The 239,422-nt window shown below is 49.0% G+C and overlaps 1 protein-coding gene across 1 annotated transcript; it reads left to right on the top strand.

Annotated features, from left to right (window-relative positions):
• The first annotated feature begins 32,034 nt into the window (after positions 1-32,034).
• ATXN10 (ataxin 10) lies at positions 32,035-191,361 on the top strand. The gene is made up of 12 exons (XM_044228553.1): positions 32,035-32,298; positions 52,799-52,990; positions 58,501-58,583; positions 69,900-69,996; positions 72,230-72,388; positions 85,550-85,630; positions 91,952-92,117; positions 101,134-101,242; positions 103,186-103,355; positions 163,592-163,655; positions 190,209-190,396; positions 191,058-191,361. The coding sequence occupies exons 1-12, from the start codon at positions 32,183-32,185 to the stop codon at positions 191,058-191,060; spliced, it is 1,428 nt and encodes a 475-aa protein (XP_044084488.1). The 5' UTR covers positions 32,035-32,182; the 3' UTR covers positions 191,061-191,361.
• Positions 191,362-239,422: the final 48,061 nt, after the last annotated feature.

The following is a 239,422-nucleotide window of genomic DNA, read 5'->3' as shown; positions in this document are numbered from 1 at the left end:
GGAGGCATAAAAAGGGGCAAAAGGAACAAAACAGCGGACCACGTCTGATGCACTGAAGCCAACTACTGACGATACTAAAACGTAACATTTGCAGAGTCTGCGCCTTCTGGCCGAGCCCTTGGGGCTCACTGGCTGTACGGGGTTGCAGCCCGGTCTGCGCTGGGTGTCTCCAGCCCCAGGTCTCCGGGCACACCTGGCTTCTCTGCTCGGACCCAGGCCACACACACTTCGTGGCAAGGGAGTGGCCTCCGCCGCTTTGCTTCTCTGCAGGGAAGGTCTCACCCGGAATTCCTTTTTGGGGACCATAAAACAAACCCCCAGACCTCTAAGGAAACAGGACCCAACAGATCTATGAAAACGCTGCGGTGAAGCACGTTAGCTTCTGTAGAAGGCTTCCAGAAGCCCAGGGGACCCAGATCTGAGGGACTGGTGCACGGCCCCCATGGGGACGATTCTTGGCGTCTGTCTCCTCCCTGGAGCCAACCTGGAAATCACTGGGAACCACTCGGGAGACATTTAAAGGTAAACTAACGCACTTTGGCAAGACAGATTTGTGGCTGCTTCAGGCTCAGCCGTCAAACGTTCTGGCAGGAGGAATACACTCGGTGAAAAAAATACCAACAAAAATAGCATGACTGCGGCGGCCCTCATTTCCCGCAGCAACAGCCTTTCTGGGCCCCCCTCCAGGACACCCTGTATCCTTAAAAGATTCCTTTCTTCTCTCTCTTTTTTGGTGATGATGCTCTCGCTGGCATATCCAGCAGAAAGCATCCCATCTCTTCAGGGAGATACGGCATCTGGCGTTGGCAAAGGGCTCCAAGCAAGCAGCCTAGCCCTGGAAAAAGCCAGAGACTTGCAGCCACTCACCTGACCGCGGTTGGGTCTGGACACGTCCTCTCAGCTCCCTGTCTCGTGGTGGCAGCCCTCCCGCCCGCCGGGAGCCGGGGCTGCTCTGGGAGCGGTACCCAGCCCGAGCGCCGAGTCCTCCCTGCGCGCTGACTGTCCTCACAAGCAACCACGGCCACCGTAATTTGTCATAGGCTCTCCCCACCCCGATGACAGACGCCGGTCTCGGCCCCAATTTCTACTGAGAACCTGCTAGATTCCGGGGAAAGGCTGAGACCATGGCATCACAGGGCCCGTGAATGACTTGGCCAAGGTCGCACAGCTGGTCAGAGGCTGAGCTGGAATCAAAAGGCAGAATTTCTCTTTTTTTTCTTCCTTTGTCACTCAACACACCCTCTCCCTACCCCTCATCCCTCACAAAAGTGTTCATGAGCTCAGCTTTTAGAAATGCGACTTGAGTATAACTCAGTCTGTCCTGAGGAGAATTATTGTCGGCTTTTCTCTCCAGCGGCCGCCCCTCCCCTTGCCTCCTCTGTCAGAAGTGAGGACGACCCTGGGGCCGGCCACACACTGTGGTCACACAGGCCACTGCTAACTAGACTAGCGGGGTAAGAGTCAGCTAGGGTTTATGCACTTGACCTCACATTACGCCTTCTTAGATGACCGCCCCCCTCACCGGCCCTCCCCCCATCCGTGAATCTCACAGCACAGCTACACTTCCTCAGAGGGGTCGTAGGGCGAGTCCGGCCATTTGGGCCACTTACTCGCTGTGGGAGAAAGTGTGGACGTCGAGGCTCCGAGCGGCTGGAGGCTTCTGTACGGGCTGCTTCGCCACATCTGGCCCTTGCCCTTTGTCACTGAGTATCCCAGTCAAACAGTGACGTGGCCCCCAAGTTCACATCTCTGAAGTGGATTGTGCGGGTGTGACGAGGTGGAGGCTCACTCGTTCATTCATGTTCATTCATTCCCCGGCTGCCCTGGCCGAGCGCGGCAGGACCCGAGGACTGTAATTAAGCGGGGGTTCGATTGGATTCACCTGAGTTCCAACTTGAACGCTGCTGGAAGGGGAGGAAGCGTTTGGCCCCCCGCCCCGGGCACAGGTGCCGGTGGCTGGGCGATGGAGGGAGAGCAGATGGAGGGGCTGGGGGGGGGGGCGTCGATGCAGGGAGGCGCGGCACAGATCTCGGTGAGACAACACACGTGGGGCGAGTTCCTGGTGTGGCGTGGAGACCTGCTGGAGCGTGACCACAGGTAACTGTCCTCGCGGGTCCGAGGCGTCTACGTGCTCGGTGCGTCAGGCGCATCATCTCATTGGGCATCACGAGACCCCCTGAGGTGAGCCCAGGTGGCATCGATCAAATGGGGCTTGCTGGGTGGGGGGAAGGGGGAAGGCTCCGATCTGGGGAGTGGGAGACGTGAGTCTGGGCACACGGAAAGGTCACGGAGCCCCCGTGGAGAGACACACAAAGCAGGCAGGAGGCTCCTGCAGACCGTGCCTTCTGCGTGGGGGGAGGGGAGCACAGCTGGAGCCGGACCACACGGTGCCAAGGGTCTCCCAGACAGCCGTGAGCAGGCTGGGAAGTGCGGTCTCAGTTGCCCTGGCAACGCGGCTGCCTGGGTTCAGGGAATTATAATGAAAAAGCCACATGCAAATGAGGTAAATTGCAATTAGGAGGAACCACACATGGTCTGTCCTTGAAGAAGCGCTGGAGAGAATTTGTGCAGCAGACAAAGGACGGAGGAAGGAAGAGCATGACATTGTGTACGATTGGCACGCGAGCCGCCGGCCCTTGGTCCTGCAGACCTGGCGGAAGGCCCCTAAACTTGGCGGTGGTCAGATGAGCAGTGCGCATGGTGGCGGCAGAGCTCGGGTAAGGTAGTTGCGACACAGACCAGAGGGAGTAGGATTCACAAAAAGTAGCTGGAATTATCTCTTTACAAATCAGAACACAGAGCCATCCGAAGCTTTAGTGACGCCCAGGCTGTGCCCGGTGGAAGCTGACTGAGCACGGGGCTCCCCAAGAGAAATTCAAAGCTGGTTTTCAGAATAGTCAGCCCCGACACTCACTGAGAACCCCAGGTGGTTTGGCGCCTGCCCCCCTCCTCTCTCCCCAAATTCTTCCCTAAAGACCAGTTTTCCATATTCTGACACCCGGGAGCCACTGTCCACTGCGGCTTCCTCCTGAGACCTGCTGCTCAGGCCTTCCCGAGCGTAGGGCCCGGCCAGCTCCAGTGAGTCAGGACTGAAGCCAACAAACAGGAGAATCCCCAAGTAACAATGGATTAAGGGACCAGGCCAGAGTGAAATGACAGGAACCCCAGAAACTGCTGGTGAGGACCCAGAGCAAGAAGGGTGGAGATAGTACATTTATAAAACAAGAACAGAACATGTTGAAAAGGAACATTCCCAGACCAAGAGAGAGATCCTGACTGTGGATCAGCAGAGCGAGAAGTACAGGAAACGTATGCTACTAGAGAGTGGGAGGCAGAAGGGGAGAGGAGAGCAAAGTTGGGGGGAAATGGAGCTTCAGCTTCAGGCAGAGGGAGATGCCGGAGCCAGGCCTCGTGGGCGCTGCCCCTAGGGGCCAATGCATCCCTGGCCTAGCGTCCTCCACCCAACAGACCAGACCAAGTCCTCCTTGGCCGCTCACCATCCTGCCCCCCACTGGAGAAGCGCCCAACCTGCCTTTTGCCCCATCGGTCAGGGACAAGCTAATTTTCCTTTGGCTGACTCCATGTTGAAGGTGATTCTTTGTCCCCCAGAGCAGGCGATGGATACAGGAAGGCATGTGTGCAGGTGTGCAGGCTGTATTCCCTCCTGTGGGGGCAGGGGTGGGTGGGCAGGGGTACCAGTGTTTGTCTTCCCGACTCCCAGATAGCCCCGAATGGTGACCTAACTTCCAGCCACCAAGCCAGAGTGTGCTGCTATTGTTTTGTCTTGAGAAGCAACCTCAGCCTGTAGTTCATGGTCGACCCTGGAAAAGATTAGTCATGGAGACGGAAACTCCATGAGGGGCTGGGCTGACGGATGTCTCAGACCCGAGAAGGAGTCAGCGAGCTCATTGCTGCATCCTGGGAGTGGTGACTCTGACTCTCAGAAATGCTGAGGGTGACACCAGCCTGGCCCAAAACATGGACACCAGGTCATGGACACAAGGATGGGGAGAGGTGGGCAGAAGGCCAGAGCCCTACAGCACGGGTGGTGAACGGGGACTGAGGCCCAGAGCGGGCCGTAGCGTCAGCACCAGCATTTGTCGCCGGGGGTACCAGGCAGGGCCAGGCTCTCGGCCCCTCACCCTTATGCTCTAGAGCTTCTCCATCTTTTGAAAACTGTATGTTCTCAGATGGGGGTTAATCAAGACACGGTGTCCTAAACCCACCTGCTTTGGTTACTGTAGTTCTTTCTTTTTTTAAATGTCCAGTTGAAATACACCCAATGGGGTCTTGAGAAAAAAGAGAGAGGTGGGTCCCAGGGAAAATTGGTAAGTGACTGGCCCTCCTTCTGGTGGCGGGAGCTGGGCAGTGATCTGCGAGCTGGACCTCCACTGTGCTCCCCAGAAAGCCCCGTGATGGGAACCCCAAAAGGGGCCTGCTTGACGATAGGGCAAACAAGCTGCAGGTGACCTCCGCCCACTGAAGAGGACCAGAGACCCCCTCATGTGTGCCTCTCAATACGCACAGAAATGTTTGAGATGCCCCCTTGGCTTGACTTGAACCCAACCAGGTGAACAGCAGTAAGACAGGGAACATTCCATTTGCGGAGGGATTTTAAACCGCTGGGTTGGACTTTTCTTTATAAGTGCTTCAGAACACAATCAAGAGAAGCCAGGCATTTCATTTCCGAAGGGTGTGGAGACGTGGTTCCGGAAACTTCTAGAGCCTTCCACGGTGTCACTTCCCGGCTCAGGGGCTGAAGGTCAGGTGGGGAGAGGGAGATGATGTCTGGTAAGGGTGGACGGTGCTATCCCAGCACCTCTCTGCTACAGGCCAGCTCCGAAGCCCTGTCCACCTGTCCACCTGTCCGGCTCCCAGGTGCAGGTCGGCTGCCCTGTCATGGAATAGTTTGTAAAGAGCGTTGGTCCCACTTTTACTGGAAAACTTGAGTGGGTGGGAGGTAGGACAGGTTGGTCTCAGGTTCCTTTACAGGCCTTCAAGCAAGCTGGGCTTCTCCCTCAAAACATGGATCAGACTGTAGACAAGCGGGGCCACATTTGGTTTAAAAAAACAAGTGGAATTTTTGGTGGTTTCTCATGGTTTGGGCCCCCCGGCCAACTCGATTCCATTCAGGATGTTCTAACATGTCCCGCCTTAAACTTCAGATCCCCAACGAGTTTCCGACCAACAGGACACCTGGTCAGCAGAATTGGGCCATTTCGTTAGCGCTCCTTCCCTGCCGTGTAGCCCAGCCTCGCCGGCCCGCACAGCAAGCGCAGGGGCCGCTCACCCCAAGTTCTTATTCCATATCCGCGGGACTAGCTGAGTGACGTGTATCTGAGAAGCGAGATCCTCACCAGCTTTGACAACTGCCAGGAGAGGAGCCCACGGGAGGGATGGGGCAGCGCAGGGAACCCCGCGGAGGTGTTGGCTTGTGGGGGGATCTTGCCGACCCGGGAAGCACGTGATAGCTTTGGACTCTGATATTTGGTCATAAAACAATGTCTCCTGTCCTGACTCGCACACCCGCCGAGGCCTTCCTCAACCACTGGGTCCAGGGAACACCCTTCCAAAGCCCTCAGGCCAAGGAAGCCCTCGCTCCTTTGTGCTCCCCTGTCTCTCCCAGCACCCCGTTTTACTGCTGTCTGGGGATCTAACCGGTCAGGCCAGGGACTTTCCAAGGCCCAGGGATGTGTCTTGCCCCCCAGCCCGCCCCAGGATGCCTCTCTTTGGCTCCCACCTTCAGCCACTCTCACCACAAAGCCTCACGTGACTGCGACCCATGCTTCTCAGACCCGAGACAGGGCAGCGACCTTGGAGGACAAACATCTAACACTGAAAGGCATTCATTGATGGGGGCAACCGTTCTCAGTGCCTGGTCTCCTGGTCGCTAGAAAACACGGACTCCCTCCTTTGATTTTTCCCCAGCAAGCAGGTCTCCCTTACCCCGCTTCTTCCCTTTCTTTTGAAAACTGTACCCCAAAAGGAAAATAACAAAATCCTCCTCGCAAGAAGATCCTTGGCCCCAGTGGCAGATGAAAAAAAATGTTACCCAGCTGGGTGTGGGTCTCAGTCTATAGACACCCAGTTCCGAGGCACGGACTCTCGTCTGTCTGACCGGATTCCTCTGCAAGGGTTCACACCAAGGAAATGGGATTCGCTGCCGCTTGAGCTGTTGTGGATAAATGGGCTTTCTAGGTGACACATCCCGAAACTTCCATCTCCCTGGACCTACCTACTCAGCCTACTGCACAGTCCCGCATGAGGCACGGAGGGTGCTGACATTTTTTAAGTCAACTGAGAAAACAGATCGTTTGTGTTTGCCGGTAAGACATCGATGGCGTATGTACCTGTGTGTGTGTGTGTGTGTGTGTGTGTGTGTGTGTGTGTGCCCGCAGCTACACATCCAGAAATTAACGACACACACAGTGAAAGCGATGTTATTTGGTTAAGACCATTGTGTGGGAGGGAGGGGGTGGCATTAGAGGTTGATCCGGTAGGTGTTTCAAATGTCAGATCTCCGTGATAATGGGAAGGAAAGGAAGATGAGAAATGCCTCCTTCAGAAAATACTCATTCATCATTTTCTCTTTTGCAAACACTGAAAAAAGCCAGAGAAGCTGTGAGCCTTTCCTTGAGAGGTGCCCTTCAGTTCCCAGAGAGATGAAGTTTGGTCCAATGTCAAGGTTACTAAGGAAACGCTGCGTGCTTATGAATCGCAAAGCAAATAGACATATAAAACTTGAGTAAATCATTAATTCACTATATTATTATTGATGGGGTCTGGAGTGGCTTACATATTCCTTCTCTATTCCAAGTTCTCAAAAGTTTTCTTTCATCACAGAGCAAACACTCGGATGGCCACTTTATGGGTAATTATTCCCTCTCGGCCTCACTCTAGAGACGGAGGAGGACTGGCTCTCGGATTTTAATGGATCAAAGAAAATGGTCAGCCAGGCAAGGGACGTGTGCTTCGTGGTGTGTGTGTGTGTGTGTGTGTTAAATGGGAGGCTGTGGTTTCTGTAGAGAATGGAAAATGCATTAAGGAGAGTTTGACTTAAACACAAAGCAACCTTTCCATTTGACAAACAGATCAGAGTAGAGGTAAAGCCATGCTATCTGACCCGGGATGATGTCTAGATTTCGTGGCTCACAGACGAGGCTGGGAGGAGGCGTGAATCACCCATGGCAGGGGTGCTGGGGAGATTGGAAAGGTCTCCGCGTTGGTGCAAACCTGGGAGGGACGTGGCCGGGGCCGGAGGCTGTGGTCGCGCAGGGAGGGAGTGTCTCTGCTTTTCTATTATTCTAGGCGCCCAAGTGAGTCAGCGTTTTCTCTTCCTGCGCCCACCAGGCCCGGGGGTCACCGCCAAGGTTAGAGAGAGGTGAACTGCCCCAGCTGGGTTTTGCCTCTGGCCCTCCTGGTAGATCCAGACCACCTTCATAGAAACTCTCTTGACTACTGCCTCCTCCTGCCCCCAGGATTGCAAGTGCCGGGTCTGAATAGTGTCTGTGATTGTTGCCACCCAGCAAGTGTGAGGCTGGGGACAGGCCCTCCGCCACATGGCCAAGCCTGGGGAGCAGGCAGCACCGGCCAACAGCAGGACAAGCCCACGGTGCACCATCCACCTGAGCTGTGTGACCCGAGCACGTGGCTTAACCTCTCTGTGCCTCTGTTCCTCCTCCATCGGCCAGGGTCACCACAGAGGCCTGCCTGTCACGGCCGTTGGGAGGCACCCCTCCCCCCTGGTGGATCGGTGAGCATAGCGGATGTTAGAGCAACCAGGGAAGCAGGGGTCAGCCTGGTGGGCGACGTGCCGCTTTGTGGCTCCTGGTCTGGGTGCTGGGAGCATTCAGACCCTCAACAGACCTTTAACTGAGGCGGTACTTCAGGCCTCGTCCCTGCCGCCCCTTCTCTGCAGGCCCTAGAGGAGAAAACACTTGTGTCCCATCACCCAGCAGGTTCAGAGAGAAGTCTCGTGCCGAAGGCCCAGCTTGGACCCCCACAGTGAGAACCTCTTCATGAAATGCTGACCAGGAGACGCATGTCAGAAACATCTCCAAGTTAAATAAACACGGTCCTCTCAGGGATGCGCTGTGGGAAGGGAGACAGGAAAGCCACAGCCAAGGTCGCGTGTGAGCTAGAGGTGCCTGGAAACTCAGGTGGGAGCAGAGAGGCTCTGGTAGTTCATGCTTTAAGGATGAAACCAGGGAAAGCTTCCTGGAGGAGGTGGCCTTTGAGGTAGGTCTTGAAGAATGAAGAGAAGCTGAGGGAGTGAGGCGGTGAAGGTGGGAGAGTGCAGGGTGGTGGCTGTCCTTGGACATCGGGGCACAGAGGGGCAGGAGCGAGGGAGTATCTCTTTTCCCCACCCCCTGCTCCGCATCAATACTCTTGGTCCTTGGAGAGCTCCGTAGGCAAGCAAGGAGGCCATGTCATTGTCAAGTCCTGAGGTCTCTGAGGGTAAAACCGCCCTAAGCCTCCTTAAACTGAGGGGCCGGGGCAGGAAGTTCTGTGGGTTTTCTCTTCTCGGGGTGCCCTGCCTTCAAGGGGGCAGTCAATACTGTAGACTCTCAGACCTTCTGGAACAGGCCTACATCGGAAGGGCACTCAGCCCTCGGAGGTAGGGGAGACCGAGGTGGCGGGGCGCGGGTCTGGGAGGCTCCGTGGGGATGTGTCGGGGCCCAGAAGGGACCTCACCTGCGGGGCTCTCTCAGGTTGGATTCCAGCCTGTGTTCTGGCTGTTCCCCGAGGTCGCAGGGGAGCCCCACAGTGGGAGGACGGCCAAGCTGGAGGTCCGACTGCACAAAACCCGCAGGGTTTGCTCTGTGGTTCTTGATGGAGCCGGCAGCCGAGTCACCGGGACATGGCGATCCTGACTCCAAAGGCCCCAGGGTGGGGTCCATGAAAGTGTGGTTTCAGCCACCCTGTGGGTGCCGGAGCCTGCGACAGGTGGCTTGGGCGTGGGGCTGGTGCCGTCCCTGGTGGTGGCTGCGTGGGCAGGAGCCGCCCACCTCGGGTGCACAGAGCCGACGGGGCTGGGCTCCCCTGGGTTTGGGTGTGGAGACCACACGTCTGGGGCATGGAGGGAGCAAAGTGCTTGGAGCTATGGGCCTAGAGAACACATCCTCTTTGCTCCTCAAAGTCCTGCTGATATTAAGCGTGAAGTTCCCTTGCACTACAGCTTCCGGACCCCGTCCACGCACGCTCTCCGAGCACCAAGTGATAGGGTTCAGGGTCAACCCCCGCTCCTCCTCCCGTCCCAGAAGGGTCTGTCTAGTCTCGACCCAAACGTGGACGGAAGTGTGCCTGTCTTCTCCCTCGCCTTCCAGTGAAATGCTTTGTACTCGGGTCATTGTTTTTAGGTTGGATATTTGCACTGTCCCCTTCGTGCAAATAAAAGATTCTAATCTGTGTCCTCATTTTGCAATCCAGAAATTCCCCTGGATGGGGACCCTGTGATTTCAGAGGCTCGTCCACCTGCCGCTGTGAGACTGGGGGACTGGGGGGGATGGGAGATGGGGGGGCCGCACGGTAAACTGAGGGACAGCTGCAAAGCTTTCTGCAGAGGTCCACGTACTGCGCCCCACGTTACTAACATTCTGCTTTGTTGGCAGCTCCCAAACAGATTCTTTCCGCGGGGAATCAGCCCTCACACAACATGAATGGGCTCGTTTTATATCAGAAGGCTAAATTTTAACTGACAAATTGGACAGGTTCCCTAAGGCGAGGGTTACTAAGCTTTGTCATTCTCACTAAAAATGTGATTTATAATATATTCCTATTTGCTAGACACTCCTGTTCCCAAGAATGAAGACCTAGCGCAGAAACAGGAGGTCTACTTACTGTCTTGACCCCGTACGAAAACAGCCCCCGCCAGAGTCTCCACGAGCGTAAAAACAGGTGTGCATAAATCAGGATTCTGCAGAGCCAAGTGAGTTTAATTTCATTAAGTTTTAATGATAGTTTAAGCAGTCCAACACTTAAAATTCAGGGCAGGGCAAGAGGAACCCACAATTTACTTCAGAATTTTATATTCTAAAGGAAAGACCTGAGGGTCTGGCGAAAGGGATTCTGTTTCCTCCGCTTCTCGTGTATGAAGATGACAACCGCGTCTGTTGTCCCCTCAATGCTGTGATGTTTGTGGCCTCAGACCATGTCAGCTATCTCAGAATCAACCCGCACCTTCAGCCAAGCCTTCTCGGAGAGCCTCTGTGAAAACCACACACGGAAGAGCAGGGTCAAACCATCTGCCTCCTGAAAAGTCCAAGTTAAAGTTGCCAACTCATTTTGCCCGAGATACCCGGCGGCGCTCGAAGCTGAGCGGGCAGGAGTGGGTTTGATCTCCACATCTGATTGCTTAGCAGAAGTCAAGCAGCCAATTTTTCAACAATGTCTCCATATCATGAAACTTCCTAAAAATCTTCAAGAGGGTAACCTGAGCTTATGAAAAATGATCCTGAATGTCACTAGGACAAAGCTTCCCTTCCAAGATGTAATTAGGGGAGCTTGGAGCACGCCTTTCATATTTTACTTGACAAGCATCTTTTTTTTTTTTTTTCTTTGTTCTGTCTGCCCTGCAGAGCTCCAGCCGGGCTCCACCATTTCTTTGTTGAGGGGAATGGTTCAAAAAAAAAAATAGTTATAGAATAGTAATTATTTAAAGCTGAATGCATCTATAGGAATGTTCATTTTACCCAACATCTATGCGTGTGTGTGTGTAAATATAATACTAGCTTTTCTAGGTAGTACGCGTCTAGGTTTTAATTGTATACGTGGTTGAGTTGATAAGTGCTTTGTTCAGAAACGTACCGACTGCACGAGCAAAGGATTGCGAAGGAGACTGATGTAGGCTTTCGGCTCCGCTGAGAGGTGTCTGCCAGGTAGACCCCCAAGGTGCCCAGGCTGGTCAGAGCTGGCCTGGGGTTCTGTCCTGGACACTCCATAGGATGGTAGAAATGCCCACGACAAATGGAAAACATTCCCTAAGGGACTGGGGTGCTGAGAAGTCTCGGAACTCCCAGGTAAGTTTCTGTAAGCTCTGCACCAATGCATTTGGGGCTGGATCGGTCTTTGTGTGTTTGGGGGGCGGCGGGGCGGCAGGGATGGGGGGCGCCATCCAAGCCCCGCAGGACGGGAGCTGCGTCTTGGTCTCTGCCCACTAGATGTCAGCAGCAGCCTCGCTTTTCCAGGTGTGACAACCAAATGGGCTCCAGACGAATGTCCCCTGAGGGGCATAATCATCCTCGGTTGAGAGTCACTGGTCTAAAGAATGAAGGAAGTTGGGCACATTCAGCCCCAAAATGACAGTATTTACAGGGAAGGTAAAAACTCTTTGCAGGTACGGAATAAAAAGAATTATTCTGAAGTGCTTCAGAATTATTCTGAAGAATTATTCTGAAGCGGCCAAACAAAGACAAATGAGGTAGAATCGTAGAGAGGCCAAAGGAACAGAGAGAAACTTCTAGAAGAACTGGTCAGCTCCCGTCCCCAAGGTGCTTCTGTTTAGACCAGGCTAGAGTCCAACTCAAGACCCAGGGTTTTCTTGGAGCACTTCACCCCGGCAAAGCGCCGTGCTGATACCCCGGCATCTGTGATCAGAGCTTGTCTCCTGTTGGCAGCAAAACAGAGAGTTTGAAGGTGGACCCCCTGCCCCGGGGAGGCTGCCCTTCCTCCACACTCACCCCGGCTGCACTGGGAGGGCAGGCAGCACGGACAGAGCAGCGGCTGGCTGCAGACAGGAACCCAGAACATGGGAGTGGAAGCCAGGACCCTCCGCTGCTTCCCAACGGACACAGAGGTTGTGGGCTGGAGTCTCCCCGCCGGGGTCTGAGCCAGGACCGGGATCCAGAGTCCTCCTAGCGTGGGGTAAGGTGAGCTCGGGGAGGTGAGCTCCTGGCCCAGGTTCTCCTTGCCCTCTGCATCCTGAGCTCTAAGAAGCCACCGGCCTGAGCCTGTCCCCTAAGCGGGGCGCATTTCCTCAGACGGGCACTAGGTGGCACTCCGTGGCCTCGAATGACGGCCTCCCTCGCGGCCCTGGGCTCAGGACCGACTTCCGGCTTTCCTCTTCTTGGTCTCCCCACGAACATTCCAAAATTCCCCATGACAGAGGTTTTTGCTTTTTTGCTAAATGGCCTTCCCTCGTTGCTCCCTGCGCCTGCTTCCAGGATGAGCTCCCCCTGCCCTCCGTAGGGCAGCTGCGCGGGTTGCGGTGCCAGAGAACGCGAGGCCAGGCCCTTGCCAAGCCTCCTGCGGTGCCCCTCGAGGGACTGTGGCCCGTCCTGCTCCCCCCAGGCATGTTGTTTGTCCCCCGCACCTCCCCCCCAAACATCTTCTTTCTCACGGTTGTCTAGGGACGCCAGCTTCTTCCTTCTGTCTCACCTTCTCTACTGCAAACCCCCAAAATCTCCCACCGCTCTGTCCCCGGCACCACGTAACAAAGCGTGTGGCTGGACGTTCCGTGTTCAGGGTCGATGACACTGAGGGAAAGAAACAAAGGAAAGAAACATCCTAAGCACAGACACGGGAGGCAGGAAACAGGTTCAGAGCCAGGAACAATTTCAACCGTGAAAGCGGGGGCCGCTGGGAGGTGCGTGTCCGCAGAGAGGAACGCTGGGTCTGGCAAGGGGCTGGCTTGGGGGCTCCGGCGGGGGTGCCTGTGTCCACCTGCATCGTAACGGGGGCCTTGGCAGGGCTGGGCTAGCGAGCGCCCCAGGTGCAAGGAAAGGCGTGTGCTGCTGCTTGGAGGCAGAAAGGAGAGATGCCTACACAGAGCAAACAGCCTTTAGGGGACAGCGAGGTAACTGGGGCCTCCCGTGGGTTTCGGGGGCTGCTCCAACCCCTCTCCCACCCAGGCCTCACTCCCTGTGCCATGTCTCCCACCAAGGTCTCCTCCCCCAGAGGCCGAGGTGACCCATGACCAGTTAGTTGACGTTTTTTTCTGGGTGTTCCTGCTTGTCTTGGTGGGGTTTCTATGTAGCATAAAAACAATAGAAAACAAAGTTGGGAAACACTGAGGAAGGGGAAGGGTCATTGGGGACAGGGGTCCAGTCGTGGGACACTCAGCCCGGGACATCGAGTTGTGTGACTATCCCAAGAAGGCAGATGACAGAGATCTCCGTGCATTCGAGGGAACGTGTGGACGACCTTCGGGCGGTGGGGTGGGCTCGTGAAAGGTCTGATGATAATAACAGCTAAAAGGACCAGGCACTCCCTGTGTGTGCCGGCCTCTGTTCTCAGAAACCCCAGGCCCGCCCGCTAAATGCTCACAGTTCCCCCATGACATGGCCCTGTCACCACCCTCCATCCCACCCTTCAGCCGTGAAAACTGAGTCACATCAAGGTTGCATGTCCAGGGACACAGCCGCTGGCACTAGAGACAGGGGTCTGGGCGCAAGCCCCTTCACTCCAGAGCTCCTGCCTCAGCGACCGTCTACACGGGCCAGCCTCCGCGAAGCGGGTTGTGAATGATATGAACACAATAGCACTGAAGGGAGAGGGTTCTCCTTGGACCCAGACTGAAGGAGCCCATGTTGGAAGCCGGTACCTGTTAGCAAGCCAGGACAAGCACTGTGAGCTTGCTGGGGACCCAAACACCCTCATTTACAAGGTCCCTTCACACGCGTCACCGTATTTGATTCTCCCAACAGCCTTGTGCCGGGGACGAAGCAGATATTAGTAACCCCGTCTGACGGAGGAGGACACGGAGACTCGGAAGCTGGGTGCGCGGCTCGTCGGGGCTGCAGCCGGACCTGATTCTGGCCCAGAGCCTATCACACCATGCGGTGCCCTGCGGGTAGGGCTAGGGCTGGACCAGGTCTCCCAGAAGGGGAGCCAGGGGATGGCGGGTACCCATGACGTGTCAGGCGTGCTAAGAGCAAACGTCAACGAATATTCACAATTTCCACTGAGGCTGAGTGAAAGGACACGTATGCGGCGCCCCACAGAGCTGGCCGAGGCCCACCGAGGACCCCCATCGGCCAGGCTGCTGTTTCTACCCCATCCCAGCGAGGACTTCTTCCTCGCACCCCACCCCCACCACGGACTCAGCCCAGTTCTCAACCCTCACTTCTCAGATCTGTGCTGCCAAATCTCTGGGTCGGATTTTAGCTCTGCAAATTGCAAGAAGGGGCTTAGCTTGCAACAGTTATGGACAGAATAAGTCACAAGGCTCCATCATGGAGGACGGCAGGAGCGAAACCAGCAAAGAAGAAGAGGAAATGAGTGACATAAAAATTGGGGGATTGGGAAGACAATGATAGGGTGGTTAGGGAAGGGAAGGATTTGGTAGAAAGAAAACAAGCTCCGTTTGAGAAACGCTCGGCCGTCGGAGGCGGTGAGAGCCCGCCCCCGTGTCAGGTGGAGGGCAAAGCGGAACCAGCGGAACTGAGGCAAAGAGGTGAGGGCCAGAGAGGCCCATGCATGAGTCATCGGGAGGTTGGACAGAACCCCAGAAACCAGGCAGCGGGTCCCCAGAGAGGAAGGGAAGCAAGTGAGCGGAAGAGACGGGAGATGGCCGCCAGCTCCGTGCAACGCTCCCCACCCCTCCTCCTGGCCCGTGACCCTCCCCTCCGCTCCCCTCCGGCCGCCCACACCCCCTGGCCTTGTCATCACCCCGCCGGCTCCAACTGCACTCCAGGATCCCACTCCCTGACCACAGCTTCCGAAGCTGCCAGTCCGCTCCCGCCTCCGTCCCACCACACCCCCCGCTGACCTCACCCCGAGCTCCACTCCCTGGACTTTCCCATGCGGACCAGCGCCTCCTGACTCCCCACGTGCAGACCTCCAGACCACACAGGACATCCTCACCGGCGTTGGCTTGCCAGTGCCCTCAGCTGCTGTGCCCCTTTGTCCTTCCGCCCGGCTCATCCGGCCCAGCTCCAGTCGGGGATTTGCAAGTCACCTGTCTTCTCGGCCCTGCACCAGCTTCTGCGCTCCAGCGGAGGAAATCCCACACCAAGGATGTCTGGTGCCCACAAAGCCGCGGTGCCCGGAGTCAGCTGCTCGCTCCCCACAGCCCTGCCTCCTGCTCTACTCAGCATCGGTTTCCAACCTCCAACATCTCCCCCACCCCCAGCAGATGGCTCTGCCCGTGGTTCACGCAGGGGCTCCGGGCTGCCCCCACCCGCGTGTGCGTGTGCCTATGTGGGCGCCACGCTCAGAGCTTTGTTCCTGGGCCTCCCCGGTATCCTCACAACAGCCCCCTGCACGCTCGCTTTGCAGAATGAGGAACCCGAGGCTCACCGATGGCCCCGGGGTTCCGCAGCCTGCGGGCGGTCCAAGGAGGGTGCGTCCGCGGGGCCAGGTGCCGTGCCAGGCGCTACGCGTGTGACAACCATCAAGGCAGACAAGGTCCCAGCCTCGTGAAGCTTGTGCTTCAGAAGGGCAGACCGTGCACGCGTAAACCGACGACTCTATTAAATCACTACACGCTGGGTTAAGTGCCAGGAAAGGAAGACGCCAAACTCATGGCCGGGAATGCTTGGACAGGGTGGTCCGCGGAGACCACCGAAGGGAAAGTATGGTGACGGCCTTCTGTCCCTGCTCACTACCCACTCGTCCTGTTCAACGGTGGCGCCCACCCCCTGCTCTGGAGGCCACCTTTGGCAAGGTGATGTCACCGGCGCCGGGAGTAGGTGTCTCCTGGGCCGATGACAAGCTTCGTGGGCTGAGTTACTAAGGCCCCGTGGTGGGAAGGTGGCGGGGGATTTCTGGGCTCAGTCATTCATCCAGGAAGGAGACGCATCCTTGGAGACCTGGATCCTCAGCCTTGGGCAGGTGCCACCACTGCAGTCCTCCAACAGAGGATGGAAGAAGGACACAAGGGAGTCAGGTGAGTCAGTTCCACCCAACAAATAGTTACGGAGCATCTTGTCCCCGGTTGGGTTCCCCTGGGAGTTGGGGACAGAGAGCTGGGTGCGGCTTATTGCGAAGTGTTCTCGGGATCGACGCCTGTGGGGGGTCCAGGAGGCAGGACTGGGCAGGGAGAAGGTCGGACGCTGGTGGGGTAGCAGGTGGGTCAGCCTCCGTGCGGGCTTCCATCCCCCACCCCTGCCCCTGCCCCGTGCAGCTGGGCCCACACCTGGTCTCCACCCCGGCCACCGTGGCTCATCAGCTGACGAGAATACGGCATCCATTCCAGGGTAGCTGATGACAGGGGCTGGTGGCCGAAGTCATTCTCTCTGCTTGGCTGTTTAGGGCCGTTCCTGTGTCGGAGGCTTCCTGGCGGGCCATCAGATGGGGCACAAACATCTTTTCTCTTGGTGCTCATTGTTTTAGGTTCATTCACCTCTTCTTCCTTACATCTTCTTGTCCCCAGTGTTCTTTCAGACCCCGGACCAAGCCGCCAAGCCCTATGCCCCAGCTCCTCAGTCTCTGTGCAGTCCTACTTGGGGCCATTTCTCTCTCCACCTGAAATGCCTGCGAGGCCCCCCGCCCGAAGCTCTGTCCCTTCACACATCAACTAACCACTGTCTTTCTGGGCCACCCCTGGAGGGAGCTGCCTTATAGCCTCACCCCTCTTTTGGCTTGCACCCTCATATCAAAGGCAGTAAGCAGGAGAGCGGCCCTCCAGAGATGGCCCCGTCCTAATCCCTGGAACCCGTGAATACGTTAAATTGCACGTTTTAATTGGCAAAGAGGCACCTAAGGTTGCAGATGACATCAGGGTTGGTGATTCAAGATGGGGGGTGATCCTGAATGACCTGAGTGGGCCTAGTGGCCTCACAAGGGCTCTTGTAAAGTGAGAGTCCGTGTGAGTAACAGAAAAGGAGATGGGACATGGGTTGCCGTGAACCAGAGGGAGGTCAGTGCATGAAGGCCTCAACCCTCCAGACCGATGCTTGCTTGCTCTGGAGGAGGAAGGAGCCATACACCGTGGGACACGGGTGGCCTCTAAACCTGGAAAAGGCAAGGAAACAGATCCCGCCGCCCCCCCCACCCTACCTCCCGAGTCTCTACAAGGAATGAGAGCCTGCCCCCATCAACACCATGTTAGGAGACCCATTTCAGTCTTCCCAGCTCCAGACCTGGAAGATACTAAGTTTGTGTGGTTTCAAAGCCACTAAGTTGGTAATGATTCGTGACCACGCCCACCAGAAATGAAGATTGCACCAAACAATCCCACCAGGGAACCACCAGGGCTGGCTGGGGCCCTTCTCCTTCCGATCCTAAGGGCCTCCCATCCACGTGGCCAGAGGTGGGGAGAGCTTAGGGACAGGGGACAGTGCATCAGCCATAGGGGGCATGAGTTCGGGCAACTTGCTGGTGCTGCCTTTGCCCTCTGGCCTTGCTAGTGCTCAAGCCCAGACGCATTATTTCCATCTTATGGGGAACTGCTGTTGCTCCCTTGGAGGGCTGGATAGACTTCAGGTCCCGATGGGCAGCCCCCGCCACACACACACTTGCTGTCATGGGCAGGTGCTCCGGTCGCCTGGGGCCCGACAGTGCGCCACCAGATTTTTTCCTCTAACAGTTTGGTGAGTTGGGTAGACTTTCCCAGCTGTGTAATCATCACAACATCCCCATTTCAGAATATGTCCATTATTCCCCCCAGATTTCCCTAGTGTCCATTTTCAGTCACTCCCTTTGCCTCCCCCTCAACCTTGGACGAATACAGATCTACTTACCGTCTCTATCGTTTTCGCCTTTTCTAGAAATCGTGTAGAAATGTAATCACAAGATATGTAGTCTCTTTTCGGTCTGGCTTCTTTTGCTTGCCATACTGTTGATTTCATCTTTGGCGGGTATCTCTCCCATCTGGCTGGCCTGAGCTCAATCATCTCCTCACCCCATGGGAGCTCTGGGGACGGTCAAGGTCACAGCTCTTAGATAGCTGTTCCTTGTCTGGCTTGGTGGACTCTCACCTTGTGCACACACACACGGCTTCACGGTTAGTCAGAGACTCGAGCAGATTTCTATCTGGTTTCTGGAGCTGGTTCTCTACAGAGTTCCCACCTCCGCAAATTCCAGACACTTCAGTTTGCAATCTGCCGTCTCTGTCTCCTTAGCTCGGTGACGCTGGCTCGCTACCTGGGCTCCTTGCTTCCTGAGCTATGATGTGAAAAGTTAGTCCAGGCAGGGAGGCCAGGAGATCAAGCATTTTTGCCCTCTCGGGGATCTCAGTGCTATGTGGCCTGTTATTCAATGTCTTAAAAAGGGGGCGGGGGTTGGGGCGCCTGTGTGGCTTAGTCAGTTAAAGCGTCTGAATCTTGACTTTGGCTCAGGTCATGATCTCAGGACCGTGGGATCAAGCTCCAAGCTCTTCAGGGAGTCTGCTTGAGATTCTCTCTCTCCCTCTCCCTCTGCCTCAACCTCCCACCCCCTCCAGCTAAGGCGCTCTCTCTATAACAAAGAAATAAATCTTTAAAAAAAAATGTGGGTTTCCCCCCATATATTTTGTCCAGTTTCTTGTTGATTATAACAAGAGGGCAAGTCTGCCATTAGTTATCCTTTAGGGATACCACCATTTTCTTGTGAAGTTTTTTTCACTCGCTATTACTATATTCAATCAAATTCATCTTTTTGTGTATAGTTTAAATAACTTTGTATTCCGTTGGGGACCATCACAACATCCCATGGTGATGGGAAACAGTTGCCTTCCCTAGAACACTTCCTCGTGCCCCCCCACCCTCCATCTGTTGGAGTTCTTTCATGTAGCATGATTAGAGACTGCTCGTGTTATTACGTGTGCTAATGTTTCATTCCTTCTATTGCTGAGTGGTATACGAGTGGGTGGATAGACCACAATTTCTCTATCCATTCACTGGTGGATGGATATTTGGGTTGCTGACAGTTCAGAGCTACTATGAATAATGTTACTATGCTATGTCTTTGTATGGGAAGATGTATACATAGTCTGTGTGTCCATGGAAATGCTGGGATGTAGTGGAAGTGTATGTTTAACTTTTAAAGATATCACCCTAGTGTTTTGCAAAGAGCCATACCATTTTGTCCTCCCACCAGCAATGTGTAAGTGTTCTAGTTGCTCTGTATCATCAAGGACACTATTATCTTTTTTCTTCTTTTTAAAGATTATATTTTTAAGTAATCTCTACACCCAATGTGGGGCTTGAACTCACGACTGAGATCTGGTGTTGCATCTGGTTTCAACTCTACCTTTCAAGTCTGTCTGCCAGGGGCTCCTATGATCTGTCTTTTAAAACTTTAGTCTTTTTAATGGTTGCACAGTGGTTTCTCATTGATTTCCCCTTTGATTTACTTTGGTGTTTTTGCCGAAAACTAATGGACCATATGAGTGTGGGCTTATTTCTGGACTCTATTCTATTCCATTGATTATGTGCCAAATGCACACTGTCTTGATCACTGTAGCTTTATAATAAATCTTAAAATCAAATAGTTTAAGTCCATCAACTTTGCTCTTATGGTTCAAAATTGTCTTGGATATTCTTGGTCCTTTGTCTTTTCATAGAAGTTTGTAAATCAACTTGTCGATGTTGACATCAATCAAAATTTTAATTGGAATTGCATTGAATCTATAGATCTTTTTGAGGAGGACAGATATATTAACAATATTGAGTCCTCCAATCCATGAACATGGTATATCTTTTCATTCATTTTGTTTTTTTTCAACCTCCTTGTAATATTTTGTAGTTTTCATTGTACAGGTTTTGTACATCTTTCATTAAATTTATCCCCAAGTATTCTTGATGTTATCCTAAGTGAAGTTGTTCATTGAACTGAATGTGTAATTATTCACTGCTAGCAGGTAGAAATACAACTGACTTTCATATGTTAACCTTGCTACATTCACTGATTAATTCTAGTAGTGTTTTTATAGATTAAGTAGGGCTTCCTTCCTATATACATGATTAAGTAGTCTGCGAAATAAGACATTTTCATTTCTTTTCTAATTTGTATGTCTTTCATTTATTTTTCTAGCCTTGGCTAGGACTTTCAGTAAAATAGACACAGTAAGAATAGACATCCTAACTTTATTCCTGTCCTAATTAAGTCTTTCACTATTGAGTGTGCTGTTCGGTATGAGTTTGTTTTTGTTGTTGTTGTTGTTGTTTGTAGATACCCTTAATCAGGTTTTTAAAGTTTCTTTCTATTTTTGGCTTTCTAGAATTTTTTGTTTGTTTGTTTGTTTGTTTGGGTTTTTTTGCCAAGAAAGCATATTGAATTTTATCAGATGTTTTTCCTTGCATCTTTTGAAATGACCTTTTTCTCTTTTATTCTATTAATATGGTGAAGCATATTGAGTTTTGGATGTTAAACCAATTTTTACATTCTCAGAGTATGCCCCATTTGGTACTGATGTATTGTCATCATTTATGATACATACATAAAATAATACATAATGTATTATCATTTGTACATATGGTTTGATTTGCTAATTTTTGTGTTTGTGGTTATGAGATATATTAGTCTGTATTTCTTTTTTCTTGTGAGGTCTTTGCTTGGTTTTAGAATCAGGTTAATACTAGTTTTCAGAATAAATTGGGAAGTATTACCTCTCCTATTTTCTGAAAGTTTGTGTAGGATTGATATTCTTTCTTTCTTAACTTCATGATAGTGTTTACTACTGAAGCCATATCACTCTGAGATTGCTTTATAGGAAATATTTTATTTATAAATTCAATTTGTTTAATTGGCATCAGGTTGTTCAAGTGTTGTACTTCTTTTTAGATGAGCTCTGGCAATTTGTGTCTTTGAAGGAATTTCTCAATCTCACATGGGTGCTCATGTTTATTGAGGTAAAAGTTGTTCATAACATATCCTTGTTCTTTTTACTGTCTATTAAATCTGTAGTAATGTCTTCTTTATTGTTCCTGATATTAGACATTTATATCTTCCTCTTTTCCTAGTCCATCCAACTGGAAGTCTGTCAATTTTATTACTCTTTTCAAAGAAGTAGCTTTTGGTTTCAATGGTACTCCATATATTTTTCTGTTATTTTATTGATCTTCCTTTGTCTTTATTATTTTCTTCCTTATGCCTGCTTTGGGTTTAATCTGCTTTTCTTTTTCTAAGATCTTAAGGTGAATGTTTAGATAATGTATTTGAGATATTTCTTCTTTTCCAAACCAGGCATTTAAAGCTACATGTCCTTCTAAGCACTGACTGAACTTTATCCCACAAACCTATCTTTAAAATTTTTAACTGAATTATAGTTGACACATAATTTTATATCAGTATACAACGCAGTGATTCAACAGGTCTATAGATTATGCTATGCTCACTACAAGTGTAGCAACCATACCGTACAATTTTTTTTTTTTTTTGCAAAAGAAGCCAGAAGTTTGGATGTTAACTGAAACTTTTTCGGTGTTGAAGTATTAGCAATTGATTTTTTTTTTAGATTTTATTTATTTATTTGACAGACAGAGATCATAAGTAGGCGGAGAGGCAGGCAGAGAGAGAGAGATGAAGAGAAGCAGGCTCCCTGCTGAGTACAAAGCAGGACCCTGGGATCATGACCTGAGCCAGAGGCAGAGGCTTTAACCCACTGAGCCACCCAGGTGCTCCAGCAATTGATTTTTTTAACTAAAAATTATTTATATATTTTTAAATTTTTTCTCCCCCAAATTATTCATTTATTTTTATTTTTTATTTTTTAAAAATATTTTATTTATCTGACAGAGATCAAAGGTAGGCAGAGAGTGAGGGGAAAGCAGGCTCCCTGCTGAGCAGAGAGCCCAATGCGGGGTTAAATCTCAGGTCCCTGGGATCATGACCTGAGCCGAAGGCAGAGGCTTTAACCCGCTGAGTCACCCCGGCGCCCCTCCAAAAATTTTTTAAAGATTTTATTTCTTTATCTGACAGAGAGAGAGGGAGAGAACACAACTAGTGTGAGCAGGAGAAGCAGGGAGCCCAACATGGGGCTCAATCCCAGGATCCTGGGATCATGACCTGAGCTGAAGGCAGATGCTTAACTGACTGAGCCACCCAGGTGCCCCTTCTTCTAAATTTTTACTTAAATTCTAGTTAGTCAGTATACAGTGTAATATTAGTCTCAGCAGAAGAATTTAGTAATTCATCACTTACATGTCACACCCAGTGCTCATTACAAGTGCACTCTTTAGAACTCGTCACCCGTCTACCTATTCCCTACCCACCGCTCTCCATCAACCCTCAGTTTGTTCTCTATCATTAAGAGTCTCTGTGGTTTGTTTCTCTCCCTGCTTTTTTCTTTCCCCCTTTCCCATATATTCATCTTTTTTCTTTCTTAAATTCCACATATGAATGAAATCATATTATTTGTTTTCCCTGATTGACTTAGTTTGTAGTATAATACCCTCTGGCTCCATCCACACTGTTGCAAATGGGAAGATTTCATTCTTTTTGATGGCTGAGTAATACACACACACACACACACACACACACACACACACACACACCACATCTTCTTTATTCATTCATCAGTCAGTGGACATTTGGGCTCTTCCTATAGTTTGGCTATTGTCAATAATGCTGCTATAAACATCAGGGTGCCTGTATCCCTTCAAAGCTGCATTTTTATATTTTGGGGTAAATACCCCATAGTGTAATTGCTGGATCATAGGGTAGTTGTATTTTTAACTTTTTCAGGAAGCTCCATACTGTTTCTCAGAGTGGCTGCACCAGTTTGCATTCCCACCCAGCTGGTAAGAGTCTTTCCCTTTCGCCACATCCTCACCAACATCTGTTGTTTCCTGTGCTGTTAATTTTAGCCATTCTGACCAGTGTGAGGTGGTATCTCATTGTGGTTTTGATTTGTATTTCCCTGATTATGAGTGATGTTGCACATTTTTTCATGTGTCTGTTAGCCATCTGGATGTCTTCTTTGGAAAAATTGTTTATTCATCGTCTTCTGCCCATTTCATAACTGGATTATTTATTTTGGGGGTGTTGAGTTTGATAAGTTCTTTATAGATTTTGGATACTAACTCCTTATCAATTATGTCATTTTCAAATATCTTCTCCTATTCCATAGACTGCCTTTTGTTTTTGTTGGTTGTTTCCTTCACTGTGCAGAAGATTTTATCTCGATGAAGTCCCAATAGTTTATTTGTGCTTTTGTTTCCCTTGCCTCTGGTGAAGTGTCTAGGAAGAAGTTGCTGCAGCTGAGGTCAAAGCAGTTGCTGCCTGTGTTGTCCTCTAGGATTTTGATGGTTTCCTGTCTCATATTTCGGTCTTTCCTCCATTTTGAATTTATTTTTCAGTATGGTATTAAAAACTGGTCCAGTTTTATTCTTTTGCATGTGGCTGTCCAGTTTTCCCAAGATCATTTGTTAAAGAGACTCTTCTTTTCTATTGGATATTCTTTCCTGCTTTGTTGAAGATTAGTTGACCATACAGTTGTGGGTCCATTTCTGGGTTTTCTATTCTGTTCCATTGATCTATGTGTCTGTTTTTCATGCTAGTTCCATACTGTCTCAATGACGACAGCTTTGCAATAGAGTTTGAAGTCCAGAATTGTGATGCCTCCAGCTTTGCTTCTCTTCTTCAGGATTGCTTTGGCTATTTGGGGTCTTTTGTGGGTCCATACAAATTTGGGGATTGTTTCTGTTCCAGCTCTGTGAAACATGCTGGTGGTATTTCGATAGGGTTGGATTAAATGTGTAATTGCTTTGGGTAATATAGACATTTTAACAATGTTTGTTCTTCCGATCCATGAGCATGGGATTTTCGCCATTTCTTTGTAATCCTACATATTTGAAATAACATTTTCATTATCAGTCAGTCCAAAACATTTTCTAATCTCTTCTGTGATTCCTTTTTGGATCCAAAAATTACTTAGAGGTTTAAGTTTTGCAAATATTTGGAGGTGTTCTAGGTTATTTTATTATTACTGATTTCTAGCAATTAATTTGCTGTAGTATTCTGTGGGTTTTCAATCATTATAAATGTATTAAGACTTATGGCTCAGAATATGGTCTACCCGTGTGCACTTGAAAAGAATGTGCATTCTATCGTTGTTGGGTGTTGCATCATACAAATACTGAAAGTTTGAGAGTATTGTTTAGAAATTCTACATCATTGCTAATTTTTATCTGGTTGTTCCAGCCATTGTAAAGATAAGAGTGTTAAAATTTTCAATCATGATTGTGGAATTTTCTGTTTCTTTTGAAGTCTGTCAATTTTTGCTTCATGTATTTGGAAATTTATTGGCAAATACACACTTACAATGATGACTACATTTTGATGATGATTTTGTTCTTTTGCCATTATTAAGTGTCCCTCTTTTTTTTTTTTTTTTTTGAGAGAGAGAGAGAGAGAGAATGCATGTGCACCTGGGAGCAGGGTGGGGAGGGCCAGAGGGAGAGGGAGAGAATCTTTTTTTTTTTAAAATTTTATTTATTTATTTGACAGATCACAAGTAGGCAGAGAGAGGAAGGGAAGCAGGCTCCCTGCTGAGCAGAGAGCCCGATGCGGGGCTCGATCCCAGGACCCCGGGATCATGACCCAAGCTGAAGGCAGAGTCTTTAACCCACTGAGCCACCCAGGCACCCCAGAGAGGGAGAGAATCTTAAGCAGGCTCCATGCTCACCACAGAGCCTGACATAGGGCTCAGTCTCACAATCCTGAGATTATGACCTGAGCCAAAATCAAGAGTCAGACATGTAACCAACTGAGCCACCCAGGCACCCCATGAAGTATCCCTCTTTTCCCTGGTAAAATATTATTTTGAATTCTATTTTATCCAATGTTAATATAGCCCCACTGACCTTCTCGTGCTTATCATTCACATGGCTTATCTATTTCCCATCCATTAACCTTAAATCTGTGTCTTTATACAGTTGGCTTTTAAAAAAAATCCATTCTGATTATCTCTAACCTTTAATTAGAGTGTTTCTTCCATTACTATTTATTGACACAGTTAGGTTGGGTCTATCATTTTATTTTCGTCTTGTTGGTCTCTTCTACATTTTTGCTCCTTTTGTTGTTCCTTTTAAATTTTTTAGAATTTTTTTAGGATTCTTTTTCAATTTTCCTGTTGATATTTTAGCTATACCTTTGCATTTTCAATTCTTAATTTTTTGGTGATTGCCTTAGAGAATACAATATGCGATGAACTTAAGGGTCCATATCTCACCCATCTCCTCTGTTGTTATTATGTTTAATATGTCTATTTACATTATAAAAGAATATTTAATATAATGTAAATACATTAGAAAAGAAAATGTTGTAATTTTTGCTATGAACCATTATATGGCTCATAAAACAATTGGAAAAATAGAAAAAAATGGTCATTTGATTTTACCCAGATATTTACCATTTCTAATACTCTTCAGTTTTTTTCTGAGGAGTTAAGTTTCTATCTGACATCACTTTCCTTGGCCCATGGAAATTTCTTTAGTGTTCCTCATGGTGCACTTCTGTTGGGGAAGAATCCCCTTAGTTCTACTTTATATTAAAATGCCTCTATTTTGTTTTCATTTTTGAGTGGTGTTTTTTCTGGATACAGAATTCCCTATTGACAGATTTTTCTTTCAGCAGCTTAAAGGTGTCTCACCATCTCCTAGCCTCTATGGTTTCCAATAAGTCAGCCACGATTCAGATAATTGTTTTTCTGTATATAATACATCTTTTCTCTCTTGATGCTCTCAGCATGTGCTCTTTTTCTTTGGCTTTCAATGGTGTGATGTGTCTTGGTATAGGCTTCTTTGTGTCTATTTTGCTTGGTGTTAGTTTAACATTTGTATCTGCATATTTCTATCTTTCATCAAACTTCAAAAATTTTCGTGATTATTTTTCACTTTCACACTTTCCACTTTCACACTTTTCTGTGTGTGTTGTGTTCTCTTTTATCCTTCTGGTATTACAATTAGACTAGTATTTGAACATCTGACATCTCTAACTGGTTCCTGAGATTCTGTTTATTATTTTTGTTTTTGTTTCCCAATGTTTTCTCTTTCTCTTCCTGTTCTTGGACATGTTCTCTCTCACTTTCTCTCTCTCATCTCTTTGTCTCTTGATTCAATTTTATTGTTTCTTTCTTCTCTCATTCTTTTCCAGGTCTACAATTTCCACTTGGTCCTTTTTTACTATTTTTTTTTTTTTTTGCTGGGATTATTTCTCTCTTGAGGTTTTTATTCATTGAAGTCATGTTTTGTTTTCATTCACCAAGTTTAGTTAGAATATTTGCCTTTATCTTTTTGTCCATTCCAACATCTAGTTCATCACATGGATGGATTTACTTAATTTTCTTTCCTCTTGAGAATGTGTTCCATTTTCTTGTTTCTAAAGTTAGGTACTAACTTTTCAAACTGTATAAAAATCATTCCTCTGGGCAACACAACTATTGCTAATCACATCAGAATTATTGCCTGACACACCAGTAGCCTATTGCCAATCACTCAATTATACCTTGAGCTTACCTACAATTTCCTGCCTACTCCTGTGTTCCTAACTAGCCCAACTGCCAAGCAGCTTTCTGCCTAATTGCTTATGTTATCACTTCTGTTTACTCAATCTTATCTTGTACATAGTTCAATGTCAACATTTATTGAGCTAACCTAAATAAATAATAACACAGGATTGACCTAGAATATCTCATTGAATCCTCCCAACTGCCCAATTATCTAGGTATTGTTACTATTCCATTTTTACAGATGAAAAAAATAGGCTTAAAGGTTGGTTACTTGTCCAAGGTCAGATGTTAATTGATGAAAGCAGGATTGATACCAGGCTGGTTTGTCTGATTCTAGAGTTCATGGTCTTTCTCAGAGATTGGCAAACCTTTTTCATAAAGTACCAAATGGTTACCCTTTTAGGCTTTGCAGGACATACAGTCTCTGTCACAGCTACTCAACTCTGCCACTGTACCCTCAGAGAAGCCATAGACAATATGTAAATGAATGTGACAGTTTCCGATAACATTTACAAAAATGGTGGGAAAGATTTGGCTCTCAGACTGTAGTTTGCTGATCCCTGCTCTCAACAATTACACTATTCTGTTATTTTTTTCCCTTTCATCTCCAAAGTTTTCAGTTCAACAAGTATTTATAACATTGTTTCTAAGCACAAGGCACTGAGCTTCATCCTGGAGGGGATGAGGAAGACAAATCCCTGCCTTGAGGGACCTCAGGTGCCAAAGATGGTACACGAACACATCCATGGTACCAAGCTGACTACTCAGTGCCAAAAGAGGGGCATAGACTGACTAGAGATTTTCCTGATGGACAAATGGTATTTTGGTGAAGTAGGTAGTGGATAATGGCATAGCCTTCTAGTGAAAATTATAGGCAGTGATGGCAAGGAGAAGGTTGCAGACAGAGGAGCCAGCACAGGCAAGAGTTTTTCTATCCATTTGTCACTCATCTTTTCTACCATTTGCCACTATTCACTTACATCCTCTCTCTTTCCCTTGCAATAAACATATGCACTTGAGTCCAAATCTTTTTGTCTTCAACCTCACCTACTTTCTCCCTTGCTTTCCTCCCCCCACCTCCTTCTTTTAAAAAATTATTTATTTTACTTCTTTTTTTTTAAAAAAAGATTTTATTTATTTATTTTACACAGAGAGATATATCACAAGTAGGCAGACAGAGAGGGGGAAGCAGACTCCTCACTGAGCAGAGAGTCCAATGTGGGGCTCGATCCCACGACCCTGAGATCATGACCTGAGCTGAAGGCAAAGGCTTAACCCACTGAGCCACCCAGGCGCCCCATATTTTACTTCTTGATTATTAATCCTGTTCTACACTGGGCTCAAGGCACATGTTTATATCACAAACTTCATTTAAAGTTTAATTCATGTACATCAACACAGTTGACACATTATCTAAGGCAAACCACACTGATGTAACATTAAAAATGCCATTTAGATTTAATGCAATCCCTATCAAAATACCAACATGAAACTACAACAAATAGTCCTAAAATTTGTATGGAACCACAAAAGACCTCACACAGCCACAGTCACCTTGAAAAAGCAAAACAAACCTGGAGGTATCACAATTCTGTATTACAAGTTATATTACAAACCTGTAGTAATCAAAACAGCATAACACTGGCACAAAAATAAGCACGTAGATAAATGGAACAGGATAGAAAACTCAGAGACAAACCCGTAATTCTACATCGATTAATCTTTGACAAAGGAGTCAAGAACACGTGATGGGAAAAAGATTCTCTTTAACACGTGCAGGTGGGTAGCTACATGCCAAAGAATGGAACTAGACCATTTTCTCCCACCACACATAAAAATAAACTCAAAATGGATTAAAGACCTAAATATGAGACCTGAAATCATTAAAAAAAAAAAAAAGTCCCAGAAGAGAGCATAGGCGGTCATGTCTCTGACATCGGCCATTGCAACATTTTTCTAGATGTGTCTCCTGAGGCATGGGAAATAAAAGCAAAAACAAACTATAGGGACTGCTCCAAAATAAAAACCTTCTGCACAGCAAATGAAACAGCCAACAAAACTAGAGGACAATCTGCTGAATGAAAGAGGATGCTTGAGGATGACATATTCCATAAAGGGCTAGTATCCAAAATATATAAAGAACTTGTACAACTCAACACCCCCAAAACAAATAATCCAGTTTAAAAATGGGCAGAAGATATGAACAAACATTCTCCAAAGAAAACATACAGATGGCCAGGAGACATAGGAAAAGATGCTCCACATCACCCATCATCAGGGACATGCAAATCAAAACCACAGTGAGATAATCACCTCTCACTTGTCACCATGGCTAAAATAAAAAAACACAGGAAGCAAGAGGCGTTGGTGAGGATGTAGAGAAAAAGGAACGCCTGTGCCCTGTTGGTGGGAATGCAAACTGGTGCAGCCACTGTGGAAAAGGGTATGAAGGGTCCTCTCAAAATTAAAAATAGAGCTACCCTATGACCCAGCAATTGCATTACTGGATATTTACTCCCCGAAATACAAAAACACTGATTCAAAGGGACATATGTACCCCAATGTTTACTGCAGTATTATCTACAGTAACCAAATTATGCAAACAGCCCAAATGTCCACTGGTAGATGAACAGATAAAGAAGATGTGGTATACATATAGAATGGAATATTGTTTATCCATAAAAAGAATGAAATCTTGCCACTTGCAACAACATGGATGGAGCTAGAGGAATAGGTGTTGGGGATTAAAGAGTACATTTATCATAAGGAGCATGGAGTGGTGTGTAGAACTGTTGAATGACTACATTGTACCCCTGAAGCAATATTGCACTGTATGTTAACTATACTGGAATTAAAATAAAAACACTTAGTCAAAGAAAAAAAAAAGAGAAAGGGAAAAAAGCATACTTGAAGCTAAAAAAAAAAAAAGGGAAAGGAAAAAATGCCATTTCACACAAGTGAAATATTAACTTACTTCTGTCAATTCAGTCAACATTGATATCCCCTAGTCAATTCTGGGCAATCAATAATATCTACCATTTGACCAATTTAATCTCCTTTTGTTTCTCATGCTTGCCCAGACTACTAGTCTGTGCTGTTAACGTACCTCTCTTTTAATCTTATAATTTTTTTCTTCCTCTCTTCCATCCTCCCTCTTTCCTGTATGTTTCGGATTGGTGTCTTTCTCTTTTTCTCTTCTGGAGGCACGTTATTTTCTTTCTCCTTTCTGAAAATATCTCTAAAAATTCTTTGTTCATGAATTCAACTAATATTTATTGAGAAATTACCACGTGGTCGGTCCTTTCCTCGGTGCTGGAAGACATTAAGGCAAGAAACAAAATCGGTAAGTAAACTGTGGTATAGAAAGTGTTAAATGCGATGGAGAACAATTTCTCAGAATCAGGAATTCTGGTGGAATGTTTACAATTTTAAAAGTCAACCAGGGAAGCTCATTAAGAAATCCGTTCAGCATATAGTTGAAGGAAGCAAACCATGCTGGTGTCTGCTGGGAGAGTGTGGAAAGTTCCACACTAAAGGAATGGCATGTGCAAAGTCCTGAGGCAGGAGCGCGTTTGCCCTAGTGGAGGACCACAAGGAGGCCAGTGTGGGAGGAAGACAGCGTGATGGGAGTGGGCAGGAGGAGGGACACAGACTACTCAGGGACTTCTTCACCGGAAGCATTTTGGCTTTTACTTTGAGTGAAATGGAAATCCTTTTACAGGGTTTTGCACAAAAGTGAAATGTGGACTTACACTTTTAAAAGATCAAGAATATAGGGAGGTGAGAGAAGAAGCCGAGAAACCCATCAAGAGATTGCAAGATTCCAGGCAATAAATGGGAATATTATGGTGAATGTTTTCTGGAAGAATCAGAGTAGTTACTTTTGTTTTACACCTGCCGATGGAGGACTAAGCGGGAAGAACTTGAGGCATGACAATGCATTTTACCAGCCCCAGCTCCTCAAGGCAATATTGGGTGATTTCGCCCTGCTAGTATCGGGATTGTTAAATTGAATTGTCTTTTGGACTGCTAGGCGATTGAACGCCTGGCACATAATTGACACACAGAGATGTTTCTGAAATGAGTATGTAATCCGCTGAACGGGTAAGGTTGAATTACGTGATCCCCTAACTTGCACATGCATGATTCATTTCTCCTGCATACTCTGGTGGTGCTTATTGTGTCTTTAAATTTTCCTTAGCAAAGAATATCAAAAGTGCCACGTTATAAACAAACTCCGACTCCTGAAATCGAAATGCCCCAAAGCAATTTGGGTGGTTCTCTGCCACAGCAGTTATCATTTGCCTCTTTTGTCTTGAGTTCCTTCAGGGCTGGAATCCCTTCGCTCAGCACAGGGCTTGCTGACAATATTGAAAGTACATTATATGATAAAAGCTAGTGGAAAGAAAATACATGAATTACCTACAACCACTTACAGAATTTTGTTTCTTGAAAAAAATATTTTCATTTCCCTTAGAAAAAAATTCTTAACCTACTGATGGAGATTTCAGCTACTTAACTTCTTTTTTTTCTTTAGATTTTATTTATTTATTTTTCTTTTTTAAAGATTTTATTTATTTATTTGAGAGAGAGAGGCAGTGAGAGAGAGCATGAGCGAGGAGAAGGTCAGAGAGCAAAGCAGACTCCCCATGGAGCTGGGAGCCCGATGTGGGACTCGATCCCCGGACTCCAGGATCACGCCCTGAGCCGAAGGCAGTCGTCCAACCAACTGCGCCACCCAGGCGTCCCTCAGCTACTTAACTTCTAATTGTATTTTAAGCCCTGGATGAGCACCTTATTGGTACCCGGTAAACCATCTGGAATCACCAGTGAATAAATGATCATGAAATCCTGGGAACTGAGCTCTCAGGGTCTGGGACTTGCACTCTGTGGACAGACTGCTCCACTTCCCAGTGGGTCCATGGGGGCACCAATCAACCCATTTCAACAGCTGACCGAGGTCTTTAACCTTCTTAAAAGGAGCCTCAGATGACTCTCTGACACCCCCTCCACCCCCACATCTCCTCAAGGTGCACCTGTCCCTGCAGCCCCTTTTGCAGCGCCCCGACGCCCGCATCTCCTCTTCAGGGTGCACCTGTTTCTGTGCCCAGACACTTCCCCCTCCTCAGGGTGCATCTGTCCCTGTCCCCACCCGCTGCCCCCTCCCCCACGCCCGCTTCTCCTCAGGATGCACCTGTCCCTGCACCCCCTTTTGCATTGCCTTCCACGCCCGCATCTCCCCTTCAGGATGCTTCTGTCCCTGTGCCCACACCCCTCCTCCCCCAGGGTGCATCTGTCCCTGCAGCCCCTTTTGCAGCGCCCCGACGCCCGCATCTCCTCTTCAGGGTGCACCTGTTTCTGTGCCCAGACCCTTCCCCCTCCTCAGGGTGCATCTGTCCCTGTCCCCCACCCGCTGCCCCTTCCCCCACGCCCGCTTCTCCTCAGGGTGCCCCTACCCTGCACCCCCTTCTGCCAGCGCCCTCCACGCCCCCGACTCCTCCTCGGGGTGCATCTGTCCTGTCCCGGCTCCCGGCCAGGGCCCGTCCGACTCTCCCCCTCCCGAGGAGCCTGGGTCCCGCGCTCCTCCTCTCAGACCCAACGCCCTCTCGGTGCCCCTCCCCCCGAACTTCCGCTCGCGCCCCCTCCCCTCGGGCGGGACTTCCGCTCGCGCCCCCTCCCCGCGCCGCGTCGTCCCCGTTGCAGCCCGAGGGGAGGCTGGAAGCGGGTCCTCGCGCCCTCGCGCCGGGTCCGGGGTGCGGCGGCGGCGTCCGGCGGCGGCGGCCGTGCTCCTCCCTCGCCTGCGCTCCCCCCGCTCCCCCTCCCGCTCCGGCTCCTCGTCGTCGCCCGGCTCGGCGAGCTGCGAGCGGCAAGATGGCGGCGCCCAGGCCGCCGCCCGCCCGGCTGTCGGGCGTCATGGTGCCCGCGCCCATCCAGGACCTGGAGGCCCTCCGCGCGCTGACGGCGCTCTTCAAAGAGCAGCGGAACCGGTAACGGCCGGGCGGCGCGGGCGAGCGGGGAGCGGGCGCCCCTGCTCCCGGGCGGCGGGCGGCGGCGGCCTCCGCGGTGGGCCCGAGGGGCTCCGGGGGGCTGGGCCCTGCCGCCCGCCCGCCGGCACAGGTGCGGAGCCGGGCGCGCGAAGGGACCGTCCCAGGCCAGCCCGGTGCCACCGGCCGCCCGGCTTGCGGGCCGAGCGCGCGCGGGGGGCCCCGGCCGGGAGCAGCGGCGAGGCCCGCAGTCGCGTCGCGGCGTTCTGGCGGGCGGGGGCGCGTGGCGGAGAACCCGGGGGCGGCCGCGGGGACCGCCTCGGGGCGGTGGGGCAGCCCCCGGGGCTCGGGCCGCGCGGGGTGGGGAGCGGGAGCGCCCTGCTCGGGAGGGGGCGGGCCGCCGCGGCCCTGGCAGCCGTCGCAGGGGCGACACGGCCAAGTCGGAGGGGCCGGACTCGGCGGACCTGCTCGGGCCCTGGCCTTACAGCCCGTGCGGTACTGGCGACTTCTCCAAGCCTTCGGGTTTTTTTTTTTTTTTTTTTTTTTTATTAATGTCTAAAATGGGAATATAACCTATAACTCCATCGCGGGACTGTACAGTGGGGTGAATGAAATAAATAAAGCGTGTGAAAATGCAAAGTATGTGACACTCTCCGTCGGTGCTTGTTTTATTGTGTTGTAGTCTTCTCCGGCCTCGGCGTCCTCCTCCGTTTACGTGGGAACCGTGTGGGCAGCATTTCCCTGGGAGGGTGGCTGTAGGGTTAGATGAGATCATGCCCACCAGATCGCTAGTACAGAGGACCAAATAAACGCCAGCTCGTGTTCCTTTCCTTTAAGACGTTTATCGACGGTCCCCATGTTCCAGGCTTTGTGCTCCGTGGTGAAGTTGGACAATGAAGTCCTTTCCCGGGAGGTTCTGTTGTGGGGGAGCTGGCAGATAATTTTATCGTGGGGGGTGGGCACACAGAGAGCACAGAAGGGGACCGCTGCATGTGGGCGTGTCCAAATGATCAGGCCCCAGAGGCCCTCTAATCTTTAACTGGGACACCTCGGTCTGAGCCCTTCGGCTCCCTTAGATCACAATAGAAGCAGTGAGCTGTTGAAGGCGTGGTGAAAGCTCTGGGCACTCTGTGGGGTCTGGGGGAGGTAGGTAATTGATAAGATACTCCAAAGAGATGCACTGATTGAGTTAATGCTTCAGCACATCTACATTCTGGTGGACGGCCCTCGCAGTTGGTTATCGTCTGTCAGCCGTGCACTGAGTGAGCATCTGCAGGACGCCATGTGAGCAAATTGTAATGGTCTAGACAAGAAGGTTCCCCAGAGGGAACTTGGGGACCTGTTGGATAGATGGTGGGGAAGGAAAGGCTTTAGATTATTTTGGCTGCATGGCTGACAGATGAGAGGGCTAACTAGGACAGTATATGCAAAGGAATCCTGTGCAGATTTTGCCGGGCTCCCGAGAGGATTAAATGAAATCACATGGGTAAGATGTCTGGTACAGAGGAGACGTTCAAACATCAGATCCCTTTTTGTAATCTTTGGGATACAATCCAAGACCCTGAGCCAGTTTACAAGGCCCTTCCTGATGGTCGTGAAGAGTGTGGATGGGGAGCCCCTGAACGTTCTTTCTAGGGGGTGGCAAGATAAGTCCTTGGCATTACAGAGAAGTGTCTGACTGCCATGTGGGGGATAAATTAGGGAGGGCGAGGCTAGCTAGAGGCAGGAGACTTAAGAAGCTGATGCAGAAGCCCAAGGGGGAAAAATGGCCTGAACTAGGACATTGTTTATGAGGATGGATAGGGTGAAGTACTGAAAAATATTTACAGGGTTGAATGAACAGGCATCAGGGTCCAACTGGATTGTTGGGGAAGAGTGAGCAAAGGAAGCTTTCCACATCTGACTTGAACTTTTCTGGGTCAGTGCCCTTGTTTCAGGCAGAGTTTGGAGACCAGGGAGAGGGGGACTGCTGTGCAGGTCTGGGGATGGGGAGGTGGAATTTGGTGGTGCAGAGAGCCCTGCAGGAGGGTTTGTAAGGACAGGCTGTGGTACTGGTTCTGTCCCTGCCTCCGTCTTTGAGCAAGTTACTCGTTGCTCCTCCTGTGCAGGGGGACCCAGAGGGCGGATGGGCCGGCAGACCCTGTGCTGGATGGGACGCAAAGTGAAGCAAAATGAGGCCTGGGAGCAACCTATAGAAAACACCAAACCAGACTGGGAAAGAAAGTAATTGATGGAACAATAGATGACAGTCTTGGCTGAAGTAATAGGTTTTGTGGGGCTTTCCGTATGTGTGACGCTACACACACCAGCTTCTGTGGTAGCTGGAGTCAGACAAGCTTCCTGAGGTAGAAGCACAAAACCTTGGGAACCAGGTAGACCTGGACAGGACTTGTGGCTTATCTCCCTGGACCTCTTATCTGAAAGTGGGGATGACACTGCTCCCGTGGTGGAATCACTTGAGGCTCTGAAACATTGTACGCACAGCGCCGTGTTTCTTGCTACTTCTTTAATACTGGCTGTGAAAACGTGGTTGGGTTGGAAGTGACCGAGAACCCAGTCGTGTTTAAACTCTTGCCTTTTAGAAAGCAGTTGAAAAGGTTATAATGTATTCTAATTTTTAGATTTCCAGGGAAAGAGATCCCAGGATCTCATTACAACCCCCAGGTGAATGGAAACTCCGGTCCCATCATAACGGGTTTTTATTTATTTATCTATTATTTATGTATTTGACAGATAGATCACAAGCAGGCAGAGAAAGAGAGAGAGAGGAGGAGGCAGGCTCCCCGCCGAGCAGAGAGCCCGACGTGAGGCTCGATCCCAGGACCCGGGGATCACGACCTGAGCCGAAGGCAGTCTGAGCCACGCAGGCGCCCCATCCATTATAACGGTTTTTGATGTTCCACGGATTCTTTGATACTCCATCCTTCAAGAGGAGGAGGTTAATTCCTCTCTCCTTTGTTGGCTGAATTTAGTCACTTGCTTCTAATATAATAGATTACAGTGGGAGTGACTGTGTGTGACTTCTGAGACTAGGTCAGAAACGGCAGCCGCTCCCTCTCTGCTCGCTCTCGAATCACTGACTAAGTCAGCTGCCATCTCCCCTGTCAGGAGGACGCTGTCCTCTGTGCAGAGAGATCCGTGTGGTCAGGAATGTGGTGAACTGTCTTTGAAGTGATGTTCTTAGTCCAGGGGAACCTCCGCCATTTGTGCAACCTCATGAGACCCGAAGCCAGAACCAACCCGCTCAGCCGCTCCCAGATTCCTGATCCTCAGACCTGCGCCAGACCCTAGCGGTAGCGTTTTAAACTGCTGTGTTTGGGGTCATTTGTGACATAGCAGTAGATCATGAATACAGCAATCTAACTTCTTCATGCCCTGGATTATATAGCCCCCTTCTTGAATAGTATCTTAATCACAAAAATCTATGAAAAATTGCTTAGAGTCATAAAATACCAGTATCAAGATAGTACTCGGCGGGGCGCCGCCCCGGCTGTGCGGTCTGTTAAGTGTCTGACTCTTGGTTTTAGCTCAGGTCCAGATGTCGTCGTGGCGAAGTGGAGCCCTGTGTTGGGCTCCGTGTTCGGTGCGGAGTCTGCTTGAGATTTTCCCTCGCCCTCTGCCCCTTCCGCTGGCTCCTGTCCACTCTTTCTCTCTCTTTGAAATAAATAAATCTTAAAAAAAAAAAAAGAGGGCGCCTGGGTGGCTCAGTGGGTTAAAGTGTCTGCCTTCGGCTCGGGTCATGATCTCAGGGTCCTGGGATCGAGCCCCGCATCAGGCTCTCTGCTCAGCAGGGAGCCTGCTTCCTCCTCTCTCTCTGCCTGCCTCTCTGCCTACTTGTGATCTCTGTCAAATAAATAAATAAGATATTAAAAAAAATACTATTAAGCTGTTTCTTCTCTGTGGAAGGTAATTCTGTTTCTTACCGATTACATTTGTTTTCTGCCTTTTGTTTAATGTACACATCTGCGTTTTTAACATTTATTTAACAAGTGATTTTTCTTGCTGTGCTGTCAGTCTTCATTAAATTCTTTCTGAAACAAAATAAGATATAGATACATTAAAAATTCTGTTTTGGGGTTTTTGCTGGAGGTTTTCCAACCCTTTAGTTACTTTCATGGTGTATCTCTCCATCATCTCTCTGTGATGTAGCCAGACCCTTAGGTTAACATGTGGAGCCTAATGGAGCTTACTGTCGAACTCTGTGCCTCCACTGGCCATTGAGTAGTCATTAGCTGTGTGTGGCGATTTAAATTAATTAGAAATAAGTAAAACGAGTGGTTGTGTTCCTTACTGGCAATAGCCACATTTCAAGTATCAGTAACCACATGTGGTTAGTGGCTGCTGTGTTGGTCACTGCAGATGTGGAATGTTTCCATCGTAGAAAGTTACGGATAGTGCTGCTGTCTCTCTCTCTCTCTCTCTTTTTTTTTTTTTTGGCAAGATTGTGTTCTGGTTCTTAAGCATTCCTGAAGTAATGTAACATTTGGATATAACTTTCTATAAATTTTTCACAAACTTAAACTGATACCTCATTGTTCTTCCATTTGATAAGCTTTTTTTTTTTTTTTAAAGATTTTATTTTATTTATTTGAGAGAGAGAGAGCGCGTAAGCGGGGAAGAGAGGCAGAGGGAGAAGCAGGCTTCCCACTGAGCAGGGAGCCTGACACAGGACTCGATGCCAGGACCCTGAGATCATGACCTGAGCCAAAGGCAGACGTTTCACTGAGCCACCCAGGCACCCCCATTTGCTAAGCTTCTGGATGAAGCGAGCGTATCCCATTCACCGTATCCCTAGCATCTAGCATGGAGTCTGATAATTAAAGGTGCTTGACAATTTTTTTTTTAAGATTTTATTTATTTATTTGACAGAGAGGGAGATGACAAGTAGGCAGAGAGAGAGGAGGAAGCAGGCTCCCCGCTGAGCAGAGAGCCCAGCGCGGGGGCTCGATCCCAGGACCCTGAGATTATGACCCGAGCCGAAGGCAGTGGCTTAACCCGCTGAGCCACCCAGGTGCCCCGTTGACAGATTTTTGCGGAATTGCTGGTACGTGTAGCTTATTACCCATGGTACATGCTTGGTCTTTAATTCCAATCTCATGTAAAACATACAGGTTTGTGTACATACATATTTTTTTAACTAATGTCAGGATAGCTTATTTTTCCTCTTCAATCTGTGTTTAATTAAAATTGTTTTTCTGGGAATGCCTGGGTGTGTCTGTAGGTTGGGTGTCTGCCTTGGCTCAGGTGGTGGTTCCCGGGTCCTGGGATTGAGTCCTGCGTCGGGCTCCTGCCCACTGGGGATCCTGCTTCCCCCTCTCTTCCCTGCTTATGCTCTCTCTCACGGTCTTCATCTCTCTCTCTCTCTCTCTCACAAATAAGTAAAATCTTAAAAAAGAAAAAGTAAAATTGTTTTTCTGTTTACTTTCTTCCAGGTTTTGTACATCCCGCCGAATAGTGCAGCTGTTTCCCTCCAGCCTTCTGAACCCCTTTTGCCATATAAACTCTATTTCCTTTTCTTAAGAGAGCACTTACTATTTTTTAACATACTTTGTATTATTTTGTAATGATTTTTTTATTGATGCTCTGCCTCCTTCCAGAATAGAAGGCCCAGGAGGATAGAGATGTTTGGCTTTTCTTTGAATTATTCTGTTGGATAATGCGTCTTGAATTTGATTTTTTTATCAGTACATCAGCTGGTGTTTCTTCAGATGTTGCTTCTTTCCCATTCTTGCCTTTCCTTCTAGTTACACATGTTAAACCTTTCACTATAAATACATATTTTAAAGATTTATTTATTCATCAGAGCGAGAGAGAGGTACAGAGGGAGGGAATCTTCAAGTAGACTCCCCCCTGAGCACAGAGCCGGTCTTGGGGCTTGATGTCACAGCCCTGAGATCATGACTCGAGCTGAGATCAAGAGTTGGACGCTTAACTGACTGGGCTATCTTGGGACCCCTCACTATATTTTATATGTATCACATGCCCCTTTCTCTATTGTCCCTTCTCAGAGTTTCTGTTTGAAAATTTGCTACTAATCTGCTTTCTAGTATTCTGATCCTCTCTTTTGCTGTGTTTAGTCTACTGTTATCCACTGTGTTTTTAGTTTCAGATACATATTTTGAGTTATCGTATTGCAGAATTTCTCTCTGATTTTTTAAAAAGATTCATTACTTCTTGAACATATTAATTATAGTTATTTGAAGTAATGTGCCTGATGGGGCATCTGCGTGGCTTAGTTGGTTAAGCATTTGACTCTTGGTGTCAGCTCAGATCATGATCTCAGGGTTGCTAGTTCAAGCCTCGCATTGGGCTCTACACTCGTTGTGGAGCCTACTTAAAAACTACCAAAAAAAAAAAAAAATGTGCCCAGTAACTTTCTAATGTTAGTTTTTCTTGTGTTCAGTAATTTGGTCCTGGCTCTTTTATTGAACACCAAATGTTTGTATGAAAAATTGAGGCCTTTTCTAGATACCTTCCCTTTGACGAATATCTGCAAACTCAAAGTCAAAATCAATCTAAAAACTATTTCTTTTAATAATGGTGGTGGAAGAACTTGATATCTGATCGGAATAAAATGAACTTTGGCCCACATATTCCACAAAAAATACCTCAGCATAAAAGCCAAAACTGTAAAGTGTTGGGAAGAAAACATGGTAGATTATCTTTGTGACATGGAGTGTAGGTAAACATTTCTTATTTAGCCCACAGATAACACAAACCATGCAAAAAAAAATTGACTTTACCATTAGACTTTATCAAAATGAAAAATATACACTCATCCTAAGACACAATTAAGAAAATGAAAAGGCAAGCCATAAACTGAGAAAATACTTGCAATTCCTATGTCTGACAAAGGACATGTTTTAGAATATATGAAGTGCTCCTACGACACCATAGTAAAAAGATGAAAATAATTTAAAAATTGGGTGAAAAAATTCTCTGCTTCATGAAAGAAGATATAGTGCATAAGTGTCCAAAAAACACAGAAAGTGCTCCATGTCATTGGTCTTTAAGGAAATGCAAATTAAATTGAGATAGGACTTGACATTCTTCAGGAAAGCTGTGACAGCAGAAAAAGGAAAGTAAGTGCTGGAGAAACTGGAACGCTCGGGCATTGTTAATGGGAGTGGTAAATGATGTCGCTACTGTGGACAAGGGTTCTGGGGCTCCTCAGAAGGCCAGTGCGACTCAGCAGCCCCACTCATCGGTGGGCATCGCAGACACACCTGAGAGCAGAGGTTCCAAAGGTGCTCGTGTGCCAGGGCTCGGTGTGCGTTACAACGGCCACAAGATGGAAATGACCCAGGTGTCCATCAGCAGATGAGGGGGTACATAAAATGTGGTCTGTCCATACATTGAGATATTACTGAGCAGCAAAAAGGAGTGAGGTGCGGATCCGTGCTACGATATGGATGAACCTTGAAAACATGCTCCGTGGAGGAAATGAGACATAAAATGACAAATTCACGATTCCGCTTTATAAAGTACCTAGCACGTTCGAGGTTCCCCGTGGTTAGGGGTGGGGAGGAGCTAATGCCCAGTGGTTCTAGAGTTTCTCTTTGGGGTATTCAAAAAGTTGTGGAATTAGATGGTGGTGGTTATACAACAATGTGAACATAATTCAAGCCACTGAATTTTACGCTTAAAAATGGTCAAAATGACAAAATTTTATGTTAGGTACACAGTAGTACTCTCCCCTTATCTTTGGGGGACACGTTCCAGGACCCTCCGTGGATACCTGAAACTGTAGATGTTTTTTTTTTTCCTATCCATACTGTCTGTGATAGCACTTAAGTTATAAGTGAGGCACAATAGGAGATTAACAGCAGTAACTAGTAGTGAACTAGAACAGTAACAGCACACGGTGATCAAAGTTACGGAGTGTGGTCTTTCAGAGTATCTCTCTGTGCTGTATTCGCCCTGCCTGTGATGACGTGAGATGGTAACAGCACCCCCGTGGCGCCATGAGGTCAGCTGAATGATGTAGCATCGTGACATAGCGTTAGGCTGCTGTTGATCTGATGGGCCATCAGAGAGTGGGCGTCTGCTTGTGGACTGTGGTTGACTGTGGGTGACCAAAACTGTGGAAGGCCAGATTGTGGATAAGGGCAGGGGGACCACTGGATTGCATTTTACCACAATAAAAAAAATTAATATTATACAAAGATCAGTCAAGTTATATGCTCGAAATGGGTGACTTATGTGTTATGTAAATTATATCTCAATAAAACTTTTATTTTTGAATTTTTAAAATTAATCTTTGAGAAGAGGGAGGGGCAGAGAGAGACTCCTAAGCAGGCTCTGTGTCTAGTGTGGAGCCTGACGTGGGGCTCAGTCCCACAACCCCGAGATCGTGACCTGAGCTGAATGAAGTGTCAGATGGGCAGCCAACTGCATCACCCAGACGCCCCTGGATAAAGCTGTTACAAACAAAACCATAGCGAGATACCTCCGCACACCCATTGGAATGGCTACGACTAAAATGACGGCACCAAATTTTGGCGAGGATGTGGAGCAGCTGGAACTCTCACAGATTGCTTTTGCGTAAATGGTGCACCTGCCCTGGGGAACATTTTGGCAGTTTTTCTGTAAAGTTTAACATACACCTGCCTATGACTCTAGCAAGAACATACATCCACAGAAGACATACAGCCAAATGCTTGAAACACCTCAGATTTCCACCAGTGGAAACGGCTAAAACTATCTGGAAACTTAGATTAACGAACCACCAGTGCAGCAGAATGCAGCGCAGACAGATCTCAGGGACACAGCAAGTGAAAGAGACCAGACACCGAGTATGCAGTGTGTGTGTTTATGTTTATGAAGTTCTCCCAACAGGCAAGGCTAATCAGTGCCGATACACCTCTGAACAGTGGTTGTCGAAAGAGGTTGGGAAGTGACTGGAAAGGAACAGGAGGGAATTTTCTGGAGCAAGGGAAGTGGGCTTTATCTAGCTGGGGGTATTGGTTGCCTGGGGGCATGCATTGGTCAGAACTCATTAAACTTAACATGATTTGTGTATTTCTCTGCATGCAAAATTGTATCTCAATTTTCTGCCTGTAAGTTATTACTCTTCTCATCCCTCTGGAAAGAAAATGGGTATTACAACGCTTGCGATGCAGGTATTAGAGTGTGCTGTATATGCTTAGTCCAGAACAGGGCCTGGTGAGCATCTGGTGCCCAGCAGACCTGACATTGCAGGCTCTAGTCAGGGTGCAAAGTGAAAAAAAATGAGTGGTAGCTATTGGGAATTTTGTTTATTTTGTTTTATGTTTTAAGATTTTATTTATTTATTTGACAGAGAGGCAGTGAGAGAGGGAACACAAGCACGGAGAGAGGGAGAGGGAGAAGCAGGCTCCCCGATGAGCAGGGAGCCCAATGTGGGGCCTGATCCCAGAATCCTGGCATCATGACCTGAGCCAAGGGCAGATGCTTAACGAGTGAGCCACCCAGGCACCCAATTTTGTGTATTTTAAAGTCATGCTTGTAAAGTCTTTAATTTCATCTCATGTCCATGGTCAGGTCCTTTATTTTTTTTTATAAAGATTTTATTTATCTCACAGCAAGAGAGGGAACACAAGTGGGGTAGAGGGAGAGGGAGAAGCAGGCTTCCCACAGAGCAGGGAGCCCGATGCGGGACTCGATCCCATGGCCCTGGGATCATGACCTGAGCCGAAGGCAGAGGCTTAACCCACTGAGCCCCAGTTCTTGTTTTAATAAGCTTTTGGAACAGCCTCTGAAACTTTGGAATAAAAAATAGGTATAAGAACAAGAAACTTAGTGGAAGAAAAATGGTTTTTCAGATCTAAGATGTGGCAGTAATTTCATGCCACAATTATGATCCCTTGGTAGAAAGGTATTTCGGCAATATTAAATAATTTTAAGAAGCTGTAAGAACTTCCAGTAAAAAAAAGCAGGTACTTGAAATGAGCAGTGTTGTGCTTAGGCAGAGGAATTTAGATGTGTTTGCGTGGAGTGACTGCTTTAGGAACTGACATTCAGAACACCCATGCTTGTGTAGTCTTTGGAAAAGGAAATTGAGGCTTTTCATTAGTTTTCATCCTAGTGTTTTCGTTGGTTTGGTTGCTTATTTTTAAACTTCTGACAAATCAAGACCACAAATCCATAAAAATGTCCGTGCCTTACGGTGGGCGATAGAAGAGATGATCTAACGAGTACCCACGCATTTCACTAGCAAAATCAACAAACGTTCAAGTTTTGTCTTCTCTCAAAGGCCAAAATGTTACCCTTACTGTTAATGTCCTCTGGATGGGAACAAATTGCCCCGCAAGGTAGCAGCTTGAAACCACACACGTTTATGGTATCCCGCAGTCTGTGAGGGTCCGGAGATGCTTGGCTGGGTGGATCTGGGTTAGTGTCTTTCCTGAGGTCGCGGTCAGGCTGTTCACCGGGTCAGCCAGCCTGAAGATCCGACTGGCTGGAGGCCTGATCCCAGGCTCTCGCCAGGTTTTGGGTTAGGCTTTCAGTCCTTGCCAAGTGGACCCTTCCCTAGGGCTGCTCATTCCTGCCAGCGAGCCAGGAGAGTGTGCTCAAGGTGGACGCTGGCGAGTCTTTAGAATCGTGGAAGTGACCTGCCCTTTCTACCGCGGGCTGTCATGGTCACGGGGGGGATCACACGTCCGGGCTTGGATCACCAGCAGGGGGTTGGATGGTGGTAGGAGGGCTCCTTGTTCCACTCTGCTCCCGTGCTTCCCTCTTGATTTCAGAAGGGGTACCATGGTACGGTTGGCGTGTCATTTACCTTGTGCCTTTGAGTGCTGCCGGTTTTCACGCACGGAGGGCTAGGTCATTAACTCTGGCTGTTCTAAGGTCTCCCAGCACAGGGATCGATGATAATTTACCTTTTTCTTACCGAGGGATATTTGGATGGCCTTGGGGTTTTGGTAATTCCTACTGCACCCTTCTGTCTCCGAGTGCAGGGGAGGCCCGGCCTGCTGCTGACTTCCTCGTGTTGGCCCTGATGGCCACGCGGCGGAGGGGGGCTTCTGCCCGTCCTGGGCGAGTGAGCTTCTCTCCCCGGTTTTAGACGTGATGGTAGCTGAGCGTTTCCATTCAGTTTTTGAGCATGGACATACGGGTCTTGTTTTAAGGCCGGGCTGTGTATTTATATATTTTTAAAAGAACCTTGATTCCATTGTTTGGAATGGAGGGGAGACCTGTCCGGTGGGACCGGGGTCTCGGACACAGCTCCGTACGCATCGAACTGCGTAGCGCGGTGCGGAGCCTCTGGCTGTGAAGAGAGTGTCCAAGAGCCCGTCTCTAGTGATTGTTCTGGCCACTCCAGAGCTTTTAGTTGGGTTTGCTTTTCTTTTCTTTTTTAATGCTTTTTTTTTTTTTTAAGATTTTATTTATTTATTTGACAGAGAGAAATCACAAGTAGATGGAGAGGCAGGCAGAGAGAGAGAGGGGGAAGCAGGCTCCCCGCTGAGCAGAGAGCCCGATGCGGGACTCGATCCCAGGACCCTGAGATCATGACCTGAGCCGAAGGCAGCGGCTTAACCCGCTGAGCCACCCAGGCGCCCCGGGCTTGCTTTTCTTTGCTGACTTCACACGCGCCAGCGTTGAGCACTGTCGTGGTAGCTGATCAGTGCGAAGAGCTGTAGTCGGCCTGTAACATAGCCAGAGTTCAAGTGCTGGGTACTGCGTTTGTCAGGGTCGTCTGATGTCGCCATTCCTTATTGCGCACGCACAGATTATCTTTCCCTGGATCACCATGTCACCTCCTCCTCAAAGCCTGCCTCCTGCCCTGTTTTCCCTGCGGCCCTCTGCGCCTCCCCTGCCGACCGGCTGGAGTGACAGCAGCCTGAGGGCAGGCTTCTCCTCATTTACCTCTGTATCCTCAGAGCCTGCTCGAAGAGCCAGCACGGGATGAGCACTTGATGGGGTGTTTATTGTTTCTTCAATATTTTCTTGAGTCATTCAGCATAAAGCGAGAGTGTAGACGAAGGACTCTAGGAAGGAAAGTATAGAAAAAAATGCCAAATATGACAGAGGACTAGGATTTCGAAGGAAAAGAAAAAAAGCCTTGGTATTCCTAACTGCTTTTATAACTGCATTGATGAACTTTCAGGAAGGAAATAGAATGAGCACGTTAGAGTCAACGTGCTATGGAACTCAGAAATAAACCTGTCCGTCTGTGTATACGCATACTCACCTAGGTTTTCCCCAAACATTACTGAGCCTCTGGCCAGCAACAATCTCCGGCTGCACCAAAACAAAAACAAAAAATGAAACAAAACGAAAACCCCCCAAAAACCCACAGGAGTCGTCAGCCTCACTAAGGTCACCATACGGCATCTTGACTCAACCATGATTCAGATCAGCTTTGTTGAGTGAGAACATCAACTCAGTGATGCTATAAAAAGCACTTCACAGAACAGGATGACAGTTGGCTTTATTTTTACCTAGGCCGTGAGCTGGAGGACCCCAGGGGACGGTTTGGTAAGGTGTTCTGACTCAACTTCAAAATACAGATGTGGTCAGGGTAAGCCTCCTCTCTCATTCAATTCTCTTAAATGGACAGGACAGACAGGAAAGCGTTGGAGCCAGCAAGTCAAAATAAATAAGGCTGGGACTGTGACCACCAGTGCCCTCAGAGAAGAATTTCTCAGCGCCTCATTCTTGCAGTCTTCCCGTGGGCAAGGAAAGTCAGGCAGAGGCCCTGGAACCCCGGGCCTGCCTGCGCTGTCCCCTGCCCTGCCGGCCGCAGACGCGGACGAGTCATGTCCGAGCCAGGGGACCGCGTGTAAGCCAGCGACACGCTCATTGGAGCCATGGTGTATGTTGGGTTCAGGGAAGCGCCTGGCACGTAATAAGCATGATTTTAAGTGTTTTTGTGGTTGTCTTTGTCCTTGGGAATAGTTACAGCTTTATCAAAGGGCGTTAAAGATGACGAGTGGTGCGATATACCATTACACGATGCAGAACCTCAGTAGCGCAGAGACATCCATCTCCCCAGAGTGACTTGTGGTTTCTGTGCCCCTGAAAATAAACCCGACAGGCGTATTTATGGGTGGAAATGCACAAGCTGATTTTCTCATTTGTATGGTGAACTAGATTTTGTTACTCCCCAGTTCCCTCAAGGCTTTGTATGAACCTTTTCTGACATCTCCGCTCTTGAAGCCCTCACATTTGTCCTCCCCAAAATTTGAGTGTCTTCATTTCCTTCTCTGAACATTGATCTTCTTGATCAAAGTGAAATTCAGCTCCCCTCTGAGGGATGCCTTTCCAGAAGGTCTTCCAAGTGGGAGGCTCTTTGCTCTCTCCCATTTGCCCTGCAGTGGAAGGCGTGCTAGGCATTCTCCTTGATGGCCCTGGCTGCTAACAGACCTTCTCCCCTGGAGCCCCTCCAGCTTTCCGTCTCATGCCATCAGTGTGTACCACATGTGTGGTCACTCTCACGGCTAGAAGAATTCCTTGGGTCACTTCACCTCGTTCCTTGAAGAATGAACTCGAGGTCACTGTTAAGTCTGCAGTGCTGGTCCTGTCTTAAATCTTGGCTGTTTTGCTGTTCACGTAGGTCATTGCTCCAGCCTTTTTGTTCCTTGACTTTCTTTCTCTCTGTCAATGAGCTTGAGCTTCACCCCAGCTAACCACACACTGTCAGCGCCACTGGGGCCTTATCGTTAACCAGAGCTGCCTTCCTGCCACAGTCTGTTCAGGGGTCCCACTCTGGCCCCCCGTTTGATCTTCTCTAGGTCACCTCCCGCAAGGGTCTTCAGTCTGACCAGGACCTACAGTTGGTTGATCCTACTACTTCTTTTTCTCTGTTTCTGTTTAAATTTCAGATAGGCTCCATGCCCATGTGGGGCTTGAACTCACAACCCTGAGATTAAGAGCCCCATGCGCTGCCGAGGGAGCCAGCCCGGCACCCCGATCCCCCTGCTGCTAATTCCTGTCCCTTGCGTTCCTCAGATTCACATTGTCCTTCTTGAGCCACTTTAGATGGATGGGTTGGTGGTAAAGCAATTGCTGGTGTATCCACCGGGGCTTCCCTGGTCTCTTCTGTTAACTTGGCCTCAGGCTTCCCTGGGACGTCTCTGGCTCAGGATAAAGCCAGCTTGCTGTGTCCTCTGTGGCCGCACCCAGCTAGCTGAGCCAGGCTCTAGGAAAGCTTACAGCCTTGCTCACTGGTCTCGAGGGAAGTTGACGATCCCTACGTAGCGGTGCTGATGGGTCTGTGTTTAGGTTGGTCATTAAGGTCACTGCCTTAGCGCTGCCTGGCAGTGCTCTGTGTCTCCCTCTTCCATTCGGCCTCCTGCTGTCCTGGTCAACCAGGTCCCGCCTTTCCCTTTCCTTAACTTTCCGTTGTGTCTCCTTCATCCTCACTCCTGGCTTCCTGTTTTACTGAGAAGAGAGGAGCAGCCAGAAGGTGATTTCCAGGACTCCCCGTCCCCCTCTCTCCCCAGCTACCTGTTCCATGACTGTCCCCTGCCTCCGCTTCTGTGGCTGTGGAGGAGCAGTCCCGCTCTAAATGCCACCCGTCGCCCCCGCCCCTGGACCTGCACGCTCGACGTGGCTCCCTCTTGCAGGCATTGCTCCCATAATCCCCCCCCTTCTTAAATTGTCAGTTTTACCCTTTCTGTTGGATTATTTTCATCCGATTATACATCTGCTGTAGTTTTCCCCTGGTGAGAAAGCTCTGTTCCCTGAGCTGTGGTCCCATTTCCCTGCTCCCCTTCCTATGGAACTTCCCCAAACAGTGATTTCTCTTTACCCAGCAGCTTCTCTTTCTCTCGAACCCGTTTCACGTTGCTAACCAGTGGCATTCCTCGTTCTTCGCCCCCCTGACCTGCTGGCTGCAGTCGCTGCGGGCTCACATCTTTCTCCTGGAAACACTTTCTTCGCCTGCCTTGCACAACACCACTCTCTTCTGAATCACCTTTCTCGTGGGCGGCTCCAGGGGCTCTAGGGGCTCCGGGGGCGCCATCCTCAGACCGCTGCTCTCCCCTGCCCTGTGCTCGCGTCGCTCCTGAGCGACCTTGTTCAGTCTCGTGCTCCAGTCCTCTCCGTCTGCTGGTGGCTGGAACATCTGCCCTTGCTGTACTTTGCTTCCGAATTCCAGACTTGTGGATCGCTCTGCCTCCTGCATGATTTGTCGTTTCTGGGAAGCACCTCCAGCCTCACCAGTCCCAGCTCGCAGAGCCCCCCACCCCCTGGGTATCTCCAGGCAGCCTTCTCCCTTTCGGCGAGCTGCACGGACATCTTGCCTGATGTTGCATGGGCCACAGTTCTGGAGTTCTCCCTGAGTCCCGTTTCTCAGATGGCCCTCATGACAGATTCTGTCGGCAGATCTCATCCGCTCTTTCTTGAGAATATATCAGAGTCTGATCTTTGCTTATCTGTCTCTGCCGCTCTTTTCCTAGAACAGGGCCCTAATTGGTCTCCTGGTGCCTTCTCTTCATCCCCTGTGGTTTGTTCATCACAGAGCAGCCAGAGGGGTCCCCCAGAATGCAGGGCATTAGAGCCTTCTGGGGCTTTCCCTTTAGGATACAAGCCAGAATCCTTCTGCACGGTGTGGTTCCGGCTTGCCTCTGACTCAGTTTACCTTTCCATTCCCTCGCCGGGCTGCCTTTCCTCCGGGCACCTTCCTCCGCCAGGTACGCCTTCGCTTTCCATTCCCGTCTCCCAGGAAGGGGCCTGGCGCTTCCTTATCTGGTTCTCTGCTCTGAGACCACTTTTCCAAATAAGGTTCTTAAGGAGGCCTTATATACGCAATCTTTCTCTGCCTGAGATTATAAAGACATTCTCCATATATTTTCTTCCAAAGCTTTATAGCTGTGGCTAACACGCCGTCCTAGATGCATCTGGGGTCCCTTCCTCTGACCCCCCGCAGAGCCTGGGGCCAAGCTGTCACCCGGTGGGGTCTTTGAAGGCAGTGCTGCTCCGGGACACGCCAGCCAGTGGTTTACCTGCCGGTTGCACCTTTTCTTGGCTTCTTTCACTCGGCGTTGTGCATTTGCAGTCTGATTCGGACAAGAGGTGAATTTTGACTATCGTGAGGACCGTGTCATTTTGGGGGATGGGGGAGGGCTGATATATGTGGACTCTTTAAAGCAGGGGTGCCAGACCGATCCTGGGGCCACGGTGGGGCCCTGCCACCTTTTAAGAATGTCCGTGTCTGTCTTTTCCTTTTTTTTTTTCCTTCCTTAAATGGTCTGTGAGTAGTTTTTACATTTTTAAGTGGTTGGAAAAAGTAAACTTTGGGGCACAAGAAAGCTGCATGAGCTTTCAATGTCAGTGTCCCCAAGGAGAGCTTTGTCAGCACTCAGCCATGTTTGTGCGCTCAGATGGCGTCTGCAGCTGCTTTTGCTCTGAGGGCGACGTTGTCGAGGGTGACTGCGCCTGTCAGGCCCTCTGGTCCCAAGTGTTTACTCGCCGGCCTCTTCTCGATAAATGGACTGGTCTGAGCCATCAGGGACAGCTTGAGAGTTCCAGATGGAACAGAAGAGGGAAAGAGGAGAGCTCCCAGGTCGGCGGCGATGAACCTCAGAATTCTGCCCTCAGCTCCTTCCGGCAGGAAGGGCAAATGTTTTTATTTTCTGTTTTATTTTGTTCAGTCCAGCCTGGTCAGATCAGTAAGCAGGGGGGTGGGGGTGGGGGTGGGGCTGTGGTTTTAAGTAACAGCCAGTGATTCTTAATCTTGGAACTTGGCTGCAAGGTGTGAATTCTTCTTTTCTGGAGTAGGAAGTCTCAGCAGGGCAGGGCTGGGCCGGCCGGATGAGCCTTTGGCTTCCTTTTCAGGAGGAGGTCCAGCCTACGAATGACTGACTGGAAAAAGTGTGTGCCCATGGGACCGGCGGCCTATCTAATCTCTGATATATGGTCACGGGGAGTTTTCTTTGATTTTACTGAGATGGGACTTGCCAAGATTCAACCTACAGATCTGTTCAGACTTGAAGGAAATGAAATTCTACCTTTTGTAGAATTCAAAGCCTTTTTTTTTTTTTTTTTTGTTTCTGTAATGTAACATTTCATTTGTACGTTGTCTTCGGGGTATGCATTCCTATCTAATAGGAGTGTCTAACAGTTGAATTTTAATTGTCCTCCTAAGTACTTTCTGCCTTCTGTGGATAAAGTAGCTAAGCTTTTTAAAGTCTCTGAATACTTTGTATTCGTTTGGTTAAAGCAGAAGTGACAGCAATTACTGTTATTAATAGTAACATTTGTAATGTGGGAGCGATTGATCTTTACTGTTCTGCTGTCTGTCGTTGATCATTTCAGGTCTTTAGCCGCAGTGCCTTGACGGTGAGCTTCAAACTTGAAGACAGAGTACATTAGGGCTGTTGGGATCTGTTACACCAAATAACTGTCTTTCAAGGCTGTCGAGCACAGAGGTATACACAAGACTGTTGGGTGTTTCCCCAGTTCTTGCTCGTAGCGAATGAAAGCTCTTTCCCCACCTGGTGGAAGTTGATCAGGTGGTGGACACAACGGTGGCGGGTCAAGTGTACAACCATTTATTGTATTACTCTAGAGAACGGGTCTTTTCCTTCTCTTTCTAGGGGAGCGAGACATCTCTAACAGATAGTCTTTGCTCTCCGGAAATTTATGGGATGTTTATCAGTAGGGTTACATTTCCCCCTTTAGGGTCATCCATTATGTCACCCACGGAGAAGGAAAAATTTGATGTTTGTGAACTATCCGTCATAAGACGTCTACCATCTTTTGGAAAACATGACCCTTTTCCCAGGATAAAGGAGATATGGAAGCCAGGATGTATGGATTTCCTGACAGGAATGGGAGAGTCGGGCGGATGCCTGGATAGGTCTCTTTCTCCCGTTGCTGCAGCCCCGGGCGCGAGCGCCCCTGCTCACCTGCTCAGGTCACGCCCAGTGCGCATCCGTGAGGCAGGCAGATGCCACCGAGCGCGCTGGTGCCTCATCGCTGTTGGCAGCTTGAGTAAGTACAATTAGTGGATGCCAGTTCTGGGCCCTAGAGGTAGGGAAATAAAGAGGATAGGCTCTGTTTCCCGGTGGTTTATGGGCCAGCCGGGGAGCTGTGCTGGAGAAGTGAGTATAATCTGATGTGGGGAGGTCTTACTTAGTCCGTCTTATGGGCAGAGGGACAGTGGGACGTTGATGGGGGCGCTGGTCCACCTGGAGAAGTGGAGAGTTTCTCCGGCCCTGGGAGTTTTCCAAAGGCTTCAGGAAGGAGATGCAGGATTTTGCAGGCGGACACTTGGGTGGGCGTTGTGTGGAAGGCACATTCGGTGGGGAGGGCATACGTTGGAGCAGAGAGGTTTGCAAATGCCTGGTGTTTTCAGGAATCCATGGGTGCGCAGCCCGGGGAGAGCAAATGACAGTGATCACAGTCCCAGATTATCCTACTTTGTCTTCGCGGCACAAGCGTGAATTGTCACGTGCCGAGGGAGGGCTACCGTGATGATTCTCTGGCAGCCGTTAATAGTTACTTTAGGAAGATGGCAGTGGCCTTAGCTCAGCTAAACATTTTTCTTTTGATTAAAAGTCTAACCAAGGAGAAAGGCCTGGTGCACATGTAACAAATTATTGTGTAGCCTCGGGAGTCACTTAAAGGATAGGTTCTCGAACTTACTAATTGTTGCATGGTTGGAATATCAGTCCTCCGGTTTTCCCAAGAGCAGTGGTTTTTTTTTTTTTCCCCATCTTGCTTTTCCGGCTACCACAGTTTGAGTCTGAAGCTTTTGATGTGATGGCTTCTGGGAAGACCATTCATGGTAGTGAGGTAGTGTCCGTGTGAGGTTACCTTGCCAAGGATGGGTGGGGAGAGGTCATGTCGGCTTTTTCATCCTGGGGCAGATGATGCCATCTCAGTAGGAAAAAGAGGCGTTATTGCATGTGATTCAGGCGGTCGCTTCTTTTATTTGACTGTGACATTCCATGACGGCTGCCATCGAAACCTTGTGCAGTGGGGGCATATGAGGAGACTTCCTCTCTGTTGTAGAACTCCTGATCACACACAGCATCCTTTGACGTGTTTGAAACTCTTTGGTCTTTTCTTAGCATGTCAATGTCTGCACTGTATTTAGTGCTCCTTAAAGATGTCTGGAGAGTGTTCGCGAATTTTCTTTATGGCAAATCGTCACTGAAAATGGCTTATGTGGGTAATTGTTTCTTACAGTCCCTGAGATGGGGTGAGTACTGTACCCTTGGGCTTTTACGGTTTCATTTGGTCACCCAGTCACTGACAAATAATGTGACTTACGTCCTCTGTCCATGAGCTGAAAAGATGCCAGTTGCAGGACAGGGACTTGGGGTCCTGAAGCTCAAGGAGGGGCGTGTCTCTGGGCCCTGCCCTGCACGGGGGGAGATGCATGGAGGGGTTCTGCCAGCCCCTGAGCCGGCCCAGTGACTTGGGTGGCTCGGTGTCCACGGTTCGTGTGGACTGGGGGCTCCCTGCTAACCTGGCACAGCGGGAGGAAGAGCTGCAGGGAGCTGGGGTTGCGTGACCAGGCCAGAGGCGAGCATTCGTGTGGTCAGAGTCCTCGGCAAGAAGCTCCCCAGCTGTCCGGCACAGCAGTTGCTCTTCTGACTGTCAGACAGGGGCTGCTGCTTCAGGAGACTCATGGAGCGAGGAAGGCGGCTTCACGTTTTTGGGCCACGTTGCACAAAATTTCTTACCTTCATAGCCCTGTAGTGGTAGCCGGTGTGGGCCTTGCTGCTGGGAGGAGAGGCATGTGGGAACTGAGATGCCCTGGGGGACTGGCCACATGTTCATTTTTCTCCCCTGGGCATGCGTTCTAGGTGGAAGGATGCCCTCGCTCGCTCGCTCACTGCTTGCTCGCCCTCTCCCCCTCTCCTCCTCCCCCTTCTCCCCCTCTCCCCTTCTCCCCCCTTCTCACCATCTCAGTCTCTGTGTGTTTCTCCCTGTTTATCTCCTTCCTCCCTTATCTCCTTTCTTCCCTTCCCTCCCTCCTTCCTTCTCTCTCCCTCTCATCTGTGCAATCCAGTATATACCGGCTGTATTGCTGGCTTCTCTGTATCTAGAAAATGAACAGTGAGCGGGTTGGCCTCCCAGACAGCTTAATGAATAGTGTTTCTCAAGATTGTATTTTGGTACATGTTGGGCGGTGGTGGGGGTGGCTAGATTCTCTTTCTAGAACAGAGAATGTAGATCTTCTCTTTTGATTAAGGACGGATCCCGAAGCACAGACCCTCCCCTGAGACGGGCATTTGGGTTGTCGCAGCGGGTGCGGGTGCCACGTCAGATGGCTTCTTTCAGAAATGGGGCTCTGCCCGTTATTAGCCCAGTGATATGGGCAAGTTACTCAATTCCCCTCGGTTTCACTTGTCTTAATAACACATGAAAAGGTTTCTGAGAATGTGTCTGGCTAAGCGCTCCTGGTTTGTAGCTCTTTGATTTTGTGTAGTAAGTTACAGAGTGAGAACAGACAGGTTGGCCCGCCGGCCCATGGAAGTAAGTGCAAGCAGCTTTCTGAATAGGACATTCAGTGATTAGATTTGTTTTCCTCTGGTTTGTAACAGTTTCATCCTTTTTTCAGAGAAACTGCACCCAGGACTATCTTCCAGAGAGTCCTGGACATCTTGAAGAAATCTTCCCACGCTGTTGAGCTGGCCTGCAGAGACCCGTCCCAGGCGGAGCATCTGGCGTCCAGCCTGCAGCTGATAACGGAGTGCTTCCGGTGTCTCCGGAACGCCTGCATCGAGTGTCCTGTGAACCAGAACTCTATCAGGTAGCATTCCTTGTGGTGCCCACTGATCCTCTGATCCTCTTTCTTTGCGTATGTGAGTGCTGGGCTGTCTTGCAGGTTTACGGGCGAGAAATAGTTTGGGGATCACAGTGTTATTACCCAGTGGTAACCACAAGGCTAGGATTCCGTCTCCAGGCGACAGGCACCCTGTGGTCTTGCCACTGGACACTTGCAGGCGAGCATATAAACGGTACGACCTATGACAGAGTGTTTTTAACATTAGGGGTTACATACAAAGGTCCTTTCTTCTTTGTATTTCTAGTATGTTTTGAACTATTAGGTTATAGACATACAGCACAGCGATTTCAACTTAATTTTAATTCTCCAATCCTGGATTCTGCCTTTCTGGGCCTCAGTTTTCGTAGCTGTAAATATTTACTTTTAGTGTTTTAATTAGTTAGCCTGTGTTGGCTTGGAACAAGGAGCATGTCTTGTAGATTTCTAAGATGGCCTATTTTAAGATTTCCTTTAGACCGTGCAGAGGTGCGAGCTCTCCTTCCACCTGCTTTAGAAGGGGCACCTTATTGGAAGCAGTTAAGAAGAGAATTGCCAGATGCTGTTCTTGTTCTTTGCTTGTTGGTCTCCCCTCCCAGAGCTGAGCACCTTTCCTCTTTGGTTTAATGGAATCTGCTTTTTTTTTTTTTTTTTTTAAGATTTTATTTATTTGACAGACAGAGATCACAAGTAGGCAGAGAGGCAGGCAGGGAGAGAGAGGAGGAAGCAGGCTCCCCACTGAGCAGAGAGCCTGATGCGGGGCTCGATCCCAGGACCCTGAGATCATGACCTGAGCCGAAGGCAGAGGCTTTAAACCACTGAGCCACCCAGGCGCCCCTGGAATCTGCTTTTTATTACAAATTTTTACTTGAGATGAAATCGGAAGCCACAAAGAGCACGTTCCCCTTTCTTTCCTGGGCTTGAAGTAGACAGAGCCTCCAGGCCTCTCTCGCTGCTGCGGTGGGTGGAGCTGGGCTAGTCCAGAAGCCACTTGAGGGACCCCCTTTGCTGCCTAGACAGTCTTATACCTGAGGCTTTGATGTGATGAGTGAGAGTTTTAAGATCAAAGGAGGGGGGAGAATGCCGAGGTTGTTTCACTTCAACACTGAGCAGACCCTGCTGTCTGTTTTGCAGGTAAATGCATAGAAATGGTAATAATGTTGCTAATAATAGTTTACATCTTAAAATATAACTAGTTAATGTGCTAGAAAGCGAAGCCAGGGGCAGAGGCTAGTTTGTTTTGTCCCTTTCCCAGCAGGGGAGCCCCTCTGTTGTGATGGGGAGGAAAGGGAGAGCCTTAGAACAGAAACTCTTGAGTGTGGGCTGGCGAATTCATCCTTGTGCCTGGCTCGCCTCACTGGGAAGGATGCGAGCATTCGGTGGGCCTGCCCTCCACACCGGCTTTGTCCCCAGGGCTTAACTGCAGTGTCTTATTTTATTTTTAGAACAAAACCAAGAAATAGCATGCTACCGTTTTTCCACTTTTACAGAAGAAGAAACTGTGGCTCGGGTTAAGGAACTTGCCCGACAGTCCCTCATTCCGTGAACAGTAGACGAGCCAGGGAATGCTCTCTGGGACTCCAGAGCTTAGCTTGAAAGCGGTTGTCGTGTCTGCCTAGAGACACCTGCTAACCCTGTCGTGGGTGACTGCTCCGTCCCTTGAACAGCCACGGGACCCTATATCGGGACCCTGACCTTCATGAGCACCGGTCTTCCCCTCTGGAAGTCAGGGCAAGCAGTATCTCCCACCCACGGCTGTGGGTGTTTCAAATGAGATTGCTTAACGCCACTTGCCTCCTCCGCTCTGCCCAGGTCCCCTAGTGGCCTGGTTCTGCCCTCAGGAATGCTAGCGCACTCGAAGTGTACGATAATACAACTTCCTTTGCAGTTCATTTCTGTTTGCTTTTCCTGACTATACAAGTAATATGCAAACTATAAAAATTCAAGCTCTGCAAGGAAAAATAGTGTGGCAGATGAGATACCAGCTGTCTTCTGGCGGGGCCATCCAAGCAAGCACCATACTCCTCTGGGAGGTGGGCACTGAGCCGCTCTTCCGCCGTGGGGAGGGAAGAGAGGACCTGGACCCTCTTGTTCTTTAAGGAGTGAGTGTCGTGGCTTCATTCCGCTTCTCGTGGCGAAGTGAAGGCAGGGAGCCGTCATGGTTTCCTTTGCTGCTGTAACAGATTGCTGCAGACTTGGTGGCTTGCTTGAGCACCAAATCCTTCTTATCTTCTCTTTCTGAGTCAGAAGTCCAAAATCAGCGAGAACCAGTGGGGCTGGTAGTAGACATTCTTTAGCAGAGAATCCATTCTCTTGTTTTTCTACCTTCTGGAGCCTGCCTGGGTCCTTGTTTGCGGCTCCGTCCTCCCCGCCTCCAAGCAACACCAGAGAATCTTCCAGTGCCTTTGCAGCTCCCACCGTCCTGCACCCCCTGATAAGGACTCTTAGGATTAATGATGCCCACGCCAGTATCTAGGATAATCTCCCCCTCTCAGAACCAGTAATCATACCTAAAAAGTCTCTTCTGATCTATTTTTTTTTTTTTTAAAGATTTTATTTATTTATTTGACAGAGAGAGATCACAAGTAGGCAGAGAGGCAGGCAGAGAGAGAGGGAGGAGGAAGCAGGCTCCCTGCTGAGCAGAGAGCCCGATGCGGGACTCGATCCCAGGACCCTGAGATCATGACCTGAGCCGAAGGCAGCGGCTTAACCCACTGAGCCACCCAGGCGCCCTCTTCTGATATTTTTTGACCAACTTTGATTCTCAGCAGCAGCTGCGGGTCTAGACTCACTTCCGTTCGGTCATCACCCGCCTGGAATCAGTGCCATCAGATCCCGTAACGTAAAGGATTCGGTCCCATAAGATAGCCCCACTTGAGATGCGAACCGGTTGCCATTTCTGCCTGGCTGACGAGTTCTGAGGTTCCCATGACGCCTCTCGGGTTTGATACAATGGTTCCCAGGACTCAGGGAGGCACTTGCCATACGGTTACCAGTTTCCTGTGAAGGACACAACTTTGGGATACCCAAAGAGAGGAGCTACGTAGGGCAAGTGGGTCGCTGCAGGGCAGTCTTGCTCCCTCTGATGTGTTCACGAGCCCACAGAGAAGTTTTCCAAACTTGGCATTTTGTGGGGGTCTTTATGGAGCTTCTGTCACATAGGCTTGATTGGAAAAACTGTTGTCTGTTGGTGATGGAACTCAATCTCTAGACCTTTTTCCTCCGCAGAGGTCTGGAGGTTGGGGCTGAAAGTTACAGTCCCATAATCACTTGGTTGGTCCCTCTGGGGGACAGTCAGCCCCGCTGTGAGGCCATGTGGAGGCCCCATTAGAGCCGCCTTATCAGGATAAACCCATTTGTGGTTGAGAGGGGCTTGCTGTAAATATCAAAAAAACTCCTTATCACACTGGAAATTCCAAGGGTTTTAGGTGCTCTGTGCTAAAAGACCAAAAACATATTTCTTAATATACCACATCTCTTTGGTGATATAAGAGAGCATAATTACAGGTTCCAGAGTTGAGGGTGTGGACATCTTTCGGGGGCCGTTCTCCCCACCACAGTCCACCCTGGAGCCCCTAGAGAGCCAGTATGCAGAATGCCTTCAGCCCTTCCCAGTGCCCCACATTTTTGACCCCGACAACATTAGCTGGAGTCCAGAATCTCATCTAAGTCTCACCAGCTAAAAGTCCCGAATTGCATTACCCAGTTTTCTCAATTACTCACTTGTCAGATTCTAGATGGAGCACATCCATTCTGGGGTAGAATTCCACTGTATTGGTGTGGCTGTGAAACTGGACAGGTTCTCTGCTCCCCAAATGCAGTTTGGGGCAGGCCTAGGGTAACTGTTTTGGACATTATCCTTTGAAAGATGAGAAAATAGAAGGAAAAGAGGAATCACTGATCCCAAGCAAAGCAGTTTCAGAATCCCATCTGGCAAAAAACTCAGTTCGGTTTCCAGGCCTGGGCAGAGTCATCTGTGGCGTGAGGCTGTGCCCTTGGCCCTGCCCTCAGAGTCAGCCTCCCTTTTTCCCTAAGGGAGCATGTGTTTGCACCTGACTCATTCTATCAGCCTACTTCCTGCCAGTAGAATTTTGGGAGTTTGACACTTTTTTTTTTTTTAAAGATTTTATTTATTTATTCGACAGAGAGAGATTACAAGTAGGCAGAGAAGCAGGCAGAGAGAGAGAAGAGGAAGCAGGCTCCCCGCTGAGCAGAGAGCCCGATACGGGACTCGATCCCAGGACCCTGAGATCATGACCTGAACCGAAGGCAGCGGCTTAACCCACTGAGCCACCCAGGCCCCCCCCCTTTTTTTTAAAATTTCATCCTTTCTCTGTGGCTTTTGTCCAAGCTCGCAGACTTTCTTCTCCCGGTAAAACATTTTTAACAACATGTGGGTCTCACGTGTCTGTCATGGGGATTCCCATCGTTAGACAAGAGGGTCCTGCACAGAGCTTTCGTAGATAACCCGTCTCTACTCCTGGGTTCTGCTGAGGTGACAGAAGGGAGTGAGTCCCACCCTAATCTGCTCAAAGAGCCCCTCCTCACCTGGGACTCCACACTGACCTTCTGATTCTTCCCAGGCAGGAGCAAAAGCTTGTCCAGCTAACCCCTTGGCTTTCTCGGCAGAACACGCTTTCTTGCCACTGACTGTCCCAGTTTTAGTGTCTTTTGCCATCTGGCTAGACTGAGAATTCTCTGAAGCAAGACCTGCTTCTCTCTTCATCTCCTTTCTGTTAGGTACAGCAGGAAGCGAAGCACTCAGGTCCCACCTTCATCGTGGCTCAGCTAAACATCCAAGTTCATCATTTTGCTGAGCTTCTGCCCCTGTGGGAAAAGGGTCCCCTTTCCCTGGTTTCCAGTGATCGGTTCCTCACTTCTGAGCCCTCACTGCCTTCGGCATCCACGTGCCCACCAGAAGTCTAAAAGCTTCTAGCATTTCCAAGGCTGCTGTTCTTCTGTCCCCTGCTCCCTGCCAGATTCCAGAGCTGCTCCTACGTGTGCGGATGTTTATACGTGCACCACCGCTTCTGCTTCCCCAAATCTGATCGCTTTCCTCCTGCTGCTGTGACGCGTTACCCAACCCACTTGGTGGCTTCAAACGACACATTTGTTATCTTTTGGTTCAGGAATTCAGAAGGTTGGAATGGGTCACAGAGGGAGGCTCTCGGGGAAAATTCATTTCCTGGCCTTTTCTAGAAGCCGCTGGCATTTCTGGGCTCATGTCCCCTTCCCCAACTCTGACACCCTCTTGTATTCCTCTTTTAAGGTGCTTGTGACCATATTGGGCCCATCTGGCTAGTCCAGGGTGATCTTTCCATCTCAAGATCCTGAATCCACTCACAGCCCGAAGGTCCCCTTTGCCTAGGGGGGTAACACGTCGGCAGGTTATGAGATTATGATGTGGAAAGTTTGTGGCTCTGTTCCCTGGATCATTTGAAACACAGGCCTAAGAAAACTAATGGGTCTGACTCTGTCTTTTTAAAAATCTCCTACAGGAACTTGGATACAATTGGCGTGGCTGTTGATCTGATTTTTCTTTTTCGTGAGCTACGGGTGGAGCAGGAGTCCCTGTTGACAGGTAACTTGTAACTTGTGGGATTCATGGGTTTCTCAGACCTTTGGAAAGGATTTAAAATCCACATCTTAGTTAAAGCAAATGTTTTGTATTTCATGATACAGAGAAACTTATTTGGTGATGTTAGTGAATGATCATAAAAGAAGTTGTCACAGCTTCCTGTCCTCACTCTGTTGTGGGGTGAATTGTGCTCCCGGACTCTCCCCCAGTTCTGTACGGCGGAGCCCCGACTCCTGCCACTTGGGGATGTGACTGTGTTTGGAGACCGGGCCATGAAAGAGGTAAATCCAGTAGAATGGAGTCCTGCAGGCGGGCCTAACCCGTGATGGCTGGGGTCCTTGTGAGAAGAGGAGGTCAGCACACAGACACACACAGAGGGACAACCACACGAGGACATGGCGAGAGGGCCACCATCTGCAAGCCCAGGAAGGGGGCTCAGAAGGAACCAGCCCATCCCACACCTTGATCGTGGACGTTGCACCTCCTTCTCTGAGAAGATAAATCCATTGTTTACACAACCAGTCTGGTGCTTTGTTAGGCCGGCCCTCGCGTAGTCATACAGTGTCTCGTGTGGACAGGGCATGCCTGTCCTCGGTGCCGACTGTGATCTGGACGCTGAGCAAGCAGATAAGAATCTGTCTTCCGCATCATCTGCGCCCCTTCACACAAAGTGTTTGCTCTCTGTTTTTTTGGGCAGCAGTAATTTTTCAGGTATTGTCAAGAAACCGGTAGGGTGTAGGGTTTCGTAGGAAAGTGTTTTTAAGATGTTACAGATTTAAAGATCTTTTTGTAGCTCTATTTTATGATACACCAGAAGCCTCTGTGCTCAAATTGGGGGATAAAAAATTGGTAATAAGGTCCGGTCCAGATTTCACTGTTGCATGGAAAAGCAGCTCTTCTTGACGTCTGGGTGTCGTGTGGTCATTCAGAAGGAGAGTTCAGAATGTAGTGCATTTTATAATGACTGAAAAGTGCTGGTATGATGGATAGTGGGTCCTGTGGTGGACAGAAGTGGGTTTCCCTGGCCACGAAGTATTTCTGAATGAGACACCTGAGAGGAAGCACCAGACGGACGCGGTGATTCAAGGGCCATCAGAGTGGGCCAGCCCTCCCCTGGCGCGGAAGCCCATCCCTGTGTGCCCACTGAGCACCGCGTCTCCTAAAATCGCCCCATCCCTGGGCTCCATCCTTCCATCGCACATCACGTGCCCTCCTGTCTTCCTGGATGCTGGCGGCTGCTCGGCTCCATCCCTGATCGGCCACAGAAGACTTGTGTGATGTTTATGGGGTAAAACAGTGTTTCGCAGGATCAATTCTCTCTTCGCTGAAACAAGTCCATAATCTAACAGAAAACCTCAAGGAGGTGATTTCTGACACTTGTTAGGACCCAGTTTGTCAGTGGTAGAGAAATTGGTTGTGTGGCTGGTGGCCTGGCTTTTCACCACCGATTGGTACCAGCCAGAGAGCACGTCTTCATACACCTGTGTTGTGTTGTGTTGTGTTGGTGTGTTTGGAACGGTTTACGGTTTCGGCAGCTGTGGTGTGTTAGTTTAGTTAAGGAATCCGCCTTTCACTGACCTGCCCTGCCCGCAGCCGACACGTAACCTCTTTAAAGGGAGCAGCCGTGGGGCCTTGAGAGCGTTGGCGGTGCTGTGCAGCCACCATGCGTCACTGCGCGCTTCCGCAGTTCCGAGAGCAGCGCCTCTCCCCGCCGAGCAGCTGCCTTCCGTCCCCCTCCTGTGTCTGTCTCTGGCTTTACCAGTTCTGCTTTCTCATGGCAGTGGAGTCAGAGAGTCATGGGACCGGCGTGTCTGGCTTCGTTCCGGAAGCAGAACGTGTTTCCGAGTGTTTGCACATTGTAGCCGGTACCGGGACCTCACTTACGTGACGACGGACAGGACTCGGCTGTGTGCGTGGCCCACATCTCGTGAATCTCTTCCCTGGCGGCCCTTTGGGTGGTTTCCGCCCTTTGGCCGTGGCGCTGCTGTCGGGCCGTCCAGAAGAGGGCGGCTCCGAGCGAGCCTGTGCACCTGCGAATCGGTGTCCGGGCTTCTGTCCTTCAGCAGTTCTAGCAGTGACATTGTGGGGCCGCTTCCTATTTAAACTGTTAAGGAACCAGACCTTTCTCAGCACCTGTGCTATCTTACATTTTTACCAACAGTGTACAGTATTCCCATTTCTCCACGTCCTCGCCCGTGTTCATTTTCCTTTCTGGGGGGTCGTAGTCATCCCGATGGTTGGGAAGCGGCATCTCATTGTGGTTCTGATTTGTGTTTTCCTCATGATTAATGATGCTGAACGTCTTCTTATGTGCTTGTTTTGGCCATTTGTAAATCTCCTTTGGGGGAAATGTCAAGGTCTTTGCCCAGTTTTTAATTGGGCTGTTTGTCTTTTTGTGGTTTTGTTTTTTTTTTTTTTTTTAAGATTTATTTATTTATTTTGGAGAGAGGGAGAGTGAGTGTTTGTGAGCAGGGGCAGAGGAAAAGGGGAAGAAGCAGACTCCCTGCTGAGCCGGACTCTGGGCTCCATGCCAGGACGCGGAGATCATGACCTGAGCCGGAGGCAGACGCTTCACTCACTGAGCCATCCAGGCGCCCCTGTTGTTGATTTTTAATTTTTTTTAAAATTAAAAAAATTTTTTTTTAAATTTGACATACAGAGATCACAGTAGGCAGAGAGGCAGGCAGAGAGAGAGAGCGGGAAGCAGGCTCCCTGTCAAGCAGAGAGCCCGATGCGGGGCATGATCCCAGGACCCTGAGATCATGACCGGAGCTGAAGGCAGAGGCTTAACCCACTGAGCCACCCAGGCGCCCCTCCCGTTGTTGATTTTTTAAGAGTATGTCTATGTCATGCGTTTTAGCAGTTAGGTGGAGTCTATAGATCCGTTTGGTGAGACTTGCCAAGTTAGCTATACGGAGTCTTCTAGTCCATGAACATGGACCATCTCTCCCCTGATTTAGGTCTTTACTTTTCAGTTGTGTCGGCTTTACGTAGATAATGTGTGCTTATAGGCAGAACTGGAAGGATGTTACCGAGGCGAGGAGGGAAATGGAAGTTAAATAGTATTTCTCTCTTTCTTCTTAAAGAGGGTGGTCCACGATGTTCCTGAATTTGGAATTCCATGTGAAATTTGGATTCAACAATGAAACTTAAAAAAATTTTATAGTGTATTAGTTCAAGCCTAATACAAGCCTTATAAAAGCACTCTGGTTCTTAATAAAGTGCCCATACTGTGTTGTGACTCTTTCTCTGTGAGAACCTTATTCTTGGTGGATTTTTAGCAGCGTATCTGTGCCAGCGTTTTGTTACCACTCTTGAGGTAAAAACTGTAATTACATTGTCAAAATAATATTTAGAGTATTATTTTCAGAGAATAATTGCAGTGGTGTGACGAATATATTATGCTCATCAAATTTTATGTAAACACAAGCATGAGTTATTTTAATTGAATTATTGGTGTTGTTTTTGGCCTTTATTCATTTTTAATCTGTAAAAATAATGTTGGGATTTTGGAATGGTTTTGTAACATTTGCCGTATTTACACAGATCACTTGATAAGCTGTTTGGTAAAAGTAAACTGTCATTAGTACTTGTCTGGGGTTTTCTTTTCTTGCTGCTGGGACATCTTTAAACCTTTTCCTTCCTGGAATTGTGTTCTGATTCAGAGTGCTAATTTTTAGTTGCCTGAATGATCGTTAGGTCAGTTGCCTTTCAGACTAGCTTGTATTGTTGGCGTGTGTGTGTGTGTGTGTGTGTGTGTGTGTGTGTGAGAGAGAGAGAGTGAGAGAGAGAGAGAGAGAGAAATTCAGTTCTACAAGGATTTGAATGTTAACATCCTATTCAGTAAAAATATAAATTGTCATTTTAAATTGTGACTTCAGTTTAAAAATGAGGGTAGAGCTTTTCATTATAAACATTTCCTATAATTTCATTACAAAGTAATTTTTAAAAACTCAGAAAAGGGGAAAGGAAAATAGCCATCACCTGTACGTAGGCTGCTTCAGACAAATGCTTGACTGTTTAATCCTCTGTCAGTATTTGTGTGTATAGGAATGAACCGGTACTTGGCAGTTTTGTATCTTGCTTTTTGTAGATTGTAATGTTAATTCAGTTTTGAAGTTCTTGGTTTATCATTTCTTATCTTTGTATTTCTCAGTATTTCTTCCTATTCTTATCTCAGTGTTTCTGTTTTGGGCCACCATTCCGGAACTCTCTGAGCCTGCGAGTGCTGAGTTCCTGTGAGCAAGTGCTGAGCACAGGCACGTCACGTTATCTTTTCCTTCTTAATCTTTGCAGCCCGTCTGCCTGGGAGGTGTCGGGGCAGCCGGTTCTGTGCCCAGCCCAGGGTTAGCGTGGGTGGGGGGGTTTGGGCAATAAGGCTGGAAGGGAAGGCCGGATCTCGGATCTCGGGAGAGTCTTGAGGATGAAGCGCCAGAGCTCTGGGGCTGGGCCCTCCTCCTGCCCATCCTCCTTCTGCCAAAGCAGAGGTCTAGAAAGTTTAAAGACTTCAGAAGTGCCATGCTCTTAAAATTGCTTCGTGGTTGCTGCACGGTGGGAATCCTTTCATGGAATCTTCCATTTCACCTCCTTTTCCTGCAACTTTTTACCTTCCTGGATCGGCCTGGGTTTCTGGGGGCAGAAGAGCCACCTCTGGCTTCGGCCAGCCTTGCTGCTTTAGCTGTGCAAGTGAGGTGATCCAAGAGCTTTAGTTTGCTTGTGTGTGGAAGGGCTGGCGATGAGCTCAGAAAGTTGTGGTGGGGGTTAGGTGATAGCCGGGTCAGAGCACAGCGCCCGGCACCTGGTAAGTACTCAGCAGGTGCTAGGTACTTTGCCTCTTTGCCTCATTGCTCGCTTCCTGACGCTCTACTCACGTGGGGTTTGGTTCCCCAGAAGCGTCCCGGTCTCTTTCCACTCGGGATCGCATCGCATGCCTTTCCGCCTGCATGGGCTACCCTGGCCCTGATGTGAACCACTTCAAACCCAGTGAGCAAACAGGAGGGTGCGGGTGTGGACACCTCGGCATGCATGCCAGGCATAGTTGGGGCATGGCCCTGGGAGGCTGGGGCTCGGTCAGGCAGTGGCCTTTTAGGTATGGGGCGTGTCCCGAGGAAGGGGCTGGGGAGGGGTGGGCCGGCAGGGATTCACGGTCGTGTCCGGTTACCACAAAGCACAGAAGTATTTTAAGTATTTCCCCGATGAGCTTCTCTCCACCCGTGTGAACTGTACGAATGTTCCTGGCTTCTCTCAGCGCTCCTGGCCTGGTTAAGAGCTGGCGTTGAAGGCACACCGTGCCGAGTTTTGGCTCGGCCCCTCACTTGCTGTCGACCTCGGCTGATTTACTGAATCACTCTGTGCCTCCGTTTCTTCATCTGTGAAATGTTAGATGATGCGGTCTGCCTTATTGTGAAGATAAAATAAGAACGCACAGAAATGACATGTGTGTATCATGCTGGTGATTGCCTAATGCCAGAGACTGTTCTGGATCTTGGGCTGTCGTTATTCAACTCAAGCTCACCCCTCTGTCTCTGTTTTTGCACTGGGTCGCCAGGGCTGGAACGCCACAAACACAGCTGTCCTTTGCTTTCTGTTAGGGTCAGCCAGTGAAGGATGCTGGTGGGAAGCTGGCTGGCGGGAGGAGGGAAGTCGGGACGTGGCCCTTATTCGTGTCCCCCTTGGAAAGCAGCAGCCGCTCCCCCTTTCCAACCTCCCTGTGTTCACCCAGGGGTTCCATTATCAGCTGGTCGGGGCCCTTCCCGAGTCGGAGGCGCCCTCTGTGCTTCCAAGGCCCACACGGTAGCTGGGCAGCCCCTTTCTCCCAAGGCCTGGGTTCCAGCCCTGGAGGGCCGCTGCTGGCTCGGGCTTCTCAGACCCCTACCTGCCTTACTTTGCCTTCGTGCCTTCGGTTCCGAGGGTGGTGGCTGTTTCCTATAGCCTGAATCTCTGTGTTAACCTCAGTGTTGCCTTTGTGGTTTCATTCTTTATATCAGTTTTTCTTTGTTGAAATGAGTACTGTTGTCCGCCTGACTTGGTCCTGACTGATTTAGCGGTCATTGTGTTCTAAGGCCTTTGCTTGGGGCCCTTTTCTCTTGCTTCCGCCGGGACCCCTTCCCCTTCCTCCCTGTCTTCCATGCGTCCCCTTCCTCGTCTTCCTTTTCTCCATCCACTCTGCCCGCGAGGACCCATCCAGGTGATGGAAACCACATCATCACTGGAACAGGGAAAACTTAATGTAGAGAAGCACTGACTCTACCCAGGGCTTGAAGTAACGGGGTTGACTACTAGAAGTACGGACAATGCCGGAGCATACAGGAATTGTAGACACTCTGGGCAGCCAGTACCCCTCGGGCTGAGATGAGTGTCCAAGGGAGAGACTCCCCCTCCCTGGGTCTGAGATCCAGCTCTTTTTGGAGACGGCCTGGTCATGGCTCACTTGTCACGTGGCGAAGTCGCTGAGAGGCCGTGTTGGTGGAACTTGCTGGAAATCCACCCCTAGGGTGCTGGGGAAGTTGCTTTGAAGCATCCTGAGGAAGTTTTTGGCTGCTGGAGACCTCCGGTTGGTCACACCCTGCAGGAGCTCATCCCTGTTATCTCGCCATAGGAAACCGGCCAGGAGAGTCCCGGCCAGGAGAGTCGCCCGGAACCAAGTACCTGCATACCTTCCACCAGGCTTCTGTAGACAGAGGAGGCTGAACTTGCCATTTTTCTACTGAATTTGTCCTGTTGACTGATTTATAAAGGCTGTTTGAATCTTTGGATAAATCCTGTGATACTTAAGTGTTCCTGTTACGTTTTTGTCTCTCTTCCTATTCTGTGGATAGTGTTTTTAAAATACTCTAAAGGATATCTTCTGAGGAAAAAAAAAAGTGTTCTTAGGTTTTTTTTTGTTGTTGTTTTTTGTGTTTTTTAAAGATTTATTTGAGAGAGAGAGAGAGAGAAAGAGCACACAAGTGGTGAGGGGAGGAGTAGAGGGAGAGGGAGAAGCAGACTCCCCATTGAGCAGGGAGCCCGACGTGGGGCTCGATCCCACGACTCCCGGATCGTGACCTGAGCTAAAGGCAGACGCTTCACCAACGGAGCCACCCAGGCACCCAAGTGTTTTAACATTAAAGTTTAGTTTGTTAATGTTTTTCTCTGGTGTTATTTTGTGTGTCTTGTTTAAAATGTCTTTTTATTCTGTAGTGTTGTTTCCTAAAAGCTTTCTATTTTTTACTTTTTTCAGTTTAGGTTAGTACTTGGAATTGAGTTTTCTGTTTTATAAGAGGAAGGAGTCCAATTTCCATTTTTCCGTACTGGTACCCAGTCGTCCCAGTGTTATTTTTTGAAAAGACCATTTTGTACTCAATAATCTGTTGTCGCATCTTTCGCCAGTTTCGGTTTGAGTCTCTTTCTTGTTCTTTTCTGTTGGTCTGTTTATCTCCTCCTGCCCCAGTACCATACTGTTACATACACTTGCTTACTGTTTTGTGAAAACAAATCCTCTTACCTAATGATTCTCAACAGCTTCTCAGCTGTTGGCCCTTTGTATAGTGGCAGATTTTAGAGTCATCTTGTCACGTTACACAGATACCCACACAAACATAGGCACAACCTCTGATTGTGTAAAATTACACATATGCACGTACACATACGCGTGTGTGCAGACACGCACATACACACCCTGTTGGGATTCGGACTCAGATTGCACTTACTCTCTAGAGAAGAGTGGATTCCTCTACTCTGTGATCATGGTGTGATTCCTCACTCAGTCAAGTTTTAGAATTTTTTGCGTAGTGGCGCTGTACATCCCTTACAGCTGTATTTTTGATGCTTTCATACATGGTCTCCTTTCTTGATTTTTTTTTTTTTTTGCTTGTTCTCTCTATGTATGGAAATATTGACTCTAATTTAAAAATTTATTTTCAGTTATTTATTTTTTAAAGGATTTTACATATTGATCTGAGAGAGTGTGTGCACATGCCCGAGTAGGGAGAGGGGCAGAGGGAGAGGGAGAAGCCGATTCCCTGCTGAGTGGGGAACCCAGCCTAGGGCCCCATTCCAGGATCCTGAGATCATGACCGGAGTCAAACTCAGATGCTTGACTCACCGAGCCACCAGGTGCCCTGCTGACTTTTTAAAATACTGACTTTGTATGGAGCAACTTTGGTGACTCTTACTAATTCAGACAACTTACATACTTAAAAATACTTTCCACGTATAGTAGAAATGACACTTCAGCTGTGGGGGGGAAAATAGTTTAGTGTCTTCTTTTCTAGTGTTTGGCTATCCTTAGTCTTACTGGCCTGGATTTTCAGGAGAATGTCGACCAGAAATGGTGATAGCAGGTATTTCTGTCTCCATCCCTTTCAGAAGGCTGTCTCTCTCTAGTTGGCTATGAATTATAATGTGTTGTCGATTTTTTGTGGGCTGCCCATTTTTAGGTTAAAGAAGCCCTCTGGTAATCTTTCGTGGCTGTTAGTTGTTTTGTTTTGTTTGTTGTTTGAAAATGAATGGGTGTTGAATTTTACCATCTCTGTGTTCCCTGCGTTTTTTGAGATTTTTCTATGTTTCTGTCCTTTGTAGGTTCATGTGGTCGGTTACAAATTTTGACTTTGTGATAATAAAGCAACTGGCAGTACAGCTGTAAGTTCACAGCTTCGTCATTCTCTATACAACTGGATTCAATTTGAAATATATTTTCAGTATTTTTTACATTCCGTTCTCTTCCTTTTTCCTCCTCTGCTTGTTCCGACTTGGGTATCATAGTTAAGCAAGCCTCACCAAGCTGGTTTGAGGGTCTGTTCTCTCTTCTGTCCTTTGGAAGAGTTGTATAAATTGGAATTATTTCCTCCTTGAATGTGAATGGGTAATAAAGCTGCCTGGGTCTAGGATTTTTTTTTTTTTTTCTTTGTGGGAAAATTTCTGGTTGCTGATTTGAAGACCTTAATGGTATAAGACTGCAGGCGTTCCCTGAATTTTTTACAGAGGTGCTTTTTCTTAGCCGTATTCTAGGGTTTTGTTTATTTAATTTAAATTTTCAAACAGTGTGGCCTAAAGGTATTTGTAGTATCTTCTGACTTTCTTTTTTGATGTCTGCAAGATCTATGGCCGTGTCCTGTTACTTCTGAAAATTTAACGTCTTTATTCTTCGTGGCTTTTCTCCTTTTTGATTAGTTTTCTCAAAGGTTAGTCAATATTGAGCTTTTTGAAGAGTCACATCTTGGATCTTGATGTTCTCTTTTTATGACTGCTTTCAATTTTAATAATTTCTTGCTCTTAATCTTTTTTTCTTCCTTTACTGTTTTGGGTTGTTTTATTATTCTTTCTGTAATTTCTTGAAGCAAATGCTTAGCTTATTTTCTTCATTCTTCTTTCCCAAAGTATGCCTTTTATTTTTTTAATTTTTATTTACTTGTTTTTTTCAAAGTATGCATTTTAAAGCTATGAATATTCCTCTGGGTACCGTGTTAGCTGCATCTAGAAGCTTTGGCTTCTGGCATCTTTGTTGATTGAATATTGTATTTCCATTGTGATTTCTTTTCTGTCCCCATAGGTTATTTAGGGTCTGTCTTCTACTTTTAAATATGTGGGGATTTTCTATTCATTTTGGGGGCTTATTTCCCGCAAGTAATTATATATAAACATAATTGTGATGCAGTAACTGAGTATTATCTGTATGTCAGTTTTTAAAAATATGTTGAGGGAACCTGCATGGCTCATTTGGTTAAGCATCTGCCTTTGCTCAGGTCGTGATCCCAGTGTCCTTGGATTAAGTCCTGCATCAGGCTCCTTGCTAATCAGGGAGCCTGCTTCTCTCTCTGCTTTCTGCTCCCGTGACTCTCCGTGACACGTTTTCACCATCATAGTATCACACAGAGTAGTTTCACTGCCCTCAAGTTCCCTGTGCTTTGCCTTTTCACTGTCCCTGCCTTCCTTCCAGGCAACCATGGATCTTTGCAATGTCTCCCTAGTTTTGCCTTTTTCAGAATGTCATAGTTGGAATCATATAGTGTGTGGCATTTTCATTGACGTCTTTCACTTGGTAATGTGCGTGTAAGTTTCCTCCATGTCCGTTCATGGTTTGATGCTTATTTGTTTTCAGTGCTGGATGTATTTCATTGTCTCCTTGGACCACAGCATGTTTATCTGTTCACCTATGGAAGGACATCTTGGTTGCTTTCATTTGGCAATTATGAATAAAGCTGCTGTAAACATTAATGTACAGGGTTTTGAGTGGACATAAGTTTTTGGTTACTTTGGGTAAATGCCAAGGATTTTGATCATTGGATTATACATTGAGAGTATGTATAGTTTTGTAAAAAACCACTCAGTACACTGTCCTCCATGGTGGCTGTGCTCTTCCACCAGCCGTGGACAAGCATTCCTGTTGGTGCACATCCCAAGTGCTGTCAGCATCCTAGGTTTTGTCCAATATTCTGCACTTTTATTTGGTGAAATATTCTGTATCTATCAACTAGGTTGTTATTAAATGCTATTAAAGTTTTCTAAATATACTGATCTTTTGTCTGCTTGTTTTATAAGTTACCCAGAAAGATGTGTAACTACTGCTAAATTTAATGGTGGATTTTTTTCTTTCTTCTGTGCTTTTGTCAGTTTTACACACATACGTACATATGAGTCCATATAATTAGATGATTATAATTTAAAATTGTTATCTCTTCCTGGTGAATTAAGTCATTCTGAAATGGACTTTTTTTTTAAAGTATATCTTCTTTAGTAATATCTGTACCCAATGTGGTGCTCAAACTCACAGCCTTTGAGATCAAGAGTTGCATGTTCCACTGACAGCCAGCGAGGCACCCCTGAAATGACTTTTAATAATAATCTCCAATAATGCTTTTTGCCTTAATGTTTATTACATCCCATTTTAAGTGATGTATGACTTCCTTTTTAGGCTGATTTTGCCCAATATATCTTTTTACTATTTTTTAACTTTAAATATTACTATTGTCTTATGTTTTAGATGTAATTTTGAAATAGCATTGTTAGATTTTACAAAATCCACTCTAAGAGTAGTTCTCTCGATCGGAACACACAATCCAGTGATATTTAATGTAAATTTGGAGGTATATTTTGTGTACATTTACAGTCTTTTTAAGAAGTTAATTATTTTGTCTAGTGTACATTGTTTTGGTAAGGCATTTTAATATTAAGTTTGTGCCCAAAGTTTCATTGTGGTGAAAGACTTTATATAGGTAAAAGAAGCTAACAAAAACTTCCTGTTTAATAATCCAGAATGTTTTCTTTTTATTAAGATACGTTTATTCAGTATGTCAAAAAATTTTTAAATTGTATCTTTTTTTACTTTTTATAAATCCTCAGCTTTTCGCTGTGGCCTGCAGTTTCTAGGCAACATCGCCTCGAGGAATGAAGATTCCCAGTCCATTGTTTGGGTGCATGCCTTCCCAGAACTCTTTCTGTGAGTATATTGATAAAAGGATTTCTGACTTCTGAAAAGACTGTGTTTATATCATTCCATTTACATGAAGTTCAAAAATAGGAAAAACTAACCTTTAATGATAGAATTCAGGATAGTGGTGGTGGTTGGTGGTTGGTGGCAGGTTCAGGAGGAGCTGGGAGAGGTCATGGGGAGTCTCCTGGGGTTCTGGGAATGTTTCATGTCTTGGTCTGGCTGGTAGTTATAGAAGTGTGTCCATATATAATAATTTTGGGGGCTGTACACTTAAGATTGACGCCCTTTGTTGCATGTCAGTTGTATTTTAAGAAAATAGAAATTTTGATTAAGAAGTACTAGGTTTATTATAATTGGTAAGAAAAACAAATTTATAATAAAAAAGCCATAAACCCAAGTATGGGCAATGAATAGTCATTTATTTATTTAGTGAGCACTTACTTTTATTGGGGGAAGGGTAAGGGGAGAGGGAGAAAAAATGGGGTGGAGGGCTGGGGATGAGGGAGAGAGAATCTCAAGCAGGCTCCATGCCCAGCGTGGAGCCCAGCGTGGAGCTTGAACTCACGACCCTGACCTGACCTCAGCCAAAGTCAAGAGTCAGACACTTAACCGACTGTGCCACCCGGGCGTCCCTGCCAAGCTCTTCTTTTATACATGGCCCAGGGCTTTATGTTTTGGTAGATCTGGAGAGCTGTAAGATGTGGACAACCAATCTCTTGGTCTGGATTGGTTCACGGTGCTTTTCCTGGGGATTACTGTTTGTTTTGACCAGCTCTGTTGGTTCGTGAGAAGTTGAGCACAGAGATAAGAGGTGAGTAGGTGGCAGAGGAAGAATAGGTAATAGGAGGGGCACTGAGCGTGGGAGGCCTGGCTTCTCATCCAGGTGCGGTTACCAGCGAGTGGGGTGTCTTTGGTTGTGGCAACACTGTAAGCTGTAGCGTAGGAGTAGTTGTCCACGTGCCCTGGGCTGGGCGTTCTCTGTCCCGGTCAGCAGCCCTGCACGGCAGGTGGCGCTGTCCCCTTTGGGACAGGTGGGGAAGCTGACACTGCTGGTAGATGGCCGAGCTGCTCTTTGGATCCAAAGGCTGCACCTGTTCAGACAACAGCTGCCTAAAGTCTCTGCCACCTTCCCTGGTGGTGGAGTGTTCTGGGCTGTGTGGAAAGGGTGATGTTCAGATCAGATCAGCTAGGTAGAAACAGATATGATTCACCGAGTCTGTAACTGGCCCTTAATTATTGGCAGATTCCTGCCAATAATTAAGAGTTGGAGGCCTAAAATCTTTACAATTAGTGATAATTAAGCTTAGGTAGAAGAAGCAGAGGAGAGGCCCTTCAATAGGGTGCTCAGAGAAGTTAAGACAGCTTACAGGGTGGTTTTACTGACAGTGTCAGATTTGATCCTCTCTGAAGCCCAGTAAGATAGGCCAAGGAGGTCATTGTATTCCATTTTTATATCAGAAAACACATGGAAAGAGGTTGACTTCACTCTGCATGGTATACTATGCATGTATATATGCATCAAAGATACTCTGCATAGATCTTTGAGAGAAATATAACCAAATTTGAATTCCAGCTTTGGAAGGCACTGGCTTTGTGCCCTTGGGCAAGTAAAGTCAATACAGTCTTTGTCTATAATAGAAGGATGATATCTCCTCCAGAAGGGTCTTATGAAGTTGCACTGAAAAAAAAAAAAATCCTGCTATAGTGCATGAGCCATAATGTTAGTGACGATTGATGAATCAGTGACCTTGCTGAGATCACACAGCTGGTGGGGGCGGTGAGGCAGGACTCCCACTGGTGCTCCTGCCTCCACATTCTCTCTCTCTCTCGTCGGGATACCATCTTCCCTCTGAATATTCTGTCCCTCGTAACTAGTGAAGGAATTCCTGTCGATAATGACGTAACCTGTTTTGCCTTTGATTTTTTTTTTCCTAACAAGAGTGAACATTTTAATATTTTGTAAATGTAATCATTATCTTTCTCTTTAATCAGATGGTATTTGCTTTTGAGTCGTACATCAGCTGCATCTTTAATATTGGATGCTTTGTGCTGTGACTCGTTTTACGTTGCTGTTTTTACAGTAAATAGTGTATTTGTTTCAAAGCGTTGTACTTCATTAAATCCTTAAAAACATCAGTAGGCACTGAATTTGTTAATGGGATGATTATTATGTATGTGTTGTAATCATATCTTATCGTATTGCTGAATGGGCTCACACTCTCATTTCTTTATTTGGAAGGTCTTGCTTAAATCATCCAGACAAAAAAATTGTCGCCTACTCATCAATGATTTTGTTCACATCCCTGAATTCTGAGAGAATGAAAGAACTGGAGGAAAATTTGAACATTGCCATCGATGTCATCGAAGCTCACCAAAAGCAGCCTGAATCCGAATGGCCGTAAGTTTCTTGTTAGAAATTTGAATGCCTGAAATTAGAAGTTAGAAATTAGAAGTTAGAAATTTGAATGCTTCTCTACTTGCTTATTTAAGATTTTTCTTTGTCCTTTCAGAAGTTTAATTATGATGTCTTGGTGTGGAATTCTTTGGGTATATCCTCTCTGCGTTCTCTAGACTTCTTGAATCTGTAGGTTTATGTTGCCAGATTTGGGGAGTTTCCAGCCACTATTTGTTTGAAAGTGGTTTTTTATTTTTATATATTTTTTTAAAGATTTTATTTATGTATTTGACAGACAGAGATCACAAGTAGGCAGAGAGGCAGGCAAAGAGAGAGGAGGAAGCAGGCTCCCTGCTGAGCAGAGAGCCCGATGCGGGGCTCGATCCCAGGACCCTGAGATCATGACCTGAGCCGAAGGCAGAGCGTTAACCCACTGAGCCATCCAGGCACCCCACCAGCCACTATTTATTTGAATCCTTTTTCAGCTTCTCTTTTGTGGCCTCTGTGTCAGGCCACAGAAGGCCAAGGCTGAGGCTGATTGTAATCAGTAGAGACACAACAAGCCACTGTTAGATTTAGACAGTTTATTACTTACGTGGACGAGGAGGAGAAGCCTTGATCCTTGTCCCACATATTGACAAGGCACCGGAAGACTGGGACAGTGACTGTAGGGAGATGCCTCATTGCTTGAAGTGGTTTTACATTCTGAGGAGGTGGGCAGACATCTCCGAATCTCATCAGAAGGACATCTCATCCGAGTGTCCCTAGCAGCCGCCCACGGGGCAGGAAGGAGACCCCCTCAGAGATCAGGCTGCCTCGCCTCGGGTTCTGGGAGGATCACAGGCTTTTGTCCGCATGGCCTGTGGGCATGTGTGGGAGGCCGCAGGGCCCTCGGAGCAGTCCCTGTAGTCTGGTGACACAAACCTTCATCTTCCGTTGTTGCGCCACAGGTCCCCGAGGCTCTGCTCAGGGTTTTATGTTCCGTGTTTTGATGTTGTTGTTTGCATTCCTTCTTCTCTCATGCCAGTATCTCACTGTCTCCGTGACTGTAAACTGTGGGTCTTCCAACTTTGCTCCTCTTTTTCAGGATTTTTTGGGGCTGTTCTGGGTCTCTTGTGTTATATTAATTTTAGGATCAGCTTTTCAGTTTGTTCAGAGGGACAGCTAGAATTTTGGTAGACAGTACCTGGATCTATAGATGACTCTGAGAAATACTGTCGTTTTCACTAGATTAAGTTTTCCAGTCCATGTGGAGGGGTATCTTTCCACTTGCTTAGGCCTTATTCATTTCTTCAGTGAAGCTCTGTAGTATGTTCGTATGCAAGTCGTACCTAGCTTTAGTTCCATTCATTCTAAGTATTTTATTTTTGATGTTATTTAAGGGGAATTGTTTTAATTCCATTCATGCATTGTAAACAGCAAGTATATAAAATATGGTTGATTTTTTTTTTTAAAGATTTTATTTATTTATTTGACAGAGAGAGATCACAAGCAGGCAGAGAGACAGGCAGAGAGAGAGGGGGAAGCAGGCTCCCTGCTGAGCACAGAGCCCGATGTGGGGCTCGATCTTAGGGCCCTGGGATCATGACCTGAGCTGAAGGCAGAGGCTTTAACCCACTGAGCCACCCAGGTGCCCCTGGTTGATTTTTCTTATATCCTGTGACCTGAGCTGAACTCGTTTATTCTGATTTTTTTTTTTTTAAGATTTTATTGATTTATTTGAGAGAGAGAGTGAGAGAGCGAGAGAGCATAAGAGGGGAGAAGGTCAGGGGGAGAAGCAGACTCCCCGAGGAGCTGGGAGCCCGATGCGGGACTTGATCCTGGCACTCCAGGATCCCTACCTGAACCAAAGGCAGTGGCTTAACCAGCCGAGCCACCCAGGGTCCCCCGTTCTGATGTGGTTTTTTTTTTGTGATTTTTTTTTTTTTTAGGACTTTGTTTATACAGGATCATGTCATCTGCAAATAAATAGTTTTACTTTTTTCTGTCCAGTTGGGTTGCCTTTCTTTCTTTTTCTTACGCAGCTGCTCTGGTACAATGCTGAGTAGTCGTGGAGGGCAGACCTCTGTGTCTCACTCCTGATTTCAGGTGGAAGGCGTCTCACCACCGAGTGTGAAGTATGGTTCTCCATAGTTACCCTTCTTCCGGGGGAGGAAGGTCCCTGTACTTACTCCTAGCTGGTTGAATGTTTTTATCATGGAAGCTGTTAGATTTCATCAAGTGCTTTGTCTGTGTCTGTTGAGGTTTTTGTTCTTTATCTTATTGCTATAGTATATTATGGTGCTTAATTTCGTTTTATTTTAATTTTTTTATTTTTTTCTGAGATTGACTGCATGCATGTTGTGGGGGAGAGGCAGAAGGAGAGGGAGAGAGAATCTCAAGCAGACTCCAAGCTCAGTATGGAGCCCAGTGGGGGGCTTAATCTCACAACCTTGAGGTCATGACCTGAGCCGAAATCAAGAGTCAGACACTTAACCGACAGAGCCACCCAGGTGCCCCTAATTTTGTTTTATTTTAAACCAACTTGTCATTTCTGGGATAGATCCCACCTGCTTATGGCATATCATCTCTGTGTGTTGTGAATTTGGCTTGCTCATGTTCTGTTAGGGACTTCTGTGTCTATGTTGATAAGGCATATTGGGCTGTAGTTTTCTTTTTCTTGTGATGCCTTTGCCTGGTTTTGGTATCAGGTTAACACTTGCCTCACAGAGTGAGTTGAGAGGTGTTCCCTTCTCTTATGTTTGTTTTTTGTTATTTTGGGGAAAAGTTTACAAAGGACTGGTGTTAATTTTTCTTTAAACGTTTGGTAGAATTCACCAGTGAAGCCCTCTGGTCCTGGGCTTTTTTTTTATTGTGGGAAGGTTTTTGATGACTCATCCAGTCTCTGCTTGTTGTTATAGGACTGTTTAGATGGTTTACTTCTTCTCGGGTCAGTTTCAGTAGTTTGTGTCTTTCCCGGAAAGACACTTGGCCACTTGGCCCAGGCAGACTGATCTGTTGGCACAGTTATTCATAGTACTCCCTTATGATCCCTTTTTATTTATGTGAGGTTGGTAGGAATGTTTCCTCTTTGTTCCTGATTTTAGTAATTTCGGTCTGTATTTTGGTTGTTCCAGCTCAAGATTTGTCAGGGTTTTGATCTCAGAGAACCAACTTTTGGATTCATTGATATTTTTTTCTTTCCCTTTTCATTTTCTATTTTCTATTTATTTCTGCTGTGATCCTTATCCTTCTTATCCATTTGTGTTTAGTTTGCTCTTTTTACTAGTTCTTAAGATACTGAAAGTTCTGGTTATTGCTGAAAGATTTTTTTTTAATGTAGGTATTTACATCTATAAATTTCTTTTTTTAAAGAATTTTTTTGGGACGCCTGGGTGGCGCAGTTGGTTGGACGACTGCCTCCGGCTCAGGGCGTGATCCTGGAGTCCCGGGATCGAGTCCCACATCAGGCTCCCAGCTCCATGGGGAGTCTGCTTCGCTCTCTGACCTTCTCCTCGCTCATTCTCTCTCTCACTGTCTCTCTCTCTCAAATAAATAAAATCTTTAAAAAAAAAAAAAAAAGAATTTTTTTAAAAATTTATTTATTGGACAGACAGAGATCACAAGTAGGCAGAGAGGCAGGCCGAGAGAGAGGAGGAAGCAGGCTCCCTGCTGAGCAGAGAGCCAATGCGGGGCTCCATCCCAGGACCCTGGGATCGTGCCCTGAGCCTAAGGCAGAGGCTTTAACCCACTGAGCCACCCAGGCACCCCTAGAACTGTAAATTTTTTTGTAAGAGCTATATCTCATATATTTTTATCTTAATCCATCTCAGGTTATATCCGATTTCTTTTACAACTTTTTTCTTCGACCTGTTGGTTATTTCCAAGCTTGTTAATTTCCCATATTTCTGTACTTCCCAAATTTCCTTTTGCTCTTGAGTTTTAGTTTCGTTCCATTGTGGTCAGAGAACACACTTTATAAAATTCTGTTTTTAATTTTTAAATATATTGAAGCATGTTTTATGGCCAAGCACCTGGCCTGTCGTAGAGCCTGTCCCACCTGCATGGAGAGGATTGCGGGTTCAGATTTTGGTCCCGTGTAGACGCCTGTTGGGCCTTCTGTTTCTTGGTGGTCTTCCATCCACCTGTTCCGCTCATGACTGGAAGTGGACCATTTTCTGTTTCTTTAGTCAGATCTGTTGGGTTTTGCATCTCTTCTTCCCAGGTTCTGTGGTTAGGTGTACATGTTTATGTTTGTAATTGTTACGTCTTATTGAATTGACCCTTTCATCATGATAAAAATCACCAAAGATGTTGTTGTGCTTTGTTTTGGTCTCCAGTTTTCCTGAGGATCTACTTCTGTGCATGTTTTCACGGACAGGTCAACGTGTTCAGAGCACAGGTTGTGTCCGTGTGTGGTGCCTTGAGCTGACATTAGTGCCACTTGCATTTCAAGGGCGAGGAACTGGTTTTCTGAGTTTGGGTCTATTTCAGCATAAGCTTTATTGTTCTATTGAAATTGTACCTAATTTTTAAATTATTTATTTTTCCGAATATTTATTTGTATTTGAATTACCAAGTGCACGCAAACACAAGTTGGTGCATGAAAATAGTATGATATGGTGCTTGACTTAGATTACCTCCCTCCAGATTCTGATGCTTCGTAAACACGATGGATGAATCCTTAGCGTCTGCTTACTTAGAAACGTTTTCTGTAGCTGAATTCTGTTTCATTTAAGTATCTTAGCTCACAGGAGGTTTTCTGGCAGCATTGGGGTAAAGGGCAAAAGATGGAATCCATTTCCATCTCAAGTTCGAGCTCAAGTTCGAGTTCTCAGAGGTCAGCAGGTGGAGGTAGGCAGGACAAAGGACGGGAAGGAGTGGTAGTAGCTGATGTCTTTAACTGCACAGCAGTGACGCTTTGATGCGTGGGAGAGGAGATGTGCATTTGCTTAACAGAAACAGGATACTGAAGTATGGGCATACTTCACAGGTACTGCATGTTCAGTTCCAGACCTCTGCAGTGCAACAAAAGCCGGGGTAAGGAGAGTCAAATTAAGTTTTCGGTTTCCCAGTGCACGTGAAAGCTCTGTTCACAGTATAGCATACTTTAGTAAGCGTGCAAGAACATTTTCTCTTGCAAAAACAGAGTACATACCTTAACTTAAAAAATTCTTTCTTGCTACAAAATGCTAATCATCAGCTTAGCTTTCAGTGAATGATAATCACTGATCACAGATCTTCGTGACAAATAAATAATAAAAAAGTTTGAAATATCGTGAGAACTACCAGAATGTGACCAGAGACACGAAGTGAGCAAATGCTGGAAAACGGGTGCCAGCAGACTTGCAGGCACAGGGTTGCCACAGACCTTCAGTTTTTAAGAAACGCGTTCCTGGCGAAGCGGAGTGCAGCGAGGCTCGGGTCACACGAGTTACGCCAGCATCCAGAGGCTTCCAGCAAAACTGTCTACTTTCTACCGTTAAATATGAACCCATCTCTGAAAATTAGACAGCACCCACTCTTTGCCCTCCCACCTGCTAACATTAGGGATGGCTGACAAAGTACAAAACTGGATGGTGCTCGAATTCATGGGTTTAGTGTCTTTTCTTGGAAAGGGACAAATGTAAGGTTTCAGTCACTGGGTCTTTTTTGTTTAGGTATACCAGAGACACAGGAAAGTGTGGGCGCACTGGAGTTATTGGGATAATGTCCTTCTAAAAATGTTTGCTCCTTTTGTTTGTACGTGTGAGGGATGTTTTTGTGCTCTTAGATAACCCGGGATGAATCCATGGGTTGGGTTTGGGTGTTTGAATTCATCTGGATCCCACAGCCCAGGAAGGGTACCCGGGAGGTCCTGGCTCCTGCGCTATCTTTTTCAGAGATTATAACTCATTTGTTTTCTAGTAGAATTGTCTGCCTTACGTTCCTCACATTCGACCCCCTGAAGAGGTTATTTACCCGTCAGACAGGAGACCATTTGTTTCTATGGCGGCTTTGGGTGTTTTGTCTCGATTGCTGACGGAAGCAGCTGTGGGCTTGATTTCCCAGAAATCAGAATAGGAGAGTGGCATCCGTTTTCTGGAGCAGTGTTTAAATCAGATTCTTCATTTAATTAGGGAACTGTACAAGAGTTTTCTGGGTTTTCAGAGTCACTGAAGTCTGTTTTATTCATATGTATAGCTTTGATATTGTATGCTTATATGGAAATGAAAATAATAAATGGCTCATTTGAAAAAGACTTCCCTAAAACCTGGACTGCAGGAATACCTCTGTTTACCGAGATCATAATCTTTGTATTTTTTTTTTTTAACATATGCTCCTTGAGGCTTAGAGAGATGGCTTTTAGCACCTTCTACATGACGTAGAAACAGTGCAGTGTGGATGGTAATTAGCTTGTCTGTAACTGTTCATGCGCTTTAACACCCCTGATAAATGAGGAAGACTGAGAGAAAGAAGGAGATGGAAAGACGGACCTTCGTGCATTTTGGATTGTAGCCAGTATGGAAAATGATGTAAAAATGTGGTCAGTGCTTTGTGAATGTTAGCTTTTCTGCAATCACATTTAAATGATGAATTTCAAGATTAGACTCCAGAGTTTTGCCTCTGACTGCCTGTGTGAGTCAGTTTTGGCATCAGAAACAGAAAGTAGTAGATGAAGCAAGCCTGTGACCCTCATGTGCACAGAGGGAGAGAATTCAGCTTCTCTGTGTGTGTGTGTCTGTGTGTGTCTGTGTCTGTGTGTCTCTATGTGTGTGAAATTCAGGACTTAGCAAACATAAAACTTTTCTAGCTTTTTCTTTTCGTAAAAGAAATTTGTTTCTCTGATGCCTTTTCTACTCTACTTCTGCCTTTGCTAGAGAATATTTGTGACGCTCCCCCAAGGCCATCTGTCATATTTTCCATAGTTTGAAGTGTTACTTGAGTCTTACGGTCTCTAGATGTCCTTGTGGCATTTTAGGTTTCCCATTAGTGGAACCCCACCTCCCTCACACAGGACTACCACAGAATTTCTGAATTTGCAGACATAGCTGTTCTGCATGGGAATTCAATCACAAATTTCAAGTCTGTTACTTAGAAAACATTGACCATGATTGGGTCTCGCATCTTTGTCTTTCCCTTGAGCAGATGTTTGGTGAGAAAGTAACTGCAGTGAATTCTGAATGAAAGCTGAGAATTTTGCTTGTAACTTCAGGCAGCGTGCTGGGATGGAGAATATATTATATTTAGAAAAACAGTCTCAGCAGCGAGCACAGACTTACCCGTAACTGACAGCCGTACAGTTACCACTTTCCAGTTCTAAGAGAAAATCTCCCTCCCATGGCATCTTGTGCGCATTGCCCTGTGTGTGTGTTGGCCATCGGTACTCTCTGCTGAACGTTAGCCCATAAGGTGTAGCCAAGAGCTCTAGTGGTTCGTATGGACGTCCACGCAGAGCGCGCTCTTCTGCCTTCTGTATAAATTGAATGTGAGGGGCAGCCAGCCATTCTCGTCCTCCAGATAGTTAAAGGAAAAATGCCCCATCTTCACTCACCAGTGGACATTTCTTCTTTGTGGAGTGGAAGAAAGACTGGAGGGGGCGGCTGGCGGGCTCCGTCGGTGGCGTGTGCTGCTCTTGGTCCTCGGGGTCGTATGTTCGAGCCCCACCCTGGTGTGGAGGTTTACTTAAAGGTAAAATCTTTAAAAGGAAAAAAAAGAACGGAGGAACTTTATCCTTGATCATTTTGAGCTGAGGTGGCACAAAGAACCGGACCCTAAGTTCTCCTGAAACGTCTCTCCAGAAGGGCTGCATGAGCCAAGGGTGAGCCCTGTAAAGGGAGCATTTTCCGAGGAGCCGCGGGGGGCAGGGTCAGACTGAGGTGGGCTCGTCTTGACTTTCGGGTAATGGGGGGTTTCCCGGGACACTCCACCTCTGTGGGCCTCTCTCCGTACGTCCTTATTTCTCAAACGAAGGGACTGATTTAGATGAGACGTTTCCAGGCTTTTGAGCTTCACGCCCCACGTGGTGAAAGGCGTGCAGAAGCTCACTCGAGTGTTGGTTTGGCACCAGGAGTGTTGGCCGGCAATGCTGTCTGCTCTTGCGGTCGCTCGGAGCCTCGAATGGCCGCGCTTCTCCCGCCCTCTTCTCCGTAGCATCACGGGAAGATGTCATTCTTGCCCTTGGCTTTGATGGCTTTGGGTTTTTAATGATCTTTGGTGAAAGTGAATGAGCTAGTATTCAGTTCTGGTGACTTCTAAAGCATGTGGTTTTGCACTTGACCTGAACCCAGTGCCTAGGAAAAATTGCCCTTTTCCTGAGGATCCGATGCTCTTCTATGTCGAATTCGTGAGGTAGACGACACTCCTTCGCTCAGGCTTGTAGGAAACTCGGAAAACTTAGCAATGCTCACTTTAAACATAAACTAAGTCATGGAGACACTGATTGAGTGAAGTGTGCCCAGGTGCTGTTCGTGGCACTGGAGATTCAAAATTCAGACGTTACATTTTAGTGAGAGACAGATAATGACCCCCCCCCCCATAAATGTGTACTGCGCCGGATGAATGCTTTGAAGAAAAATACGCACCATGTTTCATGTAGCTGTTCCTTAGATGGCGCTTGGCTCACAGGAGACAGTGGATAGTCTTTGCTGTTTTATTAGTAGGAACTTAAATATGTCTGCCCAGAAATAGCTTCTGGTCCAACAAAACGTGTCTGAGTTCCCCCCTGAGCTGTCCTGCCCAGAGACGGCCATGCTTTCACTCCTGCCTAGCGGGGTGTCTACAAAGCAGAAATAAATTTGAGATGAATTTTCCAGGATACGCTTCAGTCACGTATCTAGTTCTTTGATAAATAATATATTCCTGTGGTTCAAGTCTCAGAAAGCTTAGTTTCCCTCCCGGCCATCCGCCTAGTTCCTCCGCCCAGCCCCATCCCCGGAGCAGGTGAGCTGCTTGCTTGCTTCTCAACACACCGTTGCGCCTCTTGCTTTTCTTAAAAACTTCTATATTTATATTCTCTTTTAAAAGATTTCATTTATTTATTTGGAGGGAGTGTGTGAGCAGGGGGAGGGGCAGAGGGAGAGGGAGAGAGAATCTCAAGCAGTCTCCATGCCAAGCACGGAGCTCTGTGTGGGACCCGATCCCAGGATCCGAGGTCATGATCTGAGCTGAATCTGAGAGCTGGAGGCTTAACTGACTGAGCCGTCCCGGCTTCCTGAGCCTCTTACTTTTTTAATCTAATAGTGCATGTTCGAGATCTTTCCATGTAAGTATATAAAGAGCTTTCTCTATCTTCCGTTGTGTGAATATACCGCAGTTTATTTAATCGGTTCCTTACTGGTGAACATTTAGGTTCCCAGTGTCCCGTAAATACAGAATTCGGCAGGGAATAGCCTTGTTTATACATATGTCAGATTGCACATGGGCTGGTATGATTGTCCCTTAATCCGTTAAGTGTGATCATTAGGTCGAAGGGAATATGCTTTTTTATATTTTAACAAACATGCCAAGTAGCCCTTCGTAGCCTTGGTACCCGTTTGCAGTCCTGCTGGCCACTGGAGAGGACCTGGTTTCTTGTCGTTGCTGACAGAGTGTGCTGTCGGAGAGGGCGTGCCAGCCTCCGAGGGTTCAAATGGTATCATTACAGAGTTTTATTTATATTTCCCTTAAGAGTTTGAGCACCGTTTTTATTTATATGTTGAAGAGCCCATTTTTCTCTTATGTGCGTTCTCGTTTTCTTTACCCATTTTTCCATTTGGATGTCAGTTGTGTCCTTATGTGTATGAAGGAATATTTTCTAAGTTAGGGCCAGTAGTCCTTTGTGTGAAATAAAATGCAGATTTTTTTCACTTCTTTATCTTTTGACTTTGCGTGTGGATTTTTTTCTGACTAAAAATCTTTGATGTTTTCGTAGATGAAATTGTCAGTCGTTTTGGTGTCCTGTAGATTTTTGGTAGTGGCTATGAAGATCTTAGTTCTACTGAAGTTTTCGTCCACTATTGTATCGTTTCAGCTTTGAGGTTTAGGTGTTTGATCTGCTCATGTTTTTTCTCTGTAGAAGGGCCAAAGTGTGGGTCCCCTTCCCTTTCTGCTCTAGACGCTGCTGCTGGTCACAGCGGTCGAGCCGCAGCGTGGCTGTGACCCATCTCTCCCCTGCCCTTCCCCATCACCTTCACCCTCACAGCCCCGCGCACCTGGAAGCCTTTTTAAATCAGGTTCCACCTTCTCCTTCCGAGTGTGTCTCCGTCTGCTGTTGGGCCTTAAGGATCTTATAAACATCCTGCTCAAGTCATGTTATCACACACGTATGAGAGTGTTTTGTTGGTTTAAAAGGAAGTTCGCCGAAATAACTTTTATTTTCTGTAGTCAGACTTTGGTCTGTTGTTCGTTGTCTGAAAAACTATGATTTTATATATTTTGGCTGCTTTTATAGTTGTTTGAGGTAGGAGGGTAAATTGTTGTCCGTTATGCCTAGAATTGGAAGTGGTAGTTGGAGATTTTAACCCTTTTCAGCCATGGACTGGAGCAGACCAACTTCAGTGTAGACGTGCGTGATCTCAGAGCTGCCTTCGTGTGGAGCAGTACTGGAGAGCATTACTCAGCACTTGCCAAATCCACCTGTTTTCAGCCGCCTGTGTAATGTTCGCCAAGATCGACCGTAATATGGGCTGTAAAAAGTCTCAGTAAATATGCAGAAAGGATTACAAACATATAGATACAAATATATAGTCTCTGACTTCGGTGACCTTATATTAGAAAACCATAATCAGATGGTACTAAGAAAAATTCCAGGCTTTTGGAAATTAGCTCATCTAAAGAATCAGTTTGTCAAAGAAGAACTCATAGGGCAAATTAGACCGTCTTTCAAACTGAAGGATAATGAAAATACAGAGATTTGGGGGATAAAGCTAAAGCAGGGCTTGGAGGGAAATGGATAGCTTTGAATGTTTCTACCGGGAAAGAGGAAGGGTCTGAAAGCGGTGACCTCCGTGAAGGTTCTTTGTGAAGAAGACAGGAGCGCAGGAAAGCCGCAGTAAGTGGAAAGAAGCAACTGGTAGGAGATCAGGGCCGAAAATAGTGACACGGAACAGAAGTCAGTAGAAAAGATGAACTAAGGCTAGTCTGGTTCTTTAGGAAGAACAACACAAATGGATCAAAAAGAAAGGGAGAGGACACTGGCTGACAAGGTGCAGGAGGGTGTTGTCCTAGCACCGGGGCTGAAGGCTGGGGGGGCCCGCAGCTGGGGGCCAGTCGCATTCCGAGGAGGAGGCTCTCGGTCCTGCGTCCCTCTTTAAACCCTCTTTGTCTTTCCCTGGCTGTAGTTCCCTGAGCCCACTGCCATCCTGTTTTTCCGTGTCCCCCTTCAGTGAGGGACTCTTGGAACACCTCGTCCAGCCTCTTGAATGTCTTGCCCTGACCCTCTGGCTAGGTCAGCTTTGTTATTTCTCTGTTTCACAAAGCATGTGTGTTGTTGCCCCTAAGACAACATTTATGTGTGGGCTTTTCTCCACTGTTAGCATTTTGGAATATGGATTGTGATCTAGCTCCTAGCATAGTTCTGGAACATTTGTGGTGTTTTTTTTTTTTTTTTTTCTTCTTCAATTTATTTATTTTCATATAAACAGTATTCATTATTTTTTCACCACACCCAGTGGTGTTTTTTAAAATACTTTTTATTTCTTCTTATTATTTATGTATTTGTTTTTTTGAGAGGGAGGGAGCAAGAGAGCACAGGGGGGAGGGGGTGGGGCAGAGAGGGAGAATCTTAAGTAGGCTCCACGACCAGTGCAGAGCCTGACACGGGGCTCGATCCCAGGACCCTGAGGTCGTGGCCTGAGCAGAAATCAAGAGTACAGTGCTCAACGGACTGAGCCCCCCAGGTACCCCAGAACATTGCATTTTTGAGGAAATGGCCTTCCAGGAAAATGTTTTGTGCTCCAGAAAGGTGAATCATGAATGAGTTTTAGGTTCGCTTTTGTATACCTGGCTTAAAATGTGTGAATTTTTATTACTGCAGTCTGATGAGCTACCTGAATTGGTAAAAAAATGGAGAATTTTGAAAATACTCATCATTACTAGAAAAACCGTATATCTAAGTGCCGATCAGTTATTTTGAGGACTGTGGAAGAAATAGAACACGTTTGGATTTTGCTTTTCTATGAGCGACACTGTGTTGTGGTAGTTGGTGCGGTTCATTTGGTTATCATGCTAAAACACATAATTTCAATTATATTTTTTTAAGTGGTTAAGTAAACTGTGTTCCTAAATAGAGTTAATGCTTTACAGTCACTCTTACTGTTGTAGCCTTGGTTATAAACCGTATATTCTTTAGTTCTTAAGCCTGCAAATATGCCCTCTGGCCAATATGATTCAGAATTAATTAATAATACTATTCAGTCTTTTTAGTTGTCACAGTGGTACTTTAAAGAAATACGCTTATAATCTCTGCCTCGGGGTTTCCATAAGTTGATCTCTGAGTTTAGATGAGTGCGTTGCTTGACAGTGAGGATGTTTTCTTGGTAACTCGAGAGTTCTTACAGACAAGGTGACCAAGCCAGTGTGCATTACTGGGTTGTTGGCATGTGTTTAAAGATTTTATTTTTACTTATTTATTTGAGAGAGAGAGAGAGAAAGAGGGAGAGAGCGAGCGTGAGAGGGGCAAGGTCAGAGGGAGAAGCAGGCTCCCTGCTGAGCAGGGAGCCCGATGTGGGACTCGATCCCAGGATTCTGGGATCATGACCTGAGCCGTAGGCAGAGGCTTAACCAACTGAGCCACCCAGGTGCCCCGTTGGCATGTGTTTAAATAAATAAGATGTGTGACATGTCTGTTTCCCCAGTTAATTTTAGCACTTCACCTTCTGAGTAAAACAATTGATTATAGTTCCTGTTTATACCTGAATTTGTAGCTAAATTTCATTTTCCAGTTGAAATGAAACTTAGATAGGACCTAGAGTTGAATGAATTTGAATCATTTCAATAAATTTTTCCAAAGTAAAATTGGAGAAACCTATGTGGAGGGTTTTTATTTTCTTCTAGCCGCTAATGGAAAAATGGTACGTGACCCTCTTAAAACATTTTAAGATTACAGCAATGAAAAGTTCAATAAAAAGAAGAACTTTTATGTGTAAAATGCCCATCAAGTCGAGAAGGCCATGTCCATTGTACTATGTTTCTAGTAACCACACTTTCTCCTCCTTTTCTTCTTAGGTTCTTGATTATTACAGACCATTTTCTGAAAAGCCCGGAATTGGTGAAAGCGATGTATGCCAAAATGAGCAGTCAAGAAAGGTAACCCCCAAACCAGTGTGGTTTGAAGTACTTAGCATTCCATACGCAGTATCCTGTGCACGTGACTGAGAAACGATGTGGTTTCGTAGTTGGCACCAAGTCTCTAAATACATGTTTCTCTGTCAGTAATGGTTTTAAATTGGTTGGTTGACATTACAGCTTAGCCACAACAGGCGGTAATTTACGTGGGGCTGCACGGTCCAGGTTGGCGCCATCATTCAGTAAAGGCAAACTCAGAAACATCCGGAACAAAACGTTGTGCATGTCCTTTCACTGCAGTTGATTTGAAATGCGCTCCTGTGTTCACGCCACTGTGTAATGATTTGGGATGTACCCCACGCACGTGTAGTTTTCCCATGGTTCTTTCGGACAGAGCCTGGGTAACCACACATGCGTGATCTTCCAGTGTTGTAGCGGGAAGAGCACTGCCCTGGGAGCACGGAGACCGTGGCTCCCTGCCTCCTTGTGATGGTCGTTCCTTCTGTGACCAGAGCCAGGCTCTTCAGGTCCGGATTCAGCTTCTCGGCCTGGAAGATGAGAGAATGGACTGACGTGATCCCCGGTGCCCTGGGTAACTGCCGTAGCTCATAGGTTCCCTAGCCTTATGGACAGGTTGCCTTAGGGAAAATAAAACTTAGTTCGAAGTCACAGACCTGATGATCAAACACTTGAAAAAAACGTTAATCTTTTGATTGTGGTCAGAATTTTTATAAATGCCGTGGTTTTGCAATTCTTACTATCTACGTGGCTTCCAACACTTCAGCTTTTACACTCCTTTGTAGTCTCTCTAAGGGAGATTTCTTCTTTAATGGCTTTAATGAAAAGGGAAGTTCGTGCTTTTAAGTCAGTTTAAAGGCCGTGTTTCTAAATCCAGTGCCCCCCCCCCATAAGCTGCATATTTCTGTTGCAGAAAAAGAATCATTTGTAGCTTTTTTGACCCAACATAAGTGGCGTGAAGAGCAGTGCTGTCAATTGGAAAGTTGCTTTGCTGCAAGGGATGCCTGGACGCTGGGATAGTAGTGCAGGGGTCAGTTGTACTTTAATACTCAGTTTTACATTTTCCATAATCCTGTCGAGGGATCCGTTTTTAAACTGCTCCATTATGTAGCCAAATGGAGATGCCAGATTGAACATTTTCTGTTTCTCTTATAAAGACGTCGTAGCTGCTGCTCCCCTCCAGGCCGCGTCTGCCCGCGTGCCACGGCCCCTCCTGGCTTTGCCTCGTGGGACGTGCTCTCGTCCCTCGCGCCGTTTGTCCTGCATCGGGTCCCGTGCGCACCCGCGTGCTGCTGTGTGACCCTGGCGTTGGGCTGCCTGCCCTGCCAGGGCACGGGCTCCACCTTCTTCTTCCAGGGTGGCCGTGTTCCCCAGACGGTCCTTGGCACGTCAGGGTGCCGGAAAAAGTTGTTTAGGTGAAACCGTCAGGAAGCAAATGCATTTTCTCCCTCGCGAACGGTTGCATTCCAGTTAGCGCCCTGACTCCTGGGACACCGTCTGGCCGAGGTGGGACCTTCGGAGCCCTGCAGGCCCCCTCTGGTGGCTGCTTCTTGGGCAGCGGCCTTGCTGTGGCTCTGCCTTGTGCCTCCTGAGTGGCGTGAGGCCCTCCACCGTGTAGCTTCGTCTCTGGTCCCTTCCCCACTCCCTCCCCGACCCTGCTCCCGGTTACCACATTACGGCGACACAGAACTTCTGTAGTTCTCGAGGCCTTCCCTGTGATGTTGTGCTTTTGCAGATGGCCTTTCCTCTGCCTGGAGCGTCCTGGCCACTGCGTCTCCTTCTGGTGAAGGGATAGCTGAGTTTTGAGCAACATGGGTGTGACTACGTGTGGGTCCACCTATATGCAGGTTTTGTTTTACTTTTTTTTAAAGATTTTCTTTATTTATTTGACAGACAGAGATCACAAGTAGGCAGAGAGGTAGGCAGAGAGAGAGGAGGAAGCAGGCTCTCCACTGAGCAGGGAGCCCGATGCAGGGCTCGATCCCAGGACCCTGGGATCATGACCTGAGCCAAAGGCAGAGGCTTTAACCCACTGAGCCACCCAGGTGCCCCAAGGCAGGTTTTTAAAATAAGTACGGTCCTGTCAGTGTATTTTCTCTTCCTTCTGGTTTTCTGTTTTTCAGTAGTTTATTTATTTAGTTTTATTTTAGAAAGAGTGGATGTGAGCAGGGGGAAAGGCAGAAGGAGAGGGCGAGAGAATCCTCAGGTTGACTCCACACTGAGCACAGAGCCCAGGCAGGGCTTGATCTCACGTGCCTGAGATCATGACCTGAGCCGAAACCCAGAGTCAGGTGTTTAACCCGCTGAGCCACCCAGGCACTCTTCATCCTTCTGATTTTCTTGATAACATTTTCTTCTAGCTTACTTTATTGTAAGAACACAATGTAATACATAACAGCGTACAAAATACACGTTAATTGACTTGTGTTATCAGTGAGGCTTCTGGTCAACAGCCAGCTGTTAGTAGTTGAGTTTTGGGGGCGTCAAAAGTGATAACCTGGAATTTTGACTGCGTGTTGGGGGGTCGGGGCCCCAACCCCTGTGGTGTCTAGGGGTCAGCTGTGCACTCATGCTTTTAGGCCCTTGTCTGGGCTTGTGTGAGCTGTTTGTGGTGACTGACTGGAGCCGTTGGCCGGAGGGCCCGACACATTCCGTGCTGATGGCGTGTGTGCTCGGGTGTGTGCGTGGGGGCGGGGGGCGCAGGGAGGTAAAAGGGGGCCGGGCAGGAGCACTCAGTCTGCGGTCAAGTAGAGCTCATGGGTTCCCTGTTGACTCCTTTTGAGGCAGTATTGGGCAATTCTATGTTCACAGTTGTGCATTCACAGATTAATAGCACTGAAAAAATTAACGTTTTTCTCAGCAGGGGTATGTAATGAATTTCTTTCCTGTGCATCCAGAATGGTGCTGCGTGCCTTGTTTGTGAGAACTGAGCACGTTCTCTGTGTTCTGTGGTTCAGATGAGGAACTTCCCTAGAGACCCTGGGGAGACGCTGTGGTACTTTTGGGAACACACATCAGAATCCCCTGAGGAATGCCCAGGCTGCAGCGCCCATCTGCTCCGTCAGAACGTCCACTTGGGCTGGGGGCTGCCAGACTGAAACACGTCTGTTGATCAGTCAGTAGAACAGGTAGTGAGTTCACTAAGTGCCTAATGGGGGTCCGTGGGGCATCACGGTGACCGTGTGGGTGGCTCTGGAGGGAAAGTGCTTGGAATGTCACCGTTCATCAACTCCAGACCACTCGGTGACAAGTTGAGGATAGGGAGTCAAAATCCGTCTACGTGGTTGACTCAGCGGAAACCAGAGTCTGCCTGTATACGGTTTTCTGGTCCTCCTTCGCAATGAATGCCAGTATTATTAGATGAAACTCGCTGATACCGGAAAATGCTTGGGTGGTTCTCAGGCTTGTAGTCTGTATAGCAGAGTAGTGAACTGCAGAGGTAGTTCCGCGGCTCGTGGCTTGGGGCCAGTTGCCTGCTCTTAGGGAACTGGGACCTATCTGTAGAATGAGGATAAGAACGGTAGCTGCCCGTGAAATTGCTGTAACTGATTGAGATCTGCAAGGAAGCGCTTGGGGCGAGGTTATCCCTCGGTAGATAAGTTGCTAGTTCTGCCTCTGTGCGCCCGCGGCTTGTCCTCACCCCTCCCCTGTCCCCACCGCTGCTGTTAGTCCTACGGCTCGGCCACCTGGGCTTTTCCTCCAGGTCATCTTGCGGCCGTTTCATTCCATCCTCTGGAGACCCTGGGGAATCGGTGCCCTTCCTGCCCTCTGCCACACCGGGCTCTGCGGTCTTGTAGGATCGGGTGTTTGTCCTCGGTTACAGAGATAGCTGGGGAAGCATGGGAATGCAGTCTGCTGGGTGCCAAAATCAGTGATCTTCTTCCCCACGGCCCAAGAATTTCTTATCTCTGTAACGTATTAAAGGACCAGAGAGATTTCAGCCATACTTTTGTACCTGTATCTTGGTTAATTCAGATTAATGAAAGGTTTGGCCTTTGTGGGCACAGCATTCAACAAATGGGCACATGTGGAGGAGCCCAGAGGTAAATCCATGGTTTGCTGGAGCCATCAGTCCTGAAATTTGAATTACATTGTATTTCTGGAATTAGAGAATACTCTTCATGCCCTGCTCATAAAACTCACTCCCTCACGCGTCTCCCGTCCTTCTTTGTCCCTCATTCCAGTCCTCTCATAAAAACGCACTCACTTCAGGACAGCGCAGGTGTGGCTGTTAAAATTGTAGCCTCCATTAGTTTAAGCATAACTTTCAAATAAAAATTTTGCTATAGAATTTTCCCCTAGAACTCTTCATGTGTATATATGTTGCTTTGTTTTGTTTTGTTTTTTTTTTTTTAAATGAAACAGAGCCTCATTTTGAGGACAGACTCTGGAAGTGTTTAACCAGAAGTGGATCAGAAAGATTGCGAATGACAGCCAGCAGTTGAGGGAGAAAATCCTAGAAGCTTGAGCCTGAATTGAGGGGTGCGTCTGGTAGCCTGAGGCTACCAGGATTCCGGGGTTTTAGGACACAGGACTTTCACACTGATGTGTGGCTGTGGACAGCTAGTCCCTGACCTTTTTAACGAGTTCTCTTGCTTTTTCATCCTTCACTTCGGAGGGAATAAATAAATCAGCGAGTGCACAGTACTTGTGTTCTGTCACCTTTTCAAGGAAGGGTTTAGTGTGGTTCCCCCACAGCTGGAACAACTAAGACATTCCCCATTGTGTCCCGTTTTCTGGATTCTGCAGGACATTTCTGGACACCTACGGTTCCCTGTGGTTTCTGGCTTGGAAAGGAGGTGGCAGATATAATGCATCACTATAATTGATTTTGAAAACAGTTTCCTCCTTGAGGTGTGAGTGCCCCACACGTGATTCCTGTATTTGACGGCAAGGTTGGTTTTTGATGGTGGCTCAAAGTAGAGGGAGTTGGGGAGTTTGATGGGGACTCGAGTTGGGATGCCCCCGAATTTTTGGACCCACTCCCTAATAATTGGAGCCACTAAAAGTTTTTGTTGGCAGAGAACACAGTAGGATCATTTAATGAAGTCTCATTTATTCTCAGGTGATATTTAAGCTTGATTTGTGTTTTTGTATTTTGAACATTTATTTTTTATTTTGACCTTAAAATCACTTTCAGCTCTTCTGCTTAGCTATCCTGTGTTACAGTGACGCAATAGAGTGGAGAGGAGAGGGAGGTCTGAGGGGTGGACGGCCCGTGGTGAGCTTGTAAGGAAGGCCGCGTCTGCGCTGACCTGGCAGCTCCAGCTTCCAGGGCTCTCAGAATGTCCCCTGGGACTCCAGGGTGCTCCCCGTCCTGCTGGACGCGCTCGGGTACCACGCTGGGCCTGCCCCTCTGTCTCCGACCTCATGCAGCTCCTTCACGATCTCTTCCTCCTTTCTTCCTCCTTCTTTTCTGTTCTGAGTGTCAGCCCACAAGGTGCTCAATTCCCGGAAACCAGAGCTCATGACGTCTCATACCTACAAGCATTGCCCCAGTGTCCCAGGTTAAAAGGAGTGTTTTTAGAGCAGATATTTGGGTTCCTTAGCTGGCCTCCTCCCTGGCATTTCTGGAAAGTTACCTGCCTGGGAAAAGTGGGAAGCCTGGTTTTATGGCTCGAGAGGACCCCATTCATTTGTAAAGTTTCTGTGTGAATAAGGGAAAATGAAAAATATCCTAATACTGAACTACTTGTTCTTCTGTGCTCAGTCGAGGGCATTATTTGTTTTCTTTTGAATTAGTCGTTGCTATAAGAAATCGGAGGCCATTAGGAGTCTTGAAAACTGGTACGGTCTGTGTGTGATTTTTCCAGACTGATATCTTTCCTGTCATTTAGCAAAAATACGGGAAGAGTTTGGTACAGTTCGCCGTGCGGAACGCGGGCCAGGGATGGTAGCTGCCTCTCGGACATCGTGTGTGTCGAACGCTTGTTAGCCCAGCAGTGAGCCGGGAATCGACATTATTAGCCCACTGAACCTTGCTGCTGTTGTCATCGTGTGTGTGTGTGTGTGTGTGTGTGTGTGTGTGTGTGTGTGTGTTACAAAACCTAATCCGACAGCGTTTCTGAAATGTTGAGTGAAGGGCCCACAGGAATGCATCTTGAAAAGGTGATGGTTTCTGTCGTTCTGGCCCATCAAAGAAGCCACAATTTTAAAAAGTACGTAATTGATGAAGATTGATTTTATTCACAAAAAGTATTTCCCTTAGCTAGACCTTAGAAACAAAGTGAGAAATGTAAAAGTAAGCATATTCTCTTAGAATGCGCGCTCAGTATTTCTAGCGTTGGATTACATACTCACCTGAAACTCTTGTACATTGTCCAGAGTTACGTTGCTGGACCTCATAATTGCGAAATTAGTGGGGGATGAGCCGCTGACCAAGGATGACATCCCTGTGTTCCTGAGCCATGCGGAGCTGATCGCGAGCACGTTTGTGGACCGGTGCGAGCTGGTGGCCAGACTGACGTCCGAGCAGCACGCGGACGGTGAGGTGAGAGCGGGTTCCTGAGTCTCGGACGGGAGAGAGCAGGGGATTTTCTGACCCAGCCAGGCCCTCTCTGAGAATTCTTTTATAAAAGCTTTAAAAAATATCGCTTGAATAATGTGTGGACTGCTGTGGATTGAATGTTTGTGTCCCCTCCCCTCCAAATCCACTGCAGACTTGATGGCCAAGGTGGTGGTCCTAGCTAGAGGCCGGGCCTGTGGGAGGCGAGGAGGTCTTAAGGGGGGAGCCCCAGGAGTGGGACTAGTGCCCTTATAAAGAGACCCTGCCGTCATCCTTTGCCCCATCACTGCGTGAGGACACTGAGAGGTCAGCCGTCTGCAGCCTGGAAGAGAGCCTTCATCAGAACGCAGCCGTCACGAGCAGGGACTTGGGTCTCCACCGCCTTGAGTGTTGCTTCTAAGCCGCGCAGTCTGTGGTATTCTGTTACACGGCCCGGATGGGTGAGGACAGTGTCCTTGTTTTAGAACAGTTATGAGAATACGGCAGGGGAAAACAGTGCCCTTATTCCTGTTGTCCAGAGTTAGTGACCTGAAAACAAATTCTTCTTCTTTTTTTTTTTTTTTTCCAAGATTTTATTTATTTATTTGACACACAGAGAGAGATCACAAGTGGGCAGAGAGTCAGGCAGAGAGGGGAGGAAGCAGGCTCCCTGCTGAGCAGAGAGCCCGATGCGGGACTCGATCCCAGGACCCTGGAATCATGACCCAAGCTGAAGACCGAGGCTTAACCCACTGAGCCACCCAGCACCCAACCTGAAAGCAAATTCCAGCGAACATGTTTTTCCAGGAAGATAACATCAAATATATATGTTCATCCATGCACACACAAATATATATGTATTAAAAATGAAATCAGGCTGTGCTATTTGTAAGTTTCTGTTTTTTCTTCTCCTGCATGTAAGTTTTATGAGGGTAGGAGTTTTGACTGTTAACTTTCATTGTACTGTGCACACAGCAGGCACTTAGTCTTTGCGGAATGAAGTCAGTGTAACATTAAAAATGAAGAATTTGCCATAGTTCATTTGTCCAGCTGTTAGTTGGACCATCGGGTGGTTCTTATTTCTGTTTCCTGAAGGTAGTGCTACCATGTATGTCTTGGCCGTTCCATCTTTGTACCTTTCCACCCTTAACCCAGAAGTGCTGGGTATTAAGGATACATCCAGTTTTGTGTTGTCTTTTTTTTTTTTTTTTTTTAATTGGTAAAGATGTATTTATTTGCGAGACAGAGAAAGTACACACACTTGGGATGGGGGAGGAGCATCTGGTGAGGAGGGAACAGAATCTCAAGCAGACTCCGTGCTGAGCACAGAGCCCGATGCAGGGCTCCATCCCCGGACCCTGAGATCATGACCTGAGCCGAAATCAAGAGTCGGATGCTTAACTGACTGAGCCACCCAGGCGGCCCAGGGTATATCCAGTATTAAAGCTTATGGTATACATTTCTAAATTGCCTTCCAGAATGTTTGTTTCTTCTGTCCCTATAGGACGTTCCCGATCATACACCATCCTGTGATTATTCTGTTTTCTTTTCCTCGAGGCCGCCTTGGATTAGTCCAGTCTTTACTAAGGCGACGGAAGCATTGATACATCCTTCACACTTGAGAAACTCTCATTATTTTTGTCCGTTCCATCCCCCTTCCCTTCCGTCTTCAAGTTAGAACGGTTCTGTCTCTGGAAAATGGCGCAGCAGTAGAAAGGAAGGGGTTTGTGATGCGACAACAGAGAGGAATCACGAGCTTACGGCCCGAGATTAGCCAGACCCGAGAACGTATCTTACGGTTCCATCTCTGAAATTCTGTGGAAGGCGAAACTCACTGATGCGAACAAAGCAGATCTGATGTCCCATGGGGCTGGAGGGGAAGGGGTGGATTTGATGGCGAAGGATATGAGGGTACGTTTTGAGTAAGAGAAATGTGTACATAGCTGCGTACCTTGACAAAACAGTACGGTGCGCTCAAGATGGCTGTGTTTTATTGCATGTGGACTGGATCGCGCCAACACCGATAAAAAACATTTCTGTGCTGATGGGAGTGGTAGGTGGAGAGCAGCTCACGCGGGCAGTGCGGTGGGGAGACGGGAGGGGCTGCCCTTCCATGGGGCCATCCACTGTCTCCGGATCGGTTCACGTTTTCTAGATCCGCGTGTGTGATGCCGTGAACGGTTCACTCCCTCTGTGTGCAGCCCATGCTTGCGACTCTGGCGGTAGATCTTCTCTGTGACTGTACCTTTTACCCAGCGACTTTGCCCTGGGTGTTCTGTACCTCGTCTTGCAGACCACACTGGGTCTCACGGACAGAGCGCGTGTTTTCGTTCTCATTTCTGTGATAGGAGAGGGCACGCCTTGGCTCACAGGAGCCTTTCCGTTCTGGAGGTGGATTTGCCTCCGTTTCCAGCAGGAGGAGCAGTGAGCTGTGCTTCAAAAAGTTGTAAAAATTAATTCTCTAGGAGACAGAAAAGGAAGTAAAACTTGCTACTTGTTAAACTATAGCTTTAGACTTTTTCAGGGCCCTGGCATTTGCTGTATAGATGACTTCCGTATTATAGTAAGAAATTACCTGATGGAACTTTGTATATGGGGGAAAATTTGTATTTTTCTTTCAAGCTGTTTTTTTTTCTCTAAAATGGGAAGAATTACTGTATATTAATAAATAGAAAATTGTTGGCAGTTTTCTTTTGAAAAGCCCAGAGAGTTCACTTTTTTTTTTTTTTAAAGATTTTATTTATTTATTTGACAGATAGAGTTCACTTTTTAAAAAATCATTGATCGGGTGCCTGGGTGGCTCAGTTGGTTAAGTGTCTGCCTTAGGCTCGGGTTGTGGTCCCGGGGTCCTGGGATTGAGCCCTGCGTCGGGCTCCCTGCTTGGTGTGGAGTCTGCTGCTCTCTCCTGCTGACCCTTCCCCCCGTTCACGCTCTCACTCACTCTCACTTCTCTCCAATGAATAGAAAAAATTAATTGATCTATATAGTCATGACTTGGACATGTTAGTATGTATGTGTTCTCCTTTCAGTCAGATGTTTTTAAAAAAGCCACAGTCGGGGCGCCTGGGTGGCTCAGTGGGTTAAGCCGCTGCCTTCGGCTCAGGTCATGATCCCAGGGTCCTGGGATCGAGCCCCGCGTCGGGCTCTCTGCTCAGCAGGGCGCCTGCTTCCTCCTCTCTCTGCCTGCCTCTCTGCCTACTTGCATCTGTCAAATAAATAAATAAAATCTTAAAAAAAAAAGCCCCAGTCACTTTTAAGGTGACTTCCCACCTCGGTATTTAAATGTACCATATCCCCAGCGGTCTCCTGGAGCCGGCCCGTGCAGGCTGACCGAGAGTCCGTTAATATGCAGAAATCCGTGAGCTGACTGTTGAACGCCTGGTAGCCTGAGACCCGCCGTGGCGGGAGTGAGCAGCGGCTGCCGGTCAGCGCTCCGTGTCCTGCCTCCTCTTCCGTCCCCACAGCCAGCAGACCGCAAACCTCTCGCTTACCCAGTTGTGATGTCCCTAGGACAGTATACCCAGTAAGGGTCCCATGAGGCTGTGACCAAAAAACTGGGTGAAAATGTTGTCTCGGGGTCATCTGTTGCGTATTTGTGTAATCATTTGGCTTTAAAATCCCGAGACTTGTCCTCAGTCTTCCTTAATAGAAACAGTTTCAGGTCCTCACAGGAACGTGTGTGTTTCTGGCTTTGGGGTTTTGGGTACTTGTTTCCAGCGTCTGAGAACGTTGTCATCGGTGCGAAGGCGCTGCTTATCCTGTAGGAATTAGGGTTCAGTCCAGCTTTACCTTGAGTCTTAGTCCTGTCACTTGTAGGGGGCATGGCCTTTCCTCTGGAAGTTAAATAAATTCTTTTTCGTTCTGTAGTTTCTCGTATTCATCTGTTAACGAGAATTATCCTCAGGTGGGGGGTGGTTCACTCTTCTATTCCGTGCGGTGCCTAACTTACGTTGTAGTGTCTGTAGTATCTGTTAACCTAGTATTTAATAAATACTTGTGGAATAAGAAAGGGTAATCTTTCATCCCACAGACCGATAAGAGATTAAATATTTGTATTGTGCAAATAATATTTGCTTATTAAATACAAAAAATTCACACTGCAGTCAGTGAAACAAAAGTCCTCATTCCCGTCCAACCCCTGTGTGTTTTCAGTGGACATATCAATGTATACTTTTTTATCTCAGAGATTTTTGTAAGTACACACCTGTTTTTTTGGTTCATTCCTTCTTCTTTTTTTTTTTTTTTTAAAGATTTTATTTATTTATTTGACAGACAAAGATCACAAGGAGGCAGAGAAGCAGGCAGAGAGAGATAGGGGGAAGCAGGTTCCCCGCTGAGCAGAGCCCAACGCGGGTCTCGATCCCAGGGCCCTGAGATCATGACCCGAGCCGAAGACAGAGGCTTAACCCACTGAGCCACCCAGGCGCCCCTCTTTTTATTTTTTTTAACAATACTTTTTTTATTCTTCAACTTCTTATTTTACCTAGCCTGAAGTGTCTCGTACATCTTTCCACTTTAACACATGATGGTGCCTTCATCTCCTTCTCCCTCACAGTTGAGCAGAATTCCACTAGACAGAGGAGATAGAATTTTCTTGTTTGTTCTCTGTCGCCGTACACTTTAAGTGCTGCCAGGGTTTTTCCTCAGACCTTTACAAGTAATGCTGTAGCGTGGAAATCTTTGCAATTTGGGGCAGGTAAATCTGGAATTGTAAATTCCCGGATGTTGAATCACTGAGTCAAAGAGTCTGTTTATTTAAAATGTTTAGAAATACTTGTAAATGCCAGACAAAAGAGCATGGGAGTATATGGATTTACAGCCTTTCCCTAATCTGATTTAATTCCCATTTCTCTGTAACTGTTTTCAGTATCCAGCATGTTAATTGGTTTTTCATGTTAGGTTACCTTCTAAAATACATTTAATAATGTTTTTGTTATATATACAGGAAACTTCCCCCCCATAGTTAATTTTTTGTTTGAATTTACTTATGGTATCCTCAGCCTTTTAGAAGTTTATATTTTTGTCTTCAATTTGTTAGGCTTACCAACTTTATCCTTATGGTTTCTGAAGTTTTTTACATATTCTGTAAAACCATCTTCACTTAGATTGTGGATATATGCATGTGCTCATCCTTTTAGTACTTGATCCACATTTTTAACTGAATTTCTTTTTGAGCAAGGAGGGAAGTATAGATCCAGGTTCTGTCTTTGGATGATTCAAGATTCTATAATCTTTGGTAAAGGACCACTTGGGTTTGAATCCTGATTTCCTCTATTACTGGTATGTGATCTTGGAAGAGTTGCTTATCCGCTGTGCCCCAGTTTCTCTGCACAGAGAATGTATTAGTACATTCTAATGAACTAGTTAGTACATTAATAGTAGTAATAGTGATGAATAGTATTTTGACGTTAGCATTTACTACACTGATCGGTAGGTACCTGGTTAGCGCTCCCCAAATGGTAGCTGTTAATTGTTATGTCAATACCATTTAGTGAGTAATCTCATCCTTTCCACTGTTTTTTAATGCCGCCCTTGTCATATATTACATTCTTGTATGTTTGGGGATCCGTTTCTGTGTTCTGATGTTTTACAAAGAGAACCAGTGAGATACTAATAGCTATCAGAGAATTCCGAGAGCCGCGTGTTGATACGCAATGAAAGAATGCCAGAGTGAGTGACTGACAGGTGCGCATGCTGGGCTGTGCGCGAGGCAGGAATGAATTGCATTCCAGCCAGACCCAAGGAATCCGTGTTTCTGTGAACAAGTCATTTGCACCATTATCACTTTTTTATAACTTCGAATATTGTAAAATTGTTCAAAGACTCCAAAGGGGAGAGTTAACCCAGATGGATGATCTAGACAGGAGACTGATCTTTTCCCCCCTTTTCTGCCCGCTGTGGAGCCTCGTTCCTTTGATGTGCCTGTGCCTGTGTCTGTTTCCCCAGTGCCCAGTTTAATGACTACAGTTGTGTGATACTTAACAAATACTAGAAGGGCATCTCAAATATTCCCCTTAGGTTTCAAGAGAATAATTTTCCTGGCTTTTTTTTTCATTGTTGGTTTCCAGATGCTCCTTAGGAATACATTATTAATAAAAGGATTCTAATAATTAAGATTGGGGATGTGTTAGGTGGAACTAGATTAATTTCTAGAATTTAGGAGCTGGAGGGAAACATTTACGTGATCCGTTCCAACTCTCTGATTTTATTCTTATCTTCTTATCATGGAAGATTTCAAGCAGACTAAGCGAGAAAAGCATCCTGAACCCCGTCTGCCATGTCAGTTCATTACCACTCATGTTCTGTCCGTGATCCTAGCCTGATCTTGTGGTAACTGCCCTGGATTGAAGCAAAATTTGGGCATGTCTCATCAGTGCATTATTTTATATGTATCTTTAAAGAAGATGAGGAGTCACACCCAAGTCAACTATAAGCACACCTCAAAAATTAGCAGTATAATTATAACATCAAGTAAACACTCAGATTTTCCCCCATCATCTAGTAGTTTTGCTCAAGTTCATTTCTTTGAGTCAGGATACAAACAGAGGCCATGCGTTATAGTCGGTGGTTGGGTCCCAAATGCCCATTCATGTATATATGTTCCACTCTTGCCCTCTTCTTTCGGTTTTCTCTCCTTTTTTCTTCTGCTAGCATGTTTATTGAAGAACCTGGGTCGTTTTTCCTGGAGAGTTTTCTGCAGGGTTAATTCTGATTTTATCTCCGTGGTGGTGTTTAACACATTCCTCTTTCCCTTGCATTCCTCTGACTGATGATAATAATTCCAGAGAGCCTGTTCACATCTGGGTTAGGTTTTTGTGTCTTTTTTTCCAGTAATGTTGTATTGTTGGTGATACGTGCTTTCATCAAGAGGCAGGTAACGTCTGGTTTATTTTTTGTGATGTTACCTGGATTAGTTCATTCTTTGGGGGGTTGTGGAATGATGGGATTTTGACTCTTAGCATTTACAAACTTCTCCTAATCAACTGTTAGGTTATACAAGGTATAATCTGATTCCCAGTCTTGTAAGTAATGAGTTGGTTTTACGACATCAGCTGTGAGGTGGTATTGTTTGGATTTCTTTTTTTTTTTTTAATATTTCATTTTATTTATTTGATAGACCGAGATCACAAGTAGGCAGAGAGGCAGGCAGGGAGAGAGAGGAGGAAGTAGACTTCCTGGTGAGCAGAGAGCCTGACGCGGGGCTCGATCCCAGGACCCTGGGATCATGACCTGAGCTGAAGGCAGAGGCTTTAACCCACTGAGCCACCCAGGTGCCCCGGTTTTGTTTGGATTTCATCACTGTTGTGATGTCATAGTTTTAAAACTGCCTGATTTCCTTTTTTATTTTTTTAAGATTTATTTATTTATTTTAGAGAAAGAGCAAGAGCATGAGAGTGGAAGCAGACTCCCCGCCGAGCGTGGAGCCAGATGTGGGGCTCCATCCCAGGACCCTGAGATCGTGACCTGGGCCAAAACCAAGAGTTGGATGCTTCACCGACCTAGCCACCCAGGCACCCTTGAAACCACTTGATTTATTTTCAGTCCGTTTCAGCTGTAATTCTCCCTCGTGTTCTCATGCGCCATTGCCAGCCAGTGCCTCCTCAGTCTGCCTCTGGTTCCTTCCAACGTGATCCCGATCGTCTCTGTCGCCCGTTTGCTGTCTGGCATGACAGGGTGTCCAGGATCCCATGACACGTATTCTGACCTAGCTCTACAGCCACCAGCCATTCTTGGAGGGGGCATGGCATCCACAGGTGCCAGTATGGGCAGCTGACTGGGCAGCCCATTCACAGAGGGGGTGCTGACGCTGCATGACATCTGTGGGTTTGCTCAGGAGTCCTCTGAATGGGGCTCCGATCTCCACCTTCTCATCTGGATATTTCCCTTAACTCATTCACGAGCAAGTGAAAGCTACAGTAAAATTAAAGATACAGGGCATTAAAAATGTGTGTTGTGGGGCACCCTGGTGGCACAGTTAGCTGAGCGTCTGACTCTTGATTTTGGCTCACGTCATGACTGCTGGGTCATGGGATCAACCCCATGTCGGGTTCCGCACTCAGTGCAGAGTCTGCTTGGGACTCTTCCTCTCCCTCAGACTCGCTCTCTCCCTCTAAACAAACAAACAAACAAATAATTTTTAAGATAGGTTGTTTCTTGTGGTTTCTTTTGAGATTTCAGAAAGGTAGATTAGAATATTACCTTCAGATCTCATAACTGGAGAATAGTAAGTACAGGTTTAGAATTAACTAAAGGAAGTAGTTTTTCTTTTGAAGAATGTCTTTATGAGCTGAATTTATAGCGTCTACCACATTTTGCCCAATAATGTGCACGTTAAAAATGAGGGTCGAAATCTGTACAAAATTGGATTTTACCACTTTCTTCAGATTACCTAACGCCGTGTGGTTGGTCGTTTCTGGTTCATTTGGTCCATTGATGATCAGTTATTGAGTAGTCACATGAACTAACATTTTCAAATAACGTTATCTTCTCCAGCCTTGTAAGATACTGCATAAAGGTTTACATTTACCCAGAAATAATGTGCGTTCTTGCCGCCAGACTTCTTTCAACCATAGCATTTTACAGGATTCCTGTGGACAAGAAATTAATGTATTTCATGGGCTAGTTGAATCTTTAAAGTAGAATTTGCTTGTTGGGAATGCTTTAAAAAGAAAGTATTTGCATAAATGTTATGTACGTAACTAGTAATTTTGAACATTTATTCCACTGTTGGAAGGTATTTTTGCTTGAATAAGAACTTTTCTGACTCCTCACTCCAAGAAGACACATAATGACACATAATCTCGCGTTCTTGATGGCAGATGTTGCTGTTAGGAAAAATGATCGTTCACATACAGATTTAATACTTGTGTTTCGTTCTTGGTCGTGTTGTTTTCTCTCTTTGGATGCTTCTTTCCCAGCACCAACTCTTCACTATTTTTCATAATATTCCTTTCTTTCTCCGTTACCGATAACAGTTGCAGATCATTTCACTTGACTTAAAAGTCATGCTTTCTATTTTTAGGAGGCGTTGGCCACGATCCGGCTTCTTGATGTCTTGTGTGAAATGACCGCGAATACTGATCTGCTCAGTTATCTGCAGGTTTTTCCTGGCTTGCTGGAAAGAGTGATCGGTGAGTGAAGTCTCCCACCTGCTGTTATTTGTAATTAAGGAATCTTTGGCTTGTCATGCTGAAATGTAAGCCCACACACAGATCCTTAATTTTCAGTGTATTGGTATATTTTTGAGATTTTTTTTTTTTTTTTTTAAATTTTTTTTGGTGGGAGGGAGGAAGAATCACTGTTTTGATCCCAGCTGTGGCTTCTGCCACTTAACCTGCTATCAGGATGCCTGACCAGTAGATGGGAATACTGATGCTGTTACACACGGTGGATGTTGTGGACGTTTCCTTAGCTGTGCTGTGGCGGCGTGGTAGGAGGGAAATGATGGTGGAGGATGGTTTGGGGATGGGTATAGTCTCCGCAGTGATGATGGTGATTTTTATATTCGTTTTCCACATTTGTTAAGTTTATTTTTTCCAGTTACTTTTATAGGGCACAAAGGAGAGTGCCTTATACATAGCGATTATGTATTTGGTTCTTAACCATTGGTTGGCACACCATCTTTGCTAAAAAGCTATTTGCAAAATAATTCAAGTAGAACCTGTTCTTGTGGTTAGCCATGCTTATGGTGTTGTTATTCACTGTTTGCTATTTTTTTCCTTTAAAAAAGGATTATACTTGTTGTGGAGATGCGTATGCTAAGAATGGTGAGTTTGTATTGAGGTGGGCAGATGACTCAGCAGCGAGCTATAGCAGATGTTGAGACTTTCGTGTCAGTGTTTTATTCTGAGGGCGGTGCTTTTAGTGGTAATTAAAATGAAACACCACAAACCTGGGAAACAGACTCTTTTTAGAAAAATGTGTGCTTGGAGCCAGGGCAGACCAGGGTTGTCTTCCCAACTCTGCCAGATTACTGACTTCTCTGAGCTTGATTTCTTCATTATAAAATTGGGAAAGTGATACTTGCATTTTTTGTTTTTTTAAGATTTTATTTATTTATTTGTCAGAGAGAGAGTGCGCACAAGCAGGGGGAACAGCAGGCAGAGGGAGAAGCATACTCCCTGCTGAGCAAGGAGCCCGTTGAGAGACTTGATCCCAGGACCTTGGGATCATGACCTGAGCCAAAGGCAGACACATAAGCAACTTGAGCCCCCCAGGCATCACAATACTTGCATTTAATAGTTTTGTGAGGGTGCTAAATGAGAAAACGTGGAAACACTTAAACACAGCTTCTGGAAGATGATCTATTTTCTTATGCTGTCTAGAGACATTTCATAGAGCATAATATTGTTACTTCTTTCGAATATAGCTAGAATAGATTTAGGGAGAGGACATGTTGCCTTTCAGTTATCTGGACAATGAGAAAAAAAAATCAGCCTACTTCTTGGTTTCTGTCATACAGCTCATTACAGAATAAGTACTGATTATATTTTAGATGTAGTTGACTGTAGTTCTCACCTGAGTTCCTTCATAAAGAATTTGGGATTGGAAACCTGTTTATAAGAAAGACTGCAGAAGGCACCTGGGTGCCTCAGTCAGTTAGGTATCTGGCTTTTGGTTTCGGCTCAGGTCATGATCTCCTGGTTGGGGGATCGAGCCCCTGTGTTGGGCTCTGTAGCTCAGTGGGAAGTCTGCTTCCCCCTTGCCTCCCCCTCGCGCATGCACATGCAAGCGCATACACGCTCTCTCTTTCTCTCTCTCTCTCTCCTCTCTCAAATAAATAAATAAATAAACAAATCTTTAAAAAAAGAAAGAAAGATGGCAGGAAACTTTTACCTAACTTTTTTCTTTGTGGATAAATAAAGTCCAAGTTGGGATAATCCTTACGGCTTATCGCCCCAAAACCAGAGTCATGAAAAAATTTCAAGCAAAAGAAGAGTTTTCTAATCATTAAAGGTATTCCACCTTTATTTTATCTCCATCCATTGATATAAGTTAGATTTGTATCTGGAAAATCGGTACAAAATACTAAAAATTTTCTTACAGAAAATAAAGCTTTCTGTTTTCGTTACAGATCTCTTGCGACTGATTCACGTAGCCGGCAATGACCCCGCAAGCGTCTTCAGTAGCAGCGGCTGCATAAGGGCGGAGGGTGACGTCTCCAGTGTGGGGGAGGGGTTTAAGTCTCATCTCATTCGTCTGATTGGAAATCTGTGTTACAAGAATAAAGACAACCAAGACAAGGTAAGATGATTTCTCGGCATGTGACATAGACATATGGCTTTGTTGAGAATATGGTATTTAGAATTTAGACTATATCCATTTTTTGGAATGAGCGTTTTTGAGTGTTCAGAAGGTAGCTTAAAATAATACGTATGTGCACACATTCCCACAGATACGCATCCTAGGTCACATTTGTTTATATCAGGGTTTGTATTTTTGTAATTTTGCATTATATTTTTCTTTAGTGTGTTTGAGCCCGTCTCCTTTCTCCTAAATTGTCAGTGTGTGTCCTAAGCTGGTGCATTTAAACACACTCTTAAATCATGTAGAGAACAGTGAATAAAAACAGGTAGTTGAAGTGCCTAGAAATTTTCAAACACATGGTAGACATTTCATAAATAGTAGTTATTATGGACCATTATCTTAATCAAAAAACAAACAAAACTTTAATCGTGACCTACCCTTAATGGATCATAGCAAATAAACATTTCTTTCTCTTTTGAAATTGATCACTATTTAAGTATTGAATCTTTGGAAACTTAGAAGACTGCCGTTGGAAACCTCTGTTGTGCTGAATAGCTTAGAGGTCACTAGACTGAAGACGTGAGAAGGTGGTGAACAAGATGGCAGGAGAATTGGACCACATGCTTCACACTAAACTAAATATCCTACCTGTATTTTCCTCATGTTTTTCTTCGGGCAGCATTTGTTTTGTTTCATCAAATATCGTGCTTGCTTCGGCAGCACATATACTAAAATTGTTTCATCAAATATCAAATACGTATGTGGCCCATCCTGTTTTTCCCAGACGGCAGCCAGAACGCGCCTGCAGCGTGACTTTGCCATCCTCCCATCAAGGATTAGCATTTGTTTCTCCATTTTCTTCAGTCTGGAGGGCTAAACATCTGTTTTGACTAGTCATATGTGCTGAGAGTGATCTTGTATCGTTTCTGATAGAGCCTGGACTGGTCTGGCATATTCCATTTCTAGCCTCGTCAAAGCTGGCTAACCGTGTCAGATGTATAGATCCCCTGAGATCACTGTGCTGTGATTTGCTCAGTCTGCATGGAGAGAAGCCCTGGAGGGGGAGGTAGAAGGAGGAGAGAGAGAGCGCCGTGACAGGGAACACCAAGGCAGTGGGCCTGTGAGCAGGAGACGACTGACTTGGAAGTTTTTTGGATAGTTGTGCAGTTCCTTAGTTTTCCTAATTGCACGGTTGATGCCACATGAATCGGCGACGGCCTGCCTGGGAGAACCCTTTCTGAATTTGTGACCCACAAGATTGTGAGGGGTAGTCCCAGATCAGGGGGAAAAATGTCGTGTGGGTTCTGTAAGGACCATGTGATGGTCCTGTAAGCTGCTGTTGGACTGCACCTTCCCTGCAAATGATAATTCTAAACTCTGAACAAAAGACAGCAGTATGAAGATAATCAAATTTGACATGAACAGGCAGATTTTGGAATTGAATCGCCCCTCAGAAGAAGGCAGGGGCATAGTGTGTTTATCGTGCAGGGCACTTAAAACTCTTATTAGAGAAAATCTGCACTCCCTTCATCCTAAAGAAGTAATGGCAGTTTGGAGTTAAGCACAGCCATTGGAAAGTGAAGGAGGGACCTGTGGGAAGGAGAAAGCAAGCTCCAAATTCTGTGTATCAGTTGTCTGAATCCATGCCTGATGCCTGAACCATGCACATAGGGCAGGATCCAAGCAGCTAAGCTAAGGATGAAATAATCGTCCTGAGTTTTGAGCTGCCACACCAGAGTTGACCATGTAATTGCACCCCAAAATGCTAAAATAAAAACATCAACCTATTTTTAGGAATATAAGAGAATCCAGAGCTCCCCCAGCGTAGCACCCACAATGTCCAAGGTACCATTCAGGCTTACTCTAGGCGCAGGAAAATATGACCCATTCTCCAAGAGAAAAAAGACAATCAGCAGAGACTACAGCGACGCAGAGGCTGGTTTAGCGGACAAAGTTTTCAAAGCAATTGTAACTATGCTCGAGGATATAAAGGAAGGTATGCGTCTAATGAACGAAAAGATAGCGTAAGTCAGCAGAGAGGTAGACACCAAAAAGAGAACCAGATGGAACGTCCTAGAACTGAAGAATACAGTATCCAAAACAAAATTTAGAAATTTTACTGATCTGTTTGACAACTTAGTAGAGATGGCAGAGTGAAGAGTCGGTGTGCTTGGAGACAGGACAGTAGGAATCACCCAGTTGGAGAGCAGAGAGAAGACTGGAAATACAGCGGTCATCTTTAGGTGCTGACATTTGGAGACGGGTGTGTTGTGCAGCCTTTGAGGGCAGGACACGGCCCAGAACCAAATGCCAGAGAACATGCTGTGAGGTGTGTACCGGTTCGACGCCTCCGCATTTTCAAACAGGCATGAGTGGAAGACTACTAATCCCGTCCCCACCCTGGAAAATTACTGGACCGATTTTTCTAAGAGAAAGTTGATAGAGAATAAAACACTTTGCCTTTTTAATGGCCAAGACTGCCTTTCTTGAGGATCACAAAAGAGGTGGTTTTTCTTGTGTTTAACTATTCTTTTGTTGCTAATTTGGATTGGCCTCTTATAGGAACAATATGTAGTAACCCTTAAAAGGCTTATGAAATAACTCACCAAAGTCAGGATCGGGTTGCGCCGTGAGTAAATACGGAGTGTGGCCAAGGGCTGCTCTGGAGAGGTCATCGGGGCTCACAGGAAGTCGGGCTGTGTTCCTTCACGTGTGCCATTGCTAATAGCGCTGCTGATTTCTGAGCAAACATTCTCGAAGGTATGAAGACGTTCATTCTTTGAGTTTAAGAATGCCTCTGTTTCTCCTCCTCTCTTACCTATGCCAACAAAATCCTCATTCTGGCTGGCTGTGACAGACCTTGACCTTGCCCATTGTTGCCTCAAAGGATAGAGGTCATGTGCCCTAAAGATGACTTTAGTTACGATTTTAGAGAAATGGATGATAGTGTAATGCAGTCTTTCTCACCAGGCTGTTAATTCTCGTTGGATTGTCCAGAGGACTGTCCCACTTCGACCCAGATTTGTGCCCAAAGGGGAATTTGGCTCTGTCTCTGCTCTAAGACTAAAGATTTGAGTTCGGGGGATTTCGTATCCTCTAACCAGATGCGGTTCATCCTTCACCCGCGAGGAGGGTCTGAAGACCTGTTTCGTGTTTACTACTACATCCCAGGGTTGTGGATAGCGACTTAACATGTGTTATCAACTTGGGTCTTTGTATCAGCTGTGGGAAGCAGGTTCTGCCAACCACGTTCAGGAGAGGCTGTCAAGTGTCAGGTGAGTTGAATTGTTCCAAGTAGAATTTAGATTTGTCCGACTGAGCTCCTGGGCCTGTGCTCTCCCCACTGGACCACGGTGCCTCATTCAGGAGTTTCTCGGGGGGTTTCGAGGAAGAGGAGGTCAGCAGACTTCCTGATCAACTTCCCACCAAAGATGCTAGAGGCCAGTGTATCTGTGTCTACGAGGCTAGCCAGGCCCCTTCTGCCCGCTCTGGGTTCGAGTGTGGCACTGCTGGGTAATCACATCTCTGTCTCTGACTCATCCGTTCGTCAGATGTGCGTGTTCCCAGCTCTGGGGGTCTTTTGATGGAGAAGACAGACCGGTATCTCTTCCTCTGAAGCTTTCACTGAAGGAGCATCTGGGGACTGTCCTTGCCTCTCTGAACTAGGATCCCAAGATGACTGACTGATTGTCCTTGATCTTCGTGCACTCCCAGTTGCTCTGAGGTTTGATCAGAAGTTGTTTGAGCCCAGCTGGGTCTCTGTGCTTGTCTTTGTCCCTTCATTCATTTCATCGGAAGTGGTACCCACCTACTGGATGGCGCCCTGTACGGCTGGGTGGCCCTTTCCCTGGTACAGAGGATTAGTTTCCCTGTTACATCTGCATTGGTTTCTTGGAGCCTTAGGATGTCTCTCTGGAAAAGTCTGGAAAGCTGCCATCATTTTCTAAATGAGGAAACTGGGGCTCAGAGAGCCCATGATTTAGTGTTCCATTGGTGTTTATTGAATGGGAACCACTGCTCTGCCTTCCCTGGGGGAGACCAGAGTTACTGTAGTCAGCCTGTCAGAGAGGAGCGGGTGAGTGGTGTCCTCGGGGCAGGCTGGGCCAGCAGCAGCCCCCTCGAAGCAAGGACGGGGGCTGGCCTACACCATCATGATAGGACAGGTGATAAGCCCCCTTGTGTGTTTGTGTTTTGGGGCTGTATTTAAGGGAGTCAGATGTTCCTGGCCTCAGATGAAAAGTCTGCCTCAGGAAGTTACTTCCCTGTCCTCCGATGGATCTTCCACTCTTAATTCTGCGCACGTGATGAATCGTAGTGTTTCCTGGATTGTAAAGGAGTAGCCGGACTTCCCTTTCCCAGGTCATAGTAGGGAGCCGTTCCCAAACCCTTGGTGACTTCTATTCTTACCTTGCTTTTTGTGCTCGGCAAAACACAGTATTTCCTTGCTACATCTGTACTGATTAGTTTACTTTTAAACCTTTGTGGACCTGAAATGGAGATTCTGTTTTGGTTTCTATTGTAAGAAGCACATGGGTATTAATGCTGTAAACACCAAGAAAGCATTCTTTGGCTTCCTCTTTGTTAGCGTAAGGAATGCATGGTGTGCTTTTTTTTCCCCCCCTTCTTCTTTCCTTTGCTATTGTCAGAAATGCTTTGAGTGAATTCTTGATGAGAAGAAAACCCAAACATGGTTGCTGTTTTTTTCCATAAAAGCTGATTGCATTTTTTTTTCCCAAAGTGGATAGACAAATGAGCTAGTTTGTCTACCTTCATTTCCCCCGCAAAGAAACTGTATTGATTTATAAGCTGAGCCACAGTTTGAATTATTCCGTCCATTCTGCCAAAAGTTTTGTGGAAATGCTGCTCAGTTTCTTCTTTTCCTTCTCCCCCTCCCCGGCAGAGAAGATACCCAGCATTCACACGTACGTTCCATCCCATGTGTTCAGACATATGCACACAGTGAGCTTTCATTACATCCGTGACTGCATTTTTAAAAATAAGTCTGTAGTGTACGGAAAAGTTCAGATGTGAAGGCCGGAAACTGTGTTTGGCCAATTCTGAGTCCCAGCTCAGAATTAACGATTACGAAGGTAGGTTTCATTTATATACATGAAAAAATCTCTAATATATTTTTCACTAAAATGTTTTGCCCATTATTCCCAACATCTAAATTGTGCCTCCCACATTGTTGGCATTCAGTAGATTTTTCTTGTGTGCGAATTTATTTTAAAAATATTTGTGGAGGGGTGCCTGGGTGGCTTTGTCTGTTAAGCTTCTGCCTTTAGCTCAGGTCATGATCGCAGGGTTCTGGGATCGAGTCCCCACACAGGACTTCCTGCTCAGCAGGGAGCCTGCTTCTCCCTCTCTTGTTCCTCTTTGCATGTGTTCTCCCTCTCTCTCTCAAATAAAGAAATAAAATCTTTGAAAAAATGAAAAATAAAAGGTTTGTTGAGTGTCCACTCTGTACTGAACATAATTTCTCTTCAAGGAATGTATATTTTACTATAAAATTTCTTTACTGTGTTTGCGAACAGAGACGTAGTAAAAAGAAAATACCTTTCCAAATGAAAGGCAATGTTCCTCTAAATTTTGGGTTCTATAATTATTTTTGAAGATCCTTTATGTTTACGATATATTCGAGTGTACTCTAGCTTACTGTAGTTTGCCTTATTTTTATTTGACTTATTTGACCATATCTATATTTTAGACTCTAAGAACGTCTACCTAGCGTAGTGTTTCTAAGGAGTTAGACGGTACGTTTTTAATCCAAATTTTAGGCTTTGTAGATCTGACTATACTTTTTTCATTAATCTTAAAGTCTTCGATTAAATTTACAATTGTTAAGTATTCATGATGTGATGAGTTTTTAGCTCCTTTTTTTGGGAGGGTGATGGGCACCCTCAGGTTTTCACATCTAGATGCCAGGGGTCAAGAGTGGGCAAACTGTTAAACCCTTATTTTACCATTTCTGTTTGGTGTGTTCTCAAGCAGCGCATCTGCCTCCAAGATCATAAAGCTTAAGCGATCAGTTGCTGTTTCCTCATCATTTCATTTAGGTTGCTGCTCTTAGGGTTCCTGCTGGCTGGCAGTGCGCCCGAACGGGCCGACTGGTGGCTGACTCGTCAGCTCCCCCAGGTGTCTGATGGTTGTGCAGAGAAAGGAACGCCAGGTCAGGGTGGGGGTACCGTGGACCCCAGGGGCGCCTACACTCTTGGCCCGTGCTAGGGGGCACTGTGTTCCCAGCCAGTGTTCTTTCCCCAGGTGGTGACCTTAGCTTGCCCTTTAGGTCTCAAGGTCAAAAGCTGCCTTCTCGGGATGCCTTGGTGGCTCAGTTGGTTGGACGACTGCCTTCGGCTCAGGGCGTGATCCTGGAGTCCCGGGATCGAGTCCCACATCAGGCTCCCAGCCCCATGGGGAGTCTGCTTCGCTCTCTGACCTTCTCCTCGCTCATGCTCTCTTTCACTGTCTCTCTCTCTCAAATAAATAAATAAAATCTTTAAAAAAAAAAAAAAAGCTGCCTTCTCTGCAGAACCTTCTCAGATGACTGCAGAACGGCTTTTTCCACCCACACTCTCCTCTCCAGCCTCTACCCCCCACTCTCACTGCCCTGCTTTATCCTGCACTTGTCCCCTCTGTTTTCTGCATGTAAATACAGTACTGGTTGTGGGTTCCAGCTTGTTTCCGGTATGTGTATTGTCACTTAGGGCTCCGGTGTAATACACACTTGTAAGTGACCCCTGGCAGGTCATGCTAGGTTGGATTTGGGCATCACTCGCTTTACCTTGGCCAGCCCAGCTCCTAGTCCTCCCTCTCCCCATCTTGGCCCATCTCCCCCAGCCCTCCAGCCCCTAGCCAGGGGTTCTTCGCTTCTTCCTTGATGATTCGTTTGTCATGAACCTGCTCTTCCTGGTTGATAATGGCGTCATCTGTACTCTCTGCCAGGGACATATTTTTCCCCTTTTACTGGAATCTTCCATGGCATTCCTCAGCATCTGACTGCTTGGGGAATTCCAGGTAGGCTGCTGAACACATCCTGGCAGCGGGCTCACCCATCTGTGGCCCCTCTGTCTTTACGCGGCGTGTCCTGTTCGGATACACGGATATGGGTGATGTGCATATGGAAAGCTTCACGTAATTCAGAGAACTCAGGCAGGAGCTCGTGGTTAGATACCCAGATACCTCATGCTTTCACTATCTCAGCCATGTAGCTTGGACAAATGATTTCACCTCTCCGAGTCTCAGCTCCTGTGTGTGAAGAACGGAGACCCCGACGCCTGCCCACGGGGCTGGAAGGAGAAACCAGGATCGCATATGTGAAGCGTCCGATGGCGCGTGTGCGGCCGCTCAGCTGCTGTGGTGAGCGGGTCTGGCTCACGCCAGTGTCTCCCAGGCTGTGTATTGAAATAGAAGCTCATAGAAAGCATTTCACAGGTATTTATGAAGTTGAAGGTAATCCTCACGTTCTGTATTCTGTGTTCATTACTTTAAAACAAAAATATTTATTCATTTGACAGAGAGAGAGAGATCACAAGTAGGCAGAGAGGCAGGCAGAGGGAGAGGGGGAAGCAGGCTCCCTGCCTGCTGAGCAGAGAGCCCGATGTGGGACTCGATCCCAGGACCCCAAGATCATGACCTGAGCTGAAGGCAGAGACTTTAACCCACTGAGCCACCCAGGCGCCCCATCACTGTTTTTAATAGACCGGACATTTTGGAGGATTAGTAAAGTGAAGCAAATGTGAGAACTTTCTTCAGGCTGAGAATCCTCACTTCCCCTGTTTGACCACGCACGCTCTCTGTGTTGAATTTGTCTTTGGTTACTGTCCTGTAAAGAGCCCAAGTGTTTTCTTTGTGGATCCCCGAATCCGTTCTAGCTCACTTCTGGGAGTATGTTAAGAACTTTCAAATGACGGGCCTGTGGCCTGTCTCGGTGAACCCGTGTGTTTTTCCTCTGTCAGAAACAAGTTGCACAGAACCCCAGTTTATTGATTCGAAGATTGAATGTATAGGCAAGATCCGGCTTGCTTAGAATTCCTCTTCTTTGTAATGTAATCCCAGTTCAAGAAATATGTCAAAATTCATAAATCAAGCTGTCACCATTAGTTTCCTGAACCTACAGGTCCTGTTACAGTAGGTAAAATTAACATTCCTATCTGGAGGACACATATCATGGCTTAGCTTGGTGCAGCTGTAAATTTTTCCTTTTTAAAGGCCCAAAACCCCTTTTTGTGTCTTGTCTAGAGTGAACAGCATGTTCTTTTGCAGGAAAGAGGCAAATTATTTAAAAGGAAGAACGTACTGAATATGTAAATGAAATGGAAGGGTCTGCTCTTGTCTGTTACTTGATCGTTGCACACAGACTGGGCCCCAGGCCCATGCGGGCGATGTCGCCACCTCCACTGTCTTCCTCACTGGGCTGTGGCCGTGAGCTCTTGGAAGGCAGCTCACACCCAGTCTGGGGTAGCCCCTTGTGTCGCATTCTGGATGAGTGCCCCATTTAACTGGCTGATCAAAGCCCGGAGGAGTTAAGTTCCTTGCTTGGAGTGATCGAAGCCTGAATTCCAGGTCCAGGGCCAAACTCTTAAGACTGGGACTTCACTGTTTCTGCGCTCACCAGAGGGAGCATCTCTTGATCCTTTGAGGCCTGTCATTGGAGTTCTTGGACCACCTTTGTGTGAATCCTTAGAGCCGGCACCTTTAGTCTGGCTGCGCAGGGGTGCTGACGGCAGAGCTCTTCAGAACAGTGCTCATGCTCAGTTACTGTGGGTTGCTTTGTCGTGTGAAGTGCTCCGGGGAGTCTGTGACTCCACTGGGGGTTCATGTAGAGAACCACATCTCTGGGGCGAGCTGTGCATTCTGAGAAGCAGCATTTACCCACAGCCTCCATACCTAGAGGGAAGATACTGGGCAAGTATTTGTCCGTGGTGACTCAGCAGTTTATAAAAGCCCGGAGTCCAGTTTTCTCAACTGCCACGCCGTTTTCTTTACTGAGCCCTCTGATCAGTTTCTAGACAACAGGGATTTTAAACGGATTTGTGTTTAACAGTAAAAACAATTATTTCACAGTATCTATAACAGAAAATATCTGAGACTTAAGGTGAAGGAAAACCAGCCACATAAGCTGAGAGAAGCATCTTGTTGCTTGATGGAAAAGTGGGATATTGTAAAACTCTTGCCTTTAAACCCACATGTCTGTTTATTGCTAGGCCGGTAAAATCCTACTGAAGGGGGAAAAAAAACCCAGAATTTTGACAAAAAATCATGAAACGAATTGGGGAATTTTCTTAGCAGTGTTAAAATCTACAGCTGAAATACTCAGCAGCGTACGGAGTGTATATGTCAGTGGAAGAGAGCATGTTCTTGGGGAGCAGACCCCCGAGAAGTGAGAAGTTGGCCTGTGACAGGGGAGCCCCCCAACCAGAGAGGAGGCAAAACTTGTTTTATCAGTGAGCTGGGGGTAATTGGTTAAATTGTGAAAGAAGCTGAATAAAGTTGTGTTGATGAAGGAATAAACTGTTACAGCTAGAATCATGGGACTTGGGAATAGTAGTCGTTTATTGGTTTTTCAGAATAACCAGGGATATTTTATGGAGTAGAAATAATGAAGATTATCATAGATTTGACTGTGCCTCAATGAGGAACTCAGCCTTGAACCAGCGTGTACCTGGGTTCTGCTAGGTAGTAGGAGGCTGGCCTCAAGCTAATTAGTTATCCTCTTCGTGACTCAGTTTACGCAGCCAAAAACGGAGTCATCGTCGGACTCCTGGCAGAAGGCGGGTGTGAGGAGTTAGATGATCCACTTGTGGGACACAAGCGAAGCTTTTCTACTGAGACTTACTTTAACATTATTACGTTGTATTAGGAGCAACCTACTTTTCCGTCAGTTGGAAATGTTTAAATAAATTATGGTAAGATGATACGCATCCAGTAAAAACCGTGTTTTCAGAGAGCATCCATTCTCTTGATTCCGTCAGCACTCAGGATAATGCGGTCAGCGGGAATTCAGAACAGGACACGGGACTGTGCGGAGCGAGCCTTACTTTCACGTTTGTTTCCGTTGAATACATTCGCTCGCGATGGTGAATACACGCCATCGGTAGCCGCTGTGTCTGGGTGGTAAAAGTAAGGACAGGTTTCTGTCTCTGTATACTTTTTGTAGTCTTGACAGCGAATGTGAATTACTTGATAACAGCAAGAAGTGCTGTTAAAAAAGGAAAGGGGCACATGGCTAGAGGTCCTGATAAGAAGAGAACCTACTTAGCTCGTTACTGCCTGACGTTATTCTTTCTCCTGTGCCTGGTGGGACACAGCGTCCCAGCCCCTCCTTGGCCAAGGTTCCGGGGCTTTAACAGTTAAAAATTCAGTTACATTTTTTAATTGAAAGATTTTAATAAGTAAAACGTTGGCATAAGATCTGGATAATATTGCTAACAGATCATTAGTAGCCGGGGTGGAGGTGGTGGGTGGTGTGTGAGAGGGGGGAGGGAGAGAAGAAAATAGAAAGAAGAAAATATTCTTCCAGTGTGCTGAACATTTTTTCCGTCATCAAAGGAACAGAATCTGAATTTACCCCAAGTCGTCAGGTGTCGCGATTCGGGTCTGTGAGCCTCTGCCGAGCGGGCAAGTGTCTATGCTTTCTGTTCCGTATCCCACCCCCGGAGAAAGTCTGAGCGCTCTCTTGACATTGTGAAATTTCTTTCTATCTCCCCAGGCTTTATTTCTTTGGTTAAATGAGAAAAGTGTCCTGATTTCAAATAATGTAGAGTTCTTACGTTTTTTTGAAGAATAAAGTAGCGGTGTCTGTCACACTGTCACACATCTGAAACAGTTTTGATCTTTAGCATATTTCGGGGTTTTTTTCTTTCTTTCTTTCCTTTTTTTTTTTCCCCCCTGGCAGCAACTGAAAATTAAAAGGATCAAAGCCATGTCCCTATAATGGGCTTGTTTTCATCAGGACTTGAAGGCACAGTCGGACTGCCTCCCCCAGCCTCTTAAAAGCCTATTGCCTATCTTGTTCTGATAGAATTTAATTTCATACCCATCACATTCTAATGGACCAGGAATGGTGTTTAGTCTCAAGCTGTGGGTTTTAGTTTGAATTTCGATCTGCTGCTGTGCCGCACTGAAGAGTCAAGTCAGGAATGATTTTGAGTCCAAGTGCGAAGGCGCGCACTTTTTGGCGTCGTGGCAAGAGCTTCTGGTTCAGCCCAACAAATATGTAGCTGCCATATGCCGTGTATCAGCCAGGACTCTAGACACGGGGTGCAGAAATGGATTTGGCCCCAGGCTTCCTCCCAGGGAATGCGCGGTGTAGAGGGGGAGACAGGTGTGAAAACGGGTTGTGCGACGGCACAGAGTGTTCAGAGTGGGGGCGGAGGTGTTGTACGTGCTTGGTGGAAGTGGTTCACCTTGGCGCTTCCAGAAGAGCCTCTGGGGTGGAGGCCTTCGGGGAGGGACGAGGAGCAGGGTGGCGGGTGGAGGGAACGGTTGGCCTTACGAGGGGTTGTGCGTATCCCCTGGCTACGTGCTGGCCTTGGCTGGACCTGAGGGCGTGCGGAGGGGGAAGGGCGGGTGGGGGGCTTTGTGTGCCCGGCCCCCGGGCTCTGAACTCCGCTGGAGGAGTTGCATTAAGATATCTCTCCTCTCTGAGGATGATCTTGGTTCTCTTTCGTAGCCACGTTTCCTTCCTTGCACTCTCTCCGTGCATTTTGTCTTTTCCCTCCTGTTCTCTTTCAGATTGCTGTATTATTTCTAGCTCTCGGGGTATGATTTTCTCATCTGTCACCTCCCCACCCCAATTTCTCTCTCTTCTCTCCTTCCCTCCATCTCTGTCTCCCTCTCTCCTTCCCTGCCTTGCTCTGTCTCTCTAGCTCTGTGTCTGTCTCTCCCTCTCTTTTCCCCTCTCCCTCCTCCTTCCTTCCCTCCTTCCCTGTGGTTTGCTCCCAGCAGTTTTCCTGGTCCCTGGATTGTGGGCTTGTTCTCACAGAGCGATCTTCCTTTGCTTCCATCTTCTAGGACTGGTTAGGGCGCACACATCCCACCTTCCAGCAGTTTCCATATTAATGTCATTTCTGGGCTAAAGGTTCTAGTAGCACCCCTGCAGCCTGAGTGCGGATGCAGCACCTGCATGTAGTCGTGGCCCAGCGGCTCCGGTCGCCCTCCCATGCTGGACAAACCATAAGCCTCATAAACTAGTGGGCAGTTTTCACAAAGTGGCAGCCTCTGGTGGGGCCTTAGTCTGCGCTGTGGGATTTCATTCCTTGTCAGCGGCTGTGTAGGCTGAAGGCCATTTGCCGGCAGCCCCACCATGGTTGGGAAAACCCAGCCTCCAGGAATTTCGTCCTGGGTGGCTGCTGGGCACCTTTGCTTCTGTCTGCCTCTCTGGCTTTTTGTTTCTGGCATCTTGGGTGATGCGAAGTCTGTCCAGTGACAGGGTGATGCCCAGGACCCCCAAGCCATGGGGGCGTTAGGCACAAATGTGAGTCCTGTCAGCCAAGGAGTGGGCTTCTGGGTCCCAGGGAGCAGGCTGGCTCCAGCGTTTACTGTGTGAGCCTTCCCCCGACTGTCTGCTTACCCTGCCCTTCAGCACGAGAACATTTTGATTTGGGGGAAAAGAAAATTGAAATTTGTTTTTTGACGTACTAGCAAGGCAGCCTCGTACATGTCATTTTAACTTTTCAGAATCTGTTTCTTCATCGATAAAATGAGGTACTGCCTGCGTCTCTCGTGAGGTTTGAGTTATTGTCAGTGGTGATGACACGGATAACGGCCTCTTGTGCAGCCTCCCGTGTGTTCTGGAGGGGCTTTCACAGCTCTGGTTCGTCTCATCCGGCCCAGCTCCACAGCCCACGTTGTCCTGGGTCGTTCTGCCTCTCTAGGCTCCACGTGAAGGGAAGGCCTGGCTCACAGCCCGGTGTTCCCTCTCTGGGTTGATGCTCTTCCCGAAGTTCTCGGAGAAGGGCCTCAGCCTCTTGGAGACAGGCTCTTGAGCACACAGCACCCACGAATGGGAACCAAGAGAGGGAGAAGGCTGGGGTCCTTTTCTGCCCGTGAGCTGTTCGTTCATTGTTTGCCATTGTTGCACAGCTGTCTGCCGCCTTCTGAACACGGACTGGCTGTCTCTTGCTGGGCAGCATCTTCGAACTCAGCAATGCTGGGTGCGGGGCCCTAGGAAGGAGAACCCTACGTGGCCCCATGCTGTCGGGTTCGCCCTCAGAGCGGATAGCCTCCTAGGTTGGCTTCCGGCAGTCTCGAGCCTCCCTTGTGCTGGAAAAGTCCACGCAGAGCTGCCTTTCCCCTGAGTGAGGAAGGTTCTCCCCTGGTTCTCTGTGATCCTCCGTCTTTCCTGTGTGGTTCCATCATGCTAAACCTTTTGTGTCTTTTAGTTCAAATTTAGGGTAAAGTGTAAATGCACCTTGGAGGGGAAATACCTTTTTTTTTTTTTTTTTTTTTTTTAAAAAGTAGGCTCCATGCCCACCATGGGGTTTGAACTTAAGATCCCGAGATCAAGACTTGAGCTGCGATCAGGAATCCGACCCTTAACCAACTGGGTCACCCAGGCACCAGCTTGGAGGGGAAACACCTGAAATGTTTATCGGTCTTGTGCATCTTTGTGGGACGTGTTACCCTCTTTCCCGGAGCGCAGACTCACGGAGATGGTTCGGAGAGCCCACACTTCCCTTCTGCACCGGTCACTGTGGTCTCTTCTTTGCTTATAGTCTCCACAAGAGAGTAAGAACTTGGACACCTACATTTTCTTCTGGAGAAATGGCATCAGTTACCTCAGCACTTAAACTTCAGTTGGAAAAAGAGAATTTTAAGCCTCAGTCAAGACCCTGGAAAAGTAAATTACTTCTACAGTGACTAATGGTAACAGTCCGAGTATCAGAAGCCAGCATGGCGTGGGCCCGTCTTCTCAGCCCTCCCACTTAGCAGTGCGTTTATGCTCTGCCATGGCCTAGACTCGGCCGTGTTGTCGTCCCCCCTACAGAACTGTAAATGGAGGCCCATCAGGCCTGAGTACCTTGTTCAAAGTCAGGCACAGCCAGTCAGCGGGGGAGCCGGACAAGAGTCTGTGTAACCCGGCTCCAGGTCCACACTCCTGACCAGGCCACGCCGCCTCCTGGCCGCCTGCTCTCCTCTCCACGTTTGGCCTAGACGCCGTGTTGGCTGGGCTCTGTGATAGCTGTCCGCTGGGGACGTTGTGAACCAAAGACATGATTCTTTGAGTTTTCTGTGTATGGTCACAGACTTGATTTCAGCGAAGGCCTGCAGAGTACCCAGTATAAATCTTTCAGGTGTAAGAGTAAGTTTTTTCGTAAATTAAGTTTAAAATAGGGTTCTCTTTGCTTATCCAGAAGATTTTTAAGCTTTGAAAGACTTCCAAAAAGATGTCTATATTAAAGAAAATTTTATCTGCTAATATAACACACATGCACACACACACACACACATAAGCAAACAATATATGTTGTTTAATCATGTAAAGAAAAATCAAGTATTAGCATTAAAAGAAAATTGATAAATCTCCATGGTGAACTTTTTAAAGGGCCTTTCCAGTTTTTGTGTGACCTTCTCTGAAGAGGCCCTTGGGCGCGGCGGCCCACCTGCCGGGTGCGAGAGACCTTGCTCCCTTCGCAAGCCAAGGGGCCAGTCTGAAGCTTCCTTGTGTGTGGCGGGGAGGTGATTGTCCTTTCAGGTGGAACTATTCGTGTTATTTGTATTCTTGTACATCTTACGTTACAAATCCTTCCCCAAGCTGCACTTAGCTCATGTTACTCTTGGACATTTGAATAACTGCTTTAGCGTGAGACTGATTTCTGGGTATGACTTAGTGACAGTGTTGGGTTTACCCTACTGGAAAAATCCAACGGGAAACGTTCAGAGGAAGCCCTTTTCATGGCAGAGTTGGGGGCATGAAGGCCGGCGGAGTGGACCTTCTCTTTCGAACCCCATGGGCTGGACGTGCAAACGTGGCGGAGGGAGCCAGTGTGAGGGACGGAACTAGCAGGACAGAGGCAGTTTGAGATGTTTCCTGAAGGGGCTCTCGCCCTCCTCCTCTCTGCGGCAAGGGGCGACTTTGGGTCTGCTCCTGCAGCTCCAGAACGGACAGCCCGGGGCTGGGGGTGTGGAGGAGGAGGGCTGCAGAAGTCTGAGCAGGGAGGTGGGTGGCAGGGGGGTGTTGACAGGAAGAATCCGACTGGCGGGCCTCTGGGAGCGGGAGGGGAGGGCGTGTCTCCTGCCTGCTGGAATTTCAGCCCTGGCAACCTTCTCTTACATCCTCCTCCCTCCCCCAGCCAAAAACACAACACAACACAACAAAAAAATACCTCTGTGTTTCAGGGCAGGGAGGGCTGCTCTAGTAAACATGGCCCCCACCTGCCTGGCCCAGGTGCTAACTCTGGTTCCTCGGTTCGGGCCCCATGCTCCCGCAGGAGCCCTTGGAGGAGCCCGGGATCGTGGCCCTGAAGGTCCCTGTGCAGGCTGGGGCCCTACCCGAAGTGCTATCAGCCCCGGTGGGGGGGTTCCCCGAGGAGTGTGGGTGGATGTCTCATTCAACACTTAGAAGGGAGAAAGAAATTGGTCCTTTCTGCCTTCTCTGTAAAACAGATTTGTTTCTAATCTTGAGAAATCCTTTCTAACAGTTTTAGAAGATACCTTAGTACAGCGTTGGTAAATACAGAAACGGTAAAAATGGCTTTTTTCCCCCACAGGCATGTAGAATTCAAGGAGCTTTGCGTGTACTAACCTCGTAAGTCCCATTGTTTTGGAATTTTAGGTGTTAATCAAAATAGTGATTAAAATTCTCAAATTAATTGGTATTTTATTCTCTGTAAGTGTTACTTCCAAGGGGCCTAGTAAGTAACTAGTTGTTTATATTAAACAGTGTGGCTTGCCTTTATTAGAAAATTGAGCCCGATGTACTCTTTTCCAAGCAACTTTAGTCCGATTTTGGCTATAATGATTAAATTGGCATCTCTTAGACTTCTGTGTATACTGTTTATTGATTTTAAATTTATAAAAGAGAAAACACTAAGTTCAGTTTTTGTGGGAAGGCGTACACATTCAAACTACGGTTACTACTTCAACGTTTGTGTGGCAGGGAATGATGTGGCCCTTTGTCACTGGCACAGTGGCCTCAGGAAGGCCCCATGCAGCGGTTGGGGGCGCCCGATGCTGCCCCCATAGTTACTCCTGCCTGACCTTTGGCTCCGAATTGTCCACCCCCACTCACCCCTGCGAAGTTAGGTCTGTGACACGCACCCTCCCCCTGCCCCAGGAAGTGTGATCTTGAGAGTTCCTGATGCCCCACGTGCAGGTGTGGTGGCCGTGGACTGTCCGTGTCTCCCGGAGGCACTGCAGACCCTTCTGGCCATCTTGGATCAGTGTAAAAGCCCAGCACTTGACATGGCCTACTTGTGGCTTGAGATCTACCCACTGGATCCACCCGTCATTATTTCTGGTTCAGAACTGTAGACTCAAATGATCGGTGTTGACCAACTGACCTTCCTGGGGGAGGATCACAGCTGACTCCGGATCGCCGCTGCTGTGCACCAGGCTACGGCTCTGGGAATTCTTCGTTAGCGCCGTGTTTCGTGTGTGGACAGTGACCTGGAGATGCGGCTTTAGGTTGACAGGTTAATTTGACACACAAACTGGTCTGTGTGCCTGCACATGTGCACACGCTCACGGCAGAGCGCCAGGAGCGGTCATGTGAAGTGGAATTGGTAGAGCCGTGTGTAATGTTTTATACTTAGGCTCCTGATGGACAGCGTCATGTGACATCTCATTTTTTAAAAGCCCGAGGCATCAGTAATCTTTAGAGCAAGAATTCTAGTGCCGTGTTATGCATTCCAGGCTTACTGTCTATTCTGCCCAGTAAATATATGGCTTTTATGGACTTATAAATCATGACAGTAGGATGCACGCAATCCAGAAACGAGGGGATTAAATCTCTATAGAGTTACCAAGATTTAATGTAATTTAGACATTATTCTTGCCTAGAAGTAACATTCTTATCTAAAGGTGGTATATTTCATATGTTTGAAGAGAACTTTAAAAACACTTCCCCAGAGAAACCAATACTTAGGAAGAACATTCTGTGTGCCAAGCCTGCTGCTGAGTGCTGGGGGAAGGACGTGCGGGAGGCGGTCTTAGTCCATGAGTAACTCAGCACCGAGGGGAAGATGCTAGAAAGGAGAAGTTGTGTTTTTACGAGAGAGGTGAGAAGGCCGTGCCGGGTAGTGGCGCGTAGAGCGGGGCAGGTGGAGGATCCCCCATTGTTCACGGGTCTCTGAAGCTGGAAGGAAGGGAAAAGGCTTCCCAAAGGCGTTGATGCGGCACAGACTTCCAGGGTAAGTAGTGTTTCATGATGTTGTCAGCAGGCCCCAGGTTCTCCTCGCCGTTCATCAATTTTTCCCTCCCTGCCTCTCCCCTCTCCTTCACGGGAGCTAAGGAAGCCAGATCGTAGTGGCCAGCTTCTTGCTCTCGTTGCCAGGCAGCACAGCACACAGCTATGTCGTGAGCGGTCTGATGGGTGGCGACAAATGTGTACGCCTGGGTAGCTCGCACTGCAGTCGAGCCCTGCAGAACATTTTCGTCACCTCCGAAGGTTCTGCCGTGTCGAGGCCGGCTTCTCTGTGCAGGGGAATAATGGCCCCTAAGTAAGCAATGAGGAACAGGGCGGAATCTTGGATCGCATTCTGTTCCTCTGGTGGAGACAGACTTGTGCTAATCCAGCCACATTCCTTTGCTTAGACTGCTGGGAGCGGTGGCCCACGGCCTGGTGGTCTTGGCCAGCCCCAGGGCCCCCAAAGCCGTATGTTCTTCCCATCTGTGTAGGGTGTTCCTGACCCTCAGCACGTGCCTTAGGCAAATGTGCAGGCCGGGGGCCTCTGGGAACGCGTCTTCCGTGACATCGTTCTGTGTGTGTGGGCGGGGCTGCTTCAGGAACCAGGGATTTGACTCCACGTGATGCCCTTTAGCTCAGCAAGCTTCGACGGAGTGGCTGCCTTGTGCCAGACCCTGTTAAGCTCTGGGGTCCAGAAGCGGAGTCCGGTGCAGTTCTTAATCTCGAGGAGCTGATGGTCCAGTTTGGGACACAGACGGTTAAACGAGAGTTACCCTGTAGAAGTGGGTAGTCAGCGCTCAGCCACCTCATTAAGACTTGGGGTATCAGCAGAAGCTTCCCGGGAGTAGCAGCAGTTACGACTTAGTACGGAGTGCTGCTACTAAGTGCTAGGCACAGTTCTGAGGACTTCACTCCATCCCTCTTCTTGATGTTATTGTTCCCGTTTCACAGATGGAGACACAGAGGGCCAGAGAAGTTAAGTGACGTGCCCAAGACCACACAGCTGTTAAGCGAGATGAGCAGGAAATGAACTTTGTTGTTTCAGGCTGCTTGGGTTGTGGGGGCGGGGAGCGGGGCTGTTTGTCACTGCAGCATAAACTAGCCTGTCCCAGCTGCTAAGCGCGTCACTATGGAAGGGATTGGAGCGGAGCCCCTCGGCTCCCCTCCCGTCCCACCCCAGCGAGAGGAAGCAGTTGGAAGTCGGCCATGGGCATCTGGAGTGGAGGGAGACCACCGTGGGGCGTGGAAATAAGACAGGAAATAAATGGAAGACTGGAATGGAGGCAGCCAGGAAAGGCAGGGCTGCAGGGACGTGGCTCTCCGCGGGCCAGCGGCGGGGAGGGGTGAGCTTGGGGCGGCCTTCCTGGTTCAGGGAGCACCTCGGGGTCTGAGCCGAGGTGAGGGTGCCTTCCAGAACATGGCGGCGCACCCCTGCTGCTCTTCACTCCTGAGCGGGGCAGGCACCTTGCCCAGAGGGAAGATTCTGCACCCTCCCAGGGACAGACAGGTGAATGTTCTCAAATACAGTTGCTCTTTTCCCGTTCAGCTTCTCCAAGCTCTTGTTTAATGCCACGTTTCCTCTTTCTTCACTTTTCCCTAACCTTTCCAGGAACATGGGAGCCAAAACAATAGTTGATGAAATGGTAACATAATAGATATAAACTCCTTTTAAAGGGGAAAATTAAAAGTCTGGTAGCATTAAAACACAGCTTGTGCTACAAAATACCCATCTTTCCTTTTTTGAAACTTCCAACTTCAGTGAATAGGACACTTGATACAAGCCTTGGCCCTTTATTCTTGTATCATCTACTTCTTCCCTGCTTTTGCCTAGTCATTATTAGTAATTACACAAAAATCTGTTTTAAGCTACACCCCAGGGAATGGCAGAAGTTGGTTGCTTGTCTAAATGGTCTCTAATTAAAGTTGAAAAAAAAGCAGGTCGTTGTGGAGATATTTTTCAAATGTCGGCCGAGACAGAAGAGGCTGGGTCAAGAGCGATGAGCTTGCAATGTTTGTACGTAAGGGATTGAAGTAGAATTTGTTTTTTTTTAAAAACCACATCTGCGTGGGATGTTGTAGGTGTCCTGATGTTCAGCAGGTGAATGGATCTTCTGACTCCCAGGTTTTTCTGATTTTTAAAGCATTTCCTATTTAAATCAGTGTTTTTACTTCATTTTATGGTTTACTTGAGCTGAACAAGAAAAATTAATCACGCAAAGTGATAATATACTCATAACAGTTACAGAAATAGTGAGAGGCTTGGAGTTAATGGGTGAAAAATAAATGAATTCCTTCCGTCCGTGCCAGCTTCGATCATGGCATTTCTGGAACCACTCTTGTAACTTTTCCCCCGTGTGTCTCCCTTCACTGGCTGTATTTCTGAAGGCTCACTTTGGCTGGCTCTTCTCTGGGTTTTGCCCGGCCGAGGACTTGGCGTAGATCGGTACTCACACGTTTGTGGATGCCCACCCGCCCAGCCGGAAGGGGCAGCTGTCTGTTCTTTCTCTTTGTGATGACAGGGGGCAGGTAACATAGATCATTTCAGTCAGATGCAAGGTCTGTTTCACTATTATATGGTCTTTGCTTAATACTGCTGATCGATCTCTCTCTCTCTCTCTCACACACACACACATAATACACACATACATACATACACGGTGACGTCTTTGTGTTCTTTAATAAAGTAGTATTCTCACCCTGGTTGGCTCAACTATAATCAGATGTGTGCCCTTGAACTTGTCGAGATTCCTGGATAACCTAACCCGCTCTCGACGGTGACTTGGTTTGGTCAAGACTTCCTTCTAGTTCTCAAGCTGCCGCAGGAGAGGCTGAGCCAGAGCGTGTATATTAAGGGTACCGTGAGGACGTGGAATCCTAGAGCAGACACTGAAAGGCCTCCGGGACCTCGGGGACTCTGGACCCATTAGAAGCCAGAGCTGCCCTCCTTGCCCCATCAAGGCCACCCAGCTCTGTATATTCAGCCTGACCCTTTGTGCACCCTTCCCTCACTGCTCTGGGGCCTGCGGCTCACACCTCTAGTCCCTCTGTGTCTTGGTTCCAGATCCTAACGGAGAGTCATAGCATGGCTTCTCTAGGGTCAGTTTCCATCCTGGCTCTTGGTCCCTGACTCCTCCGAGTGTGGACCCTGGACCAAACACGGAGGCATCCCCTGGGGCCTTGTCTGAAATCCAGAATCTCCACTTCACACCTGCTGAATCAGAACCTGTGCTTGAACGGGACGCCGAGGTGGTTGGAATGTCCAGTAAATTTCAGAAGCACTTATGGAGTTCGTGGCTAGTCCTGCACAGAGGACAGTGAGGGACTGTTTCCTGAAGCAGAGGTTGTGACCATAGCGATCTGGTCTAGAAGGATCTAGTCTAGAAGGAAGCATAGGAAATGGCCCTGCCTGTGGCCAGCCCTCCCTCCCTGCCTACAAGGCTCCGTGGGGGAAGCTTGCCCCTAAGGGAGTAGGGGAGGGGCAGGGTGGGGCGGGGCAGACCAGAGGAGGGCAGGAAGATGGCAGGGAGACCGGTCCCAGCAGAGGAGTAGGGTAGGGGGCTGGGCCTGATGTGTTCCCCCCGAGAACCAGAGGCAGCTGGCTGGCTGGCTGGAAAGGAGATTTTCTTTTGGAGGGCTCCTAAGAGATAAGGCAGTGAATAAAGGAATAAAGGTTTGGTCAAGATTATGGAAGGCCTTTGAGTGTGGAGCTGAGGAATTTGGACTTTATCCCTCTTGCCCACTTGGCTCTGACACACCGGCAGTCCTGCTGCCCTCGGCTTCCACCGGCAGCAGCCTTGTGTACTTTGTTCTGCCGGATTCTCACTCCCTCATTTCCTTCAGGGTTTTGCTCATCTTATCAGAGGCCTTCCTACCCCTCCTCCCTTAAAATTGTACCCCCCCACACATACTCCCCCCATTCCTTTGGCACTCATTCGCCTTTCCTCTGGCACGTTTCCTGCCATCTGTCATTCTGTGCGTTTACAGGATATGTTTTGTATCTGTCTGCTTCCTACCCACACTCCCATTCCTAGATTTTAAGTGCAGGGAGGGTGGGCAGGGACCCTGGCTCCCAGGCGTGGAGAAGGGCGGGTAGGGACCCTGGCTCCCAGGATGGGGGCGCAGGGAGAGGCGGGCAGGGACCAGGTGTCTCTCCGTCTAGAACAGCCCCAGTTGTAAGCAGCTCTCTGGGCAGACTGATTAAATGGCAAGTATTTGCAAGGAGGCCCATAGGGTGTGCGAAGGCCACTGCTTTGTCCACCCAGGGTGTTTCCCAGGCTCCCCTTGCCCCTTTCCTCAGGCTGCTTTGTGTCAGTGCAGACAGCTCTGTACTACCTCTGTACTACCTTTGTAATGAGTTTCTGAACGCTCCAGAATGGGGCTGACCAGGCTTCCCTGGGCCTTTCCAGCGGCCTATCTGTGTATCTTTCATTCCCGTCACTTGGAACCTTGTCCTCCAAGACCTCCGTTGACCCAGAGCTCTCTCCCCTTGTGCAGGACTGAAGTATGGGAACCTAACTTCAGAAGCTTGCTGGTTTCTAGATGTGAGTTTTCTGCAGTGAGCTGTCTTTCCCTTTCCCCTTCTGTGTGGGCGGGGCCGTGTGGGCACCCCCATGGCACCCCCACCGAGCCCCGCCAGCACCTTGGGCCGATGCTGCTAGATTTCCCATCATCCCCTCTGCTGCCGGCAGCCCAAGGTCAGGACGTGTGCTGAGTGTTGGCAGAAGGGTTTCCCCACCGGCAGTGCTCACAGCTGCTCTCCCTGCCTCCGTGCGTCCTTCACCTTCGGGTCTGAACTCCCAGCAGGCCTCAGCTCTGCGTCTGGCTACCCCAGTTGGTTGTGCCTGTCTGTCCAGACTTCACTGTCTGACTCGCTGTTTGCGATCCTTTGTCTTCCGCCGGGGGCGGTGGGGGGTGCTGGGCTTCTGTTGACTTACCCCCCTCCGCCTTTGTGGCCAGATTCAGGCTAAATCGAGTTTTCTTTTTTTTGGTATCAAATCTTTGTATGCTTTCGTGAAGAGATGCAAAATGGGCTCTTAAGCAACCGAGGAGTTTATCCAAAACTGTGTTAAAATGCGACTCCCTGGATGGAGCAAACCAGAAAATTCCAGAACCACACGTATATGTAGTAAGCCGGGTAGTTAGTGAAATTCCGACGTTTCTGCCCCTTACGCATTCTGCTCAGAGTCAAGTAACTAGAGTATCCGCAGCTGTAGAAATGCTCGTCCGTACTAAACTTTATCAGGCTCTGATTGCGAAGAGTCTGATAGCCTGAGTTTCTGCTGTTGGTTTATCAGTCAGTTAATTCTCAACAGCCATTGTTTCCAGTAATCCTGTGTTTTACAACGTAAATGATCATATGATAAATTTTCTGTTTTTGTAAGTGATAAAAACCCTCTCAGGAATTTTGAAGAGTCATGTTGGTAGGGAAGCAACGTGCAGTAGAAAGACATGGGGGGGGTGGCTCAGAGGAGATTACCTCCCAGCCCCCGGTCGGTCCTGGAACGCCGCTTCTCAGGGCAGCAGCCGAAGAAATATTTGCCTTAGTGCAGGAATGATAAGAAGCAGCAGGTTGCCGCTGGCTGGCAGAGGAATACGTAGAAATGTCAAGAGGAGAGGAATGGGTCGGGGTCTGAGAGCCAACAGAGGGGGAAGTAGAGAGCTGGGGGAGCACAGCAGGCTTTCAGAAAAGCCACACTATTTTATTTTATTTGTCAGAGAGAGCAGGAGCACAAGCAGGGGGAACAATAGACTGAGGGAGCAGGGAGCCTGAGGCGGGGCTCGATCCCAGGACCCCAGGATCATGACCTGAGCCAAAGGCAGACCTTTAACCGACTGAGCCCCCCAGGAAGCCCAGGAACTGACAACACCTTTGTCAGGAGTTACAGAGGGAGGGTCATTCAGCCATGCAGGAGTTGATTTTTGAGGATTTGGTGTGCATTTTAACTCCTCTGAACCCGGTTTCTGATTGCTAGAAGTTGGCCTGGAGGCTGCTCTGGGATTCACAGTTTGAGGCTGCTGTTCTGTGCCCTACCTCCACGTGCTCCCCACATTGCCACGTTCACCCCTCTTGGGTTATTTCTATCTTCGGCGCAGATGTTTTAAAACCTTGCGTCATAAATCACCCCAACAGAAATTATTTCTAAGCAAATTGCTTAATCCTGCTGTTCAAAATATTGGTTCTTCTCATCAAGGCAGGACGAGAGGGGAGGTGTCCTGCCTGAAAACAGCCCTCGTTGATTCCAGTTGCTTGAGGCGGGAAGGCTTAACGTTCACGGAGGTGGCATTTCTCCTGCTGTTAACTTCTAAATTGAATGTAATCTCGGTAATAGACCTTGGGTTTTTTTCTTAGAGCTAAGTAAGTTGATTATAAGGCTTATATAGATTAATAAGTGAATAGTAATAGCCAGGAAGTTTCCTGAAAAAGAAAAACCATGGATAATTCTACCAGCTTTTAAAACGTAAAGCTTCCACAACCAAAACGATACAGTCTTAGCTCACGAAGAGACAGGCTAATGGGACAGAATGGAAAAATCTGGAAATAGAAACAAGTTTTTTTGGGAATTGCATGTATGATAAAGATGATGTTTCAGGTCACTGGAGGACAAGAAGGATGGTCTTAAAAATGGCATTAAGGAAAACTGCATATCCAGTATCTCTTGATAAAATTGGATCCATCCCATGGACCGTGCACACTGGTTTGGCAGAGTGCCAAATGACAGAAATCTACATGTTAAGACATCGGAACCTGCAAGTGTTCGAAGAAAGCATGACGGGATTCCTTCGTGCCCTAAGAGCTAGGGAGACTTTCTCACATTGCTCACTCTGAAAGCAGTAAGAGAAAATCATGTAAATTTAAGTGGACTTAAAACAAAAAAAAAAAACCAAAACCCTTTAGACAACACAAAGGAAATCGGCAGAGTAAAACGATAAATGACAAGATGGAAAATATTTGCGACTTAATCACCGACAGCTGACATCCGTAAGACATTGTTTCTGAAAACAAGGAAGGGAAAGACCAGGGGCCCTGTGGAGAGAAATGGATAGAAGACCTGAATGGACGATTTACATGAAAATAAATGCAGAGGGTCCTCGGACCCTTGACACAGTGCTCCACCCTGCCGTGATGAGACCGTACATGTGAAACCACAGACTGAGGTGCTAGGTTTCACGCCACGGTCCCCGGGACTAGGCTAGTACCTGTTTCTTCTTAGACTCCTCAGTCTATCCCGAGACGAGCTCAAGACCATTAACTGTATGTTATTTATAATTCTAAGAAATCAGAAAGAACACAGTTGTCCCTCATGAAGGAGTCTTATTTTTTTTTAAAGATTTTATTTATTTATTTGACAGAGAGAGATCACAAGTAGGCAGAGAGGCAGGCAGAGAGAGAGGGGGAAGCAGGCTCCCCGCTGAGCAGAAAGCCCGATGCGGGGCTTGATCCCAGGACCCTGAGACCATAACCTGAGCCGAAGGCAGAGACTTTAACCCAAAGCCACCCAGGCACCCCAGGAAGGAGTCTTATATCCATACAGTGAACTGCAGCGTACTACAAACGAGTGACCTGAATGAAATCCCCCACAGTGTATTCTGTGCAGTGATCGGTTGTTGTATGAAAACAACAGCCAGCAAAGACTGTCAGACTCTGCTGTCTTCCGTGTAACATGGGGAGAAATGAGAGTGTCTCTGTATGCACACGTGTGCACACACGCACTTTTCTTCCCATGTATGTTCAAAGAGGAAACCATGAGAAAATAAAGACTGATTTTTAAAACTTTAAGAGGGCAGAGTAGGATAGAGAGAGATGGAAACTAGAATCTTCTGCATGTCCCTGTTTTATAGTATTTCTTTCAAAATCCCGTATTTTCTTTTTTTTTAAGCTTTTCTCTATTTATTTGACAGAGACTCAGCGAGAGAGGGAATATAAGTGGGTCGGGGGGTGGGGGAGGGAGGAGCAGGCTCTCTGCTGAGCAAGGAGCCTGCTGCGATGGCGGGACTCGATCCCAGGACTCTGGGATCGTGACCTGAGCCGAAGGCAGACTCTTCACCGACAGAGCCACCCAGTGCCGCAAATCCTGTGTATTTTACTTAGTTTAACAAATTTTAACAAATACAAAGGCATTTCCTCAAAGGAAAGCAAGAAACCGGGAGCGGGGGGGATGTGGGGACAGAAGGACTCTCTCATGCCAAAGGAGTCATGTGAAGTGACTTAAAAGCATTTTAACCGTGTCACCCTAGAGGGATACATCTTGGGGACGGAAGTGCCACGAGAAATTGAAGAGCACATTCTGTTGTTAGGAGCAGTGTTGGTTCCGTTATTCTGAATCGCGCACTTAGACCCGTTGACGCACTTAGGTTTATGTGGATGTCACCTACTTTGCATTTAGGATAAAGAAAATAAGCAGTCGTGTTTGTGTTGTTTGGAAGCAAGATTTGTAACATGAAACATACAAATAAAGAAGCGAAGACATTTAAAAACCCTTGAAGTTTGAGTCGGGACAAGCAGTATCCATTCATGGCTGATAATTTTCCTTCAAGAAAGTGTGTATTTCCTGGCTTTCTTCACTGAAAAATACTAAAAACATTGAACCCCTGTAGCATCCACTTAGTGTTTTCTTAATCCCCTCTCAAAGGAAGCCGGGCTTCTTAGAGGAATGCCTGGCTCTGGGCGGGGCAGACAGCCAGGAGATGTCCCTTGGAAGGTGTCGGACTTCCCAGGGTGGTGTCACGGGGACGCAGACGCCTTCTTGAAGGCTTGTACGCTGGCCAGAGGACGAAGGGAAAATCGAGTAGCGGATGGAAACGGAGCAGATACATCAAAAGCCGTGTGTTCGTAATGCAGGATGTAAGGTGCGGTGCTGGAGATGCGGGAATTCTCGTCCATCGCCTTTGAAGACGACTCAGGTGCCGGTTCATTATTCTGGAAGTTTGAACTGTAATTCAGGCCAAGCAGAGAATCGATGAGACACACTCCATAGAAGAATTCCAGCTAACAAGGGAAAAGGAATCCTGTTAGAAGAAAATTAGTTTTCCTTTGGCAGTCCTTAAAGAATGATAGGATTTAGGTAGCCATCCTCTGCACCCGCTGAGAGCCCATTAGGGTAAAACCACTGGGGTGGAACTGTGTGATGGCTGTGTGGGGCCCCAGCACCAGCACCCACTGACCGAAATCACTGATGGGGGTGGGGGCGGAGGGTAGCAGGGGCCGTACCTCCTGACGTTATGCAATAGGAAGTCCAGGGGGCCCTGTGAACTTTCCTTGCTGAAATATTTCGGATCAAATCAAACCTCTAGATCTAACTGCCAGCTGAGAGAAAATGTAGGTGGTAGAGAGGTAAGGTAAGCGTGTCATCTAATGCTGATGAGGAGATTTACGAGATAAGCAGCTGGTGGCTTCGGTAAGGGACCACCTGAAAACAGGAGAATTTGAAAAGACCCGGAGGAAGCCTGTCTCCCAGAGGTGGTGTGTGGACTGGGCTTGAGGGCAGTGTGAACACAGTTGCAGAAGGACATGCTTGAGGTGTCCGTGGATATTTGAACATGGGCAAGCTGTTGGATAATACTGAGGAATCATAGTTAATCTTTTTTTTTTTTTTAAGATTTTATCTATTTGTGAGAGAGAGAACACAAGCGGGGAGCAGCAGGCAGAGGGAGAGGGAGAAGCAGGCTCCCTGCTGAGCAAGGAGCCCAATGAAGGACTCTGTCCCAGGTGCCCTGGCATCATAGTTAATCTTACAACGCAAAGTAATGGCGTCTGTTAAGGCAGCATCTGTTAGATCTGCCGAAGCATTAGCCAGTGAAATGGTTTGATGTCTGAGACTTACTTTAAATAGAACGCGTGGGAAGAGGGGATGAAACAGGACTGCTGATGTGCTGGTAGTTTTGGAAGCTGGGTGTTGGGTCTAGGGGTGTTTATGATACTTCTCTCTCTAATTTGTGGTGTGTTTGGAAATTTCTTTTTCAAAAAAAGGTTAAGAAATGTCAAAGTTATTTCTTGTTGACCTTAGATTGAAAGCTCTTGGTGGGTAGGGGGATTCACCATGGAATCCAAAAACTTCATCAAAAGAGGAGCATGTTAGACATGTTTGAATTGTTAGAGTCATAGACGATAAATATTTCCATGGTCTCTGGTGAGCGTGGGGCACTGTGCTAGCAGGTTGGTAGGGAAATTAAGGATGAAATGGGCACAGTCCTGCCACACGATGAGGACAGAAGTCCACAAACACCCCAGTGGGGAAAGAAGAGATCGCGTGGACTGGGCCTCAGGGACGGGTGGGGACAGCTAGGTGTGTGGCAGCGAAGAGAATATTGAGCAGGAATGAAATACACCAGCACAGGTGCAGAGGAAGAAGGGAGTGAGTCCCAGTTTGGCCAAAGCGAGCGAGAATCTTGAATAGACTTGGTCATGGAAAGTGGACCAAAGCCCGAGTCCACAGGCCCAGGGAGCTGGTTAGGAGTCCCTGCTGGCCAAGGAGCCATGTCTCCCATATTTCATCTCCACGAGTGACCTGGTACAGTGCCTGCTAGATACTCAGAAAGTATTTGCTGAATGATGACCCTGGACACAGTGAGGGAGCCTGATCTGAGTAAGAACTTGGAAGAGTATCAGGAAATTTTAAAAATGCGGTTTTCTGATGGAACACAGGGTATAGATCATCTTGGTGGAATATGGAGTGAACTTTGCCACCAAGTGTTTTGCCACTCCATAGATTTCTAAGTAAGGGTGCCGGGTGCAGTTTCTCCGAGCAGGCTGGCTCCCAGATGGTAAGGCTAAGCACCCCCGGGCGGATTTTAGCGTTTCTGGTCTAATGATGCTGCAGCTTCTGAGAGCTTGCCGTGTGCAGGGCCCTGTGCTGCTGTGTACCTGCAGGACAGGTTACCCTGTCGTTCAGGTGAGGAACCAAAGTCACAGGAGGAATTTGTCCCAACCCAGTAGGATCGAAACGTGGATCTGTTTGAATTCCACTTTAAGCAGAATTTAAAAAGAAAAAAATGTAGATCGGAACCCATTAATGGGATTTTTTTTTTAATGGGATTTAAACCAATTACATTGCTCACAGCCAGAATTTTTTTTTTTTTAATGAGATAGGATAAGATGGAGTAGAAAATACTTCATTTTTCACAGGCTTATTTAGCAAGAATGACACATGTTGTAATAAGTACCGGGGCCAGGTGGGCTGGGACAGGTGACGTGAGAGAGACAGGGGACAGTATGAGGTGAATACATGAGTGGCCGGATGTCCCCACGCCCGTATGTTTCTGTAGGAGTTTGAGGTCTTGTGTGTATATTAAGTTGAATAAAGAATGTATTTCTGAGTGTGAGGTGAGCTCAAAAAATACATCGATACCATTGCCAAGGGCTGTGTGAATGAGCTGGGGGTAGCCAGACGGGGCTCTGAAGTGCCCTTGAACGGTCCGTGTAGAGGGTTCCCCACAGAGCAGGTGTCCGAGCGTGGGAAAGAGGCATCTGATGAAGCATGGCCCATCTTTGGGCCCACTGCAGCCAGGCACAGCCTGGGATCAGAGAGGGCTTCTTGACATGGGGAGGGCTAGGGCCAGGATCCAGCAACCTCACACCTGCCAGCCCTTGCCTTGACTCATTAGCCAGTGAGCTGTCTGCTTTGATCACTTGGCCTGGGAATGACCCCGGCTTCCCTCACGGCTCCCTGTGTGGCCTTTCAGAAACTGTTCACTTGGAAAAAGAAGACAGTGACCTGCCCCTGGAGAAGAGCTTCTAGCCAGCCTGGGAAAGCACTGGGTCAGCTGTCTGGGCTCCCCGGGGCTGCGTCTTTCCTATTCAGTTGTTGGCGTGGGGTCTGACCACCTTTGGGGGACCACAGTCTCTCAGACCCTCTTCTTCTCAGGTCACTCATGGCTGCATCCCATCAGGAATGTCACCAGTTCCTGCTGGGATTCTCGACCCCCATTCCAGCCACTCGGGCTGCTCTCCGAAGAAGGGCATCTGAGGCAAGTAGACCACAGACATCTCTGTCTTTTCAGAGATGGGGCGTCTTTCTTTTTCCCTCTCTTTCTTCACACCAGAATTAAGTTTTTAGAGCACATAGGCATGCTGGATGGTCGGCCTTTTCTGTGTGATTGACATGAGGGCCCTTAGTGGGAGAGCACAGAGGGCTCTGCTGGAGGGAGAGCACTCACTCAGGGAAGATTCCAGAAGACCTGGTGGTGATTCGTCCTGCAGATGGACTTCTGCAGTCTGACTGCCCCAGAGTATGCGGCACACCTGCTTGGAGCCAGCGGACTGGGGAAAGTGCAGAAGCTGCCTCTCTTCATCTCTTAGAGCTCTGTATCTTTGAGCTTCTTTCTTCTGTTTTTATCATCATACAGTAAAATTGACTTTTGGGGGAATAGACAGCTCTTTGAATTTTTCGTGTATGTATACAGATGCATGTAAACACCGCAGCCACAATCAGGATACAGAACAGGTCCATGACCCCAGAAATCCCCCTCGTGTCACATTCTTTCCCCGACTATAACCCCTGCAACCAGGGATCTCTTTTCTGCCACTAGTTTTATCTCTTTGAAGGTTTCATATAAAAGGGATTGTACAATATATATGACATCTTGGGACTGGCTTCTCTCACTCATCATAGTGTCTTGGAGTGTCTTCCAAGTGACCCAAAGTGAAGTCCTTGTTACTGCTGAGTAGTACTGAGTACGGCTTTGTGTGGGTGCTGGGCTTTTCCCTCATCCGCTCACCTGTTGAATGTTTGGTCTTCTCAGCTTTTGGCAGTAAAGCTGCTATGAGCATTTAAATTTAGGCTTAAGTTTTCATTTCTCTAGGGCGATACTCAGGAGTGGGCCGGCTGGATCATAGGATTGTCTCTGTTTAGTTTTGTAAGAAGCTCCTAAGCCATTTTCCAGAGTAGCTGTACCATTTTGCCTTCCCACCAGCAAGAGTGGAATTCCGGTTGCTCCATGTCCCTGTTAACACATGGCGTCGTCACTTTTTTATTTTAACCGTTTTGTTTGTTTGTTTGTTTTGTTTGGGTTTGGTTTGGGGTTTTTTGTTTTGTTTTGTTTTGAGAGAGAGCACAAGCGAAGGGAGGGATAGAAGGAGAGAGAGAAGCTGGCTCCCCACTGGGCACACAGGGCTCCATCCCAGGACCCCAAGATCATGACCTGAACCAAAGGCAGACAGTTAACCAACTGAGCCACCCAGGTGCCCCTGTTTTAACCATTCTGATAGGTGTGTAGTGGGATCTTGGTTTTTTTGTTTGTTTGCATTTCCCTAACGGCTAATGATGGTGACCATTTTTCCATGGGCCTTATTTGTCATCCGTGTATATTCTCTGGTGAAGTGTCTGTGCAGTCCTTTGCCCATTTTTTTAACCAAGTTACCTTACTGTTGAGTTTTGAGAGTTCTTCATACATTTTGGGTACAGTTTCTGTGTTGGATATATGACCCACAGTATTTTCTCTCAGTCTGTGGTTTGTCTTCTCAGTTCTGTGATTGTGGTTTGTTTTTTGGTTTTTTTTTTTAAGATTTTATTTATTTATTTGACAGAGAGAGATCACAAGTAGGCAGAGAGGCAGGCGAGGGGTGGGGGGGAAGCAGGCTCCCTGCTGAGCAGAGAGTTGGACACAGGACTCAATCCCATGACCCTGAGACCATGACCTGAGCCAAAGGCAGGGGCTTAACCCACTGAGCCACCCAGGCGCCCCCTGTGGCTGTGTTTTTGACAGAGCAACAGCTTTACAATTTTGATGAAGTTTCATGTGTGTGGTTTTTTTTTCTTTTTTTTTTTTCTATTGGGGTCATGCCTCTAGTCCCTTTCTAAGAACTCCGCCTCGTCCAGGATGACAAAGACTTTCTCACATGTTTTCTTCCTAAAAGCTTTCTGGCTTTCTGGTTTATGTTTAGATCTATGTTCCATTTGAGTTAGTCTTTGTGTCAGATGTGAAGTTTAGGTCAAGTTGCCCCCCCCCTTTTTTTTTTTGCAAAAAGACAACCAATTATTTCAGCACCATTTGTCAGAAAGACTATTTTATCCGCTGAATGGCTTTTGCACCTTTGTCAGAAGTGAGATGGCTCTTCCTTGTGTGGGCCTGTCTCCGGACACTTTATTCTCTACCACCGGCCTCGTGTCTGCTCACCAGCACCACACTGGCTTGAGTACGGTAGGTTTGTGTCAAGGCTGGAAATTGGGTAGTGGGGTTCTCTCAACTTCCTTTAGCTTTTCTGCCTTGTTTGCTTATCCACATAAGTTCTAGAGTATACCTTGTGTGTAACTGTACAGAGAACCCTGCTGTGACTGTGACTGGAATGGAGTTAAATCTACAGCTTGCTTTGGGGGAGAATTGGTATAATTGCCCCGAGTCTTCCAACCCATGAGCAAGGAGTGCTTTCCTGTTGGTGGAGCTCTCCTTTGATTTCTCTCATCAGTGGTTTGCCATTGCCAGCATTCAGATCCTGTATGTGCTTTGTTAGATTTATATCTAAATGTTTCCCTTTTTGAGGAGCTGTTATAAATGGCATTTAAAAAAAAAAAAAAACGCAGTTTCTGGCTGTTCATTGCTTATACATGAAATACGGTTGACTTTTGTGTGTTGGCCTTGCTAATCACTTACCCGAGGGGGTTCAGAAGATAGATGCCCTGGCATTTTGTACGCAGACAAGCGTATCCTCCGTGAACGAGGGTGAAGTTGTTTCCGCCTTTTCAGTCTGTGTGCCTTTGATTGCCGTTTCTCGTCGTCTTTCACTGCTGGGCCTTTTCTGATTACGCCGCAGTGTCTGTCTCTTCCCCGTCTCCAGCGGTGCTAAACGAGAACAGAAATCACTTTTCACTGAATGAAGTATTATTAAAACTGAAGCTAAAACTGAAAAATAATTACAGGAAAAACAAAGTGAAAAGAAAGAAGGAAAATGGCGTGATGTTTTTTTAAAAAAAAAAAACACCCAGCTGTTGGAAGAACAAGAAAAAAGTAGTTATGTTTATACGCAGGCCTGTTTGTGTGTCAAGATTTCCTATTCCGGAATCAACTGCGCAGAGTTCCCACTTACTCTCCTCCTTTCTGGGCACACAGAATGGCCAGTAGAACTGAACTGGAAAGAAATTCAAAACCATGGCAACTGAGCAGCTCCTGGGCTTTTGGACAGAAAAGGACGTTCTACACCATGTGCTCCAGCTCTCCCCGACCCCGCCAAGATCCAGTGTGTGTGTGTGTGTGTGTGTGTGTGTGTGTGTCTATGTGTCTATGTGCGTGCTCACAGACAACCTGGGAGACCCATGCGTTAGTTGGCCACCTGCAACACCGTACACCACCACCTTCTCTTAACCATTTCCCCAGGGGAGTCTTGGGCTGCCTGCTGTTTGCCTGGTGCAGAGAGCGAGCAGTCACTGTGCCTGTCCACAGCGGCCCCCGTCTCTCTCCCAGCGCATCACAGTCTCAGAGTTAAGACAGTCTAGGGAGAGCGCGAGAGCAGGCACCTCAGTGGGAGAACTCTTAGGGTCTCCAACCCCTTCCCTGTGAAAACCAGAGCTGCCTTGGAGGGAAAGAACAGCGGCTTTGTTGAAACAGACCCGTCCTGTGAGATTGCAGGGGCCGTCCTGACAGCTGCTCTCTCCCTGGCCCTGACCGGGGCTGGCCAGCAGAGGGTCCGGTTCCAGAAAGTCATCAGCCTCAGGTTCTTAAAGAGGGAAAATGAATTTTAAATGGATTTTACAAAGTGGAAATGGGGGATGGCGGGTGGGACACATTACACTAACGTAGTTTCCTGCTTTTTTCCCCTCCCCTACACCCTTCCGTAACCCCGTAATCCTAAAACTCTAGTGTCCGATCTCCAGAGGCACTTACTGACCATGCCAGTCGGGACCCCACCGTTTGCAGAGGTGGGATTCCGGCCTGGGGCCGTCTCTGAGAAACCCTGCCCCTCGGTCCTTAGCCATCCTTAGAAAAGGAGGGCGCGGAGCGAGCAGGGGAAAGATGGATGTGTGCCCACACGAGACATCGAGATGCCTCTTTGTGTTGAGTTGGCAGCAAGACCGGTAGCTCCCTGGTTCGGGGCCAGGGCGCGGTGGCCTGTCCCTGTGCTCGCATCCGGGACCTCAGCCTGAGGACTGCTGGCCTGAGCTCTTCGTCTGTGCGGCAGCTTCGGCAGGACTTCCCAGGAAGCGAAGACTGAGGTTGGAGAGCACAAGCCTCAAGGGGCGCGCCTCTGGCTGCAGGGTCACGTGTCGTCCATGTGCAGCGGATCTTGTTCTGTTCAGACGTTGGCTCATTTGCCTGCGGAATGAGATTCAGAAGTAATGACTTGGTAGCGTTTCCATTTTATTAAAACACCATGAATATTGGAAAATGTGGTTAGAGCGAGGCTTTGGGCCGTCGTAGTGTGCGCACTGCCGCCTTTTGCCTCTGGCCTTGGGTTGTGAAGTGAGGCTTCATGCCGTCTCCCATAGTGACACTAACCATGGAAGCTTCTGTCCCCTCATTCAGTCCCTCCCAGCAGCCTGAAGGGAGACGGGCCCCCCTTTGCTGTTGAACGGAAACACGGAGCTCAAAAGAGGCAGGGGAGCTGCCGTGTGTCCCCCTCATCAGCCCACTAGCTCCATCCCAGCCGTCCGTCCATCCGTCCATCTGTCTGTCCGTCCATCAGAGCCTCAGTGCATGGCAACGGCCCTTCCAGATACACTCCCAGAGAATTGTAGAATGGATCTTCCTCTTTCTAGAAGACCAAAGCTGGGCTCCAGCGAGCCGAACATCTTGCGGTGGTGTCTTGTCTTGTAACACGCGCATGGGCGCGGTGGGTGTTCCTCTCGGTGAGGGCGAGCGGACGGGTCGTGCCGTTCGGGTGGAAGAGCTGCGTCCGTGGGGCTGGGCTCTGTGGGAGCCCTTCCACCTCCCGGTCAGAGAGGAGCAGCCCTTCGCTCTCTGTTCGGAAGTGTATCGGCAGCTGGGAGCCGTAGGTTTGTGAAAGGGAGGGCTCTGCGAGACTTGGACTGTACTTGAGGGTGTGATTGCGAGATTCTCCATCTGACCATCCTTCGTTTTTTTTCTTTTAAGAATTATCCCTTTTCGAAAAGTTTGCACACCAGAGCTGTACACTTTTTGTACACTTAACAGGGGCCAGACACGCCCTGAGACCCATTCTTGGACCTCAGCTAGAGGTGGTGAATTTGAGGGAGTTCAAGTGTCGGGGGCGAGGAGCATTTGGACTTGAAGGCGGCAGGTGCTCGCTAGCCGTGTGATGCGGGGCAAGAACAACTGAAACCAGCTTTCTCCATAGAGGAAAGTAATGCCGGCCTTCTGTCGCAGGGTAGGTGGCATTTACGTAAAGTCCAAGTGATTCTTGGTGTATGATGTCACCCCAAAGTAGAAACCACTACCGTGACTTTTTCAGCATTTATATTCTACTTAAATTCATCTTTGTGCCGGTGAGCCTGAGGTAAACATGAGTTTGTAAAATTTCTTAATGGGAGGACTGTGCCTTTCTCCACTTTTTAATTTCACGTATCAGTTTGCACATAATTTCTCAGTAAATGAAGGTATTGAGTTGAACTTCCTGAGCCAAGTAATACTTATGTCGGTTGGAAAGAGGTTAGCACCGGCCTTGAAGGATTTTATAAATAAATGAGCAATAACCTTAACCAAAAAGCTACTTTTAATTTTGAAAATGAATTTATTAGGATTTCTCTACTTAAATTCTGTGTTGTTTCTCCTAAGTGATCCCTTAGTTCCTGAGACTGGCCCACATGAAGGAGTATGTTATACTTTGAAACATACCAAACAGTCTATAATTATCAAGATTATCCAGTTAGCATAAAATGCAGTTCTGTTCGCGTGAAGTTTCGTTATCTAGTTGTTACCATAGCTGGAGTCGGGTGAGTGTTTAAACCTTTGTGAACTCAAAATTCTTTTATGATGATGGAATATCTCATGTTTTAGTACTCTTCATACAGCGTATGTATTCAAATACTTTACCAGGTATGTGTTTTTTTACAGGTTCATATAATATATAAAATGCATTTCTGTTCCAAGAAAAATACAAGTGGTAAACAGTTGGGAGAGGGCTTGCATATTTTCCTTTATTATCCTGTCTGATGATTAATGCATTCAGCTATGTTCAGCCTCACGTTTAACCAGGTTAGTGTTTAGTTTTGGTTAGCTGTTTTCCTTTGGAGAACAGAAATGGCCAACCCTGTGCCCTGCCTGTCTTCCAGATGGAGTCTTTGCATTGTTTCCAGATCACGGTGCTTAATGTAAGGTCAGATTTTCTTGTGAAAACAGATTTTGGATTAACTATATCTGTGCCCTTGCCCACGCCCCTCCGCACCTGCCGGTGCACTTAAGCTCCAGCAACCTGCTGAGGTCAGGGTTCTCATTTCAAGGTGGAAAACAGAGTTGAGGCTCTGGTTTGTAGCATAAAAGTACAAAAGCAATGTTGAGTGCATGGTAGGTCTGCAGGTCTCCCTTTGGTAGAGACCGGAAGCTTTCATGGAAAGGGTGGGAACTTTCGGGTCCACAGTATGGCCTGGGAGAAAGTCCTTTCATAGCTGACTCTCTGGTTCCCATTCATCTACTTTGCTTGATCCTTGTGAGGATTTAATGCAGAGGTTTGGCAAACTATGGCCTCCTGGCCCCTTCTTATAAATAAAGTTTTATTGTGCCACAGCCATGTCTGTTCCTGTAGTATTGTCTGTCTGCGGCTGTTAACATGTTACTTTTCCAGCATGGTTGGGTACGTGTGACAGACTCCCGAATGGTTCGCAAAGCCTGAACTATTTATTGGCTGGCTCTTTACAGAAGAAGTTTGCTGCTTCCTGATTTAATGAGATCAGAAAACCGTGGTTTGGTTCTCGGCTGTGCCACTCAGTAACTGTGCCACCTCGATCATGTCTGTGACTTCGTCGCACCTTAACTCTTCCTCTCTGAATGTCGTTTATCTGTCTGTTCAATGAGTGTTAGGGGCTTGCTGTGTGTTGAGCGCTCTTGTAGGCTGAGCAAGTGCAGCAGGGAAGGAAACACAGTGTGGCCGCTCCCGTGGGGCTGACGTTCCAGTGAAACGTGCTCAGTGAGGATAATAATAGTGCCTACTGCACAGGGAGGGTTTAATGAATTAATACTTGTAAAAGCGCATTTAGAACATTCCTGGGCATGGGCGATCATAAGTAGAATACGTACCCTGTGATGTTAGCTATCATTATTGTGCTAAGTATAGGGTTGTTAATGTGTGAAAACAGTAGAAACTCAGTTCACGGTTGCAACCCTTGTAATTCCATGTTTACTGTCCATAAGGTTGTTACTGAAAGAATGAATAACTAGAAGTAATAAGGGGCAATTAGCTTCATCGGGAGAGGGAATGGCTCATAGGAAACTGTGTGTAAGTAAAGTATTGTCTCTGTGTCCTTCTGGCGCAGTCAGATTGCTCTTGGTATAGCGGGCCGCTCAGTTGCAGACGATGACAGCAGGAAGAGTAGAGGACCCGTGCCACCAGCCCCTTCCGTATTCGTCTGCGGAGCTTGGAGCTGACTCTGTCTAGCATTTTCTGCTCATTCCATATTTTATTTTGTTAAAGATCTTATTTATTTGACAGAGAGACAGCGAGAGAGGGAACACACGCAGGGGAAGTTGGAGAGGGAGAAGCAGGCTTCCTGCTGAGCAGGGAGCCTGATGTGGGGCTCCATCCTAAGACCCCAGGATCATGACCTGAGCCCCCCAGGCGCCCTACTCATTCCATGTTTTAAAATTCTCATTAGACGTCAGATGCCTTGGACTTCTGAGGTTCTGCAAATCTAGTTAAGAGCAGGGAGAAGGAATACTGAGAAAGTAAGGGTCAGCTGAAAGGCTACTACTCGCTGAGGTGATGATCGTGCTCTAAGATAGAAGACTAAGATTTGAAAATACAAGCTCGATACTAGTTTCTTTATATACATTAAATATTAATAATCTAATTAAGTTGGTGTTTGAGCAGAAGGTCCCAGGACCTGAGTATTTTACATGTTGGTACTTGGACAGCAGAGGGAGTAGGGTAGAGTTCATTAGTGAGTGGAACACATAGTGTCAAAGGACCAAGAAGCCCCTGACTTAGGGAAAATAACCTCATTTTGCTCATTTTTTGATTTCTAAAATTAATAAGGAGATTGGACCATGTTTTTCCAGGTCCTTTTTAGAAGCTCTAATTATGTAATTTGTAGATTTTTCTCTTTGCCCAGATTTCCCAAAGTAGAGAGATTTGTATTGTTTTTCTCTTCCGCTAGACCTGCCACTTTTTCTTCACATAATGATATGAATTTGGTTCTTCATGGCTGTGAGTAAAGGATGCATGGGATTAGGGTGACAGGGCTCTTGTCTCCCTGAGACGCTATCAGTTTTCCTCGTCTTCTTAACCAGGATAATTCCTCTCCCGGCCCTCACCTGTAGGTGGGGTGTCGTTGTGATGGACCACGTAATTACCTGAGGCACTTTGCAGTTCTGACATTCTGAGATTCCAGAATACGATTCACAAGACTAAAGATGGATGGGAAGGAAGAGGACTGTGTTGTGTTGTTTTGTCTGTTTAAGGTAGAAAGGAGGAAAAGCTGTGTGGCTGGGAGACTTCATACTCTAGACTTGCCGTTGTGGTGAGTGGCTGGGATTTCAGGTTCCCACTGGGCATCTGACATTTCTCTGTGTTCTGCTGTATCCTTCTTCCTATACCCCTCTCCCTTTGCCAAATGACTGGAGGAAATGTTGATACCTAAAAGTTTTATGATGTGAAATAACCAATTCAGGATTGCTTTGTATAATTATAGATGTGAAAATTAAATCTATAATTCATGGGCTGTGATCTGGCAGAGATTAAATAAAATTCATATATGCTTTTAGAAAATACAAAGGAAAAACCATTTATACCTTATTTTAAAATGTGTCATTCTTCTGGAACTTAAATTTTTAGGATATTTAGTAATTAGTAATATATCGTGAAAAAAAGAAAATCACTGGTCGATGAAGAAGTAAAGTGGAAAAATATACTCAAGTGATTATACCGGGAGTCATTGCCCTTAAAAATACAAGGTTAATATTATCTATGACTTAATATCTGCCATATTCCAAATTCATGGAATTCCAAAGAATTATAAAGTCAGTGTGATATATCACATCAGTAGGAGAAAGGATAAGAACCATGTGATCGGGGCGCCTGGGTGGCTCAGTGGGTTGGGCCGCTGCCTTCGGCTTGGGTCGTGGTCTCGGAGTCCTGGGATCGAGTCCCGCGTCGGGCTCTCTGCTCGGCGGGGAACCTGCTTCCCCCTCTCTCTCTGCCTGCCTCTCTGCCTACTTGTGATTTCTCTCTGTCAAATAAATAAATAAAATCTTTACCAAAAAAAAAAAAAAAAAAAAGAACCATGTGATCATTTCAAGAGACACAGAAGTACAACATCCATCCATTCATGATAAAAACCATCAACAAAATAGGTATGGAGGGAACATACCTTGACATAATAAAGGCCATATATGAAAAACCCATCGCTAACATCATACTCAGTGAGGAAAAACTGAGAGTTTTCCCTCTAAGGTCAGGAACAAGGCAAGGATGTCCACTCTCACCATTTTTATTCAACATAGTCCTGGAAATCCTAACCACAGGAATCAGATAAGAAAAAAGATGAAAGGGATTCAGATTGGTAAGGAAGAGATAAACTTTCACTGTTTGCAGATGACATGATACTATATGTAGGAAACCCTGAAGACCACCAAGAAACTGCTAGAACTGTTGAATGAGTTCAGTAAGGTCACAGGATACAAAATCAATATACGGAAATCCATTGCATTTCTACATGCTGATAATGAAGCAGCAGAAAAAAATTAAGAAAACAATCCCATTTATAGTTGCACCAAAATTGATAAAATACCTAGGAATAAACCTAGCCAAAGAGGTGAAAGACCTGTAAAACCCTGATGAAAGAAATGGAAGAGGACAGGAAAAAAATGGGAAGACATTCCCTGCTCATGGATTAGAAGAACAAATATTGTTAAAATGCCCATACTGTCCAAAGCAGTCTACACACTTAGTGCAATCCCTATCAAAATACCAACAGGATTTTTCACAGAAGTAGAACAAGCAATCCTAAAATTTGAATGGAACCTCTAAACCCCCTAATAGCCAAAAGAGTCATGAAAAAGAAAGCAAAGAGGAAGCATCATAATTCCAGACTTTGAGCTCTATCACAACGCTGTAATAATGGAAACAGTATGGAACCGGCACAAAAATGGACGCATAGATCAATGGGACAGAATAGAAAACCCAGAAATAAACCCACAATTATATGGTCAGTTAATCTTCAACAAAGGAGGCAAGAATATGCAACAGGATAAAGACAGTCTCTTCAACAATTAGTGTTGGGAAAACTGGACGACGACACGGAAAAGAATGAAACTGGACCACTTCCTTGCGCCATACATGAAAATAAACTGAAAATGGAGGAAAGACGTAAATGTGGGACCTGAAACCATAAAAATCCTGGAATAGAGAAAAGGAAGTCATGTCTCTGACGTCAGCCGTAGCAACATTTTTCTAGATGTGTCTCCTGAGGCCAGAGAAACAAAGGCAAAAACAAACTACTGGGACTGCTTCAAAAATAAAAAGCTCCCGCATGGCAAAGGGAACAGAGGTGGTGGGGGAGGGGAGGATATTTGCAAATTACATATCCAGTAAAGGGTTAGGGTCTAAAATATGTAAAGAACTGATACAGCTCAACACCCAAAAAACAAATAACCTAATTAAAAAATGGGCAGAAGGCATGAACAGACGTTTCTCCAAACAAAGCATTTAGGTGGCCAAAAGGCACATGGAAAAGATGTTCCGCATCACTCATCGTCAGGGAAATACAAATCACAGTGAGATATGACCTCACACTTGTCAGAATGGCTCAAGTCAAAAGCACAAGAAACGACAGGTGTCGGTGAGGACATGGAGAAAAAGGAATGCTCGTGCACTGTTGTTGGTAATGCACACTGTGCAGCTATTGTGGAGAACAGCGGGGAGGGTCCTCAGAAAGTGAAAAATAGAGCTGCCCTATGGTCCAGCAATCACACTACTGGGTATTTACCCTAAAAATATAAAGATACTAATTCAGAGGTCTACAGGCCCCCTGATGTTTCTTGCAGCATTATCTACAATAGTCAAATTATGGAAGCAGCCCAAGTGTCTACTGATAGATGAACGGATAAAGAAGATGTGGTGTAGATCTATGGCAGAATACTATTCAGCTCTAAAAAAGAAAGAAATCTTGCCATTTTCAACAGCAAGGATGGGGCTAGAGAGTATTATGCTTAGCAAAATAAGTCAGAGGAAGACAGATGCCATATGATTTCATTCATATGTGGAATTTAAGGAAAAGACCCGAAATGAACGAAGGAGAAAAGAGAGAGACAACTTAAGAAACAGACCGTGAAGTGTAGAGAACAAACTGATGGTTACCAGAGGGCAGGTGGGAAGGGGGGATGGAGGAAATCAGTGATGGGAATTAAGGATACGCTTTCCACAACGAGTGCCGAGTAACGTATAGAATTTTCGAATCACTACATCATTCACCTGAATCTAATCTTATGCTGCATGTTAACTATATTGGGATAAAAATAAGAAATTTAATGAAACAAAAAAAGAGGTTACCCATCTCATAGGATTGTTAAGAGGGTTCATGGGATCATAGCTGTGAGCTCTAAATGTACGGCACTATCAAAATTCGGGCTGTTATTTTTAAAATGAGGAATTCTAAAGATAAAAGGGAAGAGTGTATAATCTTCAGCGGCCGATTGTTGGCTGTGTTTGCAGTGTATGGTCTGAAGATAGCAGAGCATGAATCCATGCCCCCTTACTGCCCACTCTGGAGGGCGGTTCATGGCCAAAGGCTTTACGTAGTGTGGTGGTCAGGAGCTCTGGCTCGAGAGTCGGGCAGCTGGAGGTCCAGACCCTGGCCCTGCTGTGGACTCAGCGTGAACCTGTGTGAGCTTCCGTCCTCTGCAGGAAATGGGACGGAAGCCTCGGAGGCTTCTTGGGAGGCTCGGGCTGGACCATGTGACATGAATACTGAGCCTTGGTGAGTTGCAGCCATGCTTATTTTTGTGTGCACATGTGCAGCCCAGTCTTCTCAAAATCCAAACCTGGAGACTTCCTCTTTTATCTCCTAATGGAAGTTCTTGCACCTTGAAGACACCTGTACTGGGAATCGAACCTCCAGTTCTGGATCCCGGTGGCCTAGATGCCTTTCTCTCTGTTCCTCTCACTAAGCACAGCTACAATCCCTGGACCTCAGATGTGAACAAACAAAGGAACCTTCTGAAAGGTGGGGAGAAGACAGGCTGCCTACGGACCTCGGGGCTCCAGGAGAGGCCAAGGGTACATTCCCTGGGTTTTCCTTTTGCCTCTGGTGCCTCAGATTGGGTGTTAGAGAAGGGGTCGGTCCAGAAACACCAAGAGAAATTGCTCTTTCTTGCCAAAGGACCAAGAAAGGGGCACTTCTGCAAGGCAAACTTTCAGTGATAATTGCCCTGTTCAGGCAGACACTAGAAAAACATGCAGCCCCACCCTCATCAGCAAAGGCTAGGTGGGGAGCCCACACTTCTCCCTTCACCTGGATGGAAGGAGGTGCCTGTGCCCCCATTGGTGGAGTCTGAGAAGACTGGATGGGGAGCTGAGACATAATCCCTGCTTAGCAGTGACAGTTGTCCTTCCTCCCCTGCCCAGCTGTGCTGTTGGTAGAGGCCACGGGGGGGCCCCGGAACGCCACCCTGTTCAGGAACCAGAGGCATAGAGCAGTAAGGAGGCAGGCCCCCAGCGCCCCGCCACACCTCCACTGTCAGGAGAGACCCAGCGAGGGGAAGCCCGGACTTGGACCCCCGCATGGTAGTAACAGATGCTGCCCCTCGCCATCACCCCCTCGCCATCATGGCGTTAAGAGGAGGCCGCTAACACAGGGACATCTGCTCAAGATTCTTGGTCCCATAACATCCCACCTGGAATGTTTGCAGTACAAGTAAAAATCACGCGTTAATGCCAAGAGCCAGGCAGATCTCAACCTGAATGAGAAGAGGCAGTCAAGAGATACCACACCTCGAGGACACAGATGCTGAATTATCTGACAAGGGTTTTAAAGCAGCATTCATAAAAGTGCTTCAGTGAGCAGTTAGCAACTTGAAGCAAAGGAAGAAATAGGACATCTCCGCCAAGAAACAGGAGATGTAAAGAAAAGCCAAATGAAAATTTTCGGAATGAAAAATATAGTAACCCAAAATAAAATATAAAATCCCAACGGGTGGGCTTGGAGCACCATGGAGACGACGGAGGAGAAAATCCAGTAACTTGAGGATAAAATGAAAATGATCCAGTCTGAACAACAGAAAGAAATAGATGAGGGGGAAAAAAAAAAAAAACTCTTGGAGCCTCAGGGACATGTAGGGTTCTAATATATGGTGTAAGATCCTGTCATCAGAGTCCCAGAAGGAGAGAAGAAAGGGTAGGACTGAAAACAGGATCAAAGGAACAATTACCCAGTTTTGACAAAAAGCCTACAGATTCAGGAGGGTCGAGACTGGGTCATGTTACCTTCCATTAGCTTGTGGATAGTAAGTGACCCACCTCTCTGGAAATGTTCATGATCTCATCATCCCATCTGTCCTATTAAAACAAGAAAAGATCTTGCTTTCAGTCTTCTATTATTCATGAGTGAGACCTCCTTGCCTTATCTTAGTCTAGCTTGTTACATCAACCAGCATTTTCAACAACAGCACAATAAGATAGTTTTATGTTAAGTAATTTGTTTTCCTAAACCAGCAATTACCTGGGTATATACCCTAGAAATGATGTCTTAAGTCCACCAGGAGTCATGTACGTGAATGTTCTTGGCAGTCTTACTCATAAGAGTCCCACGCTGGAGAAAGCAAAAGTGTCCACCGCCAGTAGAATGGGTAGGGGCACAGCCTGGTATGTGTGTACTGTAGAGTAGTACACAGTCTTGAGAAAGGATGAACTCCTGTGACCCATAGCAATATGTTTAGCGAAGAAAACCCACCCGAGAGAGCAGACTGTGTGGCTCCATTGACCCATATTCCAGAACAGCCAGAAGTAATGTAAGATGGTAGAGGGTAGAGTCCTAGTTGCTATATGGGGTTATCAACTGCTCGGGGACTCAGGGAGCTTCTGGGTGCTGGAATGTTCTTTGTCTTGATCTGAGTAATAGTTGCACATGCATGTACATATATAAAACATCTACAAGCTGTACACTTCAGTTTTATACACGTTACTGTAGGAAATTACATTTTTAAATTAAAATATGTGTGCGTTCAGGGTGCCTGGGTGGCTCGTGGGTTAAGCCTCTGCCTTCGGCTCAGGTCATGATCTCAGGGTCCTGGGATCGAGCCCCGCATCAGGCTCTCTGCTCAGCAGGGAGCCTGCTTCCTCCTCTCTCTCTGCCTGCCTCTCTGCCTGCTTGTGATCTCTCTCTGTCAAATAAATAAATAAAATCTTAAAAAAAAAAATGTGTGTGTGTGTGTTCTGAAAGAGATCTCTACACAAAGTGTCTTCCGTTGCCTTCAAGATAAAAAGTGAAACTTACAAGCTAGGCCTTCAAGGCCTCTCTGGCCCCACACGGGCTCCTTTTCTGTGTCCCTTTGGTGCGATGTGCTCCTCCCGATGTGAATGACATGTTGCTCTCGTCTCTGGGGCCTTCCTTGCTCCCTCATCCCCACCCCCGCCCCAACTGGGGTAAGAGCAGTAAACGTGCCTCTTTTCACCCATTGGCCCCCACCATAGCGTCTGTCGCGGAATAGCTTTATTTTCAAGTTTTGTCCGAGGAGTGGATAGTTGTAACGTATCCGCAAACCATCGGTCCAGGGAAAGGACCCAAAGTTGGTGCTCTGATGTTCCTACCACGCTCTTGGCAAGTTTCTCAGCGGGTCCTTCTTTCTTTCCTGTATTTATTTTTTTTTAACACCATGGGCAAGTGGATAATTCGTTTCCAGGGTTGTATTTATTAGTGGCAGGGAGCTCGTCGTGTTCCAGCGAGCTGCTGAGATTCTGTCCACGGGTTAAAAATTAAAGACTGAATGTGTTCCGGACCGATTTCTGTTTGTTCAGGCGCTGAAGGGTGACCCCATGGACGGTGTGGTGGGGTTGGAATCACAGCCCAGGAAGCAGAGGTGGAATGCATATTTTTAAAAACTTGTTCTATTGGTTATTTCTGTTCTAAACAGAGCTGTGTGTGATAGTGCAGACGTCCCAGCATGACTTTTCCCAAGCTGCTTTCTTTTCTCTGCCACTGACACGGTTTACTGATCCCTTTCTGGTCTTACTGCTTTCTCAAGTCATACCTTGTGGTGCTTTAAGGAGGGCGTTGAGTGGAGTGGAGCTTTAAGTCACGTGCACTCGAGAATGTCCGAGATCAGTTCACGTCTTGATTCATACTTTCCCCTATTTCTGCTTGAAAGCAGAGGTCTTTCATTTAGTTGCCCAGCTGCTACGCTGGTCAGCTTTTGACATTTCGTTGCTGAAACAGTCTTCAAGAAATGCCTACAGTGGCAAAAGAACCCTGTGCCTAAGCGTCTTTCCTTGTAATTCTGCTAGTTTAACATTCTTTGCAAAGAATGCAACAAAAATGCCCTAAGTAGAAGGGCAAATAAAGAAGATTATATTACTATCTGCCATTTTATTGAACACTTTCTGGAAGGCAGGTATTGTGCAAGACGTTCCCTTGTCTCACCCCCCCAGGTAAGTGACACCCCGTGCTGTGGGAATCGAGCTTTCTGCCTGGTTTTCAGAGGAGCCCAGGGTGACTCAGCTGAGTTTCTGTGGCTCACCCCTTCCTGTATAAAAGTGGAGAACCTGGTGTCAGGAACAGTTGTCCAGAAGGGGTCTGCTTGGCAGCCTCTGGACCCCATCGTCGTCCATTTCTCCCCCCACCAAACACTTGAATATGCTTTGCATTCCAAAGCAGTTGAAAATACCTCCCAGACATCCTGCCCTGAAGTTTCTGGAAGCACATACATCCTGTGGCCAGGGGGCGACTTCACCATGTGCAGTCTGTTCCCTTCACACTTAAAAATGACTACTGTTCTGATCCCAGGGTCCTGGGATCGAGCCTCGCATCGGGCTCTCTGCTCGGCAAGGGGCCTGCTTCCCTTCTTCTCGCTCTCTGCCTGCCTCTCTGCCTACTTGTGATCTCTGTCAAATAAATAAATAAATAAAATTTTTTTTTAAAAATGACTACTGTTCTTTGCAGCCTTGTAAGCAGAATGCAGTAAGCTGCTGTAAACCTGGCTCATTTCCTTCACTCTTCATAAACAGGTTGTGTCTGCTGGGTGAAGAATTCTGAGAAACTCGTACTCGCTTCGGATGCAGAGGTTGGCTAGCAAGAAGTCAGTTGTTAATCTTCTTGGAATTTGGTAGTTGAACGTAAAAAATACTTTTATTAATCACATTGTCCTTTGTACTTGGGCGTACTTTAAGAGTCTCAGTGTTGCTCTTCCTGAAACGCTTCTTTGTTTTTCCTTGAGCCCTGTCAGAACATTGCTGTGTCGCCCTGTGGAGTTGGAAGACGCGTCTTCTCTCTGACTTCTCTGCTTTCTGAATGCGCCCGGCCCCGTAGCCCAGCCTGGCTTCCTTTCCTCGTGCTCTTCTTTCCCAGCGTGCTCCGCTCTGCAGTGTCTTGGTCAAGCTCGCGCATGGGGTACAGTCTCTGAAGGACTCTTGGTAGCTCAGGGCTACCATGAGCTACCATGGCTCTGCCATTGGTGCCGTCCACCCGTTGTCAGTGTTCATGCGACGCTCTGCGGTGGCCCGGTCCCCTGTGGAACACTGGGCTAAGCCTTGTCCCGTGGACCCGGTCCTTCTTAGGTGTATGTTTGCTCACCCGTTGCAAGTCCTGTGGGTTCTTCCCAAGTCAGGTTCCAGAACCCACTCTGCGTGTTTCAGCTGGTCTGCAAAACTTCACCAGCACAGGCCTTGACCTCCTACAGCCTTTGCTTCTCAAAACTTTGCTGTACAAAACTTAGGTGGAAAAATGCTCGGCCTTTCTAACAACAATAACAACAATAATAAAAAGAGTGACGCTAGAAAGTAAAAATGTTTTCTGTTGAAGAAAAACAACTTTGGAAAAAATTGCTCCGTGTCAGTGAGGATAAGGTGACTTCAAGGATGAGGGTGATCTGAAGTGGCAAGTCCCTCGGGGCGCAGTTCGGCGACGTGTGTCAGAGAGATCTGGAGATGATGGTGTTTTTCCTTGGGAAACTTCTCCAAAGGAGATCATCAGTGATGTCATTAAAAATATTGATACATGGATGTTTGTTATATTGTTGGTAAAAGCTTAGAAATTACTCAAGTGTCCTCAGCAGGGAAGGTGAAATAAATTACGGCAGATTGTCCTAACGGAATGGCATGCAGCATTCTAAAAATCACATTTTCAAACAATTTTTATTACGTGGAAAGACACAGAATAGCGTCTACAGAAAGATGATCTTCGTTTTTAAACATACATGTCTGTAATACCTACGGATTGAACAAAAAGGTCTGGAACTACATGAACACATTCATGGATGGGCTCTGTCCCCACCTCAGGGGTGAGGCCTGACCCCTAACGGAAGGGATCAGATCCTCAAATGTCAGCCTGGGTTAGGGTGAGGTTTCAGGGTGGTGATTGCGAGCGGGGATGAACTCAGCTTCTCACTGGCACTGAAACGGACCTTTCTCGTCCTGTCCTCTTGCTTGTTTGCCCTCAAGCAGAGAGGGACGGAGGGGCTCAGGGACCGGGGAGCCCACTGGTTATTTCACCCCCACCGTCCAGCCTCCACTTCCGGGACTGGCTTTTTTTTTTTTTAACCTTGGGCACACAGTAGACCTACTGAACGCGAACCAATTTTCTTGACATTGGATTTCCCATCGAGTTTGCCTCTGTTCCTCTCAAGGACAAGACTGGCACAGCAGCAGTTGGTTGGAATTAAAAATATTTTTTATTCAATTTAATAAAATATATTTTATTAAATATATGTGCATATATAATATTCCTATAATGTCAACAAGGGAAGAAATTTACAGCCCACATCGTTCGGTTTAGAAATCACCTTCTAAAAAGTCACCCTGAAAAATGACCGCTGGGCAAATAATCTGATGGTCACTGTGGCTTTTAAAGAAAATCTTATCCCTGTGGATTTTTGATTATTGATTATCACCTTCCAGGGAAAAAGTTGATATTTCTTACAAATTAGTCCATGAGAAAGTGCTTACTTACATTTCCCTGCGGTATCCGGTGTTGTATTGTTCAAACCTTTTGATGAAACTGTATTTGACGATGATGCCGAAGCTATAGAAGGAGCACGGAAACCCCGGTCTGAGAACCCCTAAGTGTGTGAATGCTTTAGGATTTGGTCCTGAGCCCTTCACTGTCTGCAGCCACCTCCACTGGGAGGCCCCTAGTCCTGGGGCTTTAAAGACCATCGGTCTGTGTACAGATGACCCTGTGTCCCTCTCGAGCCCAGACCTGTCCCCTGGTCTCACACCCTCCATAAAGCAAATACAGAAGACGTAACTGCTGGTGTTTGCTTGGAGGTCTCTGAGCTCCTCCGTCTCTCAGTAAATGAAACCAGTCCTTTCTCTTCACCACCCACAACCCGAGAAGGCAAATCCGTCGGATCTGTCTCCCATCAGCCGCTGCTTTTACCCCCAGTGCCCCTGTCTGCTTTCGACTCACCCGCTGCAGGGAATGCCTCCTGACAGCCCTCCCAGAGCGCTCTTCCTCACCCCCATCTGTATACGGCAGCCTGCAATTTCTTTTCAAAAACCCACATTGGATTACTGCATTCACCTGCATAAAATCTTTGATCGCTGCTTTTACAATGAGGAAAAAAAAAGATCCCAGTGATTTCCCTGACCTCCAGGTCTTTATTCTAGGAAGCTGAATCACCCAGGGGGCTTTTAAAATACATGCATGCACGTAAGTATATATTCCCGGACCATCACCCCCAAGATTCAGGTGAAGCTGATGTGTGGTGGGATCAAGGCATCACTTGGAAAAGCTCCCCAAGTGATTTGGATTCACAGGAAGGATCGGGAACCACTGCTGGGTACCAGCGATTTTTAGGATTCAGCAAGCATCATAGTCATCTGAAGGCTCCCTCCACAGCTCCCTGCTGGGCCCAGCCCCAGCGTTTCCATTCTGGGGGCTGGGGGTTGGCTTGATTTGCGTTCCGAGCCCAGGTGGTGCTTTGGCTGCCACTCCAGGGACTCCGCTTTGAGAACCTCTAGTCCATGGGCTCTGGCTCCTTCCTTCACTGCCTCAGTCCCCTACCGTGTCACCCCTGCTCCCTGCACAGAGCTGATTTCCTTTCTGTACCCCAGATGTGCTCAGTTCTTTCCACCACCGGGTCTGTACTTCTGGCCCGCTCTCCCTCAGGCAACTTGGGTTCCCACTAAATTGTGGAGTGCTTGCCCCATTTTCATGCTTGGGTCTTTGTTCAAAGATCACCATTTTGTAGAAGAGTATTATGTGGCCACTGTGTTTGAAAGAGAGCCTCCCTGTCACTGTCTAGTTGGTCATCCTGTTTATTCCCTGTGTAGGAATTGCCATCGTCTGTGATGTGTTTTTCTTTGTTTCCCGATTGCTTGCTCGTGCGTCCTTTTGAATGCGTCCCGCACTCCCCCGAGCTAAGCCGCACGAGCACCCGGACTCTGTTGCCTGTCCGCTTGTGGGTGTGTGCATGGGGTCAGTCAGCAGAGCTGCTTCACCTGCTTCACGTCCATTTATGTTTTCAGCAACTCGTTACTAAGGGCAAAGCACGAGATGCAGGAATGAAGGAAGCACGCGTCATGTGGGTGAAGACCCCAGAGTCCAATGAAAGGGTCAGACAGACAAACACGTACGGACCACGGACTTTGTAGACCAGCCTCGCTTGTCGATGGCCACTGCCCTGAGAAGGAGCTCGAGGAGACCCGGAGGGAAGGACCTGGAGAGGCCATCAGATGTTACATGAATCCAGCTGTCTCTGCAGTGTAAAGAGGGCAGATGTCTGCCACCTCGGCATTTTTTTCTGAGTTTTGTTGTTCTGGTGAGGTATTGGGCCACAGGTGTGCCCCTCCTTCTTCAGAGGGAAGGTCCGTTGTCAGGACCATTCTGCCCTGACCTTTGTCATGAGGACACTTGCTTTTTCCACCAGCTGTGCTTCTTTCTTTCTCTCTCCTGGACCACTGGTGGAGAGCCGTGATTTTGCCCCCAGAAGACACTTAAGTGGGTCACACCAACCCATGAATTAAATTAATTCCAAAGTCACTTTGACCTCAAGGCAGAGAATTCGTTGCATATTAAGAGACTAAATTCAGTGTAATAATAAGATGCCCACAAGAGATACTCTAAATTTGAATATTAATTCTATCTCATTATCAGATTCCCGGGGAGACATTGAAATCCAGAGATGACATTCCATTTTAAATTAAGGTCCGAGACAGGGAAGTCGGATTCTCTGCCCGTATGAGTCACAATTCAAAGAGAATGAGATTTAAAATGTGTCCTGTCCGATTTCTTATTCCGTGTAATCCTGCCTGGAGGGGTTCCCTGTGCCTTCCTGGGGTCAGGGCTCCTTTACCTGCTGTGGGCCAGGTTGGTGTCCCGCAGGTTCACAAACCCCAATACCGAGTCCCAGACATGCTTCACTTCTTAAAATTGAGGAAAGGTAACCGGGCCCAGGTTTATCAGAGCACCGGCCCCACACACCAAAGTTAGACGAGCCAGTGCCCAGTCTGCTTGGGGTTCTCCGCAAGCAAAACCATGTCCCCAGAGACCAGCGCTTAGCAGTCTCCGCAGAAAGCCTGCAGTGTCCAAGGGAGAGCAGTGATGCAGAAAGGCGCCATTTCTGCTTCTCTGGGACTTCGGTGAGTCTGTGACGGTCGGTGGCCTGTGACACTTACGGGTTCTCTCTTCACTCCTGTCTTGGATCCTGCCCCTGTGAGCAAGTCCAGTGAGCCAAGCCCATGGTTCTCTTCCTGTCCTGGGTTTTGTGGAGCCCCAGTCCAGTCTCTGTGCCGGCAATAACTAAAACTTCTACCCCATCTCGGAGAGCAATTAGGACTGGGTGCGTTTTCATGTCCCTTTAGATCTTTTTATCCCAGCCTTCTGGATGATTATTTTCCACTTTACATCTGGGTAATCGATCCTCTAAGATTTCAACTTCTACTCCTAAAAAAAAATCACTCTTCCTTCACTCGAATCAGCGTGATTACTTTGTTCTGGTGGTTTTCTTCCGCTGCCGCTGTTCCGACAGTAGGACTGAGCCCTCTTCGCAGCACTCTGAGTCCTCTCTGGTTTCCAGAGTCAGAAAGATCCAAACAAAGACCTTCTTAAGTCGCAGTATTTCACTGAGTTTATTTTCCTACATAGAACAAGAAGACTGTCCCCTTGTGTGTTTTTTCTGGTCTTGGGATCTACCTAAATTTTCTCTTAGCACATATGATACTACAGGTTTCTGGCATATTGCCTTTCTCAAGTTAGAAATGTCTTCCCGTTCTCTGAGAATTAAGAAAAATCACAAATAGGGGTTAACCATGACCGTGCTTCTTCTGTGGTAGTGAGGTATTCTTAGTACATTAGCGAGGATGATTACACTGTAGATTTTCTGGTCGGCTTTAGAGGATCCTGATCCATTTTTGTAGTATGTTTAATCTAGTTCATCAAATACTTCTTGCAGGATTTTTGTGTGTGGGGACGGGATGGGGTATATGTTCATACTTAAATAGGCCTGTAATTTCCTATCCTGGTCTGTCTGATGCTGGCTTTGGACCAAGTCAGAGCAGCCTTCTAAAATGAGCTGGGAAGCCTTCTTTCTTGTCCTGTTGTTTGGGAACAACTTAAATACACCGTAGATTATGTGGTCCTGAGAAATTTGGAGGCCCTCACTTGGAGAACCGTTGGGTCTTTGAATGTTTTTGTCAGTCTTGCCTATTTTTGTATCTTTAAATAATCTAAGTATTTAAATTATTCTGTTCAAGATTTATATTTATTGTGTCAATGCTGATGTCTTCTACTTTCCTCAGAGATCTCCATTATACCTAGATTCCTAGCTTTTTTCATGAAATTCATAATATTTCATTTGAATCTACATTTTCTACAGCTGTTTAGCTCTTTTCGTTCTGTTTTGTTTTAATTAGTGTCTCTCTTTTTTTCCTTTGTCAGTCTTCCTGGAATGTTTTTCATTTCGTTAGTGTTTGCAAAGAACCCCCTCTGGCTTCGGCTCACCTTTCTGCAGTGCTGCTACTTGCCACTGCTGCTCTGACCCTTGCCGGCTGGTCAAGAAGTACCAAGACTCTCGAACTGGCAGGCTTCTCCTGGGTGGCAGCGCAAAATAGGAGTCAATGGAATGACTGCTCTAAAACGCAAAAACTCGGTCTGGAATTCTATATCCAGCTAAAATATCCTTCACCAATGAACATAGAGTAAAGCTATTTCCAGACAGACAGGAGAGATTGCCATCGGTGGAGCTGTGCCCAGGGGGGTGTTGAGGGAAGTTCTATCAAGCAAAGGAAAGCAGTATATTCGGGGGCTTATAGTGCGTGGAAGTAAAGTGGTGAGAATTTGCCCCAGGGTCAAGTGGGGGGTCCAGTTGTGAGACTCTGATGCTGTGTGGGGAACAGTATAATGCTGCTTGTAGGGAGACCACAGCAAGTCAGAGATGCATCCTCTAATCCCTAGAGTGGTCACTTAAAAAAATGAATCAAAGAGGGAGGCTTAGTCGTGGCATAAGGCGCTGAGGGCAAGCTGTGGGGGTGGTGGGGTGCTTCCTAGGCATAAGGCGCTGAGGGCAAGCTGTGGGGGTGGTGGGGTGCTTCCTAGGGAGGCGGACATTCTGACCTTGGTTTGTCTGTGGTTGCACAGGGGCAACACAGTCTGCTATATGTCAGTCATTGCTCAACAAAGCTAGGTTTAGGAATTGGGGGGAAGAAAAAAGAAAAGTGCCAGAGGGGAAAACATGAGGACAGGGAGCTCCGTCCTATGGTCTTCTTTCAGAGTATACGATGGGTCCCCAGCGCTGGCTTGGTGGGTGCTCTTGGACTCGACCGGGTCAGGAATTCTCAGCTCAGCTGCACATTGGAATCCTTGGAAGACTCCAACCAAGGCTCTGATCCCCTGACTTCACTCTCTAAGACTGATGTCTTTGTCCGGGGGTTGGAACCGCAGGATCGGTCCTGTTTGAAACCTCCCAGGGGTGCCGACGTGGAGTCTGGCCTTGGGCTCTGCATGCTAGATCAAGATCGCCTGCAGAATCTACCAGACGGCCTGTGGCTTCTTGAGTAGTAGCCCTATAACCCGTTTCTCTGGCGGCGGCAGCAGCTCAGTCATGAAGTGCCGGGGCTGATGCTGCACGAAATAGCGCAGAAGTGAGTGCAACACGGAGATGAACAAGACCGTGTTTGCGGTCAGACTTGACCGTGTGAGGCAACAGCTGGCAAGGGGCTGCGGGTAGGGCTTAGCCACCCAGCATCACACGTAGCTCATGAGACACTCAGGAGAAGCTTGACTCACTCAGAGTCACCACGGCTACCAATTTCTTCCTTTTTGCAAGTGCCAGTGTTTAAGTTTTGGAACTTTGCTTGTATTCGGTGAAGAAGTCCTGTGTCCAGCCCTTTGCAAGTGTGGGTCATGAAGGAAACCTTCAGAACCTCTGAACCAGGTGAGAGCAGTATCACAGACGCTGCTGTGTCTTATGTCCCGACGTGCGGGGACGTGTGGGGACGTGCGGGGTACCGTGCTGAACGCTTCCTCTCGGATCTTCACTGTAACCTCCTGAAGTGGGCATGACCCCTCGTCACACAAAGTCTGGACTTCGGGAAGTTCAGAAACCTCCTCCAGGTTCTGTGGCTGAAAGGATGGGCTGGAATTCTCATGTAGGGCTGTCTGTATCCAGAGCATCTGCCGTCCCTCCAGGTGATTGGGGGGATCGTTGATTCTCGGCCCATGGGCAGGTGCGTCCGCATTTCTGACCGGGTGGTCGTTGTCATCCAGCATTGCCTTTGGGCTCCAGGCCCTCTGAGTGGCTTCCATCCCATGGAGACCTTGTTGGAGCATCGCCACACCCCTGCTGGTCATCGATTTCACTTCGGAACGAGGACCCTGATTTCTGTTTGTGGACGTATTTGCTTTGAGGAGCTGTATTGTGAACACATTTTTACCAAATGTCAGTTACACTCAATTCACTATATATTTCATGGAGATCAGGTTTTGCCTTGGTATCGTGCTCTGGCCGTTCTTTGAATTCTTGGATTTTTGCATTTAATGTTTGCTGTGAGAGCAGTCAGAACAGTTGAGGTTCTGTTTTCTGTCCATCTAATTACTTTCCCAAAGGAGCTTAGACAGTAGAGGTTGGCCTGCACACTTGGCAGAGTACCTTCCCTGAGGTGATTGGCCAAGGAAGGAGGGAACGGTTAGCAAATCAATTAATGGTCCTTCTGTTTATACTTTATTTCCAGGGGCTAAATGTTCGTTTGTTTAAGCCAGACTTGCTGTCTTGTTGAGATGTGTTACCTCGTGAAAGTGTTGACTGAGCTTGGCTCCTTGATGTGCACTACAGCTTGTGACTCATTTATTGCAGGTCTAGAATCAATTCCCAACATGTTAGGTAAGAAAACAAACAGCTTCCTTGTTTTATGAAGTGTGAACAGAAGAAAACTTGTTAATTTCCTAATTGTTCTCCCCTGCCCCAGACGGGAGTGCCACACGTGTAGCTGCGGCAGTCAACTTGAGCTTGGTCGTAACACCTTTGTGTTACCGGTCACTCCCCCTAAAGGGCTGGCATCGACGTGTCCTTATCCCGGTGATGGAACCTGAGTCCGTTCTTGAGTATATAATTGTGTATTTGTCATAATGCCACCGTCATCCTTGTCTGGAGATCATTTATGTTACAAACGTTTATGAATCTGTATAAGAAGTTCTCTTGGATAGGGACGCCTGGGTGGCTCAGTCGATGAAGCTTGGCTTTTGGCTCAGGTCATGAGCCCAGGGCCTGGGATTGAGCCCGGCTTTGGGCTCCCTGCTTAGTGGGGAGACTGCTTCTCCCTCTCCTGCTCCCTCTCCTGCTTGTGCTCTCTCCCTCTCTCTGTCAAGTAAATGAATAGAATCTTTTTAAAAAAATGTATCTTATATCATTTCATAATGGAGCAGTGTGAATAAGAAATACTTACCTGGGAAAGCATGCCCCCAATACAGCTACAACCCTAGTGTAACATGGTCTTCAACAGCTCTTTCATTCGCTCTTACTGCCTGCCTAAATTTCACATTTAACATGCGATTTCGCTTCTTTCAAAGGAAATCGCACCCATTTAGCACCCCTGAGGATTCTCCTTATCCACCGCCCCCCCCAAAATGAGATTCTTTTTGCATCAAATATTAGCTCCTGAATAGTTTTATTTCTCACCAAAAAAAAAAATTTTTTGAAAATAAATTTACTATTTTGTAGACAGAACAGTTTTTTAAATTAGGCACAAAGAAGGGTTGTAAACTCAGCTCTGTGGACGTTCCCTTCCTGCTGCTTCGTCCTTGAGGGAGCTCCGCTGTCACTGCACGCACCGAACCCCTGTTAACAGCGTGACCAGCGGATGCCGTCGTGGGGCAGCGGCAGTACGCGAGCCTCTGTGGCAGTCCGTCCCTTCTCGTGACCGCTCTTGGAAGCGAGCCCCATCCTCCCATTTTATGGGCGAGAAAGCACAGTCTCCTGAGTTAAGTGACTTGCCCAACGTCACACAGCTCAGCGGAGCTGCAGAACCAGGCTTGGACCCTAGCATGCTGGCTCCCGGGCTCTTGCTTTTCATCCCCGTGCCGTGTTGCCTGGCCAGCTCCTGGAACATTCCGTGGTCCTCTGGATCTCCCAGATTTTGTACATGCTTTTCTCCCTGCAAGACATACTCCACGGCCCCCTTGATTTGTTCACTTAATGCATGTTTACGCTTATCTCGAGCTAAATGCCACTTCTTTGGGGAGGCCTTCCTTGTGAGGCCGGTGCTGTATGGTCAGACACCGAGCTATTCCAGTATGTTCCAGGAGGATTTAAGATCACATATTTGCAAAGGACTGGAGGGTCCAATGGTATCCCTTCATCACTATGGCAGTTACCAGGCCCTTGCTCCTTCTGGATCCTTCCTCTTCACCCCAGTACAGAGGCATTGGCAACGTCATTGTTAGTACCCCAGTCCTGCTGGTAGGTGCGTGGCAGGTTATTGGAGGAGACGTGCGGTCTGAGGGTTGCTTTGGGAAGCTTTGACTATAATCTCACTGGGGCATTACCAGTTTGGCCAAAACATTTCCTTTTGTGCTTTTCAAGCATGTGACCCCTTCCAGGTGCGGCCCTCTGTAGGGCTGACCTTCCGAGCCTGTGCTTCTCACACTACCTGTGCTGAAGAATGTCCTCTCTTTTCTCCCAGACCATCCTGGACCAAGATTCTTATAAAATATAATACAAATGAATTACTAGAAAAATAAAAAAATTTTAAAAACACCTTCAAACCTAGATGTTATTACTTTAAGATTCGGGGTACGTAACAGTGTAGTAGGACAACCCTGTTAAATCGTTAGCTCGGTTCCTGGCTTTTTCCTCTCCTGGTCTATTTTCACAGACTTGAGGTGGTCTCCGGGCCACTTTGAGTAGCACTCGTTAGTGAAGTGATCCTGAGGAGGAGGGTGCTTAACTCAGGAGCCCCACTTCCTTATTCAGTAAAGTAGAGCCAGTAATGCGTACCCGGGCTCCATCAGAATAACGGGAAACATGATGAAAGTGTCGCTCCTTCGCGCCTGCTTGATGTCTGTTAAGTTCATTTCTCACCCTATCTCCAGTGCCTAGAAAAAAGGGTAGAAATTAGATTTCTTCTCTTCTTCTCTGCCTTTGTGAAACTGAGGATGGTCAGTATCAGTGACCCTGTGGCGGGAGGGCTGCCTTCTTCCGCCGGGACACGTATTTATAGATGGTTCCCAGCTCACGGTGGCTCGACTTCGGAATTTCCACCCCGATGATGGTGTGCGAGAGATAACGTGTTCGATAGAGACCGCCCTTGGAATGTTGAGAGTGGATCTTTTCTCAGGCTAGCGATCCCGCACGGTGCTCTCTCTGGTGACGTGGGCCAGCGGCTACAGCTTCCTGTCGGCCACACCATCACACAGGTCAGCAGCAGCTGATACGCTGACAGCCGGGCCATGCTCTTCAGCCTTTCCGTTTCTCACTCTGTACGTGAGCTATTTCACACTCTAGTATCAGATTGGCTTTGTGGCAGATGGTTTTGTCCCGCCATAGGCTGATAACGTGAGCGTTCCGAGCATGCTTAAGGTCAGCAGGGCTCCGCTGCGACGCTCAGTAGGTGGGGTATAGTAACGATGGGTTCTTCGGGACATAACCCCATGGTAAGTCGAGGAAGGTCCGCAGTTCATCCAGCCCTGGGAATGCTCAGTGATGCTTGTCTTGTCTTCTGGGCCATCACAGTAGGCAGATAGGGAATAAATATTTCTTAGAAATTAAAAAATAGATCAGGAAATCTTATTAATGTTTCTAATTTATAAGTATAAAATTAGCTTCTGGATTTGATAGTTCTTTTATATGCTGAAAGTCTTTTTTCCTAAAAACATTAATTATCCTTTGCTTTAAGCTAACTATATAAATAACGGTTCAGAATAAGTGAAGCTGAATGCCGTCTGAAGGTTTCTGTGCGGTTCTTTCCGAGTTTAGGATACACATCTCACCAGGGACTGTTTCAGTCCTGTGAAATAGTTTTCTTTGTTTTACGTGTTATCAGATTAAAATGATTTTGTAAATTTAACTTTTTTGTTAAGGCATAATTCACACATAACATATGACATTCAGGTATACAACATATTGACTCAGTATTTGTGTATATCTTGACATAATCACAAGAAGTTTAGTTAATATCCATTATAAATTTAATTATATAAAATATAATTTTAATTATATAAAATTATGTAAAATATATTCAGGATTCCAAAGTCGGAATTCCATAAGCAGGTACATCAACAGAGGCCTTGTCTCCATTCCTGTTTCTTGTGCCTCATTCTCTCCTCATCCCCTATGGATAACCATTACAGCTTTTTACTTCACCCTTCAGGGTGTCTTTTGGGAAATATAACAAAATTTGTATATTTCTCCTGATTCATGACACAAAAGGTCCACAGACAAGCCCACGCTGCACTTTGCTTTCTTCACTTACCTTGTGTCCTGGCGATCCCTGCCCAGTAGTGTGTTAGGTCTTCTCCACTTGCATTGCCAGCTGCGTACAAGCCTTTCACACCTGTGCCATAGTGTATTTGACATTTGAGCCATTTCTGGGATCTTGTTGTTATACATTGCGTTGTATACAACCCGATTAGTTGTCAGAGCAATACAGATCAACCATGATGACACAGCGCGTCATACCCACCAGGACGGTTAACAGGTACCGAGAAGGGTGTGTGGCAGTTGGAACCCTCGTGTGTTGCGGCTGGACTAGAGAACGGTACAGCACTTTGAGAAGCACTCCGGCGGTTCCTCAGAATGTTCGAGAGTTACCAAGACCAAGCCGTTTTCCCTCCAGATACACAGTGGGGAGAATTAATTATAAATCATCCACTCAGAAACAGGTACACGGTGATCACGGCAGCATGGCCGTACTAGCCAGAAAGTTGAAACAACTCAAATGTCAGTGGATGAAAACATGGTCTCTCCAGATGGTGGAATACTATTCAGCCATAAAAAGGAATGAGGCGCTGGTACTTGCTTTGGCGTGGAAGGCCCCGAAAGCATTACACTAACTGAAAGACGAGGCCCCATACTGAACGGCCCCATTTATACGAAACGTCCAGAAGAGGCAGATCCAGAGACAGAAAGATCAGTGGTTGCCAAGGTTGCGGATGGAGGAAGAAGGGAGGAATGACTGATGGGTGTGGAGTTTCTTTCTGGGGATTACAAAAGTGTCCTGAAACTAGGGAGCAGTGATGGTTGCACAACCGTGGGAATAAACGAAAATCCACTGACTTGTGCACTTTAAAAAGGTAAGTGTTTCCGTGTGTGAATCGAATCTCAAACTTACAAAAGTAGCAAGTGTGCCACAGTGAATCACGTGTGCAAACCTGACTTCGTGGGACCGTGCTGTTTGAGTGTCGTCCTGGGGCGGGGATGACTGAGTCAGAGAGCAGTAGCCCCTGTGAGTCGGCTTGACCCGCACAGCCCCTCCTTGCCCCTCTGTGCCCCTCCATGGGCGCTGTGCCATTTTAGCACGCGCTCCGGCAGTGTGCGAGGACACCTGTCTCTCCCTGTCGCCGGCTCCTCTGGCACACTCTTGGGTGAGAGGCAGTGTCTCAGCTGCTCGTAGTTTGCAAAGTGGAACTTACTCCAATGCCCGTGGTCCGTCTGCATCTCTTTGTTTCTGTACCATTTCTGTTCATGAAGTCGATCCATTGTTTTCTACTGGACCACTGGTCTTTTCTCGATTTTTACTATTTTTTTTAAAGATTTTATTTATTTATTTGACAGACAGAGATCACAAGTAGGCAGAGAGGCAGGCAGAGAGAGGGAAGCAGGCCCCCACTGAGCAGAGAGCCCGATATGGGGCTCGATCCCAGGACCCTGAGATCATGACCTGAGCTGAAGGCAGAGACTTGAACCCACTGAGCCACCCAGGCACCCACACAAGTTCTTTATATATTAACATACTAACCTTTTGCCTGTGGTAGCTCATAAGTAATTTTCCCAGTTTTTATTTGCCTTTTTAAAAATATATATTCCAACTTTTTAAACCTTGTCCCTGTTGCTACGGGATTGTGAATCATAGTTTGAAAAGCTTTTCCTACTTTTTTTTTTTTAAGATTTTATTTATTTATTTTGACAGAATGAGACACAGCAGGAGAGGGAACACAAGCAGGGGGAGTGGGAGAGGGAGAAGCAGGCTTCCCGCCGAGCAGGGAGCCAGATGTGGGGCTCGATCCCGGGATGCTGGGATCGTGACCTGAGCTGAAGGCAGATGCTTAATGACTGAGCCACGCAGGCACCTCTGTTTTCCTATTCTTAACTTAGAAAAATAGTCCACTTACTAGTACTACTGAACTATGATAAACTCCAGTCCATTTGCAGTCTATCTTGGTGAACCGTATTGGGAAGAGAGATACACTTTTTCGTCCTTATATGGCTGTCCAGTTGCCCCAACATTTTTGAGGAAAGATAAAAGAAAAATAGTGTATCCCTTTTTGTATATCTGTTTTTAAATATTTCTGAGTTGGTGGAGGTGTTTCATATACAGGTTTCCCCCAATAATCAAAAGTAGAGCGTTCCTCTGAAGCCTCCTAAACCAAGAGGGCAGAAAGCAAAGAAGCAATTACCCTTAATTTACATGGAAAAATTTTTGAGCATTTTCATTCCTAAAAAATAACCTACCAATCCTACCAAATAACACCTAAAACCTAAAATAACACTAACATGTCATAAAAGCAGGAATGATACAATGAATGCGCAGCCCACATAAAGTAGAAATCATGCCTGTACACCAGCGTGTAACTTAGCGGGAGCAGGAAGACGGTGAGCACATGGCTAGGCCAAGAGGCAGTGACGAGGGGTGTTGGGCTGAGTCATTAGAGGTTGGGGTGGTGGGAGGTACAGGAGACCGGGTAGCAGGGGAGGGGAGGAGGGTCCCCTGTTAACTGACATCTCATCATCATCTGAAACCTTCAGGGCAGCCTGGTCACTAAGGTCTACACCTCCCGTGTCTGCCTGCCTCACCATGAAGGTCACGTTTAGAACCCTGCTGCGTCCGATGGGGCAGGCTTGAAATATAACAGGATGCTGTTACATCGTGGCAGCGAGTATGGCAACACGAAGGAGGAACCAGTGCTCTGTCCTCTCCAACATGACCCAAGGTTTTGTCTGTGTATAAATTTGCCTTTTCCTTTCTCTGCAGGTCAGTGAGCTGGACGGCATCCCCTTGATCCTGGACAGCTGCAGCATCGACGACAGTAACCCCTGTATCCTTGCATGGGAGGCGGGAGCATCGTCCCCAGTCAGGGTGCTGGGCTCACTGGGTGTGCGGCCGCTGGCCTTCTCTGCTTGTGCCTCAGAGCTAAGCCACTTTCTCACAGTTTGCGTGCTGGAATATAAGTCCTGCGGTCTTTGCAGGGTAATGAGTGGGAGTGGTCAAGGTCGGGGGAACATTCTAAACCAGTCTTCTCCTCACAAGTGCTTTAAAATTGGGGGGGTGGGGAGCGCTCGTCCACGGTCCCCTGTGTGCGGCAGCGCGTCAGTGTCACCTTTCCAAACCGTGCGTATTTGTAGATGTGAAGAATTTGGGTTTTGTTTTTATGTTTTTATTTTTGTTGTGCTCTAGGCAGTCTGAGTATCCAGTCTTTTGGGACAAACCATCTTCATGATGGTCTAGTGACAGACATGAGGGGCACTTGGAGACCCCACGAATGGAGAGAAATATTTCAGTGACACAAAGTACCCATTTTGGACAGGTTCTGCCCTGTGACCCTCTGGTACTGAAGCTGGGCGCTCCAGTTCTTGCCGCTACCTGGGTGACCCCCTTGTTGGGAGGGCGTACAGGGAACCTGCTTATTCCAAGCCCCGTCACCCAGTGGCACTGTAGGAAACTGATCACAGAACAGTGACGAGGACCTCCACCTAGTCAGTTTTGAGAGGTATTCTGGTAAGTTCCAGACCTGCCTGGTGACCGCCGGACTCAGTCCAGTCCCTCGCCCTGGCCTCTGCGTGCCCCTGCGTCAGTTGCATGTGTTTGGGGAGGAAGGTGATAAGAACGTGGAGAGCGTAAGCCCCGGAGAGGCGGTGAGCAGCCCAGCCTAGAACTGAGAAGCCGGGGGAGGGGGACACTTAACGAACACCCCCCACTGTGGTTTCTGTCAAGAAGAGAAAAGGAGCTGATGAAAATCATGTATTTAAAGTGCGTAGATGGAGACATGCTCATTATTGTGCTAAAGATACCGTCATTTGTCTGATGAGCGATAGAAGAAAATCTCTGGATCTAAAGAGCACAACAGTTTATAAGCCCAGTCAGGAAAAGACGAACAGCCCCAGAAGACTGTTCTTCGAGTGGAGCAGAGTTGGCTCGCTGCATCGCGTTAGTCAGGCGCGACAAGCTCTGCCTCACAGGGCTTCGAAATTTGTCATAGCTCCCTAAACAAGGAAGGGAACAGAAAAAAAGCGTTGGCTCCCAGGGAAGCAGTACGAGAAGGCTCGAGCGCATTCGTAGTGGGTGCACTTCCTGATGGAAAGGATGAATTCTGTGAAAACAGAAATTCACCCGCAGTCCCATATTCCCCGAATTGACCTCCAGGGAATGAAGGTTTTGATCACTGGTCTTTGGCTCTGACAGGCCGTTGCACAGGCACGTTATGGCCATACAGACCAGCTGCCCGTGGCTCATGCTGGCAGAGTGTCTTTGGCCTCCTTGCCAGTAATTCCCTCCTTTCCAGAAACATTCCCTGAACCCTTACTGGGTTCCTGCACGTCACCTCATTTAATCCTCCAGCTTCGAGAAGCAGGTCCTGTCGTCACTGTCACCCCCATCTTGTAGATGAGGATGTCCACCGAGAGAGTCTCTGTGGCTCGCCCTACAGATCTGACCCAGAATGTAAGCTTGGTGTGTGCCTGGTTCTTAGCTGCTCCCCTGTCCTGCCTCATGAGTCCCAGGGAGGGGACAGAACAGGTCCATGGAAACCACAGTAACTGTTCGTGTAGCAGAGAAGTCGCTCAGCATGTATATGGTCAAGCAGCTGTATATAGCTAGCTTTTACAGTGATAATTAATGAAGAATTTCAAGACCCCAGAATATTCTTTAAATTGTCAAGAAAAGTTAAAATATGACATAGTTTAGTATGATGCATATTCGTTAATTCTTTGGAGTTTTATTAAAATCTACCACATTAGAAAGGCCTATCAAGTATGCATAATAAGATAAGAGATAGCATACTGAAATATCAGAGCAAAGGGAAATGATGTTTGGAATGGTAAGAGATAAAGAAGCACGAGAGCCCAGGGAGTCAGTCTTTAGATGTGAGCCATAAACTAGAACCTGGCCTTCCAGGTAGCCGGCGTGAAAGGGACATGAAACAGATTCCAGAATGAAACCGCACCAGGCCGCCATCCATGCTGTTCCTCTGCTCTCGCTCACAAGCAGGTTTGCCAGAAAATTCTCTAACTACCCTGACTTGGCCTCCTTCCCTCCCATTCACTCTCCCCCACCCATTCTTAGTTTTTTTTCAGTTCTTATATTTTCTTTTCATCAAAATAATACCTGTGTTTTAAATGCCAAAATGTATTGAATGAGGGAATGAGGTCTCTGCCTCCACTCTCCACACTTTGAGTTCACTCTTAGCTCGCTTTTCTAGCAGTTGCTTTTGTACGTCTCAGTAATATGCTTTGCTGCTTGCTGTTTCTTGACGTGTGTATCAGAGTCCAATAAATCTATCATAACATGACATGAGGATTTACTCTAATGTGCACCTGTGCTCTCCTCCCTCATGTCACCACAGGAAAGGCTAAAGATCTTATGTTCTACTGCTGCATGACTAACAAGGGTGAGCATCTTCTAGCCTGTTTATCTGCCATTGGGACTTTGTGTGTGCATGTGAGTGCGTGCATGTGCATGCGTGTGTGTGCACGCACGCGCGCATACATAAACCGTGCTTGATCAAACCTCTTGCCCGTGTTTTGGGTTTTCTCTCTGTAATTTATTTGTAATAGATCTTTGTATGTTCTAAATAGAAGTTCTTAGTCAACTACATGTTTGCTAATGTTTAGTTTCTCCTGTTCTGTGACTTACCTTGCCATTCTCTTTATAGTTTATTTTAATTAACAGAAGTTCTTAACTTTTAGTCAAATTTATCACTTTTCCTTTAGGATTAGTTCTTTTGGTATGTATCTCGCTAAAGAAATATTTTCTAGCCATGAGGTCGTGATGATAATCTCTATTATCCTCTGAACGCTTGACAGTTTTACTTTCTATATTTAGGTCTGTAATTCACTTTGAGTTGATTTTTTGAGTATGGTGTTTATTAGGGGGTCTATTTTTATATTTTTCTATATGGACACACAATCGTCTCAGCTCAGTTGTTGAAAAGAACATGCATTGTTAGCTGTAGTGCCGTCTTTATCCTAAGTGTCCAAATATGTGTGGGTCTGTATTTGGAGTCTGTTTTCTTTCCCGTTGATCTCTTTGTCTTTCCTTACACAAATATTATATTCTTTAAGTGCTTTCACTTTCTCACCTGGCTCAGTATTAGTCAGGTCAGTCTTTCCAACATGTCTCTTCTTTTTGAGGAGTGTTATGGCTATTTTTGATCACTTGTTTTTTCACATAAAAGTTTTAGAATCAGCTTGTCAAATTCCACACATTCGTGCTTATGTGTTTACGTGCACATACATGTATGTATACACATCAAATCAACCAAAAAAAACCAGTTTAACCAACAAAAATGATTTAAATCCACACATATTGAGTTACTCTTTGAAACTGCATTGACTAAAATCAATTTGGTGAAAATTGACATCTAAACAATACTGTCTTCCAGTCCATGAATATGGTATATCTGTCCATTTATTAGGATTCTTAATTTTAAGCTTTTATCCTTTTCTATGTATTTTATAGCTCCATTGCATAGATTTAGATGTGTGTTATTTTTGTTACCATACATTTAAAGTGTTTTCTAATTTCCATTATGGTTTCTTCTTAGACTCCTGGATTGTGTAGAAATAGATTTCTTAAAATCTGTACAAATAGAACTTTTCTAATTCTCTTTTGGAGATTGATTTCTAGCATAAATGTGTTACGATCAAAGAATACATGCTTGTCTGTCCTGTGAAATTTATTGAGACTTGCCTTATGACCCAGTATTCAATCCTTTTTTTGGCACCCGTTCTATGTGTCCTTAAAAAGCACATTTCTCCAGTAGAGGGGATCAGCATTTTATCCACATACATTAGGTCAAGTTTGTGAAATTTTTGTATTTTTACTGATATTTTTGTCCATTTTGGTTTATCAGTTACAGAGAGTTTTTAAATATCAGTCTGTGGTTATAGATATGTTTCCCTCTTAGTTGCATAAATTTTCCCTTTGTATATTTTGTGGCAGTGTTATTAGATAAAGGTGTATGGCAGGCTTTGAGATATGTTCTTGTCATTATGAATTGAACCTCTTTATCTTTAAAAATACTTGTTACCTGATATTAATATAGCTCCTCTAACTAGCTTTTGGTTGGAATATATGGGGTATAACATTTTCAACCCTTTTATTTTCAACTTCTCTGCATCAGAGTTGTTTCTTGTAAACAGCATGTAGTTGGGATTTTTCTTTAATGTATTTGGACAATCTCTGCCTTTTAGCTATTGCATTTAGCCCATTTATATTTAATATAATCACCAATGTATTTATATTAAAGCCTTTCTTTCCTATTTTTCTTTTTCTTTCTTGCTTTCTTTTAGATTATTTTGTATAATTTAGTTTTTATCTTTTTTTAGTTTAAATGTTCTTTATTTTTTCTGTTCTGTTAATACCCAGGAAAATTACAATATGCATCATTAACTAAGGAAATGTTTGTCTGCTGTTTCTCAAACGTTTACTGCCTTCTCAGGACCATTTATTTGTCCCCAACTTACATGCTGCTGTTGTTACACACTTTAATTCTATCTTCAAACCCCACAATATCTGTGTTCATTTATATCTGTCCACACATTTACTGCTTTCCCTGCCCTTAACTCCTTTTATCTCTGTTTGTCCAAGTGGGATCATCTTCCTTCTGCCTGAAGTCTTTAGAATTTCCTTTAAAGTGCCACCGGTGAGGAAGTAGTTGAGTTCGTTTGAAAATGTATGCCTGATACCACCATTTTGTTGGGAGAGCTGCAGGATCTCTCCATTTTAACATGTATACTTTGACTTCGTTCTGTTATTTCCAGTGCGGTATCTGGTATCCTCCATGCCAGAGTATCTCTGTTTTATCCTTGTTATTGATTAATGACTCTTCCAATCTTCTATTGAGATAGAGAAAGGAGACCTAGAGGTACACCTATGTTTTAACTTTGCAAACAGGCCTTCTGTTTTCATTTTCACCTTTACCTTCCATTAAAGAGGTACATGGGAGCACCAACATCTGAGCTTTGGTGGATTCTGTAGGGCAGAATGTTTGTTTCTCTCATTACCAGCTTAGAATCAACTTTCTCGGGTTTTGCTGAGTTACACAGCCATAAGCCATGGCCTTGTCTGTTACTTCTTTTCTGTCTGCCTTTCAGCATCTGAAATTTTTTTGGTGCTTTAGGGTTTGTGTCTTTAAAAACTCCAGTGGATCTTCAGAAGGGCATGTTGGGCTTCATCATTTGCTTACTGTTGCCAGTCTTCACCTGTTGCCAGAATCAATGGTACTTTGTTCTTGTCATGTTAACACTCAGTTCAGAAGAATTAATCACTTCCTCCTTGACATACTGCTTCTTTCTTGGCTTTCATGATAGTACCTTCTATAGGTTTTCTTTGTGTCTTTCTGGATCCTTCTTCTCTGAGTCCTTTGTTGCCTCATCTTTTGCACAACTCGTAAATGTTGGAACAGTCCTGGACGTTGGCAGAGCTCAGGAGTGCTTGCCTCACCCTGCATCTTCTCCCTAAGGAACCCTACCTATTTATTCCTTTAAATTCAGTCCATGTTTACTGAATACCTTTAATGTGCCACACACTCTTTGGGCCCCCAGAATGACAGGGAATCCTGTGGGGAGGCTACTGCAGTCGTCCAGGCAAGAGGGGACAGTGACTTGGACCAGTCTGGTTACCATGGCGGTGGTGACATGGAGTTGTATTCTGGGTATCTCGCGGCTTTAAAGATCTCTTCTCCTGTGGTTCCCAAACTCAGTCTCTAGACAAAGCTGTCTTCTGAGCGTCTGACAAATTTCTAACGCCCTGTGTAACATTTGCTTGTATGTCTTACCGATACTCCAAAACTAGCATGTCCAAAGCTGAACTATTAATATCCCCATAAAACCATCCCCTCTCTTTCTCGGTGATTGGGGAAATACCTCCATCCATCCAGTTGCTCAGGTCAGAAATCTGGGAGCCACTTGTGATGCTATTTCTTTTTATTCCTCTGCCTCTAAGGTGTGCACACTCTCGTCACCCTGGTCTGGGTCAGTGATGGCTTCTCACCTCCAATTCCCCTCCTTCCCTTGGGGTGTTCAGGAGATAAAGGTTCCCCATTCGTTCAGTATCATCTTTTAAAATCAAAACAAGATCCTTCCTCCCTGTCTCTTGACTCTCCCTGCCCCAACACCATTCTCGCAAACGTGCCCGATTTACAGAATCTCCAGCACTGCCCATTGTACTTAGAGTAAGCCAGAGTCTCTAGCACATCCTGGAAGGTCCCATAGGAGCCGCCCCTGCCTGCCTCGCATTTTTATCCAGAGCTCTTCTTCCCTTTTGCAGCACCCTGACCCACACTGCCCTTTTTGTTTCTCAGATGTGCCTGGTGGTCACCTCGGGCAGTCACCCGCACTGACCTCTCCCCTGAACTCCCGTCCCCTGGTCCCGTCCTCCTCATGCTGCCTTCAGCCCCTTCCTCAGCAAAGTGTTCCTGGAGCTCAGTGAGGTCAGGTCACCCCTCCTAGAACCTGCTCTGTCAGCTTATCACCGTCCGTCAATAAATACTCATCATGCATTACATCTCCGTTACCCGGGCCGGGTTCTGTGAGGGCAGGGACCATTTTTCTGTTTCTTTCCTCAGTATAACATGCCGCTGTCTGGCACATAGTAAACTTCTAATAAATGCTTAGTTGAATGAGTGAAACAGCGAACAGACAGCAGCCGGCGAGGGTGTGTGTAGTTTGTTGGCGGGAGCAGGGGTGGTTGGAAGCACAAGAGAAATCTCTCCCATGGATTCTGCAATTCTTTGGTGAATTAATGAGCTCCGTTCGGCAGTGATGTTATTTCAGATGTGTTTGGTTGCGCCCAGTCTTCTGGTTAACACCAGCCAAGTTTTTCTTGAGCTTTAATTTCAGTATTTTGTGTCAGAAAACGATAGATCTTTTGGAGTATGCTCAGACCAGGAATCATGCTGACGCGAGCTGTCAGTTAACCAAAACCCCCCGCGCTCCGATCACTCTGGGTCCGCTGGTCATGCCCACGTCCGCAACCATCCTCCGTGGGCTGGGGATGAGGGCGTGTGACACCTGTGGGGTCCAGGCTCCTTCCCCAGAGGACATCTGCAGTTGGGACCCTGTGAGACCTACCCTTTCTTGGCCACCCTTGCGGTTTGGGATGCCCAGGCTGGCTGTCCTATCAGAGCAAACCCCCCGCCACCTCCCGCTGGCTAGGAACCTCAGAATGCGACTCCATTTCTTGGAGGTAGGTTCTGGAGGCCAGTGGGGATTTCCAGGTTTAGAGAGACAGCGCGTTATAGGGGTGTTTAGCAGGGAAGGACTGCCCTCCGCTCACTGCCACTGCTCCAGGGGCACAGGCCCAGCCCCGGCCCAGCTGTCCCCTCGCCCGCTCACTTGTGGGTCACCCACAGTAATGACACGGTAGGAGACGCCGTCGGAAAATCCCCGCTCCACTGCCGCCGAGCCCGTTTCGTATTTGTCAGTTCACTGTGGCAAGTGGGATTTTGTGTTGTTGTTTCCAAACAGAAACCACCGAGCTTTATTTGAAATGTTTTTCTTTCATTCTTTTTTGATCTGTGTTTTCATCAGTTGTCCTTGATGTGGGTTTCTTGTTTTGTTTTGTTTTGATTGGAGGGGGAGGGGGCAGGCACCGAATGAGATTCCAAACAGGGTTATATTTTTCTTGTTCTTTTCTCTCTCTCTCATCCCTCTTTCTCTCTTCCTTTTTTTTTTTTTTTTTTTAATTTTTAATTCTTTTTTTAAAATTTCAGCATGGAGACATCTCATTTTTAAGTTTTACTTGCGTACAGAAATGTAGCAGTTTACAGGAATGATAAACGATGGCGTTTTCCCCGGTGACCCTGTGTTAAGGAAGTGTGGCGTGATGACAGTCGCAGGGGCCCCAGGGCCGGGGAGACACACCCAGGTTCTGCTCTTCTAAAATGGGCCTGACCCCCCCTAGGGTCATAATGTTTGTAAAGTGCCCATCACATGGTTTTTCAACAAATAGATGTTGTCCTACAAACACCCTGTTAAAGCTGTTAATTCCTATGAGAAAGGTGAGTTTTCATCTGCGATTGTGCTGTGAATCAGTGGTAGGACTCAAATCATCATGAAAATAGAAGTCCAATCACAGAATAGGATAGGGAATCCAGAAACAGATTCCCACATACACAACAGAGGGCCCCCTACAGCTCATCAAGAAAAGGATGGTCTTTTCCACAAATGGGACTGGATTAATTCAGTTTCCATAATGAGGAAAAAATAACCAGCTACGCACCTCACACTCCTCACACATGTTAACTCAAAAAGAACCACAGACCCCTGTGTGAAAGGTAGAACAGGAGTTCCCACAGGGCATCGTAGGAGAGCATGGCTCTTAGACTGGGGTAGGCAAAGATTTCTTAAGACACAAAAATCGTAACCCAGAACTGCGTGCTGTAAGAGAAAGACTTTGCAAAGAGATTTACTTTGAAGGTATCTCCCAGAGGACTTCTGTTTTAGTATGTAAAAGGGCTTCTACAAAAGGTAATTCAGGATTTAAAAGTGGACAGAAGACTCATGGCATTTCGGGAAAGACAAAATCCAAGTGACCAGTAAACGTGGAAAGAGGCCGGCATCGCCAGTTGTCAGGGAAATGGAAATGGGACCCATGATAAGAAACCCTCCAGAGTGGCTGATAAGAAGGGCCACCAGTAGCGAGCAATGCTGAGGATCTATGGAGCAAGCTGATGAGGACGGAAACTGGAATAATCTCTTTGGAAAACTTTGTAGCGGAGTCTGCCAACCCCAGACTCCCACACCTGCCCTGTGAGCCAGCTTCCCTCTCCCAGCGTGTCTCAGAAGGCAAGAAGGCAAGAAGGCCCACGTGGCGTGACTCGTAAGGGCCCCAAGGTGGAACATCCCAAATACTCCTCATCAGTCGTAGAAGGGGTAAAAGAACCGTGTTAACTCTTTCCCTCTAGAAAAGCTTCTCCTGGTGGGATCGGTGTCATCTTGCTTCTGCCCCGAGTTCTCTTTATTCCTGAGTCCCCAGCATTAAACAGCTGACAGGCAGTCGGTGACACTCTGTTCCGTGGTCGAGCTGACAGTTGAATGCTAGAAAAACTCCCCATGCTGCTTGAGTTTCAAAAGGTAGACTTCTGGTTTGGCTTCCAGTGATCTAATTCGGTTTTTTAAAGCCTTTCATTGGTGTCCATACTGCTCACCTCGTGCATTTGAAGATGTTGAACCGAGTATTTCTTCCCAAGCAAAGCAAACAAGTGCACATACACGGGCCCGCAGGTTAGCGGAGGCCTCCCGGAGGCCCTGGGCGTGAGCCAGGCCGGGGGCTGAGGACTGGACAAGGCGCTGGTGCCACTCCCAGGCGTCTGAGAGTGTAACACGCTGCCTCCAGTGCCCCCACCACACACACACACACACACACAGATGCATCTAAATGGAACCATTCAGAGTGAAAGAGGGAAGAAGTCCTGTTTGTGTGGCTTCTGTGGTATCCTAGCAACCGATTCCCCAGGGCCTGGAGCCGATGGCTGGAGGAGTCCCGGCACAGTTATGAATGAGGCTTTCACAAAAGTGGGCCAGTTTCCTCATTCAGGTGTTTTGGCAAATGGCTGGTTCTGAAAGGAGATTCCAGCACTTGAGGTTGCTCTCCTTCAGATCGTGTTACTTAGCCTGTAGTGATGTGCTTCTGGTTTCCTTCCATCTGGAAAACCAGAGGCTGGAGATGACAAGTGTCGTCAGCGCGCAGATTCTGCGTCCAGCGGGCTGAGGAGCGGCACGGCGGTTCCACCTGCCTGTCCTTGGGCTTTGTCTTGCTAAGCCTGGTTTGCCCCGTTCTTCCCCGTGGCGAAGGCCAGGGTGTGTAGGCTCTGCTGTACGTCCTCGACTTGAACTAAGAGCGAGGTGGCTTGAGGTTTATCCTCCCTGAAGTTAGGAAGTGGGAGTCCGTCATTCCCCCTGGTGAGGTGCTCAGTGTAGACTGTGTTCCCTTACCGGCAGCCTCCTGCCCCTTGCACGCTCTCACCCTGGGCAGGGACCCGGGCAGGGCCGCCACCAGCACACTAAAAGCTGGTGCCTTGGAAGCCCCTTCCCCAGACTGTCACATCGGCCACCTGGCCTTGCGAAGACCCAGTGTTTTCTTAATTTTATTTCTCAGTAGTTACTATTAATGTTTTAAGTAACACCACATAAAATTCTTTTGAAAACAGAAACAAAACTTTATGTAGCTATTTACTGCCCTTAATTCTTAATCTGAGGGGTCCTGCACCTTGTGGCTGATTGATCTAACAGTGCCGTCCGGTGAGCATCCTTCAGGGAAAGGATGTCCCTGGGGACGCGTATTAGACATTCTCACGTAAATAGTTCCTCCGTGCTAGTCTTCCGTGGTGGTTGTGAGTTTGTTAGCCCACAAAGGTATTTTTAATTTTGAAACAACATGAAATAATTTTTCATGTCATTTTTTTCCTGGGTTGTTTTGTTTTGTTTTGTTTTTTGTTTGTTTGTTTTGAAGATAACATTTTCTTGGAGCAGTTTTAGGTTTGCAACAGCACCGAGAGGACAGTACAGAGATTGCCTCTGTTCCCGTCCCCACACGTGCACAGCCTCCTTTGTGATCAGCGCTCCCCGGCCGGGTAGGACACTTGCTGCGGGTGGAGGCTGTCTGCGGACACATCACTGTCACCCGCAGGCCATCGTTTATGTGGGGACTCACTCCTGGGGTCCTGCGTTCTGAGCCTGGACAAATGTGTAGTGGCGTGTGTCCACCATTGTAATACACGGAGTGTCCTCGCTGCCCGCACGCCCGTCTGCTCTGCGCCCGTTCGTCCCTCCCCACCGGCGCCCATCTTTTTTTTATCTGGAGCTCTTCCAGAATGGCCTGGGAATGTCAGAATGACACAGTACATGGCCACTCAGATCGGCTTCTTCCCTTGCTGCTCAAGCGTCCCCGAGACTTCTCGGGTGTGACAGCTCGTTGCTTTTTTAGTGCTGAATAGTATCCCATCGTCTGCATGGACCAGAGACTTGTTTCTCAGAATCGCTCTCTGACAGTCTGTCTGCACCTTGGTCGTCCTGCACATGTCCCTGATGTCTGTCTCTACAGGATGTCGTAGAGCTTTAGTAATTCTTTGCATTTCAGGATATTTATATCTGCCATATAGACTAGACCATAAAGAAATGTCTGAAACATCGGCCTAAACCTCACACATGCGACAGTTTCCTTCAAACACATCCTCTTGTGGGGCTGTGCTCCTAGTCCAGAGAACCCATCTGCACGGAGCAGTGTGCACTGCTTTCGAAAGCGTACGCTGCGAAGTTTACCAGTCACCAGCAGAGCCATTGATTGATTGATTGTCATCTCTGTGCCCAACGTAGCACGCCCAATGTAGCACTCAAACTTGTGACCCAAGAGTAAGATTCTCATGCTTTCCTGAGTCAGTGAGGCACCCCATGAAGAAATCTTTTCTTCTTTGTGCTCTGTAATAAACCGCCTCTCTGTCCGCAGATGGTATCGCCGACAGATCGCATGTGACAGAGCCCTGGGGCAGTTGTTAGGCACAGTGGTCGCCAAGGATGAAGGTCTGCCTTCAGAAGAGATAATGACTTGAGAATTTGCTGATACCAGCGCATGAAGGGTCTTGGGCAGTTCCTGAGATGCATGATCGGTGCCTAAGAAGTAGCAGTAGTAGTAGTGGTGGTGGTGGTATTTAGCTTAATGTATTTTCTTACAAAGTTAATTGCTTGCCAGCTTTTCTTTCTGCATTCCCTTTCTTTATTAAAAAGAGCAGTGACACTTGGGTGTGTTTAGGATGTTAACAAATGATTGTTTTTAAGTTGTTGGATTTAAATACCATTGCCACACAGACTGTGTATTCGGTAAAACACTTGAGAGATTGGGTTGCCGGAGTTTGGCAGAAAGAAATGTGTTCCAGGTAGCCCTGACTAATGTCAGTATTTTTGCCTAAAATGACCTCGGTCAGATTTAGCAGTGGCAGACGAGGGTCTGGGCCAAACATCAGTGTGCCGCAGCCAGCCCAGCACTGTGAAATAGTAACTCTGGCTCTTTTCTTTTGACATCCTCAGTCTTAGCAGGAAGTGTTGTGTTCTCGGTGCCACTTATTTTTCTAGAACCATCTGATTTAAAAAAACAAAAAACAAAAACCAAGCAAACCCAATTGAGTGAGTGTTTTGAGTCTCTGAAGGAACAAGCTCAGGGAACAGCTGGCCTGGAAGTCCTTGTCGACTCCGTGGAGGAAGCTGTGTGCGGAGGCCCCGCTCGGAGGCCCATGGGAAATGCACTTCCCAGGCGGGAGTGGCAGGTGGGACGGAGGAGCCGCACCAGGGACCCTGCGTTTCGAGCTCTCGGTGTCTTCTGCAGACCACTTGGAGGACATACAGGGCCTGCTTCCTGCACGGAGTCGGCTGCCTCACAGGGGCGAGGCGTGCTGGCGAGGGAGGTCTCCGTTCGCTCAGGCTTTCTTAGCCTCGTGGTTTGCTGGACCTGCATTCACCCCTTCGCTTGGACACTGGCACAGATCTGGAAGACGGAACAAGGAAGCTCGCTTGCAGATATCCCCTTTCCCCATCTTAACCGGCCTCTGGTCTGCTGCACATCCTCTCCGAGGCAGAGGCGAAGTGCTCTTGGCCCTGGGGCAGCAGGCGTTGTGTTGTGGGTTGTGAGTCCCCGCCACCCCGAGAAACCTGCCAGCTCCCAGCCCAACAATGGCCATTGGTTTCTGTGCGCTGCCAGGAGAGGCTGTTTGAGGAGTGGACAGACCTTTTCTTCAGGGTTAACTGAGTACAACTGAAAACGGGCCCCGTGCTGTGAAAAAGCCTCATGGCTGGACGGAAGCCAGCCCAGAGCAAAAATAGGAGACGGCCCGCAGTTGGGCAGCAGGGACCTAGCCCTGCACTGGAGATTTTTCACATGACCGCGCCGAGCCTCACTGTTACAAGAGATGCTTGTCTTCGTGTTTGGTTCACGGCCGAATTTCTCGTTCTTACAGAAGCTCACAGAATGGTGACTTTGTCAGATGTGCATAAAGATCCACACTTTCTGGGTGAGGATAGGAAAAGCCTAGAAAAAGTCAACACGTTTTCTTCGGTTTTGGGGTGTTTTTTTTTTTTTTTTTTAGAGAAATCCGATTTTGTCAGAATCAAAACAACTTCTGTCTTTCTCTTCTAAAGCACTTCTAGAAGCCAGCCCCCTCTTATTCAGGCATTTCTTCTGTGTGTAATTAGGAGGCACTAGGAAATCCTAACAGGTTTTCGAGAAGGAAACAGAGGCAAAGGTGCCCAGCCGCCTCCCACCGGGCTGCCGGAGCACTGATGCCCGCGCACTGCCGCTCCATCGCTGAGACAGTAGAACCCGCGGGATTCGGAAGGTTGGGGTGTCAGGGGCAGTGTTTCTTTGTACAGGCTAGTTGGTGGACCCCACACCTCTAGGCTCAGTTCAGTTGTCATGCTGAGTGTTCGAGACTGTTCTGCCTTGACACAGAAGGTGCTTACCGAAAAGTGGGAAGAGCATATAGGCACCGCTTGTAAAAGATTGTGAAGCAGGCGTGTGCGGAACCAGCTCCCAGGTGCGGACAGAGTCGTGGCCCAGCTGTGCGCAGCCCGCCGCCGCGCACGCCCGTCCCCGGTGGGCTCGCCTCCCCGCGCAAGGGGCTGCGGTTGGCCGTCTCCGAATCGGCTTACGAGGAGTCCTGGCCTGTGTTGTTTTGTCACCTGCCATCAGACTCCCCGTCCAGATCACTGCCGGCGGCTCACGGCGTTCTCTCCCGGCAGCAGCTTTATCTCTGAGCTGTTGCTGGGCATTGAGGTATTTTAACTTGGGGGCTGCTACCGTCGATCGTGAACGGCACCACGAACATTTCTGGCATCTCCGTCTTGCAGCGTGTTTACCTTCAGCGCGCTCCTCCGTGACACCACACTCTTCAGAGTCCGCTGTACCAGTTTATTCTCCCGTCCTGTGCGCTCCCTGGCGCTTGATAGGGACTTTAAGATGTTTGCTGTTCCGATGCGTACAGCGCGCTTCCGGGATGCTGCAGGAGACGCTGTCCTCAGTCACAAGCACGTTTTGACACTTGCTGACCATTGGGACTTCCCGTGTCACAAAGGTGCCACCAGATACTTTTTTGTCTCTATTTACATTTTCTTTCCTTTTCTTCAGTTGAGTCATGGAAGCAGTTCCTGTATTCAGGGTGTGAATCATTTGTTCGTTTATGTGAATTGAAAGCGTCTCTCTGATCCGTGGCTTGTCTTATTTTCTTGTTTTTTATTTTTCTTAGGTATCTTTCTTACTGAGAGGTCAGTGTACCATGCACAACGTGTGGGTGTCCCCACATATGCATGCACGCCACAGCCACCCGGAAGACCGGTCCTGTCCCTTGGAGGGCTTCTTTGGGCCCCTTCTTACCCAGCACCATTTCCAGAACGGACTCTGATCTGACTTCTGGGGTGCTTGGGCGAGTTTTTTCTTCCCTCTGCGGTTAGTGGGTTTGTGTCTCACTGAGACCCTGAGGCTGGAAGAGCTTCTTTCTGTATTTTTGCTGGCAGCTCTGTAGTTCTGCCTTGCTGACAGATCTGAGGTCTACCAGAAGCTCATTCTTACCAGGCGTACAGTCGGGGTGCAGTTTTTTCATTGTCCTCCTGTGGTTCTGTAGTTGCCCTACCACGAGAAGACCTTCCTTTCACCCCTGGCTCTGCGGGACACATGTCACTGTCCCATAGGTATGATTCTGTTTCTGTTCTGTGTTCAGAAGATTCGCCTTCCATGGTTCCTACCTGATACCGTCTTCATTGTAGTACATGACCATCTTGTCAGCCGGGAGAGCCAATTTCGAATGTTAAACAGCCTTTCCTACACGATCCTTTTCCTGTGTTGCTGGATTCAGGTCCCTGGTGTCTGCCATCACTTCCATCTGTGGACTCTGTGTTTCCTGCTGTCTGCTTGGGTACGCAGTGACACTGTTCTCGCTGCTGGGGACACAGTGCTGGCCAAGGAGGAGACCCCCCCTCTGCTCTTGTGAGGCCTGCGGTCTGGTGGGGGGGTACCCTGAGGACAGGTGCTCAGATGTTCCTGGCAAAGAGAGGGCTCTGTAGTAAGGGCTGGCTTGAGCAGGGGTGGGGAGGGGGTGCCTCTTCCTGACCTCCCCACTCCCGGCCTCACCCCGCCCATCAGCCCTTCCTGACCTCCCTCCAGCCTCCCTCTTCCACGGGTACCTCCAGCTCTTCCCTCTCCCAGGCCTGCACCTGCTGCGGCTCGGCCTGGGCTGCTCCCCTGTGTGCACTGGCCAACCCCTACTGGTTCGTCCAGCTTGAAATAAGTTCTGTGTATTGGAGAGAAGTCTTCCATGATCCCAGTTCGAGCAAGACCCCCTTTCATTGTTTCAGCGTCTGCTGTCATGTAGCATTGGGACTGTGATACTCAGCCGGAATTCCGTGCTGCTTTCCACGAATGTTCACGAAGGTCAGCAGCACTGTGCCATCAGCCCGTCCCCATCCCTGACTCGATGCTTCTGGAGCACCACAGGTGCTGCGTGTGCATAGATACACTGTTTCCGCTCCTTCATCCCTCCATGGTGATCGCCATTGCCCTGTCCCCTCGTTGAAAAGTGACAGAGGGAGAATGAAGAAACCCAGGAATGCTGCTGCGTTTAACAAGACCCGCATGTGCCATCAGCTGCTGGTGGGGACACTGATTTCGGGGATGCGCTGAGCAGTCACGCGGGTAGCAGTCAGAGAACTTACTGGTTCTGACGGCGGAATGACGGGTTTTTCCTGACGCCGGCGAGTCTGGCTCTCACTGTGGCCCAGCTTTGTTGGCCACAGGGGGACTCCCTGAAGCAGAGGCAGTGGCGGCCGGCCCATGTCTTAGCAGAGCTAGCCTCTTGCATCCCGGGCCTCAGGATTTGATTTGAACCCCAGGAGCACTCTGTGAGACAGAGCCTGTCAGGACCGCATTCTACAGAAGAGGCGGTGGAGGCAGAAAGGTTTTGTAACCGGGCACGGCTCTGCGCTCTGCCGGTGAGAGCGGGCACGGCATTTAGAACCTGAACTTTCTCACTCCAGGAGCCAAGAGCTTCGTCGGAGTCCTGGATTCGCCTCTGACACGCTGGGGAATGCCGTTGTCCCCTCACTGAATGGGAGAAGAAGTTGAGACGGGGGTCATGAAGCCGCAGGCCGGACAGGAGCCGGGCTTCCACAGCCTGCCCGGGGCCCTCTGCTGTCCCTGAACAGTGCTCGGCGCCAGGTGCGGGGCAAGACACATCACAGACGTCCCCTCCTGCTGTCCCTGCAGATGACCCAAGCAGCTTTACCCTGACAAGCTTGTGTAAACTGCCCAAAGTCCCACATCTTTGGAGATGGCAGCGTTGGGATTTGAGCCCAGGTCTGTTCTGTTCCACAACCTCCCTCTGGCCCCTGGGGACTCCTCATGGATACCACCCCCCCGCCCCCGCTTCCCACACTTGCCTCTCTCCAAACCACTGTCGCACAGCTGCCCAGGAGTGTGTCTTAAATTTTCTGCTTCGCTCCTGCTGTGGCTTCTAGTTGTACTGGAATCAAACAGAGATGGCTTACCGTCTCCTGACTGCCCAGGAGGTGCGGTGTCCGCCTGCCTCTGCCCCGTACATCTCGCTCCAGCCACCGAGGGGTCCCCTCGACGTTTCTTGGCGCCACAGGCTTGTGCGCAGCCCCCAGCCTTCTGCCCGAGCTCACCAGGTGACTAGGTGACCGGTTTCTTTGTCTCCCGTGGGCCTCAGCCTGGCAGTGCCGCCTCAGGTGTCCTCCCGCTACTCCTGTCCGATGAGTTGGTCTCTGGAATGTGGGTGCTGCAGGGGCAGGCATGTGACCCTCCTGGGAGCTGTGGTGTCCTCCCGCACGGAGGCAGTGTCTTCCCGTCTGCTGCGTGAGTGACTGGATGGTGGTTGAGTTCTCCGGAAGCCGGGGGTGGGGCCAGCCGCTTGTTTGGGTCTACACCCTGGGCTCGTTCCGGGGGCGTGCTCAAGAAGCATGTTGGTAGAGAGGTGGAAAATCGTGTTGGGGTATTAGGTGTCTGAAACTGAAGGAGATTTTACCCCCAAAGTGAAGTAGCCGGTGTTCTAGAAGCTTTAAGACAGACAAGTGTCCAGGAAGAGCTTTAGAACTTAATGTCGCCGTCACATCCAACTATGGCCTTTATGTCATCTGGAGGGTCCACGGTAGTTATTTCCAGTAACTGTGGAAGGTATTTGCACGTGATCAGTGTCTTCTGGAGGTCGCCGTCACCTTGAAATGGATCCAGCAGAGCGCCTCCCATGACAAGGAGGAGCGAGCGTCCGGCTCTGCGCTCCGCTCTTAGCTCGCCCGTCAGTGGTGGAAACAGAAGCCAACGGCAGGAATGAGAACCGCCAGCCCCTCCCCTGCTTGGTTTGCAGCAGGCCACCCAGCATCTGCAGGGAGGGCCCCCCTGCTGACTTTCTGGGGTGTGGCAAGGAGCAGGGGAGAGGCGTGCAGGACGGCCATGGGGTACCCGTGGAGCAGACGGCCCCTAGGTGACTAGTGACATCTGGGCCAAGGAAAGTGACAGCATTTTGCTCGGCGCCTAGTGTACACAGTAGGAGAAGCCTCCTCGCCTCTCCGTGCCCGCTGTGTCTCGTCTCACGTCTGCCAGAGCCCCACACTGTTCGCTCTTCTCCTAAGCCTCAGTAGCTCGGCAGCGTCTCTGACCCTTAACTGTGCCTCCGTGACGTGGGACGCTGTCAGCGCTGGTCTCCGTCATGTACATGACACTACTTACTCTTCCTGCCCCAAATACTAATTTAATTTGAACTCTTCGTTGGCTGCTTCCCAGGTAGTTTCACAGAGGTGGTCGCTCTAGCATCTCCCAGCCTGTCCCGTTTGGGATTTCTTCGAAGAGACAGGGACCTGATTTCAAGTGTCAGGAAACCTGGCCTTCTTTTAACGGGTGGTGTCGGCAAAGTCTAGAAGCTCATGGTCAGAGGGAGCGGAAGGCAGACCCGCCCTTCCCGCAGACATCTCCCCCTGCCTGTGCGCCCGCTTGCAAGTGCTTAGAAGCCGCGTCGCCATGTTGCTCCGACCCTGGCTCGGCCCCTTCTGGTTGTGACCGCGGACAAGCTCGAGCCTCTGTGTCTTGTGTTCTCATCGGTAAAATGGGGTGCTTGTGCGCCCCTGTGGCGTGGTGCGTTTGTAGAGGATCAAGTGGTCTGCCCCTCTGCTGGGGTTCGGTCCTCCAGCCCAGCCATGCTCACACCAAAGGCAGCAGTAAGGTCGTCTATGAAGAGAAGTTCATTTGAGGCAGCTAGTAAGGGACACCCAGCGAGTCCCTTACCCCGAAGGGCACAGCGCACCTGGCAAGCGTCCTCTTGCCCAGCGCACGGGGCCTGGGGCTTCCGGGCTGTCTCTGCTGCGCTCCCTCTGCTCACACGCGGTCAGTCCTCAGGGCCCCACGATCTTGGGGGCCAGCGCAACCTCTCCTGCCTCGGTCTCCACGTCGGCCGTGGCCACCTCCCCCTGCAACACCAAGCCCAACTCCGAGCAGCGCTGGGTGTCCGCTTGTGTTTACTCAGTAACGTCTCACACATGGTCCCAGTGGTGCGGAAGATTCCAGGGAGAGAGAAGGCAGGCACCCATGGCCCTTTGTCCAGCAAATAGCCAATCCGCGTCTCTCTCTGTGTGCCAGGAACTCCGGGGACGAGGACAGCAGTCCCCGCACACAGGTGCGCACCTTCCCTAGAAGGACTAAACATTTTCCCGGTGACAGCAGCCTGAGAAGGGGCACCGAGAGGGAGCGTCACGGAGGGGAGGGACACCCAGCATGAGGGGCTCTAGAGGAATCCTCCTGGCGCCATTGAGTCTCTGGGCCCTGCCCACCATGCTCTGGCCCGGCCGAGCACACGGCATGTGGGGGCTGGGCTGGCATCTCAGAAGCGACATTGGAGAGCTGCCCCGGGTACAAATGGAACGGCTTCGTGGCCCCAGAAGCCTTTCATGTGGTTTAAGTTAGAAGTGGTATTGGTTGTTTCTGATCCCAAAACCTGTTGTGTGACACGGACGCCAGACTCTGACTCTTCGTACCACACTACGCTTTCAAGTGGCTGGCAAGATGATTCCAGAATACGTAATGGACAAAATTAGTCTCAGGGCCATAGGGTCCTTTACCACCAAAACCCCGTGGATGTGGGGTACCTGCCGCGCGGCCCTCACTCGGCCACGGAAGCCTTTGGAGTGGGGAGGGAGTGCGTGTGGTGACCGAGGGCGGTGTCCTCTTCCCGTCACCCCCATGCCAGATGCACAGGCTGGCTGGTCGCGGCGACAGCGACGTCTTTGCTCATCTTGGATGTTGGGCCTTTCTACGCCTGGGATTTGTAAAGGGCCCAGAGCGAGCTGCCGCCGAGGACATGGGGCCGGCCATGTGGGGTTGGAGGCACGGTCCAGGCTGGGGAGAGGGGAGGAGGCCCGTGAGGTGGTCACTGTCGGATCACCCCTGGACAAGCTCCACTTACGGAAAGTAAATTGTGCGTACTGAGGACGGGGAACGTGCGCTTTGTTTCAGAGTCACTGACGGAGGAAGAGACTGCCGATTTGGGTTAGGCCCAGAGAGAGGATGTCTTTGGTTGACATTTGCACGGACACAGAACCGTCAGAATTGGTTTGTTTTCCTGGGCCTTGTCGTACGTACTTCCTTTGATGTCCCAGTTCCCGAGGGATCTAGGGGCCAGCAGACAGCCTCTGCTTTCAGAGATGGTGTTTCGAGGATGACTCTTCCCTCCGAGGAGATGAACTGCTCCTTCTCGGAGCACGTACCACCCCAAGTATTACTTGACGTTCTTCAGATGCGGCCTCTGATCTACCGACCTGCCAGTTGTCCGCCCCCGCCGCCCGGCTCTTCTGTTAGCGGTATTGTTTGGACCACTCTCGGGGTTCACAATTAGCCAGTAACTGGCCAATAAGAGAGGACGCGTCCATCCGTGTGTAAATGCTGTTAAGACACGACACACCGCAGGGCCCGGGCAGCAGGAATTGGCACGACGCTGAGACACGGGAACCACAGATGTTCCCTCACGTTAAAATACAAAACTGTGGAGGGAAGTTAGAAACCAGATAGACCAACGATTTGGAGAGGGAAGAGGGAGCCAAACGGCTGGTTTTGCGATGGGTATTGGGCAGACGGGTTTCCGGCAAGGAGACCCCCGGATACGAGCCACGCCAGAGAGATTCCTGCTTTAATTTTCCGATGGAGAAGAGTGTGTCGTTCGCCGAGTGACACGTGAGCGGGAAGAGCGGAAGGGAATGACAGTAGGCGGAGGGGGCAGTGAGGTGACCTGTGTTGGCCTTCGGAGGTAGAGGCAGCCTGTGCAGGAGAAGCGTGGGTGGCTTTGGGGAGGAAGGATGATGCTGGTTTCTGGGTCTGTCGCTGGTTTCTGGGTCTGTCCCTCCTCAAGGACCTCTCCTGCCTCCGCAGCTCGGCACCTGCTTACCCTGCCAACGCCCCTGAGCCGCGTGGGCTCTTCCTCCTCCACCGCCTGCACCCGGACGTCCTCCTCGGCGTGCGTGAGCTCCTCCTCCGGCAGAAGGCTCAGGGGGGGCCCAGGGGTCCCCGGGCAGCAGTTTGGGAAGTGCCACGTTTTCCCTCAGAAAGCGAAGACGTGGAGAGCGGGGCTGAGGTTGGTTAGGACTCAGGGAACGCCCCCTCCAGCCCCGAACACGCCATCCCCGCCACGGGCACGACTTCTCGGCCTCGAGCGGCTGGGAGGAGGGCGGAGTAGGTCACCGCAGCAGGAGGAGGAGGCGCTCCTCCCATGCCACGGCCCGTGCTGGGTCTGTGGCTGGCAGACATGACATACTGAGAAGTATTTCGGTTTTTAGCAACGTAAAGCATTTCCCGAACCGTTTTAAACTAAACTCCTTTCTTGCACTCTGAAAAATTCTGCAATTTTACCAATTCTGTGAAAATACTAGTTTAGGTATGGAGCTTGTGTAACACCATCCTCATCTTTAGCAAAGATTATTACTCATTTTGGGGGAAGCCTGCTTGAAGTGCACTTGCCTCACTGAACGTCGTCTTCTCAGGCCAGCCTCATAAAAGATTTTTCATAGTCTGCTCTATGAAATAGTATACTTTATTAGGCACTACATAAATCCCTTGCCATAAGTGGACTTGTTGTCTACAAGTAATGTTGAAGAATATATCCTGGAAGCAAAAATTAAATGTAGATTCTAAAATACAGTATGTCTATTGGATATATGCCTAGTAGAGATTCTATTAAATCTAGATGTATCCATTATACATCTATATACACACAGTATATAAAGCATTGTATTTAGATAGGACATATACTATGTATACACATCAGCAAAATCTTTCAATATATTTAAGTTGTTTTAATTTAATGTAAGTTTTGATGCCAGTACTTTTTTTTTTAAGATTTTATTTATTTATCTAACAGAGAGAGATCACAAGTAGGCAGAGAGGCAGGCAGAGAGAGAGAGGGAAGCAGGCTCCCTGCTGAGCAGAGATCCCTATGCGGGGCTCAATCCCAGGACCCTGGGATCCTGACCTGAGCCGAAGGCAGAGGCTTTAACCCACTGAGCCACCCAGGCGCCCCTAATGCCAGTACTTTTAAAAGCTCGTTTATAAAATTCAACAGATACTTACTGATGCCTTCCATGTTCTATGCCAGAGGTTGGCCAACCTTTTCATAGGTATTTTTGGCTGTGCCCACTGTCCTGTCCCTGCCGCAGCCCCACAGCTCAGCTGTTGGAGCAAAAAAGCAGCCAGAGTCCGTACATAAATGAATGGGCATGGCTGCGTACCAATAAAACTTTACTTATTCTGGACACTGCAATCTGAGTTTCAAATAATTTTCACGTGTCACACACTAATAGTGGTCTTGATTATTTTCCCAAGCATTTAAAGATACAAAAACTAAACTTGCATCTGCACAGAAACACAAGCCCTAATTTGCCGACCTCCGTTCGCAGCAGTGTTCGGCTAGAGAGCCAGGGCAGTGACCAGAAGGGAGTCCCTGTCTTCCACCCCAGCCCCTGCATTCCCATACAGCACAGGACTTTGGAAGGGCCTCTGGTCCAGTAACTGAAAGACGCTGCCTTTCTTAGAGGGAGTCTTCCTCGTCGGACAGTTCCAGCTTTAGTGTTGACACTCACCTGACTTTAAAGTGAATTTGGGGCGCGCCTGGGTGGCTTAGTCGTTAAGCGTCTGCCTTTGGCTCAGGTCGGGATCTCAGGGTCCTGAGAGCAAGCCCCACTTCGGGCTCCCTGCTCCGCGGGAAGCCTGCTTCTCCCTTTTCCTCTGCCCTTTCCCCCTCCCTGGCTTGCGTGTACATGCGCTCTCTTGCTCGCTCTCTCTCTCGAATACATAATCTGTAAAGTGAATTTGACACATACATGTGCTAGCTAGCAATAGCCTTGCTGTGCGGTATTTTTTCCTAGATCTTGTCATCCGCCGGCCCCCATTTTTGTGGCCCGTGAACACCTCATCACCTCGCTTGTGCCAAGCCACAAGGTTCGGTGCTGGGCCTGTGTCTTTCTGAAGCCGGGGCCGTGGCTCCGGTCCCGGGAGCGGCCTTCACCTTCCCAAGCTCAGCCGTCCTGAGCTGCTCGGTCTTTGTGCTTGTGCCTGTTTCCAGACACCGGAGCCCTCCGCGGAGGAGCCGGCTGGCCCTGTGGCGTCCTTGCTCCAGGTCGCTGCTGGCAGGCAAGGTCGCTGCTGGCTGGGCCCTTTCAAGGTAGCTCTGTAGCTCCCAGGCTCACGCCTTGTATTTGCAGTAGCTATGGAAACTTTAGAAGCAGTCTCTCTAAAGCTGAGCACACAATAAAGCACTTCACGTGTTGGTAGGATTAGACTTTGGAAGATGTTTAATTTTCTCCCCCACTCTTTCTTTCCGTCTGTCTCTTCAGAGCGGGAACAAGAGGGCCGTGTGAATATTAACTGGGACTCGCTTTAATCTCCCTAGTGACACTCAGGGCTGCCCAGGGCTCCGGGCTTTCAGGGGCGCTAACAAGGACGGCCATGCATATTCATGAGCTGGGCTCGGCCCGCAAGGGCTGCGCTTCAGTGTTTTCTTTTCAGACCGAATTTTATGAAAGACACAACCACTCAATTTGGTTTTTTAATTATCATTAAGTCAGAGAGCCCAGACAGCAGGACTAGAATGTTCTCCCGGGAAATCGGGGCCCAGTCGAGCACGTCTGTGTGGTACTTAATCTGTAGCCAGACGACACCGCCCCGGAGTGCGGGCGCTCGCGGGGGGCGGAGGGGCAGAGCGCGCCTTTCCTATTTGCCCGGGAAAAGTGTGCGTGGGACGCCGTGCTCTGACTCCGTGAAATCCTCCTCTTTTAAACAAGTGCCATTTTCTTTATATAAGAAAGTGAAGCGTGCATTTAAGTGCAGAGGGGGGCGACTTTGCCCTCTGGTTATTTCTCACGGTCAAGGTGTGCCTAGGAGCCGGCTCCCGCCTGTGGCCGTGCTCCGCCCAGCCCCTCCTCTCCCTCGGCTCCGTCCTCTGGCCCACCGAGCACCGACTTTGGAAAACTACAAAAATGCCTCTTCTGCTTCAGGCTTTTCTGCCTGGTCTGCTAGGCTGTCCGTCTGGGGGCTGTGCCGGGGGTCTGTCCCCCGAGAAGTTCGCGACTTTTGCGTCTTGTTCGAGGCGCAGTGCTGGCCCCGCTGGGAGCAGCGCCCTTGCCGGTCTGTGCTGCTCTGTCCCGGGAGGGAGACGGGGCGGGCGTGTCAGTGTTTGTTTCCTGGCGCTGGGGGGGTGAGGAGCTACGAAGCCACGGGGCTGGATTTTTGCAAAACGCTTCGGTTGCCTCAGCACCATGAGCATGACAGATCTGCTGTCGTCTGCCCACGTGGTGGGAATTCTCCTGGGGGCTGTTGTCCCCGACCCTTTGCTGACCCAGAGCACGAAGCTTTCTCGCCTGGGCTGCATGTGGATGGGTTTCCCGTCTTCCCCTTCCTCCAGCCTGCAGAGCCCTGAGTCAGGAAACCACCCTGAGAGCAAGAGAAAAACCCGTTTGCGCGGGTCCCTGCCGTGTCCCCACGGCCCCACCCACGTGCTGAGTGGGGAGACGGCACTCCCGGGGTCACACGTGGCGCAGGCCTCGCACCTGCGCAGGGGGACTTCACGGGGTGTTTGGGGGGACGCACAGACGCAGACCGAGGCCACTGGTAGTGTTCGCAGCCCACTTGGTGTCAAGGGTGCCTGGCAGGAGAGGGACGCGGTGGCCCTTGGGCAGGGGTCACGTGTGCCCAGTAATGGTTTGACCACTGCCGCTCTGGGCTGTGGTTCATTCTCCAGAGACATCCTGCCTTTCGTCTGGGAGCATGAAGGCTCGCGCGGTTCCTCATGACTGAGCCGCACCCCCACCCCGTGTCCAGGAGCTCTGGGGCAGGTAGGGGGGTTTCGGGTTTCCTGCTTTCAGTCACATTTCAGTGAATTACCAGGAAGCTTTAGAAAGAACTGCTTTGCTTCCTGTCATTGGCATTCAGGAATTTGACACGTGAGCTAAAATTGTTCAGTCTTCTATCTGTTCTTGCCTAAATTTACCCTTCGGTGGTTGGCTGCTTCAGTCAGGTCTCCTGACCCTGCCTCCCCTTTTCCATACAAAAAGTGAGGAAGTGAACCTGTAGAGTGATGTTATTCTTGATGAGAAATTGCTTGCAGCAAATGATTCATGGTTCAGAAATTCACTAACGTGGTAGAAGTTTTTGTCCACAATCCTCCCTTTTATTCTTTCTAAACTGGTGTAGAATGGGGGTCCAGTGATCGTGGAAAAGGGTGAGAACGTTACAGTTAGGCTTTGTGCATTTGAGTATTTCTGTCTCCAGAAAGGAAATAACCGCCCTGATAAAGGTGCTGGGCTTTCTCAGCGAAGAAGGACAGGTAAAGGGCAGAAGGATGTTCTCCCACCAAAGGGTGACGACTAATTACAGAATCGGCATCCGCTGGGCACCACCCATTCCGACTCTGTGCCGTCTGGAACAGGTTAGTCATTTATCCTCACGAGCGCCCTTAATGATAGACCCCCAGAGAGCAGAGGGTCACTGCCCCAGCGCACATCTGCTCACCCTCTTCTCGGGGCTGCCCGTGCCCCCAGGCGGGAGGGGCAGGGACAGCGTGGAGCGTCTGTGATCAGGGGAGAGCTCGAAGGCCTTGTCGGACTGTGAACCAGTGTGGGCGTGTCAGAGGGACTGGGATGGAGTAACTTCTTAAAACCCCTGAAGATCTGTCCTGAACATGAACATGAAGGGTCGTGTTTCCTGCACCTCAGCCATCTGACCTGAGTGGACAGGCTCATTCCTTACTGTCTTGCTCTGAGGTTACAGAGCTGGGGAAGCAGTTTGATTGACATTCTTTCTCAGAGTCTACAAGAAAGAGCCACAGGCTTTATTGAAGCCTTTCTTTGTGGCCTCGTGTCCAGCGAGGGGCCCGGCCTTACCGCTGTTCTGGGAGCCAGGACCTTCAGGCTAAAGAGCCTGATACATCGTGGGGGGACCCAGATGCCCCATTCTGACATCAGAAATGCCGGCACAGGAAGCATGTGGCAGTCAGGACTGTTTTTCTTGCCAACGTCCATTCGATCGTGGGCAGGGAGGTCTTGCTTTCTCAGAGAAAGTGTTTACTCCCCTGGGTGTTTGCTGTTCCTCTCTGGACCAACAGAGAGTGCCAGGCTCGCTGTTCGGGGCATCGCTTTTGCGTCCCTGGATCCATGAGTTGGTACCCGGTTTCTCTGCAGTCTTTTCTAGAACAACGTAGGTTTAATGCTTTCCTGAGATTTACACAGTTCTTGGTCACTCAAGAAAAGACCTTGGTAACTAACACAGCTGTCCTGTCTTCTGTCTGCTGTGGCCGATGCTGCCCAGACGTGTGGAATGAGGGCTGGGTGCAGCCAGGCCAGAGGATGCAGCAAATCCTTCAAAGGCTTTCTGGCTCCCTCCTTCAAATGCAGCCGAATGAGGGCAATTCCGTGCTGACTGCTAGGGAGCAGTTCTTCTTTATAACGGAGCTGGCTTTAGGCAAGACGAGTCTCCTGTCTGCTTCCCACTTGGCATCTTCGTGACTGACGCCGGCGCGTCTTCTTCCCCGGCGGCTCAACACCACGGTTCTCTGTGCGCGCGCACGCGATCAGAGTTCAGATGTTGCTTCCCTGCTCGTTCATTCATCAAATCTCGATCAAGTACCTCCCCGTGCTGGCCGTCACACGGGCACACACACGTGGGACATACATGTAAGTGCCCGTGTTCCCGCTTTTTCACTACTCCCTCTTGGGCGGTGTGTCCGTAGCCCACGCTCCGTGAGAACGTGTTCGCTGAGGCTGTGTCCCTGCCCTCCCTTTCCCATCACGCTCACGTGAACCTCAGACACGGGGAGCCGTGTCGGCAGATTCCTTCACTCGGCCCCCAGTTCTGACCCAGTGGGTGGTGTACGCCATCCGCAACCTCACCGAGGACAACAGTCAGAACCAAGATCTCATCGCCAAGATGGAGGAGCAGGGGCTGGCGGACGCGTCCCTGCTGAAAAAGATGGGCTTTGAGGTGGAGAAGAGGGGCGACAAGCTGATTCTGAAGCCTACTAGTGACCCACCACCGCTGGTGAGTGTGCCGGGGCCCCCTCTGGGTCCCAACGCCCTGTCCCCTCGGCCTGTGACAGGTTTGTTTGTTTGTTTGTTTTTCCCAAAGATTTTATTTGTTCATTTCACAGACAGAGATCCCAAGTAGGCAGAGAGGCAGGCAGAGAGTGAGGAGGAAGCAGGCTCCCCGCTGAGCAGAGAGCCCGATGCGGGGCTCGATCCCAGGACCCTGGGATCATGACCTGCGCTGAAGGCAGAGGCTTTAACCCACTGAGCCACCCAGGCGCCCCCCGTGACAGGTTCTTCCGGAGAATATGGCTGGGAGCACTTTACTTTCTAAAATGGCCAAGAAAGCCTGAAATTTAGTTGCCAATAATTTGGGGGGTTTTTGGTTGTTGTTGTCCTAGCTTTATGCTGCCGTTGTCTGAAAAGTTCAAACTCATTTTAGGGGGGAAATAGAAAAATCATATCAGAATTTTTACATGGTCAAAGTGTCTGGATTTTCTGGTGGAGAGATGGCTGCTGTGAAGAGAACAGGCATCTCCCTGTAGAATGCTGGGTGAGTTGTTCCAGGTTTCTCTCTCAGCTCTTGACCAAAATCTGCTGTTTCCCTACCTGCCTTGGATGACTCTTAAAAATAGATCTGTTATATCTGTCATTTTGTTCTTTTTTTTTCTTCTTAGTGAATGAGCTCTCCATCAAAATACCTGAATTTTTGGAATCTGTTTCCTGGATTTTCCATCTTCTGCAGTATGTGAAATCGCAAGTGTTTGAAGATTTATTAAGTATAAATCCAGGAACACGTGACTCCTTTAGATAATAGAGTTCGATGTGGGTAAGCTCGAAAGTGAAAGTACCTGAGTATTCTGTTGTTTCTTTGCTTTAGAAACTGTCTGGTTTGCCTTTGTCCCCATGGATACAGTGTGCGTTTCAGTAATACATTGTACTTACTGTGGCAACAGATAATAAATTCTTCTTCCCGAGGGAGGGTGCGTCCCTTATTTGGCAAAGCCTGGAGCGTTTGATCGGATTCCATTTGTTCCTTCAGATGGCGAATCAGCCCGGTTCCTTTTCTTCTCTGCCTGTTGGGTTTTCCGCACTCTGGCAGGCAGTTGAAGTAGTTTCTCACTGTGATTAATTCTAGCAATCTCTTTTCACCCTTTCTGCCTTTCCAAAACATTGACAAGACTCATTTCCAGCTAATTAATTCGAGAGATGCTGAAGAATAGAGAAGCTCGCTCTTCATTTTAGGGACTGGGCTGTGCTTGTCACTGAGCCTGGCCCTGGGGAGAGAGTGGGGAGAGTGTGCGGGCCATTAACTCTTCTCTTTCCAAATCACCCGGGAAGAGACCTCCTGGGCCATTGTGCTCCCAGGGGATGCCTGTGTCTGTGAAGAGGACTTTGTGACAGGACCACAGGATTAAAGAGATTCCTGGTCCTATTCACTTTCAAGGACATGGTCTCCTGAAGCACGCCACTCCAGGTCTGGCCACGGCTCCCCTTTGTGGAATTGCTCAAGTAGCTTTGGGGAGCGGGAGCAGATTTGACCCTGTATCTTTCTATTTCCATCTCTTTCTACCCACCCCACCAAATACGTACTCCGAGCTGGAGCTGGGTTAAACGAGCACTGGAATTTTAGGTCATTGATGTAAGCAACAAAAGCTCTAGGAGGGAGGTCATGTATGAACATTCCTGGACAGCCTGTTACTATAAGCTCTCTAGAGATTTTGCACAGTTCCTGTTGAATTTTCCAAAATAGAAAGATTCTGCCAGAAGCGTTAACCGAAATACTGATCGTTCCCGAGTAAAGTGCTTCCGATGTTTTTTGTAGTCGTCCTTTAAATTGCTTTTGTAAAAACAGCTCAAGTATGTTCAGAATGAAATAAAAGTGGTCCCCTGTGCTAATGTACTCTCTGTGTCCAAAAAAAGTCAGCTTCTAGAATTGTGGTCATCTGTGAATAACATTTTTTTTTCCCTCTCATTTATGACATTCCATCAGTAAAGAAGCCTTTTGCAAAATTTAAAGTGCACGAAGAAGTCATTCTTTCCTGGGACACAAAGAGTTAACATCCTGTCCTCTAAACAGAGCCCCCCCCCCAGAGGAAAAAAAAACAGTGGGAGTCCCTTTTTCCTTTTAACAAGTTTGCAATAGACATTTCTTTTTCTTCGCCTCTCAGTGATGTGTGCACACCAGTGGAATCAAGCAAACATGTCGGTATAAGCCATATGATAACAAACACAAATAAACAAAAGGGAGCCTTGTGTGGGAACACAGAAAGGGGTAATGGCTGTGTGTTTTCTAACTGGGAAATGTGGGACTCGCACAGTGAAAACATGCTGACGGCTGCACTGTGGCTGCTTGGATGCCCTGGCTGGCTGAGCCTCCAGCAAGACCAGCAGCTTCCCTGTCCTCTGCCCGGGGCTTGGCCATTCTGAGAGCCTCGTCTTACATGCTTGCTGCAGAGGATTAAATCACCAGCTCAATCAGTCATTTAGAAGAAGAAGAAAGGAAGGCAGGCCAGCCTAACAGCATTTGTCCAGGGACAGAACGGTCGCAGCAAGTTCCGTGGCCGTATTATTGCTTCCAAGAGCAAACTAACAAAGCTGTTCAATTTTTGTAGCCTGTTTCGTTATCAGAGAAAGTGGGGGAAGCCTGTTCTGCTTGATACTGAGTCCTAAGTATTTGCAGACTGGTTCTTAATGCGTTAACAAGGGACGTTAATAGATGCAATTATAATTTGTCCGTATTTTATATGTGTGTGTATGTCCCTATGAATATACCTCATAGGGTTGTTAATGAGGTTTTTTGAGGAGCTGATCTAGAGATACATTGTTGTTCAGTAACTTTTGAATCTAGCCACAGAGCTTGGAAACGACTAAGAGATGCCCATTTTGGAAAATTGAACATAGGGAAGTGGTTGCGGTCATTTGAGCTACAATTAGTACATTTTAAATAAAAAATTAACATGTTATGTGTGTGTGTGTGTGTGTGTGTGTCTTACACCCATTATCTACTGAAGGCATCAATATTGTGTTCTTTTACCAACATCTGGGATTTAAGTTACTGAAATGTCATCACGCTCCTTTCGTTTCCATCCTCCTCGAGTGAATAAACAAAGACCTTGTTAGTAGAAATGGCACTCGCTGCAGGAGGGAGGCGTGAAAATACGTCTTCCCTCGTCAGCAGGTTCTGCACGTAGGAGCCGGTCTTTACATGCGAATCAGTAAAATTGAGACAGAACTGTAAAATGCGGCGAAGTTGATGAGGAACCCTAATATTCAGAGTCTCGTACACACCCAGTCCTTTGGAGGTTGGCTCCCTCCTGCCCCCCACCGAAGGGCACTTTCGGTGCTGTCCGCGGTCCTGATAATTCCAGCCACAGTAGCCTGTGTGTGAGAACTCAGTTAAAAACCTTGTTTTCAAAATTCCCTTTCCACCCCGCCTTGCATTTGTATGCTAGAATATCTATTTTTTTTTCCTTCCTACAAATTTTTCTATATACTTACTTGGAATTTTTTTTTTACATCAAGTCAAATTTAATTTACCATCTATAACCTACATAAATGTTAAAGGTAAGTCTTTTCTGTACCTGTAGCAGTGATAGTGTTAGCCCACTCCTTGGACTTTCCTCATCACAACCGGTTATGTCAGCGGAAATGACTTTTTGAAGGTGTTGGTCATCATTCATTGTTGCTCCAATTGAAACCTTTAAGTAGAAACATGACATTAAATGTTTCTTTTTGTTTCAACAGTATAACATACGTTCTTTATGCACAGTGTGCCCTCGTTTTACGTCCGTCCGTTCCGTGGGCACTTACATGAGGTTTTCTAGCACCGTGTAGAGCACTACAGTGGTGGAAAGGCATATATGGAAGTGAGCGCGTGGGTTGTGGCCCCCGTTTCTCACCCGTGCAGCTCCAGGCAGGCTCCATAAGCTCTGCGCCTCCGTTTGCTCAACCAATAAAATGTCACTCACAGGAGCACCAACATCTAGGTGTGTCTGAGAGTAAAAATTGATGAACGTGCTGACAGTAGCTGTTATGTCACAAGCATTCCTTACTGCCCACTACTCTCCCTGCTGGACCTGTGTCTTCGGGCCCCTCCCACCTCCACTATGAGTGTGTCTGATGGAAACACGTGGAATCCTCACCTTGTCTCCCGCTGCCCTCGTCCCCACGGTGCCGGATACACAAATGCCATTTATTTCTTGAACAAATACTTGTGTGATGCCTTCTGTGTACTGGGCAGGGTTCTCAGCACTTGGAAAATAATAATCGTTTAACCTTCAGAGCAATGACACAGCGTGTTTTAGGATTAATCCCATTTCATGGATGAGGAATTTGAGTTGCAGGGGTTAAGGCCCAAGGCCACACAGCAGTAAATGCGTGGTGATTAACTGCTGTGGTTAATTAGGAGGGTATGAGTGAGGAGGAAAGTATGGCTTCTTTCCCAGAAGCATGGAAAGTAAATCTAGCAGAAGTGCCTGGACTTTGGCTCAGGACGTAGAGCAAGGGGAGCTCCCTGGGAAGCACGTGGGCTTGCAGTTAGAAAATCCCGAGTTTAAGCCTCACCTCCACAGACTGCCAGCTGTGTGGTCCTGAGCAAGTTGCTTAACTGCCCAGGGTCTCTATCTCCCCAGGCAATGTCCCAGGCAGGCACTGGGGGCCCAGCAGTAGAGAAGGCAGACACAGCCTGTGCTCTCGAGAAGCTTCTGTTCTGATGAGAATGACAGAAAATTAACACGCGAACAGGTAGGTAAGAACAAGGGCATCCCATACAGTAGTGAAGACCGTGAAGAAAACAAGGCAACGATATGGATGGTAAGTGGGGTGTCCTCTCTGAGACGGTCATGTCTGACCTGTGTGGAGAGCTGGGGCAGAGCGTTCACTGTGAGACAGCACCGAGCACAAAAGCCCCGAGTGGCAAGCTTCACGTGGTCAGTGGCCAGGAGGGTGGCTGGGCCAGTGGGGCCAGTGCCTGGTGAGCGGGGAGACTTGGTCAGACGGGGTAAGCCCAAGTCCGATCACGCAGGGCCTTGGAAGTCCAGGGGGCATTTGACTCTTAAATGTGTTGGGAGGGCACTAAGTGGCACTCGGCATAGGAAAGAGAAGATCTACATTGCGTTTTTTGGTGACCAGTCCTGTGGCTGTGTGGCAGGTAAATTGTGGTGGGAAGAGAACAGAAGCCGAGACATCATTTATGGAGCTACTGGTGATGGTGACTTAGACACACGGGGGTTGGTGGCTGTGGGGAGACAGGTTTACATGTGGTGTGTATTTTGGAGTTCATGATGGATTTGGGGGGATGGGCTCGATGAAATGAACAAGAATGACTCTTAAATTTTTGTTGAGCAGCTGGGTAGACGATTATGTGTTCCCCGAAGTGGAAAAGTTTGATGTGAAGGGACAGAGAGAATCGAGAGTCTCCTTAGGGCAAATGAAGTTTGAGATGCTTTTAAGACCTCCCAATGGAGATGACTTTGGAAAGTAATTGGGTATATAAGACGGGAGCCCAGAAGATAGTCAGTGCTGGGAATCCATGTTTGGAGTCACATAGATGATGCTTGAATGCATGGAGATAAAGGGGGTTGTCTCGTGCGGGAGTGTGTAGAGAAGAGGGCCGCCTCCAACGTGTAGCCCATATTTTAAGCCTACATATAAGCCTACACTTAACATTATAGCTTCAGATATGTCTGTACGCTAACAACCCTAAAAGAGTTTCACTGACTGCATCATCAGAATACTGCATCGTGGACTGAACCATCCTGTTATCATTAGGCATTCTGTAGCCTGTTTCTCATCATTATAAATGCTGTTGTGAACATCTTGGTGCTAGGGCTTCGTTTGCATTGTAGGGTGTATACTATGGGAGGTCAAGGAAGGAAGATAGGTTGGGGAGCTAGAGGAGATTTTCTTAGAGAATTATTTATGTTAGAAAAGAGAGGGCGCTCCAAAATCCATGATGGTTCTGACCAGCCTCCCTGAAGATGACTAAAAAGCCAGCCAACATATTTTTAAACTACTATTTGAAGGTACCTGGGAGCTAACAGGACAGTGAAAAATTACAGGGCCAGGACCCAAGAATAGCCAGAGGCTAGGAGATGAGCCTGGTGTTTGGGCTGCTTTTTCCTCTAGAGGTTTTGTCGTTTCAGAGAGAAAGAGGCTGGAGTTTCTCGTGGCCTTTAGGAGCCAAGGTGATGGGGACTATTGCCTGGTAAACCTCTGTTTGTTTAGGTCAGGACCCCGAAGGGCTGTATCAGAAGAGTGATCATGAGCCAGAAATAACTCAGGGGACGACTCTCAGTTTAAAATACTTTCAGCCCTGGAAATTGAATTTCAGTAACCTGGTGTGCTGTGGCTTCAGCCAGCCTGGATTTCTGCTGTCCCAGGAACCTGGCAACAAAAGCCCTCTCTGGAAAGAGATACCACCTTTGATCTCAAATTATTGGTATAGTTTTCCATATATGTTCTCTGGCACTCAAATCAGAAATAATACGAGGTGACAAGACAACTGATATGAAAACTAAGAGAAAGCATAAGTAATAGTGAACACAGAAGCAAACATTTAAAACAATCTTATTCAGTGTTTACAGAGATGAAAGAGGAGATTGAAGATTGGCATCCAACGTGTCAGCAAAAGATAGGACAGACACAGTATGAAAGGGACTTACAAAAATTCATGAACCAGAGAAAATATAACTAAAATTGAGGAATCAGTGGGTGGTTTTAGCCACAAAAGAGAGAAATTATACATGGAAGACCAACCAGTTGAAAATACCCAAAATGAACCACTGAGGGACAAAATGGTGGAAAGTACAGAGATGGGGTAAGAGACACAGGGTACAGTGACAAGGTCTAATGTCCACATGTATAGTCTAAGAAGAAAGGGAATGTGAGTAACACTTGAAAGTCAAAACTAAACCTTAAGCTTGAAGTATCCTCAAGAAGGCAGTAGCAAAAGAAAGTTAACGTGAACACCACTTTGCCTAGATGGGCGGTTCTTTCCTTCAGTCCGCTAAGTGGCGATTGCCTCCGTCTCCCTCCCTCCCTCCCCTCCCCTCCCCCTACTCCCTTTGCAGTGGCCATCACCTGCTCCCAGCCAGTGTCTAGTGACAGCCGCCTGCCAGTGTTCCTGCCCCAGTCTGCAGAAGGGGTTGGAGTCACGGTCAGCTTGCAGACGTGACTGGAGTCACGTTGGAGTCACGGTCATCTTAGCAAATGGCAAAATAAGCAGACAAAAAGATCCCATAAAAATACTAAGTTTCGAGCAATTCAATTAGTAGGGTCGACCCTATTTGGTTTCCATAAAACATCGCACCCGACACCTGCAGAGTACGCATACTTTCAAAATACATGTGAAACCACTTACCAGATCTGCCATTTTGCTGTACCATAGGACAAACACCAACAAATTTCAAAGGATTAAAATTATACAGAATATGTTCTGATCCTGGAACAGTTAAGCTGCATATCAAATAACTAGAAAATTTCCACAATTTTAGAAACTAAGTAATACATTTCTCCAACACCTAAGGGTCAGAACTAAGAAATGAAAATCAAAGTATTTTTAAGTGAACGTTAATGAATATACTAACATATAGGGGGTGCCTGGGTGTCCCAGTCTGTTAAGTATCCCAACTCTTGGTTTCAGCTCAGGTCATGATCTCAGGGTTGTGGGATTGAGCCCCGCATCTGGCTCAGTGGTCAACCTGGAGTCTGCTTGAGATTCTCTCCCTCTCTTGCCCCTGCTCGTGTGTGTCCTTGCTCTCCCTCTCTCTCAAATACATATTTTTTTAAAATACTGTATATGAAGTTTGTGAGCTGCAATTAAAGCTACTTAGTTGGAGATTTGCTACCTTAAATGCACATGTGAGAAAAGAAGGCAGAGAATTGATCCCCTAAACATCCTTCAGTAGAATGAACATGACTTAAATGCACAACTAAGGGAAAAAAATAAGTAATAAACATAAGAGCAGAACATAATTAAACAGGAAACAACCACAATAATTTTAAAAATTAAAAAAACATATACAGCAAAGATAAAGCCAAAAATTTCTTCTTTAAAAAAATGCATTTGGGGCACCTGGGTGGCTCAGTTGGTTAAGCGTCTGCCTTTGGCTCAGGTCACGATCTCGGGGTCGGGCTCCCTGCTCGGTGGGAAACTTGCTTCTCCCTCTCTCCCACTCCCCCTGATTATGCTCCCTTTCTCGCTGTGTCTCTCTCTGTCAAATAAGTAAAAACCGTTAAAAGAATTTAAAAATGCATTAATGATAAAACTGTCACCATGGATCATGTGAATGCTGAAAGTCCATAGAAGAATATTGTGACTATTTTATCTAATAAATTTGAACTTATGGATGACGTGAACAAACTCCTTTTAAAAAAAAAAAGCAAAACAATGAGATATGTCTTAAAATATTTTAAATATTTAAATATTTTAAATATTTAATCTTTAAAACATTTAAAGCATTTTAGGAAGAAATACTGCCAATCACACACAGACTCTAACAGAAAAGAGCAGGAACACTTCACAATGCACTTTCTGAGGGTAGCATAACCTTGACACTAACACCTGAAAGGTTTATCAGAAGAAAGGAAAAGTGAAGACCAATCTTAGCCATGAATGTGGACCCAGACAGCCTAATCACATTATTAACAAGCTATATTTTAGGAATGCAGGATTAGTGTAACATTTTTTTAAATGTCAATAAACATCACAGTGTAAACATTAAAATCACGATCAATCCCTGCAGAAAAAGTCAGTAAAAATACAACAATCAATCATGTTATTAATAAAAAAAATAGCAAATGGAGATACTACAATTAAGACTATCTACAAAAACCCCTACAGCAAGTCCTGCACTTTGTGAAGAAATGCTGGAATTGTTCCCTTCGATATTAAGAATAAGGCAAGGGGGCGCCTGGGTGGCTCAGTGGGTTGAGCCGCTGCCTTCGGCTCGGGTCATGATCTCAGGGTCCTGGGATCGAGTCCCGCATCGGGCTCTCTGCTCAGCGGGGAGCCTGCTTCCTCCTCTCTCTCTGCCTGCCTCTCTGCCTACTTGTGACCTCTCTCTGTCAAATAAATAAATAAAATCTTTTAAAAAAAAAAAAAAAGAATAAGGCAAGATGAGTCAAAATTCACCACTTACGTGTACTCTTCTGTTGGAACGGTGAAAGAGCCAGAGGTCGATCAAAAAACCAGCCTGAAGTGTTGTGATCAGGAAAGACCTCAAGCAGGCACTGGGGTGGTTCGTGCATCTCGTGCAGAAAAGGGCTGCACCCCGAAACGTTAGCGTGATTCATGAGTCTAGCCAGGTTACTGAACACAAGGGCAATATATGAAGATTCGCTGAGTTTCTACACACCAGGAATGAAGATTTAGAAAATAAAACGTTTCAGTAAATTCTCAAGTGGACGCGGAAATGGAAAAAGCCAGGAATAGCCAATATGCTTTGAAAGAAGAATGGTTCTCGGAACTGTGAAAAGCAAGTTCAGCAGCAGAACAGAGTCCAAAACCAGATTATCATCTACGGACACTTGATGTATTTTTTTTTTCTCAAGGCATGGCCGAGCGTGGGGAGAGGGTGATCTCAACCCATCGGGCACGGGCCACTGAGTATCTGTAGAGGGCCAAGGAAACTTGACCCTTCCCTTGTACCATAAGTAAATCTCAATTCCCAGATGGATTGCTAGCAAAATGCTGGAACTTCTAGGAAACAAGTCTCTCAACAGATAGGGTCCGATTTCCTAATCATGTTGTGCGAGCTGTTAAAATGGACTGCCTTAAACATTAAATCACAGTTGGTGAAAAGGCAATGGGAGAGGAGACTTGAAGCATATAATTGACAAAGGGTCCATATCCCGGATAGATTAAGAACTACATCTCAAAACGTTGTTCAAAACGGGCCCAAAACTACAACAGGCACTGCACACGGGAGGTAGCTTTTCGCCAAACATACCAAGGTACACAACCTCATTAGTAATCAAAGAAATGCAAATTAAAGCCACAGTGAAATGCCGCCACTACCCACCAGGATAGCTAAAAATAAAAAGACTAACAATACCATGTGTTTGTCGGTGAGGATGTGGAGCAGACAGAACTCTCAAACACGGCTGCTGGAAGTGGAAATTGGCACAACCCTATAACCACTTCGGGAAACAATTTGGCGTTTTCTGCTAACCTTGGAAGATTAGCATATCGTGTGACCAGCATTTCCACTGCAAGGTTCATACCTAACAGAAGTATGTGTGGGTGAACCCAAAGACAGAGGAGATGTCAATGTCCAGACCGGCGCTGGACTTGGAGAGTCAGGACCGGGGAAGGTCCCGAGCCACCAGCGGCACGAGGACTAAGGTCGCGGTACGTTCAGAGCATAGGGTCCAGTGGCCACACTCACCAGGGAGCAGCTACGCCCAAATGACAACCGTATGACTGTTCCCATGATGTTCGTAAGCAGGTTAAACTGTGGGAGGAAGGGTAGTGGTTCCTTTTGCGGAGGACGGCAGTGGTGGTCACGCGGGTGTGTTCAGTTTGCGAGAATGCCTGGCGTTGTACGCTTCAGTGTTATGTCTCAGTCTGTCTGGGTTTCCTGTGTCACACCTAACCGAGATTGCCACCCGGGAGCAGGCTGAGCTGCTCTCCCCAAAGACCTTAAATACTGAGGCCCGGCAGGAAGGAAGCTTGCTTCTCCCGGCGTAATAACGTCGGAGAGGCAGACGGGCGGGCGGGGCGGGGTACCCCGAGCTCTCAGGGTCAGCAGGGACCTGGCTCCTCCCCGTCCTGTCGTTCTGCCGTCTCCCGCGGTGTCCCCCTTGTGCGCAGCGAAGTTGGGTGGCCTGTTGTGCCAATTTTCCTGCCTTTGGGAGGAAGCACGGAGGGGGAAGGGCAGGCAGTCTCCTTGGAAGGAGGTGGTCTGAACTTGGCCTGCGTCTCTTTCACTCACATTCTCTGGGCGAGAATTTCGCCCCAGGGCCACACGTACTCCTAAGTGAAACCGGACTGCGCAGTCTCTGGTTGGCTGGTGACTGGCCCACTCAGTGCAAGTGGTCCCCGACCGCAGGAAGGAGGGACAGCGGGTCGTGGGGACCGTTAGCAGCATCTGCCACCACGGCGGTGTGGTCGTGGAGCCTTGCGTGGCTGCCAGGAAGGCAGGGACGCGGTCTCCCCCTCTCGCGTCGCCAGCACCACGCCTCGTGCCGGCCCCGGGCTGTTGGGGCAGGTGTTTTGTGGCTCGCGTGTCCACGGGCTGAGCAAGCCTGACGCTACGTGCAGAACTTTACCCAGCGAAAGTGCCAGGGGTCAAACTGGACGCAGCCAACCTGTCGCCGGATTCCAGAGCTGAGCGTGCCGGGAACAGGAGGGGAAGGCAATGGTCCGGAGCCCCATCCAGTAGAGAATGAAAGAGACGCCAAGGAGCAGAGCCCGAGAGGGGTGGGGTGCGTGTGAAGACCAGAGCAGCTTCTCGCAGGCCCTGGGATGTCCCACTCCCTGCCTGGGCAAGGTCACAGGAGCACATCGTTCATCGGGGAGGCCTCGACGGCGTCTCTGTATTTCAGTCAGACCAGGACCCGAGGCGGCTGGGATCGCAGCGTCTCCCTGGTGCGGTCCCGTGGGCAGGAAAGGGGACTTTGCAAGGCCTTGTCTCAAGTGTGTGCGTGAGCTGGCCCAGTCAGGCTGGCAGGGGCCGGTGGGTCCGTGGAGCATCTCACCCTCCTGGGGACCAGGGGAAGCAGCAGGTGGAGGCCCCTGCGGCTCAGAGAAGGAGAGATGGAGGCTCCTTTGCTTAGAGGCAGCCCTGTTTGTAGGTCCCGGTGAGCCTCAGTGTCCCGGTTTGTAAAAGGGTGGGGTCCACACAGGACCTCTGTATTTGGGTTCCTCGAGGAACAGAGGCCACAGCACGCGTAGGTGTAGATAGAAAGGGTTATTCTCAGGCATTGGCACGTGTGAGTTTTGGAAGCGGATGAGTCCCAGGGTCCACTGTCAGCAAGGGGGAGCCCAGGAGAGCCGACGGTGTCGTTCCAGTCTGAGTCCAAAAGCCGCCAAGCCCCAGGAGGAGCCAGTGTTTCCGAGAGAGCCCAAAGGCAGGAGGGACGCAGAAGTCCCAGCTCCAGGCTGTCAGGCAGGAGGAGAAACCACCCCCCCCCGCCCTTTCTCTGGGGAGGTCAGCCTTTTTGCTGTCTTCGGGCCTTCCGCTGAATGGATTGGGCCAATCAGTTGGCGAGAGCCATCGGCTTCACCCCGACCACGGACGCAAACCCAGATCTCGTCCACAGTCGCCACCGCCCCCCCCAAGCCACACTGGAATCCTGTTTGAACAAATGTCTGGGCCGAGTTGATGCAGAAAATGAACCATCACACCTTTTGGGGTCCTGGGAGTCCGAGGCAGTGCAAGGACCATGTGGGGATGGAGCACTGACTCGGGAGGAGGGTGGCCAGAGGAGCAGCTGCAGTGGGGTCGTTGGGGAAGGGGACTGTCAGCCGGTGGCTTCTCTGGCCTTCTGTGCTGGGGGGCCAGTGAGAGCAGGGGCTGTGTCTGTCTGATGTCCCCTGTGTATCCAGTGCTTTTAGAGGCAAATCACATTCCCCTGCCCATACTCACGTATTGAAGCACTAACCCCAGGACCTTAGAATGTGACTGTATTTGGAGATAGGGCTCTTTAAAGAGGTGATTAGAATGAGGCTGTTAGGGTGAACTTGAATCCAATCTGATGTCTAAGAAGAAGAAATCTGGCTACAGAGAGATAGCAGGAGTGTGTGTGCACTGACGGACTCACACGAAAATCAGCAAGAGGAGGGTCCCCTTCAAGCCAAGGCGAGAGACCTCAGAGGAGACCAGCCGCCGCACCTTGATCTCTGGCTTCCGGCCCCGGGAACCGCGAGAGGATGCATTGCTGTTGTCGGAGCCAGAGTGCGGCGGCCCTCGCGAATGAACGCCGCGCCGCAGGGCTCGCGGCACCGAAGGCTGAATCAAGCAGATGCTCTCGCCGTGGCCCCCAGCGTGTCCTGTGGGGAAGAAGACCTGTAAGCGAAGAAGTCACAGCCCTGGGGGCTGGAGGGTCTCAGTCTTCCCAGCCGTAGCTCACACAGGTCAGGACGGCTGGGAGGGCCTTCCAGGCAGGGGGCCGGTGTGGATATCAGCCTGGGGCAGGAGACAACGGCCACCTCGTGCTGAAGGGTCACCTGTCTGCCTAAGGACTTCGGGCTGTGGCCTGAGATGATGGGGAGCCCCCAGCAGTAGAGTGTCCTTCTGGAGGCTGCAGGCGTATTGGACGAGGCAAAAACAGGCCAGGCCAGAGCCCGCCTGGCAGAGGGGAGAGCTGCCGACACCGGCCCCAGTCCCAGTGCTGTGTGAGCTCGGCGGGCTGCTGGGCGTCTCCGAGCACCGGTGTCCACCCCTTCTCCATCAGGCAAGAATTAAGGGGAGGAACAGCCCTCTGGCTTTGGTAAGGGGCTCATCATTGATGCTCGGCAACGGCAGCTGTTCTCTGGGGCCCCCATGGGGGTGGGGGGTAGACCCCAAAGAGAATGGTGCCCTGGCAGCAGAAGGCAGAGGCCGGGCTGGACTCTCCCTGTCCCTGGACTCTCCCTCTCTGTCCTTCCTCTCCCTGTTCTCCTAAAGACTTGCTGTTCCTTCAGGCTCCACCATAACGCTCTCCTTCTCCAGGAAGTCTTCAAGGACTTGGGTCCACCTTAATCCGCACCTTCCAGTACTCCCCGGGGTAGTCCACTCTGCCCTAGAGTGTTTCATGAGTGGGACTCAGAATAGGCACCGGGGGAAGGAGGTGAACCTGACACCGTTAGGAAACAGCAGGGCACAGGAGTCTCGAAATGGCCAGCAGAGCCCCTGTGCCTTTCACACACCTGCGCTCTGCCCACACTGACCTGCCTTTCCAGACTGCCCCGTCCCCACGCGCAGGGGCCCCCTCGCTCCTGTACCCTTTCTAGCGGGCTCAAGTAGTGCCCATTTTAAAGAAAAAGGAAACCTCCCATTCCAAGTTCCTTTTATTCGTTATTGAGCCTAGTTGTCTTCAAACTTTTTGTTCACATCTCCCTGAAAGAACTTCGGAAAAAAATGATACCAACATTTCAAGTTGATACTTAAGTTTTTGATCTTTGGTCTTTATAGCTAGACGTGATATAATTTGCCACAAGTAGTAGAGCTGCTTTAAAATATCATATCACTCCTTTCAGTAATTCGAGTAGAATTGAAATATCAAAAAATGTGACCCCCATCATAATCCATCTTAAAAATGAACATGCTGGGGCGCCTGGGTGGCTCAGTGGGTTAAGCCGCTGCCTTCAGCTCAGGTCATGATCTCAGGATCCTGGGATCGAATCCCGCATCGGGCTCCCTGCTTGGCGGGGAGCCTGCTTCCTCCTCTCTCTCTCTCTCTCTCTCTCTGCCTGCTTCTCTGCCTACTTGTGATCTCTGTCTGTCAAATAAATGAATAAAATCTTAAAAAAAAATGAACATGCTTGTTTTAAAAATGCCTGGAAATTTTACTCTAACTTTTCCCTCTGCCTTTTCTTTGATTTTCACATAGAATTCTATCCAAGTGCCCCAATTTTAATGCTTGAAATTATACAGAATGTGCATGCTTTCGTATACTGAATTAAGTACTGACCATGACAGAATTAAATTAAAATCTATAACAAAAATCTGGAAAATATCTGAACATTTGGAAGTTAAGAAGTACACTTCTAAGTAACCAGTGGGTCAAAAAGGAAATTATTAAATTTAAAAGATTCATCTGAATGATAAGGAAAAGGCAAATGTATGAACATTCTTGAAATGCATGTAAAGTAATGTTTAAGGGATATGGAGGGTTTTTAAATGCTTTATTAGAAGAGCAGTTTAAAATCAATCATCTAGGGGCACCTGGGTGGCTCAGTGGGTTAAAGCCTCTGCCTTCAGCTCACGGCATGATCCCAGGGTCCTGGGATCGAGCCCCACATCAGGCTCTCTGCTAGGCAGGGAGCCTGCTTCCCTTCCTCTCTCTCTGCCTCTCTCTCTGCCTACTTGTGATCTCTCTCTCTGTCAAATAAATAAATAAAATTTTAAAAAATCAATCATCTAAGTTTCCACCACAAACTAGAAAAAGAAGAGCCCATGAACCACTAACTAGAAAGACGTAAACAGTACCGATAAAAGCATGAGCCCATCACGTTGAAAACTGGTGAGTAGTAGTGAAAATCAATAAAATCAAAAGCTGGTTCTTTGCAAAGATCGACAATATTTCTGAATCCCCAGTGAGACTGCTCAGGAGGAAAAAACCCACGAATTATGAGGAATGAAGAATGGGACATCACTACAAATCCTACAGACACTTAAGGAAAATGAGAATATGACATTATACCAAAATTATTTCTGTGAAAGATGCAGACTTTCAAAATGGACACAAAAGGAACTAGAAGATTCAGATAACCCTATATCTATTAAAGAAATTGAATTTGCGATTACTCTTTCCACAAAGAAAATCCCAGGCCTCTACCTCCAGTCTTAATGTCCTCGAAAGCACGCCTCACCTGGCAACCTGTGACCTTTCTACAACACAAGTCTGCCATGCCCTTCCCCTCCCCGAACTTCTTCAGGGCTGACTCCCCAGGATGACTTTCAAGGCAGCTAGACCCCGGGAGCCCCTCATCTCCAACCCGGTCCTTCTCCATTCCGCCCCAACGCCCCACCCTGGAGTGGCAGCACACCTGATTTCTACCTGTCCCTCTCTGGAGGCAGTACCCCTTGCCCCCACTAGGGGGCATTTAGGAATGTGTGGAAGTGTGAGTTGTCACACTCCCAGACTCTGTCCCCATCACGGACATTAAGAGGGCAGGGGCTGGGGTATCAGATGTCCAGCAGTGCCTGGACCAGGCTCCACAGTGAAGAATGACCCCGTTGAGAATGCCAGAAGGACCCCACAGAGTCACACCTGGGAACGAGCCTTGCTCCTAACTCTCCCTGCTACCATCTCCCACCCCTTCCTCACCGGGCCAAATATGACTGGGCCTTTGGGGCTTGGCTTCAATGTTGGAGAACTTCCCAAACACACACCCAGGATTTGGCCCCCCACTGCCACACCCCTTTTATTAACTCAAGGTCAGTTCAATTCCAGGACAGAGGCTGGGTCTGAGTATACTCTGGAAAACACTAAGAAGGGGCATGGAAAGTTCAACTGTTTACTCCGTAGCTATGGAGAAGCCTCCCCACTCCTGACAGAGAGGCTCCTGCCTAGTCTGCATTTTCCTGGATTTAAGTGGTTTTTCCAAGAGCTCTGGCTCCTACCTGGGCCCTCCCCCCTCTTCTCTTCCTGGTCCCCTTCCCTCCAAGCTTTGCCTCTCCCCACCCCCCAGGCCGGAGTGTCTACCTGTGGACCATCCCACCCCCCCCAGGGCAGATCCTCAGGAGGAAAGGACAGAATCTGTGGGATAAACAAGGCGAGGACAAGAGCCCTCCCGCGGCACTCCCCGCGTTTGCCAGGACGGCCCAGCCACTGGTCTGGTGTCACTTTTTCAACATCTCGCACCGGTAATTACGGGTTGTGGGCTTTCTGAAATCTGCAAAACGTGGAGAAGAAAAGTCTCCTCGGTGCTGTTGTCCTTGATTCTCTGCTTCTCTCCATGTAGGGCTGAGTCTAAAGACCTGTCAGTCAAGGCGAGAGGATTAGCCTCACCCATGTGAAGGGAAAATTGGGAAGAAAAAAAAAAAAAAAACCTTGTCTGAACTTGAAAATAAAAATGCTGATGTGGTTTTTATTCCAGAAACATATCTTACTGATTAAGAGCATGGGGAGCTACCGGCTCGTGGGTGGGCCGCCGGGAGCTGGCCTCCCCGCTCTGCCGAGGCCGGGCCAGGCGGGGGGCAGTGGGAAGGCCCCACAGGGACACGCGACCACGCACGTCCTCGCTGGTGGGCACGGCCGCACTTGCGTGCACACATGTTCCGTGGAGACGGGGCAGGGGTCCTTCCCCTCCTCTGTCCACCTGCACACGAGGGGAACGGAGAGGCAGGGGGTCCCCGTGGAAAGAGCGTGGACTTGGGGGCAGGTAGGGCTGGGTTTAGCCCCGTGCAGCTGCTTGTTAGCTGAGGGGCCCTGGGCAAGCGACGCGTTCTTTGAGCCTTGGTTTCTGGGCATCTACTTGGTCGAGGTCGAGATAAAGCAAGTGTGGTGGTTGACACGTCCGTGCCCGCGCACATCAGATGCTCTGTGAGCGGAAACCCCTCCAGGGGCAGCTCGATGCCCTCCTTCCCCTCGCCCCCACCCCTGCATGCCCTTGGTCCCCCGGGCCCATTGCCTCGCCCCAGCAGCCTTCCTCGGTCTGGGTTCTCTACCTTGGGCTCATGCTGCGGGAGAGGCGCTGGCCCGGCGGGCCTTGGTGCCCACGTCTGCGGAAAGGGGCCGGTGCCTCCGCACACTTCGACCACACAGGGCTGTGGCTTGGCATGACCGCAGAGGCTGCTGCCAGGAAGGCCGACTGCGCCAAAGCCTGGATTCCTCCCGGCCCAGCCCGGCCCAGCTGGCGTTTTCTCCAGTTTCATTGGGTTGGGTTCCCGAGCGATGGCAGCGATCGATAATGCTGTAATTGGGGTGACCTGGGTATTTTCCTGGGCGCTGCTGCCGGTGACTCACGCTCTGAGGCCGCCTCCCGCTGTCGTCGGCGCAGGAGACGGCCGACTAGCCCGCTCAGGCATTCGGTTTCACAACTCTGCTGTCTGGATGTGAGGTCCTTGAGTCACCCGGAGATTCCACACCTCGGGAGATGTTTACGTGGAGTCTTTGTTCCCAGAGTCCTAATAGATACGGTTTTCTTTGCAGCACCGACCTGACACGGGGAGGCTTTCCAGCCCAGTCTGTTCTAGCGCTTACTCTCCACTGTAAATCGCGCACCCGTGGGGGAGCCGAGCTCCCGAGGCCCCCATCCTCCCGGCCGGCCTCCGCTGCCCCTCTCCGTCCTTCTGGCTGCCTCCACTCCTCCCACCTTCTCGCTCCTCCCCATCTCTCCCTCTCTTTCCTTCTGCATCTTCAGAGAAGTCCCCACCTCTGCCGGCCCCTGCCCCCCACCCGGCTCAGGGCAGGGCCGGTCCTGGGGGGGATCAGGGAGACACGGCCGGGACACATGCTGTCCCCAGCCACCACGGCCGTCACACGGTTCATCAAGCAGACGCAGGGTCCGGCGGCAGAAGGTGGGAGAACGCAGGTCCGTCGGCAGCCGGCCCCAGTGGCTGCCCGGGCGCATGGCAGGAGGGGCGAGCCCAGAGGCCGGGATGTAGGGAGAGGAGGCAACAGGTCTGCACTGGCCCAGAATGGGGTTTCTCGCCCCTCTTCCTGCCTATCCCCCTGGAAACAGGGACATCCGCCAGTGCTGAGTCTGAATCCCGGGTGCGTGGCTGGTGCTCAGCCCCCGGCAGACAGACCAGGTCCCTGCTCTGCTGGAGCGGAAGGACAGGTGCAGGAGGCCACTCCAGACACCAGTACGAAGAAGTGACAAGGGGAGCGCCTGGGTGGCTCAGTGGGTTAAGCCTCTGCCTTCCGTTCAGGTCATGATCTCAGGGTCCTGGGATCGAGCCCCGCATCGGGCTCTCTGCTCAGTGGGGAGCCTGCTTCCTCCTCCCTCTTTCTCTGCCTGCCTCTCTGCCTACTTGTGATCTCTGTCTCAGTTAAACAGATAAAAAAAATCTTAAAAAAAAAAAAAAAAGAAGAAGTGACAAAGTCCCAGACTGGGGGTGGGGGTCAGGAAGGAGACCAGCCGGGGAGGGAGGGTGGGGACCCTTCCCACAGCACTGGACAGCCCGTGTGCCCCTGCAGTCGAGCAGAGGGATCAGCCCCTCTCTTCCTAGCTGTGTGGCCTTGGCCAAGTGCCTTGACCTCTCGGGTCTTTGGCTTCCTTCTGTATAGAGTGGAGGTCCCAGTAACCACCGCCTGGAGCCGCCGGGAAGGCCGGGTGAGCTAGCACGCACAGAGCGGCCGGGAGCAGCGCTCGGGGCGCCTCTGACTGCATTCGATTCAGAGCCGAAAAACAGAGGAGCATTCAGAGGAAAATCCAATGCTGGCAGGTTGGCCCGTTTGCAGGGATTCCAGAGAGAGCCGGCTTCCCAGCTGTGGGGAGGCCGCGTGTGGCCGAGAGGTGATCCTGCACTGCCCTCTGGGGGATGGCCTCGCAGGAGTGAGGAGGATGCGGCCGGCAGCGCCCAGGCCCCCCCAGCCCGCCCCGCGCCCTCCGGTCTCTGCGCTGCCCTCCTTCCTCCGCGGCTCCCAGGGCACTCGCGCTCTTTCCGTGGGACTCACAGGTCCAGAGCCCCGGGGCCAGCCTCGGCAGGGAGGACAGCGAGAGCTAAGGAGCCCCCGATGCTCGTGCTGACTGGCCATGGACTGAGGCCTTTAACCCCCAGCAGTACCGCGACACAGCTGCCATCGTGTCCACCCTACAGACGGGGACGCTGAGGCAGAGGCGGCCTCACTGACGCTCGCTCAGGCTTGCCCTCCCACAGGCACAGCGCGGCAATACCTCACCGCCCGCCGCCTCCCGTCTCCTCCCCGCAGCTCTCCAGCCCCCCACTAGAACCTTCCGCAGCCTCCCTCCCCTCTGTCCGCACCTGACTCAGCGGTCTTCATTCACATGCTCCCCACACACCCCCTCCCCCCAGCCCCTGGCCCACGTGGAATCCCCGTCTGGCAAGGCCTTGTGCCCCTTCCGTGGCTGGCATCAGCCTAGAGGGAGCACTCACCATGGAGCTGGGCACAGCAGGCATGACCCAGGCATCTGATGCCCTTCGCCCCTTGGCCCATGGGGCTGCATGTCCGCCCCTCGGCGTGGGGCCTTCCTCCCAGTTCTGGAAGCAACAGGAACCAGGAAGCGCCTGTCCACCCCTTCCTGGCCTGACCCGCGCGCCCGCCCCCGAGCAGCCTGTGCACCGGGATTTCTCCCATCAGCAGGACCCCGCTGTTGAGCCCACCCAACCTCCGGCGGAAAGTCACTTCTCTGCTCTTTTCAAAAGCAAAACCCCTCGGAAGAGTTGTCTCGCCATCTCCAATAGTCCCTCTTCTCCCGTGAGCCTCTCCGACGCAGCTCACCCCTCCCTTGCTCCAAAGGCCACCGAGGACCTAATGTCCTTGCTGGTTCTCGTGTCCTGGCATGCTCCTGGGTGTAGTCGGTGGCATTTCTCTATGTCTACACCCACTCCTTGGAGATATACCCAGTGTAGCTCTCCACTGATACTCAGATGCCCCCATTTAGACCCGGCCTGGACGCCCCTGAGCCCCAGACCCTGGATCCCACTTCGTGCTCCGTGTTACCACAGGGACAGCCGGTAGGTGTCTCACAGGTGAACATGTGCACTGCAGTGCCTCACTCACCCACCCCAGCTCTGCCCCTGCCCGTCCTCCCAAACCCACAAAAGAAAAAGTCCAGCTTTCCAGTAGCTCACACCGAAACCCTTACAGTCTTCCTGGACCCCCTCTTTCTCGAACCCCACATTCATCAGCATATCCTGTGGTTTTACCTTCCACGTATGTCCCAAATCTGGCCACTTCCCACAACCTGCTCGTCTAAGCCACTGTGAACTGTGTTCTTTGAGGTTGTTACAATTGCCTCCTCATGTTATTTTTCTCTGCCAAAAACCTCAACAGGCTCATCACGCTCACAACGCTGCCCAGTGTCACTGGGGTTGATGGGGTCGCCTGCTTGGGCTTCCCTCCCTGCAGCTCTCACCCCACAGACTCCCAGATGCTCCTTAAGCAAGTGAGAGTGTGTCCTGCCTCAGGGCCTTTGCATGTGACATTCCCTTTGCCTAAACACTTTCCTGTCAGATCTCTCCCAGCTCATTCCCTCATCTCCTTTCGGTCTTTGCCGAAACATCACTTCCTCAGTGACATCATGCCTGTAGCCTCCTGCCTTCCCTCTCAGCAGCCCTGCCCCGCCCTCTCTTCCCTGCTTCCTAATTGTCTCCAGCCAGGCCAGTGTCTGTTTCATGTTTTGACCAGTTCTCAAGGGCGGGGATTTTGACCTTTCTGCTCAACGTTGCATCCCCCACACCCCAAACGGCACTGGCCATGGCGGGTGCCTATTAAGCCTCCACCAAGTGAACAGCACAAGGACAGCCCTTGGCTCCTTGCTCAGAAGCACGAGTCCCAACAGGAAGGTGCAAGGACAAGCTTTCCCCAGTTCCAGGGAAGCCCTGGCCCCTCCTTTCAGCCTCCAAGGGGCTTTGAGCCAGGTTAAGCAGGATGGATTCATATTTGGTGGTTCCTTGGGGCCGGAGTGGGTGGTCGTGACCCTTGTGCCCTGGGTGCTCAGTGGGTCAGCATCAAAGCCAGATTAAGTCCCAGATTAACCCTGGCTGCCACATTCTTGTGACAGTGGTGGGCTGAGGAGACGCCATAGCCCCTGTCTCAGACTTGGACTCAGACCTCTGGGAGTCCTCACTAGCACACACACATACACACACACACACATGCACGTGTGTGCACACAGGCTCACTGAACACATGCACACACTTGTTAGCACTACCACCAGATGCTAACGGTTGATTAGAGCCCTGGCACTGGCCTGGACCCCAGAAATTTAGTTCCCGGGCCTTCCTGGCAAGACTCTCTTGTTTAACAGCTTATTTCACAGGCCAGGACCCTGCCCAAGGACAAGACGTGATCTATGTCACCTTTTCCTCCCTATTCCGAGGGCAGAGTCGCCCCACTATGCCATGCTTGGATGTGGTAAGGGAGAGCACCATCCCCCACCCCACCAGGCACACAGTAGCCTCAGCAATCCCCAACCCCAAATGGGCATGAGTAAAGTAGGCCCCACCAGTCACCGAGGGAGCCAGAGAAGATACCCAACAGGCAACGCCCCGATCATCATGGCTCTCGAGAACCAGGGTGGTGACGACCGTGATTCGAAGCTCACATTGAGATGGCCTGAAGAGCAACGAGCACCCCAGCCGGCTGTTATCTTGTTTTGCCCCCAGCTGGGTTGATTGGTTTTTTGCCCTTCATCCTGGCCTGTCATACCTCGGACATTTCTTGCTGGGTCATCAATCTGTTTGTCCAATTGAGGGGGAAGTGCCCTCTGAACCCCAACCTGAGCTATAACCAAGGGGCGCTAGGTCCTCCCAGTGTTGGCATCACTGAGTGAACATCAGGCTCTTCTATCTGCATGAACAAAGCCCCAAACATGCTTACCAGGAGGCTGGTTCTGGCCGCCTTGCCTCGGTCCAGGTAATGCTTACTGCCCTGACCAGCCCAGGTACCCTACAACCTGGGCCAAGTCACATTTCAGTCTCTGTTTCTGCTGAAGCTACACCACACCCACTTCCCACCAGCAGCTGTGTTATCCCTTGGGAGGCCGTGGGGAGGACTTGCCATGAGAAGAGGGCTGGCATTTTATTTTATCCAACTTCACACAGGCTCCCACAACCAGCAAGGAAGACATTACCAATACGTGGATTAAGAAGAGGGAGTCTTTCTGCTTCTGACCAAGATGAATAACAGGCCCATGTGATTCCTGCTGGAAACAACCAAAAGAATTAGCAGAACCAGACACCCTGACTGTATTCCACAAGTTCAGTGATAAAGTAGAGACATGGAGGATAAAAAAGACCAAACCAAATTGCATTGAAAACCACACTGCACAGGATAAAACACAGAGTGGGCACAATAACAGGAAATTAGCATTACAAGAGAAAAGATTAGCGAACTTGAAGACATGGTGATAGAGAGTATCCACAATGAAGCACACAGAGGAGAAAGAACCACCCCCACCCCCTGCAAAGAAAAAACATCCGTGAGCTGTGGGCCAACTTCCATTGGCCTAATATATGTATAATCGGAGTCCCTGAAGATGAGGAGAGAGGGAACAGAAAAAATATTTGAAGAAATAATGAGCAGATTTTTGCAAAATGAAGAAAGCTATAAACCCACAGCTCTAAGAGATCAACAAACTCCAAGCACAAGAAGCGTGAAGAAAACTACATGAAGAGACATTGTAGTCAAATGGCTCAAAACCAGTGAAAATGAGGACATCTGAAAAGTCACCATAGAAAAAGACATTACATAAAGGAAAAAAATAAGAATGACAGCAGATTTCTTGTCAGAAACAATGCAAGTAAAGCAACTGCATTTTTTAAAGTCCTGGAAGATAATCTGTCACCTCTACTTATCTTTAAAAGAAGAATATCTTTTAAAATATAATTCCAGCAAATATATGCAGAGTAAAATACCTTTGAAAAGGAAAAGTGAGTAATGACATTTTCAAAAACATGAAAGCAGGAAGAAAATTCATCAGCAGCACACCTGCACTACAAGAAATGTTACAGTCCAGGGATGCTTGGGTGGCTCATTCTGCTAAGCGTCTGCCTTTGGCTCATATCATGATCCCAGGGTTGTGGGAGTGAGTCCCACATCGGGCTCTCTGCATCAAGCTCCTTGCTCATTGGGGAGCTTGCTTCTCCCTCTGCCTGCTGCTCTTTCTCTGACAAATAAGTAAATAAAATCTTTAAAAAAAAAAAAGAAATAAAAAAGAAATGTTACAGTCCTTCATGCAAAGGAATAATAATACTAGTTGGAAATACAGATCTACACAAAGATATTAAGAACACTGTAAATGGTACCTACATGGGTAAATATGTAACATTTTCCAAAATTCAAATCTCTTCAAAAGACGATTGAAAAGAAGAACTAAACAAATGGAACAATATTCCATGTTAATGGGTTGGAAGTCTTAATGTTCTTAAAATGAAAATACTATCCAAACTAATCTACAGGTTCAGTACAATCCCTCTCCAAATTCCAACAGCCTTTTTCACAGAAAAGTCAACCCTCCCTTTCACATGAAATCCTAAGACATCCCAAATAGCTAAGACAATCTTGAAAAGGAAGAACAAAGTTAGAGGACTCATATGTCTCAACTTTCTAACATATTACAAAGCTACGGTAATCAAAACAGCCTGGTACTAGTGTGAGGACAGACCTATAGACCAGTGTAATTATTCTGGGAATCCAGAAATAAACCTGCATGTCGATGGCCAGTTGATTGTCAACAAGGTTGCCAAAATCATTCAATGGGGGAAAGAATACACTCTTTAACAGGTGTTGAGACAACTGCATATTCACAAGCAAAAAAAAAATGAAGCTGGACCCCCTACCTCACACCATACACAAAAATTAAATGTTTGAATTTAATTCAAATTAAAATTTGAATTAAAATTTTGAATTGAAGTGTATCAACAACAACATAACTATCAAAGCTACTATAAAACTCTTAAAAGATAATATATGAGTGCATCTTCCTGGCCCATAGCAACTATATTCACAGAAGCCAAAGGGTGGAAAGAACCCAAATGTCCATCAATGGATGAGTCGATAAACAAATTGTGGTCTGTCCACACGATAGAATGTTCTTCAGTCATAAAAAGGAGTAAAGCACTGATCTATGCTACATGTGGATGAACCTCGACAACATTAGGTTAAGTGAAAGAAACCAGACACAAAGGTCATTTTGTGTAAATGATTCCATTTACACAAAATATTCAGAATAGGTAAATCCATAGAAACAGAATGCAGATGAGTGGTTGTCAGGGGTCCAGGGGGAATGGGGTGTAACGTCCTAATGAGTGTGGGGTTTTATTTTGGAGGTGTGGAAATGTTTTGGAACATCTGTAGGTGGTGATGATTCTAGAATATTATGAACAGACTAACTGCTGCTCAATTATTCACTTTAAAATTGCTAATTTTGCTATGTGAATTTCACCTCAATTTTTAAAGAGGTGATTGTTCACATGCATTTATAAAATAAGTGAAATGTATGGCAGTAGTATAAAGGTCGGGGGAGGAATGGAAATACTATTATAAAGTTCTTACACTCTACTAGGTGAAATAGCATAATATCACTTGAAGGTAGACTCTGATAAGTTCAAGGTTATAGTATAAGCCATAAAGCAATCACTAAAATAATACAACAAAGAGATATAACTAAGGAGATGAAAATGGAATAATAAAAAATACTCTACCCAAAATAAGTCAGTAAAAGAGAAAAAAAGAACAAAAAACAGATGGGACCAAAAAAAAAAAAAACAACATCAAAAACCCACAAAACAAAGAGACCTAATACGTCAATAATCACATTACATGTAAGTTATCTGAGCACCCCAACTAAAGGTCAAAGATTTTAAGATTGAATAAAATAATCAAGGTCTGGGGCACATGGCCTGGCTCAGTCAGAAGAGCATGCGATTCTTGATCTCGGGGTCATGAGTTCAAGCCCCACCTTAGGTGTAGAGATTACTTAAATCAATAAATAAATTTTTAAAAAATCAAGTTCCAATTATAATATTGCATACAGGAAACGCACCTTAAATATAAAGACACAAATAAGTTAAAAGTAAAAGCATAGAAAAAGACTTGCCAGTATGATGGTAATCCAAAAATGCTGGAGTAACTATACCATCCAAGTAAATTTCAGAGGAAAGACTATTATCAGAGATTAAAAAAAAAAAACCCAGCACGTAATTATAAAGGTGTCAATTAATCAAGAGGACATAACAATTTTTTTTAAAGATCTTATTTATTTAGGAGCACCTGGGTGGCTCAGTCAGTTAAGCGTCTGCCTTTGGCTCAGGTCATGATCTCAGTGTCCTCGGATGGAGTCCTATATTGAGGTTCCCTGCTCAGTGGGGAGTCTGCTTCTCCCTCTCCCTCCCCCTGATCATGCTCTCTCATTCTCTCTCAAATAAATAATAAATAAAATCTTTTAAAAATATTTCATTTATTTATTTGCGAGAGAGACTAAGCATGAGTGGGGGAACGGGCAGAGGGAGAGAGACAAGCAGACTCCCCACTGAGCAGGGAGCCTGACACTGGGCTCAATCCCAGGACCCTGAGATCATGACCTGAGCCAAAGTTAGACGCTTAACAGATGGAGCCTCCCAGGTGTCCCAAGAGGACATAACCATCCTAAATATTGAGAGCTTTGGAAAACATGAAGCAAAAGCTGATAAACTGAAGGGGGAACTAAATCACAATTATGGAGAGAGATTTCAATATTCCTCTCTCAATTACTGATAGAACAAGAGACAGAAAATCAGCAAGGATAGAGAGGATTTGAGTCACATTATTAGCCAACTTGACTTAATTATAATTTATAGAATAATTCACTCAACAATAACAGAATAAACATTTTTCTGATGCATGCATGGAACATTTACCAAGATACATCACATTCCACCTCATGAAATTTAAAAGGATTCAAGTTATACAAATTATATTCTCTTACCATAATTGAAATCTGTAATATAAAGATGTCTGGGCAAGCCTCAAATATTTGGAAACTAAATAAATTTATATTATACTCCCATGAGCCAAAGAAGAAATCAAAAGTAAAATCAAAAAGTATTTTAAAATGAATGAAAATGAAAACACAACATATCAGAATTTGAGAGATGATGCTAAAGCAGAGATTAACTTCACCTTAGATATATGAGATGCCTATATTAGAAAAGAAGTAAGATCTCAAATCAGTGACCCCAATTCCACCTTAAGAAAATAGAAAAAGAGCAAATTTAACCCAAAGCAAGCAAAAAAAAAAAAAAAAAAAAGGAAACAATGAAGAGCGAAGTGAAAACCAGTGAAATAGAAAAGAGAAAAATAATAAAGAGAAGAATGAAACCAAAGAAAGGCTATCTCTTTGGGAAGATCAATAAATCTGATAAAACTCCAAGCAGACTAATCAGGAAAAAAAATAAAAGAGAGAGAGAGAGAAGATACTAATTACTAAAATTAGAAATGAGAAAGGTGGCATCACTACAGACTCTACAGACAGTAAGAGGATAATAGGGGACTATTATGAATAATATTGTGCCTATAAATTTGACCACTTAGTTCAAACAGTCAAATTCTTAGAAAGGCATGAATCTCCAAAGCTCACTCAAAAAGAAACAGAGAGCCTGAATACCCCTATATCTGCTAAAGAAATTGACATTGCACAAAGAAAGCTGCAGGTCCAGATGTCTTCACTAGTCAATTCTATGAAACATTTAAGGAATTCTACAGAAACTCCCGGAATATTAAAGAAGGGATGTATTTCCCAATTAACAATATATAAAAAGGACAACACAGGATAACAAAAGGAGCTTTTTTTTTTTAGATTTTATTTATTTATTTGACAGAGAGAGCACAAGTGGGCAGAGTGGCAGGCAGAGAGAGAGGGAGAAGCAGGCTCCTGCTGAGCAGAGAGCCAGATGCAGGACTCAATCCCAGGACTTTGGAATCATGACCTGAGCTGAAGGTAGGCACTTAACTGACTGAGCCACCTAGGTGCCCCTAAGGAGAGCTTTTATCTAAGGATTGCAAGATCAGTTTAATATTAGAGAATTAATCAATGTAATTCACCATATTAACAAACCTGAAAAAAAAACATATGGTCACCTCAATAGGTGCAGAAAACACATTGAACATTGGTCAAAAATCTACATCCATTCTGATTAAAAACTCAGTAAACTGGAAATTGAAGAGACCTTCCTCCATCTGAGAAAAGGCATCTACAACTAACAAACTAACAAACACCTACAACTAACAAACTAACAAACACCTACAACTAACATCATGATGGAAGCATGAATTTTCTTCCCCTAAGATTAGGAACAAGACAGGATGGCTATTCTTGTCACTTCTATTCAGCACGGAACTGGAAGTTTTTGCCAGGGAAATCGGGCAGGAAAAATAAATGAAAGATCCCTAGTTGGAAAGGAGGAAGTAAAGGTGTCTGTACTCAGAGGTGACAGGATCTTCTATATGGAAAATCCAATGAATCTACAATAAAGATTTCAACAAGTTTGCAGGAACGAGATCAGTATCCATAAATTATCTGTATTTCTATATACCAGCAACATGTAATCAGAAATTAAGACTTTAAAATTCATCTTATGCGGGTTCCTGGATGTCTTTGTCAGTTAAGCATCTGCCTTTGGCTCAGGTCAGGTCTCAGGACCCTGGGATCAAACCCCACATCTCCCTCTACCTCCGCTGCTCCCCCTGCTTGTGCTCTCTCTGTCAAATAAATAAAATCTTTATAAAAAGATGCATTTTATAATAGTGTCAAAAGAGTATGGAATACTTAAGGGTAAATCTGACAAAAGACATGAGAGACCTATTACCCTGAAAATTACAAAATATTGCCAAAAGAAATTACAGATCTTCATAAATGGAGAGGTGGACTGTGTTCATGGGTCAGAGGGACTCAAGATTGTGAAAATGGCGCTTTCCTCCAAAATGGACATGCGGATTTAATGCCATGTGGCTCAGGCTGCAGCATCCTTAGTGGCTGACAGATGACCCTTGCACTCCTGTGGAAGTGTATAGAACTTAGAAAAAACCAGAACAACTTTAAAAACAACAAAAGTGGACAATGCATATGGTATTATTTTAAGACTTATTATAAAACTACTATAATCAAGAGTGTGTAGTATTTGTGTCAAGATAAATGGAGCAATTAAACAAGATAGAGACCCACGCAGAGACAGGCAACTTATTTCTGACAAGGAGCCAAATCGATTAAGTGGAAAAATGATCGTAGGATCGTTCTTTTAACAGACGATGTTAGAACATTCAAATATTTGTATAAAAAACAACAACAACAACAACAACAAACAAACAAAACAAAAAAACAACTGAAGAGCAAACCTCAACCGCTATCTGGATCCACATACAAGAATTAACTTAAAACTAGACCGTGGAAATGGAAAGCCTAAAACTAGAAAAACTTTAGAAGAACTTCACGATCTTGGGTTAGACACCAATTTCTTAGATACGACACCCAAAGCACGATTCGTAAAGGGACTCTCTTAAAGTCATAATTGGACTTGATGAGAGTGAAAGCTGGGATGCCTGGGTGTCTCAGTCGGTTAGGGGTCCCAGGGTCCTGGCCCCTTGCTCAGTGGGGAGCCGGATTCTCCCTCTGCCCGCCACTCCCCCTGCTTGTGCTCTCTCTCTCTCACTCTGACACATAAATAAATACAATCTTTGAATTTTTTTTTTTACTCTTTGAAGATATTGTCAAGAGAATAAAAAGAAAAGCCACAGACTGGGAGAAAATCATTTGAAGCACTTAACAGATAAGGGCCTTGTATCCAGAATATACAAAGAATTCTCGAAATGCAATGTAAGAAAACAAACCCACTTTTTTTTTTAATATACAAAAGATTTGAATAGCATTCGCCAGCGAAGATATAAGAAGAACAGGTAAGACGGAAAGGTACTCAGTATGTTAGGGAAATGCACAGCAAAACCCCAGCAAGATAACCTCCACATCCATGTGAATGACTAAAATGAGAAGAGCTGACAACACCAAGTATTGTCAAGGATGTAGAAAAACCCCCACTGCTGGTGGAATGTCTATAAAATGTCACAAGCACTTTTGGAAAGCACTTCGGCAATTTCTTAAAAAGTTACACATACCCTGAAAACATGTCCACACAGAGCTTTATACATGAATATTCATAGCAGCTTTATTTGTAAGTCCAAATGGAACACGACCTCAATGTCTATCAGCAAGAGAATTAAAAACAAAACAAAAAAAAACCACCTGAGCTGTGAGATCTGTACATCGCAGAAGAAAGCACGCACTACTGATTCGCCCTACGACACAGATGAATTTCAGAGTCGTTCTACCGCGGGTCAGCACCCGGGCAGAGAACAGACTAGATGAGTCCATTTATCTAAAATTCTAGGAAATACAAACTAATTAATTGTTGCAGAAAGCAGAAGGGAAAAGGTAGGGCAAGGAAAGGCAGGGGTGCAGGTAGGGACTGACTGCAAAGGGACACTTTGGGGGACATGGGACTCGTTCTTGGTTTTGACAGATGAGAATACAGGTCAGAACTTATCAGATGGGTACCCTTTAAACACATGCCATTAATTGAGAATTAAACCTCAATAAAGCTGCTTTGGGGAAAGGGCAAGAGGAATGTTCCAGAACTGAGGCCCCTTCCGGCCCACAGCCTCACCACAGACGTACTGGGCAACAGAGCTGACCCAGAAGCGGAACAGCCGTCCTGGGGCTCATCGGAAACCCAGAGGCTCCGACCTCTTACTCTCCTCCTCCTGCACACTGGCCTCGGTGGAATCCTTCCTGACCTCAGGAGGGCCCGCCTGTGACTGGTGAGGGCAGCACCAAAGGACCCCAGTCCCCGTCCCACACACACAGAGCAAGTGTGGCCAGGCAGAGGGGTAAAATGTGTTCTAGAAGCATCTCAGGAGTAATCGTCTGCGAATCCACGTGGCAACAGACCCCACGAACAGACGCGCCCCGGGCGCCCTGGAGCTTCCACTCCGTGAAATGAGCGCTGCCCCCTCACACCGGACCTGCAGCCTTGGGGCTCCGTGCCCGTGGCCAAGGTGCCCGCACAGTGGAGAAGAGCGGGACACGGGTGCACGTGGGGGTTTTCTATAAAAATTTTGGAATCTAAATGCTTGGGCTTGACCCCCACGAAGAAGCGGGCGGCCTGAGGGCTGGAGCATTGCTGGATCTGGGTTTTAGCCACGGACGAGTCCCCCCCACCCCAGGCCCCCACCTGTCAAAGGGAGGCAGCCCTGGACTCCGAGACCCTAAGGAGAACCAGCCTCCTCGATGGAGGCTGAGAGCGGGAGCCCTTCCCAACCCGTCCTCGGTGTGACTTGGGGCCTCCCCTCTGCTCACCCCCAGGGGTCGGATGCAGCTCAGGGCTCCGGACATGTGTGGGAGCCCCTGTCCCTCGTTTGTCTGCAGCCCTGCCTCTTCCTGGCCCGCCCGTGACTCTCAGCACATGTCACCGACGTCTTGGGAGCTCAGTTTTCGTGTCTGTCAGACGGAGACGCACGTGGGGATCTCCAGGCCCCAACCGTGAAGGCCGCCTGAGATCAGGCGCGTCCAGCACCCGTTATAGGGGCCGGAAGGGATTTTAAACCGAAGCCCTCACCCAGCTGCTTGCCCTCTGCCAGAGACCAGGCGTCGGGTCGCCTCTCTCTGCGGCTCTAGTTCCCGCCCCTGGCCTCGCGGGGGCCGGGTGGGGGTCAGTGGCCACCCCGCTCCAGAGCGGGTCCCAGGCGGAAAGAGAAGGGGAAGACCCAGGGTGCCCGCGTTCCCCTTCCAGCGGGAGAACGTTCCCATGGCAACGGTCCCGGGGCCTCGTCCTGGCCCGTGAGGCCTTTGCACAAAACGCTGGAGATGACACTTGGCCGGCCTGGCCGCTCACCCACCTCTCACCCACCTCTCAAAGGCGTGCGTTTGTCTTCTCTCCCCTTGGAATGTGTCAAACACGTTTGAACAGAATCGCTTCTAATAGGGGCGTCCTCAAAGCCGGCAGCGAGGTACAAAGACACCCAGCCCCCCGAGCTACCCATGGGGCCTTTTCGCATAAAAGCCTCCATTCCCTTCGAGATCAGACGTGCTTCTGGGATCCCGCCTGCCCCAGCAGGACAGATTGCCTTGGCGAGTCGATCAGATTCTAATTAGCACTAATTAGTGCTTCGGCAATCTGTGAGACAAGTCGCCCTCCACAGAATTGAAATGGCTCCTGTTGGTTCAGAGCGCGGAGGGACTCGAGCCCCGGCCGGCGCTCCCCTGTAATCCGCCGGCATTTGCCACCCCTCCCTCGGCGGGACCTTGGCCCGTTCTCACCTGCAGAGCGGGCTGTTGGGACGTTGCAGACGGTGGCACTGCTCCCGGGCCCAGGCCCCCAGCCAGCTGTCCTGCCCACGGCTGCCCCCAGGGGCCCCCGTCAACGTGGGTGCGCGGCACGAGCGTGCACGGGTGGCGCGGCCGAGGCACACGCAGGCGAGGTCCGTGGTCCTTCCCGCGGGTCCGCCACCCAGCCGAGAAGCCCAGGCTGCCGCAGACCAGAAGCCCCTCCCCCGTGCTGGTTCTGTGCTGGGGCTGGGGGCCCACGAGCCCCCGAGGGAGGATGGCTGCCTCGGGAACTCAGTCTGGGGAAGGTCAGGGTGCCAGGGGTTTGGGGCAAAACGCACCCCAGGACTTCTGGAAGACAGACAGCGAGGAGCAGGGGTCAGAGCTGGGGTTCGGGCAGGTGGAGAGGCGCAGAGCCGAGCGGAGGGCGTACAGACCATCCCTCTGCCATCAGCGGGGCAGGAAGGAGCTGTCTCCCTACCACCTTCTCGCCCCTCAAATGCTCGGGGACCTGGGCACAGCCCATGTTTCCCAGATGGGGTAACGCCTGGACCCCAGTGAGCCCGGGCCGGGGTTGGGGAGTGGGCGTGCGCACAGCGCGGACGCTGGGACTGGCTCAGTGCCCTTCCCACGACACAGGCCGCGGAGGGCCCCCTCCTCCACCGGACCCGAGGGCGCAGAGCTGCTTCTGTTGAAAGCCTCATGCGTTTCTGCCCTGGTTTCATACCGGTGCTCTGGAAAGACTTGGCTCTGTGGGCCGAGACTGTCTCCAAAGCCAGTGAAGCTTCTGGAGCTCAGACAGGACACTTCAACGAGCCTAGGGTCCTCCTCCAGAGAAGGCGGCACACGGGCGGGGGTGGGGCTGGGCTGGCAGCACAGCTCGGGGAGGCTCTGGACCATTTCCTCGGGAGGGGGCCACTCCCCGTGAGGCAGGGGACAGGTGCAGCCACGACCTGACCCTGTGGTGAGCTTCTGGAGCTGGGAACAGCCTGGAGGAGACCCAGTGCCAGAGGCCACAGCGGTGGGTGGCAGCGCATGGCCCCAGCCTTCTGCAGAGACCTCCTGCGTCCAGGCCCCAGGCTGCTTCTGGAAGCCCTGGGCAGCGGCCGGGTCCCGGAGGGAGAGCCAAGGGGGTGACTGCACCATGGGGAGAAGCTTTCTTCCCTCAGAGCCCAGGGACAAGCCTTGACCCCACGCAGGGTCTGGCACAGGGGGCGGCGGAGTTGGCCTGGTCTGCTGGCCAGCCCTGCTCCTGGGGACAGCCTTGCCTGCATGTCGCAGTTTGTGGGGCGGGAACAGGGTCAGGGGTCGGAGCGAGCTCCGCTTGTATTCGTCAGATGCCCCGGCCTGCCTTGCCCGCTTTGGGTGCTGGGGAGAACGTTCTGGCTGTGTCTGATGCGTTTGGGGAGGAAACTGGACAGGAGCTGCTGATTTCATTGATTTGCTAAGGATGTGGGAAGATGTTTCTTTCCCCCAAGATTTTTTTTTTTTTTTAAGCAGTATTTGGCTGGGCTTGGGTTTCTTCTTTCCTAATTGAATTCCATCTGTGCAGGAGAGAACAGAAAAAATACTGTTTGACTCTGCCCGGCCCCTCCCCCTACGCAGAGGAGGAGGAGGAGGAGGAGGGCAGTTGCCGGGAGGGGCTGCTTTTCAGGCTGGTGTGAATGAGCGGAGCTGTCCTGACCCCATGGGCCTGCCGCGGACAGGGCAGGTGGCTCTGGGACAATACCCACAGGCCCTGGGCATCCTTCGGGGGCAGTGGCAGGTGCTGGGGATGGGGAGGGCCGGGGACCACCCTGGGGACAGAGCTCTGGAGGCAGCCCCGGGTCCCGGGGGTGGGGCCTGAAGGAAGCGGTGCTGTCCCTGGGACCCTGCTGAATGCAGAGGCCACCAAACCTGGTCAGATTGCTCTCTCCACGTCCCCTGCGGGGGCGGCCACAGATGTCCTGGGGGCGGTGGTTCCACAGACACAAAGGCCCTGTGGGGGCTGGGGCTGCGTTTTTGTTTGGGGTTGGGCCAGCGAAGCAAGGGAGGCCTCTGCTTAAACTTGACCTCCCAGCACTCTGAGCGACCTCTCCACCTCTCCGTGGCCGGGCCCCGAGGGCTCGTAGTTAGCCCGTGAGCTTCTGTGTGCTTCCCCGGACAACAGCGGTGGGCGGGTGCTGGTCCGACAGTGACAGTGACGTCCCCTCCCAGCAGCTCAGCGTCGTGGGGGCATCAGCTCTCTCTTCCTGCACCAGAGGAAATAGAGGCTTGGGGGGCTGACCCGCTGGCCTCCCAGTTCCACAGCCCCACAGGGTCTGGGCCGGGATTTGAACACAGATTCCCGCCCCCACAGTCCTGACTGTGGGCCGCCCCTCACCTCACTCTGTCTCTTCTGTGTCCCTGTGCCTAGCCCTGTGCAGGCAGATCTCCTGGGGTGGGGGACCCCCCAGCTGCTGGGGCTCAGCAGACCCGTACCCCCGCCCCCTGGGGCACACCGCCAAACCTCCCTGGAGTTTGTTACGCCTTTGGCGGAGTGGATCTGCCCACCGAAGACTTTCTGTGGCCACATTGCTCAATGAGAGAGTGACCCCGAGTGGACGGTACCCACACACTGATTCATGGCCACGGCCAGCTGAGGGTCAGCCCCGCAGTCGCTGAGCACCGGGGATCTGCTCTCCCCCCCGCTCCCTGTCTCACGGCCTCCTGGTCCTGCTGCTGCCAGGGTGCGGCGTAGGAATGTTAGGAGACTCATGCACCAGGGGGCGGCAGGTGCCCCTCCCCAGGGAAGGCCCCACCCTGCTCCGGTTGCTGAGAATATAGGGGAGCACCCAAGCACCAGTCCAGTCCAGCGGTGACAGCCTCCCCCACGTCTGTCTCTGGGCTGGGGCAGCTCGCCACATAGTGGCCCACAGGCCGCTCACCACGTACCTTGTGTATGTTAAGCAGGGAGCCCAAGGCAGCCCAGGAGCACCTACGGCAGGTCAGGGGCCCCAGCTCTGGCCTGGGGGTCGGACATTGTCCCCAGTGCCCAACTGACCTGTGTTTGGTGGCACTAGGCTAAGCACATGTGAATTGTGCCCCTGCCTGGGTCGGGGGTCGACAGCACGGATCAAGAGGAACCTGGAGACAGAGACGTTGATGGACTTGCCCAAAGTCACAGGGCTCTCTGGGGAAGAGCCGCCTCCACCGCTCACCCGCCAGGCTCCCGGCCGCAGACGGATGAAGGACAGAGGATGCCCAGGGACGAGGCTGGCAGCGAGGCCCGGGACCTGGGGCTCGGAGCTCAGAGGGAGGCAGCTGCTTCACGTGGTGCCGGCGCCAACCCTGGGGCCCCTCGCCCTTGCACTTTCCAGCTCCCGAATTCAGGCTCCGAATTCAGGCTCCGTTCTGCAGAGGGAGTGAAGGAAGGTGACGCTCGACAGGGCTGATGGGGGGGCTGGGCCATGGCTTCAGGTGGCTGCGCCCCTGTTCCTAACCCACAGGTGCAGAGCTGACCAGCAGGTCACAGCGAGAAGGCTGCTGTCCGCGGGGTGAGACACGCCCCGGAGGCCTCAGGGTGAGGCAGAGGGGCTGGTGCGCAGGCAGAGCCGGTGTGCCTCGCACACTCACGGAGCCAGGGAGAGCCGGGGAGAGGGGCCTGCCCGGGGTGGGACGGTCAGGGAGAGCTGGGGAGCATCAGGGGAGCCGGCCGGAGCCGGGCTCACCACGCCTGTCCTCAGAAGGCCTGACCGGGCACCCGCGTGGGCTCCATGCGGCCCGAGCACGGGCCTCTTGTGCTGGGCCCCTCCCCAGTGCCCGCTTTTCACTCCTGCCGGGATCTGCTTTTAGGACCTGCTGGGAGCTCCCCTGATGTCACCCGCGTTGCCCTGCCTCCCTCGCCCCCCACCGGTGGGCTTCCCACGGGGAGAATGATAATGTTGATGATAATCACCTACGCCATGGTCACGGTGGGGGGGCCACGGGGGTCCCTGAGCTTGGTCAAGTGTGCACCTGGGCTCGCTGCCGGCGCTCCTGCTCCAGGCCCTTCTCGCCGCCAATCCCCGAGCTCCGCGGCGTCCTCTCTAGGCGGGCGCCCTGGGCTCAGTCCTGCCACAGGTTTTATCTGCTTGGAACGGTCCCATCCCTCTTTTTCAGATGATCAACCCAGACATGGAGAAGGGAAGAACTGGCCCAGGACCCCCGTGCCTGCAAGCGTCCGATGCCAGACTCCAGGGAGAGTTGGGGGCACCTGCGAGGCCAGGCCCCCGGGGTGGGGCGTCAGGCCCTGGGCACAAATAATCCGGTGAGTCCAGCCCGGCAGGGCCTCCTCCTGTCCTCGGGCTGTCCCCGAAGACCCCGCTTGCCCTCCCCGGGATGCCCCAGGTATGGGGCCACGTCAGACCACCCCTCGCCGGGCACTGTGGCCGACAGCCACAGGCAAGCCGTGGGCACGCGCCAGAGCCCGGGGCCAGCTGCTCTGTAATTTCACATGTAGCTGGGCATGTGTGTGTTATCGGGTGATACTTAAATCCTAACCTTTTCAAAAGCAAACCCAAGTAAGTGCATATTTGGGAACCATAATTCCAAGCTTGGAGGCGTCACCCGAGGCGGACTGGGAGCGTGGCCTCGCGACCGCTAACCGAGCCCTCTGTGTCCTTGGGTTTGACGGCATCTCCGGCTGTCAGAGGGACTTGTGACGAGAGTGGCTGTCCGACCCCAGGTCCAGCTACACCTCTTTAGAGCAAGGCCCAGCGAGGCTCCCAGAGCTGTGAGAGCTTTGCCGGGTCACGGCCACAGCTGGGTCCCCGGAGCCAGAGGCTGGACGCAGGTGAAGGGCCCAGGAGAGTAAGATACCCAGCGGCCCACACCGTTCAAGGCTCAGACGAGTGCGGTTGGGGCCACCGGCCAGGGGCCCCTGGGGAGGCCAAAGGGCTAGAAGATGCCTCAGAGAGAGCTCGGGGTCCTGGTGGGGGGCCCAGTGGAAGGCCCTCCCGCTACAAGCACAGTGTGGGGCGTAGACACTCATGCCGCTACAAGCACAGTGCCAGTGTGGGGCATAGACACTCATGCCGGCTGCGTTCTTGTGGGCAATGTGGAGCTGTGCAGGAGTTGGAGGGAGCAGAATGTATTTTAGGAAAAGTAAAAAAGTCTATCGATCCTAGCAGCTTACAAGCATGTTCTTACACGCTGTGGAGGTCAAGGCCACGGCTCCTGGGCCAGATTACCCTTAACCCAGAAGATCCTGGGCAAGCCACGGGACCTTGGTGTCACCCCTTTGTTTACTCTCCGACGGGGTGACGGTGGTGTCCGCGCCGAGCCATTGTGAGGGGCGGTGAGGTGGTACTCGTCCGCGGGGACGACAGCGAGGGCAAGGTGTACCCCACCCAGAGCCAGGAGGAGAGGCCCGGGCTGATTCCCAGGCATGAGGCCGTCCCTGGGGGTGGCTATCCCTGCCCCTGTCACCGACACCCTGGAGAGAGTGGCCTGGCTGTGAGCAGGGCAGAGGGTGGTCAGCAACCTCTGGACAGGCATTTTCGTGCCAAGAGCCTTGCTTGGGTGTCAGGACGTGACCTTCGGGCCTGGCCCAGCTCCGGCCGCGGTCACATGGAAACCGCCACTCCCGCCGTCACTCGCTTGTCGCTGGTGCCCTCTGCCTTGGTTGCTCCCTTCTGTCCCAATCCTAGGCTTCATTCAGGTTGGGTCCAAGCCCCGTCCCCTGCCTTCCTGGACCTGGGATCTTCTCCTGAAACATCTACTCAGTGCGTCCCTTGGGTGCCCATTCGGGGGGACAAGTGAGCCCCTCGGAGACCAGCAGCCCTTCAGGCAGCCTCCCGAAACCTGACCACCTCCGACCCCCTCCCCTGAGCAGGCGAGGAAATCCTGCTCAGTGTACACATCCCTGGACAAGACCTCTGCAGCCGCCTTCTGTGAGGGGAGGATTAGGACCCCAGTCCCCGCCGAGGGAGACTTCAGGACCGGGGGACACAGCCTCAGGCAGAGGGAGAGGCACCTGTGTCCACAGCCCCGCTCCCCAAACTCCTCATCCCCCTGATCCCTTGTTATCGTGCTCATCCTCCAGAATGTCCCCTCTGTCCCCAGGACCGCCACCAGCCTTGCAGCCACCGTGGTGCTCTCCCTGCCTGTCTGCCCACGCCCAGCTTGAACGCGGAGGCCATGCTCAGGGAGGCCGTCCCCGGGGGCTGGAGGGCGCCCCACGGTGAACCCCGCCCCGGGTCTGACCTGATGCTCCCAGACTCCAGTGCCCAGAGGCCAGGGAACAAAGGCCAGACCGAGCAGGGACCATCGGGGACTGATGCTTGCTTGCTCTCTCCAAACACCTCAGAGGGCTTTCTGGGGACTTACGCTCCCTCCATCCTCACTATCCACCAACAAATGCCCGTGCCCAGGTGTCTTCCAGGCTTGGGCGAGTGCCTGCTGCAGTGGGTCCCAACCCCCCGGCGGCAGACGGGGGACAATAGCTGCCCCCCTACTTCGAAGGGGACGGAGAGGGCCCAGGTCACCGAGAGGCACCCAGGTCCGGCAGCTTCCTCGTCCAGGGCGGCTCCATTCCTGCTGCTCCCAGCATGTGTGGACTGACACACCTGGCCATGCCACCCAGGGAGGGGACCAAGGGCAGCCCCACATCAGGCCCGGGGTTTGTGGCCGGACCCTCCGCATGGAGCGCCCGGGATTGGGAGGGAGGAAGCAGGCACAGAGGACTCCAGAGCCCACCTCCTCTGCGGGCCTCGGGTCGTCTGTGGCCCCGCTCAGCGGCACCCTCCAACCGACCTACCTCTCCACGGTCGTGCCTGCTACCTCCGCATATTGCACTGAGTCCGCCATGGGGACACCATGTGCCATCCCTCCTTTGGCCCTTGCTTGTGTCAGTCCTGCCCCTGCCATGCTCTTTCCCCTCTCTGTCAGCCAGGCTGACATGTTCCCTCTACACATTTAGCTCAAATGTGTACCTCTTCCACGAAGCCCTCCCTGACTGCACCCCAGTCCAGCAAAGCAAGGGCTGAGGGCCGGTCAGGCTTTGAGGCTGGGGTCTCACAGCTATCTCGCAGGGACAATGTCTATCCACCACCCCCACACACACACACTGGTCTGAGCTCCTCAAGGGCATGCTCAGGTCATCTCAGGATTCTTAACCCTAGACCCAGGACCTCGGGGGTTGCAGGAACATGGTTAATGTTTGCAGAATCCCACGGGATATCTGCAGCCTGGAAGGAGGCCGTGATGAACATTGAGGTTCCCCCTGCCCCTGCACAGATGGTCTCTCTGATACCCTGGGCCAGGCCCCTGAAGGTTCTGGACTGTTCCGAGGGCAAGTTCATTCACAGAGCACCTGCTACAGGCCCAGGGCTGTGCTAGTGGATGTGTGTAAATGACCTAATTTCCTGCTGTTCACAGCAGGTGGGGAAACAGGCTTGGGTGCGGGGTGGGGTTTGGCTGGGAGAACCCCAAGGGCAGAGGTCGGCTTGCCAGGGTCCTGGTGGGCTGGAGCTCCGTCGGGGCCCATCCACCTGTGGACGCAGCTGGTTGGCCCCCTTCTCCTCCGGGCACGGGGACCTGAGCCCAGAGCCACCGACACACACGCATGCACACGCACACGCACAGGCAAGCACCCAGCACGTACACACGCGCGTGCACGCACACTTCCATTCCCCATCCTCCGAGTGCCCGCCGGGCCCCTGCTGCTGTCCTCCAGGCGGCCCACAGCCCTGGGCCAGGCCCTTAGTCACATCCTGGCGGAAGATCGTGGCCGGAGCCTGGTGGCCGGGGCCGGGCGGGGGCCTGGGCAGCCTCCCCGGGCACCACCTGACGGGGCACGGAGCAGCCAAGTTGCTTCCTCATCAGAAATGCGCCCTCCCCGCTGGGGCAAAGCCAGGCCTGTCGGCAGCAGGCCGGGCCCTGCGGCTGTTTCTCCCACGGACGCCACATGCTCTTGGCCGAGGGCAAAGCTGATGGGACCCAGATGGGAGCTGGGGCAGGCCTCAGAGGGCGGTGCGGGCCGCGGTGAGGCTGGGGGCCCCACCTCCTGGTTTGGGGGCCCTGCTCTGCCTGCGGGAGGATGACGTCGACTCTGGCCAAGGCCCAGGTGCCTTCTCAGCAGGCCTGGCATGGGTGTCCGGGTGTGCCCCGCAGGGCCCCAGATGTGCTCTGGGTTGGGGGAGGCTGCCTCACCTGTGGGGACAGCAACGTGCTCCCTTGGGGTGGCTCAGGGATCCGGGGACAGCCATGGGCCGGGGGTAGTCGAGGCAACCGCTGGATGTGGCGGGTAGAGCCCACTCTGCCCGAGGCCGGGCTCAGACACTCCGGGTCCCTTGAGCTTTGCTTTCCCTGGGACATAATTGGGATAACATGCACCCGGCAGCCTGGAGAATTAAAAGATGAAATTATTGTGTGTGTAGAGGCTGGGCCAGGCCCGGCGGTTCCGGTCGTTATTCCCCGGGCTTGCCCTCTGGCACCCGGACCCCCAGGACAGCCCCCTTGTGGCCTCAGACCCCAGTCTCCTTCCAGCTCCCCTGGGGGAAAGCTGGCTGCCCCTGCGGCCACCACCCTTCCTCACCTGGACTAAACACAGGCTTGAACTGTCGGTAGCCGCCCTCTCCAGCCCACCTGCTGAGGGCCCGGCAGTCCCCTCTGGCTCATAGTCAAGGCAGCCTCAAGACAATTCTCTAAAGGGCAGGAAGGAGCCCATCACCCCTGTGGGCTCCTTTCCTGTCAAAGGCCACCATCCCTCATCTGTGACCCCGGTGTTTTGGGGCACCCCCACCCATGCTGATGCCCGTGTAACTCCACCCCCAACAGTCTCATCCCTCCTTCTGTCCACGCCTGCTCCTCCCCACTCAAGGTCCATGGCCAGAGGCAGAGCCCACCTTCCGGACCTTCAGAGCTCCCTTCCAGGAGCTACACGGAGGAAGCCCGCTGTGCCCAGCTCCGGTGGCCGAGGGAACGGCTCTGCCCGGCCGCCCGCGGGTCCCCTCATGCACTGGGCACTCCCTCCACCTCCCCTTCCCTGAATCTCCATCCTTGTGCTGAGCCCGCAGGCTTGGCCTCTGGCCCGTGGTTGATTCTTGGTTCCCGTGAACAGAGGGGTGAGGACAAGGGGGCTCCCAGCCCCAGGCCCTGGCTGCCCATCGCTCGGCCCCACCACACACACAGTTTTTAAGAGGTTGGTTTGAGCCGGTCGTGAGGCTCCCCTGAAGAGTCACTGGCCGCTGGGCTGGGGAGGTCTTGCACACCCAGACTTGGCGCTGTCCGGGACGCGGGACCGGGCCTAGGGCCCATGCAGAGTGGGTGCTGGCGGCGGTGGGAACCTGGGTGGTCTCTTGGCGTCCCTGGAGGCCTCCTCTGGGGCTTACGAGGAAGGGGAGGGGGCGGGAGGGGGTTCAGCACTGAGAGCTGCCCCAGGACAGAGAGGGCCATCAGCCATTCAGCTCCCGCTCTCCTGTTCCGACCCTGACCGCTCAGGCCAGCTGGCGGAGAGCTGGGGTGGGGGGCCCGGTGACCCCCGCCCCTCCCGCCAGCCGCACCGTGACTAACGCCTGAGCCCCCGCCCCGCCCCACTGACTCTGCCAGGCTTTGTCCATCAGGCCTTTCTTTCTCTGCCGGACCATGGAAAAGTCCGTGTCAGCGCCCGCCTTTGTCTGGCCCTGCCCGCCGCCGCTGTTCTCAGGACTGGACAAAGCCCGCCCGTTCGCAGCCACCCGGGCGGATGGAGCGATTCACTGTTTGGATAATTCAACCACAAAAAGCATGTGGCCCTTTCGCCTCCATCAGCTGGACTCAGCGCCACCGCCCCGGGAGAGAAAATTCCCACAGGCCCTAAGGCAGCCGTGAGCCCTGGAAAAACAGCGGCTTTGGCCTCTGACACCCCTTGTCCAAATCCCAGCGCTGGCTCTGAGGCCTGGGGCACATTACCACCGCTCTGAACCTTGCTTCCCCATCCTCCCCCGCCCACAGGGCTCTCTGCACCCAGGAGACAGCATGAGAGTGCCGGGCGTGTGTGCGTGGGAGCAGGGCAGACATGTTGGGACGTGTGCAGTAATCAGGCTGCTGTAGAAAGGGAGACGCCCACTAGGCCCCAGAGGGTTAGATCCTACACTCCCTCCATCACGATCCCATCAGATCTGAGACCGACTGCCAGCCCCAGACCACTCCCCTTTCTCCTTCGAGCACCTTGTCCCTGAACACACCATCCTTCCCTGCTCTGACCTTAGTCCTCCCTGTCTGAAGAAGGAAGCCCTCCTTCCTTCCAAAGGCTCAGACCGAAACCCTCGACCTCTCTTGCCTCTTTTTCCTCTTTGACCCCACACTCCATCCATCAGCGAATCCCGTTGGCTCTACCTTCAAGAGATGTCTAGAATCTAGCACCCACCCTCCCGCTCCATCCCCCGGCCACAGCCACGGCCCTCCCTCTCCTGGGGGCTCCTTTCCACCCTCAGCCTCCCCAGTAGACAAAGCTCACAACGCTCGAACGAGTTCCTTGAACTGGGAGGGACAGACCTCGCTCCCACCTCCCCTGCCCGTCCCGGACTCCGTTCCTGTCTCACACTGGGGCCGCCATCCTGGGAGGCACCTGCTCCCTGGTCTCCTCGTGCTTGGCCCACGGCACCTGGGACACCGGCGCCCAGCACGCAGCTGAGAGAAGTCGGGGACGAACCGCCTCTTTCAGTGGGGTCCCTGTGACACGAGAGCCTCCGGGCCCCTCTCTTGCTCCCTTGACTGCAGTTTCCCCATCTGTAAGGTGGGCACGGACCCCCCTGCCTCCTCACAGCCCAGGGCTGTATTATTGCCCCCCCCCAGTTGTGACTGTCCCTTCCTGGAGGCTGTCCAGATAGCCCTTGGTGATTCCTGTTTCTGGACGGAGAAAATCCGGGAGATCCCTAGAGACTGCCTAGAGATCCCCTCAGCCACACAGAACGTCCAAGAGAGCCCCAGCTGGCCCCCCGGCCCTGGGCCGCAGCTGCCTGGGGCTGATGATCAGTGCAGGGGGAGCCTCTCCGATAGCACAAGACCTGCTTCTGCCCGCTTGAGGGCCCCCCATCGGGGCCGGGCCTGGCAGCTGTGGTTTGAGGGCTGCAGTGAGCTGGGCTTGGGCCCTGTTGGGGGAGGGGCAGGCCTAGCAGGGAGCTGGAGGTCACATGGGCAGCATCCGGCCAGCAGACCTGCGGGACCCTGTCAGGGGCCTCGTCTGTCCCTTTCTTCCTGGTGTGTCCCAGGCTCCACGGAATCAGCTGCCACAGCAGTGGAGAGGGCAGCCTGCCAGGCAATCACCTCGTTGTACATGCAGAGAAACTGAGGCAGAGGGCAGGCTCCAGCCAGAGGTTGGACAGGAGACTGGCAGCATCTCATGACTGTGAAACCCAACAGCTGCCCCGGTGGGCTGGGCTGTGCCCACTCGTCCCAGCCCTTGCCAGCTCCACAAAGAGCACTCACTGCAGAAATGTTTAATGTGGGTATTTTCCCAAACTGTGTTCCCTGGAACCTCACAAGGCATGAAAGCTGGGCACACGAGGGCTCAGGCGTCACAGACCCCTGGGTTTGGAGCCATCTCAGGGCCTTGTCGGGCTGTGGGAGAAGTGGCTTTGGTGCTGCACCACTGCCTGTCACGACCCTGCGGGGCCCTTCCCCACACGAGCTCTTTGGTCATGTCCTTGGCTCACCCCACCTCTTCGGAGTCTAAGGACAGCGGGCGGCTCTCAGCAGCTGAAGCCCAGGGACCTGCAGGGACCTCCCTCAGTCTCTGGACAGCGCGGACAGCCCACCTAGACCCTCAGCAGCAGAAGCTGGGCCAGTCGGGGAGACCCCTGGGGTCGGGGCTGCAGCCCTGCTGACGCGGGACGTGAGGGGGCTGACTGTCCCCACCCCAGGACCCAGCCAGCGCATCACCAACAGACAAGCTGTAGAGCAGAGATGTTCCCGCTCCTCCCACGCCAGTCCAGGAAAGCTTCCCTCCTGCCAGGGGGGGACTGGGGGGCGTGACGGGGAATGCCCACTCTCGTGAGCTCGGCTTCAAGTGCGGCCTGAAGACAGAATCCTTCCTCCTGCAGGGACGACCGTGCTCGCCGACCCACCGGGTAGGGATGTGCCCAGTCGTGATACACGCCGGTTCCGTGGCTGCAAACTACCCGTCAGGGGCTGCGCGGATCCGCCTTGACCACCGGTTCTCGGCCCAAGTGACGGCCAAACGGCCACGTTTCTGGGGTGACGCGGCGGCGATGCACCCAAAGACGTCCCCGGAGGTGGCAGAACACGTGCTGCCCGCTGTCCCCCGGCCCTCGGCTTGGGAGGGCGGCTGCCGGAATCTGCCCAGGAGGCCTCGGGTGTCGCTGTCGAGTGTTTGCGGACGGGGCTTCTCTAACCTTCCCCTGCGGTTCTGTAAGGAAATCAGCCGCGATCTTATTTCAGCCAAATGAGCGCCGGGCAGCTTCATAATCCTTCCGGGCCCACGAGGACTTGAGAACCAGAAGCCGTTCACATCCGTCCCCACGGAAGGAAGCAGGCGAGGAGGAAGGAGAGCTGGACCCCCGGCCGGGGAGAGCTTCCCGAGACCGATGGTCGGATGGTCGGTGGCCGGGTGGTCGCGGCTGGAACCGCTCGGCCGGGGGCAGCGGCTGTGGCAGCTGGGCTGGGGTGGGGGGGCGCCCTGACTTACCGGGTGAATTCATCTTCTGGATCGAAATGAGATGGAACCAAGAGGCCCCCCAGTTTCCCAGCACGTAAATTTCAATAGTCATTTAGAAGAATCATAAACAGAGAAAACTTGTTGGAGTGAAATTTGCTTTTTCCCGTTCGTCTTTGGTTGTGGCACGTTTGCGCCCTGGCCAGAGGACAGAAGGCAGTGGCTGGGGGCACGCTCAGGCTGAGGTGTTTCCACATTTCAGTGTAAAATATTAGAACCAAGATCTCCCTCCGTTGACAGGGCTGGCTCTGGGCTCAGCGGGCGCCCCGAGCTACAGGGAGAGGACTGTGTCCACCAAAAATACTGTCACCCGCGGGAAGCTTGGGCGGAAGATGCCGGCACGTTCACCTTTGGGGATCATTACAAGCAACGTTGAAGGTTACAGGAAAATGGATAGAAATCAGCCCTAAAAACAATTAGTCCTTATTAAACACACATGCACTGGGCAGACAAACACCGGGACAAAGGGACAGAAGGGGCTCAAAGACGTGGTGTGAATGAGAAGCCACATGCTATGTTCGTTATGTTTTCATGTCCTGGTGACCAACGCACGGGACGGCCTTGCTCTTTCAGTGTGGCTTCCTGTGACTGGTCTCAACCGTGTGAGAAATAGTCGTACCGGTTTCAAAAGGCCTTGAAGCTAAGGGCACCTGGGTGGCTCAGTTCAGCTCTTGATCTGGGCCCGGGTCCTGACCTCGTGTCTCAGGCTGGAGCCCCATGCCAGGCTCTGCGCTCATGGGGCGTCTGCCGGAAATCTGCCTCTCCCTCTGCCCCTCCCCTCCCCAACACATAAATCTGTTAAAAAAAAAAAAAAATATATATATATATATATATATATAAAACTTATAAATAATATAATCATAAAATTATATTTTTAGAAATACATTTATATAAATATATGTAATATAATATGTAAATATAAATATTCACAATTATAAATAAATAATAACTCAATTAATTCATTGATAAAGAATAAAAATGGTTTTGAAGCAGACTACTTGGGAGACCGACCCCTTATGATAAAACTGGTCAAGAAATAAACATTCAAGCAACAGACAATTTAAATTATTTTTAATACCTCCCTGCTTTTGCTCTCCAAAAGCGACCTTGTTCAGACAATAACTAATTTCCCTTCTCTGACCTCCCTGCCCAGGGGACCAGCTGGCCCTTCTGTCCCTCACTGGGCCTGGGGTCTGTGTCCCTCCCCCTCAGGCCGCTCCCTTCCCGAGGGTCTTCCGTCCCTGCCCCAGGGCAGCACCCAGTACCGAGGGGTTTGGAGCCTGTGTGCGGGCTGGGCACAGCACTGTGCTGTCCCGACCTGCTCCTGGCATTGCCCCCGAGGTCCCATGATCCCCTGGACAGCCTCAGGGGGAAGCCCGGGAGCCCCGGCCCCGTGCGTGAGACCCTGGTCTCCCCATAGCCTCGTCTCAGGCTTCAGCGTGCTGGCCCTGATGCTTCAGCTCGACGCTGTTGCCTGGTCAGGGGCTTTCCGTCGTCCTGCAGAGCACAGGGAACCCGAGTGAGCAAACTCCTTGACGGAGGAGGGCTGGAGCCAGGATCGGAACAAGCGGGGGCTCCACAACTCCCTTCCACACCACTCTCCTGCCCTGCCGTTACCGTAAACTCACGGGCGCCGCGTCACGCCCACCAGCCGTGGCGGACCTGATGTACCGCTGTGCCCCCCAGGCCCCTCCCAGAGGACGCGGCCCACTGGCGAGGGCCTCCCAGACCATCCAACTTACTCCGTCCTCCTCGATCATTCACCCACGCTGCCAGCAGGATCAGGCGCCTCCGGTGGGCACCAGGCCCTTGGAGAGGATTCAGCCCAGCCCTTTCCCCAAAGACTCCCCAGCCCAGAAAGGGGAGCAAGGAGATAAGCCAGTAAACTCCGAGTCAACTCAGAGTGGCGAGGGTCCTCGGACAGGCCTGCCTGCCTTCCTCCTTCAGCTCTTCCTGCCTCCCTTCACTTAAACCATCATCACCCCCTATAGGAAGCCTCCCTGACCCTCAGACAGGGCTCCTATGGCCCCTGGGTCTTCCTCATCAGAGCCTTTCACAGGGAGGAAGGAGGGAGAGCTTCCTGGAGGAGGGGCTCTGGAGCTTTTTCTTGCAAGATGAGTAGGAGTCAGCCTGGCGGACAAAAGAGAAAAGGACTCAGGTGGGCTCTGAGGTCAGGCAGGTCAGCTGCAAGGCCAGGGAGTTTGGTGGGGCAGAGATGTGGTCTGTGCTGCACCGAGGTCAGGAGCCCCTCCCTGCTTGGGCCTGGTAGGAGCAGTCCTGGGAGGGGGATCCCTCTGAAGGACACAGGGGAGAAGCCGCTGGGGCAACAGAGGACCCCAGCCATCCTTCTGGCCTCAACCCTGCCTGCACTCTCTCCCCTCGGATGCTGAGTTTAGCCCCCAAGGCCCAGAAACAGTTTCCATCTGGCCATCCCTGAAGCCCCTGTCCCCTGGGGCTCTGCCCTTCACCCTGGAGCTGCCTCCTCAGCCCACTGGTGGTCAGAGCACGAGGGGACACTCGTACGTGATGGGCCAGAATGGGGAACCACAGGATCCTGTCCAGCTGGATTCTTGGAAGAGCTGCTTCCTCCCACAGGGGGAAACTAAGGCCCAGGGAGAAGCCACCAGCTTGCCAGAGACAGGAGGGCAGCAATTTAACCAGGTCCCTGGAGACCACCCTCTTCGGAGGAGGCCGAGTAGTGGCCCTGGAGATGGGGCGATGGAGTGAGCGGGGAGATTGAGGCCAGCGCTCCCACTGAGGAAGGCCCACGTTGGCCCAGACTGCGGCCCGGTTGCTGTCCACAGGCTCCGCTGGCTCCCTGGCTCCAGCCCGGCCTCAGATGACGAGGAGATAGGGAGGGCACGGCTTCTTGTAAAAGCGGATGGGACAGCCACCTGCCTCGATGAACTTGTTACTTGCAAATATTTGGCCAGTTTTGAAAATGTCCTCCTTCGGAACCGGGGTTGGCTTCTCCCACCTAACAAGAGATTTTCTCAGGCCTACTGCGCGCTGCCCGGCCCAGGCTACGAGGCTCTGCCGCGGGCCAGCCTGGGCCTCATCCCCGGGTCTGTCACGTGAGGAGCTGTCCAGTCCCCGAGAGTGCCCCGGTCCTCACATCCAGGGACACAACTGGGTGCCGCGTCTCAGACGAAGCCTTGGAGACTGTTTGCCTACTATGAGCGCAGCACCCGCCGGGGCTCGCGTCCCCTCAGCTTGGCGACACGTCAGCCCCGCCTCTACTAGGGGAACTTCCTCCCAGTCAAGGGAACAGAAGTCCCAAACACAGCTTGTGAATTACAGAGAACCCCGTGGCCCACTGGGTGATGTCCCTCCAAGCCCTCCTCCACGCTCCAGAACCTTCCATGGCTCCCAAACTGCCCAGAGAACAAGGGCCAAACTCCAAGACCTGGGGTTTCAGAGCTGCCATGATGTACCCCCTTCCTCCTTCTCCAGTCTTATTCCCTCAAATGTCCTTAATGGGGCCCCCGCCAGGCTCTAGGCAGCCCTGGCTCCCGCTCTGGGGGTGGGACACGCAGGCCAGGCTGGGAGGCAGAGGTCCAGGTGCACCTGCTAGGAGGGGATGACCGTCTAGAGACTGAGCCGGGGATAGGGGCTCACAGGCTGATGAGGGGTCCAGGCCCCCGTGGGGGAAGGCCCCCAAGAGGCGGAGTCAAGGTCAGGTTCATCAGAGAGAGCCAGGCCCTGGAGTCAGGGGCTCTAAGCTCAGCCATCACCACCCTTCTCTGGCCAAGAGGCCCCGACCAGGCTGCTGGATGAACAGAGCCCTGGGGCTCAAATTTCTTACCCAGACGTGGAGGGGGAGATCCCAGCCCACTGCAGACCTGCTGGGTGCCCGAAATGAGATGAATTCATGTAACAAGTGGAAGCACGGGTCGGAAGCTGACCGGAAGTGCCCGTCCCGCGGATCCCGGGACCAAGCTGCCCAGGTGAGCTCTGGGCCACACGCTCTGGGCATGGTGCAGGTCAAAGGGTCAGGAGGTCACTGCTGTGCTCAGTTCCCAGGCCCCAGTCTCCACCTGTGCAGCGGGGGTCAAGGTGGGCCCCCCCACCCGGTGGAGAGGGTCCAGGGAGGGAAGGCCTGGCGCTTGGCAGAGGGAGGCTGGCCTTTGTCTCGGGCTGCCTGACACTCACCGGAGGCAGTGGGGGCCCGGCAGGGGTGGGGTGGGCGGCTCGGCGGGCACCCGCCTCAGTTCCTTGCTTCTCACCTGCACCTATGCTGCTGGGGACCTACAGGGCTGCCAGGGGTCCTGAGAGCCAGGCGCCTGCGCAGAGCTCTCTGCAGCCGCTAGCCGGGTGCTTCCTGGTGGGCAGCAAGGCTCTTCTCCGGGTGGGCGGCCGGGGAGCAGCCTGGCGCCCAGAGGCAGGAAGAACAGGGTCCCAGGACCCAGCACCCCCCATGGCGGGCACGCCTGGCCAGTTCCAGCCCCAGGACCCCTGCTCCCTCGGCCTGTGAGTGAGGGGCAGGGCTGCCTGGAGACCGCCCAACACGGCCCATCTCCCCTGCCTTCTCGGACCACCCCATGGAGCCCCGGGCAGCCGGGCTCATGGACTTCACTCCGGCTGGTCTTAACGTTCACACGTCTGCCTGGTGCTTTACAGTTTGCAAGGGGCCTCCCTTCCTCTCTGGGAGCCTCGGAACTAGGGTGAGTGCTTACCCACCAGGGGGTCCGTGGCCCTTGTTTGCGGGTGAGCCAACAAGAGCTCAGAGAACAGAGCGACCTGCCCAAGGT

This window comes from Neovison vison, chromosome 12 (assembly GCF_020171115.1).
Source record: "Neovison vison isolate M4711 chromosome 12, ASM_NN_V1, whole genome shotgun sequence".
Taxonomy (NCBI): Eukaryota; Metazoa; Chordata; class Mammalia; order Carnivora; family Mustelidae; genus Neogale; species Neogale vison.
The sequence above is the reverse complement of the archived record's forward strand: the minus strand, read 5'-3'. Positions and strand labels throughout refer to the sequence as shown.

Bases quoted from the DNA above. Each gene is read 5' to 3' on its own strand.
- ATXN10 (XM_044228553.1), top strand. From the start codon at position 32,183: ATGGCGGCGCCCAGGCCGCCGCCCGCCCGGCTGTCGGGCGTCATGGTG. The intron at 32,299-52,798 runs GTAACGGCCGGG...TCCTTTTTTCAG, and splicing joins TTCAAAGAGCAGCGGAACCG to AGAAACTGCACCCAGGACTA. The intron at 69,997-72,229 runs GTGAGTATATTG...TTTATTTGGAAG, and splicing joins GCCTTCCCAGAACTCTTTCT to GTCTTGCTTAAATCATCCAG.